Source organism: Phalacrocorax carbo, chromosome 22 (genome assembly GCF_963921805.1).
Source record: "Phalacrocorax carbo chromosome 22, bPhaCar2.1, whole genome shotgun sequence".
Taxonomy (NCBI): Eukaryota; Metazoa; Chordata; class Aves; order Suliformes; family Phalacrocoracidae; genus Phalacrocorax; species Phalacrocorax carbo.
The window spans coordinates 513,482-741,092 of NC_087534.1; the positions used below are offsets into that span (position 1 = coordinate 513,482).

The 227,611-nt window shown below is 53.5% G+C and overlaps 7 protein-coding genes and 1 long non-coding RNA gene across 16 annotated transcripts; 5 read left to right on the top strand and 3 right to left on the bottom strand.

Annotated features, from left to right (window-relative positions):
• Nucleotides 1-1,759: 1,759 nt before the first annotated feature.
• Nucleotides 1,760-19,120, top strand: INPP5B (inositol polyphosphate-5-phosphatase B). 7 transcript variants are annotated; one of them, XM_064471633.1, is made up of 22 exons: nucleotides 1,760-1,918; nucleotides 2,054-2,133; nucleotides 2,493-2,590; nucleotides 2,980-3,009; nucleotides 3,472-3,582; nucleotides 7,639-7,732; nucleotides 9,095-9,265; nucleotides 9,972-10,073; nucleotides 10,458-10,572; nucleotides 11,217-11,333; nucleotides 12,221-12,408; nucleotides 13,006-13,117; nucleotides 13,269-13,378; nucleotides 14,270-14,405; nucleotides 15,005-15,115; nucleotides 15,775-15,937; nucleotides 16,093-16,328; nucleotides 16,935-17,048; nucleotides 17,423-17,507; nucleotides 17,900-18,027; nucleotides 18,261-18,372; nucleotides 18,704-19,120. In XM_064471633.1, the coding sequence occupies exons 1-22, from the start codon at nucleotides 1,862-1,864 to the stop codon at nucleotides 18,832-18,834; spliced, it is 2,601 nt and encodes an 866-aa protein (XP_064327703.1). In that variant the 5' UTR covers nucleotides 1,760-1,861; the 3' UTR covers nucleotides 18,835-19,120. The 7 variants fall into 7 exon arrangements, with proteins under 7 accessions (XP_064327703.1, XP_064327702.1, XP_064327701.1 ...); XM_064471632.1 differs by having other exon boundaries at nucleotides 1,760-2,133; nucleotides 15,805-15,937; XM_064471631.1 differs by having other exon boundaries at nucleotides 1,761-2,133.
• Nucleotides 19,121-20,008: 888 nt separating this feature from the next.
• Nucleotides 20,009-41,220, top strand: MTF1 (metal regulatory transcription factor 1). Of its 3 annotated transcripts, none has more exons than XM_064471397.1 (11): nucleotides 20,009-20,086; nucleotides 20,503-20,967; nucleotides 27,716-27,954; nucleotides 28,378-28,509; nucleotides 29,038-29,111; nucleotides 29,634-29,767; nucleotides 30,590-30,667; nucleotides 31,706-31,814; nucleotides 32,384-32,940; nucleotides 33,839-33,905; nucleotides 34,916-41,220. In XM_064471397.1, exons 2-11 carry the CDS (start codon nucleotides 20,554-20,556, stop codon nucleotides 35,302-35,304), a joined length of 2,193 nt encoding a protein of 730 aa, XP_064327467.1. In that variant the 5' UTR covers nucleotides 20,009-20,086; nucleotides 20,503-20,553; the 3' UTR covers nucleotides 35,305-41,220. The 3 variants fall into 3 exon arrangements, with proteins under 3 accessions (XP_064327467.1, XP_064327466.1, XP_064327468.1); XM_064471396.1 differs by having other exon boundaries at nucleotides 20,068-20,153; XM_064471398.1 differs by having other exon boundaries at nucleotides 20,068-20,153; nucleotides 31,706-31,808.
• LOC135316782 (uncharacterized) lies at nucleotides 40,910-42,887 on the bottom strand. Its single transcript, XR_010376028.1, has 3 exons — nucleotides 42,783-42,887; nucleotides 41,855-41,987; nucleotides 40,910-41,587 (listed from the first exon to the last, which is right to left on the bottom strand). It is a non-coding gene; the product is annotated as an uncharacterized LOC135316782 (long non-coding RNA).
• On the top strand, nucleotides 42,886-46,129 carry YRDC (yrdC N6-threonylcarbamoyltransferase domain containing). Its single transcript, XM_064471400.1, has 6 exons — nucleotides 42,886-43,061; nucleotides 43,235-43,430; nucleotides 43,732-43,846; nucleotides 44,183-44,302; nucleotides 45,016-45,158; nucleotides 45,505-46,129. The coding sequence occupies exons 1-6, from the start codon at nucleotides 42,917-42,919 to the stop codon at nucleotides 45,566-45,568; spliced, it is 783 nt and encodes a 260-aa protein (XP_064327470.1). The 5' UTR covers nucleotides 42,886-42,916; the 3' UTR covers nucleotides 45,569-46,129.
• A 1,011-nt stretch (nucleotides 46,130-47,140) lies between these two features.
• Nucleotides 47,141-50,200, bottom strand: MANEAL (mannosidase endo-alpha like). Its single transcript, XM_064471596.1, is given in 6 exon segments — nucleotides 47,141-47,889; nucleotides 47,891-47,934; nucleotides 48,377-48,457; nucleotides 48,860-48,959; nucleotides 49,431-49,495; nucleotides 50,156-50,200. Coding segments are annotated over 6 exon segments (918 nt in total). The 3' UTR covers nucleotides 47,141-47,306.
• Nucleotides 50,201-74,472: 24,272 nt separating this feature from the next.
• On the top strand, nucleotides 74,473-129,537 carry EPHA10 (EPH receptor A10). Its single transcript, XM_064471231.1, has 19 exons — nucleotides 74,473-74,692; nucleotides 78,942-79,077; nucleotides 80,911-81,682; nucleotides 85,848-85,912; nucleotides 87,186-87,855; nucleotides 103,741-103,896; nucleotides 104,642-104,983; nucleotides 111,798-111,922; nucleotides 114,150-114,312; nucleotides 115,689-115,797; nucleotides 116,065-116,120; nucleotides 117,509-117,634; nucleotides 119,403-119,588; nucleotides 120,371-120,432; nucleotides 120,558-120,761; nucleotides 122,581-122,730; nucleotides 122,915-123,108; nucleotides 123,192-123,356; nucleotides 123,871-129,537. The coding sequence occupies exons 3-19, from the start codon at nucleotides 81,655-81,657 to the stop codon at nucleotides 123,983-123,985; spliced, it is 2,916 nt and encodes a 971-aa protein (XP_064327301.1). The 5' UTR covers nucleotides 74,473-74,692; nucleotides 78,942-79,077; nucleotides 80,911-81,654; the 3' UTR covers nucleotides 123,986-129,537.
• Nucleotides 129,538-154,110: 24,573 nt separating this feature from the next.
• Nucleotides 154,111-159,592, bottom strand: CDCA8 (cell division cycle associated 8). Its single transcript, XM_064471161.1, has 10 exons — nucleotides 159,349-159,592; nucleotides 159,139-159,267; nucleotides 158,803-158,843; nucleotides 158,198-158,273; nucleotides 157,713-157,852; nucleotides 157,331-157,410; nucleotides 156,903-157,001; nucleotides 156,585-156,711; nucleotides 156,056-156,142; nucleotides 154,111-155,685 (listed from the first exon to the last, which is right to left on the bottom strand). The coding sequence occupies exons 1-10, from the start codon at nucleotides 159,428-159,430 to the stop codon at nucleotides 155,641-155,643; spliced, it is 906 nt and encodes a 301-aa protein (XP_064327231.1). The 5' UTR covers nucleotides 159,431-159,592; the 3' UTR covers nucleotides 154,111-155,640.
• Nucleotides 159,593-159,617: 25 nt separating this feature from the next.
• AIRIM (AFG2 interacting ribosome maturation factor) lies at nucleotides 159,618-161,254 on the top strand. The gene is made up of 4 exons (XM_064471163.1): nucleotides 159,618-159,908; nucleotides 159,988-160,167; nucleotides 160,247-160,362; nucleotides 160,747-161,254. The coding sequence occupies exons 1-4, from the start codon at nucleotides 159,649-159,651 to the stop codon at nucleotides 160,812-160,814; spliced, it is 624 nt and encodes a 207-aa protein (XP_064327233.1). The 5' UTR covers nucleotides 159,618-159,648; the 3' UTR covers nucleotides 160,815-161,254.
• The last annotated feature ends 66,357 nt before the right edge of the window (nucleotides 161,255-227,611 follow it).

The following is a 227,611-nucleotide window of genomic DNA, read 5'->3' on the forward strand; positions in this document are numbered from 1 at the left end:
GGGACTGCAGGTGCTGAATGAGTGACCTCAGGAGTAGCAGCAAGAGGGCATTAAGCCTGCTTAAAAACCAGAAAATTCTGCCTTGACTGAAGGCACAGGGTCTGTTCCAGTTAATAATGTGCTTGCAGCGCAGCCTTTCTGGGCACGCTCTTACTTGTTAGTTTAAAACTGCTCTGGTATTGAAATATCTCATTTGGGTAGGTAAAATTAGTAACTGTGCTTCATCTCCAGTTCTTAGGCAGGAAGATGGGATTAATCTGAAAGTGTCTCACATCTGTGGATCTCCACTGCTAAAGGTAGAGCAGTAGATGTGAGCATTAGCCTGTAACATGAACCACCCCCCCAGGGCTGCCCCCAGCCCGTCACAGCATCACTCGGAGCTGGTGTGTAGCGTGCCAGGCACAATTCAGGGGTGTCAGTGCACGGCAGGTCATGCAAACACATGCTTTGTCCTCTGTTGCTGTTGTCTATTTAAAGAAAAGATTGCAAAACCATAAAAAATCAGTGTGTCCGTTCCCTGGTTGGGCTGGGGTGTTTTGAGCGCGGCTGGAGGCGATGGGACTGATGAGAGGGGCAGGGGGGGCCTGGTGTGCTGGGTTGAGGCGCGGCGTTGGCTGGCCCTCGGCAGCCTCGCACGTCCACCAGCAGAAAGGCTTTGCTCTGCCGGCCCTGACGAGGTGCTGCAGGCTGAGCAGCTCCTCTGCAGCGGATGTGGGACGGGATGAAAAAAGCCTGACTGAAACGATAGCCGGCCCCTTCCACGTTGCAGGGCAGCCTCAACCAGCCTGTTGTTCCGATGCATCGCAACCGCAGCACAGGGGTTGGGGCGTGTTTTTAATTTGTTTCCAGCCACAATGTCAGCACATCCATAGCAAGTGAAAACAGGATGAAACCCAGGGTTTTTCTATCTCAAAAACACCATCCAGCATCATGTTTCTTCTAAGAATAGGGGTTTAGCGTTTCCAGCAGATATTTCAGACTGTTCCTCTTTCGTTTCCTCTTCGCAGCCTCTCGTCTGCTTTGCGAGGCTGCTGGAGTGCAGGGAAGGCAGCGGAAAGGCAGACAGCGGAGCGGCTGCTGTGATAGAGACCGCTTGGCTTTTTCCTCATCTCTCTGTCTTGGCTATTGCTCTTACATCCGCGGAAGGAGCTGGCTTAGGCCAAACTCCCCCCTCTCTACTGTGCGAAAGACAAGGGCTGCTGACATCTTCTAGCACCTGCTTTCACACCCTGCGGTAATTCATTTGCATAACACCGGCAGCTCAGCGCTCGGCTGCTGCCCGCTGGGCCTTCTGGCAGCTCAGCCGGAGGTTCGTCCAAGCCGCTGCTGAAAGACGAGCATCTCCTGATTTTACTGGGAAATAAACCTTCCCGAGTTTCTGCTGGCCCAGAGCTCCCGACCCCGGCCCCGCGGGACGCTCCCGCCGCCGCCCCCCGCCCTGCGGGTGCCCGGGACCCAGCGGGTCGTGCAACCGGGCCCGATCCCTCCGCCCGCGGCGGGGGGCGGCGCCGGGAGCTGCCCAGCGCCTCCGGGGACGGCGCCGTTATTGCCGGGGGCTCCCGCCGGCGGCGGCTCCCCCCGGCGCGGTCGGGTCCCCGCAGCACCGGCCCCGCCGCGTCACTCGGCGCCGGCCCGGCGAGCGGCCGGTCCCGGCGCGAGGGGCTCCCGCAGGCGCGGGGGGCGGCCCGGGGCCGGCCGGGGAGGAGCCGCCGCGGCGGGGGAGGCTCGGCCGGGCGGGAGCGGGGCGGTGCCGGCGGGGGGGCGCGGGGGGCGCCGCGGGCCGGGCGCGACGCGTCGCGACATCCGCGCTGAGCGGCCGGGCCGGGGGAGCCGCCGCCGCCGCCGGGGCCCGGTGCCGAGGATGGACCAGTCGGTCGCCATCCAGGAGAGCCTGGCGGAGGGGGCGACCTGCCGCATCGTATCCTTTGCCTCGGCCTCCGCCCGCCCAGCCCGGCGCGGGGAAGGCCGGCTCCGCGCCCCCCCCGCCCCTCCCGGCCGCCCCGCCGGGCCCCCCGCTGCCCTCTGCCCGCTCTTCCTTGACGCTCGGCCGCAGGCGGTGCCGGCCGTCCTGGCCGCCGGGGAGCGCCTGGAGAGCCGGCTGCTGGGCCTGGTGGAGCGCGGCGGGCAGCACGCGTAGGTGCCCGGGGCTGGGCGGGCAGGGCCCGGCCGGAGCGGCTCCGCGGAGGAGCCCGGAGCTCCGCGGGGCTCTCCCGGCCTTGGGAGCTCCCTCCTCTCCGCCAGGCCGGGGCGGCGATCCGAGGGCGCTGCGGGTGCTCAGCGAGACGAGCCCTGGAGGGCTTGTCTGGGGCGTTTCGCCAGTGACATAAATACATCCTTATTTAAATGGCGGGTGGGCGTGGGGTGGAGGAGTTGCTCTGGGGACCCCGCGAGGCTGCGACAGCAGGCGCTGCTGGACGGGACGGGGTCTGGCCGTACCTCAGAGACGCCAGAATCGAGGAGGCATTGCCTCCGTGTCTGCTCCGTGCTTGCAGGATCTACGTGTACACTCACCGGCGGATGGCCATAACAGCTGAGGATGTCTGGCTGGAGAAGGTTATCCCGATCACAGAAGGGTTTGCAGTGGAAGAAGGTACTAACACACTTTGGTGGCTTAGTGGCCACCCCAAAAGAAGGGGGCGAAGGGCTTTGGAGCCCCTATTTTGTGGTTCTACTTGCAAAAATTTGGGATGTATTCAGCCTTCACATTTTTCCTTCAATTTGTAATCCCGAGTGATGCTTGTGCATCACATGGCATAGCTGGAAGGGCCCCGCTAGACTAATTGCTGTGCAGTCTGGAGCACCCTGTGTCCTGCCAGGCACTGGGCACGGCCTCCTACCCCAGCAGGTGGTTCTGCCTGTCTCTGTACAAGGAGGAGTTGGGGTTTGAGAAACCGAACGAGCTTGCTAACCTCAAAGCATCAGTGCGGTCTGCAAAGATGTTACTTAGCTTTGTAACTGAACTTTGTTTTGCTTTTGCAGTTGTACTTGACGGTGACCTTCATGTCATCGGTGAGTTCTGTTGTTGCTTTAGTGCCTGTGTTGCAGGTGTTCCTGGGCCCTGCACTGGCTGCGCTCGGGGAGGCAGGAGTGGGTCTCTGGGGATGGGATTTGCTGACCGGGGGGATCCAGCCTAGCTGCTGCATGCCATGATTCAGCTTGTGCCAAAGAGAATTGCCACCTCAGTTCAACTGAAGGAACGATTTTTCCAAATGCTCTTAAACTGCTACTGGAAGAAAGTCATTGCCACTGAATGAACAGAATAAAAGTTATTATAAATGCTCATTTTTATATTTTTAAATGGCATACTCATGTAAAATGTGGAAAAGGACCATGATAAGGAGGCATGGGGAGACTTGTTGCTGAAGCCTGCATGCATGCATGTGCTGGCTGCTGCAGAGTGGAGAAGATGCTCAGTTTCGGAAGGCTTGTCAGCCCTAACCATAAGAGCTGTTCTTCTCCCCATGTGTTTAGGCTCTGACGTGACTATCCAGATAAGGTCAGAAGACGAGCGACTCACGCTGCGGTTGCCTTTTGGCTCCCACACGCGCACGTTCCTGCAGGAGGTCAGCAGGTGCCGCCCAGGTACGAGCCGTACGTGCCGGATGCGACCCGTGGGGTTGGTGGCGGAGGTCTGGGCAGCCTCGGCTGGCGTGTGGCGTTCGTGCATTTCTTCTCGGTGTGGAGGAGCAGCATCGGCCTCTGCTGCTGGACCTGCACCGAGCTGTAATGATTTGCACGGGTGAGGATTCTCCATCGCCCGACAGCTCAGCAGAGGCGTTCAGCGCTTGGGCTGAGCCTGCTGCCGGTGCGGCCCAGGGGCCGGAGCGAGGTTGGTTTTGGGCCAGCGCTGTGACAGACCAGGCAGGGCTCCCGAGGTGGCCGCTCGCTCCGCGTCCGCTCGCCCTCTTCTCCCGGCGTTCGCAGCCGCCTCCCAGGCGGGCGCACCCGTTTTTCACGGGTGGGGCCGGTGCTGCCCGATCGGGGCACGGCGTGGGGGCTGGTTTGTGTCCCTCCCCACGGCCCCCGGTGTGGGCGGGCGGAGGGGCCCCGCGGAGCTCTGGGCTGCGGGGGCGGGCCGGGGCGGGCCGCGGCCGGGGCAGGGCGGGCGGTGGCGCCGAGCTGCGGCGATGTCCGGGGACGGGCGGCCACGCCGAGGTGAGCGCGGGGTTGCGACGGGAGTGGGGGGCAGTGGGGGGTGTGGAAGGAAAGGAGCTGCGGTGTCCGGCGTCCGTCTGTCCAGGGGCCGCCCATCGAGGGGCCACGCCCGCGGCTGTGGGGAGGGGAGGCCGGCGGGGACCGGGGCTGACCGACCGACCGACCGACCGACTGCCCGCCCGCCCGGGACTCCCGGCGCTCCGCGGCGCGGCCGGCCGTGGCCAGCCCCCAGGCTCGGCTCCCCGCTGCCTCCGGCGGCCCCCGGCCCGCGGGGAAGCCGCCGGCAGCGGGAGCGAAGCAAACCGCGCGGGTACCGGGGGCGCAGCGCCCCGTCCAGAACCCAGCAGCCTCCCAGCATCCCGGACGCTGCCTGCGGGGATCGGCAAGGTTTCTGGTGCCGCTCCTGCCGCCCTGCTTGCCGCCCTGCTTGCTGCCGCTGGGCTCTGCTGGGTCGCTGGCGCTCCCTGGGTGGGTGCTTGCTGCACATGCCGGGTCCCCGCCGCTCCCGGTGCCGGTTGCCGTTTCCCTCTTTGCAAAGCGCATGTGTGAGAAGATGCAGAGCTAAAGCAATTCCTGGAAGTCAGTGTGGGATTCGAAATCTGAATTACGCCGTTTCTCGTTTACCCACCTGTTTTTAGACTGGGCTCGGCTTACTCGTGAAGGCACAGGTTGGTACTGCTGGCATTCCCTCTCTGTATTTCCTTGTTTATTGGTAGGGTATTAAAGAAAAAACAAAAGAGAAGGGATGAACTTTATAATTCAGGCAGCCGCGCAGCGCAGGTTGAGCCAAGGCAGGGATCTGGGGACGTTCCCTCAGGTGTGGCGTTTCAACTTCTGGCTTAGAACTGGCTGGGAGAGACCTGAGTGTGTCTGTGTGCTTAGGAGGAAAAGCGTGCTGGACGAAACACAACCCTGCTCCTTTGTTGGTGTGTTTCCTTGTATCTGGAGCACAGCAATGCTCTTTGGCCGGTAAGCTCCTTGGGAGGTAGCACTCCTATCAAGTCATGCCTCTGAGCTTTCACAAAGTTGCCTTTTCAAGGCTTCATTGTGTTTTTCTTGAGTCAGAGGAGTCTAGGGTTTCCTTCCCACACCACCCCCCCTCCCCACCCCTTGTATTAACAGAAGGTGCTCTCTGCCATCAGTTGGGGTCTTCTGGAACATAAGCGGGTATAGAACGAGGAGGTTTTGTCTGCCCTTTTCCAGGAGTAACTCATTCTGTCCTTAAGTGAGCATGCGTACTGAGTTAGCAGCTTTCATATGCAAACCAAGGCACATTTAAATACAGTGAAATGCTGCTGTTTACTAGTAGAGTGATACTAGTTCATTATATCTTCTGTGAATTAAAGCTGGCTAATGAATGAGAGCATCTATAAAAGGATTAAATGTGCTTTACCTGGTACGGTTTATGTTCACAATTTCAGTTAAAACCCCTACCCGAAATCCTATCCGTGTGCATGCATGTGCAGTCACAGCCACAGCTGCAGTGTTGCTTCATCTGAACAGTGAAAAGAAGAAACGTACTTCCCTGCAGCCTGGAGTAGCGTGGTCCTGCATGGACTGTTGCTTACACTTTCATTAAGGAAGGAGTGGACTGGCAAAGATTGATTATTACTAATGGCAAGACTAATTTAATTCTCCTTTTTGAGCATGAAGCATGGATCCTACTTCATCCAGAAGATATGATACATTTTCCTGCTGTAGAACAGTGCTATAATGCCACTGCATGTTTTTAACAGTAATGTCTTTATTACTGCTTAAATCTCTTAACTGCAAATCCTGTCTGATTCAGGCTGTACACATGCTGCTATTCTGTGACCTCTGCACATAGCTCTTTATTTCTGGGCCCAGTTCAATTATTAAACAAGGTCATTATCTTGCTAAAATATTCCACTTCAGATTGCTAACGTATAGATCCCTCTGGCTAGAGCACTCTGTGTCCAGATATAAATTCATCTGAAGGAAGCAGCCATTTTCCAGGGCTAATCTCTTTCTTAGGAGAATCCTACCTAAAACTGATTTCCACTAACAAGGTTAGAATACAGAAGTGCGATGTATGTCTGTGATCTTCGGAACACGTAGCAGCTGTGTCAGCAGCGCCGAGCAGGCACGCCAGTCTTGCCATTCTGGCACTAACACCTTCTGCGTGCTGGCAAGTGGCATCATCCCGTATGGGTAATAAAGCCTGAACTTCTGCTCCCTTCCTGATACAGAGGTTAAAGTTCAAGTTGGTTCATGTCGCTGTCAAGATATGTTGCCTGGTCTTTATCAGGAGGACTCGCAGAGGGTCAAGCAGCACTGGTTAATTACTTAATGCCCATGGGGAAAATTTACGTCTCTGTCCCGGCTCCCCGAGGCCACGCTCGCGGCGCATCTCTGAACCTTGTACGCTCCTGTTCAGTTCTACGTGACTTCGGCTGTGTGATCTGTAATGAGGTTTGAGTCACATGCTCTTCTGCAGCCAACCTCTGATAAATCCTCTTACACAGTCTTTATTCTCAGAGGGCTCTTGAGCAGAAGAGCTTTTCCAAGCTGAGAACATGGCCACTTCTTGACAGCTTGTTTTATTCTGAGGGCTTAGGTAACGTACTTCAAGTTCTGCTTCTGGTTAGTGCTCTTCTCCTGGAAACGTGCTGTGAGAGCAATAGCATTTTGATTGTTCTGGATTGTGCATACTGAAAGAGAAGCTCAGCTGAATGCCTAGAACCTTATAGTCTTAAGAACAATTTCTATATCATCATTAGATTTGTGTGCTAAGTAGCATCATCTTGAGATTGCTGTTTGTGCATCTTAAACGTGGCAACCCCCATGTGGAATCCGCTTTTTTAACTGTTATTTTGCCACTTGTAGGAGCAGAATGTTGTAACTGAAGCAAAATGCTGAAAGACTGGTCAGATTTTGCTAACGAAGCGTGGTGTGTTCAGTGTCACACCTGTATTTAGTTATGTTTGCATGGCAGCTGCCCTGTTGTTTTTTTAGGAACACACAGTTTGCATTGAGGCGCTTGTTTCTGCTGGGGTATGGTGGGTTCATGTGGTGGCTCTGTACTGCACTGCCTCCCGGGAGGAGACACTTGTGCTTTGCTCTGTATTTGCAGATGGGTAGAAACACTTCAAATGGTGGTGTGGGGGCTTTTTTGGGATCCAACTTCCCCTCCCCCCTTTTTTCTTCCTTCCTTTGACCTTCCTGTCTTGCTTCAGAAAGGAAAAAACCTGTTATTAACATAAATTTTTTGGATTCCCAGGATAAACTCCTGGATTTTGTGCTGCTAAGTCCTGGTTTGGCTTAGCTGTAAGGAGAGGCAACGGCTAAATCTGTCAGACAACCGAAAGAGAGACTGCAGGGCACTTTGTTTCACCACACAAATCTAAATTATATTCTGCTCACAGATTTTTGCCAGTGTTTGTAGAAGTGTGTTGATAAATTAAAGAACACGTTGTGTTTAAAGTTTTTAATTTTTTGTTTTGGTGTTTTTTTTTCCCCCAGAAATGGTTGGCTCTGAAGGCGTCAAACAGAATGGAAAAAAGCTTGCAGTTAGTCAGAACCAGAGCCACCACAGCCCCAATAAAAGTGCTCCCAGGTATGGTATCTGTCTCGCTTCATTTATAGGTTTGGTGAAGCGGTTGAAGGGAGGCTTGTGCACGTCAGCTCTTTGTGGAAGGTCTGCTGAGGAGTAAAAGTGGTGGCAATGTTTCTTTGCTGATTTAGCTGTACCTTCCCTCCACAGAGGATCTCTGTATAGAGACAGTAAATATATGTAGCACCGAAGTTCTGGGTACTTCTGGGTGATTGTGTATGGATGGAATGAATGGCAGTGGGCAGATTGTTGATGCTTTGATGTCTAGAGGAAGAAAAAGAAGGTGCAGAGAGCTTTCTGCCTGGACTTCCTGGTTTTCAGCTGGAAGGCGAGCGGGGAAGTTGGTGTCTCTGGTGCCAGCATGTGAGGTGTGTGCACACACCAGCGCTCAAGCAATCTTGTGGCTGCATTATCTAGTTCCATCTGCCAGCAACCGTGTTGGTTGCCGTCCTCAGAGGCAGTGGGATCTAGAGCAGAAATTGGCAACTTTTTGAGAAGAGAATCTGCAGATTCTAGCTGGGAGAGAAGAAAGTTCAGCATAAGCATGCTGTCAAAACTTTAGTGGGAATTTCAGCACAGCCTCTCAGAGAGAGTCCTGCTAGCCCCCTATTTGGGCATATTTTTGCTGTTTAGTGGGGCAGGACCTGCTAGCGTTGTTTATTTTTAATTCAGAGAGCTTTGGCTTAGGGCCAATGTGTCTCATAGATAATGCTCTTAAAATTACAGTTTAATTTTCCAGTTCCCAGGACTTTGCAGACCCTGCTGCATATCCTTCAAAGTCTGCGTGCTGTCCTTGGCACCGGTGCACAGGTTGTTGACCTTAAATTTATACCATCCACTTGCTTGTGGGAACTCCCAAGCTGTGGCATTATTACTGTTGCAAAAGGAGTTTGCAGAGCCACGAGAAACTAAAAACCACCTCTACCTCCACCCACTTTGTGCTGCCTCCTTTCTAGGCAGAGCTGGGAGTTTTCCATCAGGTGGATTTTTAAACAAGCAGTTTTTTGAGGTCAGAAGGGCTGAGTAGAGGCAGCGGGAGATGAGATTTGCATCTCCTTGCTCCAGTAAGCGGGAAAGGTGTACAGGTTTTGCATCAGCATCGAGGCGCGAGTAGGCCTGCTCTGAATCAGCAGGCTGCACCAGGCTGGCGAGAGACATTTGTTATTTCAGTCAGTTAAACTTGTTTTATCTAGAGATCTGAACTGTTCGAAGAAATGCCCATTTTAGTCTCGTTTGTGTATCCCAAACATTGATTATCTTTAGTGAAACGGATAAGTGCGAATCAAGTCCTCGGTGGCAGAAATAAGCTGTTTGGGGTGTGTGTATATCCTGGGTTTCATCATGCAGTTTTGCTTTCGTTTGCAGGCAAAACAAACTCAAACCTGAAGTGACAACTGAAATGGTGCGGTCCTCCAGCATAATGGTTTCAAACAAGGCTTCAATCTTATCAGAACCAAAGTTTGGACTAAGAGATACTATTGTTAAGTCTCAGCTTGCACAAATGGAGGATTCCTACACACACATCCAGCGCTTCAGGTAATGATCGTTCCTGAGAAGAACTTACTGTTGCAGGGAGTTAGTTAGCATGAGCTGTCAAAATAACTCATGTTCGCTATTTTGTCTAGTATCTCGGCAAATAGGAAATTTTGTAGAAAAGTACGATCCATGCTTTCCAGAACAGCTTTCTTTCCTCTCTTAGGCGTTAGTGGAGAAGAATTTCATTTAAGTCTCTGTCAAGGCTTGCCTCCTGGTTCTTGTTGAGAAAATGGCCTTTTTTAAATGACTTACTGCTGTGCTTGTTTCAGACTATGTCTGGAAATGCATCACTTCTGTGCACCTCTGGCCTTCTCTCTCACTGCTTCTGTTAATACTTAACCATGTAGTTGTGCCAATAAACTCGTAAGAGCTTGGGGGAAATACATAATTAGGCCTTCCCCGTGACTGAAATTCTTTTATGCATGTTGTTCTCATTCTATGAATTTATCCTTTCAAACTGCTACTGCACAGCTCTAGTCATCTTTTTTTTTAATATTATCTATGTAAAAATATGTATCCTTCTGAAAAACACGTCTGTAAAGGTGCTACTGTAATTAAATCATTTTAGGGATTTAAACTTTGTCACATTTCCCTAATTCTCTACTGGAAACATGTTTCTTCTAAATAGCTACATGTAACATTAAGTGCATGGGTTAATAAGAGTGGTATTTCCATCAGCTCTGGGATTTATTTAACTTCGTTGCAGATTTTTTGTTGGGACGTACAATGTGAACGGTCAGTCACCCAGAGAAAGCCTCCAGCCTTGGCTGAGATGTGACGCTGAGCCTCCAGACATTTACTGCGTGGGGTGAGTGTCTGGCCCACCCTCCCAAACCTTGACTGCGGGTGGCTTGCTTGTGGATCTGTAGCATGGAGGCGTTCAGCGAAGATGCTACAGCTGAGGAATGTTTGCGCTGCCTTATTCCATCGCACAGCTTTAGAGCCTGAAAGGGCTGTAATTCTGGTAGTGTTTGGACTCCCTGGCGCTGCAGTGTCACAAAATCTTTAATGCCATTCAGTATAATACTAATAGTAATTTAGATTTCCATTTACCATACCTCTAAAATCAGCATAACTGAGTTTTCAGTTATAAATTTAGTGAGTATAAATTGATTTTAGTACTTTCCCAGCGGAAAGGGCTGGAGAGTTATGACCGAGTACATGCATCCATGGGTTCCTTCCTCTAACACAGTTTCCAGGAGCTTGATCTGAGTAAAGAAGCCTTCTTTTTCAATGACACGCCGAAGGAAGAAGAATGGTTTAAAGCTGTAACTGATAGCCTTCACCCAGATGCCAAATACGCAAAGGTAAATGTGGCTTTTGCAATGTTTGAGTGTGGAATCATTTCCACTTGGGCCTCTTTTCCCTTTGCTTTTTCTTGTTCTCAACTGCCGTGTCTTCCAGAGGCTCATTGTCTGCAGGCTTTTGCTCAGAAGGTGGAGTAGGTAGTGTTGCTGTGCAGGGTGCTGAGGCAGGGGGCAGGACAGGAGACCAGAGCCAGGCACCCACGCATGAAGGAAGCTCCTGCTATCCTGGGGGAAGAGAATAGGAAGTATCTTAGATTCTTCCATGGCTGTCTCCACAGTGCATGGTGGAATAAGTTGTGAAGGTATCTTGGTAGGAACATGCTTGGCTCCGGCTCCTTACGTCTGCTTGGTCTTTTGTCACTGTTGTGGAAGGGAAGCTCTTTGCATGGGCTGTGCCTGTGCGGTAGGTTTTGCTTTGGGCTTCGGCTTGGTTTACTGAGGTGCTGCTCTCTGGCTCCGTCCTGTGCTGAGCTGCTGGAGTGCCTGTATACTGTGAGCCCAGCTGGTCTGTCAGACGAGCCTGGAACTCTCTTTTTCTTCATCTGTATTTTGGTGACCCGTGTTCTGGATGGGGGGGGCGATGTGCCTTCTCTCATTGAACCTCTCCCATTCTAGTATATAATGGAACAGGATCTGTTTTTCAGGTGAAACTTGTGCGACTCGTGGGAATCATGCTTCTGTTGTATGTGAAAGCAGACCTTGCTTTGAACATCTCCGAGGTGGAAATTGAGACTGTGGGAACTGGAATCATGGGGAGGATGGTAAGAACGGCAACTGTGCATGACAAGGGGTGAGATTTAGAAGAGCCCTGGAGAGCCACTCTCCTCAGATGTAGTTGTTATTCCTCCAGCTAAGGGATGCAGTGCCTTTAGAAGCACATAGTCCTGCCCCTGTGCCAGCTCAGGGCACTGCTAGGGGGAATTGCTGTGTGCTGGCAAAGGCTCGAAGATCTTGAGGGAGAATCTTTTCTGAAGTCTTTTTTTCTGATTGCATGTGCTGGGCAGTGTGGGGCCTTGCTCTCATGTGACTTCGATCCTGGCTGTGATTTTGCCCAAAGCAAATAACACAAGGAAACATGAGTACTAGAAACATGTCTATCCAGATTAGTTTTCCTGAGGAGGACTTCCTGGCCACTTGCCATTCCACACTGTTGGAATTAAGTCTGTGCCCTTTGAATGTAGTTTCTCTGAACATTGCAGCTATAACTCGTCAAAGGTATTTTTGACCAGCTAAGCCATGTGCTTCCTCCTCTATTTACAATTTTTTTAATGGTTTGTGTTGAAAGTTCCAGGTGTCTGGGTGTTTTGTTTTTTTTTTTTTTTGCTAAACTGGTGCCAGGACTTGCTGAAATAACTGACCAACTCTCTTACTGATTTTAATTTCCTTCTGTATTAGCTAATTCCTGAATTACAAACTGAGTTCCATGTCCTTGATTGCTGTGTTCTGTTGCTGTGCGCAACCCTCACATGAGTCACTGGCTTGAATTCATGAAGCAGTTATCACTAATTGGTGTTTTCAGCCTTTTCCTTCCTCTGGAATTAAATGGTCTGCATCAATGTCTTCTGGCTTGTCTACTGCTAGTAGCTCATTTGTGGATTCATCTGCTGTGTAGAAGCTTCTGATCAACATTTTTATCTTTATCTTTCAGGGTAACAAAGGTGGTGTTGCCATAAGGTTTAAATTCCATAACACTAGCGTGTGCGTTGTGAATTCTCACCTTGCAGCTCACATGGAGGAGTATGAGCGGCGGAACCAGGACTTCAAAGACATCTGCTCTCGGATGCAGTTCTGCCAGTCGGATCCAAATTTGCCCCCTCTCACTATTGGCAAACACGAGTACGCTTGCCCTCTGACTGTGTGAATCACTGCACGTGGCAAGGAAGAACCTTATGAGCGCACTGGGGTGTGACGTTCTCTCAGCAGGGGTGTGAGAAGGGGTGCCCAGTGATCTAATCGTCAGCCTGGAAGGGCCAGAAATGCTTGACTGTATCTGTGGTTTTGAGAGTGGTCGCCTATACAGTTCTGACAAGTCACTTGCCGCCTTGTGCTCTTCCAGGCCTTGTTTTATTTTAAAGCATGAAGTGGGAACAGGGCAATAATATGCACCGATTTCCCCAGGGGTTGTGGGATTTAGTCAGCATGGAATATTAAAAGCACCAGTTACTAAGAGGTAGTGACAAACATGCAGATCAGGAACTAAAACCAGCAAAGGTAGAAAATGTAGCTTGTCTTTCAGATTTTCACTCCTACTTGTTCTCTGTGATGGAGAGGCAGACACAGCACCCACCTGATCGTGCTGAGATTAGGAGAGCTCATGCTTGCATCAGGTGGTTCCAGGCACTGCTGCGGAGCTGTGCTTCCAGCTCACGGCCAGCTTCTGTTTTGGACGTCTTTAGGCCTCCGTGCAGACTTCTGGTGTACATTCTCTTTCAGTGTGATCTTATGGTTGGGTGACCTCAACTATCGGCTGGAGGAACTGGATGTGGCAAAAGTGAAGCAGCTTGTAGATGAGAAAGCGTTTCTAGAGCTTTGCCAGTATGACCAGGTACTGATGTCTCACCTGCCTGCAGGTGGTGCTGAGGGTGCTAGTTAGAAACTGCACACATACTCCTTAGCCTTCTCCGTGCTGAATGTCTCCTTCTAGCTCTTACGGGAATTGTGCTTGAGCTTTTTTTTTTTAATTTTTTCTTTAATAGCTAAAGAGGCAAATGAATGCAAATGCAGTCTTTGAAGGCTTTACAGAGGGAGAGATTTCTTTCCAACCAACATACAAATATGATGCTGGCTGTGACGACTGGGACACGAGGTAGGGTGATTACCTCATAGGTGATGCTACCAATGGCTGACGTTATCACTGGAGGAAGTAAAAATAAAGCCAAAGAATTGCAGATCTAATGGCTATAAATAGGAATAGTTCTGACATTATTGCTGTTCCTCTCCCTTGGCTCCAAAATCCATCTCCAGTTTACATCTATGTTGCTTTTCTTCCACTGCCGTTTGTCAGATATTCCTAGTCTTTTTCCCAGGAATAATCCATTGGGTTTCCACTTAGAGGTGTACAAAATTAAGGAATCAGTTAGCTTCATTCTTTTTATTTGGTTTGGGTTTTTTTTCCCAAGCAAAATTTTTAGGATCTTTTATTTGCTGATACCTGCTATACCTACTGAGGTCAGGCCAGCTGGGGTTTGAAATGGTGCATTTGTGCTCTCTGTAGCTGAGTGCCTTCTCCAGAAGACTGCGAGAGCCATCGTTCCTGTAATGCGCCGCACAGAGCAGCTGACCTGTTCTTGGTAAACTGGGAACATTGACTTCAAGTGTGAGAATGAACTCTGTGCAGCAGTCAGTGGGGAAAAAAATTAAAATACCAACTTTAAACATAGAGCCCGAGTTCTTACTTTTTTTGTGGCTCTTACGGTCAAAAGGATCTGAGTATCGCTTTGTATGTTAATTGTATCAAAAGAACAAAAGAAATAATTGCATCTTTGAAGACTTAGAAAGTGAAGTGTGATATAGAGATACTTAATAGTACTATCAAACTTTTTATAACCACTCAGAGAACTTGTGGAAAATAGAGCTTTGATAGAGGACTAGCTCCAGGCTGTGGCCAGAAGAGAGTCTCTGGGAGAGCAGTATTCTGCCTTGCATCGTTACTCCACCCGAACTGTGCCTGCAAATGTAATTGTTACCTCTGTTTTAGTGAGAAGTGTCGTGTTCCAGCGTGGTGTGATCGGATACTCTGGAAAGGGCAGAACATTGCTCAGCTGAGCTATCGCAGCCATATGGCTCTGAAGATCAGTGATCATAAGCCAGTTAGCTCTGTGTTTGATATTGGGGTAAGTGCCTCACTGCTGAAGGAAATGACTCTGCTGGCCGCCTCCTCTGCGTGGGGAGAGGGGGAAGGGGGAGGGAGGTTCTCCTGCTGATTTGGTGTCCACAGAGAACAAAGGCTTAAAAGGTGAGCTAGATAAGATACCGAGATAGGATTGTTGTTCGTAGTAAGCTAGGGCTGTGTTAAGTGATACAGTGATACTTCAGTTAGGCGGAATAATGCATGAATACCTGTAGGTATTTTTCCAGAAGTGTTCTTATGCCTTTTTTCTTATTTTCGTAATAATTTTCACAGAAATTTGCAGGGCAGGAATGCTACATCACTGACAACGCAGTAGTGTGTTGTCATTGCACTTTTTTTTTTTTTCCCCCTTAAAAAAAGTCGATCCAGTACTGCACCCGTCTAGCTGATGGGTGTCTCCTGGTAGTGATGGCCAGGTCCTTTACTGCTGGATCCTGAGGAGAGCATTAGTGCTCCAGCTGGCTCTGTCCATTACATGCTAGTGTGCTGCTAAAATCATACCGCTTCACGCTTGCAGCTGTGTTACAGCTCTCCTGCGGAGGCGCAGTAAACGCCAGTTGGTGCAGTGTGTGTCGTTTTCAGGTGAAGGTTGTGAATGAGGAGCTCTATCGAAAAGCCTTTGAGGAAATAGTGCGCTCGCTGGATAAGCTGGAGAATGCCAACATTCCCTCTGTGACCCTCTCCCAGAGAGAGGTAGGGTGTGTTCATGTGCTGTGACTTGCTGGAGAAACCGGGCAGCCCTAGATCCCAGAAGCGTATTCCAGACGGAGAAGATGGGTTCTAGACCCCAGGGTCTGGTGCCAAAGTAGCAGAATATTTTGCCTTCCAACTGTTGTCTGTTTACGAGCCCTAGGAATACTTGTTTCTGCTTAGATGTGGGTAAATTCCATTCGCAGTTCCAGGCTGAAATGCTGGGTGTGTTACTCCCTGAGGTGGGGGGAGAGAGGGTGAAAGGGTAGCTTGTGGCCCTTGCTCTGCCTTGTTCTTTGAAACATAAAATGTAAAATCTGAAGGATATAAAGAAGGTCACAAAACCAGCATTTGCTTTGTGTATTGGGGGACTAAAAAAGATAAGCAAATGAGACATTTGAGGCTACAGCTATATTGTTCTCAAGTTTCATTGAGGTTATATGAGGGGAGTGTTTGTTTTAAAAGGCCCACTGATGCAAACGACTTTAGCATATGGAGTAAGCAAATGCAATCCTTAGTAATCCTGGAGGAGATGACCTGTGGGAGCAAGAGGGTTAATCTGGGTATCTTGCTGCTTAATGATTAAACTACAGGGCAGAAGTTGCTGCTGGTGCTTGGCAAGGTGGAATTGGCTGATGATGTTGACTGACATTTGTTTCTAGTTCCATTTTGAGGATGTTAAATACATGCAGCTGCAGGTAGAGAAGTTTACAATCCGCAATGGACAAGTGCCCTGCCAGTTTGAATTTATCAGCAAACCAGATGAGGAAACCTACTGCAAGGAGTGGCTGACTGCTAATCCCAGTAAGGGCTTTCTGCTGTCAGGTGAGCAACTCGTTCATCTTACGTTAGTGAGCTAATATTGTCACCTCCTGGCTTAGTTCTCTCTTCTATATTGAGAATGCTATGCCGATTTGCAGGCTGATTGGTTTAATACCTTTTTTAAACTGAGTGTGGGTTTTTTAATCATCTTCCCGCAGATGCTGAGATCACAGTTGAGTTGGAGGTGTTTGTTAATAAGTCAACAGCTACACACTTAAACTCTGGAGAGGAGAAACTTGAAGATATCTTGGTCTTGCATCTTAACAGGGGGAAGGACTACTTTCTGTCTGTAACAGGAAACTACTTGCCAAGTTGCTTTGGATCTCCCATTCATACGCTGTGTTACATGAGGGAACCGATACAGGACATGTCACCAGAATCCATTCGGAAACTTGTGAGTTATAGACAAGATTCCCTGCTGAGCCCACAGGAACCATTAACACTAGATGTTAAGTCCCGTTTATTGTTAGAGAGCCTTCTTCCACTTCCCCGGTCCGTAGTCTGAGAATGCTGATACAGCTTGTGCTTTCCAGCGCACCGTCTTTGCACCCTGCATTAGTTCCGCATGTGGCTGAACCAACCCATTTCTTATAGAGAGCACTGAAAGTAAGATCCCATTTGCTCTGCCTGCACATTTTAAAAATGTGTGCAACTTCTAAACGTAGAACTTCTCCCTGGAGCCCTTGGCTTTCTCTGCATTGAATAGAGGGGAGTGTGTGTATGTGTGAGGCATGGTGTAGTGTTTCCATAGAGCTGAGTGAACTTGAAGCATGTTTATGGGAGCAGGTTGTTTCTTCTGTCTGGACTTCTGATATAGGTGTGCCTGTTGTACTAGTCGTGTGTGAAGGCTGGTGAGTGAAGCTGCACAGTTTCTTAACAAGTCTTACTTCTCATGTAGAAGCTCTGTGAAGCATTTTTGCAGAGATGAATAAGACCTTGGCTAGCTACCTTTTTATTTCTTTTTTCCCCCTTCCACGCTCCCCACACCTCCCTCTCTCAGACCCTGATGCCGCTGGAGCTAAGCGATGATGCTGTTCAAGGTGAAAAGCCTATAGACATTCCCAAAGAGCTGTGGATGATGGTGGATCACCTATACCGCAATGCATCCCAGCAGGTCAGCAGTGTTTGTACTGGAAACACAAAATAATTTGTTAGGTTTAGTTTTGAAGATGCTGGTAATAGTAATTATTGCTAACGTGGATGTTTGGCCAATGGTAGAGAGAGATAAAAGACATCTGTGGTAAGTGATCCTGGTGCCCCGGTTTGCACGGTTTCGTGATGGTGACCTTGTCTGTGTGGCGTGCATCAGCAGCTGTCTGCATTGCTCCCTCCTGCAGTGCCACAGCCTGACTGGGACTGCTTGTGGTGGGATTTGTGCTGACAAGTACCAGTTTGGAGAGATTTTTCCTGCCAGATTATAATGACATCGCTCTGTTTACCCAAATAACTTTCATTTTCCTCGAGACTGACTAATGGTTGTCTTTGCAGGAGGACCTGTTTCAGCAGCCAGGCCTTAGATCAGAATTTGAGCAAATCCGAGACTGTTTGGACAAAGGAATGCATGATACCCTCTGTATCCTTTTAGACTGATGTCCAGTAAGGCTTACTATGCCTTAGTGATCAGAGCTGAAAAAGATCTTAACAGTCTTCTGTGCTCCACCATGGTTTTTAAACTACCATCTCTCATCTTGGGGTAACCGAGATCTGCAGTCCTCGCTATTCCGTGTAATCAGCACAAATGCCTCTGCCAAGTCCTTGCAATCTTGAAGAATGGTTGTTGCTGAGTTACGTAGTGTCCAACTGCCAGCAGAAACAGCTTGCTATGTGGAGTCAAGTGATTTAGCTCAAAGCTGTGAACAATAGGAGGAGTTCTTGGAGACCTAAGCAAAGATGAATGTTTCAGCAGAAACATGACCAAAATAGATCATGCTGTGCTTGCCTCTTCCTTAACTGTCTTTGGATCAGTTGGCAGCAACCACTCGGTTGCAGAAGCCCTGCTGCTCTTCCTGGAAAGCCTGCCGGAGCCTGTCATCTGCTACAGGTTGTACAACAGCTGTTTGGAGTGTGCCAGCAACTACCCGCTGAGCAGCCAGGTATCGCTGGCTTCGCTGTGAGAATCTTTCTGTAATTCCAGAGGGAGGGGAGGCAAACTGGCTTTTGCTCTCAGAAACTTAATCATCTCGTAATAGAAAGGATCTAGAACTGGTGCTTCTTGGTTATTAAGAGCTGTTAGTATTTGCCGACAGGGTGATGTTGGTAGTAGATAAAGCTGCTAAGCCATTGCCATGTATTCAGTGTAAATGTTGGTTCTTTTCCCCCTCCTCAGATCATCTCTAACCTGCCACGGTGCCATAAAAATGTCTTCGAATATCTAATGGAATTTCTGCGACAACTACTGAAAAATTCAGGGAAAAACCATTTGGATGTGAATATTCTTGGTAAGGCGAGCAAAATAACCATTCTGTTCGGAGAGGCTTTGCAGTTTGTGCAACAACATATGTCTGTATAGTGAGTGCAGTCATGGCCTCTGCTGTTTTGAAGCGTTTACTAATAAGCAAATAGTCCATAGAAAAAGAGTAATTGGAGTAGCCTGAAAAAAGCTGTGAGGTGACTCAGATGCGTGGGTCATCAGCTTTATATTACCCCATTCTGAAGCCAGGCACTCTCTCACTGTGACTGATCGGGGTGGGTGGAATTACTGTGGACACCCTGCTGCTGATGGGCTCTTACGGTGTGTCTGTGTGCCTTTTTTTTTTCTTCTTAATGCAGCTAGTATATTTGGTGGCTTGTTACTTCGACCTCCTCCTGGACATCCTACACCTGATATAACTGAGAAGAGGAAAGCTCAGCAATTTATCCATCAGTTCCTCCTGAGAGAAGACAACTTACCAGGCAGCTAATCAGATTTTTAAATATCAAGTTACTGTAAAAAAATTTTTTGTACAGTATATTGGCTCTTTTAAAATATCACAGTATTTTATACAATCTGTTGCTTTTGAAGGTGCAGATGAGGCAGTTTGAATCAGGTGTCACTGTTTAAGCTGTAGAGCATATCAGAGTTCTAAATAAGCTGTATGTAGACAAGCAAAAATATAAAAGCTGATATTTACAATATATTTTATTTAACTTGTATGAAGACTCAGAATTTTTAAGTCCTTGTTATTTAAATAAAAAGATCTCGGTGCATTTTTCCAGCCTCTCTGCCCATTTTTGATGTTGGCTGGTTTAGGCTCTTGGTTTGTTGACAGTGATTTAAGTCACGTTGCAAAAGACCTGGAGCAACCCCCGCTGCGGTTTAAGGGTGCCGTGCCTCGGTCAGGAGCATGGATGAGGGAACTGGAATCGTTCTGTGGTCTTGTGCTCCCCCCACCCCGCACAGCTCTGTGAGACTGGCGAGGCGGACTGGTACTCCGAGGGAGGTAAGGGACGGGTCTGCAAGAAACTGGGTTTATTCCGAAAGCGGGCGCAGGCTCATGTGTGCAGTGGCTCTGTGTTTGGGCGCTTAATTCCAAAGAGGTATTTGGCAGTTTTGTGTCTTGATGGAGAGACTTCAAGTGCTGAAGGTGTGTGTTTGTCTGTTGGTGGGTGCTGAGGTCTGGGAGCGGCTGCTGCCTGACCCATGCGGGGGGTACAAAAGGGGTATCGAGGAGAAGTCAGCCTGGCTCTGCTTTCAACTTGTCTCAATTATGGAAGAAATGGCGGGTTTTTTTCTATCGTGTGACTGTATGTCCATGCTATAAACCCCTTATAACACTGGCTGTGGTGCCTGTGGGGTCCCTCCGCCGCCGCAGCGGCCTTCGCGGCCCCGTCCCGACCCGGAGGCTGTCGCTCCGGCACCGCCGCCCCGTTCCCTTCCCGGCCTGGCGCCGGTGACGCTCCTTCCGCGCGCGGGGGCCGGTTTCGCGTTGCGTTCGCACCGCGGCTGCACGACCCGCAGGGAGCCCCGGGAGAGCGGGACGGACGGACGGACGCGGAGCGAGCCCCGGGCGAGCGGGACGGACGGACGGACGCGAGAGGCAGCAGCGCGAACCGCCGCTCGGCACCTCCACCGAGTGCGCAGGCGCGACCCCACCCCCGCCTCACCGCCCCCTCCCGTGAGACCCCGCGGTGGGCGCGGCGCTCCCGTCGGGCCGTGCGCGGCCGGAAGCGGAAGTGAGTGCGCTGGTAATCATGGTGCCGCTGGGGTGGGGAAGGAGGTGCCGCCGCGGCCGGGAGCCCGGTGAGCGCGGTGGGGCTGGCGGGGCTGGGGGGCGGTGGCGCCCGGGCGGGGGGGCGGCGCGGTCCGGCCTGGCGCTGGCCGCGGTGGAAGCTTTCTGCGGGGCGGCAGTGTCTGGCCGGGCCGGGCGGGGGTAGCTCCAGCGCCGCGGTCGGGGAGGGGCCGCCTTCGCGGCCTTTAGGGCGGGGGCCGTGGTGCACGGTTCGGCACCCCTACCTCCCTCCCCGCCCGCCCCGGGGCCGCGGGGCGCCTGGGGGCGGAGCGGGAACCCGCCCCAGCCGGGGCTGAGGCGCCTGACATCCCCCCCCCCCGCCGCCTGACCCCCCACCCCCCCACCCCCCTTCTGTCGCAGATGAGTCGTTACGGTCGAACTTCGCGATATCGCACTGAGAGGCGGTGAGCCATGGGGGAGAACAGTCCCGAGGGCAGCGCCATCTACTATGAAGCGGAGGAAGACGACTTAACCCAAGATGACAGTATGATGAGGTTTGCTGATAAAAACGGCCTGGTTTCTTCATCATCTGGGACAGTCTATGACAGGACGACTGTTCTAATAGAGCAAGACCACAGCGTGTTGGAGGATGATGAGGATGAAGGACAGTGTGGTGATCACTTGCCTTTTTTACCAGAGGGTCATGAAGAAGGATTTCATTTAATAGCAGATCATGAAGGAATGTCACAGGGTTACGTGCAACACATTATTTCTCCAGATCAGATTCATCTAACAATAAATCCTGGTTCAACTCCTATGCCAAGAAATATTGAAGGAGCGACACTCACTTTGCAGTCTGAATGCCCAGAAACCAAGCTTAAAGAAGTAAGTAGCTAACTGTGATTCTGAATTTTATGCTTATTGTGAGACCCTGTCACCTGGTGACCTTAAATGGCTTGAAAATATGTTTCTCTAAAGCTGTTTGCCAGGAGGCCGACAGACGCTTCCCTTGTTCTTAAAGGTTACTGTATTGTGGAGTGAATTGTGCTCCATTAAATCTGCTCTTACTTTTAGTGATAGCAGGGCTTTGTGCTGGTAGGCGTAGCTGTTTCCCAGAGTTGCTTAGTGGGTCAGCGGCAAAGCTGCAAGCATCATCAGTTTTCACTCTTAATATCCTGCTGCTCTCTCATGAAGCAGCCAGGAAGTGCTTTTTGACATGTGGTAACGCACTAGATGGCAGGAGAATATGGTACCGAAACCACATTTATGTTAGTAGCATATGTGATTTTAGTGGTCTCTTATTTTTCTTTTGGCTGGACAATTATTTCCTGAGTTCAGAGATAAAAAGAGCATGAACTCTGTTATTCTGTGATTAAACACATTCATGAGAAAAGCACATCCAAGTCACAGGTTAAATGCCAGACTGTTGGCAGTAGCTAAAGTATGAAATTGAGCATGCCAAACTTGACATTACTTGCAGCGTTATTGTGTCACTCACAGGGAAACTGTGAGAAGAAAATAAGGGAAGCTTTAGACTACCTACTGCTGTGTTTTGAAAACTTAAGTCAGCTTACATATTTAAAATGGTGATTACTTTTAATTCTGTTTCCCTAATGAATTTTACCAGCACGCAAAGTGGTGTGGGCCTGTACAGATTGACTTGTGATTCTCACTTTTTAGATGCAAAAGCAATGCAAAGTTGACTGAAATACCAATGCAGTGACAACTTTGCTCCTTCTTTGGCCCTTCTGACTTAAATACGGGATGATCTAGACAAGTGTCAGTGGTAGAAGTGTAACTGATATTCAGTGTAATAGAGAATTGCAGAAATGAGCCCTTGCTGAGCAAGGAAGCTGGATTTGAGCACTCTGAATAATTTAGATTAGTGGGGAGCCTTCATGATCGCTCACCTGGCAGTGAGGAGATGGGTCTGCAGAGGTCAACTCTGCAGTTAGTGACGAAACTTCTGGGCTGAGGTTTATTCAATAAGCCCATTTAAGTCTAAGGAGCTCCTTTTGCTCAGTTTATTATTCATATTAGCAGCTGCTGTAACTTAACTTCTAAGCTGCTAAAATATTTAAATTTTGTATGTCAGTCACATCAGTACTTCCTTTTCTTTTTGTAGGATAATCAGCTTGCAGCCTGCAGTGTCTGAGAACAGTGTGTACTAGCTAAACAGGTGTTGATAACTCCACATGCAATTAAACTGATCTTATTTCTTCACCCCTCCTTTTTCAAAAAGGCTTGTAAGACCTGGGATTTCTAAATTAAACCCTTTACCTGAATGTATTTTCCATCTCTTGAACTAACTCCCCTCCCCACCCCAGAAAATTGCACTATAGTTTGAGTGCAGTGGAAATAAGCCCTAAGCATATGTGACACACTTCCATCTTGTGAAAACCCTTTTTGTCCTGCTGTTTCAAGTGCTCGATAAGTTCTCTAGAGATGGGGAACGGAAAGCTCTAAGGCCCCTGAACATCTGGCTCATCTCTTGAACTTGGAAGTCCAATTCTTTGGTACTTCCAAAACATCTGTCGTAGTTCTAACTCTTGAGACAACTGTTTTTAAGCCTCAAATTTTCAGGCCAGTCTTAGACATTTATGAAGCAAAAGAGGATTTTACACTTTGTTAATTAACTTTAACTTTCTTCTGTTATATTACACTTCTCTTACTATAAATCTGTCTGTAAGAATAAATGTGATTAGTTTTCTATTTCAAATTCATTATTTTTTTTGTCAGTGGTGACATAGAATAGCAATTTAAGGGGAATCTCATAAACCGAAGATGAGTTAAAGGTAAACTGAGCAGTTTAAGTATCCTTTGGCACTGTGTGTCAGGCTCAGCTTTTGTCAGTCGTGTTGGTTATTGGGCAGTTAGTTCCTACTTCTAAGGTAAATGCTTAATTAAGATTCTTCTAAAGCTTCCATCGGGTGCATCTCCTTGGGAGGGGCAGCGCGCTCTCCTTTGCAAAAATCGTATGTGATGCAGCCATGGGCTTTATCTTCAAAGCAACTTGTTTCTGTATGCTTCATGTCCTCCGCATCTGTGGTTTCGTGTCCTCGGCATCTGTGGTTTTTCCTGTTTCTGCCATGTTTCTTTTTTGTTGTTGCTTGTGTGTGGCAATGGTCTTGAGTACTTCTGCTGTCACACTGCAAGTCTTTCATGGCCAATACCTACATAATTTTATGTGTATAATCAGTGCTTATTTGTTGTGCTTATATTACTAATGTGCAAAGAGAATTAAATGCTTTTCTGCTTTACAGAAAGTTTTATTTTGCTTAGAACATGGTGGTAGTATTGCTCTGTCTGCAGTATCCTTCTCAGAATTATTTATGAAATAAAGATTTGGCCTTTGAGAAAAGGGGGAGCACTGCAAGGCCTTTGTCATAGTTGAGGCGGTTAAGCTGAAGTGTTACTGCTGTCTTCCTTTAAATAAGTGCATTGGCAGCTAGGAACCAAATCCTTAACCTATAATTAATATTCTCCTTTTCTTTGACTTTCTAGACCTAAATGTAAACACCTAGAAATCTTAACAGACTCCTCACTTGGTTTTTAGGTATTTCATGCCTGTGTCAAATACCTTGTGTATTATGGGAAGTGCTGTGGAGAATGTCCTGTAATGCAGTACATAAAATGTTAATTTCCAGCTGCCTTAAAACTCTTAGCAGGGAACACTTAATTCAGTACTGATACGTAAATTGTACTGAATGTACATCCCTGGTGAAGATAATGTACCCCTTCTCGTCTAATAAAATGCACTTTCTGACTTTGTGCCTGTGTTTTACCAGTCTATGCTCTTGTGTTTTGGCTGACTCAGCCAAACGTAATTATGTTGTAACTGTATGGTAATGCTTGGATATTTATTGATAACTATTAACAGATTTGAACTATAAATTAAGGGCAAGTTGCTTTACACTGGAATTATGGTTTCCTTCTCTGTACGTTGCTTCTAATAATGCTAAGTGACTATATAAAAATGTGAAGACCCCCAAAATCTCCTCCTCTTCAAGTTAGTGTTGGTCCTATCATCTAGATCGCTTGTTCAACTTAAACCCTTGATGGTTTTCATCTTTCCTCTTGTTACTGTCTTGTACAAAATCAAGGGCGAATCAGGTGCAACCATTAACAGCTGGTTTTGGTGTAGCGCACCACTTCTGTTGCAAATCTGTAGCAAGTTAAATGCTTTATAGTAAACCTTGGATCACAAGAGGACAAGGATTTAGTAAGAATTTGCTCTGTATTGTGAATGTCATGGTAGGCCGTTCAGTCAAGAGCCCAAACTTGCATTTTCCTACTTGTTCTCATATGAACTAATTGCATTTCCTGTACTTAGGGCAGCCTAGGTAACTAGTGCCTATAGAAATAATGAGAAAACAGTGTATCTTAATACCATTTCTTCTGATACTATATTTGATTTAATATCTCTCAAGTAGCTTTTTGTTTTTAGATTGTTTAAAGTTGTTACAGTGAAGTATGGAGTAGGTCCTCTTCCCTGTCCCTTTTATAAAAACAAAACAAAAAGCCACAAAGAAATCCACAGTCTTCCTTGTTAGATGGGAATGTAGTGAAGATTAGAAGTGGCACTTCAGTCAGGCAAGAAATTTTGAAGAAGGAAAAGTTTTTGGGTTTTGGCAGTAAGGTTCCTGAACTGTAGTTTTCAAAAAGCTCCTCAGCATAGGTAAATTTCAATTTCACTGCATCTTACTGGGGCAAAATGCCTTTTTTTTTAATATACTTTTGCCATCCTCTGTAATTTCTTTCTGCTATCCTTTCCTCTCCTACTGTATTTTGCAATAGCTAAATATTTTTTCATGGCAGTTACAGTTCTGTGGGATAATGTTGCTTCTCATCTGTCATGTGAAATTGGAAAAGCACGCAGAACTAGTTCCTGGATGTGTAATTGTCTGTTCAAGTCTGCATTTCAGAGTAAAGTTTCTCCCTGGTTTAATTGAATAGTAAGATAAGTACTGATAATAAATAGCTTGGAAAACTCATCTCCATTTCGCAATATGCTGTTTACATCAACTCTAAGGGACAGGAACTGAATTCAGCACTAGCCAAAATGGTAGCTACTGCTAGTATTTTATAGTTGTCTTATGTCTTCCTAGCGTTATGGTTATGATATTTCTGTGCTCTCTGTAAGGATCTCTTGTATGTCTAACCTGCTCTAATATTCCTCAAATATTAAGGTTTTATCAAAGGAAGGTGAAGGTTGATGCCATCCTATTGTTGTGCCATCAACAAAAGGCTACAGATTGAGACTACATAAGGTGTTACTGAGCTCCTATATACTCAGATTTTATAAAGTTTTCTTAAAATTGCCAGTAGGACCCCTTTGTCCCCTACAGAATAGGTTGGAAGTAACTGAGAATCTGTTTATTTGTCTTTCCTTACGGAGGGCCATCTAGAACCCAGATTACACCCACACTGCTTCCTGGGAAGCTGTTGGGATGATGTGTTCTGTTAACTGCAATCCCAGCCCGTACTGAAGAGCTCGTTCCCCAGGCTCCCCTTATTCTAGGGGTGATCTTCTGGACAGGCAGAGCCTGGTCTGAGTAACCTGATTATTACAGCCCTGAAACGTGTGCCTTAGTGCTTTACACCCGTGTTCTGTAGCTACTGTTATGAAGTATAAACCTGTATGTAGAGAGAGGGTAGTGACAGCATGCAGTGAAATATCCTTTGGGTACCTCAGTTATCAGGCACTTGATGTAGGATCTAGCAGGCGTGCTCTGAAGAGGAAATGCTGAGCACACGTGGTTCAAACGGGCACTGTTAAGGGCTCTTACTTTGACTGTTTGAGAAACAAAACCTGAAGGTGTGTACCTTCCTTTGGACCTTGTAGCACTGAGATGGTCTCCAGCGGTTCCAGCACCTGTTAGCGTAATAAATAATGTGTCCCAGATCCCCTCAGCCATCCTTACTCTTGTGCCATTGTTGTACAGGAATGGGAGACAATTTTTGGACAAAACACAAATGTCTTTCAGAGAGCCATTTACAGATCTCATAGTGATTTTACTGGGGGCTCATTATTTCTTTATGTGATATTACATTAAGCATTAATTAGCTATTTTATTGAAGGATTAAAAAAATACGCAATTCTTAATTAGGCACACCAAGAACGATGTGTTTTTGGTGTTACTCCTACTTAACACACCCACCTAAGTTCCCATTGTTCTGAGAGGAGCATGACTTCAAATAAAGTGATTTTGTACTTACCTGACAATAGGTCAGGGAATCCCATGTTACTCTGTTCTCAGCTTCCAAGCTGTGGTAGTAAAAAAACCGTGATTATCAAATGCTCTGTTCTGATGGGTGTATATAAAGCAAAAAGAGCCATTGTTGAGTCACAGCATGGGCAGAAACCCATAAATGTTGCGCATTGGATATCTGTAGGCTCATCCGGTTCTCCTGGTATCAACCCCTAATTCAGTATCTGCTTGTTTGAAGCCAGTCTGCAGCCTTTTCTAAGCGGTAGTACTAAGTACTGCGAGATGGGTGCTTTGTGCCTTGGAAAGAGGAAAACTGCTGGCTTATGTCCTGCTGTGTTATCCTCCTGCCTAGTGTTGGACTAGTCAACCTGCAGGTTCCTGCTCCTCTGTTGTGAGTTTGCATTGCCTTTCTAAACATTTCCACGTCAATGTAAATACTTTTGGAATGCTCTTCTGCTTCTTGCCTGTCAACCATCAAGTCCTCTCCTGGGCTCTATAATCACTTTTAGATGTTAAGGTTTCTCAACTGTGAGAGTCAAACGAAAGCCATCAGTCTGGTAATTAATGTTGAAGGTAAATTTATTCAAGCATATCAGATGGCTTATTCCTTCCACTTCACAAGAGAGAATGAGATTTAATTAAGCGTTACGACTTGCGGACTGGAAGCTTCTACATGGTCTTTCTGCCTGTTGCAGAAGCTGGGAAGGCTACTGCATCTGGTTCAACTGGAAATTGTTTCCTGGTGATGTGGGTAGCTGACTGAGAAATCTGTAAGGCATGCCTTTTGATGTAAAGCACCCTGTTCGATTCATTACACTTTGGGCATTGACTATTTAAGTAAAAACAGAAGAGGGGAACAAAGCACAACGAAGGCTGCTTTTGAGATAAAATGAAGTAATAAACGGACTGATGATTAGACCATGGGAGATGCTGAGAACTGTAGCTGTCATTCAGGGTGTGAATGGGAATTCAGCACACAGGGCAGTGCTTTTGAGGGTCAGGTTGTGAAAGTACATTTTCCCTTGTCTTCCTCTGCCATAAATAAGTAGCTCTGCTAGAAGCACCTGAGTGAAATGTAGGTGCTACATATAGGAATGCAGGTATATTTGATAGTGTCTCAGTGTCCTTTCCAACTACTTTATCAGATTTTTAGCTAGGAACATTTTGAATTATGTTTCTCCTTTTTTCCCCTCTTCTGTTAGATTACTATTCTTCTGTAAGGTCAGCCTGCTTTCCAATGTGCACCACTCCTTCTGCACATAGTGCAGCGGAAATATTGTTATCTGATAATTGAACGGCAATATTTTTTTTGCCTTTGGGGTGGAAATCTATTCCATTGTCTTTGATGCTTCACTGCAGATCTGCCCTGTCTAGATTCCAGAAATGCTTAAAAGTTAAGCATGCAGCATTTTTTCTCTTAGGTTAAGAGATACCAGTGCACCTTTGAGGGCTGTCCGCGCACCTATAGCACTGCCGGAAATCTGCGCACTCACCAAAAGACACACCGTGGGGAATACACTTTTGTCTGCAATCAAGAAGGCTGTGGCAAGGCCTTTCTTACCTCCTACAGCCTCAAGATCCATGTTCGAGTGCACACTAAGGAAAAGCCGTTTGAATGTGATGTGCAGGGCTGTGAAAAGGCATTCAATACACTGTACAGGTAGGAGGTCTCTGCCTATTTCTGTGGCAGATGTGGCTGTTGCTGTTTTGCAAGTTGCATCTACTTTTTGTTTGTGTCTGAACACAATTGTTATGCTTCTTCCAGGCACAGGTATGAATATAAACCCCCCCAAAATGTGGAAGCGCTATACCAAGCGTGGTAGGACAGAACCTATGATGTCATACTTAGCTTATTCATATTACAACAATATTGAAGCTGGTGCACAGACACAAGGAGCGCTCAGATTTTCTTGAGCGCTTTGGGACTGATATCGATTACTTTTATAAGCTAGTTACCATCAATTCAGAATATGTTAAGCCTTTGATCCTGTCCTGCACATTTGAATGAATGGCTTGCTTGCCTCAGGTAGGGGCCGTCTCATCCTACAAGTGATAAGAGGACTTTTTTTGGCTTATTTTTTAGGTTGAAAGCACATCAGAGGCTTCACACAGGGAAAACATTTAACTGTGAATCGGAAGGCTGCAGTAAATACTTCACAACGCACAGTGATCTGAGGAAGCACATCCGAACACATACAGGAGAAAAGCCATTTCGGTAAGTTGCTGGATGACAATTTTTACTTCTGTGGGACTTCTGTAATGGGTGCCTGTGCTGAAAGACAGCTATTACCATCCTGAATGAAAAGCTGTTCTCATGAGAAAAAAGCGAGGGTGTCTGGCATTTGAGTATGTTTGTGCTAGAGCTCCCTCAGTTGCCTGTAAGAGTGGGTGAGCTGACTGTCTTCAAAGACAAGAATAGTCAAGCTATTTTTTAAATAAGTGTGCCACAATGAGCGTGTTTTTAAAACATGCTGCTGCTTCTCTGCTGTGATTCAATGTTTATTCCATGAAGGAGCCCCCCCTCCAAATGCTGACTTCATGCTTGACTCTTAAAGTGCTGTTCAGAGCCCTGCTCTAGTCTGTGTCGCATGCATAGCAGCTCTTGGGAGACACCCGATTACTAACACAGATCAGCATTAGGCCTGCTTTTCAGAGTCCTGGGGCTATTGCAAAGTGTGGTCTCAGGTTGTAACCGATCCATCAGAGAAGCCTGATGCTAACTCTTCTGTGATGTCCCGTTCAGGTGCGAGCATGACGGCTGTGGAAAGGCTTTTGCTGCAAGCCACCACCTTAAAACACATGTTAGGACACATACTGGTAAGCCCCAGGGATTTGTTTTTTCTTTAACTGAGCTTATTCCATTTATCCTAACTCTCAGAATCCTAGTATGTATTTATACTTACATACAATATGCGGGTGACACCATGCTGAGTTGATACACTTGGGGGAAGGGATGCCATCCAAAGGGACCCTGACAGGCTGGAGGAGTGGGCCCATGGGAACCTCGGGAAGTTCAGCAAGGCCCAGCGCAGACTCCTGCACCTGCGTCAGGGCAATCCCAATCTTGCATTTATGCACTTTGATTTGTGCTCGACAGGTCTTGACTTTCACGAGCATGTTTCACACATGTATCAGTAATGATGCACAGAAATTAAATGTTGTCTTGTGTCAGTTCATGTGGTAAAATGGAAGCTTTTACCTGCAAGGCTCCGAAGAATGCTGAATGTGTTATACAATCAATCTTGTTTGTATAAAATATCACTACTTTTCTAGGTGCTTTAAAAGTACCTGTCTGATATAATGTTTGTAAGCTTGTTATGTGTTTTATGGTGCCTGTAGGGGAGAAACCGTTCTTCTGTCCCAGTAACGGCTGTGAGAAGACTTTTAGTACACAGTATAGTCTCAAGAGTCACATGAAAGGGCACGAGAAAGGACATTCCTATAATGCACTTCCCAATAACAACGTATCTGAGGTTAGTAGCACTTCTTCCTAAGGCTTCTGTGTTAGATGGAGACTAAACCGTACTTTGGGGGAGAAATTATTTGGTCTGTGGTTTGTCCTAAAGGTGTAATGTTTAAGGCTGGGATTTTCAAAGGGAATTGTAACTACTTGGTGCCCTGTCTCCCATGAAGAAACCCACGGGTGCCTCTCTTGAACTGAGAATTCGATTTCAATTCTGCGATTTCTGTCACTCAAGGTGGCAGCGTAGGGCCCTCTCATGTGCTGTGTTTACAGTGTGCTGATGATAAACACTGGATCCGTATTTCTGAAACTTCTAGCGTGGTATTTGGTTACCAAGTTTTATTTAGAAAAGTTCATCTAAATTTGTCTACTAACTTTTTAATCACATGAAAACTAACACTTGGGCTACTGCTGCTTTGACGAGTATGCCATGTACTGACACAAGTTTATAGGCAATTATATATATTATCGTGCTTTCCTTGTAGATTCTTGTGTTTTAGTCAATACTATCTAATAAGTGTGTGAAGTAAAATAAATGCTAGATGTTAAGGTTTACATTTTTTATTTTCCATAGGCTGATTTGTTCCTGTACAAATTTAAAATTTTAGGTTATTTAATTTTCTGGAAGTAATGTGAAAGATGTTAAGAAACCTTGACAGCTACTAAGTATCCTTTGCTTAGTAATATTGCTCCTTTGATTTTAGCACTGAGACGTGGGTCACATATAGCTTAAAATCCTGCGCAGACAGATTGTATGGACTCTAAAAAGTAATTAAAACATTTCTGGGACTACTTTTTTAATCTGTAACTCATTTCTTTTTCTTCTTTACAGGATACAAGCCACTCACTTTGTCTGAGTGACTTAAGCCTCATATCAACAGATTCAGAATTGCGGGAGAACTCTAATCCAGTGAGTTACTGTCCCAGAATTGCCTCACCCGTAATTTGAGTTCTGCTCTTTTCTGGCAATGTGCTTGTCCTGTGAACTAGAACACAGCAGATTAGATATGTGTGGCTGGTGGCTTCCGTTTTGCTTGTTCGGGCCTCTGGCATGCTCTGCTTTAGGCTTTCAGTTTGCTAGTGGTGGTGATGTACTCTCTCACCGAATAAGTGACTTTGGATAGAATTGGTTTAGATGTACTGAATAGTGCTTTTCTGTCTGTCTTGTGGCAGTTGCAGGAGGCGCTCTCTTGCAGAAACCCTGTGTGTTTCTTACATGCCCTATTGAGCCTGTAAATATGAAATATTGCTGTCCTTTTTGGAACGCTGGAACAAAAAATAAGTACTTCTGTCTAAAAGCAGAATAACTGAGTGACAGAGAAGGGTTTTCCTCCAAAACATGCTGTGCTTAATTCAACCTGTTTTTAAAGGCTCTGCATCTGATTTTACCGTGATAATGTTCTTATTGGTAACTGTTGACTGAGCTTAAATTCTACATAGAGGAAAATTATATACTGATGAGACTGTGTCGTTCTTCTGTGCTTTGATGTGGAAGGAGCATGCAGCTTTTTCATATATTCTGTTCCTAGAGCAGCGTGCGTGACAGTAGTGCATAGTCCAGGATATAATTGAAGCAGAGATATTTTGTTTCTGCTCCTGAGAAGATCTCACAAACAGCCAAGAACAAATTAATGTCTGTTTCTGTTTCTAGCACAGTATTACAAGAAATAAGGGTTAAAGTGTGGATGCAGAAGAATATATTCTACTTTTAAAGGACTTTTTTGTAAGGATTTGCTCATGATGCTGGTAAATTTGATTGTGGGTAATAAAAACTAAGTGTCGTTTTACACTAGGTAAGTGAAATATGTTGCCTTTCCTGAAGGTGGCTGGTTAATTGGAGAGGTGTTTCTGACATTCATACACTGCTTGACTGGGATTTGTGCAAAATTTAGAGAGACCTGAGATAAAATGTTATATGATGTCCTCCTTTTTGTTTTCTATTTGCCAGACACACGGACAAGACCTTAGCACAATCTCACCAGCAAGCATCTTTGAGTCTATGTTTCAGAGCCCAGATCATACTGCAAATCAGGACGACTCTCAGCAGACAGGTACAGGTTGTATCTGCACTATTTTGAGAGCTTTTTTGACAGTTTCCCCCCTCTGTATGCATGTACTTAATTCAGCATTTCAGACTGAAGATTTCTGCCCCACGTAACTAAGTAGCAAACAGGACTTTAGCTTCAGTGTTGAAATTCTTTTGTGTTGGAAATGCATTGTATTCACAGAGGGTGCAACGCTCGGGCAGTGACAGGGGAACTGACTGACTATTTACAGCACTTGCCGTACAGTGCTGACATTGATGCTCTTGGACATCCCACATAAGCATTGTTTTCAAGCTTCCTCTCTTCATGTAGCTGCATAAAGAGGCTTCTTAGAGAGGGCTAATGAGGCTGATCAGCTTGTGTGTAGTATTCAGTGTTACTGGCCTACTGAATTTGGACTTACTTTTAGCTTTCACTGTCTTGTGTTACATGTTTTTGGGTGTTAGTCTGAAGATGTGAAAGGGCTAATGCTTTACTTAGCAAAAATCTGTCAGCTGGTTGGTAAGTTTATTGAAGAAGTTGTTAATTCACATGTTACGAGAACTGAGGTATTTACATTTTTTCTTTGTTTCTTTTGGCAGCTGCCTTGATTGAAGGTTTTAACGGCGATGCAGACTCAGTCGCTGCTGTTCCGCCTTCTGCAGGAGACTCGGCATCGTTGTCTCTTCCACTTGTACTGCAGCTTGGCATCTCTGAGCCTTCGCATTCAGCACTACAAGCCTCAGCAGCACCTGCTGCTCCCTCCTCCATAGGAACCAGCTCACAGCAAGCTGCATTTGGAAATCCTGCAACTGTTTTACAATCCCCAGAAGTGCCTGTTCCTCACAGCACACAGTTTGCAGCCAGTCACCAAGACTTCCTGCAGCACACTCAGACGCCACCACAGCCCATGGTACAAGGACTTTCAGTGGTTGCTGGGGCACCTGCCCCAGCAGCATCAAGTGCCACTGAGCCCCTGCCAGCTGTAGTTCAGACTGTGCCTGTTGGTGCGAACTCTGTTCTGACCAGTAATCCAACTATAACAATTACTCCTTCTCAGAGCACTGCTATTCTGCAGTCCAGCATTGTCATGGGAGAGCAAAACTTACAATGGATCTTAAATGGTGCCACTGGTTCTCCACAAAGCCAAGAACAAATGGTTAGTATACCCAGCACAGCTTTGAAACAGCTTGAACCATCTCTCTTCCTCCTAGAGTCCTTGCTTTTGAAAAGGAAGGGGATCAAACCTGTAACTGTAAAATACAAACCAGGATGCAGTGTTGTATAATGCTTATCATGGTAATATGTATGAATGTGTCACCAATGCAGCCCCTAAAATAGAGAAATAAATAGAAAACAGAAATCTGGGGTGCAGAAAAATCTTGCTTTCTTGTTTTCCCAAAGCCAGGCTTCTCGCAGCAGGTGTCGTCTTGGTTTACCCAGGACAGCGCACCACATGGCCTGAGAATATATGTCCATTTTAATCTATTACTTTTTGACAAGTGGAAGCACAAAAAACTCTGTAAAGTTTGTGTTCAGACATTTTGTAATCTGTCTCTTCCTAATTTAGCCTGATAAAGGTAATGAAAAGTTTTCTGGGAAAACAGAATGTCTCTGGTTCTCCAGTAAATCTGGACAGCTGAGACTTTGTGTTTTATCTTTAAGAATACTGGTGCCACCTTTAGACTTCCTCGGTTGCAAATGGTCAGGAGTGAATGGCAGCAGGTACAAGCACCATGAGCAAGCGCAGCAGTTTTTTAAGAATTCAGCTGCTCAGTTGTCAAAAACCACAAGCTGCATTAACAAGCATGTAGTGGGGAGGGTGCTTATGCCCCATCTTTAGGATGGCTGAAATAATACTCTGAGTTTTGGGATAGCCAGTCCATAGCCCAGAAACAAGCTAAATGTTACTTTAAAAAAAAAAAAAAGTGTGTTCCTGTGTGTTCTTGTTCTCTTTGGAGTACATGTATAGCTGTTGATTGCAGCTGTTTGGAATTGGAACAATGGAAATTTGATAGGAATCAACTCTCACTTTTTTCTTTTTTTTTTCTTTAAAGCCACAAGTTCCAAAAGTAGTAGAAAAGGTTTTTTTTACCACTGCATTACCAGTAGCTGGCAACACAGGTAAGCTTGACACTGAACTTGCTTTTCTCTCTTTCTCTGCTTGTAGTACTGTTAGCTGGACCAGGATTTGTGGTGATCTTACTGCTTGTAGAAATGTTGAAGGCAATCCTTTCATCTTTGTGTTTTTACCTTCCTGAGGTTTTTTACAGTCTGCTGTAGACTCATAGCTTTGTGCTGAGATCTGTCCTGTAGTTTCTCTAACAACTTGTAAGATAATCAGGTTTACATATCAGATCCAGTATGCATAAAAATTAGTATTTTAATGGAACTTACATAGAAGAACAAAAGACAGAAATGCAAGGACATAATTTGTTTTTTCTTTTAAATGAAGATGTGAAACAGGTAGTAAACTTTATCAGTTCTTTAACAATTGTTTTTGGTAAACACTGTCTGGGATTCATCAAAATGATACACAGCTGTTCCATTCCATAACATGCTTTCTTCACAGTGTTCTTATATTGCAAAGGTGAATCAGAGTCAAGAGAGATCAGAAGTTTAAAACTTGAATTTTAAAAAAGAAAGGAAGCCAGGCAAGTAGAGCAGCATAGGAAGAGCGAGGAGGAAGCATGGGAAGCAAGATGGGAGAGGAGAGCAGGCTAGAGAAAGTGAACAGGAAAGCACCTGTGTTGGTGTCAGGGAGTAGAATTGCTGGTGTAATGTTGTATCATCACCTTCAGAGATTGGTGCATAGGGCCTGGGGCATTTGAGTGCCACTCTATTGGATTTTATGCTGTAAAAGTTATAATAGTATGTTTCCAGACAACCGTGCTGTGTAAAGAATTTAGATCAGACTTCTAATGCCTGGGTTCGACCTGAACAGGTTGCTCATCGACAGAGCGTACCTGCCACTTTTTTCTTATTTATCATCTGCTGGAGGTATTCGTTGTGCCTGAACAAAGTAACACATAATCTCTGCTGCAAGGTGCACACTGTCTAATTTAACAAAGATTATTTGTCCCTGCTGTGAAATTATGTAGTTCCGTTGTGTTTTGTCTTTGTTTCACCTTCAGGAAACCCTGTTCAGCAGATTGGTCTCAGTGTTCCTGTCATTATTATAAAGCAGGAGGAGGCCTGCCAGTGTCAGTGTGCCTGCCGAGACTCTGCCAAGGACAAAGCCACCATTAAGAAGGAATGTTCCTCACCTGATTCAAAAGCTTTGGAGCAGCCAGCTCCCCAGCTGCAGCCTCAGACCTTTCCTTCCTCTTCCCCTTCTCCTGCGTGTGGGCAGAGCAGTCAGATAGTTAACCCTTCAGACTCACAGACTGAAACATTAAGTGCCATGGATGTATCGGACTTCCTGTCCCTCCAAAGTCCTGAAACCCCATCTAATATAATTCCAATTGAAGCACTACTGCAGGGTGAGGAAGAAATTGGTTTGAATAGCAGCTTCTCTAAGTGAAGATGTTCCAGATTTTCCTTTGCACCTGGAGGGTAAAACCCTTCTCCTTAGAAGCAGAAACTGAAGGATCGATTCTTTTTCCTTCCTCTTTGGAAGTTTTGTGGCTTATTTCTGCTTCACAGATGTCATCTTAGTCACATACCAGGTACATCCATCTTTGAGAATCTATCTAAAAACAAAAGGAAAAAAAAAAAAAAAGAAAAAGCTAAGTTATATATGAACTGTTTCGGCTGCACTGTCTGTCACTTTTGCTTGTCATATGTGAACACAGAAGTTAAGGTTACTCGTGTGCAAAAAGATTTTAAAAAGAAAAAGGGGGGGTTAGTTTGTCTCCAATTGCACATCACTTATGTTTGGGATTAAGGTACTGGCAGCGAGTGGGTCTTTGTTACAGCTCTTTGGGTCTATAATTTTCTTCTGTCTCTTATGTCTGATACTAACCATGCACTATAAGGGGAGCCCAGGAAAGGAATTTGCTGTAGTAGAAAATGGCATTATAGAAGGTGATTTAGCGCAACTTTATTGGAATGCGATTGTCACATCACTGCGCTGGGAGCCGGTGCCTGGGTTTGCTTTGTACTAACGCTGTTACTAAAGCCTACTGAAATTCTGGGGAGTTTATTTCAGTAGAGCACAAGTACCTTGTGCTCCTGATAGATCTGTTCATTTAATTTCATTAGGACTTAGAAGTGTGGTGGCAGACACACTGCGTGACAACATGGAAACACAATTGGAGCCCCTGCTTACTCAGGCTCAGGAGTCTGTTTTATTTGCCTCTCTTTGAAGGATGCAGTGAGTCCCAGATGCAGTCAGATTGGTGCCTGCTGCTCGTTTGATTTATTTGGCTCTGTTCAGAAGCAAGTCATCCTCTTAACCCCCACGACTGTTTAATCAGGAGCATGGTGCCTTTGCTGGTTACTCTCATCTTTTGTCAGGAACAACTCTAGGAAAATTCTCAGAATGATTCAATGTAAATTCAGTTTGAATTCAGTGAGTCTGTCCTTCCGCTGTCCGTAAGCGCTTCATTCGTTTTTTTTCTGTTAAGCTCTAATTTCTGCCTGAATCTGCCTCCAACCTACTGCAATGCCAGCTTTTTGTGCACGGGGCTATTTCTTGACTAAAAGATGTTACACGACATAGTAGTTTTTCATATCAAACTGAAAGTCTATATTCTAACCTACTCAGGGTAAATAAAACACAAACCCCCCCTTCCACCAAAAAGCCTGTAATGTTGCAATAAATGCAGTCTCATTCTAAATGGTTTATTTATGCTGCATTATTTTAAAAGATGTAATTTTATAGTGTTTTATCCATCTTTCTGGCTTTGGCTGTCTCTTTGTGTTAAAGGAAAGAATATTAAATAGTCTTTATTCAGTTTACAGTGTTGTCATTAGTGAGATACAAAGATAATGACTGTAAGCCAATTAACGTGGAGTCTCTCTGCGCACTAAATTTAGGAATGCAAACTCCTCGTGGATAGAGGTCTTTTGCTCTTTGTATTTGATCAAAGCTGCTCTCTGTACCTGCTGGGGGAGAATCGAGTGACTGCAGCCAGACTTCCCTAGGATACTGGATGATGAGCAGGTTTTTTTAACCCTCTTGTGACATGCTCTGTGTAGCCTTACCAACACTGCTGTAACACAGGCTTAGCTGAGACAGTGGCTTAAGCGATCTTGCGTGCTCTTCCCTTGCGAATCTGCTGCCACAGCACAGATGGAAATGGGCTGAAAGGGACTAACTGGCTTTTCACATCTCTGACAGCTTGCTTCTAGTTGTTAAGTGCGGAAGGGTAAATTTTCCCTGTCAGGGCAAACGCGAGGGAGGAGAGGCTGTGCAAAGAGTGCTTTGTGCCTGGGAGGTGTCTGTCACTCGCTAGGGCAGAGCGCTCCGTTTCGGTAATCGCAGTGACGAGCTTGGGGGCACCGGCTGACCTGGGAACAGGCTAATTGCGTTTCCTCTCTGCGCCTTGGCACGCGTTGCAGTGCTGTGCAGCGCTGTCGCAGCGGGGGTGCCGGCCCCGCAGCCGTGAGGTTTGCATCCACCCAACGCGGATTAGCAAAGCATTCTATGCTTTGTTCCTGCAGCGGTAATCCCTAGAGGGCAGTGAGATGGTGGCTCCCTTTGTTTTTTTCCTACAGCTTCATTTTGTGATGCAGTTTGGTTGCACAGCAGCAGGAACTGCTTTGAACACAAAATACTCTCAAACCTGCGTGGCTGGGACTGACCTCAGGGGGATGAGTCTCCTGCATAGAGCTCCGCTTCGGAGGAGCGTGGGTGCGCCTGGAGCTGTGGGGGGGTCCCGCGGGGCACAGGCCGCTGCGAGGGGCCACATGCCTTTCCTGGGCATAGCATGGCAGTGGCGTTTGGGGGTGAGTGGATGTACGTGTGTGTGTGCGTGAGAGCGTGTAGATTCCCCTGGAGTTGTGGAGTTTTCTCTGATGGGGATGCGGGTACCAGATGTGGCCTGAAATGTGACAGCTGGGGCATTCAGCAACCTCTTCAGAGCCTGTCCGTCCTGCAGGGAAGTGGTTTTCCATGCTACTTTTGTTAGTTGTGACTTAGTCCACCTAAAATATGCTTCTGGTTGGACCAGATAGCATCTTCAGAAACCCCTTTGTGACAGAAATTAGTAGAATAATCTACCCAAGCCTTTGAAATCAAGCTGATTTGGAAGCGCGGTGATGGGCAACAGCGAGGTGTGCGCGTCCTTTCTGAGTGGGTGTCTGACGTTAACCTCTTGGCTGCTTTCTCTTCACAGCTACTGTTTTCTGTTGGTGTGTTCTAGGAAAAGCAATGTGTTCCAAATTTATGCTGACTTTTAGGTGCATTGGGTTTGCCGTTACGCTCTTGAATGTGCGTCTGGCAGGCTGCAATTTAGGTGAAACAAATTAGAGCTTGTAACGAGGCAAGAGCAGCGTGATTCTGTGAACGCGCAGGCCGCTGCACCGCGGACTGTGCATCCCACCCGACTGCGTTGTACAGATGTGTGCTTTTGTTGTTTAATCGTTGGTTTGCTTTCCAGAGTGTTTCATGCTGTGTGTATCTGATATGTTTCACAGTGGACGTTTGCATCGTCCCCAGTGCTGTGTGATCAAGGGTTGTGCTGCCGGGGTGGTCATTAACACACTGGGGTGGGAGGGGATCTGTGAGCAGCTGGCAAGAGAAGGCAGTGGCAGCAAAGCCCTGAGATTCCTCGGCGCCAGAGGTTTTTCTGTCTTCCTTCCTTTGTTGTCCCAGCATTTAGCATACTCACAATAACGTTTTTAATAAAGCGGGGAGTTTCTGCTGTTGCAGATCTGGTAAGACCTTGGATTCCCAGAAAGGGACATGTTCTGTTAATACGCTGGAGCCTCTGAGAACAGTGTGCCCTCCCTCTGCAAAATCTGCATTTCACAAACCCCGTTGATTATCAGTCAGAGAGCGAAACTGCACTGCTCTGGGTTGTTCTGTGTTAAAGGTTTTGCTGTTCTGTGGCTTGTGGGGATTTACTTGGTTACTTACAGTTTCTAGATGGGTGCAGAAGCTTAAACACGCAGAATGGGTCTAATTACCAACGTCGGTAGCTCTGGTCTCGCCAAGCAGTGACCCAAGCAAGCAGACTTGGTGTGCAGCTGCAGGCTGTAGAAGTTGCTTTTCATGCTTGTAGATGGTAGAGGGATGGAAAATCAGCACTGTTTAAATGCTGGTACTGAACTATATAGAACAAAGTACGAATTGGGCACTTCTGTAATGCTGACTGTGCCCAGAAAGACTAGTTCGCAGAACCTCATACTGGTATCTAAAATGCACTTTAGGTTTTTTCTTTAACCCAGTTGCTGCAATTTCTTTTGTATATACTTTCACAAAGTTTATTTTTGCTCTGAGTAAAAGTTAACAGGGGTGTGCAAAGATGAGCACTTAACTTGGTGCAATACTTGTAGCTAAAGATCATTGTCCCATGTGGTCAGTCTGTCTGTGTCTGTCTAACTGAATATGTATAGTGACTAGCTCAGTGACGTGCTGCCCTTCCCTGTCTGTACCCAAGAGAAATTATGCATCATTAGCAAACGTCCGATCTATGCAAATATTCCACTGAGAGCACTGTGCTTTAGCGGGCCTTTTCTCTCACGCTTTCTGGTGGGCTGCTTGTCACTTCTGTTGGACACAGCTGTGTTCCTCGGCGTGTGCGTCCTTTCTCCCTTGTCCCCCGCTCTGCGCTGCCACGCGAGTATGACAGAAGTGACAAGCTGTTCCGGAGCAGGCATGTTGCACCTTTAAAATTTGTCTTCGAGATCGTTTTTTGACGTCATGTTATCTGCCTTACTTCATGGAGGATGGCGCTTCTGCAGTCATCCCAGATATTGTTTTTGCAACTGCAGCAACGTTAAACTGTTTACAGTACTCTTCCTGCACCAATCCTAAATAAGGCTCAGAGAACGAACTGATGACTGGCCTGTTGGTTGTGGAACAGCTCGGGGAGAAGAGTTAGGCCATAATTGACCTTGGAGCTGATTGGAGATGAAAAGCTGTTCCTGGCTCGAGTGGGGAGCACAGCTGGCAACGGAAATGAGAGGCAGCCAGGTCCGTGATGTGGGACCGTGGTGTCATGGTCTTTGTTCTGCCGCTGGCTGGCTGTGAGGCCTTGGGTTAGGCGACTTGCCTAACCTCTCCATGCCTCGGCGTCCTCCCTGTGAAATGAGGACAACGAAACCTGTCTCTTTAAAATGCTTTGAGATCTATGGGTGAAAAGTCCTTGGCATTAGTGATCGGACCGAGCTGGGCAGACCCGTTAGAGTCGATTGGGACTGTAAGGCAAAAAAAAAAAAAAAAAAAAGGCATGTCTTTAATAAACCCTACAAATTTCTGATTGCATAGTTTTTAATTGGTACACTATTTTTTTCCATAACATATTTTGGAAACAATGTCAAGTTTTTATAAATGTTACCTGTAGTTGATACTCATGGACAGGGCTGAACTTTTAACTTTTTTGTGTCTTGTCTTGATATATATCTTATGTTCTAGAAGTGGGATTCTGTGTCTGCACTGAGAAATGCAAATTAAACTGGATATTTATGTGGTAGTGTACATAGTCTAAGCGTGTGTGTTCTTGGAACTAGTTTAAAAATCCCACACCATGCTTTTGGTGGTGTGCAAGCTGGCCAAAATTTGGTTCGTTATGCAGTGTACACTTTCTCAAATAAATGCAGTTTCTACTTTTTCTTACAAGAAATTTTTTTCATATGATCTTTTTCAGCAAAATCAAGGGTATGTTTTTGCAGTACCGTAGTTACAGTAGCTGGTATTTCTTGCTGTGTAGCTTTGTGTCCTTCCACTTGCTTACTGAACCGGAGCTATCTGTCTGACCCTCGTTTGGAGAGAGAGTGAGTTGTAGTTGCAGTTCTATGTCACACAGACCAGCATCAGCGCGGCGGGCAGGGATGCGCGAGCCTTGAGCCTGGTTAGTTACCGACGCAGTCTTTGGCATCAGCAGCGGCCTGACTGTCAGACCAGGGCAACCGCAGGTTGTCTACTTACTGCTTTCGTTTTGTTTGACACGTGCGGGGAGGTGGGCAGGGGTCTTGGAGATGGCAAAATAAAAGAACCCCAGGTTTTTCAAGGATGCGTGTATGGTATTAAAGGAATTTATTTAACTATGAGACATGGGAACAAATGTGCTTACATTGAGCAATGTGAATATGTTAGTTACAGGTACAGTACTTCCAAAGGAAGAGCATCTCCAAAACCCAAAAAAGAGTAAATATGAATTTGTATTTTTTGAAGAATGTAAAATGTGAAATAATGGTGTTTGCTTAATTGCTCATTTTGTATGAAGTTAATATTGTACTTTGAAATATCTGCAAAGAAGTGGAAATTAACTTTTTTGGAATTGAAAGCAATATTAATACTAATAGAATCCTAATTAAATGCTTATTTAAACATTGTGTTATGATAGTCTTTCCTCAGAGTATAAGGTGTCTGGGAGGCGAGTGTGAGGATCCTTCCCCTGCCCCCTCAGGATGGATCACGACACAGAGGTGCTCCTGAATCCTGACAGACAAGGGCCTTGGTTGTAGCCAACTCCTCCCTGCCCTCAACAGTGACCTTTGTAAACAAACTTCATATGCTGAAGATCACCCGGGTATGGGTATGGGTGAGAGGTGGAGTGCATGTTGTGCACCTACCGCTGATCCTTCATTTTTGACAACAGGAAACGCTTGTGTAGCCCCTTCCATGCAAACCCAGCTGTGTTCAGTGCAGGTACCACCCTGCCAAGCACCACCAGGGCCCTGGAAGCCATCTGAAGCTGCAGGGGAATGAGAAGGCAAACTCTTCTGTGGTAAAGGTGGTAGTTTTGGTACCTAAAACCTTCAAGGTGGTGATCCTAAGCACTTTCCAATAGATAGAAACTTTAGGGAAAGCTAGCAGCAATAAGGAAAACAGACAATCTCCACTCTGAAACAAATCAAGCTTCCAGTGTAGCCAAGTATTTTCATGTGGCAAAAAAACCCACCCCACTAGCTGAAGGGCATCTCCCACCCTCCGGTCTCAGCCCGCTCTAGGTTGTCCGTACCTTTGGATCATGCATCTACAGCTTTAGGGGTGTAGTTACTATCGGAGGCTGTGTGCTACCCGTGCACCAGTGCACAGCCTTCATGCTTCTCCAGCCCTTCTGCCATCAAGTCAGTTGTTAACTAGTCCTGATCCTGTCAACAGTCAAGGAAAGAGTCAATATTTGAGGGAAACTGGTGCTCTCTGTTTGAAGGCTGTACCTCCTTCAGTAAGAAGCCGCTAACCTGCGTAGGCAGGGGGGATGAGATAGGCACTAAGCCAATATTGCTTTATTTTAAAGTGCAAATTTAGTAAGATAAGGTATCAGTGCAACAAGAGAAAGCGAAGTCCAAGGCCACAGCTGAGGGCAGCGGCTCTGTGGGCTGCGTTACCGGGCTCTGGGCTTCCCCCCGCACGGACGAGCAAGGCTTCCTCGGAGCCTGTACCTCAGCCGGCCCCGTCGGCCCCGCAGCCAGTCCCGGGCCGGGGCCCCGCAGGCCCCCGCGTCCCCCGCCCGGGGGCTCAGAGCCCGGGGGGGGGCGGGCGGCGCGGGGCGGGGGCCGGGTCGGGGGCAGCCAGGGCGGCCCGGAGCGCAGCCATCTCCGCCGTTATCGCATCGCAGGCGGCGATACGGGCCCGCAGGTGCCGCTGCCGGGCCTCCAGCCGGGCCCGCAGCCTCCGCAGGTCCTCCTCCCCCTGCGGCGGGACGGCGGTCACGGGCGGCCCGGCCCCCCAGTACCCACTGGCACCCCCGGTCTCCCCCATCACCCGCCGGCCCCCGCGATCCCAGCCATCACCCAGTGGCATCCCCGGTACCCCCCAGACGCCCCCATCACCCGACGTTCCCACCGGGCCCCGATCCCCCCCGTCACTCGCCGGCCCCCCCCATACCCCTCGGTCCCCCCCCCCCCGGCACCCACCTGCTCCCCCCGGCTCCCCCCGGTCCCCACCCCGAGCCGCCCGAGGGCCGCTGCCACCGCCTCCTCCTCCATGCCGTCCCGCGTAGCCATGGGAACGCCCCGGCCGCCCCGCCCCCGGACGCGCGTCACCGCCCCGCCCCCGGCGGGCCGGAAGCGGCGGCCGCATGCGCAGGGCGGCGCTGGCGGGGCTGGCTCGAGCCGGGGAGGGGGCGCCGGGCCTGGGCCTGGGCCTGGGGCCGGGCCTGGGCCGTGCCTGCAGCGCCCGCCTGCTGTTGCCGCCCCGCGGCGCGGCCCAAACGGACCAGCAGGGTGCGAGCGCGGTAGCGGCGGGGGGCCGGGGCCGGGGCCGGGGCCGGGGCCGGGGCCGGGGCCGGGGCCGGGCGGTGGCGGGGGTGAGGGCGGGGGTGAGGGCGGGGGTGAGGGCGGGGGTGAGGGCCGGCCGCCCCGCCACCCCGACCCACTGGCCCGCCGGTGTCTGGCAGGCTGGAGGGAGGCGGTGGCGGCCGCCGTCGGTGCCCTGCAGGCGGGCGGGCTGGTGGCGGTGCCGACGGACACCGTGTACGGCGTGGCGTGCCTGGCGCAGGACTCCGGCGCCGTGCGGAGCATCTACAGCCTGAAGGGGCGGAACGGCGGGAAGCCGCTGGCCATCTGCCTCGGGGACGTGGAGCGCCTCTACAGGTGGGTGTGCCGAGCCCCCCGGGCCGCCCCGCCGGCCCCTGCTCGGCGGCCGGAGCCCTTGTGCGGTGCCAGCAGCCGTGTGCGAGCGCGGGAGGCTGCCCGCAGAGCCCGGCGCGCCCCTCAGGGCTGCCTGCCCCGGCGCCCTGTGCGGTGGGGAGCGGCTGCTCGCTGCCCGCCGCGCCGCAGAGCTGGGCACCGAGGGGACGGGCTGGGCTGGGGCTGCTTGGCCGTGCTCAGCACCGGCAGTCGGGGTGAAGGCGTGCGGGTACCCCCCTCTCACACGCTTCCTCTTGCCCTGTAGGTACTGCCATGTGAACGTGCCGGACGAGCTGCTGCGGGACCTGCTTCCAGGACCTGTGACTGTGGTTTTACAACGTTCAGAAGAACTGAATAAAGACTTGAATCCTTACACATCGGTAGGTCTTTGCCATAGGACGTGCCTCTCTGCTTTTGAGGGACAGTATGCTAGTTTTGTGCTTCTGCTGTAATAGCTTTTATTCTTACATGTGTGTTTAGTGTGCTTAGCAGTGATCAGCGTTTCCCCAAAGCCGGCCCCTGTGCTGTTGTGCTCCCCATGGCATAACCCTGCGCTAGGGGCTGGCTGATGGAGGCACGTCTCTTGCTATTGCTAGCTCAGCGGGCGTTTATGTATTGATTCTGTAGAGTATCAGCTTTAAGTCAAGAGGGCTTTAGGCAATGCAAGATAAAAAATGGTTACTGCATGTAAAACCATGTTTTCTTCTTCCTTGTAGCTGGTTGGTGTTCGCATTCCAAACCACTCTTTTATTAGGGAGCTGGCACGAGCTTGCTCTGGACCACTGGCTTTAACAAGCGCTAACATCAGCTGTCAGGCGAGCACGCTGACGGTTTCGGTAAGTCTGATTTTGCCACTGACATTTTTGTGATATTCTGTCAGAGTCCCAGCGTCTCATAACTGGAAGCAGTAAAACAAGGATTTCTCTGCTGCTGTTATTTTTTAAATTAATAATCTCTAGTTAAAACAGCCTGCGGATATGTGGTGTGGGGTAGCTGTCTTGCTGCGATCCTCACCTTAAAAAGTGAGGATGGCAGAGCTGAAAAGTAGTATTTAAAGGCTTATGCGCAGCTTTTGAAGTGGGCGCCAAATCTGAAAGACAGAAATTGCTTTAGGCAGGATGGCTGTGGAATGAGACTGCTGCTGTCTCTAGAGGTCCTTGCAGCCTGGTAACTAACTGTCACTCGAGGAGATGTCTTTCTGCAAAGTGGTGACCCTGGTGGCAGTATAGTTGGGCACGGTACCGGACGGACACCCTGTCCTTGCCCCAGAATGTATTGATAGACTTCTAGCTTTTTTTGGTGCGCTCCTTACTAAACAGTGGTGCGGCTGAGAAGTCCTCAGCCAGAGAATCCTTGTGGCTATCCTGCATGCCTGAGATAAATCTGTTCTCAGAAATCAAACTGGGATGTGTTCATGACAGAAAAAAGTGAGCTGCCCTGACAGGACAGGAAGAGACCAGCTCCCTTGACGCCAGAAAGCCTGGTAGTGTCTGTTAAAACACGATCACAAACCATCTTCAGGACTGTTAGCCACATCTCTCTTTTTCAGGAATTCCAAGACCTGTGGCCTCAGTTGTCCTTAATCATTGATGGAGGCCCGATAGGGGATGTCCGGAGCCCAGAGTGTCGTTTGGGGTCCACTGTGGTTGACTTATCTGTGCCGGGGAAATTCACCATCATTCGTCCTGGCTGGTGAGCGCTCTTTGCTGGGTAGAACTGTAGCTTTTTCTTGACTTTAAATGGAATGAAGCTTTCAAGTTAGGGTGGTTTGTGCTTTGCATCTTTTCCCATAGCAGTTGAATGTTCACTTTAATGTTGTTTGGCTTAATTACCAGCATGCTCAGAAATCCTAAAGGGAGCTCCAAATTCTGAGCCCAGGAGACCCCTTTCTAGAAGCTTCTGTGCGAAACACTAGTTCCTAGAGTGCATGTTCTTCTTGAGTCAAAATGCAGTACTGCGTCTAGCTGATTACTTTCCCAGGAAATGCAGTTTAATCCTTAAAAGCCTTTTTTTCTGATGGTTCCGTTTCACCCCACAGCGCACTGACATCTACAGTTGAAATCCTGAGGCAGAAGTATGGCTTGATACCAGAATCATCTTAAGACTTCAGACTCTGAGGAGGCTCTGCAGAGCTGGTAAAGCTGGGCACCGTGTGCCTGCGCATTCAGGGAATGGGTGTTCATGGCCTTGTTTAATAAGGTTGATGGGTTATGTCAGGTTAATAAACAAAAGATAAAAACCCAGAGCAACAGTTGATGGGTTTCTGTTAATTAGTATCGCATCTGCTGCAGTCTGAGAAACCAACCCAAGTATGTATGCTGACGTCTTTGTGCTGCTGCACCATTCCCAAATACCCGTCTGAAAGAAAAGCAAAGATGGAAAAGAGGTTTTCCGAGCTTTCATGATGTTATAGCTATGGTGTCATCTGTTTTTTGCTGTTATAAATGTAACTACTGAGATGAAACTCTTAAGTGCTTTTGCAAATTAACAGTATTCAAATGGTCCCTATCTAGACAAGAGCTGCTCAGAAAGACCTGACTTCCTCCCAATACAAAGACTGAAAACAAGCTCTTAGTGTGCTGATCTTCAATTTTTAAATGTGGACTCTCTTCATTTTGTTCTGAAAACAGTGCTAAGCTGAAGTAAATAGGGAATGGATGAAAGTTTCCTCTGGTATTTATTTTTCATTGAAAAGTAAAGTTTATGGAGCTGCTATTAATTTAAAAACCGGTAAGCCACTTGCACGACTGTTGTAAATGCTTATTTTTAGACATTGTTGTCCATCACTTCTGGTGGACTTGAATGCTTAGAAGGAACGTGTATGGAGTCATCATGAATAGAACCTCGTTTCACATCCAGAGCTGCCACTTCTCATTTTACTGATATAGAAAAGTATCAATTCTGTGGCTAATTTAGAAGGGTCCAAGCATGGCTGAAATCACAAAAAAAGGGAAGCTACTGGGAGCTGAACCTCTTTCAAAGCAGAAATTAATGGTGTTTTCAATTGCATTTTTATTGCAAATATTTTTTCTCCTTGGTTCTAAAGGGGATAAAGCAACTTCAGATCTAAATTTTCAAAACATGGAACACTAAACAGTCAGTTAAGAGCTTTTAGTATAGATCATTGCATTTGCTTGGCTTCCGGCACATGCACCAGTAGCAGTAAGTGGTGTCTAGTGGCCCAGCCCTAATTATCTTTAGTTATTTGGATACAGTGGACCACAGTGACAATGCCCACCGCAGAGCTCCCTGGTACAGGAGAGGCTGGATAAAGCGGAGGGTGTGTAACGGCATGGCTTAGTTTCACCTACAGTGGACTATTTGGAGGAATATTTACTCCTCTGTACAGTAAGCTGATAGAGAAACGCTCTGAGAGTTGCTGGCGGAGGGAGGGGTATGTGATCGCCACAGGCAGCGGGCCAAGGGTGTGAAACGCATGCTGGAACCCAGCTGGCCACACCGAACATCACAGAACACGGTAAGAAAAAACAGATCTTCGCCCCCCAGGCCAGCACCCCTCGTGAGCTCTGGAGGAGCTCTGAAAGGGTCATCTGTACTAATCTGCAGAAAATTGGATCTGGCTGCTGCTTGCGGATTTCCTGCTCCCCGTTGCATTTCCTCCTGTGAGCCCATAGCTGGGGCTTATGCCAGGATAATTACTTAAGGATTAACTTATAAATTGAGGATAACTTGGGATACTTGCAGATGGCTGCTCGTGTTCAGTGGCCTGGTTAGGCTGACGGTTCTGTGGCTGTATCTCAAGTGCTGCTTTTCTGAAGCACTTCTCTGTGCCGCAGCTTTGTCAGCAGGGTGTTTTTCCAAGTAGGGCAAATTCTGAAGTCATATCAGGGGCTGCTCTTTGCTGAAACGTTCTGCCCACCTGCGAGTCAGCTCCAGGCTCATGCTCGGCTGATGAAGAAAGTCCTCCGGATAAAGGTGTGTCGGCGTCTTCTCGGGTACAGCTTTCTCGATCTGGGTGCCTTCGTGCCATTCGCTGAAGGATGCGATGGAGACGATCTCCGGCCTGACCATGAGAGCAGCCTGCAGAGCCGTTTCGTAGTACTTCCCGTTGACTGTTCCGCGTGTTGGGTTGTTCCAGGGGCGAATGCTCCAGGTGTCGATGTAGTGTGGGCCAGCGCTAGGGATGAACATTGGGTTGTTGGAGTCGCAGAAAGTTTCGATTGCTTTCCAGTTCTGGTGGGATGAGCCAAAAGAGAAACCGTTGGATGCATAGTACGTGTACATGCCATCGTACCCTGCGGAGAGGGTATTGTGCTTGTGTCTCTCCTCCGCCAGCAGCGCTACGAACACAGCGTCGTACGCGGTGCTGCGGAGAGAGTGGGAGCCTGATGGCATGGGAAGGTTGGCCCAGGATTTAGCCAGTGTCAAGTAGGAATTATAGCTATAAAACAGTGGGAAACTTGCCAGTGCTGGTCTTGTACTTACAGAGAGCTGCATGTGACTGTATCTAGGGGAGAGCACAAAGCTTTTTCAGAGGCTGGGGTGATAACCCCCCAGCAGGTGTTTCCATTGTACGGCAAGGGTGGTGTGAGACAGTGGGCTGTAGGGGCCTCCTTTCCCAAAACCTTTATCTCTGTCTTCATGGCAGCGCCGGTGCCTGCTCCTTTCCTTTTTGAAAGAAATGGTAGAGGTGCCAGCTGACGGGCGATAAGCTTAGAAACCAGAGCAGAAGAAAGCGATTTTGGGTTCTGAAGGGAAGGTATTGAGTGCTGGAGAAAGTGGGATTTGATTATGACCCCTGCCCAGTATTGCCCAGTTGGCTCGCCCTAGGCAGCTCCCTCCCCTGCGCGCCGATCTTTGGATACTATTCTGATGCATTTAATTCAAAGATCCGCACGTTGTTTGTGCTAACGCAACACAACGCAGCTGGATTTAGCCTGCATGAAAACCTACTTGCCCGTGATGTATTTGATATTCTCATGCACAGTGTGGTCATCGCACCCTTTGAATGGCTGGATGTGAAAGGCAACCTTCAAAAGAGACCACAGAGGTGGTTGTTTTCATCCCAGTGGTATTGCTTTCTCTGCACCCCGACCTGCCAGAGGACCCTAGGGCCGCTCTAAAGGCCCTTCCATCACCCGCCGTGGGCAGACTGGGAGCATCCCTTTGCGCCACGTGCGGAATACAGCAGTCTACTTGGTGAAGTCAGGGCTTTCACTAGTTTTCCCTAATGCTAGTAAAAAGTAAACTGAAAGTCTCAGTTATTAAGAAGAGGGAAAGCCCTATATTTAGCTATTCGAAAATTGTTCCCATTGTCTTTCAACGCAGTCGCTGAGGCAGAGGAGCAGGGCCTCTGCCCAAGCGCAGCAGTGGCTTCGTGCTGGAGTTGAACAGTGAATTTAATCACCTCCAGCAGCAGACAAGAGCCTTACCTTTATGGCGTATCTGTGCGCAGCGTCCGGTGCGGAGGGCATGAGGCTGGCTGGCTCCCCGTGGCCGTCTGCTAGGCCAGGTGGGCACCAGGACAGGACCCTCAGCGTGTAACCGAGCAGGTCTCGGTCAAGCGTGTTCTGCTCCTAAACTTCTCCTCTTCCTGTCCATCAGCCGTGCAGCACACGCTTCTCGTCATTCTAACCCTCTAGAAGGCCTGCGGTGCTCCAGCTGCGATTACGAGAGCCTGTGATCAGCGCTCCCGGCTGCTGGCTCTGGGGCAGCCTCGGGTGCCAGCGGTGGAGTGGGGTGCTGGGGGGCACCAGGGCTTTGCAGCGTGGCAGAGGGGGGAGCGATGGCAGCCCCTTGGGTTGTGGCCCCGGTACTTCACTGTGTGCCCCCGGGGTCGGTGTGTGTGGGGGCTCCGGGGGCTCGGGGCCATTGGCGTGGCGCTGGCCCGTGGGCTTGTCTGGTGTGGTGGGGTCACAGGAGCTGCGGGGGCCGAGTGCGGGGTAGAAGCTGGAGCCGGTGCGGGGGGAGGCCGTCCGAGTACAGGGGTCCCAGTGCCGGTACCAGGCCCTGAAGCGCGGGCTGCCGTACCAGGCGCAGAGGAAGGCGTGCAGATGTGGGAGGGAAGGCTGGGGGGGGGCAGCAGGAGTGGGGCACACCCCCAGTGGGTCCCTCCATGTGGGGGGCGCTGGGGGCACTGATGCCCTGCTGGATTGAGGATGCCCCTCGCAGGAGCAGCCGCAGCCCTGCTGGATGGGTGGTGGGGAGTGGGCAGGGACCCCTGGTGATGGGGAAGGGCAGGGGCTGCTGCCTGCCCTTGGCTCCTGGCCTGTGAAACGGGTGGTTGATGAAGGACTGAACTTACCCAAGGAAACGAAAACACGCTCCAGTAAACGCTGGAATGTGACTATCGGAGCCCTTAAAGGAAATAACATTTTAATTGGGTGAATCTGTTATGCAGAAATGTTACAGACGATAAAACTCCTGCTAAATGGAAACCCAGTAGCGAGATGAACCTGTCGAGGGAGCAAATGGCTTGCAAATCAGAAACAGGCTTCCTAGGCGCCCCAGCAGCTCTGGGGCTTCCATTATTTCACTTGGCTGAAGCTCCTGCCGCCCCACCGCGCTGGAGCCTTCTGGCAGCATTTCCTCACGACAGCCACCCGTGCAGAGTCATGGTCTGCGGGAGGAGCGTGGGTAAGCGTCACCGAGCTGTAGAAACAGCTAGAAGTTTGCCTTTCAGAGTTTCCTGAGGGTTTTGGCTGGGTTAGATATGTGCAGGAACTAACTGCGGGCTGGGTGCCAGGTTGGCAGCCATGGTTCTGGTAGGGCATCGTGGAAAGGGGTGTTGGGAGAGTGTCCCCGATCTGGCTGGTGCGGCAAGGAAAGTGCCTGGAGTGATCCTGTGTGCCGCTGTATTGCCTTGGGTATGCTTTGGCCTCTAAAATCCCTGTAACCAGTGCCACCTGCGTTTGCCAAAGAGATTTGGCAAACTTCTCCCTGTTGCTTGTACACAAGCTGTGCTCTGGGGCTGACGCCCGCTCCTCTCTTCCTGGGGGGAGCAGCCTCAGGCAGCTATTTCAAGTCCTAGTCCCAGCTGTATTTCATGCTTTACCATATGTGCATGCTACCAGCAGCACAGAGCCAGCTTTGCATGAGGAGCAAGGAACATCCCCCTGCCCAGGTGAGCAGTTACTTGTAAAACGGGGAACCTCATCTTTGCCCTGCCTCATCCCGGCGTAGGGCACAAGTGCTGCTGGAGCCTGAACTCTGCACGCATGGGACTTGCTGTAGGAACACTTCATCTCTGTGTATACACACTGTACAAATGCTGTACTCAAAGGAGCGGAGGGAGGCATCCAACTCTTACCTCTCCAGTTTTTGGATCTATTTGGTCAGAACACAAATGCAGCTTTACCTTCCTAAGGAAGCTGCTGGACCTGATTGCAGGGGGAGATCAGAAACCGTGGTGCAAGTGTACTTCAGTGCTTCAGAGAGTATAAGGCAAAGAAAAGCCTCTCCTGCTCCCCCCATCTATTTTTTCAAATCTCTTCAAGACCAGTGATGATTTTGGAGGCCTGATTCATGCTTGGGGCTGACGCTCCTGTGTGTTTATCCATCAGTTCACATACGCTTGGGCCTCTTCAGGGACTGGGTGAGCTTCGTTCCCCTCTTTGCCTCTCGCTTGCTGTCGTCTGCTGGAGGTGAGGATGCTTTTTCATCTAATTTCGCGGCTGCCAGTTCTGGGTGCAGCGAGCGTTGTGCTGAGCCAGCAAGCTCAGGCAGCTAGCGGTGCTGGGTTCGTAGTCTTTTCTGAGTCATTTCTTTCATTCGCTTATGCAAAGGACGCTGCTGTTTGTGACCTCGCGCTTGGCAGACCCTTGCGCCTGGGCACACTAGAGCCACCGAGACCCAGCTGCGGGCAGGAGGCAGTGGGGCTAAACATGACTGCTTTTTGATGGACGGTTTTAAATTGCTCTCTTCAGCCCATCATCCCACAAGTAGCTGCTGTCATTTTCTTTCAAGCAGCTACCTTCAGGCTACTTGGAGAGGTCAGGCTGCGGAGGGCGGATGCTCCAGGGAGGTGGGCAGAGCTTTCTCTTTCTGCATCTGGCGCCAAGGACAAGGGTACTGGACAGAAATCTGCAGACCAGTGAATTTGCTGTCACTCTTCTCCCTCTGTGAGTTCAATGCCTCTAGAAACTGTCTTTTAAATTTAATTTATGAACTGGCAGGTGAAGGAGCTGAAGGCAGGACAGAACCACCCAAATAAAAATTATCTGGAAGCAACGAGCAGGGACATGTGGTGTATGAGTTGGGATTTAAGGTCTAACAGCCACGTCTAACCGGGTAAAACAGTGATGTGGCTCAGCCTGCGTCTCCACGCTGCCTGTGTGATTTGTGCTCCAGCAGTGTCACAAGGATCAGTTGTTACTGGAGTCCCATCCCTGAGCCCACCTGACTCAACCACCCTGTAGTGCAGAAGGGGCAGAAACACGAGTTCCCAGAAGGCACTTCTCCCTGCTGCCTCGCTGGAGGTGACGCTTGTGCTAAACGCCTCTCCCGCTGGCTTCCCCGACGCCTCCGTCCATGCAGGCTTGTTCTCTGAGCAGCCCCGTGAGCCAAGCTGGACCTTTGGGCCTTTTGGTTCCGCAGTGGCCGAGCTGCCGGAGCCGTGTGTCCCACCACTAGATAGTGCTAGGCCACCGCAGGGAGCCTCGGAGCCGGTGGCCGCACCGGCTGATGGCGTGTGCCGTTGCTCAAAAGCATTAATAAGCGAGTGCTGCGCCGGGGCTCTGCCGCCGCGGGCTCGGCGTGGCGCAGGTGGCGGCTGGGCTGCGGGAGGGCAGGACGCCGTGAGGTTCTGCCTGTGCCTGGTCCTTGCAGAGCACGCGCTGGGTGATTTTCCCCGGTATCTGAGTGCCACGGGGTGGTTATGTATCTTCACTGCTCAGGAGCAGCTGTCTCAGTTGGTGCTAATGGACTGTAATACACACAGAGCTGACCCCAGAATAATGTCTTCACAGAAATTGCCTGGCTGTGGAGCTTCTGCTGTAAAAGCCCAGAAGCACCAGGCTGGGTGAGTGACTGTCATCTGCAGAGAGCGTGCGTGAGGGGTCTCTGGGTGCTTCCCCTTCTCTGAGCCTTTGCTCTTACCTTGTCTTTCCAAATCAGATATCCTGCAGGGTAGAGGGACTGAGGGAAATACAAGAGGGATCGCTTCCCTATTGTCTGCCTGGGCAGGACCCTCTCCCCTCCGCGACTGTCCCTGCGGTGCTGATAGGCACTGCTCTGAGCAGGGGGCACGACTTGGTGGAGGGGACAGAGAGGGGCACAGGAGGTCCCTCCTTGGGCCCTGGCACGCAGTGAGTGCGGCGGTCTGCTCTCCGCAGCCCCCGGTTCGCACAGAGCCCTATTCGAACAGCGCCAGAACGAGCTGCCCCGATGCCTGGCTTCCCCCGCAGCTGTGGTGGGGATGCAAAGGCTGTTTGGGGGCTCGCTGCAATGTTTCGCTATAGTGAGCAATTTCCCTGCTGATTCTGCTCCCTCTGCATTTGCATGGTGAGCTTGCTCCCCCTGCCCCGTGTCATTTCTTAGCTCCTCGGCTATTCATTGATCTTTGCCAGGCTCCTCCAGCACTCATTCATCACTCTCGTGCCCGCCATCCACTTTCCAAATGTTTCCTATTTTTCCGGTGATGTATTTCCCTGTTCAGGCAAGCTAATCTTGCACCATCAATAATCGGGGTGCAGCTGCGCTCCTGACCCCTGCGCTAGCACAGCCGCAGCATGGGTGCGCGGCTCTGCCCTGCGTGGGTGGAGGCAGCCGAGCCGCAGGGACGCCGGGTGAGGGGTGCAGCTGCAGGGGCCTCCCGGGAGCCGCTTCCCCGGCGGCGGGGTCTCTGCTGCGGGAGCTCGTCCCTCCCCTTGGGGACTTCAAAGTGTGCAGATGGAGGTGATGCCCTCACGGCTAGGAAGGGCTGTTTTGCCATAGCTGGGCAGGGGGCGATGGTCTTTGAGAAGGTGAGGCAAAGTCCTGAGGCAGAGCATCCTTGCTTGAAAGGGGCTGGCCTCGTGGTCTGCCTTGCGGAAGCCTTGTCTCTCTGCCACAGCCTGGCGTGGCCTTTGTGAACAGCCTTGGTGGGCAGAAAACTGGGGAAACGTATCAGCATCTCAGCTGGTGCCGCTGCTTCTGGCTCGTTCCACGCTGCTGGCGTCCAGTGGCCCTGCAAGTGACAGCTCTGTTTGTGCCACCAGCATCCAGAGGATGAGCCGCATGGGTGAAGTGGCTGGTGCCTTTGTTCCCTTGCAGGAAACGCAAGCCCTATAAATTACTTCTTTCCTCTGGCTTCTGGGTGTCTGCAGGCCGCTGTAGCTGTCAGGGTGACATATTCGGCACCAGCTAAAGTGACCAGCTTTTGTGTCAGCATCTGGGCGCTGTCAGCACCTCTGGAATGCACCAGCGCAGGGCAAATCCAGGCTTTGTTGCTTGTTCAGGTGTTCTTGGTACTTTCCGAAATGGGGACCCTGCTGCTGCGCTGAGTGACTTTGTGCAAAGACTCAGTGCCAGGAACTGTGTGTGCAGCGGGCGGGGGGACGCGGCATCGGCACCGGCAGCAGCGGTGAGCGCCTGGGACGCTGCAAGCTCTCTGCTGAGACGCATTGTGAAAACACACTCATCGCCAGTTAGGACGTGCTGATTGGACAAATAGCTTCTGCTGGAGTGGAGAGAGATGCCTTTTTAGATCTTGTAGGTGGAACTATAAACACTTTCATGAGCCAATTCACAGGAGCGGTACAGATCAGGGTGACTCTTGTGTTTGCAACCCTTGTTGAAATCACATTGGCATGAGCACTGAGAGCAGGCAATACATGGCTTGCATTTTAATTAGCGCTTGCCCTCCAAATAAAAATGCATCTTTAGAACCTCATTAGCAGAGCCAGTTCAAACTCATAGAGCAATGATTCAAATGAGCAACAACAGACCAGGCAGGCTTAGTCTGTGTTGGTATCAGAGGTGAAGCTGCTAAGTGTCTGACCCTTTCCATCCCTGTTGAAGCCATTGGGGAAAAATGCTGTCAGGGGTTTGTGTTTGGAAGCCTTGGCTGAGTAATCGGGTCTGTCTGATGTCGGGCAGTTGCTGGGTAACTCTTGCTTCTCACCGTGATCTTATCTACTGATGTTTATTGAGTGCTTCCCAGTGTCCACGGTGTCATTCTTGCTGCTGCAGTTGGTGGCTAAAAGCCTGTGCTTTTAATACCCTTTTTTTTTATTTTGTGCAGCTGTTACATGGCAGAGGTGGTTGTGCTGAGAACTTTTCACACCTGCCCTAGTGGGACCACCCTTTATTGTGGACTTCTGGTTATTGTTTGGAGAACTGTAGGAAGCAGGACACAAATTAGAGCAGCCCAGGAATAACTTTTGTTACAGTAAGGTGCTTCAGATAATGTATTTAATTGGTTTAATGTTTTTTACATATTTTTGCCATCTCTAGCTATAATTGACACTAGATTTATTCCTTGTCCTTCCTTGAGCTCTGCAGGTCTGAGTGACCGTGCATGGCTTCGTGTGGTTTGTACATGTGAAGTGCAGGCATGGTCTGCCGGGTGCAGATACGCCTCAAGTCACGTCTTTGATGGGGCAGTCAGGAATTCTTTCCAAAACTGCCCCATACCTGTGTAGGGGTGAAGTGCTGTCCCTGGGGAGACTCTCACAAACACCACCTCCGTGTCCAAGGGCTCTTTGCCTCTCATGCCAGTGATGTTGTTGAAGGCAAAGCAGCTAATTCCTGCTTTGGTGGGTGCAGCAGCAATGTGCCTGCAAGGCTGGAGCATTCTCCTCATTGCAGAGTGGCACAGGACGCCACCAGGGCACCATTCTTGCTGCAGAAAGCAGCCTCCCCCAGAGATCCTGCTATCGGAGGCATCTGCTAGTCCCAGCCAGGGAGAAGTTTTCCTCCACCGCTGCAAATGGAGATCTGCGATGTTGCTTCTAAATGTCCTCACTCTTCTTCACAATACAGAGCAAAGAAAACCAGGCTTGGGCTAATTAAGCTGGAAACAGAACATTGCAATTTGTAGCTGATTAAATCTTTCAAACAATGTTTATGTTAATCTTCTGATTTATTTTCTTATAATGCCTTGACTAGGAGATAGTCCAGTGCATGGGGAAATGCTTCCAGATGGAGCACAGTCCGCCTTGCCAGATGCTTGGAGCTCAGAGCGAGGATTTTTCACTCACTGTGGTTATAGCCAGGAGAGGTGATCTTGTCCATCTAGGCCATTTTTGTACGTAGAGGGGGATGCTGAGCTGCAGTTCTCGTTTTTGCTGCAGGAATGAGTCTGCCTGTAACAGGAGAGGGCTGTGAAACAGCGCGTGGGAAGGGGCATCCATGAGACAGCCAGTTCTCGGCTAGGGCTGTTCTGCCTCTTACACACACCTTGTATCTCTGAGCCAGGGCTTCGCTGTCTCAAGAGGAGGCTGATGTAAAATGCTCCTTTGAATTTATCTCCAGAGATTATAAGGGGCCTACTGCAAAAAAACAGTTTCCATTTGCACACTGTGCGTGCATATCCATTTATACTGTCCTCCAGCCCTTCTTCCAGCTCCAGAGTTGGCAGGATGCCTAGCAAATTTCCACAGGATGCTGATTTAAGGAATTATTCTGTAGAAGCATAGACAATGGAGACAGAAGGGACCTTGAGGCCATCTGGAGAGTCCGCTTCCCCAGACAGCATCCCTTCTCCCAAGTCACTCCAGACACATTTGTCAGATTTGCGCTCGGCTCCCTTTTCTGCAGGAAATTCCACCTGGCCGCTGCTCATGTTCTTCCTATTTTCCAGTTCTTTAAAAAAAAATTTATCGGGACCAGAATTTTTCCGGGGCTTAAAGGTAATGTGATCCATGTTTGCCCATCTCTTCTCCCTTTCTGTCCCTGTTCCAAAAAGGCCGTAATTTACCCTTCCTGGTCTTGCCACCTTGGAGGCGGCTGCAGGGTGAGTCCTGGGGAGAGGGTTCTGGGCAGCGCAGGTCGAGGTGGAGACGTGCCGTGGGCTGCCACCGCTGCCAGAGGCGAGTGCTGGAGCGATGAACAGCCCGTGCTTGCAGGGAGGATATCTCCAGAGGTCAAGGGGTTTTCACTGCGGAATTGTTAAATTAACTATTCATTTAATTATATTTTGATTAAATTAGATCCTGTTGTTTTTTTTTTTTTTAATTTCACCAGCAAATGATTCTCTGCATAATTAATGCTGGCTGATTCTGCTAATTCACTTACTGCTGCTGAGGAGACAGAGGTTGCAGTTACGCTTGGAGCCATGTGCTGGTTCCCAGGAGCTGGTGCTGCCTGTGCCGTGCCAGGAGCTGCCCCGCCAGAAAGCCACACTGTGGCCTGGGGGCTCCCCGGGGACCACTCTCGTCCCCGGGGCCTGGGGGTCTCTGGGACAGGGAAAGCACTGGATCAGGCCCCTCTTTGCAATGAAGCTATCAATTTTTATTCATGAGCCCGCTCTCCCCTGGTCCGTGGCGATGCTCTCCATTAACTCTGCCCACAAGTAGCTGGGAAGTGGGCTGGCTGCAGCTCTGTCAAGTGCAATTACTTCGTTGCGCCGTGACGCAAGCCGCCGTTAGCCACCGCTTGTTTTGACGAGATTTCTGGTGAAGCGGGAGCTCCCGGGCCTGCGGGAGCTTGCTGCCCGACGCGGGCCACCCGCTGCCCGTCGCGAGCCATCGCAGTGCGACGTGGGCTGCCCGCGCGTCGTGTGCTGCGAGGTCCCGCGGCGCGCGTGCCCCGGTCCCGCGGCGGCCGTCGGGGCTGGCCCGGCCGCGTGCCGAGAGCGGCCGTTCCTGCGTGGAGCGGCGCTGGCGGGGCCGGCCGGGCTGCGGGGCCGTGGCACCAGTGGGGTGGGACGGCTCGCGCCGAGCGCAGGCAGCCGGAGTGCTGAGGCCACGGCTTCTGGAGGTGGGAGTGAAACATCAAATGCAGCGGTGCTCCCCCGCACAGGACACGCTGGCCCACCGAGAGGGACCAGCATTGTGGGAGTCTCTGCCCTAGAGGGACTAGCCTCTCCCCACCTTGCCCAGGACCCGGAGCCCTTCAGGGGAGGCAAACTGTGTTTGGGATGATGCGGTGGCCAGCAGCCACGCACGGGGCAACGGGACAGACCGGGAGCGACGGTGCCAGGGCTGCCGGAGCTCCCGTGGGGGGCTCTGCGAGAAAAGGGGGGGTACGGCACAACTCGACCCTGCTGCTTCTTGGGGACAAAGCCCAAAGTGTCTCCTGCTTCTCAGGGACATGCAGGAGCTTGTGGAGCTGTCATTACTGTGGGCTGAGCTGATGAGCTGTCTCCTGGTGAGAAACAAATTTTGTTAACCTTAAATTAATCGGGAGAATGGGAGACACTTCTTTGAAACAGTGTCATTCAAACCATTGCACCTGAAATCATCCCCACTAGAAATGCAGCTGGAGATAGTAATTAATTCATCCTGCTCCCATATTAATTCTGCAGCCGCTCTGCTCCAGCGTGACTTTGACGAGCCGTGTCAAGCAGCAGTTCTGAGCCAGGAGCCCTGGGACAGGCAGCCTGGTCCCCGCTGGTTTCTGCGTAGCTGACCATCAAAAGATAATTTTCAGGTTTTTCCCCATGGTGTATAGTCATGTCCTTTAAATACCCTTCAGACTCTGACAAGCTTCCCAAGGTGTGGAGAGAGCCCTTCCCTGCCTCCAGGTGTCTGAAGGTAAAAGAAATGGTGAGTCTACAGGGATTTGGGGTTTTAATCATGAAAGATCATCTTTTAAACACTGCAGTGTGAGCAGGACAATTGGTTTAGTTATTCTGAGCACGTCTGGCCGAAATCCTGTGCCTGTTACAAGATGTCCCTTCCCCTCTCTGGTGGTGGTGGGGGCACAGCGTGTTGCTGGGGAGGCAAGTGTCGGAGCAGGGACCGTGGTGGGGCAGGGACCGCTGGCATCTGGCTGGTCCCGGGAGCCCCAGGGGTCTGCAGGGGAGGTCGGTCCTGGGAGCACCCCCTGCCCTGCTGCAGCGGTGGCCTGTGCTGGCCCTGCTGTTGGGCTGGGCTGCGGGTGGGCTCTGGCTCCACGTACCCCCAGAGCTCTGCGGGTCTGTTGGTGGCTGTGGTACGCCCACGCTGTGTCCGGGCAGCGCCTGGCTGAGGAAGGCTGGTTTTGGCTGGCAGGCTGCAATCGTCAGTAAAAAATTGGCATCCAGTGTGTTCCTGAGAGGCGATGCTGCTGGCAAGGTGCTGCTGGTCTCGGGAGCGGGCTGGTCCCGCAGCTGGCCGGGCAGCCACCCTGCTCCTGCCCGCGCCGCGAGGGTGATGCCGGCGGTGCTGGGCAGCTCGGCCGGGATGAGCGTTCGGTGCAGAGTCCGCTTGTGGCTCCACTTGTGCCTTCCATGGTTAACGCTTCCGCGAATAACCTCTTAGAAATGATTCCAATTAGGCTAGCACATCTCTTTGTAATCTGGATCCCTGTTGTGCCGTCAGACTCAATTCAAATTTAATTTGCAGAAGGTGTGTATCGGGCAGCTTCTTTACTTAGCACAAAACTGAGAGGAAGATAACATTGATGGAAAAAATAATACAAGTTCATATTCTTCCTACTTTAAGGAAGGAAAAGAGATGCCAGAAAACTTAGCCAAATTTACATTTTAATGGGAAATGTTATGACTGCCTGCTCCGGGAGGCACAAATTGCTTTCTGGATGGGGCCCTGACTTTATACCCAAGTGCAGGGAATTAAATCTAGCAGGCTCTGATGAGATGAAAGGGATCTCGAGAAACGCAGCCACTGCCACCCGCCAGACGTGAGGACGGGGCCAGGCGCTGCTGGCGGTGGCAGGCTGCCCGTCCCCATCACGCCTCGGGCACAGGCAGGAGGCCCTGGAGGGAGGGAGGCTGCTGGGACTGACCCGGCTGCAGGGGCTGGAGGTGTCGTGCAGGGGGCTGGAGGGCTGCTTGCACAGAAAACCCGTGCGTTTCAAACCCTGGGGTAACCCTGCCCCTGCTGATGCCTCCCGCCCCGTTACGGGGGTGACGGTGGAGGAAGGGCTGGCTACGAGCGGTCGGTCCTTGCTCCCTTTGCAGCGAGGCGGAGGCTCCAGCGGCATTAACTGCGCTTGCAGAAGTGCCACTTCAGCCTTTCCGGCTGGCAGCTGCAGCTGGAGCCCTGGTGAGAGCCTGTGTTGGAGGCAGCTGCTCTCTTCGGGGTTTCTCTGCCCCCTTGTCTAATTGTTCCTAATCAGAGCAGCTCAAGCCTGCAGACAGGCTCCGGCAGCGCGTCTCTGTGATGCCAGCCTGGTGTCTCAGACCTTCACACAGGGACAAAAGCTGCGCCCAGGGGAAGATGCTGTTAATTTCTTAGCATCTTAAAGCTCTTTGAAGATGAAAACACGGTGCAGTGCTGCGTAGTCTTATCTCTCTGGCAGCGCCTGTCACCTGCAGCCATATCTGGCACGTTCATGAGCATGGCAAAGACTTGTCCTTGCTGGGACCAAGCCTGGGGTGTTGCGGGGCTGAAACTAGGAATGCATCTTGTGTCTCCCGCGGCTCTGCTGGCCTGGGCACAGAGCAGCCTCTGGCTGGGGCAGGCGGCTCGTGTGCTGTTGTCTATCCCTTGCACTTGCAACAAAAGAGCTTTTCTTAATACCTCTGGGTCTTCTGAGTTGCCCACTGCTGCTGGGATGTCCCAGCGGCCCCCCAGCCTGGTCCCTGCTCCCCTCTTCGTGTGCATAGTCACCCTGTCCTGGTGATAATGACCCAGCCTGCAGCAGGGATGCATTTGCGGGATTCGCCAGCCTCTGAGCTTGTTTTTCAGATAATTTCTCTATGCTTGAGGGTAGCTGGTTTAATACAAGACATTGGATTTTTATATTGGCAGCACGATAGGCAAAGGGTTTTATTGGCATCAGATATTCTTGTTAGTAACGACTGAGGTGTCTGAACAGTTGAACTGACCATTAATAATTCAAGTGGCTCAGCTCACCAACTATTTATTTACTTCCAAAAGTTGCTGGTAATTATTTTTCCTGCTTCTAAAGTGAGAGGTTGCAACTGCCAGGGTCTTGCTGCGAGTAGCGCTTGTCTGTGCCCTTGACTCCTGTTCGGCTGCGCTGGGCTCGCCCAGCCCTGGGAGAAGCAGAATCAGAGCCCAGAGGGGAGAGGGCATCCCCGGGGCAAGTGGATCCAGGCACAGGGATACCTGCAGGCTGGGGTCTCGCACCCACTGCAGCTGCCTGAGCAGTGGGGGCATCAACGGCTGGCTGGTTGTGTGGGGTGGGACGTGTCAGAGGGGCTGTGACCGGCGGCTGGGGGCTGCCCTGGCTGCCTCTCCGGTGGTGCTGCGTTCTGCCTGCGCTCGCTGCGGGCAGGGCTCGTCTTGGGGCAGCCTGCGGGGCTGTTTGCCGCCAGGCAGGCAAGCAGCTAGCAAGGAGGAGGGTCTGCTGGCAGGGGTCTCGGAGCCCCTAAAATGTTGATGAAACCTCATGACTCCCAGCCTCGGAGCCGGGATGGGGATGCTCCAGCAGGAAGTAGAGCCCTGGGGGGGAGGTGGCCCGAGAGCATGGAGAGGTGCGGGAGGAAGGGTCTGTCCGTACCCCTTGACAGGCCAGCAGGTGCCTGTGCTGCTGAGGCTCTCCCTCCCAGTCAGGGTCACGCTGGAGCGAAGCTGGCTGCAGCGGCATCCTTCGCTGGCGCTGCCGGGCAGGACGGGGGAGTGCGCAGGTGGGGCTGGCGGAGCAGAGCTCTGGAGCTTGTCTGCTCCCCAGACGGTGCCTTTCCACTTGTCAGAGCAGTTGTGCACGGTGGATGGGATGTAAATTCACAGTGTTGCATGGCAAAGGCATCACTCAAACAAGCAGACAGGGTGCTTATTGGGGATGTTTCCAATCCAATAAAATAAGCAAAAACATCACTGTTAGAGACTTAACCAGAGCAGATGCTCTGGCACCCACAAGGCTGCTTCCCTGGGTGAAGCAGTGTCACTGTCTGGAATCCAAAGGAGTGATAAATCATAAGTGACCTTCAGTGATTTATTACTGCCTTGTGCAAAACACTGCTGCTTCTCTGGGCCAGTTCCTGGGCATCTGTCTGGGATGGCAGTAATTCCAATCTTTAGCATCGTAATGGGTTTGTCATGGGTTAGATAATGACAAAAGGCTGGGGGTGTCAGAGAATGGCAGATACTGAGCTGGTGGAAGCAGAGCAGTGCACGCACCAGTGGCAGCTACCACGGGCATTTGCTGGTGTGGGAAGTGCTGTCCTGGGCTGCTGGGTCTGCAGAGCCAGGCAGGATCACTCAGAGGCACCAGGGGCTCTCCCGTGCTGGGATGGAGGGAGGTTGTTTGTAACGTTTCACGTTTCCAGGGGTTGGCAGGCTCTGGCCTTCTGCGCTTCTTCACGCTGTTCGTAGCGGTAAGACTAATGCTGTTAGTGGTAAGTGATGGGAGAAGCGCTGAACACGCCACATTGTTTGCGGCGTGGCAGATGTTGCATTAATGATATGGAACAGCTCAGGGCGGGTGCTATGGGTTTAGATTTCACAGCAACGTGCTGAGCTCCTGCCCAAATGCGGAGCCAAGTTTGGAGGTGGCGGGGCAGGAGCTGTAGAGCTCGTTGGTTGCAGACACGGGCTGTTGGGGTAAAGCCGTGGGCCAGAGCCGCATACTGGGGCCATGGTGGAGTGGTGGGTGCTTGTCCCTTCAGAAACCTCAGTGGGCACCTATTTGGGTCTAAAATGCAGGTTTTGGTGCTTCAGCTTGGACAGCGGGTCTTGCACTGTTCCCCCCGGCAGCGGGGGTGCTCGGTGCCAGAACACAGCGAGGGCTGGCGCCAGGAGTGGCCGGTGGTGCTAACGCCGATGTGGCTCACGGGGTTTGCCCTGGTGCCCCGCCAGGCCTGCAGGCCCTTGCCCTGAATCGGACCCCGCTTGCTCTTGGATGCTCTGCCCCTGTGTCAGCACTTCGGCGTCGAGGAGGCCTCTGAGGACGCCCTGCAGTGCCCAAACCAGCTCCCAGCTCCCAGGCGTGGATGCCCGAGTTTAACTGGCTTGCTCTGTGTCTGTGTCCATGAGAATGACGTGGGCTTGGCTGGAGTGAATGTTGTTTCCCCCCAGAAAAGTCACAGAGAGAGAAAAGAGCTTCTAGAAGCAAAAACTTCCTCCAATACTTCAATTGTGAGGCAAAATTTACATTTTGATTTTGGAAATCAATAGCAATTCACAAATAATTCTCCTATGCTGCTACAGGTCATTCATCAGCTTTGGGTCTCTGCTCAATAGAAGCCATTATTGGTTTTTTTTGTTTGTTCAATATTAGTGGTTTGTTCAGCTGTTCTCCAGGTCTGTATTATAATGACAAATTACAGACTTGTGGGCTTTTTGTCCAAATAGTATTAGAAAATGCAGATGGATGACATCATCGCAGTGCCGCTGAACCAGGACACACCAGCAGCAGCAGCTGTGAACATCTGGGATGAAATGGTGCCGAGGGGGGCATGTCCCTGTGCAGGTGAGGACCGGGCGAGCCTGGCTTCGGGTGAGCAGGCTGGATCTCTGGGGGACGTGGCTCAGGCACGCCGCTGCCTCTGTGCCCGGTCATCCTCCCCCGTGTCATTTATCCTGTGTGCCGACAGGCCGGAGGGAGCCGGGCTCATTAGGGGTTGCTTCTCCTTCTCCAGTCTGCCCCGTCCCTCACCCACGCTCGTGTCCCGGCTGTGTCGGGGGGCTCCAGTTGTGATGTGCTGGAGAGGTGTTGTGCTGGGTGGTGGTGGGCTGCACCACACCAACAGCCCTTGGGTGGCCATTTTGGGGGATGGAGCGGCCAAGCGGAGCCCAGAGCCCGTGGGGGCACAGGAGGGTCCCAAGCTGGGGTGGGGGGGTGCCACCTCAGGGAGCGTCCGTGAGCCTAGAGCTGAAGCTGTCCCAGACCCGCTGGGCTCTGCAGGTGCGGGGCTGTTTGCCAGCTCCAGGCCTATGCTATTATGAGCAGATTACCTGTGGAACACCTTTTTAATACTGAAAGAAATAACTTGATTAGTAATTATTGGTGCAGAACACTTGGGGAGCCTCTGCAAAAGGCGAGGATGGGCTGTTCCATTGGAGCTGCCTGTCGGTTTTGTCATCTAATTATAAGAGTGTTCAGTGCCAAGACTCTGGACAGAGAGATGAAAAGAACCCTCAGTGTAATTGTATTGGTCATATTTTGTAGCCACTAATTACTTGCTTAGCAATTAATGTTTCTCTGGCTGGCTGGGGAGCTGTCATGGCCTTGGCTTGTGACAAATAGCTCGGTGCCTCTCGTTGCACCGCTTCCAGTCTTTGTTAAATGTGGGGCTGGGTGGGGAAGGGGATCAGCCCCCGCCCCACCACAGCTGAGCAGGACGGTCCCCTCCGCATCACCCATGGTGGGTGCTGCCCTGGTGGAGCTGCCGCGGCCCTGGGGCTCCGGGGTGTGCCAGTGTGCACCCCTGGGTGCCGGCGTGGGGGTGCCAGCGACGACCACCGTGCTCTGACCTTTGTTAGAGTGCGGACAGGCTAATTCCTAATCCGTGTGTCTTGCCTTGTCTTTTCACAGCACGTGTATGTAGCATTCACTTGAGAAAGATGGATCAGGGTCGGCTCTTCCAGCTGGGAGGGAGAGGCTGGTGCCGAGCGCGGGTTCTGCCGTGGCTGGGGTGGGCTGGCTGGCCCCCCAGCAGGGGCAGCGAGGGCGCTGGCAGGCAGAGCACGGGCAGGCTCGGGTGGTGGCAGCTCCCACCGTGCGTGGTAGAGGGATGTCACGGGGGTTGCTTTGTAATTTTCATTCTAATTTGAATGGTGTGTAGGACCTCTGGTAAGCACGGCCCCCTTCTGCTCCGTCAGCCTCGGCAAAGAGGGAAGGGGCTGTGGGCTCCCCTGGCCCCAACCAGAGGGGGCTGGGAGGCACCACCGGGCACCCGCTCCCGGGGCCTGGCCTGCACCGGCACAGCGGGGCCGAGTGCTGCAGGTGCCGTTAGTTTGCAGCGGGCTGCCATCTTCAGAGGAGCCCCCCCGTAATCCGCCGGGCAGTCCGAACCCCCGAACCCGGGTGCTGCGGACCCTGCTGACGCCGCTCGTGGCTGCTCTGCGGGTGCAAGCCAGGGTGGCGGCGAGGCAGGAGGAGGAAGGCAGAGTATGAGCCTGGAGAGGAGTGACAGGCAGTGAGGTTATTTATTGTTTACTGTTTGCTTCTAACAAGCATAATTTTCAGCTTATTAATTGTGGCAGGACATGAGCTGGGTGAAAATTGATTTGGACCCCACCTTCCAAGTGGACAAACAGTTAAGTACCTATTTCATGCTCTCTAAACAGACATGGTAATTTTTCTCTTCACACACTGTTTTACACCAGCTTAATTCCAACAGTAAATTGAAATCAAATGGAAAGCAGCTTTCCAGCCCAGAAAGCCTTCCTGGCACGTGTACGTGAGAACAACAGCCCGTATCAGGGAGATGCATCCTGAAGCACCAGGTAGCATAAACAGACAAGCAGAGCCAGCAGACAGACGGACGGCGGAGGGCCGTGCCTGTGTCTGTAGTTGTTCACGTCTTGTCTGTGTGAAGTGCATGGTGGAGCTACTCCCATTTCTGTGGTGCTATTACAAAACGAGACGGTCTTCAGCCGCGCAGGTGGCCCAGCCAGTTCGTGGTCTCTGTTGGCCTCCTGCAGCCCATGCCTCGGTCTCTTGGCTCCCAGCTTTCTGCTCCAGCCCTTCTCCATCCCGGCAGCTCTCGGCAGCAGGCCTGCGCCAGTTCGATGTCCTGAGTTCTGCGAGAGCGCAGACGGTCACAGCTCGCCCGTGCTAGTGTCTGTCCCCCCACAGACCCTCGCGGGCAGTGAGAGTGGGTGTCTGCAGGTGAAGTCAAGGGTAGAGAGGCAGGGAGAAGCACCACCTGAGAATGGTGCTGCCGGACAAGGGGGAGCATCCTGCACGGCACAGAAAGCAAGCCTCTCGCTGTCCTGGTCTGCAGCATGCGCGTGAGGACGGCAGCAGCTGGCAACGGAGGCAGAAGCTGCTGAGGCTCAGACCCGCCTGCAGTTGCCTGGCCGCGGTCCATGGGGACCCCCAGCCCCGCAGCACAGGAGGGAGGCGGAGGGCTGGCAGTCGCTGAGTGCAGGGGAGGGACACACTGGTGTCCAAGTCTGGGACAAGGTGCTGGGCCCGGGGTCGATAGCTCCACCTGAGCTCAGCATGCTCATAAATCAGACTCTTGATGTGAACTTTAGCAGCATCCAAAAATTCTTCATTTATCATTATTAAAGATATGTCAACATTCAAAAATTGATTTATAGCTGGTAATTTAGATTGTGGATTGTCTCTGATACAGTCAACTATTCATATCCAAAGCCCATCATGCAGTTTGCTACTTATTAGGAATTAATGACTCATAAAACAGGGCCAGAAGAGGCTGTTAGTGTGAATGAAGGGAAGGCTGTGACCGTTGGGGTTTCTCTCCTGAATGAGTGTGACGGAACCGCTGACGGACAGCTGACTGGGTCCGTACAGCCTTCTGAACACACCCTGGGCTGCGTGTTGCGGTGGTCCTGGCCCTGCTCGGACGGCTGGGGCTCGGCAGGCTGCCCACCCGTGAGGCAGAGCCGTGCCAGCCACTGTCAGCCTGCACCACCAGGTGCTCTCCTCTTAAATTTTACAATACATATGTTAAGTCTCCAGTTCTTCTCTGCACTGGCAAAGCTTTGAAGTCCTTTATCTCCAGGAAAGACCATCTGCTGCTTCAACGCCATGGAAACGGCTTTCGGCAGATAAAAAACTTTAGTTTATCATTTTAATTCAGCACCAAATGCCACGAAGTCAATAATTTATTGTGCAGTTTACAAGGTATTTCTCTAAGTCCCTAGTATGGCTGTTGTTTGCTTCTAATGTTGTAGTGATTTTGCATTTGTGTAAGTGCCACGGAATTGACATTATATAGCGAGACAGATTGTCCTGTCTTAAACAGCGTCTCATAGTAAACCAGCAACAGCTGCTAAATTGATATGCTGTGTTGACATACCTTCATAAATAACGTATTAGGTCCTAAAATAAAGCTCTTCTAACATCTAAATTAAATGGAATCAAAGCTTAAATCATCAGCTAAATACATTTGCAGATGCCAGGCCGATGTGCTGGTGGTGGGCGACGGGGCTGGGTTCGGCAGCGGGAGCTGCAGCCCCTTCGGTGAAGCAGGCTCCCTCCGCAGCCGCCAGCGAGCGCGAAGGGAACGAGAAGTTTCAGGTATGAGTTCAGGTGAGGTTTATTAACAAGGCTCGTTAAGCAAAGAACATGGCTTCCTGCAAATTGTGCTCCTTGGATGCCAGGAGAGCTGGGGGGTGTGACAGAACCCGCAGACCCTGGCTGCCTGTCCCCTGCTGACTGCTCTCGAGCTCACCCAGGGTGCCCTGGCCGCTGCCGGGACAGGGCTCCCACGGAGGTGATGCCGTGAAACCATCTCCTCTTTTCTGGGACCGCAGTGGTGCCAGCCCTGCCTGTTTCTGAAAACACTGCCGGGCACATCTCTTGACAGCTTACGGAGGTGGCGGCTGTCGCTGGTGCTCCTGCGTGGTCCGCGGCGGGGGCTGCAGCTCTCGCTGAGGGATGCGCTGCGGCGCGGGCGGCCGCGCGTACGGGGCTGCTGCAGCCCGTGGTCCGACAGGGACGAAGCCTCCCCGCTGGGCGGAGGGGACACCGCTGTGCAGCTGCAGCGGCCTCACGTGTCCTGCTCGGCTTCGGAAGGGGAATGGTTCTGAGAGTGGGCTCGTACCAAATCATTTACCGATTTGTTGGCTTCTTTAGGCTTTGTAAAGGATGTTTTGTGTCCCGGTGCCTGATGAACAAAACCTCTGCTCACTCACTGTGACAAATCATTGTATTTCGGTTAAAGCATTACAGAAAGATACTGGTGTGATAGAATGTGCGACGTTATCTCTAATAAGCAATTATATTTCATAATGTGAATTAATTAAAATCTTAACACTTAAACCAAGTAGCTAATTACAGACCTTTTGGCTTAATAAAGATAGAGTGTGGAAAGGGATAATATATACAGTAATTATTGAGTTAAGCAGAATGTCATGTGCATCCGGGGCTTGCCTAGGACATTCTCAGTCAATACTTAATTACTTAACCGCTCTCTGAAGTCTTTGTGGCATCTGGCTGCTCTGCTTGTGCTCCCCCTCCCGAGACATCGTCGCTGCTGTGATCTACCCGCAGCTACTCTTCCGCCGTGGCCGGCGGGTGAGCGGGACGCCAGGGCAGGGAGACGTGTCTGGCGGGGCCGGTGTGCCACGGCGCATCGCAGCCAGCTCTCGGTCCGTGCCTGCGGCGCGGCGGCCCTGCTCGGCGCTTGGCCCAGCCCGTCCGTCCCGCGGCATGTGCCGGTGGCCCAGCTCTGCCTGGCTCCTTCCCGCAGGGCCTCTGCATTGCTCTGGGCTGCGGCTACGCAGCCCGCTTGGTGCTGCTTCCCAGCCCTGCAGAACTCCCTGGGGTTTCTGCTGCTGCTCTGTTCTGCAGGGAGGCGAACACGTTACGGGGTGCGGGTCTGCGCTGGCAGCTGGTAAAGCTTCCCAGCCCTGTGCAGCCTGGCAGCATGCACGCCTGGCGTGCCCTGCAGAGACCCTTTGCTCCTCCGCCTTGCCTTGATTGACCGTCGTTCCCGGCATCGCACAGCCCTTACGGTAACACAGGGGCAAATTGTATTTAGCAAGGCTTAAGGTCAGGTTTTGAGAGTTAACAGTTACAAGGTTGGGAACAGAGCGTTACAGGAGAAAACAAAACATAAACCGCAGTCCTACGCCGAGTGCAAGGGCCAGGCTGCTCCCTCGGCTCTGGTCCCAGTGCCGCAGCGTTCCCGTGGTGTGCGTGCGGCAGCACGAGGACGCGCAGAGCCCCCTCCCTGCCTGGGGCTGGCTGTGGCCCCGTGTTAACTGCACTGGCTGCCAGGGAAGACAAAGGCAGTGCTTCCCATGCTTTCCTATGGGGCAGGGATGGATGGGAAGGCATCTCAAACCCAACTACCACATTCCCTTATGGGGATGTTTGGTGAGGCTAAACCTTTCTGCATGCGTGTAAACAACACCGGAGAGCTGTCAGCACTGACCACAGCTATCCTGGCGCTGTAACGATGGGCTGACAGCTGATGTGGGCTCATGGCTGGATGTGAACTTAATGACTGGCAGGCAATGGGAATAGCTGGCTGGGGAAACTGGAACTTGACAGAAAGCCAGAGGTGTCCAGCTGGAAGAGTCTGGCTTGTTTGGGACAGGCTGCTGCGATGCCGCAACGCTTCAGCTAACTGGGTTATGAACGGCTCCAAAAAACCAGCAGTAGATGGGAAGTGGGATCTTCCTGGGTACCCTGGGTTCCTTAGCAAGCGATCCGGGCAGGCTGTCCCGTGCGCACTGCCGCGAGGCGGGCATCCGAGCAGTTACTTGTCAGAGCACAGGGGTGCAGGAGCCCTAAACCACACACGTTGCAGTCAAATGTGAGACCAACTGTTGGCTAAGACAGAGCAAACTGAGATTAGAGCGAGAACAGCAAGGTGAGTGAAGATGGCAGCTGCAAGGCAGTGGCGTGGGCTGGTGGGGATTTGGCTGAGGGCACCCCGTGGGGCTGGGAAATGCGCTGCAGGCACAGGGCACTGACGGCTTGAGGCACTGGAATGTTTCAGAGAAAAAGGCAGAAGTAAGGTAAGTGGGATGAAATTTGTTTTACAAAGTGCAATGCTGTGCTTCAGGCCTGGCAGCTCTTTCTGCTACGAGAGGAGTTCATCAGCTAGAAACAGCTGCGCTGGAGAAAGACCTGAGTTTATCAGTGCGTCACAAGATGATTCCCTCTGGCCTTCAATATCACCGTCCTCTGGCCGGCAGAAAATGGCTTGAGCTGCTTCACAAGGAGGTTTTTCCAGCAGATGCACAGTGGTCTCGTAGGGCTGCACAGAGGGGCTCGAGCATCGTGCTTTGTGCCGCAGGTGCCCTCTGATGCCTTCGGGCTTGCTGCGGGTGAAGGGCTCGGTCCCGTTCCTGGGCACGGCCGCGGCCGGGAGAGCGCGTCGGAGGGACAGTGGCAGGAGAGACCCGCCTGCTGCTGGTGGTGGTGTGTGCCCTGGCAGCGCGGGGCCGGGGTCCCGCTGGGGTCTGCCCCCGCCTCTGGCGCAGGAGGTGGCGCTGCCCCCACCCCTTCAAAGGCAAAATGCTAATTTCTGTCCGAGCAAGAAGGGCCACTAATTGTATGTAAGCCCTTCTGTGATATTTGATTTGTGCTTCATGCAGCAGCCCTGCAAAGGGTTTGAGCAAGGATGAAAGCCCCCTTTTAGGAAGAGAGCCTGTATGATTAAGCAGCTCTCTTCATTTTCACTCGAGTCTGTGCTGGTTGGCAGCTGCTCTGTGCCTGTGATAATTATGGCAAAGCCTGGGGTCCCATCAAGGGTCTCCAACCATCTGCAAGTGAAGAGCTTCCTTCCAATTACTAGCACTGGCATCCTATGTCCTCTTTGGTCTGAGCTGATGTTTGCTGAAGGATATTGGAAGAATTAGTAGATATATTTCCCTCTAATCCTGTCCCAAGCGACAGCAAAATCAAACTAAAAAGCACCAGATTGTGTGCTGTTGTTTTAGGCAATAGCCCAGTGGTATTAATGAAGGTTTTTATCATTCTGGGAGCCGTATTGATTTAGAGAACGAAATATCCAAGGTAACAAAGCTGGATGGATTAAAAGCTTAACAGCATGAAGAGGTGTTATAGCACCACAGATTCTTTGGGCACTTGTCTGGGCTATCCCACTCCTCCTCGAGACTGGTGTCCCTGCCAGACAGCGTTCGCCTTCCCTCGGGGGGTGCTCAGAGGCTCAGTTGCTGGATTTCCTCTTTGTAGGAACGAGGCTTTAGGGAAAGGCAGACCGTGGCGGTGCTGCTGCTTGCCCCGTTCCTTGCAGGCGACATCTGCCCGCCTGCCCCGGCTCCTGCTGGGCGCGGGGGTGGAACTTGCCCATCCCCAGCCAGAGAAGGGGTGCCTTGCTCACGGACGTGCTGCAGCCAGGAAACGGGCAGGCTGGCGAGGGGATGCGCTCTGGTTTGGGTGTATTTGGCAGGGATGCAGCATGGTGGGGCTGTTGCGGGGTTCAAAAAGCCAGGGGACCGTTTGTCACTGTCTGTGTTTTGGCTTATATTTGATGAGCCAAATAACCAAATAAATGGACTGTACTTGCAAAGGTGATGCTTCTGCATTTCTAACTGGCATGAACAAGCAGCTTTGGGGAAGAATAGCAGGGCGTGGAATGTTTCTGAGAATCTTCTCCAGTCTTTGCTCCTCTTTCCTGGCAATATCAGCGAGCTCTTAAGCACCTCTGCTCTCTAATCTAATCAGTCCTAGGAAAACAGGATTTGCCGCAGTGTCTGACCACTAAGGTACCCACCAGCAGAGTAAATACCAGATATATTTTGTGAGAATGGCCAAAAGCTATCCCAGCTCCATTTAATGCAGAGGCAGGGGCTCTGGAACCTGGACCTCTCCCTGCTTTGTGCTGCTGCTCCAAATTCCACTACTGCTGGCTTTGAGCAAGACTCTGGCAGGCAGGTTCATTGATACAGGGGAGGATGTGTATGCAGGGAACTCCAGTATCGGGAAGTAATTACTGTCCTCTCTAACGCCCTGTGATGAGGACTGATACAGCAGCTCACCATACAGCTCTGTACTGTGTTTATAAGCGTAAAGAGAAAAAACTTTTCAAAGAGTGTAAATAGCTGCTTGTGACCATAGTCCAATGGCAAGTCATGCTTGCAACCGCTGCGGTTAAAAAAGGTTTTGAAAACCAGGCTTTGCTTCTCCATGGGTCTGAGCCCTGCGCTGGCTCTGGCTGTTCCCCGGGACGCAGCCTGTCCCCGTCCCGTCCCTCGGAGGGGAAGCGCTGTGGTCCAGCCACTCGCCTGCTCCAGTGTGTCTCCCATTTCCGTGGCTGGAGCGCACGAGGAGGTGACGTGCATCTCACCTGCCTGCGCTGCGGGTGCCGCGTCTGAGCTGGCTGCGCGGACGCCAGTTCCGAGGGCTGTGGGAAAGGGGCTCTCCCGGGTGCGCGGAGCGGTCGGATGGATCGGAGCGGGGCGTGCGGAGCCCCTTCCTCCTCACAAGCCGCGCGGCTGAGCCCAGCGGAGCTGCTGGGTGGGGGGCGGAGGGACGGCTGTGCCCGCGGATGGGGGCGGGAGGCAGAGGCTGCTCGGCCAGGTCTCGCTAGTCCAGCTCTGGCTTCCAGGTGGCAGGGGGAGTCCTAAATTACTGCTAAGTTACTATTCAATTTCTTATGGACCTGGTCCAAATGCCACTTTCCTGAGTACATCGCGCATGTTTTCCAAGCAGCAACCAGACTGAGTGGTAAGGCAGGGGCGATTTGATTAGTCCTGTTAATGCTCCGTTATTAAAGCTCAAGTGATGGGAGGTAATGGTCCCTCGAGGCTCATCCGCCTGGGGAGTGTGAACCTGGCAAAGCTCTGGTCCAGCCCCTCATCCTGGAGGCAGGAGAGGGGCTGCTGCTGGATGCTCGGTTCCACCGGGCTGGGCGGGCTGGTCCAGGCAGGGCAGTGCTGCGGGCATGGGGATGCACAGCCAGCATCCCAGCACCCACGCAGCCCAAGAGCTCTGCTCTCTGGTGAGGGACCGCATGGCAGGGACAGGCCACCCTTAGGGACCTGGCGTGATGCTGCCGCCTCCACCGTGGATGGCTGCAGCTCTGTCGTGTTAAATTGTCCAGTGGATGCCTTGGCCTCGGCCGCGTGGTGGGGTCGGCCGGCTGGGACAGCGCAGGAGCCGCGTTGCTGGAAGCTGCCGCCGCCGCACGGTGCTGCGAGCTGCAGTGCTGGCGTTTCCCTGGGGATGTGTTAGGGGATTTATGGGTCTCCTCCAAGGTTTTCTCCTTTATGATTCTTGATTAGTAGATAAAAGGCCCATTTCTTCTTTTAATGGAGTCTCTGATGTTGATGGCCTCCCTCCAGTCAGATTAAGGTGCTTTGGCCTGTTTTACTCTAATAGAGGATGATTGAGAAGCGTCTGGCTGGTTCACAGTTGGCTTCCTCACACGTCTTGCTGTGCCGTGCCGCTGCCACCCCTGCCGACGAGAAGCTTCCTGGAAATTTAAAAACAAAAATAGGCTAAAGGAGCCCAGCCCCTGTCTGCAGGGGCTCCAGCACTCCCAGCATCTTCCTTGCTGCGGACACATCTCGGGACCGTCCCAAGGGGCATGTGGCCGTGGGACGGGAGCGAGGGAAAGGCTGTGCTGGGGCTTTTCCCCACCCTGCTGAGCTCCTGGGGCAACTGGTGCTGCAGCAACTGCCTTTCCCAGTGTGCTGTGGGAGCAGCGCTGCCCGCCCTGCCTGGCCCTGCCAGCCCCTGGCACCTGCGGCTGCCCAAGGGCAAAGCAAAGCGCTGGAGCCTGCAGGATAATCAGAGCTATTAGAGGCACTCGTGTGTGCGAGAGGGTGTGAAATGCAGATGGATGGAGGACCCTGGAGAGTGGGAGAGAACAAGTGGGGACGTGCCGGTGTCCCTGCTGAGGCTGGGGCAGAGGGGAGTGCGGGCTGTGGGAGCCAGCATGGGGGCCCCGGCATCCCTGTACACCGCTCAGCCATGGGCATCTCTGAATCAGCACGGAGCAACTCCCCAAGCTACAGTCTTCTTGTATTAACGAGGCACCATTTCTGCATTTTAAGTGCGTGCTCCTTGATGTTGTCCTGTCTCTAAATGATCCTGGAAATGTATCGTCTACTTAACTACCTTTTAATTAAAAGTAAGGGATATTAGAAAAGAGAAATCAATGCCTGTCACAATTAAGACTTAGTTTGAACAATTGCAGTGTGTTTCAGTGAAGGATCCTCTCTGGACTTATTGATCTGTATTGTCATAATGTCTGCTTTATTACCATGGCTCAGACATCTTAAATGAATATTTTGCCTGAATTATGCACGTCATCTGGCAGGCAAAGGAAGCTGCCTGCTGCCAGTCAGAATCTGCAGGGCATCCAGGCCCCCATGCCTGCCGACCGGGGCCAGGGTTGGGGTCGGGGTGAGCAGCCTCGTCCCCCACGGCATCGGGCTCATCTGCGAGCATGATGCTCGCCCCGCAGGCCCGGTGCCTGCTGGAGCAAGCTGGGGAGTCTCAGGGTTTGCAGCCCCAGAAACCATCTCAAAGCCTGGAGGTGGCCGTGGTGCGCGGCACCGGGGGAGCAGAAATCAGCAACCGGCAGTGCCCACCGGAGCACCGGCGTGATGCTGTGTCTCCCTGCTGGCGGGAGCAGGACCAGGACCAGGAGGGCGGGCTGATACCGAGGGTGGAACCTTCCCCGGAGGCGGCCGTGGCTCCCCCAGCCGTGGAAGCCTTCCTCTGCCTCTCCCTCTGCGGAGAGGGGCTGCGGGGAGGTCTCTGGCACTCTCCTCTGTGGAAATGATGGGAGAGTAGGTGGCTGATTAATCAAAATCTAACATGATGAAGGACCTTTTTAAAGGTAGAAGATGTCCCAGTTATAGTTTCTCTGCCCTTTAAAAGTTCTTGAAAACTAGGGGGTCTTGGAGGAAAGAAAATTGATTTCTCATGGTTTCTTTTGTACCTTGGGGCAGAAAGTAAATTCAAAGGGACCCTGACATGAAAGGTCAGAGTCTCTGTTGCTGCAGCTGATAATGAGATCACTCACACATAAATCAAAACACCTGGATTTCACCACAGAGGAGCTACTGGTTTAACCCAAGATATTGGGATTAGGAAGAAGAGAGGGCATGTGCTAAAATCTTGTCTGCTGTGGAAGCAGGCTTGGCAGTGGGAATGCCGCAGCCCAGGTATCCTGGGGTCAGGGCCGTATCGTGCTGCCTCGTCGTGCCTGGCACATCCAGTGCTTCCCTGCAGTTTGCGCAGAGTCCGCCGGCCTCCACCAAGTTGCCTCTCCTGCCGTCACTGCTCACCCTCTCGCTGTCGTCCACCCACAGCGACTCCCGTAGCTGCTTTCTCTTCTCCTCCGTGCCCCCCCCAGACCTGCCAGCTGCCTGCTCGCCCCCAGCCACGTCTCCCGGACTTAGGGGCTGAGGAAGGAGAAACCCCACGGCCTTGACGGCATTTCTTGTAAACCAGTGGCTGCAGCTCCCAAGGCTGCAGCCCGCTAGATACCATTTGCTTTGTGATAAATAGGATTCACATAATAATTTCTGGCTTTTATTAATGCTTTTAATCTGCAGACCTCAGGAGCACTCAGGCAGGGAGAGGTGAGCCAGAGAAAACCAGGAGACACAGAGATGCTCAGAAAAAAAGGAAGGAAGCAGAGAAAAGTGAGTAGGATGAACTCTTTACCTCTCTATCCCATTAGCACGTTTACTGCAGATTGCGAAATCCTGTTAGGAGCAGGCAGCCTGCGGCCCTGGAAGGCAGCAAGGGGCACTCGGGGCCGGGCGGCAGCTTCGGCTCTGCCTGGCTCTGCGGCAGCGCCTGGGCTCTCCCCGCTCGCGGGCTGTGCCCGCCGGGGTGCCAGGGACGGCTCCTGCCCCTGGCCCCGAGCGCCTCCCCCTTGCCAGGTCAGCCTCCAGCTTTGATCTCTGCTCCTCTTGGTTGCGGGTTAAGCGACTCTCAGGCTCCGCGCTTGTGCCTTTGGTGTATGACTAATTGGAGAAGTGTCTAATCGTGTTCTCCACTGGTGACACCTTTACGCAGCCTGTGATTAAACATGCTGTCAGGCACTGATGTTTACAGATAATAATGCTGCTTTCTCTCCATTCCTACACTATCAGCATCATTAGGAAGGTTTGTGGATAAATTAGTCTGGGATTGAATAATGTCTCAAATGCATCCAATGAGCACCGTGCCCCCTGACTCTGGTGGCCCTGAACCGCTGCGTGGGGCAGAGACTGGCCCCACACCAGGGTGACCCCCAGCTCCGGAGCCTAACTGCTGTGCCCGCATTGGCTCTTTTCATGGAGACCCTTTCAGGGGTGCAGCCCCCCACTATTGCTACCAGAGTGGAGACAGCAGTAAGTGTCTGGGTTGATAAAATTCTCTCTGATGCTTCATTACAGCAGAATCTGCAATACACGCAAAAAAGATGCTCTTTTTCCACTCTTGCTGAATGAAACATTCATACATTTCCAGAGAAAGCTCCTGGTACGGATGGTGCATGGCCTTTCAGCTACAGTAGGAACAAACTGCAGCTGCAGATGGGAACAGGTTGTTTCTGCCATTTGTTATTCTTTCCCCTAATTATAATGCAGATTGGACACTCTCTCCAGCATTTCCTCCCTTTCTGTTTATTTAAGCAGTATTTTTGTGAACCTACATGGCAATCTCGCCCCGGGATGCGACTGCACCACTATAATGAAACCATATTTATTGCTTCCCTGAGCTGCAGGCCTTTTCCCCCAGCGCCCCTTCCTCCAGCGGCCGGCGCCGAGCCAGGGGCTGGGAGCGGGGCAGAGCGTGGGGCCGGGGAGGGTCCCTCTCTCCATCATCGGGACGCAGCCAGCAGGACCCCCGTGGCAGGTGTCCCGGGGGCTGCCATGGATCCAGAGGGCTGCTGCTGGATCCAGAGGGCTGCGTCCAGCCCTGGCGAGGTGGCAGGCGGAGCAGAGGCACCCGCGGGCACGGGAAGCCGTCCAGCTCTCCGCTGTGCACCAAGCGCTCCCTAATTACCAGAGAGCTTTAATGGAGCTGGACACACCGTGCTGGTGCCTTATTTAGAGTCTGCCCAAGTGCCGAGTCCTGGAGTGCAACATGCATCTAGGAATTAGCCCCAGCTGGAGTAATTTGCTAATTATAATTTGCAAAGTATATTACCCTCTTTTATCATGGACAAATGAAAAAGACTCGCTCTGCATGACCTCCCGTCACCCTCACCCTGTGACTAAGGGATAATTGGTGAGTGTCTCGTGGTGATTGAGTTACCGAGTGAGTCCCGAAGTGTCTCTCTTCATCAGTGTGTCATGCAACTTGCATCTTTGATTGCCTAATGAATGGGAGCCGGAGCAGCATTCACCCCAAGGAAATCCGCTGTAGCTCAGTGCTGTAACTTCAGTGCCCTTGTTGTTAAGGGATGTTTACTGACGCTTTATCGAGGGGCCAGTAAAGTTAGAAATCTCGGTAATTGATTTTAAATGGTTATCAGTGCAAAGACTTAAACGTAAAAAAAGCTCTTAACGGAGGGAGAACACTGTGAAACAGGGAAATCCACACCCGAGGCATGCTGCACTTCGGGGTCCCCCCTTGGGGGTGCGTGGGGATGCACGTGCAGAGCTGTGGGTCCCTTTGGGAGTGGCGTGAACCAGCCTGGCACTTAGTTAGTCTTCAGATTTACAAAGGCTTGGGTTGCAAATTCAGCGCAGCGCTGCTTGGAGCCTTCGAGAGAGGTCTGGGAAGAGCACGGGCTGCGGTGAGAGCTCAGCACCAGGGCAGGTGCCGGCCTCTGCTGCTCTGGATCACCCTTCACGGACTCTCAAGGCCGGGCACACACCTCACGTGGCCGTATGACCAGCAGGACCGGTCTGTCTGAAATGTGTCTGACCACGAGTGATGGCCACATGCTGCAGATCCCTTTGTAAAACATAAACAGCCTGCTGTGAAATTATTTCCGATGCCACAGAAAATGAAAATCCTAATGACAGCACTTCAAACAGAACTGCTGCAAATCTCTATAAGTGATTTTAATGAAACCAGCCAGGAATACAAGGAGAGCAAATCAAAGCTAGGACAACTCCTTTGTTCAAATTACACATAATTGGTATCAAAATTATGATAATGGTTGTTTGCACCGTTATACTTGAAGTATATCATCATTTCTGTCACAGACCTCGCTCTCAGAGGCTCAGACACCCAAGCTCTCAGTCTGCAATTCTGTCTGTCAACCAGAGTAAGAGAAGAAGCAGCAGAGGGGCAGTTTGAGTGTGAAGCAGCCCATCTGTGCAAAGAGCGGGGTGCCGGCGTCCTGCCCGGTATTCGGCACCACCGGCAAAGCATCTCTGCAGGGCAGGACCTGCCTCCCCTGGGGGAGCTGGGGCACCTCTCTGGTCAGGATCCCCGCATGCAGCCCCCTTGTAACTGTGCTGCGCACACCTCCATCCCGAAGGTCTGCACTTGCTGCCAGCAGTAAAGGGGCAGAGCGGCTCCGGGACGCTGCGGGGTCCTGCCGCGGAGGGGATGGCATCGGCCCCGGCGCCTGTGCTCACCGGCTGCGGGAGCGCAGGAGGTTGGCGTTTCTGATCCTGCTGCTAAGAAGTGACTGCGTGGGTGGGGCAGGACACGGCCCCAAATTCCATATGTTTACTTTAAGTAATTGGTTGTTAATTAGCACTAAATTACAGCTGGGTTCCGCTGGAGCTTTAAATTACGTTTCTGTTGGCACCAAATGGTTCCCTCTTGATCAAGGCTGCCCAGGTGGGTGTTGGAGCCGTGGTCAGTCAGTTGGTGACTGCCACGACCCTCGGGACGTGCCGGTGCCCAGGCTGCTGCGTGCTCGGGGCGTCTGGGGGGAAGCAGTGCTGTGGCCGAGGGAGGGCAGGGTGCGTCCGGCGTAGCGGGCTGGTGGCGGTGCTGGGCACCACGGCCAGCGGGGAGAGGAGCTCCCCGGCCCCTCGCCTTGCGACCAGCAAGCCCCCAGTGCTCCGTGCGAAACGCTGGAGCCGCTGGGATGGGTTTGCTGCAGTTTCCCCCCGTGTCAGCTGCTAGCAGGCGATGCCAGATCTCTGCACCTTCACGCCGCCTTGGCTGCATGCTGGCTGAGCAACGCTTGGGCCGGTGTGACCTTTGAGAGCGGAGCCAGAAGCACCAGTTTACTCAGCAAGGAGAAAAATGGAAAGAAAACCTCCCCGTGCTGGGACAGAGCTGAGCAAATGCAAGCCATCGTTTTTTTCCTGGGAAAATTAAAAAGTAATTATTTCTCCTCTGTGCGTTCCAGCCCTGCGTTGGCCCTGCATGAGGCTCTGAGTGCCGCTGCAGGCTGGGATGGGATCGGATTTGTCTGGCTTTGCTGTGGCCTGGGCACCCTCAGCTCTCTGGCCTCAGTAATTTATACACCATAGTGTGACTAACTAAAACCTCCTATCAGATAATTGATTGTTTTTGTTTATTTGTAATTCTCCAAAATCTCCTTTCCGATAGTAATTATCTGTCCAGGACCCTGGCCCGGCCAGCCCCCCGGGTGGGTTTCTGCCTGGCCCCCCGTGCCGAGCCCACTTACACCTGTGAGGGGTTGGGGCAGCCCCGGCACAGCCCCGGGAGCTGCAGGGGCTGTGGCTGCCCCAGATGCTGCCGAAGGAGAGCCTGAGGGTGCTGGGCTTGCCTTTCCCTGGCAGCCGGCGGCTTCGCTGGCCTCGTGTTCTTGGCACTGGCTACAGCTCCACCACGCACCCCCGTCCCCACGTGTCACCGACACCGAGCTGTGGGGCCGTGGGTCTGAGTCCCCTGGGAGTCTAATTAATGCGTGTAATAAATCTACAGAATTAGGTGGCCCGTCTGCACTTGTGCATCTGTTGGTTCCTCCTCCACAGGGATAATTACATCAGATAGCGCTTAAAATAGGTGCTTTTTACCTTGCAGGGGTTTTGTGATTGGAGCTGAAGGCAGCACGAGGACTTGCGCCCAGCCCGGGGCCGCTGGCTCCTGGGAGCACCGCTGAGCCGGCGCGGCGCTGCCTGGGCCAGGGGCCCCTCGTAACCCCTCGACGCCAGAAGAGGTGAGACAGCGTTAACCCTCCCGCGCTGGGTCCCTGTGGTAGGGGACGGGGTGGCCGCGCTGCTGCGCGCAGGCCATCCTGCCCTGGCTCCGAGGGGAGCAGGCAGAGGGCGGGAAGGGCACGGGGCGCCAGGGGAGCCCCGCTCCTGCACAATGGTTGGCACGCACCTCTCGCCTTTGTCAGCGGCTTGGCTCCGGGCAGCAGCAAGCACGGCATGGCATCGCCCTCCGCGAGCCCACGGTCGCTCCCAGAGCGCGATTCGAGGTGGGGAGAGGGTAACGTTTTCCACACGTGACTCCTGAGCTCAGTATATGCCTCGGCTTGCCCTTCAGATTCTGTCACCAGATTGCAGCGCCTGGATCCCTCCTGTCTGGTTCTAATTAATAGTATGTGATAATTTGTCTCCGGTTTAATGCTGAATGGATCCCTGCCCCCAGCGAAAGGCTGGGTTTCATACTGATGATGACAGAACGGAGTATTACTTATATATGTATAATGATCTTACGCTGCCTGGAGCTCTGGATTTTCTCAGTATATGACAAATGTGAGACATTTAAAAAAAATTAGACACTTACTATATTTTACGTTATTTTCTTGAACGTGGATCTCTGTGGGCTGCCTAGAAATCCATTAGCAAGAAATGTAAAGAAGCTTAAAGGCCTTTACCCAGATTAGCTGCCTTTATGTAGTCAAGGATCTTTTATGTGATTACCTTAAAAGCTAAAGAGCTGCTGCAAAACATTTATAGTACAGAGATCCTGAAGCAAAGAGTACACATCTGACAGAAAAATTAAGCCGTTATAAACAATGCATAGCTCTGGTTGCTTTTATTTCCAGACAAACAACATAGAAGGTAAAAGGAGTTAATACACAGAGTATTTTCCTTTTGCAGCCCATGATGCAGGGCTGCGCAGCTTTGATCATGAGATTTATGGGGAAGCTTTACATTAACTTTTATTTTCGCTGTGGTTTCTCCCAGTTAGCAGTGAGGAGATGGTGCAGGGATGAGACAGCGCTGTCGGCAGCAGGCTGTGAAGGCACTGGCTGCGACGGAGCGTGGTCCTCCTGGGAAGCGGTGTCTGAGCCCCGGGATCAGCCGGGGGCTGCAGGTTGGCGAGGCGCCGATGGTACCCGGTGCGGATCATTTGAGCTGCGCTAACTCTGCTGCTTTCCTGGGTGGGATGTTTACCTCATGGCAGATACACAGCCAGTGCTGTGTTGCTGCTGCCTGCTCTGCTCTGACTCTGGCATCGTCACAGCAGAAGCAGCAAAACTCGTCCTGGAGCATGTTTTTGTGACATGCCCAAAATGGCACAAAATTGCACAAATCCCTTGTTTTCTGTTGTAAGAAAATCCTTTCAAGTGTGGAAAGGGAAGGAGAGGTGCAAAAGCTTCCGTGAGGTTTCTGCCTGCTCCTTCTTCCTTCAAGGGCAGCTCTTACAGCCACATACTGAGGCCCACATCCTCCTCCTGGCTCCTTTGTCCTTTAGCATAAAAAGTCATTTGTCAGCGAAAGAAACAAAGTTTTGTTTTTCAGTCCAGATCTGGCTGTCCTCCCACTGAGACTTTCAACTCTTTATCTCAGGAATTGATGGTCTTGGATTCTGATCCTCTTTCCTTGGTGCTTGTATTGATTTTTTTTTTTTCCAGGAGGGTTATTTTCACTGTGGTTTCAAAACTATCTTTCTGCCTCCACTTACAGCAGGTAATAGCTCAGCTCGGCGAATTACACATTTTCTGGGCCGTGCTGGTCCCAGCTCTTTGCAGAGGTTCCCCTGGCAATCTGGAGCCTGGATAACCAAGCGTCTCTGCTTTCCACGCTTGTCTCTCCAGGCTCATCCTGTGGCTGTGGTAGCGCTCGGGAGTCGGGTACGGGAAGCCGCCCGCGTCCTGGATGTGAGCGACAGAGGTGACCAGACAACCCGGGCGTATTCCTCTTCCTTTGCTTACAGAAACCGGCCCCTCATTACGCCACTGGTGCTCGAGGAGATAGCTGGTCTGCTGAGCCTTCCCAGGGGCAGCATCCCTCTGCCCTGCTCGCTGACCCCGTGGGGCCGCGTCCGTGCCGCTGGCCTGGCTGTGCCGCAGCTCGCCTTTGGGCTCAGAGGCCCGGCCCTGGTCATCAGCTCTGCCTGGTAACGAATAAATCCAACAGTCTCAGTTTCAAAGGCACCTCTGTTTCCTTCACCCCAGCAATGGCTCTCAGTCATCCAGTCTTGCCAAAGAAAAATTCATGAGATCATTTCCCCAAAACAACAAGATACTTCAAAATTGTAATTAAAATACCTCTGGCTGTTCTAATATTAAGCCTTTATAAGTGCTTGGAATAATATTTCATATAAATGGAAAAGCTCTGTAGTCCGTAACCGTAACATACCCTTCTTCTAGTGAAACATCAAATCCTCCACGTACGTTGAAAATACTCTTCCCTGTTTGGTTCTTCAACGACATGAACGCGTCCACCTCCCGTGGGGCTCGGTGGTGAATGGAGCCCTTCCCAGGGGCCTGTATCGATTTGCTTCATGACATTAATACCTTCCAATGTACCGGCAGCAAGATCCTACACATGAATACTAAATGGGAGGCTGTTGTGCCCCAGAGGCTGGTAAGCGAGATCCCATATATTACACCGTGTGAGTTGTGTGTCATATTAGAGCAATCTAGTTTTAAAGGGCATCGTTCAAGCACAAACTAGCTTTTTCCCTCACTTGACTGATCACACAAATAACTGTGATTAAAGGTCAAGTGCTTGGGTTTTTCTATTTTGCTCCTTAAAAATTTATATGCGAAAGAAAACCTAGAAGTTAACATAGCATGAAATTGTTATGCAGTTATGAGCCTTTAACGACAACTAAATATCACTTTTCTTCCTGGGTGGCTTGAAAAATCTCCAGTAATAATGGGTCACTTCTTCTGGTTTCCACTTGAGGAAGATTATAAATAAACCCTGCCTTTTGCTTCCCTGCCCTGTAATGTGATGAAGGGAGAGTTTTAATCATATGAACTTGTGACCCCAGTCACCAGGGCTGTACCCCGGGCTCGCCGGGAGCTCCTGGGCTGCAGGCGCGAGGTGGGAGCATCAGCCGGGCTCGGAGCGTGGCGCGCTGTGGCAGCACCGGCCCACGCTGAGCTCTCCTGGATGGAAAGAGCATTGACAAATGGACGGGGATTTTCCTGCCTGTCATGTTAACACAGAGAAAAGGTAGCGGCCGTGTTTCCAGAGGGGCTGAGAAATGGAAGGAGAGCTGGAAACAGCCCCCCGCTTTAGGCATGCAGCTGGGCTGTCTGCATCCCGATACGGGCCTCTCCCCTGGATCTGCCCGGCTACAACTAACGTGGTAGCCGAGTGGCAGTTTTCGGTGCTGAGCTGGAATATGGGGAGTTGGTGCTTTGGGGTAGGAGGAGAGTGCTGGAAGACATGGAGAGCAAGCAGAAATATTAGAGGTATATAATTGTCAAATCCAATTGCGAATCCTCATCGTGCTTGAAAAATGTTTCCTCCACTTCTGCAGAATGGCCACAGCAGCATCATCTTCCCCTTAACTGGCCAAGAGCCCCAGATTTCCCGCTGATTTGTACGCAGGTGCAATGCCTCCCAAACCTCTCAAAAGCAAACATGCCTTAGGTGTTAAAAAATCCATGGAATGGCAAGATTCCTGTGGAACAGGCTAACGAAACATTGCACTCAGGATTTTGAGCTGGTACTGGGGTTGCCCAGGATTCCTGATCCTGCAGGGACTCTCACATACGGTTAAACGTATTCACATGGGTAGTCTTATTGACTTCAGGAAGAGAGTACTTAGAAGCTGGGGCATGAGGCAAATGAACTGCAATCACCGTATCTAATTAATCTTATTATGCAATGTGCAAATCTGAGTCTGACTGGCAGCAGGCTTCAATAGGATTCCTGCTCCAGTAAACTTATGCACATGTGAGGCAGCGCAGAGTTCAGGCTTCAGTGTCTCAGTGCAGTGCGTTTTTGCAGACACACAACGCTGCTCTTCCCCTGCAGCGCCGTGCCCGAGCCAGCTTTTGCATGGGCACATCCACCGGGCTCACCGCACCTCTCATTTCATGTGCAGGTTTTGGTTTAGCTGGGCAAGTCCTGCTGCCAGCATGACCCACCCCTCAGCTCTCCGTGTCCAGGCACAGCCCTCCTCTCTGGGTGCTCCCCATGCCTGCCAAGCCAGCGTCTGAGTCCCGCGCCGCCCTCACTGGGGTTGCCAGCTGCGGCAGCGGGGATCCAGCGGCGAGGGCTGGGCGTGCCCCTCTGCGGGGCTGCAGGGCTGTGTGCAGGGCTTGGCCTGTGGTCTGAGCACCCACCACTGTGAACGGGGGCCATGCACGGGGTGCCATAGCCAGTATGCGTTAGATGGAGACTCAATACTTTTATTCCAGACTTTCAATGTTTTATATTTGACAGCACATAATCACAGAGCAGGGAACATCCCACAGGAATAAGTGTTGCTACATAAGCAAGCTTTGGCGTCACGGTATCAGCCATCAGGTGGGAAGCCAACAGGCGTTCAGCCTGACTAAATTTTGCAGGGACCTGCAACACCTACAATTAGTGATAATCAGACCTTGTTGCGTTCCTCCCCCACTGCAGGAGGCTGGGGGTCTGGCGGCACACACCTCACCCGCAGCACGCCAGGAATTGCCTCCCCCAGCCCAGCCAACCCACCGCAGCCTCCCCACGCTGTGTGTGCCACTGCAGCGCTGCTCTTTGCGCAGGTCTGGCAAGGCTCAGCCTGCCTGGGGCTGCCTTTTCCTGGGGTTTCTTTCTGGCTGCTCTGACTCTTATGGCAGCTGCTGGACTTGGATGACCCTGAGATGAGGCTGGGAATTAAATTTCAACCCAGAAAGGCAGAATGGAGAGCTTGACCTAAAACGGGCATTCCTGGGCATCGCACGCAGGCAAGGGCAGTAATGAGACGTGCCCCGCTGCTCTCCTGGGCCTTGCGGTGCAGAAATAAGGCTCTGACTCACCACTTACTGCCACTTAACAGCAGCAGGGAATAAATGTCATCCAGTGGGGAAGGCCCACACCACTGTTAATTATGGCTGTGACCACAAGGCTGCAGTGCCTCAGTGCCAGCAAGGGCTGTCTGTGCCCCAGCAGTCCTTTGGCTTCCATGGGGAGGGCAGTCCCTGCCCTCGGCAGCGCTGCCAGGCAGCCCAAAGCTCAGCCCCGCTGTGCTCAGCCCGTTCTGGCAGGAGCCTGCCCCACAGATCGGGGAAGGCGGCACAGCTGATCGGGGATCGGACGGCAGCTGCCATCAGTCGGCTTCAGAGTGAACGGCGCCCTCGCCCCGCCCAGCCCCGCCGAGCGCCCCGTCGGCCGCCGCGGATTGGCCGTGGCGACCCGCGGCCACGCCCCGTCGGCGGCGGTTGGCGGCGCGGGGCGGGGGCGGGGCGAGGCGGCCGGAGCGCGGCGGCGGCGCGGGGCGCGCGGAGTTGGCGGCGCCATGGCGACGGCGCGCGGCGGCGGCGGTTTCCCGCGGGCGCTGCTGCCGGTGCTGCTCGTGCTGCCGGTGCTGCCCCGCGCCGCCGCCGAGCAGGGTGAGCCGGGGCGGAGCGCGGGCGGGCGGAGCGGCGGGGCCGCCGCACCCGGAGCTCCGGCGCCCTCCGCCGTGCCGCGCCGTGCCGCGCTCCCGGTGCTCCGGCACCTCGGGCCGGGCCCCCCGTGCCCGCGGCGGGTCGGGCTGCGCGGTGCGGTGCCCGGTACCGCCGGCAGAGGCGGGCGGCTCCGCTGCAGCGCCGGTGGGTCAGGTCCGGCCGCGCGTTCCCTTCCTCCCCCCGGTGTCGCCGCCAGCCCCCGCGGGCGCGGCGCGGCCGTGGCTTCGTGGGGTTGGATGATCCGCCGCTCCGCGGGGACCCGCGGCAGCAGCGGGACGGGGCGGGCGGGTGCGGCGCGGGGGCTCGGCGGCTCAGCCCGGAGGGTCCCGGAGCGCGGGCGTCCCGCTCACCGGCGGCGCCGGGGCGAAGGAGCCCGCGCGGCGCTGCCGGTACCGGGCCGGGCTGCCCGTCCCGGCGCGCAGGAGCGGAGCGGCGGGAGCCTGGCCCGGCTGCAGCGGTTCTGGGGGGCCCCGCCGCGGGGTGCGCCCCGCACCGCGGCCGTGGCGCGGGGGCGCGGGACAGCCCTGTCCTGCCGCAGCGCCGCGAAGGCATCCCGGGGCGCGCCCGGGCGTCGTGCGGGGTCTTGAGTCTGCGGGGAGACCCCGCTCGCCGGCCGGGGCTGGCTTCTGTTTGCTAGCGGAAGGGTCGCGAAACCGTGACTTGGCGGGAGGTACCGCTTTCTGTCCAACAGAATTAGCTGTTTTGTGGAAAAAGGGTGTGTTTTTCAAGGAAATTGTTGTTCCAAAGCGGCCAGCGGTACCTCTCGGTTCCAGGCGACGCGCGGCTACGGGCGCGGTACAGTTGCAGCGTCGGCTGGCGGCGTAGGAGGGGTCGTCCTGCGGAGTGCCGCGGGGAGGACCGCAGCCTTCCCCGGGGCGTCATCCTCGTCAGGGCCGGCTGCTAATCGCGTACCTGCCGGCTCTGCGCTGGACGCGCAGCCTGGAGCTCCGCGGCGCGGGTCCCGCTCGGTGCGGTGCCCGGGGCAGCTGGGGCGGGAGCGGCTCCCCGCGCTCGCGGACCTGACCCGCCGCTCAGGCGGGCGGGTGCTGGGGAAGGGGTGCCCGGCTCCGAGCTTCCCGATGCCGGCTGGATGCTCGGTGGCGCTTGCTGCGTTAGCGGGTTTGCTCTCTGATGTGTTGTCTTCCCTGCAGTTGTCCTGCTGGACTCGAAGGAATCGCAAGCGGAGCTGGGCTGGACGTCGCACCCGTCGAACGGGGTGAGTGCGGAGGTGGGACCGTCGCTCTGTGCTGCTGGAGAGGCTCTGCCTTTGGTGCTCAGCAGAGTTCGAAGTGCACAGGTGGAGCTGGTGGAGGGGGCTGGTAGCCACGGGGTCTCCTTGGGCCGTGGCGGCTGGGCAGCTCGGCACGAGTGGCAGTGTGGATGGGTGCTGGGCGCACGGGGGAGCAGAGCGAGAAGTGAAGGATGGGTTACGTGAACGGTACAACCAATGTGGAACAGCTCCTCGAAACAAATTTTACACTCCTGTGATAAGGAAAGGCTTTGTGTCGCAGTTTGCGTGCCAGCACAAGCTCCTGGGGGTCAGCTCAGCTCCTGGAAGAGGGCTGTGGCTGGAGTGGGATTGCCAGGAGCTCTGCATCACAGAGGGTTTATTTGATCAGATCCTTGCTTTGCTGCCAGGGTCAGTCTATAGCTGCTTTCAGGAGAGTGCGTCGGGAAGCTCAGTGCTCTGTTCCTTGCTGCTTTGGGTTCATTTTCCAGAACAGAAACAAACCATTCAGAGGGAGTAGTGATAGATCCTGGCGTCGTCTGCGTTGCCCAGCTGTTAGTCTGCAGAAGAAACTCTGTTTTGGGTACACTGGGCAATCTTGCATAAGTTTATCCCCAGAAAGAATTGCTTTGGGAAGTTGCTGGGTCATCCTTAAGCCTGTGAGGGTTGAATCAGCACTTCATTGTCAGAATTTCTGCGGGTAACTTTGGGGAAATACCGTTTCGCTTGCAGTCAGAGGACTTGTTCTGTTCCAGCTAAAACTTCTGACAGAGAAGCTGCTGTTTGCTGTTCACAAAGATATTTGTCCTTGTGTGGCTGGTGTCACATCTCCTTGGCCATCTTTGACTTCCCTGGGTGGCCCCACCCCACCTGGCATTGCCCTGTGTGGTGACGCTGTGCAGATGCTCCTTCCCAGGGATGGGAAATCCAAGGAGCAAGTGGGAGATCAAGGCTCTGCCTTCTCAGCAGATAATGTGTCCAGCTTCATACTAGACTTTGTTTTAGGAGCTCTAATGCCAGTGCCCTCTTTCTGGTTGTGCCTTTGTGTTCGCACGTCTGCGAAGAGCTCAGGTGTTAGGTGGTCCAGCAGCTGTGCTATGTCACTACAGCTTGTGGTGGCGGTGATATAACGGCCTGTAGGTGGAGAGGCTTGTGGTGGTGGTGATGACATTTATATCGACCGGTGTGTTTCTGCTGGGGCGGCTGGTTCTTGCTCACAGCAGCGCTCGAGCTGTTACAGCCCTTTGTGTTCTTTCCCCAGTGGGAAGAAATCAGCGGGGTGGATGAGAATTACAAGCCCATACGCACGTACCAGGTCTGCAACGTCATGGAGCCAAACCAGAACAATTGGCTGCAGACAGGCTGGATTGCCAGGCGCGACGGCCAGAGGATCTTCATCGAGCTGAAGTTCACCCTGAGGGATTGCAACAGCATCCCTGGCGTGACAGGCACTTGCAAGGAGACTTTCAATCTGTACTACGTCGAGTCTGACTCTGACCTGGGCCGTAGCATCCGCGAGAGCAAGCACACCAAGATTGACACCATTGCTGCTGATGAGAGCTTCACGCAGGGAGACCTGGGTGAGCGCAAGATGAAGCTGAACACCGAGCTGAGGGAGATTGGGCACCTGAGCAAGAGAGGCTTCCACCTGGGCTTCCAGGATGTGGGCGCCTGCGTGGCGCTGGTCTCCGTGCGGGTCTATTACAAGAAGTGCCTCGCCACTGTGCAGAACCTGGCTGTGTTTCCGGACACGGTGGCGGAGACGGCCTTCGCGACTTTGGTGGAAGTTAAGGGCGCTTGTGTCGCTCATGCCGAAGTGGACGTGGATAATCCCCCCAGGATGCACTGCAGCGCGGAGGGCGAGTGGCTGGTCCCCATAGGGAAGTGCACGTGTGGTCCCGGCTTCGAGGAGAAGGACGGGGGATGCAGAGGTAAAGGTGGCCATCGGTGTCCTCTGGCAGGTTTTGTCTGTGTCAGTCCCCGTTGCGGCCGGACTGCTCCAGCCTGCCTGGTGCCTAAGCACAGCTCAGGCAAGTGGAATTGCCTTTTGTCAGCAATAGGATTCTTTTAGCTGGTTGCAGCTCCCCAGCTAACAGCCAGACCTTTATCTGAAGGGTGGCGATTGGGTAAATGGGGTGCATTGCTGGTAGCTGCTCTGCAGCACGGTGTTGGCTGGGCAGGAGTGGCAAAGCTCTGAATACCGTCAGGCGTTTCCCGCAGCTTTACCTGTAACTATGAAATTGCTCTAGAAAATGAATGTCCCCATTGTCAGGCTTTAGACACAATAATTCGATGACTTTACGGCTCGCGAGGTTATGTTTGATTACAGCTGTGAAAATGGATATAACCTCTACCTTAAAGGGTATCCCACTAATGAACCTGGTGCTGTGACCACTTTGATCTTGCTTTCAAAGGCAGGTGAGAGCCAGGCATGGGATCAGCCCCGAGGGTGCGGGATACGGGCTGCCGTACTGCTCCTCTCAGGGTGCGTGAGCCTCCAAAAGGGGAGAGGTGCCGGGCTAAGGCCGCCTCCCAGGCACCGTCCTGCTTCGGCCCGTGGTGAGGACCTAGTCCCAGCTCAGCGTGGTCTCGACTGCCTCTGGCAGTCAGGTGCCAGCATGAGCCGGCAGCGGTCCCCGGCGAGCGGAGGCTGCTCGGCGTGTGGCGGCGGGTGCGCATCTCCTACCCCAGGAGATCCTGGGCGTTTGTCGGTCGGTACCCGGGGGTTTTTCTTCCATGAAAGGTGTAAGTGGCCATCAGTTATTACCCGGCAGCGTGCGTGGCTGCCCTGTGAGCAAAGCTCCTCCGGGGCAGAGGAGAGGTCAGACCACCAGCTGGGATGTGCCAGAGAGGTTTTTCTTGGTAAGATATGCCTGAAAATGCCCTTTGCTGCCCATGGCTGGCGTCCAGGTGATACCTTGGACTTCTCTCTTTTCGCCTGGTAGAAAAGGGATTGAGAGGAAATCAGCTAAATAAGTCCCAAGGGGGTACAGTTCCCCTGTGTTTAAGGTGGATGGGATGGTAGCAGAGTGAGTTTTTCCTGAGGAATCAGGTCTGCCCTTCAGGGGCTACTTGTGGCTGTTTGGGTTTAAATTGTGCCAACTGTGCTGCCTTCCTCCAGCACGTGGCAAGCCCCTCCCAGTGCTCTGGGTAGTGGCTATTTGCTTGGTGCCCTTCTTAAGAAGACCTTATTAAACCTATTGAATTGAAATCTCAGTGCTGTTCATTGCTTCAGTGGCTGCGTGGCAGCTCGCCATGCTTTCCCCATCTGTTTGGAGTGGGAATTTACATAGCGAGTCCCAGAAGGCGCTTGATAATGTTTCAGGTTTCTCTGTGTTGAGTTTAAATAATTCATATTCTCTAAGGGAAAATATTTGAAGTAATTTAATGGACATAATTAAGTTTTTCCCCCCTCTTACAGAAAGCAGGTCATTAGTCACTCTCTGAGGAGCAGCGTCTGATGTCTGGTCAAATACGAGAAAGTAGTTTAAGCGTTGAAAGTTTTTGGTATTTTTTGGAGACCTGCATTAGCATAGCACTGAGTGAATAACTTTAAAAGATTTCTGATGAAGGCATCTGGGGCTACGGAAATTATTCAGCAAGGACAAAAGCCGTTGAGCTGCAGGCAGGTAAATATAGTGGGAGTTTGGGGATGTTAAGTCAGGTGATGGAGCAGCAAATCTGGCTCCACCGCTGTGGTCCTGAGGGCGGTGGCTTTGGAGGGCTCCGTGGGTGCGAGTCTGCCGGATCCTCCCTGGCCCTGAAAATTCTTGGTTGCAGTCGCTGCCACAGCTCTTGGGGTCCAACCTCTCACGGCCACGAGTTTGTTCAAGGACTGCTTGGGGAGCAGGGACAGCCCGGGGGCCGACCCCCCATCCTGTGCTGGGGTGGGTGCTGTGTCGCAGCTCCTGGCTCTCCCTTATCCTTCGATCTTCTCCGAGGCCTTTCTGGCTGCTCCTGCACCCATTCACCCTCCGGCTGCTGCGGACCCGGTGACCCCATGGGGCCTGGCCGCCAGCCGGGTTGGGGTGGTGCTTAGGGCCAAGCATGTGGCGCCGCTTCTTGGGTCTAAATCAAAAGGAATTTGGGCGGTAGAGGCGAAGACGTTTCCTCCGACCACCTTGTGGCCGTCGCTGTGCTCTGAAGCTGGGGCCGGTGGCAGGGGGCAGCGGGCAGGGGCTGTGCCTGGGGGGCAGCGGGCAGGGGCTGTGCCTGGGGGGCAGCGCAGGGGGCAGTGGGCAGGGGCTGTGCCTGGGGGGCAGCGCCTGGGGGGCAGCGCCTGGGGGGCAGCGCCTGGGGGGCAGCGTGGGGGGCAGCGCCTGGGGGGCAGCGCCTGGGGGGCAGCGTGGGGGGCAGCGGGCAGGGGCTGTGCCTGGGGGGCAGCGTGGGGGGCAGCGGGCAGGGGCTGTGCCTGGGGGGCAGCTCAGGGGGCAGTGGGCAGGGGCTGTGCCTGGGGGGCAGCGTGGGGGGCAGCGCCTGGGGGGCAGCGTGGGGGGCAGCGGGCAGGGGCTGTGCCTGGGGGGCAGCGCGGGGGGCAGCGGGCAGGGGCTGTGCCTGGGGGGCGGCGGCGGCGGCAGCCGCGAGGTGTGGGAGGTTCGGGCTGCTGCGCAAGAAGAGCGAGCTTTATTTTCCCACTGAACTGGTGAAGCTGCTTGAACTAAATCATGAAGCTAGTATCCTTGTAACCGTGATTTGAGCACTGAAATCATCCTGCCGCTGAGAGAAGATTTGTATCCTGACACTGAAATTAGCAGAGATGAAAAAAGACTATTAGGATTTACGGCACTGCTAATTGCTGCTGGGAGAAAGCTGAGCCTTTTTCCTGTCCGTCCTTCTATCTCGCACCGCTTCTCTGAAGAAAGCCCAGCGTACCTGACAGGCTGCCGTGGCTCTGCGGGTGTCTGATGAATCGCTTCACTGACCGTAGAAATGCAGCCATCTCTAGGGTGGAGCTGAGCAGCTTTAGCACCTGTTCAACATCTACTCTCAAATAAGAGGAGAGGTTCTGTCACTGTAAATACATTTAGACTGCTTTTCTTGTCTAATATACATCTTTAGCCAGATGCCGGTCTGCGCTAACTCTATTCTTAAAACCTATTTCCAGCAGATGCACGGCAGGCAAGTGGAAAGTCCTGTTGCACTGTGGATGATCATGACCATCCCTGTTCTGTTTTCAGTAGACTTCCCAGCACTGATGTCTTTTTGCCCTTAATTTTACCAGGCATGAGCCGTGGCCCTTTCACGCTATTTACTTTGTGGTGTATTGCAATTGCTTTTGTGTAAATGAAACCGTGATGCGGAGGATCTGCCTGACATTTGCTGCAAAGTTGTCTCTTTCTGCTTCATCTTTTCCATCCAATCCCTTGTAATATCTGCAAGGAGAATTTCAACAAAGCCCAAGGTTAATATTTACCAGCCAGATTTGCTGAAAATGAGACAACTTCAACCAGACGTCGAATTAATATGATGGAGACCGGTTTCCAAAAATAGCCGTCAGCCACTCTTCTTTGACAGAAACGTAAATTTGTGCTGTAGCTAAGTTTCCTTCTCGATTTATTTCCCTCCACTTCTGACAGCGGCGGCGGGAGCCGGCTCCGCACTGCGCTGCGCTGGGGAAGCGCCGCTGCGTTCACCGGCGTCGCCCGCGCAGGGTGGCCTGGCACCGCGCTTGTTCTGGTAGGTGACGGTCTGGTTAGCGGGCTGTACCCCTTGCCTAAGCAGGGATGACACTACTGAAACCGCTTTTAGGGAGGAAATAGTTTCTAGTGCTTTGTCAGGATTTTTAAATGACATTTTAAAGTGAATTTGGTGTGGGCGGCCAGGGCAGGTTTGACGCCTCCAGTGCCCTGGGCCAGCGGGCGCTCGGGCCGGTCCCTGGCCAGCGCTGCTTCTCTTCCATGGCCCGGCTAAACGGGTGCACCTATTTTTCTTCCCTTGCAATAAGCAGCCAGTGCTGCTGCTTTTCAGGGAAGGGAAACCTCGCACAAGAATTCCCATCAGTGACTTGCTGTTTGTGGCAGCCCGTGGGCGTGATGAGCAGCTGCTGATGTCCACAGTGGCTTGTGAGAAGGGGAGTAGAAGTTCCCCTATTTTTCTGCATTACTGAATGGATTTCTGAGCAGCACGGCGGATTCGACATGCCATGGACAGGGCACACGGAAGATTTACTGTATTTCACTTAGGAAGGAAGCTAGAGAAAATGATAGCCATTAGACTCGGTCTTTTGCACCTTTGCATATAAAGCATGTTGGTCTTCTGGGCTCTCCTGAAAGGAAACTTCAAGGATAGAGAGGGAGAAGGTCTTGCTGTTGTGGGATCTTTCCTTTTCCCACCCCCTTCCTGTAGGTTTGTGATAAACCAGTGGAAGGTGCCAGGGTTTGCACCCTTTGTCCCTCTGCGGGTACTCCTGTCGCCCAGATAGCCTCCCAGCTGCACTGCCTGTTTGCGTGCATGGGAGTGGGGCTTTCTGAGCGCTGGAAGCCAGTCCTCCCGCGGGGGCTTTCCCGGGAGGGCGCAGGCGTGCTCTGGAGAAGGCTCCAGCACACGAGGCCCTTAGCACGAGCTGCATGTCTGTGTCTGGGGTGTTTTCTTCTGGCTGAAGTGGACTGTCTTCAGTCTGTACTGGATTTATCTCTGCCAGCTTCTGCGTAAAGGACTTTGGGGGCTTTGCAAGGTGAGCTGGAACGGCTGCTGGTCTCCAAACGTAGAGATAAGATGAAAGGCGCAAGTCAATGCTAATTAGAAGAAAGCAGTCTTTGCTAATGGTAACTGCTAATGATACAAAATGTAATGCACGCTTGACACTGTGCAGCAGGCAAGAAATAGCTTCTCTGATTTACCGTGGGATTCATCAGTGGTCTGCTGAAAAATGGAGGACGCCGGACTGCAAGTCCGCTCTGCTCATCAGGCTGGGGTGCATTATTAATTGCTGTAATTGCCTGAAGAATCTAACACTGTGTGTAGTATAATTACACTTTATGTCAGCTTATAATTGTTGCTGTTAATGAGGAGACAAGATTTGTGAGGGCAGGGTCTGGATTCTGGTGCAGCTCTCCGCTGTTGCTGTTTTCCTAACCCATTTTCAGCGCTCCCTCTCAACCCAGAGTAATTCCTCACCGACCCCTGCCCACGCCAAGGCAGCTGGCTGGGCTGCTCCCTTCTCTTCTGCCTGCTGGGGCTCTCGAGTGCTGCAGTTTTCCCTGGGATTGGCTCCGCTGGGTGTTTATACTCCTCTCAAAGCCCTCCAGCAACGCCTTTGCCTGCCTGGGCAGCCTGTCCTAGCACCTTGCTCTCCTTGTGTCTAACACAAATCGCCCTGGTAGTCACTTACCTAATCACTTCTGGCGCCAGTGCGCAGGGAGACGCTTCTCTCGTAGCAGGCTGTGTCTGGCTACAGATCTCTCGGGAAAGTCAATATTACCTTTCTTGTGCTTGGCTTCTTGAATAGTAGGGTAAGCAAAGCCTTTGAGAAGATCATCCTGCCTGTTGTGAGTAGTAGGTTTGTGGACAAAAACATAGCTGTAAATACTGTGAAACAGAGTGGTTTCTTCATTGCTGCCAGGCATTACTTGGACAGAAACTTGGCCAACGTTTTGAGCAAATTTGAAAGAAAGCTTTTCCTGTAAAAGAGAGTATTTGGATAAGTTCCTTGAGTTTTATTTTCCAAAGGGAAGTGCTACAATAGAGGAAGCGCTTGGTTTTATAAAAAAGAGTCTTTCCTTTTGTGTCCTGTTGTCCCTCCCCTTTCCGCGCTTGCTTTCTTGCCGCTGAGGATCACAAGCCGAATGTGGGGAGCGGGGTCGCTCTGAAGTCGGACCCGTTCGTTTTACACTTGTCCATTGACACTGGAACAGCAAATGCCTTTGCCTGGGGGCCGGCGTCAGGCGGCAGCGTTTGTCTCTCCCCTTCGTTGGGAGAGGGAAGCGCAGTCGGTCGGGCCCGTGCCCCAGTGGGAAGCAAGCAGGGATGCAGGCGGAGAGGGGGCTGTGCCAAAGGCAGGACCCCGGGCAGCGTTGGCTGAGGAGCGTGTGCCCCTGCCTCCCGGGCCGCGGTTTCGCTCGGGGAGCCAGCAGTGCGCGGGCTGGGGGTCCCGCGGGGCCACGGGCAGCTCCTGGGAGCAGCAGTGCACCGGCAGCACCCTCCTGCCCGCACCGTGCTGCCAGGCTGGGCTGGTGCCTCCGGCAGGTGGCTGCGCCTTCCCTTCTGCCGATGAATTGCAGGCGTCGACTTTAAAAATAAAGTCCAAAAGCACTGGCCTGGCCCTGAGAGCTCCTGACACCATCTTTTTCTTAGTGACAGCAAGCCGTGAGCGAGGCTGGCGTCCTTGTAAGTCTCAAGGGCTGCGTGGCTGCCCTGCACGTCAGCAGCTCTCTGCTGCGAGGGGCTGGCGGGCTGCGATGCTCCTGCTGCGGCCGGCGGCTCAGCAGGGATGTGCAAGAGCAGTCTCTGGGTGCGGGCGCGGGCCGTGCTCGCTGCGGTCTGGGCAGAGCCCCTGGCGTGGAAGCGTGATGCCTTACACCGGCCTGAGCCCTCCTGGTGTTCTGGAATCAGCCACTGCGTTCGCCTGGTAGCGGAGGAGGATGAAGGAGCGCGTGTGAAGGCCGTCTGAGCTGGGCACTCCTGAGCAGGCTGTCTCCTCATGGAAGAAGTCTTTGGAAATCGAGTGCACGTGTGCTCTGCGTGGCTGGGGCTTGCTCTTGCTGAGCAAAAGTCTGGGGTGGGAGTGGGAAGTGGTGTGGGTAAGATGCTTTCCTGTGCATTGCATGTGTCCCATCAAGGCATCATGTCACTATAGTGTCCTTAGATGGAAAATAAATAATTCAATTGAAAGATAAAGAAATTTAGAATAATAAATGGCAGTATTTTGTCAGTTAGTGCAAAGATACCTCCTGAAACCTATAGTCTGCTTTTCCATTTAAATACAAAAAAAGATGGCTCCAAATGTACAGCGCTTGGGGCTTTTGATTTTTTTCATCTTTTATACATTAGCTTACAAACCTGTATGTACTTCTGGAGTTTATTTTATCTTCTGACTGATGCTTGAGTATTATGCATAATAAGCTTATACTTTTCTCCTGGGATTCTGGGAGGTGCTCAAAGCACCAGGTTTTACTTTCATCACCGATGCAGCCACCGGCACCCGGCACAGACGCTGCGCTTGCGGGGCCAGTGCTGATGCGCAGCGCTTGTCGGGGCTGGGGAAGGTGTCGGTGGGATGGGAAACGGGGGCGACACGTCAGGTGGGGGCCGTGGGAGTAAACCTCTGCCTGCTGCTGAAGGAACAACCGCTGAGGAAACTTCCACTTCCGTTTCCTTTCTGAATTATGGTTTGGCTTTTTCCTCGGGTCGCGTGTTCTGGCAGAACGTGGCTGGAGCACCTTTGTGACCTGGGCAAAGCGACAGTTTGAGGGTGTGGAGAGCTTTGCACTGAATGAATTTGGAGTATCCGCCTCCACCCGCCCATTAGCAGCCTCTCTGCTTGCTGTAATGCCTTATGGTAGATGCTGCTTTCCATCAGTCATGCATATGAAACACCCATGTAAAATATGCTTTCTCTTCAGTCTTTTTTTGGAGTAATGATCAAGCTTGGAGTTATTTATTATTCGGGATTGCATATTATATTGCTGTTTTACAGTGTGTCTGAAATAATTATGGCTATGGAAATTGTGGCAGAGCCAGACACAAATTACTCTATGACAATTTTTAGAGCAAACTACTCAGAAAATTACAAGCATCACAATTCGTTCGCACAGCTCTTGTCAGGCTTAAGGTTACAGATCCCTGGCTGCTAGATGGACATGCCGGTTATGCTGTTGAAATACAGGGGGGAAACGTATCTTGTCGTGGCTGAGGCAGTTTGTGTGGGATAAAGCGCTTGGCAGGAGTAGGGTGTGCTGGAGGTGCAGGTCAGTCAGTCCTTTGCAGGGAATTGTTTGGTAGGTACATCAGGGAACTGAAAGAGACAACAGTAAATTGCAGCTGGCTCCGTGGATGCGCCTAGTTTAGTGTGTCCTTGAGGAAAATTCCTGCATAAATAGCAGTGAGGTTCTGTTCAGTATTGCTGTAGCACTGAATTCAAGCAAATGCATTATTTTAGATATTTCAAGACTGTCTTACTAATATTCTGGGGTATTTAATTTTCTTCTGGACTAAATCACTGAATTTAATTTCAGTTATTAAGAGCTCGTTGTTGGGGATGTACAAAGATCTAGCCTCTGGACTTAGGTTTTCATTTCAGTGCTCTTCAAATTATTTAACAAGGGCAAAAATTATAGCGTAGTGTTGTCCGAAAGGTTTCAGAGGTGCTGGGAACGTGTTGGGCTGTAGGCTGCTGGAAAGTGTTACTGAAAACCAGTTGTTAAAAAAAAAAAATAGTTTGTGGAAGACAAGCTGCTTTTGAGTTCACAGCCCGAAATACCTGTCCCGGCAGGCAACGTACCGAGGTAAGAGGAGCTGGAGACCCGACCCAGTGCTCCTATCGATCGCTCCCTGACGCTGACTTTGTCCCTCTTGCACAGGCATGGAGATTGGGCACGATTTTTTTCCCTTCGCCACCATGGGGCTCTGTGACGGCCTCGCGCTCTGCCTGCGAAGTATCGATCATAGCGCGTGCTATGCAAACCCAGCAGGTGAGGGGAAGACAGGAGTCTATTACCTGAGGCCATTTGTGGACAAGGCCCTTTCGCCAGCTGAATACACCAGTGAAACTTTATTCTGTGCTCCGAGTCCATCCTTTGCTGGGAGGGGCTGCTGGTCTGCTGGGGTGCCTTGACCCCGGGCGCTGTAGTGGTCCTCGCTGCGGCACCCCCCCGGCGCCGGCTGCTTGTTTCCCCTAGCTGCTGCCTTTCCTAAACGGCATTTTTATGAATGCCTACTTCAGTGGAGAAAATTAACACACATTAAAAGCAGATGAACTTTGTCAGATACAATTTCATGACAAGAAGTGGAAAGGAATTGATTTTGGAAGACAACCGAGTTGTAGTGTTAATTATAAATGACTGTATAGGCGTTTTGGGTGAAACTGCAGGCGTTATTGATTCATGCTGGCACACACGCGGCTATCTGCAGGAGTTCGGCAATATGAAGAAATTCAATAGTGCTAACGCAGGCAGTGTCCTTCGTGGTTTTTTCTTTCTTAGAAGACATCTGCAAGGTTTGTGGGTCAACGAGCTGATCTGAGACAGTTCGGGGAGGGGAAAAGGAAAGGCGGAACCCATCAAAGGCATTAAGACTAAATGCTGAGGAGGTAAACAAACCAACAAACTGATACGAAGAAAATGATACCAGGCAGCAAGGAGGGGCAGGTGTGGCTATGAGGGCACTGCTGGAGCTGGCTGCTGTTTTCTTTAGGAATTGGCATCTCTGTTGCGTGTGTGGGAGCTGCGGCAGCCCTTATCCCCATCCAGGTCCGGGAAGGGAAGGGGCATCGTGGCCGAAGGCAAGAGGAGGCCGTGCCGGCATCTGTCACTGGTTTTGTGCGGGTGGCTGGGAAGCGCTGCCCCAGCGCAGCTTCCTGAACCGGTCTTTAAAAGGGCCCTCCTGAGCTGCACCCCAGGTGGGGTCTTCTCCTCCTCTGTCCGTAGCACAGCACAGCACCACTGGAGAAGGGAATGCACGCACTTTTTTTCCCAGCTATGGAGACAGGCAGGAAGTACGTTTGATGCGTTTTGCCTGATTTTTGTATTAACATTAGCATGAAGTTGTCTGGGTTAAGTAGCTTTGTTCCTAAATCCATGTTATGAAGCAATTTCAGCTTAGTATTTAATCTTCCATCTGTGCTCGTTCTCTTAATATTTTATGCTAAGCTTCAGGATTTACTTAGGTCTCAACCCCTTCTTCTCTGCAAAATGACAAACACTTCTTAATTGGAAGAGGCTCGTAAGCTGCAGGGAATGGATTTTTGGCTTTGCTGGGCCCTGTGGTGTGCCTGGGGCAGTGTCGGTGAACGCTTCCCTACTTCTGCTCACGTTTGTCTGTTGAAACCCACGGCGTAATTTACAAAACGTTTCGCGGCTGGTGCGGAGCAGCCGGACTCCCGCGCGCTTGGGGAAGGGCGGGTGGCTCCGCTGCCGCCGCGGGCCTGATGGAGCAGCGCCGTGCACGGCGCAGGGGAGGCGTGATGGCTGGCCGGCTGAGGGTCGTGCAGCCAGCGTGGAGGCAGGGAGCCTCTGCTCTGGAAGCAGAATTTGCTTCTGCAATTGTGTCCGTCACGGGCCTCTCCCCCGAGCAGGCACTGGGGGATCCTGCCCTTCCTCCCATTGCAGCATCTCCTCCGGGGACGCAGCCACAGCTACGTGGCTGCCTGGTCCCCGGCGTGCAGTGCCCGGGGCGGGTGGCAGAAAGGGAATCTCCTTTGAACTTGCCGAGTTACGGGATTGCACCGTCGCTTGCTCACCCAGGCTGTCTGCTCTTTTAGAGGAGATTGTCTTTTCCCTAGGAGGCGAGTTGCTGCCAATGCAATTACAGTCAGAGACGTGGTGCTTGGCCCTGCTCTTGGTAAGATTGCATGTGGAAGCCGTGGGTCTGCGGGAAGCGGGGATGCTCTCTGGATGGAGCTTTGCATTGAGCTTAGCCGCGCCATGGGAGAGGGCTAGCAGGAGCAGCGCCTGGTCTGAGAGGCTGCTGGGCGAGGATTCGGTCTTTGCTCTCACTTGGTTAAAAGCCTTTTTTTTTTTTTCCCCTTTGTGCATAAACCGACATGCAGAGCATTTGCAGAGGAAAGCTGTGAATCCTTAAGGGTCACCTTCTGTCTGTGGTTGTGCAGTCAGTGTGCTGGCTGGACCCTCAGAGCCCCGAGTCCTCTTCTTGGTCCTGTTTGTCTCGTATGACTTTGTGCAAATCATACAGTTGCTCTGTCCCAGTTTCCCGCTTGTCAGTGTGGTTAATGTTTCCATACTTCAAAAAGAAAACAAAGGTTAACTTAATTGTTTGAGGTAGTCAACTGTGGCAGTGATGGGTATGATAAGTGCATGCCGTAAAAGGCGGCTGACCAGCTGGTAAATACTGCCAGGGTGATTAATAAATTAATTTTACTGCGGCATGCACAATCTTGGCCATGCTTCACTTGAACACCGACTACGATCGACCCCGGAGCTTACAGAGCCTGTGTCCTGCAGTCAGGTTGTCCTACTTGATGCACATGGTGAGACACTTTTAATCACTGTTCATTGATTAACAAGATAAAGCTGCTCAAACTCTGATGCCCGTTTGCAGATTAATCAGGATTTCAGCTGGGCATCTCTTCTGCTGTTTTTAAGCCAAAACTTGTATGCTCAGCTAGCTGCAGCTTAGGAAATGTTGAGATCCTTGCTGATGAAGGAGCAGCTTCAGCATCCTTGGAGCTGTGACTCGGAGTCCCTGGCTGGAGAGGAAGGTTATGCCCAGGAGCTGCTGGCGGAAAAACCTAGTTGGCAGGCTTCATGGTGCTGTGCGATGGAGATGTCTGAACTGCTGGGGAGGGAAAAATAAAGCTCTCCTATGCCAGTTGAGTGGGAAACCATGCATTTTCCAACTCTGCACCCTCAGTGGCCCCTGCTTTCCTTATGGCCCAGGCTGGGCTTGAGAGAGGACGTTGCCCTCTCTTGATAGAGCCGTCCACTCTTGTCCGAGGAGCTGCGGCAGATGAGTCGGTAAGAGAAACCCTTCCTGTGGGTGCATCATGCTGGGTAATCTGCCAAGCTGCAGCACGAATCAATGTTGCTTGTTCTGCTACTGGTTTGATCGTGTGTGCATAGTGTTATATCAAGCGGGGAACGTGTACTCTCTCTGTCAGTGAAATGAATAAGGCACGCCTGGTGAACGGGGGCAGCGTGCGTGGGCAGCGATGATGGAGCTGCAGAGAGGCAGTTGTTCTGTCTGACCCATCCAGCTGATTCTCTTTGGCTCTAGGAGGATGTATTACTGAATTTTATTATTTAATTATTAAGTTGCAGTAGTACCAGAGGACAAGGAATAGGATAGAAGATAGTGTACAAAAAAAGATAATTTCATTTTATAAATTGTTGGCCTGATCTCTTGAGAGCTGCCACATACCCACTGCAAAAACAAGCATAACAGGGACACCTAAACCAGCTGGGCACCAAGAAAAACACTTGTAGGATGAGGTGGAAGAGGGTGGGAGTTTATCTGAGAAAAGAAAGAGATGCACACGTGATGCATCACATGTGCTGGGGTGCTTTGAGTCTTCTCAAGTGTAAGATTCAGGCAACCAAGGAACAAAATTAGCAAGTAAGCCCACTGGCTGAGCTGCGCCCGGGCTCCTCGGGGATGCGCTCGTGTGGGGTCAGCGGGCCTGTGTTTCTGGGAAAAGCAAATTGAGGCGTTTCATGCGGTTATTGACCAACGTATCTTCTGACAGACACTTGTAAACTCACTTCTCCTAGCTAGTAGAAAACATCAAGGAACAGCCCAAAAGATGCTTCTAATGGAAAATGTTCCATTTCCTGTGATGAGATGTCAAATTTATGTGACTGTCGGGCTCACCCTTAAATCCAAGGTATGGCAGCAGTAAGCTCTGGATTTAGTGCTCTGGTCCCGTCAAGTTTGTAAACAAGATTGATTTTTCTGCTCTTCCTGACAGAGGGTGTGAGCAGGAATCTCGTGCCACTGTTCAGACTTTGATGCTGTAACGAGATAAGCTTCTCCCCGCGGGGAGGGACGAGCTTGAGCCGGAGCCGCAGCAGGCGGAGGCTGCAACCGATGCGCAGCACCGGAGCCCGCGAGCCCGTCCCGTCGCGGGGCTGCCTGCCGGGAGGCCCCGGGCACCGGCTCTGCTCTCGGGGCGCGCGTCGCCCCGTGTCCTGCAGCCGCTGGGCGAAGGGCTGGTTCTGTGGTGGTGCGAGCCCCGGCTCCGGCCACGGCCCTGCGGAGCCGGGGGAAACGCTCGAGTGCTCGGGGAAGTTCAAGCGTTGTTCCCAGCGCGTGGGGGCTGCGGGGTCTGGGGGTCTGATCCTCTGCCTCTTCGGGATGGGGCACAGCACGATTTTGGCTCGCTGTCAGCGGCTCTTTCAGCGGAGACTCCGCGCGCTCGGTGCTTGTGCCGGGTTTCTCCGTTGAAATCTGGGTGCTGCCGCTGTTGCGGAGGGATGTGCTCTCGAGCTTCTGCGCTCCGGAGGTGGCCGTTATCGGTCACTGCTGACATTTGTGCCCTGCGCTGTGGTCGGTGCTGCCGAGCTGAAAGAAAAACAAACTATGTTTCCGTTATGTGAATGTAACGTTAGTTTTGGTTTGGTTTCTCAAATATAAAGAGGAAGCTGGAAATTTTGGGAGTAATTTAAACACTTGCTAGTTTTTCCTGTTTCATCTAGCACCCTAGGTAGGGAATGACGTTTACTATGCATGGTGGCTCGCTGCCTTAATCTTACTTCTCTGTTGTGTTTGTCAAGCCCGTGCTTTTAAAGGTTACCTTTATCTGGTATTGGAGTTGTGCAGAGACGGGAGGGGTGACTATAGAACCGCAGGCTCTCCAGTGCCATGTTGGCAGCAGCTGTAGCCAAGAGTTTGCAAGATCGAGGAGTAAATGTTGATTCTTCTCCCTAGAAACACATATTTTCCTAGAAATCCCGCCTCCGGCACCTCTCAGGAGAGGATGCTCCAGCTGTCCGGCAGGCGCTGACAGCCGGTGAGGGTGTCTGGGCTCCCTTGCGGCCAGTGGGAGCAATGAGGGCTCCTGGCACGTGGATCGTCTCGCCCAGTGCCAACATCGCAGGCAGGTCAGGCAGACAAGCGCCTGCGTGTCTCCGGTGACCGCTGTGGGGTCCTGGTGCCCAGCGCAGTCGCCAGCTCAGCTGGCCAGAGCCCACTGATGAGGCTGCCCTTCGTGTCTGGGTGACTGCCGCGTGCGCCGCGATGCTTCGTCTTGTCCAGCTCAGCTCGGAACCACAGCCAAGAGGCGCCCGGGAATAACCTGCTCATTTCAGTTCCTTCATTTTTTTTTAAAGTTTGGGAGTCTTTTATTCTCCATTTTAACAAACTAACTCTTCAGTTTTGCTATAGAAATATGATGTTGAGTCCACATCAGGTGGAAAGCTGCAATTTCCATTCCAGGTACGAGGAAGTCTCTCTTCATTTCTTAAGCATGACTGGAATGGGCTTGAGGAGGCCAAATCTGCTCCTTTCTGCAGGCTTTTCTTGCACTGGGTGACACGACAGCACAAGATCTTGTCTGGCAAGGAGCAAGGCTTTTAGGCAGCTCTTGAAAGGCTGAGTCTGTTAGGTAAGGAAAGCAAAAATCTCTCATGTGCGTTGCTGCTCCCCGCTCTGCCAAGCTGCTGTCTGTCGTGTGCGGGCAGCCAGGGATGAGGGGACCACTGGGAGTACAAACCTCAGCCACGGTGCTGCGGTCCCTCCCCGAGTGTGACTGCAGGGCACTGGATTTCTAAAGACCTTGCGGTAGATGAAATAACCTCCCCTTAAATGATCACCCATTTTCAGCATCCCAGGGAAAGGTCCTCCCCACCCTGTGCTATGTCTAGTGCACTGTCCTCAGATCACAGCTGTAGCTGCCAGTTTTATATCATGCTAAAAATTAATGAACCAGAGTACGCTGGAATAATCTGCTTTAAAAGGAACAGTCTCAGCAGCCAGCTCCTTAGAAATGATAAGAGAGGGGACTGCGTTAGTGGAGCTGTTCATCTAGGAACTTTACAAGTGATTAAATTTAAATATTCAGGGAGCTGATGAAGGGATAGCAGACAGCAGCACCATGCCAAGAAGATGAAGGAGCCAAGCAAAACATGAGGGCTTCTGTTTGGCTTGAAATCCAGCTGAGACAAACTCCTGCCCCTCAAGATGGCCCTGCTGGGGGTCACCCCTCAGCGTGGAGGGGCTGCCAGCCCGAGGGGACCTCTGTGCAGGCAGGCGGGAGGTGTGCATGGGGCATGCCTGCCCCATCCCCCGTGGGGCACCCAGCAATGGCAGGCACATGTTTCTTTGCAGGCTGCTTCATTTTCAGGTGTTCCTGGGTCTGAACTGAAGCTGTTGCAAACTGCTTTATGGGCTTTTGCAGCCTTTTTTTTTGTTGATTTTGTAAGGTAATAAGTCTTTCATGCAGAACTAGCTTCTGGATGTCCTGCCAGGGGTATTGCTTGTAGGCAGCATGTTGCTTGTAGTAAAGATCAAGCAAATCCTTCACCTGGATGTTTGTTTGCGTATCAAAGGTACTTTTAAAAGGATAAGGGGAACATGTGGAGACCTATAAAAGTAAATTTATACTACTGTTGTTTAACTTCAGCGCACAGCAGTCATCGCAGGCAGTGACTGCTGTGTAATCCACAATGATAAGGCCGTAGCTGCCAGTGAATGGCCTGTGGCTTGGGTTTGTATATGAAGCTCTGGTGACTGATGAGGTTTCCAGCTTCTCCATTTGCAATATTCCTTCCCTTTTGGGGTTGTTGTTGAGTCTTGCTGTGGTTGCCATGTAATTTCTGCTCCACTTCCCTGACTCTAAACCCTAAGCCATGTGTTTTCCATATCCTGCATCTTTCTGCAGCCACCTTGTCCCCTGTGTCCCTCCAGAACCACCAGGTGTTGCTCCAGCTGATGTCTGACCATTCCTCCAGCCCCTGGAAAGGGTCTGCCAGCCTGGAATTCAGTGTTGAGCTACAGCATCCAAGTGTCCGTTCTGGGTCAAACCAAAGGCACATCCCTCTGGGTGCCAGGATCATGCACGTGCTGAGGGAAGGTAGCCTGGAGGGTGATGCCTGCTGGCCAGTGGCAGGCAAAGGGTGTCCCAGGAAATAGGGAAATGCAGTCATTAGATGTATCCCCCATTCATCTTGTGATGTTCTTCCCATAACTCCCTTTGTCTGTCTTTTCAGCTTGCCTTCCTGGATTTTACAAGCTTTCCCTCCGTCTCCCTTTCTGCTCTCCTTGCCCTGAGCACAGCTTCACGCATGAGGAAGCCTCCACGTTCTGTTCCTGCCAGAAGAACTACTCCAGGTCCCCGTCAGACCCACCATCTGCCTCCTGCACACGTACGTCTCGCTGAAGTGCTGGCTCTTTGTAAAGCGAGGAGATGGGGATGCAGACGCTGCGCCCGTCCCGCAGCACAGAGCTGGGCGGGTGCCTGGGACGCTGTCCGAGGCGCTCCCGCTGTGAGCCCGTGGGGGCTGCGCTCGGGCACGCGTGTCCCTGGGAGGTCCTGCCTGCACGAGGGTACTGCTGCAGTGGGGAGGGGATGGGGGGGCCGTCCCTATGCCACAGGGCTCGCAGGCTGGGCTTGCAGACTCCCCGGTAAAACTAGGGCACAGTCATTGAGTCAATATGGTTCACAGATTTTAATTAAATGGCCTCTGGTTAATTGGATTGGACCCCAGCTACTCCAGTGATGGATGCCACAGTGATGAGAAACCCTCCTGCTTTGCCCAAGAGCGAGCTTGGCTGGGCTGTGCCGACCAGCAGCACGGCTCCTGGGCCCTTGCAGCCGAACCCCAGGGAGGCACCGGGTCCGGCAGAGTGCTTCTGACGTGCTGCGTGAGCTGTGGCTTGCTGTGTATGGTATGATGTGTCCCTGCAGTGGGGATCCTCCGTCTGGGGTCCCCACCGAGCTGCGTGCATCAGCACGTCTGTGTCCCCTTGTGCAGCCACGTGCTGCGGCTGCCCAGGACCTCTTGCTCCACCACCGAGTTGCTGCTCCCAGGGGACCCGTAGGTTCGCCCTCCTCCCCAGGCAGCGCCCAGCTGTCCTGGTGTCCGTGCACAGACACTCTTCTGCTTCCAGGTCCACCTTCTGCCCCGAGGAACCTGGTCTACAGCCTGCGGCAGTCTTCGCTGGTCCTGGAGTGGAGTGCCCCTGCTGACGCGGGCGGCCGGAGCGACCTGACCTACAGCCTGTGGTGCGGCCGGTGCCCGGCGGCCCTGCGGGGCCGCTGTGAGCAGTGCGGCAGCGGCGTGGGCTTCGTGCCGCAGCAGACGGGGCTCGTGGACCGGACTGTCACCCTGGTGAACCTGCTGCCTCACGTCAACTACACCATCCGTGTGGCGGCTGTCAACGGTGTCTCGGGCATCAGCCCGCTGTCGGGGCAGCAGTATGCCGAAGTCAACGTCTCCACCGGTCTTGCAGGTACGGCTGCTGCACAGCGCACGTGACCGCTGAAGGCAGGCGGTGCCTCGCCCCCGTGGCACCACGAAAACAGGTGTTGGTGCCGTCTCACGCTTGTGTGCCACCGCTGGCGTCCGTGGGTCTGCTCAGTGGCTGGTTCCACGGCTTATAGCCGGGAAGACACGGGGTCTGGAGGTGGCGCGAGCACCGTCCTCGGGGCTCTGCCCGCCCAGTGCCGTGGCGGTGCCCCGATTCCTCTCGGTTTGCTCCGGTGGCCCAGATGTGGTGCTCGGTGGTGGCGGGCGGCGTGGCAGCGCAGGCTGCAGGCGGAGATGGAGACAGCCTGCGGCACTCCCAAGGGGGTTTCGGTTGGCGCCATGGGGAGGCGAGGAGCTGGCTGTGCTGGCGAGCCCGTGGCCCCGTTGTGTCCCGCTGCGCTGGCTTGTAGCAGCGTGGCAGTGAACGCGGTGGCAGCCTGGGCTCCTCCCAAGGGACAAGTCTGCTCTGTGATCCGGCTGCAGCTTGAATTTACAGGTCACAAAAAAGCACCTTCAAAGAAGCAATGTTTTCAGCCCGTTTCCAAAAAACCCTCATTAAAATAGATAATTCAAATATTTGTCTATCACTTGGGAACAAAAAGATTGATTTCCCCTCTCTTCTATGCTCTCTTCTTCTGTGGCACAATTTCTTACTGTAAGCGGCCCTTTCCGCTTCACGTTTCGCGCGTGTGCTCCCTTACGTGCGGGGAGGCGAGCGTTCCAGCCTGCCTGCGCGCGCGGGGCCCTGGCCGGCGGGGTTTGAGCCCTCCTCGGTTGTTAGCGGTGCCTAAGGGAAATCAGCTCTGGCTTGTTGTGTCCTTGTCTACTCCTCTGCGGTTACGTTATTAATTTGCATGAAAACCCTTTGCCAAGCCACAGTTAATGGAGACAGATGATCCTCACATACCTCGTGGCAGGAATTGGCCAACAATTTCATCTGAAGAGATTAAACTTTGATCTTGTTATAATAATTCTCCCACCACTTGATCAAATGTTTTTGCACGTGTTGTTGCTTTCTCTCCCCTCGTATAATAATTTCTGTGAATCCGTTGGGTGGATGCTGTGCCGCATACTGCTCTTCAGTGGAGGCGTCATTCCTCATTAGGATCTTTGCTGTTCAAGGATGGATTTAGCTCTGGGAAGCTCTTCTGTCTCCTGAGCTCAGACTATTCCTGAGCCAGCGTACAAGCTAGGGAGGGGTGAGCTTAATGAGGTCTAATAACGAGCCGTAATTCCAGAGGCTCCTGCCTGGTGTCAGGTCGAGGGCAGAGGGACCCGTGCTCAGGAGCTGCCTCTTCGCCTGGAGCTTCAGGTCTGAGCTGGGGACAAGAGGCCGGGTAAGGGCAGCAAGTGCCCCGTCCTCCGTAGGGAGCGCAGCAACAAGTCCGGGATGCCAACCCATGCCTTAGCCGTTTGTGTAATACAGCTTTTCTTCTGGGTAAGTGGGGAATCTCAGCCGCTTACTCAACTCTACGTATTCCAGAAGGAACTGAAATACGCATGAAGAATATAGCATAATTAATCTTGTAAGCTGTTCAAAATCAATGTCTCTTGTCGAGCTGTCGAGTCTCCGGATGCAGATGGTGGCTCAGAATTAGCTGAGCAGCTGAGGCTCAGGAAGTTTCTTGAAACACTTACATTTTTTGCTGCTGAAGGTGTCCCCTCCCAGGGGCAGGAGGGGCCAGGCTGGACCCCCCCCATCTGCAGGTGCCCAGGTGCCCCGGTTCCTCTTGCTTTGGCACTGTGGGCAGGAAGTGACAGTGGTGATTAACCTGCGCCCATCGGCAAGGAGGACGAGGGAGGGGGTCATCTCCTGGGGAGGCAGCTTCTCACTCCGGTTTGCCTGTAAGACCCTCTTGGGCAAGAGCCCCGCTGCTGCGAGGGGACCCGGTGCAGGCAGGACGCGGCGCCATGGCTGGCACGGGTGGCTTGTGGGAAGCGCTGTCTCCAGCGAGCCCTGAGCCCTGGGGCCCCTCATCATTAAAGCCCATCACAAAAGTGCTGGGTGGGGCCAGAGATCAGGAGAAGGGGGGGAAACTTCAGGGATGCCCGAAGGCAGCGGTGACTTCTTGGTGCGATGGTCTCGGAAGTCATTTGCAGCAACGGGGAAGCTCTGGCTGCAGATACTCAGATTCAGAGGAAAAATTAAACAAAGAAACCAGACCCTTTTTAGCTGTCAGATGCTTGCTCCTCTAAATATAGCTCTGAGTGCAGCTTTTGCACTGCCCTTCCCCTTCAGCAGTCACAAGAGGGAATTAACAGTTGTTCTTTGTATTTGCAGGGAAAAAGAAAAGATGCTATTTAGTCTGCAGGAGGCAAAATTAATACTGTGTTTTTTCTAATCTGGCCCCAGCATGGAACTAAATAAAAGTGTTTGAGGAGCGAATGGAGCTGTTTACCTGCACGAGTAGAGCTGCATTAGCTATGTAAATGTACACTCTGGAACGATGTCATTTCTATTCCCGGCAGGGATCAGCTCATGTCTTAAAGGGCCTTTAAATCTGTTGTAGATTAATAATGCAGCCGGTGCCAAAACGCATTCTCCTTTCTCAGACTGTGGAGAAGTGGTTTGTGCTGAATTAGGGGCTCTGAAGCAGACTTCCCTGCGCCTGCTTGCTGCTGGTGCAGCGACACCAGCCCGCCCCGGCCCGCAGGGGCGCGGGAAGAGCTGACGCGGGGGCGCGGGCGCGCAGCGGCGGGGTCTCTGCCCGCCACGGGGCGAGGACAGGACCTGGAAGAGCTGCACGGTAACGCAGGAGTCTGCGTCTCTGCTTTGGAAAGAAGGACCCCGGGGCAGGAGTTGCCTGGGGGGCAGCGCCCGGTGTGTTTTCTGTGTTGGGGCGTGAAGAGCCGCGATGGAGGGGGGAGGCTGGCTGTCCCAGCGCCGGCGGCACGTGCTGTGCCTCCGACTGCCGCTCGCGCCGTGCGGGGAGCGGCGGGCGGGAGGGTGGGCAGGCCGCGGTCTGCTCTCGCTTGCTGTGTGTCTGCTCGGCCGCTCTGAAGGGGAGCGGGGAGCGGGCCTGGAGACGCTGGGGGCGCGAGCTGGGCCACACCGAAGAGGCTCTTCCTGCTACGTGGCCTGTGGGCACTCTTGGTTCAGCTCCATCTTGAAGCGCTTGCTGTTGTCCCTCCCTAACCCCTTGGGATTTTGGATGCAGTGGATCGTTCAGTGGAGGAACACAGTGCCCACGCCTAGTTTGGTGCCTTTTCTGCTGGTATGCTGGTTAATTAAGAGGAGTAAACCCACGTGCACTGGAGTGGAGTTTATAAAATCGGGCAGAGTGGTGAATAATTTAATGTTTGCTTTTTCAGAATAGAGGCAATGTTAGGGAAGCTTAAAATATTGATGGGAAACACATTTTTTTCACAGTGTGAAATGCTTTATAGTCTGTGTGATTTTCTTTAATCTCTTTTAAACATATTGGAGGCTAGTGGCTGCTCTTCTGGCGTGTACCGTGGGTTCTGCTCTACAGCCCATCACAAAGCATGATTTTTTTTTTTTTCCTGATGACTTTGTTAACAGTCAGGACAACTGTGTTCAGGTTTCTTCAGTCTGTTTGCTGGATTCAGAGATACAGGAGGGCATCTGTGTGATATTTTATTGATGGGAATCATATAAAACATATAAAACATAAAAGCTTAACTTAGTTTACAGGAGCAAAACCCAAGGTAAGCGTCAGGCTGGCCTTGGCCGCCTGCATCACTTGTTGTTTTGTAAGACATGCAGTGGCGTGCGCTCATGCGGAGGCCGTGGGCTCGCGGCGGGGATTACCCCGCTGTCCCAGCGGCGAGAGCTGTGCCCACGTGCGTTTCTGTGCTTGTGGGTCAGTGTGTGCTTGCGGGACTGATGAAGGAAGTCGAGAATATTTATCTATCTTCATCTTACTGAAACACTTCTTACATATGAAAATCATTCTCACCCCTCTGCCCCAACAGCAAATGCCATATTACAGCCTGTGCCAGCCTAAACCTGGCTCTGATGAAGCGGGAATAGGGAGCAATTTGCAAGGTTTGGAGCAAAACCGTGCCAACCTTGGTGTTTGAAGTGCCACAAGAGGGCATGGGGCTCACTGCCGGTTCTGGCGGGGCTGAAGGTCTCTGGCAGGGGAGGGGAACCTTTGCCGCACGCAGGTGCTGCTGGCGCTGGCCGTTTCCCACGCGCCGTCACGCGTGGCGCGAGGAGGATGGCAGCGCCACGGGCACCGCGGGATTGCCGTGCTGAGCAGGCACAGGCCTCCCCGTGTGCGAAAAAATGTTGGCAAAAAATGCGGGAGGCGCAAAAGCTGCGAAGCGTTTGGCCGCCTGCCGCGGGCAGGAGAGGTTCGCTCCACGGGCGCGCGTGGAGACCTCTGGTCCTGCCTTTCACCTCGCTCTCCGAGAAGGCAGACCTTGGCACACGCTTGTGCCGCAGGTTCGTGGTACAGCCGCCTGGTTTGTGTCCCGCTCAGCCTGGTGAACCTTTCTGCCTTGCTTCGTGCTGCCAGGGTGAACCGTCTCACCCTTCTTTACACACGGGCAATTTGATATCCCCTCAAAGGTCAGCTCCGGGACCAGTGTATTTACTTGGAGAATTGTTTTTAAAAATGTCAAATGACTCGCAGCCAGACTGCAGCAGAGGGAGCTGCGTGCGGGGGGGTGAGCACAGGGGCGCCCGCCTGCCCGTCGGGCCCTCTTGCTCTTTCAGCAGAAGCTGAAGGGACTTGGAATCAGGGAGCAAATCGTCATGAATAAAACATCAGGAGAACTCTTTTCTTCAGCAAAGATTAATGAGCTAAGTAATAAATACAAAATTTCACAGACACTTAAGTTTACTTTCCCAGGACTCGTTCCTTCCCGCAGGAGTCTCTGTGGGACAGTCGGGGTCCAGCACACATCCTGATCTGATGGAGAAGCGGGGCAAGCTAGAGATGGCCGATTTCCCTGTGCCTGCTGCAGGGCCGCTGGTGTGAACAGGTGAATCAGGCTCGGCAGCCCCTTCACCCTGGTGTGTTCTGGCCCCTGGTGCTCACCGGGGTGATCCAGGGACCACCCTTCCTTGTGCCGGGACCATGCTGTCCGGCCACGGCCAGGCTGGTGGCTGCTGAGGGCAGCCCGGAGCCGCAGTTACAGGGGGCTTTTCTGCTGTTCCCCATTCCCTCCTCATCCAGAGGGAAGACTTCTTGCCCCCCAACCAGGACAGCTTGTGGCACAGCCCCAGGAGAGCTGTGAAGACCTTACTCAGTGTGTTCAGCTGCTGGGGAGGTCAGTTTTTCTAATCAATTCTAATTCTCTCTCTAAGCAATCCAAAGCAGAAGGGGCTACAATAAGGAGCTTTTATCAAGGTACCAGGTACAAGGTACCAAGTTTATTTTCCCTACTGAAGTATTTAGTGTCTTTCTTGAATAGTAGCTTTGCAGCAAAGACACTGACGTCCCAGCGTGCCCCAGGCAGCGCCTCCCTCCCTGCTCCTGCTGGTGAATGCCCTGGCTGTGGGCAGATCATCTGAGCCGCTGCTGCCTTGCTCTGGGCAGCTGGGGGATGCCGTGTCCTTGGCTGGCTCCTGAGATGCTGCAGACAGTCTGACAGGTCCAGCTGGCCTTCTGCGGGTGCAGGAGGCAGAGGCTTTTGAAAGAGCTGCTGGGATGCTGCCTGCAGGCAGGGAGCCCGGCGCAGGCAGTGCTGCTGCCTGTCAGCTGCAGGAGCTGTACGGGCACCGAGTGCAGCTCAGCTGCTTGAAGGCAGAAGGTGGTCAGAGGAGGAGGCGGCGAGGAGGAGGCTCTGGGGAAGTGGAGGTGGGTGCAGCAGGGTAAGGCGGGCAGACCCTCCTCTGCTGCTGCAAACAGCAAAGGCATCGGTGTCGGGCAGAGGCTGCGGATAGCTGGGAACCGCGGGCTGCCTGCCACGTGCTGGAGCCAAACCTGGTTAAAATGGGAACAATTGGCAAGTGCATCTTGCATAGTGAGATGAACTAAACGGGAGCACGCATGCCAGAGAGGAAGATTCAGCGTGGAGCATGTGCTAACTAGAAATAAACAGCCAGCTCCCGGGGCACAGGCTGTGTGCCCGGCAGCGGGTAGGGCAGTCAGCTCGCCTCTCTTCCCAGCTGTCTGGGGTGTCGTGGGGCAGAGCCTGTGCCAGGGTGGTTGGAGAAGCCTTGGTCTGTTCTACAAGCCCTACTGCTCAAAGATTGTCTGTTGCATTTCCCATAAATTGTTAGCAGCAGGTTTGGGGCATTGGACATTAGCTGATGCTCAGGCCCCTCCGCAGCACCATGGGCAGAGGGTGCCTTTAGGATTTTTCACTTGTTTTTGGTCAGAGAGTTACTTGCCCGCAGATTACACAGCCTTTGTATTTTTGCCATCATCTTCTCCCATTGGATGATCACCAGCTTGGAGTTTGACCTATTTCAGTCCTGATTCAGAGAGAGGAAACTGGTACATGCAAAAGAAGCATGTTCTTCAGCTCTTTAAAATGTTAAAGATTTTACTATGGCATCACAGGGCAGAAGCAGAAAAGAAGTACCCAAAACTGAACGCATTCGTGCTGACATGGGACTCTCAGCTGAGGTGAACATGAGGGTAGAGATAAAATTCCCTGTAACGTGTGGTCTCCTGGTTGCACTTACTTGGCTGTTCAGAGCCAAAGCAACCGAAGCGTGGTGGCGTGCAGTGTCACCGGCCGTGTCCCCGGGGCTCTGCCCCAGGCCTGGCCGGCTGTGCTGGGCTGGTGCGGGGGCCTCTGGGTGCTGCTGGAGCGGGGGGATGCTCTGCCCCCAGCAGCACCGTGATCACCCACTGCTTTCCTCTCTGCTCTTCCAGTGCCGACTCCTGTCACCGACATCCGCACGGATAAGGTCGAGCAGAAGAGCATCTCCCTGTCGTGGCAGGAGCCGGGCTTCCCAACAGCCAACGGCACCGAGTACGAGGTCAAGTACTATGAGAAGGTAGGCTCTGGGGACTGGCTCCGGCTCCCGGCCGTGCCCCAGCCCGGCCGCCTCCCGGTGCTCCCCTGGCCAGCCGGGGGGTGCAGCGTGTGCCGCCGCTCCCGGTGGCGTGCAGATTGGGTGGTGGGAGAGGGGGGGAGTACGTGCCTGCGGACGGTGCTGTTGCGAAGATTTTACTGGCACCTGAAAGTAAGAGGAGCGCTTTAGATGGGGGCCAGTAAGGTCGTTTCTTCTCAGACAGTGTTATGCAATCTGCTTATGCAAGTTTTAGGAAATTTGGGTTATTTGTAGAGTTTATGTTAATTAGTGGTTTCTTTCCCCCATCTGTGCAGCAAGATTTCATCCAGTCCTAATGTTGACACCTCCCTGGGAGAAAGACTAAAGCTAAGAATTTTCATTTATTTTTTTTTAGTATGCATTGGATGGCTTTTTTTCAAGGACATCTAGAAATCTGAGGTGCTTGCCATTAGCCAGCTAGACGGGGACTGCTAAGCCATACTGGGTTTCTAAATATTTGATGAGATGACACCTGTATTCATAGCCTTCTCTCTGGGAAAGTGTTGGACCTTGTGGTCATCACTGGTTTAGGACTGAGGGCCACCAAACCCGTGATGCCGGTGAGCTGTGAGTCGTCTTCCACACAGGAGGGGGCACAAGCGAACATTTTTATGACAGTCTCTTAATTTTAAAAATAGCTGTTATCTGACAGGTGCGGTGGCTTGAGAGTTTTAGAAGGAATACTGGTGGGCAGAGAGCAGGGACAATGCTGTAAATCAAAATAAATGCAGTTTATGACACCGTTCCACAAATTACCTTATCTGCATGTGCTCAGGCTCGTTACGAAACTGATTACATGTCAGGCAAACTGTGCAGGTGACATGTTGGCGTTCTGTATTTAGAAACAAGCTACCTTGAAGCTGATTCATATTAATGTGATTTTTAGCATCTGATAGATCTGAAAGGAGGAATCTGTGGGTGAGAGTGAACACTGAAGCCTGAGATGGTAATTCCTGTGCAAATGGGCTGCAGCAATAAGATACGCTGGGTATGTGAAATGAGGAAGCATCCTGCTTGGTAGGGAATTCAAACTATAGTTTAGCAATTATTCACTGAAATGAGGCTCTTGATGCTGACACAAAAATCAACTTAGTTTCTAATCTTGGCTTTTAAAGCTGTACTTTAACTATGGCGATTCAATGGGAAAAGCGTATCAAATGGCAAATCCATGTCACAGCGATGTCCCCGGCCCTGGGAGCGGCGTAACGAACGGCTGCTGCCTGCGCCAGATCACAGGGCTGGGATGCTCGCTGCGGCTGGCCCTCGGCGTAACGCGGGTGCAGCAAGCGTGCGCGGGATCCGAGAGAGGCTGACGCCGGGGCAGCGGGACGCGGCCCACCCCTGCTCCTGGTGGAAAATAGCCTCAGATAGTGCAGTCCCGGACCGGGGTTGTCACCGGCCTCATCTTCTGCTGAGGAATTTGTTTGGAAGTACCTGACACAGCTGAGAAAGCAGTCTCTGGTGGCTGCGCAGAAGCACGGGAAGCTTTGCGGGAGCTGGCGGGAGGGCTGGGACTTGGTTTGCTTTGCAAACCATGGGAAGCAGAGGCACAGGGATTTGCTGCTCCGGTGCGTGAAAGCGGCACGAGCTGCCCAGCCGTCTCACCGGCTGCCTGGCCGGGCAGAGCCCACCCTGCCTTCACCGCCTCCAGCAGCGGCTGCGGGAGGGGGGCTGCCCGTCGCGCTCCCCCTTAGTCGAAGCAGAGGGATCTGTAGGTCCTGGGCAAGTGAGCAAAACCCTGGGGACCAGCACCATTGGCAAATGCACCTGCCAGTTTTGATTATTCAGTGTCTGCTAGTCCATGTGTATTTACCCCGGGGCTTGAGCGGCTGTAGCAGGGGTGCAGGAGGGGGCCAGCAGCCAAGCCCCAGCATGGGGGCAGGCAGGAGGAGAGGAGCTGTGCGGCATGGCACAGCTGCTCCCCAACGCCCCGTCCTCCGCCTGTCTTCATAGCGCATCATCTGGCTCCATCTGCCATTTCTTGTGACCTTTCCATGTAATTTCTATTAATGAGACATCTAGTAAATGTATTCTTTCTGTTGAAGGTTTTATGTTTAGATAGACTGTCCTGATGGGACCCAGAGGCGAGGTGAAGATACAGCTGTGCTGTGCCTGCTTCGTGGCACAGCTGTGAGTCCAGCTAGATCTCGGGTATCTCATTATTTCACAGGATCAGAGAGATCAAAGTTACTCAACTGTGAAAACCACATCAACAGCCGTGACAGTCAATAACCTGAAGCCTGGCACCCTTTATATTTTCCAAATCCGGACATCTTCCTCGCCCGACTATGGAAGCTACAACCCTAGTATTGAAGTGGAGACGCTGGCAGAGCGTAAGTGTTGGCAAGGCTCGTTGTCTCTTACACACACGCCTGCAGACGTGAGGCTCTCTGAGCCGAGCTGTGGAGGTGCTGCTGCTCGCCGCTCCTGCCCAGGTGCTCGTGGTTTCCTGTAGCAGCATCTGTTCCTCTGGGTCTAAGAGCAGGTACTTCCCAGGACTTGCTTTTTAATTGCATTTTCCTATTTGAATTTAACAAGGTGGCTACTGCTGACCTGCCTGTCCTGGAGGTGCCCGTCCTCACCCTTCTCAGTGCAGCATCGGTGAGGGCAGCCAGTCTCTGGGTCCGCCGTGGCGCAGGGGCTGGGCACGGGGTCTCTGCTCTGTCAAAGTGCTTACCAGAGCCGCCGTGACTAGGGGTTGGTTTGCCTTCACGTCGTGTTGGTGCTGGAGCAGATCTCACCAGGTCCCTTTTGTGGGGCCACCAAACAGGCGCTGGAAGGGAGTGAGTGTCGGTCCCTGCCGGCGCAACTGTCGAGTGCACAGTCCTGCCCGGGTGTGCGAAGCCGTGCAGCCTACAGCAGGTGCTGCAGAGACGGGGTGGCTGGGTGCACGGGCTGCAGCAGAGGAGGCAAAACCAGCCCGGAGATCCAGCTGGCCTTGGATGCGTGCCCCAGGTAGGAGATGGCTGCTTACCCCCACTGCCATCCTGGCTCGTGAGGCACTTGGCTTGTTAGCTGCTCGGCTGAATAAGGTCAGCCAGCATCAGTGTTATTTGCTGGGGCTTTTCTTTTTCACAGTTTCCATTCATAACTATAGTCCAGAAGCATCTTATTTCACTGACTAAAAGAGGACTTGGAGAGATGGTAGGGCTTCAGCTTAATAATCCACCCTGGCTAGAAATAAAAGCCCCGAGGTGGCTGGCTCAGTACGACTCTCACAGATTGTGTTTAACAGGGCTTTAAATTGCATCCATTTGCCACACAGAAGACATTTTCAGAATGAATTGAAGCCAATAAAAATTTTATATAGAATGTAGCTTTCTAATACCCCTGTTTGCAAAAGCAGGAAGGGAAGGGATTAATGTGATAAAGGAAAACCTTTTGTAAGCCATAAATTTTAATATGTCCCTCCGATAAACCTCAGTGCCTTTCTTCAGTGCTGATTAGCAAAACCAGGAGCCGGGTGTGGCAGCGCTGGGGTTGCTCCGTCTGCGCCTGCAGCGCTGCCCTGCGCGCCGGTCTGGTTGCACCAGCTTGAGCTTTTAAAACCGGACCAGGCTGTGAATTGCGGTGAGGATGGTGAAAAGTAGCCTGGCTGGAGACCTTGCTGGAGGACGCAGGCTGGCACTGGGAGGAGCGGCCGGGGCTGCCCCACGCCTTGGGCCTGCCCCAGGGCGCGTTGCCGACCGGCTCTGCTTCCCTCCCGCAGTGACGGTGGCCTCCAGCGAGCAGAGCCCTGTCCTCATCATCGCGGTGGTGGCCATCGCAGGGCTGACGGTGCTGGTGTCCATGGTGATCGGCGTGATGGTCTGGAGGAGGTGAGCGGAGCCGTGGCTGAGCCGGGCACGGACTGAGGAGGTTCGGGGCTGGGGCAGGGGACGAGGACCACAGCGAAGCCCCCGCAGCAGGGGCTCTCGGGAGCCCGGGGCAGCACCGGCCCTAAGCGTGGGAGCTGGGTTGAACTGCCTGCTGGCTCCTCCTGCCGCGGGGCTGGACTCTGTTCCTGAGCACTGTGACTCGAGGCTTTTATACCCTGTGAGAGGCTGTTGCCCAGATAAATGCGTGCATCTTCATTCTCGTTGCAGACAGTGTGGGTACAGCAAAGCCAGCCAGGACGGGGATGAGGAGCTGTACTTCCATTGTAAGTGAAGCCTGGCCGCTGTGCCGCTACAGCTGTGTGGGGACGCCTGTATTTATTGTTCCCAGCAAAACAGCCCTAAATCCTTGCTTTTGAAGTGTTGTCATGCCACGTTATCCCAGAGCAGGGGCTTGGCACAGCGAGGCTCTCAGGGGACACGGGGCTTGACAGCTTCATAAGCCAGTGTCCATCCTTCCCACGTGCAGGTCACTGCCGTGCTGAAGGAAGTGGGGATGCTTTCAGCTGTCCACGGGGCATATGAATTATTCCATCAGCTTTTCACAAGTGGCTACGTGAGAATGCAGCTTTGTTTTCTGGGGCTACTCTTGATTATTTAGCAGCAATAATTTTACAGAGAACAGTTGTCAAAGAAAACTCAGATCTCAGGATTGATGAGTTTATTTGATTCTTGGCATATGCCTGTGAAGCGCACACATGCTCTTCTGTCTGAAGCATTTCAGGAGCAGCAGAGCCTGCGTGCTTCTCGGATGCAGCTTGGCCGTTTCACCTGGCTTTGAAGGGCCTCGCGCTGCTGAGCTGCCCTCGGGAGCCGGCCGGAGGCTTTCTGTGCAGGGTGAGGGGAGCGCAGCAGCTGTGCAGCCTCAGGAAGGCAAACGGAGCCGTGGTGGAAGGGAGGTTTCGCGTGGTGGGACCCCTTCCCAGGGGCAGCGGGGCTCAGCCGTTTGCCCGTGCGCTGGTGCCGGATGGGCCAAGCAGCTCGTGCAAGACATCCGTCGTCCGCCTTGCCTTGCCCAGGGAGAGGGGGAGATGCAGCGGCGCTCTAGCAGGGGCCCGGCCCGCGGCAGAGCTGATGTGCTCGGGCCGTTTTCAGGAAACGTGGGTTAGGGTTTGAGGAAGCGGCAGCAAGCGGGTGGCTGCTCCCCCTCCGGAGCTTTGCAGGGGCTCCTGTAAGCGGGTCAGCCTCGTTGCATGCGGTTCTTCTGGACGTGCTCCCGGGCAGAGTCGCTTGCCATGCAGCAGATGGCAGGCGCCTGTGGGAGGTATTTCGCTGTCCCTGCTGCTAATCGAGGGGACCTGGAACATGGCTGTTGTTCATTATTATAATTATCTCTCCTAGAGGTCTTGAACAGAGATGATTTAGGTACGCGAGGATTAGCACGGGTGGCAGATAGGCTCAGTCCAGGCGGGAGCTCCTTTAACCCAGGGGTTGTGGCAGTGGAGCAGAGTGATTAGGCTCATTTAATCCCACAAGAAATTTCCTAGCAACCTTAAAGTCAAGTCTTTTGCTTTGCTTATGAAAAGGTGGCAAGTTAATCCTGCCCGCAGACCTGGAGATGGAAAACGTGCGAGAATGTTTCGCAGGACAGGCGGGCAGGAGCTCTGCCGAGCTTTCCTCACGTGCCCTTTGTGCTTCTTCTGCTTTCCTGCAGTTAAAATACCAACCAGGAGGACGTACATCGACCCTGACACTTGCGAAGACCCCATGCAGGCTGTGCACCTCTTTGCCAAAGAGCTGGATAACGCTAATATCAAAATTGAGAGGGTCATTGGGACAGGCAAGTTCCTCCTCGCGGGCGCCGGGGCGGTGGCTCGGCGGTGCCCAGCCGAGCGCTCCCCTCTCGCCCCGGCTCGCCCCTGCCCAAGCCACAGTGCCGTGGGCACGTGCCGGCCCTCCGGCTGCCGCCCGCGGGCTCTCCCCGCCTCGCCGGCCTCTCCCAGGGCAGCTCCTTGTCCCCCGGCACCGTCGGCACCACCGACTCTTGCTCCTGTCTCGGGGTGGTACATGCTGGCAGCAGGGAGGTGGGAGTGGGGCTGGCGAGTATTTTGTTCGGCAGCTTGATTGCGTGTTCCCGTTTGTTTTTCTGAGGTGCTAAGTACAGCCACCTGAGTGAGGTGCCGACCAGAAAGCATCAGCAATTATCTGCATCGGGGCAGTTGATAGCGGCATGAAAACTATTTATAACATATGTGAACCTAATGATTTATTGATTTTCATCAACTTCACTGCCTAAAACTTAAAAGCAAATTAAAATCCCCTCAATGGCCCTGGAGCCTTAATCGCTAATGTGTGCCAGAACATGGAAGACACGATTATTCTTTGTCGTTTCTTTTCCTAAAGATAAATTCAGCTGCAGAAAAAGAAGAGGTGGAGGAAGGGAAGAGGGAAGGGCTTGCCCACCAGCTTAAAGGACAGTGTTGAAGGGAAGAGGACACTGAGGAGAAGAGGAGGTTATCATCTTTGTAGCTGCTGAGTGGAGCAGCTGAGACTAATCCCACACACCTCTCAAATTGGTGTTTGAAAAAATCAAGCAATGTCAGGAAGACATTTAAATATAAGGAATTTGGGAGCACGTTTGTCTCACTGCTGACCTAACAAGTACCTGGCTTTCAAATCAATAAAGCTTTTCATAGCTACACATTTTGTGCTGTAAAGCCGATATTGGCCTTTTACGTTACGAATTTGCCATAGCTCCTGTTGTGAAGCATGGGGCTGTGCAGGGTGGGATGCTCTGCCTCAAGGACCGCCGGAGCCCCAGGGGCCCTGCCGCGCTCTGCTCCGTGAGAAGCAGACCCTGCCTGCGCCGAGCTGGGAAGCAGAATGGGCCGGGCCCAGGGAGCATGAACTCGGTGGCCGGGGGCTAATCTTCTCCTCACGGGTCAAAAGCGCAATATGCACTTGAGCAGAGCACGGAGAGAATGGCTTGGAGGTGTAGGAAGAGGAAGAAGAAATTGCATTGCGTTATCACATGTTTTTAGTATCGCGTGCTGATGCTAAACTTGAGTCAAGGGTTGTGTGTTGGGCAGAGGTGGGGGAAGACGGTAAAACAGACTCTGCAGGGAAGCTCTCAGGCAGGGCTCTGCTTTTCTGAGTTTATGGAATGGCAAATCCTCCGATTAATGGTGGGAAAGTCTTGCTCGTCTGCACAGCAAGACACGTTGCTTGTGCCACAGAAATGCACTTTATGGTCCCAAAGCAAAGAAAATACCCCTAAAGGGAAGCTGACTTCCCAGAAGAGGACTGCTGCCCTTTGCTTTGTAGCAGGTGTATATAGATATTATATATAACCTGTCTTTATAGTACGTTGCAACAGCTCAGTAAAACTGCCCTTACACAACAATACTGAAAGCCGTGAGGAAGCCGAGAGGTCGGCTAGCAGGTAGCTCGTTCTTTCGTGGTCTGGACACGGCAGAGGGAGCAGCGGCAGCGCACAAAGGAGTGGTGTGAACGGGATTGCGGGGGGGCTCTGGGAAGGCGCCGTGCCGAGCAGGGGGCTGCGAGGGATGTCCTGCCATGGGTGCTGTTTAACTCATCCCTCTGTGCAGGAGAGTTTGGAGAAATCTGCCGGGGATGCCTGAAGCTGCCCAGCAAGCGAGAGCTGCCGGTGGCGATCCAGACCCTGCGGGCAGGGTGCTCGGAGAAGCAGCAGCGCTGCTTCCTGGCGGAGGCGTGCACCATGGGCCAGTTCGACCACTCCAACGTCATCCGCCTGGAGGGGGTCGTCACCAGAGGTGAGGGGGTCCCCACCAGAGGTGAGGGGGTCCCGGGCTGTGCGACACGGGGCGGCGTGAGCCGTGCGCCGTGGAAGGCTCATGTGCAGGCAGTGCGCTTGAGCTGTTGCTTTGGAGCGGTGACCTGGTGCTGGAGGGGCAATACTGTTGGCTTTCTGGAAATCAGATGTTTCCTCATGTATTAGCTATATTAGCATTCTGATGATTAATAAAACGCTTATGGCTAGATTAATAAATCCAGGTAGTAGGACTGGCTTAGCAGCAAAACTGTGCTCTCTTAATAAAAGCAAATTGAAGTGAGGTTCTGTCAGTAAAACAGATGACTCTGACGGCTCCCGGCTCTTGTGGGAGTGTGTGCGCGGAACTAGGCTGCAGATGCTGTAGTTAAATGGATATTCATGTAAATCCAAAGAAACGTGAGCACGTGTGCTGATTTTAACTAGCCTCTTTATTAGGTAAGGAAGGATTTCTGTCCTGAGTCTTGGGCTGAGCTGGTGGCTTTTGCTTTCACTGAGTAATGCTTGTCCTCCTTCGATGTGGTTCAATGTCCTGATAAAAGAAACACTGGGGATCCAGTCGGACCCCAGGTGGGAACAGCAGGAAAGCCTCAGACCCACTGCTCATTGCAGGCTGTCTGAGGGGAAGTCCTCGTCTCCCTTCACAGCCAGGCAGCGCAGGCTGGCCACGCTGGAGGCCAGCAGGCGGGTTTCGCACACCTGCAGTGTTAGCACTGCCTGAGCAACGGGCAGGACTCACACAGTGCTCCTTGTCTGTCCGTGCAGGGAGTACCATGATGATAGTGATGGAGTACATGGGGAACGGCGTGCTAGACTCTTTTCTCAGGGTGAGTGCTGGGGGAGCCGGGGGTAGCTGCTGGGGTCTGCCACCTGCTCGGGCTCTGCTGGCGGTGCCCCCTGGAACTGGGCACTACTCACCTTTGGCCCTTCCTCCTCTTTTTTTTTTTTACAGAAACACGAGGGACAGTTCACAGCCACCCAGCTCGTTTGCATGCTGCAGGGGATTGCCTCTGGCATGAAGTACCTGGCAGAGATGGGTTACATACACAAAAGTCTTGCTGCCCACAAAGTGCTTGTGAACAGCAGCCTGGCTTGCAAAATAACTGGTTTCAGACGGCCACAAGATGATAAGATGGAGACCATCTTCTCCACCATGGTAAGCTGCATTTCCAAATTCCATTGTCAACATTCCCTGAAAGCAAAATGCCGGCAGAACGGCTACACCACCTCTGCAGAGGTGCATCTCCCTGGCTGCAATGCACGGCCATGGCCAGGAGTGCTTGGACTGGGGCCTGGCACCACTGGAGAGGTTTGCAGCCTGCTCTGAATGCTGAATAAAGATGAAGAACAAAGCCAGCCAGCTTCCATGGGTGGAGTCAATGCGACATATAGCAATCCTACTCCAGAACCAGTATTTTTCGTAGGCTCCCGTTTCCCTCCTCGTGTATGAATGCGGGTTCTGCATCTTAACAACTTCTGTCTCAGTTAGAAATCAAATGCATTTAGCCAGGGAACTTCACAGCAGCTGCCCGGCACCGCTCTTCCTCTGGCCGCAGCCCTGCTGCGTCTGCGTGAACTGGCAGAGGCGGTGGTGGCTGGAGGCGGCCCTGGCAGCCTCAGGGTTCCTTATGTCTGTTTTATCACTTGTAATGAAATTCATGGTTTTCAATTAAGAATTTAAGTCCTGCTTGATTCACACTTATGCCTTGTCAGCTCTGCGAGCCAACGCATCTCCCGAGCGCCTGTGTGCGCTTGGAGAAGCTGCCTGGGAGCCCTTGGGCGCGGAGCTGGGGGGCTGCCCCTGCCCGCCGGGCTGGGCAGGCGCCCCGGGGACCCTCGAGGCCCCACAGCCCCTTGCTGGAGCTGGCTCTCCCTCCCCGATTTTTTCGCACGCTGCTGCGGCTCATTTCGCATGAGGGTGCATCAACGCATTTTTAACTGCAGAGCAATAAGACATATTTCATTTGTCATCTCGCAGCCGGCCAGTATCGGCTGGGGCTGTTAGTGCATCACGTTAACCAGGCATTAATATTTTGAAGAGCATTGATTCCTCAATCAAATGAGCGTTTATGGTTTGCAGGGAGCATTGGGCAATGCCAAGGAGGCAGCGGCTGACGTGCGCTGCCTGCAGGGACCCGGTGCCTGTGGCCCAGTGCGGGGTATGGGCGTGCGCTGCCGTCAGCTGCCAGCTCTGAGCAGGCTGGTGGCAGAAAGAGTCTCGGAAAACTTTTTCAGCCGTTATCACTAGCTGCAGGGAGGCGTGCTCAGTGCGCTCCGTGGGGAGAGCACCAGCGCCCCGAAGAGTCCTTGGCACGGCACAGCCCCCCATGCCAGCCGTGGCGAGCGGTGCCTGCGAAGCGGTAGCTCAGCCACGGCTGTCGTGCCTCAGAGCTCTTGAGCAGGGTTGCCCCGGCGCTGGTGTGCCGCCGGGTACGGAGCAGCCTGCTGAGCGAGGGCGATGGGGAGCCCAGCAGGAGCCCGGGCTTCTCCCGCCGTGGTGCAGTGGGGCTGTGGCTTTGGGGTCGAGGTCTCCCTGCTGTTAATTACAATTAGCTGTGGTGTCTGTCGCCTGCTTCCCCTAGTGCGTCCAGAGGGCTCTGCAGATGCTGAGATGGGGATTGCTAATTACAGGAGAGCAAGCCAGGGTGGAGAGACTGTGTGTTTGCGCAGTTCTGAAATGGTTTTCATTAAATATTAATGTATAAAATGCCATCAGCTCTTCCCAGAGACATTCTTGTCTCCCATTAATATTTCAGGACTCACACTCCCATGCAGCATACAGTTGCCTGGCCATTTTAAAACAAATTGAGGCAGAAGTTTTCTCTTAGTACTAAGACCCGCATGTGGCACGCGGGCTTGCTTGGCGTCTGCCCCACGATGCCGGGCAGGGCACGATGAACGGCTGCCCAGAAATCGTGTGCATGGGCTGCATCCTGCTGTGCTAGCACATCACTTCTCCCCTTCTGCCCATCCAGCGTGGGAAGAGCCTAGTGCTGTGGTCGGCCCCCGAAGCCATCCAGTATCACCACTTCAGCCCGGCCAGTGACGTGTGGAGCTTCGGCATCGTCATGTGGGAGGTCATGTCCTACGGCGAGAGACCCTACTGGGACATGTCCAACCAGGACGTGAGTCCCCGGCGGCCGCGCTGTTGATGACGGCGTTGTCCTTGCTAGTGGTGTGCGGGTGGCTCTGCGGTGTGCGGAGGGGCTGCTCCCGCTCCCCAGGCGGGGTGGGACGAGGGGGTTTGCAGCAGGGTTTTGCGGGTGATCTGCGTCACAGCAGCTGACCGCGTCCCCTCTGCCGCTGCAGGTGATGAAGGCCGTGGAGGATGGGTTCCGCCTGCCCGCCCCGGTGAACTGCCAGCCGCCCCTCCACCAGCTCATGCTCGACTGCTGGCAGAAGGACCGCAGCCAGAGACCCAAGTTCTCTCACATTCATAACATCCTGAGCAAGATGGTGCAGAGCCCAGAGCCCCCAAAGTGCCCCAGCTCCACGTGCACCAGGTGAGCCCTCTCTTGCTTTGCTGCCTGTTCTGCTTTGCCTGCCGGTTCCCGGCTCCCCACTCACCGCCCTCTTTTGTTGGCAGGTCCCACAGCACGTCCATCCCCCTCACCGAGCGTACCTTCTCAGCCTTTCCCTCTTTCAGCTCCGTGGGAGAGTGGCTGGAAGCGATAGAAATGGGCAGGTACAAAGACAGCTTCACCGCTGCGGGCTACTGCTACCTGGAATCGGTGGCCAGGATGACGGCCCAGTAAGTGAACTGGTTTCCTGGCTATAACCTCATGTCGCTGGGTGCAGCGAGAGCGAGCTCTGCTTTACGGTTACAGTCAGGTGTCACTAAACAAGGCAGATCTTCCAAAACGCATCTGTAAGAGCTCACTGGTGTGGGTTGGGCTGTGTGTGTTGTGCATCTCAGATGGTGGTTTTTGAAGCTGAGATTTAAACCTGTAGTTTCTGATAAGAGTAGTGTTGCCTGTCCCTTCCAGAAAGCAGAGCCAAATCGAATGCAGTTCGCTGGTAACACTTATGTAGGCAGGGCCGGGAGCCGTCTCATGCTTGGTGTGCTGCAGGCACCTGCGACCCCTGGATTCCCAGGCAGGGTCTGTATTGCTTTGGGACAGCAAGTTGGAGATTTCTTACTCTGGCAGGTTTGCAGTAGCCTGATAGTCTGAAGCCTGTGCTGCCCTTGCCTGGGGGCAGTCGGTGTTGGGGCATTTTATGGTTAGGGGTTGTTTTTCGTGGCTGACGCGGGGCTCGTTTTGCAGAGATGTCCTCAGCCTGGGGATCACGCTGGTGGAGCACCAGAAGACCATCCTGAGCGGGATCCAGACTCTCCGGGCCCAGGTGATCCAAATGCATGGCCGAGGCGTGCAGGTGTGAAGCAGCCCCCTGCAGACGTGCAGAGCACTGACCCGGCGCTCCTGGGAAGGAGGCAGCCAGCCGGCCCCAAACCGGACCAAATCTCTGAAACCTCACGGTTTCGGGTGGGATGTAGGGAATCGCTGGGCTGCTGCCAAACAAGTCATTCCACATGGCAAGAGAGCAGGGCTTCCCGTCCCCCGTGCCAGGGAAGGCAAGGACTCCTGGGACGTGTGCGGTGCGCCTAGGTGGATGTGGCTCTCCCTAGCACTGCTTTGTAAGATGAGTCAAACTGTAATGATGCCGTTTCATATGGTAATTAGGTTAACAGGGTGGATGGACATTTGTGCACTGTCTTAATCCAGAGCTGACAGCATTTTCGTATTGAGCATCCTACTGGTGAAATCCATGGGTATTTTTATACAAGCTGACATGTTCTAGCAACCCCACAAGGAGCTTTTATTGCTTTTATTTTTAGAGACCGGAGCACAGCTCACACCCAGCACCCAACTTCTGGAAGGTTATTTTCCCCATCTGCTGTGCTGAAGGAAACTTCCCCAGCCGTGTCCCTTCCGCTCCAAGAGTTAGTTCACTGAGTCTTGACACCACAGTTGGTGAACAAAAACAAATATTCTCCACTGAAGTGCAGAACAAATGGTGCTGAATATTTCTAAGGCTCTCTTGACAAGACAGTTTGAGGGGAGGAAATGAAAAGCTTTGATGAAGAGAGCCATAGCCACGGGAGGGCAAGCAGTGGAGCCCTTGGGCTGCCCTGCTGATGCTCTCAGCCTTTGCTGCCTTTCGTGCAGGTCCCAGTCCCTTGTTTTGCTGCAGGAGCCCAGCGGTGGGGTGGGAACTTACAGACCAGAGCAACAGCAGGCAGCCCTCTGCTGCCCGCAGGCAGACTGAGCCCGCAGGCAGAGACCTGCCACCCGTGCGGGACCGAGGCTAAAGCATCTGTTGCTGCTTCAGCCGTTCTTCCCTGATTCCTGCCTTGCAGTTTTGCGGGCAAAGCATCCTGCGTCTTGCCTTCGCTGGCTTTGTGGGCAGCCGTGATGGGCTCTGACTGCTGTCCCCTAGGCAAAGCAGGCAGAGCGTTGCTGCGTGCCGTGGGCTGATGCCGGAGCCTGGGGACTCCCTGCTATCAGCTGAGCTGGAGCGTCCCGCTCAGAGGTGCCTGCTCTGCCTCGGAGCTGTACGTGGAGGGGTGCTCTTCCCTCTCTGGGTCTGCAGGCTTTTGCAGGGAAAGGCTTTATGAACAGCACTAACTGAATGTGCAGCGGCAGAAAGGAACCTCCCAATTCATCCAAAATGGGATGAAAACCTGGGAATTGGTTTGGAGTCCAAGGGACAGCGGGCATAGCAGTGCTTTGGGTGGATGCTTCCCGTGTCTGCTGTGGCAGCGTGCCCCTGGCCGCTGGAAGGCCCACCTCAGCTGTGGTGAGTGCCTTTCCCCTCCTCCGGCTGCTCCGTGCCGGGTCGGGAGCAGGGACGGGAGAGGCAGCAGCTCGGCTGCTCGGCCGTGCCAGGGCATCAGTTTTCCACCACGGGTTGACGGCTGGGGGGAGGTCCGTGCCCAAGGGCTGCAGTGCCAGCGTGCCCCACAGCACCCACAGCCTCTGCAGTGGGGTGCACGCTGGGTCGGGGTGTCTGAAGCGGCTGCAGGGGCTGTGCCGAAGGGACCACGCACCCCAGAACTGGCCATTGCATCCGTGGAATCCCTGAAATCCCACTGTGCAAATGAGGGCACATCAGCACTTTATTTTGTTGCAGATGGTAGCGCGGTACTGCCTGTCTTGCACGCTGGCAGTTCCCACTGGTGCAGGCCGTGTCCCTGATGGAAGACATAAATAGCATCTGCTTAATAATACAAGTTTCCTTGAAGTTAGTTAATTAAATGGGTCTTTGCAGCCTTGTACAGAGTTTTGTAGGCCTTTTATTATCATCTGTAAGTATTGCAAGTGAATTATTAATGATGAAAGGCAAAGATTTACAAAGGGAATGAATGCTGTGGGAGATGTTCCCAGTGCAGCTGGAGACCCGTTCGAGTCAGATCTGTCCCTTAGCCTGCTCCGAGGGGACTGAGCGGGGGGCCCCGGGGCAGGCTCTGACGGGGCCGGTACGGCACCTGCCCTGCCCGGGCATCTTCCTTCTCTCCCAGTCGTGCGCTCAAGCACAGCGGGATGACTGTAGGTGCTCGCGGCTGCCCTGGGCCTGCTGGCCTTCGCAGAACACGTTACTGTGGGGGTCCAGCTTCTGTTCAGTGAAGCCTCATTTGCGGTGGTTTCCATTTCACCGCTGCTCGGGCTCCTCTGGCTCGGCCGCGTGGCAGGGCTGGGTCCAGGAGTGCTCAAGGCTGACAAGATTTCACTTTTTTCAGATCCTTTAGCTTGATTGTGTCAGAGATCAGAGCTCTCTGCCTCGTGCCAGCGTTCCCAGGCAGCGCCGTGGCGAGCACCGCGCGCTGCCGGCCGCTCTCGCCTCCTGCAGCCCCGGCGGCGCAGGCTGGCGGGGAGAGGGGCTCCTTCCCCCGTGCAGGGTTTGAGCTCCCGGTAGCGAACGCAAAGGGGAGTGTGAGCCAGCGCAGACCAGTCTGCAGAGCTTGAGACGGGTACCCTCACCCGCCGGGGCCGGGAGCTGCTGTCGGTCGGGGGCGCAGGCGGAGCCGCCCCGGCAGCGTGCAAGTGCTGGGCGTGCTGCGGGGAGTTTGCTGCTCTCCGGGGCAAACAAGCTCTCTCCTTCCTGCCACCTCTGCAGTTTAAACATCCCCCAATGTCATTTGGTTATGCTTTTTAATGGAAATAATTTGTCTTTAAGTTTGGCCTGTGTCCAGACCAGTTGGTCGCTCGCCACCCTGCGGTTTCACACCCAGAAGAGTAATAATGATGAACCGAAACCTTCATTTGGTAGAAATGCCAGATCCCAAGGATCAAGTGCAATTTGTATAGTCTTTATGTTTACATTTTATCTATAGAGAAAGTATATTATGGTTCTCTAGGCAGGGAGTTGAACTGACTTGATTCCAGATCCTCTCCCTGCTCTCGTCCTGTCTGCTGGGATTTCCAGCAGCCTCCTGCGCCGGGATGCTGGGAGCCTTGCTGGGAGGTCACAGCCGGAGGGACTGGCTCCAGATTGGTGCAGCTGCTTTCAAGGAGGTCTGGGGAAATCCAGGGCTTGGTGACAAGGTGACAGAGTGCCTCAGAGGCTGGGAAACAGACCTGGCCATGAGCACACAGCAACACGTTCCTCTTGAATCCCCCTAGAACAGACCCTGTCTCCAAGTTAGCGATGCGAGGAGGGGCCAGCTCTGGGTGCTGCTCGCCCATGGCTTGCTCTCAGCAGCTGGGATCTGAGCGTTCCTAGCTGGAGAGATAAACCTCAGCACAGCTTATCTAGAGTCATGGCAATTTCTCCTGGGCTCCAGCGGCTGGTGGCGTGCGGGGCGCCGTGGGCCCTTGGGAAGCTGCCGTGGCCGTGTGGGCAGGGGTGCGTGCCCCCCAAAGCAGCTGAGCTCTGCATGGGGCTGGCAGCCCCGAGCCTCCGGGGCCATTTGCTGTGTAGTGGCATGATGCTCACGCTGTGCTAGAGTACTCTCAAGTGAAAATGCAACCATCTTTCAATCATTTCTTTAGTGTTTCCCCCACTGCACTACATTCTCTAGCACAATCAGAACTGAAGATGTAATTTCTTTGTCTGAGTCTCTCTAGCTGTTCCCAAAAGAAATTCAGTGTTTAATTACTTTTCTGACTTACTTTGAGGGACTTGGATGTGGTGTTTCAGGCAGCCGTTGCTGTTAGTACGGTGCTGTGGATGGGACTGTGCTCTAACTCAGCAGAAACAAGGCATTTGCTTTCCTGGCCTCTCCTTCAAGAAAGAAAAGAAGCACATAATGGATATATGCTTTCTAGCTTTACTTGTGGTAACAATAAGCACTTTTAATTGAGCTCCTCATCGACCCTGAAGATAATAAAACAAGCAGATTAAGTTATAGGTGGTTATGATTTTAAAATTAGCTTGCATCCTCTCAGCACTTTTCTTTGGGGAAGTATTCAATGCCTTAAAATTAAATTAATTAGCAACACTATTTTGAAGCTGCTTGACCAAGGGAAATGCCTCAGAAAGATTTCAGTCTCTGCCCATCCAGCCTCTGCCACGGTGCAAGGCTCCTTCCTCGTCCCTGGGCTGTGGGGAAGCCCCGATCACAGCAGTGCTAATGCGGGCTCAGGGCTGGCCAAGCACACGCAGCCTGGCTGCAGCAGCGTTAGCATTAATTGGCGTGTTCAGAGAAGGAAAAAGGGCGAGCGTTTTGTAATCTGCAGGCTTTGCTGGAGCTAATAAGTACAGTTACAAGAGGATTAGATTTTAGCTGTTCACAGAGCGGAGGCCAGGTATGAATTAGGGGAGCAGCGCAAGCGCCTGTGCCTAAGCTCCTGTGCGGAGAGGACCGTTGGCTGCTCGTGTGCAGAGAAGCACCTGGTAAGCAACCCCCATCCCTTGGCGCGTCCCATCAGCTGTCGGTACCTTGTGACTGTAAAGCAGGACCCTGTTCCCGTTGTGTGTCCTCTGGAGGTGCGGCACAGCAGCTCTGTGTGTCGGCAGCCAAAGGCCGGGTGCTTTTGTTGGGGTAACAACATGGTCCAGCCCTTGAGTCGTCAGAGCCGGTGTCTGGGAGGCTGCACAGTGCGCTTTGCTGCCCTGATGCGGTAGCAGGAAACCTCCTCTTTCTGGGTTCTGCTTGATATTCCTTGTGGGAACATCTGCACTGGACGTTCCTCGCCGCCAGTGAGAAAAGGCACAGCACAGCCTCTCCTGGGATGGCTGGAGGGCGATTCCTGCTGCTCGCTGCAGCTCCGCTGTGCCGGAGGATTCTTGCAGGAGAGGCCCTTTCCCCCGAGCTCCCTCATCTGTGGCCCCTGGATCCTCCCCTCCTGTGCCGTGTCTTGTTTTCCACGAGGAGAGAAGGACGGATCCTAACGGCACGGCCGGTCTGTGCGCCGCGTCCTGCACAGCAAGGCACGGCGCCTGCAGGATCGGGCCCTCGGCGCTCCAGGGGCGCGTGAGCAAGTGGGGCCGAGGGCTGTGTCCCCCAGCCCCCGGGGATGGCCAAAGGCCCTCGGCAGCATCAGGGCAGGGGCGATGCGCTGGAGCCACAACTGGGGAGGCTCTGGCTGCAGCCCGACGCGCCGCTGCTCGCTACGGGCAGGACGTGCGGCTTCGGTCGCCGGCGCCCTGCGACGCCCCCCCGGTGCAAAACCAAAACTGGAATCAAGTTGGTTCATCTCCAGATGCTTTTTGATATTCATTAACCATGTGTTATATATTGTAAATACATACTTGAGAAGTCAATATATATTTTTATAAGCTTGAAACGAATGTAATATAATATCATAAGGGACACTGTGCATTTCATGTTTGAACTATAGTCAGACATCTCCAGGGAATCACTGTAGGTTTGGAATAATTAATGATAATAATAATGAAAAATGGTAATAAAGATCTATTGACATTTTTGTTAATTTTGTATTTATTAAGCTATTTAAAGATTGCAATAATGAGATACCTAAACAACTAAATAAAAATAACCACTAATTCTGCCCTGGCTTGTCTGTGTGGGTCATTTCGGGTGTTCTGATGAGAAGTACCGCTTTAGCAAGGGTAGCAGGTGCCAGGTAGGGTGTAGTTCCAGTAGCAGCGAGGTGCGGAATGATGCATTGTTCTATTAAATAGCCCGTGTGCTAAGATGAGAGCCTTTGCTCTTGCTGCAGAGGTGGCAGCAACGATGGAACTCAGGATGGTGGTTTCTTGCTATTGACACTTCGTTGGGGGGAAAAAACCCATTACTTAACTGGTCAGCCTGTGTGTTTTGTGGACAGAAAGGTCTGTTGCTTTGCCTGTCAGGCCAGGTGCTGTTCGGGCCAGCAGCAACCCCCCCATAGCCCTGAGGACCAGATAATCTTGGAAGCACTCACAGGGTGGATCTGTCAATACAGGTGAAATTGTCAGTCTAATATACGTGTTGCTGTGTAAGTGTGGGGATGCTGCTGAGCAGAGGGAAAACACTGCAGCGTTACTGTGCTCAAGGCACGTAATTAATTGTTTAATTGAGTAAAAGGAAGCAGTGCATGGCCAGCATGTTAAATGCACACACTGCACAAACAATATTTAGAAATAATTCAATGTGACTCTTGCTAGTTTGCATTTCTTGTCTTTTTCTTAGGTTGCTTAATGCCAACGTGTACAAAAGCCTCGTTTCAGTGTGCGGCAACAGTGACAGCTGCTAGAAAAAAGGAACTGAACGGGTGCTTAAGATGGGTGAAGTCTATTTGCCTTCTGTCGATCAATTAATTCAGCCAGTCTTCACTAGGAGCCTGGCCAGGGCTATATTGGCACTATAAAGAAATAATTAGAGCTCTGAAGCGGGGTCAGGGTAGTGGATTGCAAGTCACAGCCAAGCAGATGTATATTTTGCCCAGAGTTATCTGTGGTTGTGCCTCCTGTGGTCCATGGGTGACGGTTTTGCCCCTCTTCCGTGACCTTCCCTGCACGGTCTTGGCTGGGGGCTGTGGGATGCCTTCCCCCCCCGGCTGGGGACCCCTGTGCTGCCGGGAGGCTGGTTACCCCCAGCACAGACAACGGGGGTGTGCAGTGGAGGATGTGGCTGATGCTGGGGGTGGTGGGGGTCTCCAGCTACAGACATCGCCCTCCCTCGGGGCCGGCGGGCAGGCAGGAGTGCCGGCAAAGGGACCGTGAGCCGATCAGCCCGCGGTGCGCCCACGGCAGGCGAAGGCTGCAGCGTCCCGTGTAAATCGAGCCATTAATAGATCGTGTCATACGGAGGTGAGTCTGCGGTGGGCTGCGTGCGGCAGCTTGCAGGGACGGCCGAGAAAGCAGCGGCAGCACCGGGAAGGGTCAGCGCGAAAGGCACCAGCCCCGGGTCCCGGGCCGTGGCCGCCTCGTGAGAGCCAGCAGCTCTGGGCCCCCTCCCAGCTAGGTCTAGGCCTTGGTCCTGGCTTTCAGACCCAGGAGCCCTTCTCCTGTCTGGCCTGGCAGGTTTGAGCTCATCTCACTTGATGCTTTGTGTGTAGCGCGGGGAGGGGGGGAAGGTAATTGCCCAGAAATGAGTTATTACACGCCTGTATAATTAACTGGTGTTAATTAATGGCACAAAAGGGGTTCCTTCCCCTCTGCCACCCAGGGAGCAGAGTTCCCCAGCTGTCCCACCCACCGGTCCATACTTGAGCACTTCGCTGCATTGCCTGCCCTGGAAGCAGATTTTCTGGCTTATTGGGTCAAGCTGCTGCACTGAGCAGTGTCAGCCTCTCCCTGCCCTGTTTGAGCTGGAAGCTTTGTCCTTATAACTTAGTGCTCTGTTTTACGCCTCTCCTGTTGACGGTGATGGATTGCACAGGTTGACATTGAAGCTGCTGCTCCCTTCTTCCCCCACCCCCTGCTGATGGAGCTGACCAGACTGTGAATATTTTCTACACAACAGACCAGAGAAAACCTCTCTCCATCTAATTCTACTTCCCTGATTCAGAGGGTTGAGGTGGAAAATTACAGTTTGGTCTGCAACTGTGCATGTGTCTTGTATATCCAGCGAAGGACTTACTGGCTTGTGACACATGCAGTGTCTTAGAGGAAGAAAGCTAGCTCTGGAAAATGTCTAGAAAATCACAGCAAACAGCACGGCTATCACGCCGTGCATGGCTGGCCCACAACTGAGCTGTGCAGGCGTCAGGTCCTGCACCTCGGAGCTTCCCACTGCCAGCCCGGGCTCGCACCCCCGGCTCACGCCCAGCCCGGGCTCACACCCCCGGCTCACGCCCAGCCCGGACGGAGAGCGTGCTGCAACGGGGGACGCTGCTCTCTGGTGACAAAGGAGGGATCAATAAGCTGATACAGCTGAGACACAGTAAAAGGCGAGATGCAGCAGCGATCAGTCAGGGAAGGGCTCAGAACTTGGCAGGTGCTGCCTCATATGGGGAGATTTTTTTTAAATAAGGCATTTATTGCATGGTGCCCATAAAAGCAGCTGGCTGCAGAGTCCAGCCAGCCCCGCGAGCTGGTCGGTGTCTCAGGGAAAGCAAAGGAAGAGCCAGGTCTCCTCCTCTTGCCCCTCGCTCCCACTTAGCGGCCTCAAACATGAAATCCATCACCTTCCCCATTCCTCTTTTGGACATTTACTACAGAGGCTGCGTGGCCCCCTCTGCTGTGGTGGCTGACGAGGCTGGGATGAGCCGCTGCGGTGGCAGCAGCATGGAGGGGTCGGACAAGCCCAGCCTCACTGGCATGTCCCCCATCCTCCCTGTGCTGCCTCTGGGACACGCGTGGGGACGGGACGGGCAGGAGGAGAGCAATGCCCAGGGAATATTAGAAAGAGCCTGGCTCTAGATGAAGAGCAATGTTTAAATATTAACAACTGCTAATTATCAGGAAGAGCTGGTGCCATCTATCATCATAATCAGTGATCTGCCTGTTCAGGTGTCACGGGGACGGATGCAGCTTTCCTCCTCGTATCAATCTCCCACCGCCTCGGTGCGCGAGAAGAGCGCTGCACGCGCTGGGGCACAGCCAAAGTGCTGCAGCTCCTCCCCAGCGCCCACCTCCCCGCCACGACTTCGCTGCGACGGACGGGTCCCCTCCCAGGCGCTGTGCCGGGCTGCCGGCGGTGCTGCGCGCTGCCCACCTCGGCTGGGACGGGGCCCGCGTGGGGGCACGGCGCGACGGCCACCCCACGGGCACGGCCGTGAGGCAGCAGTAGCGGCGCTGCCCTGCAGAGACTCGGTGTCCCGCAGAGAAGGGACGAGGTGCCCACCCTGTGCACTTTCAGAGCCATGCTCTGATGCGCTTAGCTCTGCTCGCTAACCCTCAGCACGAGCCAGGCCTCTGGGGGAGGCTAAAGACCCACATGGGGCTCATCAGCCTTTTCCTTAGCGAAGTGACTGATGAGCACGTAAAGCAGCCCTGCGGGTGACGCACAGGTGGGGCGACAGCCTGGAGGGAGCACTGGGGCACGGCAGCAGCCAAACACATCATTTGGGGAAAAACAGAGGCTGCGCTGCCGAGGGGAGCACAGCCCCCAGCCCTCAGGCTTTCCTTGAGAAGAGTGCACGAGTTAGCCGGGGCTGGGAGGCCGGCAGCCGCGCCGGGTCTCCTTGCGCCGGCAGCGCCTGCAGCTCTCCCACGCTCTTTTGCGAATGGCAAAAGCTGAAAATCCACTGAAGGTAGTGTATTAACGACACGGCCATTAAAGGTATGATAAGATAGTTTAAGAGAGGGTTGTTGGGGATGCGTTCAGCTGCTCAGGACTTTGCCCGCCTTGCACTGGCCCTGGCCTTCCTCCTTGCTTTGGCCCCACACCGTTCGCTTAAACCACTTCTAACTAAAGCCGAGGCCGCAGGCTCAGTTTGAGCCACCCAGCAGAGTCGAGGCCGCAGGGAAGCGCTCCTTCTGCTCCCCTCCCATCCCCTGCCGGGGCCGGGTGCAGCCGCCGGCCAGACCTGCCGCTGGCCACGGCAGAGGGGACAGCGGTGCCGGTCCCGGCCGCGGCTGGCAGGAGCAGCCACGGAGCGCTGGCTTGGCTGAGCCCGCCGCAGAGCGGGGACTGGCTGAGCGGCACCGGGGCTGAAGCAAGCGCTGGGGCTGGCGGCGCGTCCTGGTTCAGGTGGGCTCAGTGCAGGGCTGGGAGCCTGCCAGCAGCACCCACCCGTGGGTAACCTTAGCCGCCTTTGCACTTACCATTGCCTGCTGCCAACGGGGCCACCTGCCCAGCAGCAAGCGACGCCTGGGAGGCACAGGAGCTGTTTAATTACACAATTATAAATGTCTTTGGCCTTTTTATCTTGCCGAGGCTGACAAGCAGCTTCAGGATCAGACAAAGGGATGCTGTTATCGCTCGGTGCAGCGGCTGCCTTCCTGGGCAGCAGCCACAGCTGAAGGGGCACGAACGAAAGCAGAGGAACAGTATTGAGTCAGCGGGTCGGGCTCAGTCCCTGGGCCGCCACCTCGGCACAGGCCACACGCTGGGGAGCTTGAGCTGGCCCTTTACCTGCCTTGCTTTTGTTGCATTACAATAACCGGCCACGTCTGGAGCCCACAGCAGGGGTCCATGGGCTGACAGGGGCTGCCCCCCCGCTCTTTGCTTTGTCCACATGGTGTTTGGAAGCAAAGCACACCTGGGATGGGGATGGTGCTGCTGGCTGGGACATGTCCTTAACCAGCTGCTGGCTGCAAGCTGGTGGCAGGTCTCTGGTGGCAAAGGGGGAAAGAAGAGGGACGGGAAGTTGTTTAGAGGGTTTCTGTAACAATGAAGAGCTCTCATAAGCTGTTCTCCCCAGGCTCTCCCCCCCCCCCCTTTTTTTAGGGTGGCATCTGACTTAAAGGATGCAAGGAGTTAAAAGGCCATTTTAATGAGCCCTGCTTTATGAGCAGACCAGACTTTATGGAATCGGTTGTGCCAGGAGGAGCCTTGCACAACTGTTCACAAAGCTCAGTGCAAAAGGGCAATTTTGAAGCGGCCTTGGCACCTCTCAGGAGAAGCAGATGTCCGTGGTGCTCGGCGCGGCGGAGCAGGCCGAGTGACCAGCTGGCACCCTGAGACCACACAGGGCACCGCGACCGCTGCCGTGCCAGCACGTCCTCTCCCTGCCGCTGCGGCAGCCCGTGGAGGCTCCTGTGCCCCGCGGCGCACCCTGAGCTGCAAAAGCCAGCGAGCCTGACTGGAGTGATGCAGAGGCTGCGTGCATGGGTCTGTATCACACCTAATAAAACTTTCATTAGATGAGAGAAACTCCCTGAAGTGCTGGGAATTGGCAACAGCTGAGCAAACACAGCCATTAGAGATGCAGCCGCATCAGGCTTGGGGGTGCTGCCGAATGTGGATGTTCATTAAGTCACACTTTACAAATGGGCGATGAAATATTTACCCACCAACATTTAGCACAGCTGAGCAGCGCCGTGCTGCCCGGCTGTGAGTGCCACCCCCACTGCCGTGGCCGCGCTGCCTCCCGCAGCAGTGGGGTCGGGGGTGGCCTCCTGCCTGCCCTGCTGCGCACGAAGCCCTGTGCTCCGGAGAACGGCCGCGGGCGCTGTGTGGAGGGGCAGGCGGCAGAAGCACCCCTGGGTGGGGGGTGTCGCAGGCTGGGCACCGCCTCTGGGTGCTGCGATAAACCCCCAGGCACCTGCAGCACGTGGAGAGCTGGCCTCGCTCTCTGCACAGCACAATGGGAGCACAGCGCGCTGTTTTATGCACAGTCATAAACATCTCCATTAACTTGCACAGTATTTAAGTTCCATAATGCCGCTGAAATAAAGCAGCAGCATCGTATCCCCGCCGGAGCCCTAGATCATCTGTTATAAAGAGGCACTTTGGGGAAACCTTGCACATTTGGATAAGAACTTAGAACTGGGCAATTCAGGTTTTTCTTGCAAGTCCTTTCTCTTTAATGAAGCCTGTTCTTGCTGACACTTTCCCAGGGGAATGCTGTGTCTGTGTTAGCTGGCTGCTTAATAGAGTGCTCAGGCATGGTGGGGCAGCGCCGGGGCAGTGGTGAAGCAAAGGTCTGGACAAGCCTTCAAGGGCCAGATGAGCACCGGGGAAGGACATCACACAACCAGCCCGACGCAGCGGTGCGGGACAAGGCGCTCGCGTGCTGTGCATCCCACTGAGCCCTCCTCGCGCCTGTGGTGGGCGAGCTGGCCTTGTCACAGCTGCGCCGGGGGGCAGAGGCAGCGGGGACACTCCAGGGGGCCACAGACCTGGAACTGGTCTTCTGCTTTTTAAAGCAAAAGCATGAACCCAGGAGGAGTCGGGGCAGAGGCAGGCGCGTTCCCATGCCAGGGCACAGCAGCATGGACCATGCTGCCGGCTGTGTTTTTTAGCAATGAATAAAACATGCTGCAGTGTTTAGGTAGCTCAGCTTAATTTGTTTCCTGCAAATGGCCATGTCCCACCATGTCACGGGCGCTGCGATGCACCAGGGCAGCAGCACGCAGGCAGTTATCTCCCACTTCTGCAGCTCATTTTGGGCTGTGCCGAGGTGCTGGCAGTGCCTCTCCCCATCCTGCCCAGGTGCCGTCTTCTCTGGGTGAACCATGGGATTTCCAGCGCTCAGTCTGACCCCGAGGCTCCCGCCTCAATGCAGCTTGGAAACCAAGAGCTGTTGGCCTGATCCTCGTGCCAGCTCCCAGCCTCGGTGCACTCGCCGCGTCTGATGGACCCCGTAGGGAGGGTGGTACCTGGGGCATCCCTGCAGGTGCCGCTGCCGCTGCGGCCCAGGGGCTGTCTGGCCTCAGCTCTGGGGCTGGGGAGCTCTGGCAGCCCATGCTTGCTCATAAAGCCCCTGTGGCTGCAGGGCCAGGTACGCGAGCACAGCGGAGCAAAGCGCTCCGGGTGTCCCAGGCACGGAGGCAGCAGGGCAATTTCTCCAGTCAACCACAGCGATGGCACTCAGCCATGGGAGTTTTATGCTGTTAAATATTTTTAAGTTAATTCTATTAAATGCCAGGAGACGAAGAGATTAATACGGCAATGAAAATGCTTTTTGTGAGATTTAGGTGCTTGGGGATGATGGCAATTGGTGTGCTGGATAAATAGCGGTTTGTGACTGTAAATACAAGCTCCCGGGGTAAGTGGTATGTAAATTGGTAATGCTGTACGTCTCAGGGGGAAAACAGGATCGGGGACCCAGACTGCTTTCACTATGGCTATTTCTGGGCAAAGTTAAATTAAATGAAGATATAATGCAGCTCTGCAGGAGAAGCAGAACTCATTACAGCGGTTCATGCGAGGAACAGCAACAGAGTCATTCCCTCTCCACCATTTCATCACCAGGAATCCTGAAGAAACTATTTTAACCTCGTGCTGTCAGTACGTGTGTGTGTGTGTGTGAGAGACCCAAGGGGTTGCCGTGTGCCAGGCGCGTTGCACGCTGTTACACGCCTGCCGTGAGGTGGCTGGTCCCGCACCGCCAGCCTCGCGCCCAGAGGGCGGCGGTGGGCTGGGCTCGCACGGTTCCCCGCAAGAAGCCTCATGCGAGTGGCCTCCTCAAGCGTGTGCTTGGTCCTGCCCAATAAAAGGGTCTCTTGTGTTAGTAAAGGTGCCGCCAAATCCCTGCTGGCTGAAGGTTAGAACAGTTGCACCACACGCCAGTTCAGCCCCGCCCCGGGTCTGCAGCGCGGTGGAGCCCGGCGGTGGTTCTGACCTTGCTTGCTCGGGAGCGGCGGGTGCCCAGCCGGGCGCCGCGCTAGCGGGGTGCGTGACAGAGGCGCCCGTCCCACAGATGTGCCCGAGCCCTCTCGGCCTCAAGCACCGGCAGTCGAAGTGCTTGTGTTAGTGGGGCAGCTGTTTGTGCTGAGCTGGGCGGAAAGACGTTTGCAGTCAGCGCTGCAGCATCTTTGATGTCCCAATCACGATTAAGTGCATAGTAGGGTCTACGGTGCCTGCATCTGGGGCAGGTTCTGGTTAAATTATTTTATAAGGAAACGCTATTATGACTGTAACCGTTGCCCACAAAAGGATAAGAGTTTCCCCGAGTCTGTTAAAATTATTGTTAACAGAGTATTGTCTTGCCTAATAAGAGCAGGGTGGCTCCCTGAAGCTGGCGCGTTGTCTCACAGCACAAAGCAGAGCAATATATAAATCTCTGCTTTGACTTGCGGGGAAATGCAATGTGTCAGGCATCACATCACACTGCATCAAAATGTGATGTGGCATAATGACTCAAACTTCCAAAAATAAAACTTTCTTCTAGAAATAAATTTGTCACTGTCAATTTAAACTCTTGCCAAAGAATCGTGATTTGATCCGAGTTACTTTTGCCAGCAATTTACAGAAGTGGGTGGGTTTAATTACTATTTATAACATAAGCAAGAGTCTAAAGAAAGCGAGGAAGGTGTCTCTACCCAAATACGTGTTAGCTGTACAACAGAAAACCCAGATCCTAAATGTAGCTCCAATATAGCAGCGCTTGAGGGAGAGCGAGCGAAACGCAATCCACTTTGAGCAATCAAGGAAAAGGAACATTTCCTCCATTCCCATTTACCCAAACACCCGACAGCAGCTGCCGCCCGTGGGGAGGCTCTGACCAGGTCTTCTGCCCGCGCCGGGCCGGAGCATCGTCCCCTGCCCGGGGCGCGCTCCCCAGCTACGCGGCGGGGACCAGCAGCACGGCCGCACGCCGCCCTGCAGCAAGTGGTGCGGGAGCTGGGGAGGCTCCGGGTGCCCTGCGGCAGCCCGGGGCCTGGCAGCCGGCAGGGAGCCGGATGGTGGGATCAGCAGCTGGGGGGAGAGGGCCCTTCCCATCCCCGCTCCTACCGCTGGGGCTAGTGCTGGGAACCAGCCCGGCCCGGGGAGCCGGAGGTGCCCATCAGTGGCAGACCCCAGGGGTCAGCCCCGGGAGCCAGCCTCCCCCCCCAGAATGGGCTGGGGACTGTGTGCAGGCGGAGGGTTGCCAGCAGGGACAGCCCTGCCTGGTCACGGGCAGCCCCGGGCTGCGGCGAGGGGGCCCTGCTGCCAGCAACCCACCCGTGGGCAGGGTCTGCAGCAAACCTGGGTGAACTGAAACAGGATTTTTTTATTTTCTAAGCAGCATACTGGTCTAGAGCTTTGAATTATTCAGCGGTTTACACTGGTCACGCTGCAATGGGAAGATGTGTTTCCCCAGATTACAGCCCTCATTTACACAGCCTTGATTGCGGATAAGTGCAAGGAGCCTCGGCGATGCACTGCCATTCCCGCACAGCGCTCCGTGGGAAAACCAGCAGGCAGGTGAGGGAATGGGCCTGACACCCACCGCTCGTGCAGCGAAGAGTGTACCCTGAAGTAGGGCTGCAGTGGCTCTGTGCTGCCTTTTAAACCAGCATTAAGAGATGAAAAAAGACAGCAAGATGTATGGGCTGAGATCAAAATTTCGTCAGACTTCCCATGTCAGCGAGGAGCTGGGAATAAAAGGAAATCTGTCAAAGAGAGTCTGAGAACTTAAAATACAAGACACAGCAAGGAGCCATGGTTATTGATGATGAAACCTCTGAAATTTGGCTCCTATGCATCAATGTCTAACTGCACTGAAAGATTCTGTGTGTTCCTCTGATTTAGTCTTTAAGGAAGGAAAGAGCTGATTAAAATTCAGCAGCCCGAGGTATTTTAAGTGGTTATTTAGAGACAAAAACTTACAAAATTCTGCAAGGAGAGACGGAATCTTGTCTTGTCAACAGACTACGAGAAAGGTTTAAGTCTCCCAGCCTCGAGAAGGGTGTTTGTCTGGGAAAAGCCCAGATCTGTTGACGATGCTGATTAGCGCAGTCACTAATCACAGCGGGTCCCTCGTTCGTACACGCAGCCCTGTAATCACCGGGGAGCGACGAGGTGATGACACGCTCTTGGGCTGTTTGGCTGCAAAGACAAGACTCTTGCTGTGACCACGGCGCTGCACGGGCAGGCGTGTGATCAGCCCCTGCCCAGGAAACCACCCGTGGGTAAGTGCTTGCACTAGCGGTGGCACCCGTGGAGCCACCCAGCCCGGCTTTAAATTGGCCAGCAGGCCCCACCGAGCCTGAGCCCCAGCGGGGTGTTGGAGGAGCTGAGCCCCAGCCAGCCCCCAGCCCCCTGACCCAACGCCTGCCCTTCTGATGAAGCAAACAGACCTCGAGCAAAGCTGCTCCCCTTGTTGGTAACGACCCAGCGTGCGCCGGCTGTGCACCCACAGGCGCTGCCCCAGTGGGGCTGGGTGCCCCAGGCGGGTCTGGGGGGCTCGTCTCCCCCGCGCTCTGCCAAGGGCCGGGGTCCGGGCTGGGCACACGCACAGCAAATGGATTTTCTAATGGGAATTTTCAGAGGGGTAAGAAAGGGCAGAGCAGGTGACCGGCAGAACCCTGCTCCTGGGTCGCACAGGCAGCCCTGCCTGCAGCCTGCCTGTCCTTGCAGCTGACCTCGCCCCGGCTCTCGCCCAGCGCTGCCGCCCTGCTGGGAGCCCGAGCTGTCCCAGACCCGTCCCAGCCTCCACCGGGACGTGACGAAATGCAGGTGAGAAAAGGAGTGAGGTGGCAGCCGCCGGGGGCTGGGGGGGAGCGGCGGTGGCTTGGACTCTGTTATTGATTTGAGGAATGCTTCAAACAGATCATTTCTTTTCATTAGACTTCTGCCAACATCTTCATATCAGTGTCCCCTACGTAGGTCGACATCTGTCCTCAGGAATGCTTTAATTGCATTTTCTTCGCTTTATGCAGCTCTTAGCTAATGCATTCTGGCTTCATTAGATTAGACACCTATTGTCCTGAGGATGTTGTCATGTTTTCAAATGGCTTCAATCAGCACCTCCCAGGCACTGGCTATTTCGGGAGATAATAAAACCGAAACCTCGTTCAGGCTGGGTGAGTAATGGAGGTGCATTTCCCACCCCCATCCAGCCTGGCTTTAAATTCGACTCTCTGACATCCCCCTGGATGCCGGCAGAACACAATTAAGCCTCTTGTCTTGCAGGCATTGTCCGCGCGGTTACACACTGCTTGGGAGGAAGAGCTCTGCAACAGGAACCGGGTTTCTAATGATCTTGTCATCATGAACAGCACAGAGAGATTAAATGAAAGACTGAGGGAACAGTCAAGATCAAAACTCAGATTTCCAGATGTCCGGAGCGCGGCAGGCAGCAGGCTGGTGGTGCTCCGTCTCCTTGGACCCAACCTGGCACAGCAGCTTGGGGTACATGTACGTGTGCACATGCCCTCTTCGTGAAAGAATAAAAAACCCAGTGTGCCAGAACCAGAGCCCACCCGTTACCAGCAGCGCTGGGGGTTTCTTTCCTTGGCAGCTCCAGGCAAAGGCCAATCTTAGACCTTGTCCTGCGGAAACTCTCTCCCATCAGGGGAGCTGCGGGATGCCTTCACCAGCGCTGAGAGCAGCTCGTGTCCCCACTCCACAGCTGCACATGGTCACAGATCCAAGAAACGCACTGGGGTAGGAAGGGTCTGGCTGGGCCCTGGGCCGGGGGCAGAGGCATGTGGGGCAGCAAGGGCTGCCGGCTCTGGGACAGACCCCGCTCTGCGGGAGGGGCCCAGCGCACAAAGGGCTCGCCTTCCCCGGCTGCTCTCCTCCAGCAGAGATTGCCTCAGCCCTGTCTTCTTATCACAAGCTACCACAATATCTGCATCTATCCTTTTCACCCCACAGGCGGTATTTTGACTTCTAGAATTCATCTTACCTACCAAGGGACTCTAAATATATCCCAGACAATTTCCTCTCCTCATTTTTAATAATCTCTTTCAGCCTTAAATTAGGTTTTGAAAATATGTATTGGGATGATAGGCTTTTTATCACAGCTGATAGACAATATTCATCACACCTGTGTCCTAATCCTCACAACACACGCACATTCATTACAGTAGCCCTGCATCAATTTTAACAGCGCTTAATTCATTACAACTCCATTACTGCCTGTGCACGCTCCCCACAATAACTTTACGGTTGATTTGTCACCCAGGCCCCCGCAGGTGCTGCGGGCGGCTCTGGCCCCCACCCCGCATCGCCACGTGGCCCCTCGAGCCGTGGGACGGGGTGGAACAGCCCCGCTCAGAGCACCGCGGGCGGACAATGCCACCTTGTCCCCCGCAGATGAGCAAGGCTTGCTCCAGAAACCTCACGGAGGTGGCAAGTGGAAGAATAAATTAAGTAAAGTAAAAAGTAGTAAGAAAAGGTGTAAAGTCCAGAAGTAAAAATGTCTTTTCCTGCCCGGGATCCCTTTCCCCGCTCGCTGGGCTGCAAGTGCGGGGGGTGGCTGCAGCCGCCGAGGCCACGGCGAGGCCAAGGCGATGCGCTGGGGCTGTGCAGGCGCGTCCCCCCGTCCCCGAGCCCTGGTGAGACCGAAGCGGGGGCGGTGGAGACGGCCCCGCGCAGGAGACCTGTGGTGCCTCTCTGTGCCCTCAGCTCGGCCAGGGACCCCAGGTCCTGGGGGAAGAGCCTGCTGGCAGAGCCTATTGCAGCAGCGGCTCCTCTAGAACGACTCCAGCAAGTCCCGTTTTGCAAGAAAACTCTCTGTAAGCAGAGGCCTAAACATCAGGGCAGATGAGGAGCCGCAATGCCTGCTCTGGGCCAGAGCTGAGAGCAAGAAGAGGAAGCAACATGCTCTGGAAACTGGTGACAAAGAGGAAAATCACTGGAGCCTGAGAAGCTCAGCAAGTTGCATTAGAATGAGCGCTGCGGAGATGGTGAAGCTGCAACATCTGTCGTGTCCTGGCGGCGCAGAGTTGTCTACTCGGCAAAAAATAAATCTCCTCAGGCTAGCTGTGCGAGACCAAGGACACGGCGACACGGCACCCTGGTCCCCGTGTCAGCTCGTCTCATTCTGCACCGTGCCCCTGTCACTAGCTGGCGTGTAGAAGGGTAAGAGCAGGATTTACACTCCTCAGCCCACGTGCCAGGAGGTTTATGGCGCTGTAAAATGGCTGGGCTCTGAACAAACACAGCTGAGCAATTCTGCACGGCCCTGTGGCTTCCAAAGCTGCTTTACAATTCCCCTTTAATGTGACTGACTGTGTTTTACTGCACCGGCTGATTCGCTGGGATGGAGACAGGTCCCTCTTGCTTGGGGGACAGCGGTGCTGGGGAGCGGGGAGGTGGGATGAGAGCAGGGTCCCCCACGCTCCCCCTTACACCGTGGGCAGCCAGACTGGGAGCGCTTTCCTCCTGCCAGTCTCGCAGGCAGGAATGAGCCCAGAATCGATTAGACCCACTCTGCCAGGAAAGGAAATACCCTGCAACGCTGCTGATACCGCACATGTGGCCAGAAGAGCGCTGCCATTGAATACCCGCAGAGAAAGATTCAGCCTTAACCTTTGGAGCCAAAAGGCAATTATGACTACAGCAAATAATTTCAGCCCGCGAACAGGACGAGAATATTGTCTGTGCAGGAAGATCTTGGGAAGCAGGAAAAGCAATACACTGGTTCTATATTGAAAAGAGTACTTCCACTTCCAACAAAAAGCAAACTGTTGGGGGTTTTTTTTAGGACAATAATAGACAAAAAGAAGAGAAATGGTCTGACTGCAGCATCAAGGTTTAGCCAGAAAAAGGGGGTGAGAGGGTAACGCCAGGTCGTTAACAGAAAAGCTTAGCGAAGACCTTCCTTGCAGCGTGCAAGTCCCTGCCTGAATCAACTAGTCGATGAGTCTTCAGCCCGTCCTGGCCACAGCCCTGCCGAGCCCCTGGGCTGCCCGCGCCTGCCTGCACGCCCGCCACCGCCGGGGCAGGGTTGTCTGGCGCAAGGCTCAGCGAGAGACGCCCAGTGGAGCTGCTGCGGGCAGGATTCAGCCCGAGAGGCCACAGGCTCTGCCCTCCGACACCGGCGGCAGAGCCGGGGAGCGCATCCCTCGGCCGCGGGATGCATTTTTGGAAGCGCCGGGTCCCACCGGTGCCGCTCTCGCCTGGCGGCACTGGCCCAGCGGCAGCCCCTGGCCCAGCTCGTCCCCTCCAGACCAAGCAGACACACTCCGGACCACCCGTGCCAGTCCCCGAGGTGCACCCATCCGCACCCCAGCCCCTTCCTCCTCGCGGAGGGGCGGCTGCCCTTGGCTGGGTCACTCACGGTCAGCGCAGGCAGCGGGGCAGGAGCAGAGGTCTCCAGCAGAGACATTAACAGCTTCGTTAAGACAGGAAGGGTCTGAGGTGTTTCAGCATAATTAATTGGTAGGGGGTGACACGTGCAGGATGTGTCTGCAGCGATGCTCTGCTTGGGACGCGAGGGATGAGTGCCCAGCCTCCAAACCCACTTGTGCTGCGCTGCCTCCGCGCTCCTGCCCGCGCTGCCTGCTGCTGCCCGCGGCCACGGCTCGCCTCCCCACGCCGCAGCAGGCACTGCCCTTCCCGGGGCGCCAGCTCTCCGCACCGAGAAACTTCCTACAGCACATCTTAGACAGGGCAGGGAGTGTTGTGGGGAACAGATGGCAAGTGCCAGATGGGTAAGGTGTCTGAGGAGGGAGATGTTATTACACGGAGTGAGCCATAGGCTCCAACAACCCTGCTCCAAACAATCGGCAATTAACTTAGGCTATTAGCATCAAACTTTGTCTCCAAAGTTTCCCCCCTCCTCCCTTTGCCATTGGGCATCCTCATTTCTAGGTGAGCTGGATATTTGATGAGAAAATGAACCTATAATTCAGTCACAGCAAGACGCCTCGTTCCTCAAACAAGCAAAAAACCACCAGAGGGATTATTTGCCAAAAGTAATGGGATTACTATCGGTCGGCACCATCCCAAAGGGAGAGGGAAATTGGTTCTCTTTTGCAAGGGCTTTTATTTATAGTGAGCAGGTGGAGCCTCGTCACTGTCTCAGCTTGTGCTGGCACAGGCTTGGGACGTGTCCTTCCAGGGGACGCCCGTAGGCAGCACCCTGGATGCTCCTCGCTTCTGCAGAGAGAGCTGGTTCCTCCTCGGTGCAGAGCGGTGGCAGCGGCCCCTTCCCTGCCACGGGCTGGGACCCCCCAGCTCGACCCTGCCCCAGCGCAGCTTTCCTTGGTGCTCGGAGGGAGCGTCTCCAGCCGCGCGTCTCCTCCTGCCTCCTCCCTCGTGGCCACCTGCTCTTAAATTCACCTGAGCCGGGGTGCCGCTGGCTCCCCTGCCAGGCTGGCATTTTGGTGTGCAGTGGGGGCTACGCCGATGCCGGAGGGGGGGTGTCCCTGGCAGCCCCCGGCCACCGCCCCGCCATGCGTGCCCATCGCAGGGCTCAGGCATCGGCTAACAGGAGAACTATTTGGGTGCTTACACCTGAACTAGCTGGGCATTCACGTGTGAACTAATTGGGGACTCATGCATATATTAATCTGGTCAGCGCCCGTAATTTATGCTCAGCACCACCCGACCTCCCCGACCTCACTGCCTTAGAGGGCTGAGCCGTGCTGGCCTCGAGAGGTGACACGTTCTTGTCACCCTGAAGGTCTATGTTCTCTCAAGGCTCTGCTGTGATACCGTGCACAGAAGGGTCCTGCTGCTGCCCAGCCCCTCAGGACGCCTCCGCTGTCCGGCGGCTCTGACGCAGTCCCCGAGCAGCTCTGCTCCCTGCGTGCCTGCTCCACGCTCTCACCGCTACAAGGGCGACTTCGCCCTGCACCGCCTGCTGAGAAGCACAAAGCTAGTGCTTTTCAGATCTCTGCCCCTTTCTGCCTGGTGGGATAACATAATCTCTGTTTTTTATCTGCAAGAGCTGCTCGGAGCTGCAGGACTTGGAGCTGGCAGCCTTCGGCAAGTGGTTGCCTTGTCCGGCAGCTTCCTGTGGAGCTGCATCTCCTGTCACCTTTGTGTGCAATAATTGGCCAGCAGAAAGAGAAAGCGGGAGCGTTTCTGAGCGTGCACGAGCCGAATGCTCGGCCCTGCCCTGGCCAAGCTTCCCTCCTGGGCTACACGCTGCAGACAGAAGCATTTTCAATTGCACTTTCCATCTGGCATTGATTACTGTCCAATTTCTTGTACCTTCATTTGCAGTCAGCAGAGGCGGGCTGACTGACATTGAGGGAGAACGACTCCTCAGATCCCATCAATCAAGTGTCATCAGGATCCAGCTTCCCAGGCTCCCAGGCCACAAGGTCACCCTTGGTGGGAAATCAGCTTTCCATCTGGAACAGATCCCTCCTTGTGCCCCTCTCCCGCTGCACCCCTGGCTCTGCTGCACAGCGGGCAGGGAGGAGACCCATCCGCAAGCTGCCATTACTCACTGCCCCCCTCCACCCCGCCTCCGGACTCTCAGATAGGCCATTCTGGGGATAAGTGGGAAGAAAATTCACAACCTTTTCCAGGAAATAGAGAGACAACACAGAGGAACATTTGACAGCACCAGACGCAGAGCTTACGCCCAGGGCCCCGTGTGCAGGTCCCCACTCCTCACGGGTGCATCGGCTGGTCGGGAGGCACCTCTCCCTGCGTGTGCCAGGGTGGGGGGCTGTGCCCGCTCCCCGGAGGTGCCAGGCAGGCACACACATCCCCGCTGACCCCCCGCCAGGGCCAGGGTGCCAGTCGGGCTCAGTGGAAGCCGTCAGCCCTGCGCAAGGCATGGGGACGGGCAGCGAGTGCTCCAGGGGTGATGCTGGCCTGGCACCGAGCAGCGAGCGTGAGCCTTTCCCTCTGGCTCCTGGCACACGGCCACCGGGCAGCAGCTTTTCCTTAGGGAAAGCCACAAGTGGTTAAAGGAAGGGGCTGCTCTGCTCAGGGGCTCCGCACTGACTCAGCCTCTTGGCGGAGGGCTTTCCACCGCTGCAGCTGAGCAGGGAGAACAGCCGGAGCTGCTCAGCTGCAAGGTACGAACTCAGCCCCTCGCTTGTTTAGCTGGGATTTGAAGTCTGACTGTTCCCTGCTGCGTGAGTTTCTCTGTCGTGGGGGGACACCAAGCTCCCACACCTGCAGGGCAGTGAGGATCCCGACTCCCCGGTGCTGCAAGCAGGAGCTCAGGGTCTGTCCAGCTCCATCTGCTGATCTTTGCTCACCTCGCTCTTCCAGGGAAAACCACCTTTCCTGATTACAGCCCTTTCTGCAAATCATGTGCCTGCTTGGACCCCAGCACCCAGGAAACATGAACCCAGCCACTGGTCCGGATCCATCCTTCGCTGTGTGGATGAGCCAAAGCCACCCTCGCGGAGAGGCACAAAGTCACCCAAACCCGCTCTTCCCTCCTCGTTTGCACACTCGGGATGGCTGAACCGAGCGAGATACGCCTCCATCGCTATGCATGCTGCAGCAACGGCATGCACTTACGCTTGCTGCTCACAGAAGGTATCATTTGCAGATGCTCATCACATCAAATTACTCTGCAATTAGTGTTCTTCATGAAGGTGAACTGAGGCCCTTTGCAGGAGGGAAGGCCTGCAAAGACAGAGCGCAGCTGTTGCGTTTCCTAAAGAAAACCAAAGAAACAATCTCCTGAGTTGGATTTAATCATCGTAACAGCAAATGCATGGAGCCCTCCGGAGGGCGGGTGGGCAGGCTCTGCTGCCGCCGCTGGCTGGGGGCCAGCCCTGGCTGAGCACCGCAAGAGCCGGGTGTCGGGGCGCCAGCAGGATGCCAGGTGCGAGAGGTGTGGGGCTGCAGCGAGGCAGGCAGCGACGAGCGAAAGGAGAGCATCAGCCTGTGCTGCCTGCTCGCCCGCAGGGCCCGCCGAGCCAGCGGCAGGTCTCTGCTCGCCCTTCCATCGGCGTTTGCCTGCCTGCCCTCCTCCCCGATGAGCAGGGCTAAGTGACGGGCTGGCTCTTCTCAAACCCGGCCACGCTCCCCGCTGGCGAGGCCCTCCCAGGAGCTCCCTGCCTGTCACAGCCCCAGAGCCGCACGGCCAGGTGCTGCCTGAACTCTGCAAAGTTGGCCGGGAGAGGTTGCGATTAGTGCTCAACCCCCTGATGCTATTTTTATGAGCGATGCAGGACAAGGATAAATTGCCTTTTTCCCCTGACTTTGTGCTTCAACAGCAAGGATCGACGGTCACTTCCCCCACCCCATGCCCTCCGGCCGGCGGCTGGAGCCGGGTCCCAGCACTGCCTGGGGCTCCTGAGCTCACACCCAGGGACAGGGTCACAACAGCAGCTGAGATCTTATTAACATTTCCAGTTACTACCTCACAGCAAATGAATTAATTTCAAATTGTGTATGAAACAGGCCAGCTTCGCTGCTCGGTGTAGCCCTGAACTGTGCAAAATCAGCAGGGTTTGTACTTTATAAGGAAGATTGACCCATAACTAGTAAATATTGATTTTTCCCTTGAAAACTGCTCTCAGCCAGTTGCTGCAGGACTGCACGACACCAGAACAGAAGATGACAGACACTGTTAGAACATCGGGCTGCAAGCGCATATTTTCTCAGCCTGAAAATAACCACGGCTGCAGTTCAAGGTGGTCTCTTGGGGAGCGCTTCAGCAGCGATAGCGCCTGCTCCGGAGGTGCTGGCAGCACAGCCTGCATGCTTTCATGCCTTAAACACCTCGTGCCCTCCTGTTTCCCTGAGTACCCTCTTCCACAGAGGTGCACCAGCGTAAGTGACTCGGTGAGCGCGCTGGGGCCGCGTCCCTCGCCGGGACCCCCGGGCAGGAGGAGCTGAGCCCAACAGCATCCTCCCATGGGAGCAGGTGCCAGGCACGGGGCAGAGGGAATTGGTCCCTTCCCTTCGCCCTCTCCCACGATGATTTCTGGCTCCAGAGGGGCTCTTTGCCGGTTCCTCGGGAGGCAGAGGCAGCACCCACCCCCTGCTGGCAGGGCCTGGTGCTGGGGTGAGGGGCTACGCTGGTGGGACGGCCACGCTCCTTGGCATGGCGGGGCTGAGGGGCAGCAACTGCCTTTGAGGAGGCGACTTCACTGGTAACTGTCTCCCCTTATTAAGGGAAATTAATTACACTGTAGCAGGCAATAAATATTTCCCTGGAGAGACAGGGAGGGTGCTGGGATTTTGGTCTCCGTGTGCAATGTTAAAATTAGCGATTCTGTCTAATCCCATTTTTCAGTGTAATAGTGCTTCTGGGCGAGAGAAGTGTAAAGCTCTGTGGCTTATGGGCACTAATTTTCCGAGATAAATAGAGAATATCATCCCTGCTCTCATCAGGGATGAAATTGCTCTGAAGCCCGCACCCTGTAAGCGCTGTTTCCCACTGCTGTATTTTATGAGGACATTTATGCTTTCCCCCACTCTGATGTGACAGCCAAGCAGTGGCACCCTGCAATTCCACAGCGAGGTCCAGCCACATCAGTCTTCATATTATCTTGCTGTAAATGAGATTCACTGGACAATATGGATCTGACTTGCAGCACAGCTGTGAAAGAAATCCTGCCTTTAAGATAGCTACCACCTATGAATAAATTGGATATACTTATTTTGGTCTCCTGACAGGCTCAAACTTTCTGCTGCAAGGCTATGCAAGCCAAGACCCAGCCTGCCTCACGGGCGTCTCTCATGGAAGGAAATATTTGGTGCACACCTCAGGAAAGGGCTCACAAATGCAGTCCTTGCCGGAGGGCGCTCGGCACACACGCTTTCTAACCCTGCAGGGATGACACCACAGCCAAAGGGGAGCTGGACTCACAGTTCCCCTTCCAGAGGGCTGGACTATCTGGGCAATCAGATTTCCCCTCTGTCCTGAGGCGTCAGACCCTCAGACGCAGGCAGCGAAGGTCGTCGCTGCCGCAGGGAGGGCAAAACCCTCCTTGTTTTGCCAGTCAGCTGCTGGCAGGATGCGGGGGGACGAGCTGTGACCAAATGCCATCCTCCCTGCAGCGGTGCTCGTGGCCGCACAGCAGCAGCAGCGGTGGGTCAGAGGACAGCAGGTACCGCACGCGGGACAGCCCCTTCTTCTGAGGACCTCACCACGGAGCAGCGCAGCTTCCCAGGAACTCGTCTGTATCATCAACACATTTCCTGCCCAGAGGCCAAGCTACAGCCCCTCTGGCTCCTTATACAACTTCCCCAAGACTGAACCTCGCCAACCGACATACCCCTCCCTGATAAGCCTTCGGGTACCTGCCAAGAGACCACCCGCCCCATCTCTGAGCGCCCACACATGTGGGAAGGCAAGCAGGCGTCGCAGCAAGGCTCTTCTCCCACCGCACACCTCCAGGATTCACCCAGAGTCCTGCAGCACAATCAATCAGAGGAACACGAGCTGCAGCTCAATCCATAGCAAACAGCAGCGTTTGATTTGTGTCCTGGAATCCCCGTCACACACAGTGACACACGATACAGGGTCAGCTGAGAGGCTGTGAGGTCCCACAGGGAACGTCGCGTTACGGCGGACGGCGTTGGGCAGAGCCCGGCTGTCTGAGGCAGCGCGGGCGTTGTTAAACGCTGCACAGCACGGCTTCCCTGCGGCGAGACACCAGCCTGGAAAAACCACCACCACTCACATCTTCTAATTAATACATCTCACCTAATTGAGTGCCCAACTGTTAAATGATGCCAGTCAGGTTAATTAAATGTTAAATCTTTCTCGGTTCGCAAAAAAAACCCAACCAAACAAAAAACCACCCACCAAAACCTCCCCCTGAAAAAGCCCACAAAATAGGAAAAGGAAAGCAGTTAAAGAAGCTTCAGTAGGGTTGGCAGGTAGTGCCCCCGCTGAGCGGAGTTCAAGCCTTGTAACCCCAAGTCTCGGAGCACCCATTCCACCAGCAACCACAGAGGGAGAGGTTTGATGAGCCACGGGAGGCAGCCGAGAGCTGAATCCCTGTGCTCCCCTCTGCTCCATCCGTTACTTCTCCTTCCACAGGTGGACTCGCAGCTCTTCAGCGCAGAGAGCACTTACCTGCCTGCGGTGGGAGCCCGACGCCGTGCCGAGGAACGCCACCGGCTGGGCCCCCTCGCCGCTGTGCTGCAGTCTGCCAACAGGCATTGGCATCGCTGACCGGGGTTCCAAACAGCGCCTTCCTCTTCGGCAGAAGCGGGATGAAGAGCGAGGTGAGGAACAGGCTGGCCATGACTTGTGATTTGAGGTCCAGGCAGGAATGCAGCGGGCGGCAGACCTGGGACCCACGGACCCATCTCCGTGAGTGGAGATTATCTTTTTGCCTCATTAAAAACTGGGCGTTGCTCAGCTGTGAACTGCTGGAAGGAAGATTCATGTCAGAGCAGAGCCAGTGTAGTGTCCCAGCTGCAATCAGGTGGCATGGAAACGCACGCTGGGGTGGGAGTGGAGAGAGCTCTCGTCCCACCGAGAAAGGCCATCGAAAGCTGAGCCCTTATCAAAGGGAACAGTATCATCGATCACGGACTTGACACTAGGAGCCTGAACTTCTCACTGGTCCCCAGGCAGCCGGCTCTGATTCACTGAGATGTGGGAACTCATTGAAAAGTCAGTTTGTGCACACTCGGGCTAGGACGAGTTGTCCTATTAATTAAGCATTTTTTTTTTAATAACAAGAAAATAATTCTTGTTATTTCCCTGACCCCTGAGATTATCTGTGTTTTCAAAATGAGTCACAAATTCCACAAATGGATGAATTCTTGGTGTGCAGAGTATCTTTACCGCTAGCTGCAGACACTGCGATTGAACACAAAATTTGGAGATGCAGCCCCTCCAGCTGAACTCAACAAAATGGCAGGGGTTCCAGATACCCATCTCACCTTTGAATATGCAGCTCTCCCCTTCTCTAAATAAGTGATTGGAAATGACTTATGAACTCCTCCATGCTTCTTTCAGTGACGGTAAGGAATATTTCCCCTTCTTATGCCTTTAGCTGACCCAGGAAACATTGTTTTCTGGCAGAATAATACAGGACAGCTGGAGGAGCTGCACGTGCTGTCCCGCACCTTCACATCAAAACCTTTTGCATGAAAAAATTGCCTAGAGACAGGTCTAATTTGTTCTAAACTATCATCCCTTCCATCAGCAAGCAGGGAATTGTTATCTGTTTATTTCTTACAATGTCACCGAATCAGTGACCACCTGCAAGGTGTCCATGATGATAAACGCTTGCTTTGTATACGGAGCTATTTCTGACAATGCTTGATAGTGCACATCTATCAAATTGCCTGAAGAGCCACCTATTAGGATCATTATCTAACACGGTCCCTTTGTGGGAGTTCAATGTCAGCACATCCTGGGGAAGGTACCGCACTGGGTACCTATTCTGCTCATTATTTCTCCAGATTAATAGTTCCACATTTCCATTACGGATTTGGGCTGAACTTTGGAGTTCTCCCAGCCAGAGCAAAGCTGTAGCACAAGCACCGAGACTCCCGAGCGTCCTCCCAGTGCACAGCTGACTGCTGCACCCGCTTGGTGTGAGCGGGAACTCCCGTCGGAGGGCCGGCTGCCTGAGCTCCGCGCCAGCCACCCAGGGGAAGGCAGCAATGCTTTTTTCCCTGCACAACTGTAGTTATCCAGCACCGTAAAAGTCCTGGTGAAACACCGACATGCCCTGCTACTTGCTTGCGAGCTGCTGGCTCTGTGCTGCCGAAAGCACCACCAGCTCTCCTTCTGCAGCTTGCTCTGTCCCAAGGGAAACTTATTTTGAAAGAGGTCTGGTTCAGATCAGTTCTGATCTTAAAAAGTCAGTGGTCAGCAATCTTTCAGCAAGCCATGGCCACTACGCCCCAAACCAGCCTTCCTACAAGAAAGCCACGGCTCTCAGCCCTGGGCAGTATTCATCGTCACTGAAGTGACAGGCAGGAAAACCACTTTTTCCTCACGCAACCGGTCACTAAACACAGGGGCCTTAATTGTTTCTGCAGATCCTCACCTGTTAATGCAAAACACAGGCCCTTGGAGGTCACGTAGCTCAGGTCTCGGGAAGAACACGTGCAGAAGTGATATTCTAAGAAGGCCCCTCAATGTCCTCTGGCCTTTCCCCTCGAGACGGGCTCTGCTGGAGGACAGTCCCCAAAGCCATGCCCACAGATCTCAGACCTAGCTGCAGCTCAGATGACACAAGCTAACGTCAGCTCCTTCCTGTAGGCTGAACCGTCCGGCCAGTGATGGATGCAGCCTTTTCCGACCTGACAGAAGTTATTGTCCTGTGTTGCTTTTTATTTCCCATCCCTCACTTTAAAGAGCAGTTCAGGCTACAGCCAGGCTAGCATATGAATAATATGCAAACAAAGCCTCCCCCAAACCCACAAAGAAGCCAGCCACCTTCCCTGTGTTGCCCCAGTAATCCTTGAACACAATAAGAGTGGTTCTAGCTTTGTTAAACAAAACAACTGCCATGTAACGCGCAGAAGGGCCAGAAGTGATGCCAACTATTTATGTGAGCAATAAAACCGCAGAAAAATGAACTACTGCTTCCCCATGGTGCAGGCAGCATGCAAAATGGATTTAGGTGATGAATCTGTTTCACTATTAGCTGCCAGATAGCTTTAATTCATGTCAGATACAATTAACTCATTCTGACAAGCGGAAAAGGAAGCTTGAATATTAACAGCATTGTAGGTTGCATTGTGCCGGGAGCGCCGTGCTTCAGCAGGACCACCTCTCTGCAGAGGGAGCCTTGAGCTACGCCGCCCCCACGCCCTCCAGAGCTAATTCAGCACGCAGAGCCCAAACAGGTACAAAGCGCCTCGCAGTCATAACCCCCGCCAAGTTCTACAGGTTCTGCTTCTTCCAGTCTTCCAGGCGCTAAACGTTATTTTGCGAGCATTTTTTTTTTTTTTCTCTGGGCATAAATAACATGTTAACCCCAATAACAGCACAAACACGGCCTTTCATCCTCCAGAATCAGGAACGTACAGCACATACCTCTAGCGTTAGAGACAAAGGTACGCCTCTGCCGGTGGAGCGCGGGGTAGGCAGGCTTGCAGGACACGAGGCTTTCACGACTGCGTTGGAAAGGCCTGCGGAAGCAGACAAGTCGTGTCTGCATCTCCTTACCGCTCAAGACTCAGTAGTCTAGAGAAATAACACTGTCCAGTACCAGCAAAAACATTAATTGCTAGATTTACTAAGTGACAATACGATACCCCCGCACTAGCCAGGAGACCGAAATGGCTGACCTGTAACAAGTTTGTCCACGCAGGGCCCTAAAGATTGTAACTAGAGCTTTTAAGAGCAGACAGCATTAGCAGGAGGATTCTCTAGGCCAGCTAAGCCTTTTAGTTAGTTTTTTTTTTCCTGGTAAAGACATGTTTAAAGCAGAATATAGACTTACACATCTGTATCCAAGTAAAGGTGTTACAGTTCTATTTACAGCTTAACTAACTGGGTTCTTTTAATTAACGCGTTAACAGAATTCATCAATGCCAGCAAGGCAAGTGTACTTGTAGCTTAGTAGCTTACAAGGTTGCCACCTGCAGTTAGGACTTAGAAGCTGCCAAAACCTCTACCACAGTGATTCCCAAATACACGGTATATACTTGAGGTTTGCATTACAGTGACGTACTTGCTTTTTAAAGGAAGTTCACGTACGAATGCTGTTCTACAAACTTTCTCCCCTAAGACAGGCTGCGTCAAAGATTTACACCGAAGCGTACGTTACCTCTGATAGCAGCTTTCCCCAGTCCTCCTTCTTATTCGTGCTGTAGGCTTGGCTTTTGCCAAAAGCAGAACTTTTCCAAACCCAGAGAAATTCCCAGAGTCTCAACAGTCTTGTTTATAGCCCCTTCAAAGAGGCTTAAACCAAGGACAAAAAGGTATCTCTGGAAAGGACAGTGCGCCAGCTAACAAAGAAACAGGCTTATTTTTAGAGAAAAAAAATCTTAGACAAAGTTAGAGAAGCAAAGTTCTTTACTCGGAATGCTGTCTTAACATGCCAATAAAAACGTTCTTACGTTAGCTTCCCTGCTGAAACAGAAAGGGTTATCAGGTTGTCCCTTGCAGACGCCATTTTACATATTTAACTTTGTATGATCCATACAGAGTAATGCTTCAGGGATCGAAGCTCGCTCCACTTTCAAGGGATTCCATCTCTTAGTTCAACGTACAAGAGAGGTGTCCTCTCCCATGCTGTACCAGCTACAAAGATTCACAATAAAAATGAAACCCTGGGTTTTGAGTGAGGGGAGTCTTATACATTTTAAGACTTTATGCCATCTTCCCACAGAGAGCTAGCGCTCCATAGAGAGCTCTGCTTTTCCAAGCTGTTGAAAAATAAGACTGTGGCTGTAGGAAAGCAAATACAAGACTTCTTCCCTGCTTCATTTTGCAAGGAAGCGTTAAGCCAGATGAGTGCCTCTGCTTATATTTTAAAATAAAAATATATTAACCCTTTCCCAAGAGGCTACATTTAAAGTTGAATTTTCCTGAATTTGAAGCAGAGCAAGATTTCTCTGTATTTTCTATATGCAATGGGAAAAAAAATCCCAAACCATTCATGACTGAGGAAGTTACTTTGCTCTGTTCAAATGGCATTTATTGGATATGGCTCTTCAAAGAATTGCACTGAATCAACTCATTTAGACGAGAAGAAAGGGCAAAACAATGTTTTGACCAGTCCAAGCTTTCTTCTTCTCTCTCTACGCTCAGTGCCAGGAGTACTGCTTCTCCTGAAGATTTTGAAGGGGGCGTAGGAAAAGCAAAGTTCTCTCACATTAGAGATACTCCAGTAGCTCTAAGGTTACTCTCAGCAACCTAGTTAAGCGGCGGTCTAGCTGATTGATTCTGTCCAGTTAAACTACCTGTGATCTTTTATTTTTTTAAAAAAGACGATAAAATACATAAGTTCACTATAAAAACCTCAAAGCCAGATACAAATACAAAGGCTACTATAAGAACAAAAGGATTGCTATTCATGGCAGCATCATGAACTACAAGAAGCTTTCCATTTAGTCCCAGGCACCAGTAACTTGCCTTTAGGTATCTCAGGTACTATTCTGAGATAGTCGCCACCTTTTAAGCACATTTGCAGAGAAAGGACATGCCTGGAAGGAACTGCAACAAGCCTGATCTGTTGCTTTCTTTGCCCAGACAGATATGAACTCCAGTCACTTGTGGCCACCGCTTATGTCTTCTGCAAGATACCAGAATAGCCTTTCTGCCCAGCTTGCTGGTCTGCAAGCCCAAGATAACTGTATCTTGGTCTCAACCTTAAAAGGAAATAGGAAATAAAGTGGTTTTTTTCCTGTATTAAAAAAATGCAATCTATTCTAATCCCATTACATACCATAGGTAGAAAAATTAGTTCTTAACTTCCATTCTGTAAATTAATGGAAGGAAGACACAAATGAGAACAAGAACTAAAGGCGCAGTCTTAAATGTAACGTTCTGTATTTACAGAGGGATGTCAACGTTCGCTCAGTTTCATCTCTGGGTTTTCGTACCACTGCAAGCTTGTGCGAGACGTACCTAGAAAGAAAGAGAAGCTAATCAGTACTCGAGAGATACTTCTATATCCCACAAGCACTTACAACTTCTGCCTGAACTAGAAGACACTTTCAGTTTTCATTCACTTTTTCAAAACAGTGACAACAGCTCTTTTTCAAGAAGTGCATGGTTTATCCACAGCTTGTATTAAGCAAGACGTGATGTAAAGCTACTCCCTCTCCTTCCCTTCTCAGTTCGTGCTTCTTCTTAACCAGTGACACGAACCAAAGTTCAAGACAAGGCAGTGGGAAAAATACAGGGTTTCTATTACAGCTCAACAGTCCAGTGACTAATGACAGAGTGACGACACTGCCTTACAACTTCAGGTCACTGTTGACAAAAATAGACTTACTGATAGCTTCTTCATAATTCCTTGGGCCTCTGGATTCAGATGAAGAAGATTCTTCTTGGTCAAATCACTTGCTGTTAAACGAATGCTCTGTGAAAAAAAAACAAACCCCAAATCTTAGGTTTTCTGTTTGGTCAGCTGTAGTGGCCGGAAGCAGGAAAAAAAAAGTAAATAAAATCCAAGCATACTAGGAGACCACATACAGGCAGAGAACTACATTCAGCTTGACCAGAAGCTCATCTCATACCTTCCTGGCAGTGAATTAAGACAGTACTGCCAGCAGAAGGTACTTTAGAGGTTACTTAAATGCACAGTAAAACATAATTCTACATTCTGCTTTGACCAGCGTGAACAGCTCCCACTTCTGACTAAAAATCTTTCAAGGTTCTTTTTAAGCTAGGTCAATCCCCTGATAAACCGCAGCAGCACAACTGAAGAGACAAGAGCAGATGACTTGAAACTGGTAGGGCCCCCAAGAAGTTACAAGCTATCCCTCCAGCGCAGATTTTAGAGATTAAGGTTTCTCATTTACCTCCCCTCCTCCGACAGGGACCGTAATGAAGATATCGTTGCTGTCAGCAAGGGGGCTGCCATTGGCGGAGATGGTGTAAACACGCTCATTTACTGCGGGTGTGCGCAAACCCGGTGTCTTGAAAATTCTGAGACAAAAAGTTATCGGTATGTAATTTCACTGCAGTTGCTCAAAGCACTTTTACTAATAGTCTTTCATTTCAGGTTCAAAGAGCCACTAAGGATTGTGTTGCAAATAGATGACAGATACATACACAGAGCAAATGGCAAGGCATTCCCCTTATAAGGGATCAACAGAGAAATTTAACAGAATACAAACCTGGAATCAAATTTGGGTGTGGCCATGGAGGTACCTCCCCGAGCACAGAGATCAATGATTTTACCAGTAGCTGGGGTGACAAAGTTGGTTTTGCTTGATCTGTTAAGGCAAAATAAACATCTGCTCATAGGAATACTTTTAACAAATGTACAAGCATTATCATATCAAAGACTTGAATTATCACCACAGAAAACCAGAGGTTCTTACTAATGAAAAGTAAACCCCAAAGCTAGGGATAGCTGGTCATCATAGGAGAGGAAGCTGCCCTTCTTTCATTCACTGTCAGGTCACTGATTTTTCCCCTATAGCACGGCACAACTACATCAACCAGCCTACTAAACCATACTCCGTTCCATTTAAGAGTTACATTAGCACTATACGCTTACTCTCCCCTTCTGAAATCCACTGAAAAATATATCCCCTATTACCTTTTACTCATGCGCTTCACTCTTGCTGAAGGAGCTCTTCTGCTCCTGGACACTGGCATTTTTTTAGTGGATGTTTTCACCTGAAACACACATTACTCAGCAAATCAGTTACTTCACTCCCATGTGACAGCTGAGTCCACAATGAACAAATGCTTCCATACAAAATGTTCGGCTCAATTGGCTCCTTTTTATGGCACAAGAGTCCAGAAACAAACACCACACAAGCTCCTCTGACTGCTTCCTATCGCTAGACGTTTCAGGAAGCGATACCTGTTTTGAAGTCCCCCTCAACGTATCCAGGACAGCTATATTATCATAGGCATCATCTCAGGAAGTCGTTTGTATCTTGGGAATAAAGTCATCACGAAGAATAGCTATTTACCTTTCCAGTTCTTGGATTAACGTTTTCAGCTTCTAGCTCTGGAAGACATTGGCTGTCATGTTTTGCTTTCTTTGCTAGAGGAAGCAAAGAAGGCTCTGCTTCTTCTTCAATAGCTTCAATATCCTGTTTAGGTTTTTCCACTAGAAAGAAAAAGTGTTATCCAAGTTGAAAATAAATAACAACTTTACATTATTTAATGTAAAGTAACTAACCTGCAGAGGTAAAGAGTGAACAACCACAAGCATTTTTGGCAACAATTTGCTTCTGAAGTCCAAATTCCAATGTAATCCAAATGGTTGACAGAGCGATATTTTGAGTGTTTTAATAAAATTAATAGAGCTACTGCAGATAGTAGGGATAAAAGCAGGATTATTTTCTTGCCTTTAAAAATATCAAGGGATGTAAGTAAAAACTGAATTATTCACAGTATGTAAACCATGACATGCTTTCATTTCACTGTGCTCATCACAAAGCTTAAAACTGACCTGTCTTGATGAGTTTTAAAGGAGTCTGGATAACTTCTGCTGTTAACTTGTTTATTTCTGTTATTTCCAAGTCTGCCTAAAATTAAAAACAGTCACAACACCATTAGGATTACCTATAGCACAGAGTTCTGAGAAAGCCAAGTGATAAAAGAAATCCCTAATTATTTTGTAGCAAAAATACCTCCACGCTTTCTGTTGCGCTCACACTGGGACCTTTCACGCTATTCCAGAGACGACAACAACACGCGAGGCCTGTGAGCCATTCGGGACTAAAGTGCCTGATTTATCAGCTACAAGCACCCTTCGCCTACGCCCTGCTGCTCAACCAATTTAGAAATGCTTTAATTCGCTGAAAAGCTCGTGTGCTCTCAGGGATCTGGGGGTGAAATCAAGCAGGTAAGGACTGACAAGGAGCAGTATGGGCACGCAAGTCCTACCATGGACACAGGAGGCATCTCTTATTGTGAGGTCTTAAAGCAACATTGGTGAAAGTATTTATGCAACCTCTGCTATTGCAACGCTCCTACCGAGTCGAGAAACCCTTCATTTCCTGCAAAGGTATGCAGCGCCGTCAGGGAAGATCAATATTTATGCTAGAAACCTACCGTCACTGCCTCTTCCAACACCTTTTTGCTTCCTCCTTTAGCTGAAATGAAAGCATTTTAAAAAAATTAAAATCACTGCACATCTAAGACAGCCGATAGAGCATATAGAGAGAGATTTTAATCTGACGCCACCAGGGTGCAAAAAACCAGCGCAAACCAGTTTTCTCGGCAGCGACCGAGCAGCCCCGGGCAGAGCGGGGGGGCGTGCGGGCCGCCCGCTCGGGGATGCCGGGCGGGGCGCGGGGAGCAAGGCTGCTCCTCTGGTACCGGCGGCTTTCGTGATCTGCGGGGAAAGGTGCCCCGCCAGCCCGCTCCCGGCCCGCTCCCGGCCCGTACCGAGGTAGTCGAGCCAGTTCATCTGGCGGAGCGCCACCGGCAGCCGCAGGATCTCGATGTTGTACAGGTTCTCCGTCTCCTTGACGAGGCGCTGCCCGTTCGTCCGCAGCTGCTCGACCCGGCTCCTCACTGCGGGGAGGGAACAGGGCTCGGTCACGGCCCCGGGACCCCCCGGCCCCCCCCGGCCCGCTCCCGCCCGCCGCGGCCTACCCTCGCGGTCGAAGTCCTTCAGGAAAGCCGCCAGCTTCCTGCCGCGCGCGCTCACGCCGGCCTTTTTCCGCGCGGAAGGCATGGCGGCGGGGCCGGGGGCCGGTGGGGGCCGATCGGGGCCGGGGGGTCGGTGCGGGTCGGTGGGGGCCGGGGCCGACGGTCGCTCAGGGCCGGGAGCGCCGCCGCCCGCCGCGCGTTCAAACCCAACGGCCGCCGCCCGCCGGCCAATCAGGGCTCGGCGCGGCGCGGCGCGGCGCAGTGACGCGGCGGGAGGGCGCGGTCCCGGGCCGGCGGGCCGCTATGGCCATGGCGGCGCTGGCGGCGGCGCTGCGCGAGTGGGCGGCGGCGGCGGCGCGGCGGGACGCGGCCTGGCGGGCGGCGCTGCCCGCGTGGGCGGCGCTGCTGGGGTCGCTGGCCGGGCTGGCGGCGCAGATGCGGGCGGCGCGGCGGCTGGCGTGGGGCGGCGCGGCGCTGGCGGCCTTCGGCGACCTGCGGCCGCGGCTGTGGCGGAAGCAGCGCGGCGCGGCCGAGGCGCTGCTGGAGCAGCTCGGCGAGCGGCGGTGAGGCGGCGGCGGCGGCGGCGGGGCCGGGCGGGGGAGCGCGGCGGGCCCCGCTGAGCGCCCCGCCTGTGCCGCGCAGGGCGGAGCTGCGGGCCGTGCGGGACGCCGTGGGGGCCGGCGCGGCCGCCGTGCTGCGGCTGTACGAGGAGCGGGCGGCGGAGCTGGGGCTGGCGGCGGCGCTGCGGCGCGGGCCGCGCTGCCCGTCGCTGGCGGACGCGCTGGAGGCGCTGCAGGAGGTGGAACGCTACTACCGGCACCTGTATCCTTTTGCGGGGGGGGCTCCCCGGGCAGCGCGGGCGGGCACCTTTTGCTGGTGGTCGTCCTTACCGGGCGCGAAGGTACCTGGAGAGCAAGCTTCTCCTCCGCGTCAGCTGCGACAGCCTGGCGGACATGGAAGCCCTCCCGCAGTCTTGGGAGAGCATCTTGGAGCGCTACAAGGAGGACGTCGTTCAAGGTAGTTCCACCTACAGCGCACCCAGAGGGTCTTTCCTTTAGCTCCGTGCGGGTGCCTCTGCCCTGGAGGCAGCGCGTAGGCCCGCTGCAGCTCGCTGCGTGGGTCTCGGCAGCAGCGGGTGACCTTGGTCAGTCTGTGACCTGCTTTGGGATCCTGTGAGTGTCTTCAGTGGTAGACCCTCGCCATCACGCCCTGAGCTCAGCTGGAAGCGACCTCCTTCCTCTCGCTGTAACAGCCTTAATGATCCTTTTCACTTGGTCTGCTACATTCGCTTTCCTTATCCTTTTCTTTCTTGCTTTTAGAAACAAGTTAAATTTTTGTGGGTACAGAATACAGATAAAATGCATTAAGCTAATGGGGTTGGTTTTTCTCCCTCCAACTCAGATGCACTTCTTAAGATCTCTCTGTTTGTGGACAACCAGCGAGAGCTGTGCTGCTCACCAGGCTCCTAACGGGGAACAGGAGGGACAGATGCTGACCAGCTTCTACGAGAGTCTGGTATGTTCTGAGATGGTCACCTCAGAAGATGATGAACTGAGGAAGCTTTTCTGGTGCTTTTGGAAGGAGAATGCATCGGGTACTTGGCCTCAGCAGGAAATGTCTCATTTTCAAGTGGAAATGGAGTCGGTGACTGAAGAGGAGGCTGAGCTGAACAAACCAGGAAGGTAGAAGGGAGTCATCTTCAGCTACAGAAGTCATCCTTTCTTTTGCCTGCCACGGATATTTTGTGTGCTATAAAAAAAACACTGAGACTTACTGACTTACAAAGCAGTGGGGAGGTGGGCCGCAAATAAGTGAGCATAACGTAAGGTCCAGCGGGCTGATACCGTGTAAGGAAGAGCTTTACATACCATCCTTACAGCTAAATAAAAGATGTAAATGGAGGCTCAAACCCAGTGTGTTTTCTTTCATCCCACCTGTACATTGAAGAGGAAGGAGCAAATTTGGCTTGAAAATGTAATTATGGAGGTGCCTGGACACCTGAGTTGTGATACAGGAAGTTTTCAAGTGTGTTAGTGTACACTTCTCTGATACATGTTTAAATCACGGTCTAAAACCTTCCTGCTCTGTGGCAGCAGCAGCTGCTGCCAGTTCTGGGAACATCTTTTGTTGGCCATGATACCAATCCTCTAATGTTCCCAGAAGGCAGTGGGAAGCCTGCCTCTAAATAACCTTTGGTAGGAACTGCAGCTTCCCCGAGGAGGCCAAATAAAGAATTGTACTTGGCCAGACCATAGCCGTGCTTGTGCTCCCTGTTTTTATGGTGAGGCAGGTCTCAAGCCCGGGGAGTCCATCTGACCACCTGAGGGCACTGCTCGACCTGCGGAGAGCGGCGTTCGAGCGGGCCCTGGGAGGCTGCTGGCTGCGCAGGGCTGCGGCTGCCAGTGCTCCCCATCAGCTGACAGGTCTTCATGGGATGGTGCTTCATATGCAGTTTCAATTGCAAAGAAAAATCACGTCACCCTCTTGGCATTGGCATGGCTTCTGGGCGTCATGGCTGATGAAATCGGCGTTTGCCAAGGGAAGGGTGTTACGCCTGGGGAAGTGAGGTGGGTTCTGCTCCCAGCAAGTACAGGGCAGGGGGTCGGGGGGTTGGAGTGCTTCGCTGCTGAAGGTAGTTCCTCCTTGTGCCTGCGTGCTCCTGGTGGTGGTCCTGTCCTCTGGCCAGCTGCGAGGGGCTCTCGTGGCTGGACAAGTGCCCTCTGCTCCGTGCATCCCCCACAGACCCCGTGCGAGAGTGCCGCGTAACTGCTGTGAGTCACAGTGCGGCTGTTCTGAGCTGCGCCCTCGGCCATCTCCTTTCCAGGGAAGTGAGGAGCAGCGTCCTCCCCTTCCTCCTGCTGCTTCAGCTTAAGATAAAGCAGATGATGCAGTGAGGGTACTGGTTTGGCAGATCAGGCAAGAATGCAGTTTATTTAGCAAATGGCTGTACAGCAGTCTCGATGCAGACACTTCTGCATGCAAAGCACTTCGCATCCTTCTTGAGCGGCTCTGTCTCACCATGACCTGTCACTGACTCATTCTGTCAGTTTGCTGCTGATGCTGTGGGTTGCATCACAGCATCAGTTCAGTACAAGGCATTTACTTTCCTGTCCACAGCAGAGCAAGCAATTTCATCTAGTTTGATTCCAGCCACAAACTCCTCCCAACTAGAAATTCACCTTCTGTGTTGAGGTTCCAGTCAGTGAAGCAGCGTAGGTAAACTGAGTTAGCCATTGCCAGCTGCTAGTGTTCAGCCCATGCATCTTCCCTAGGGACATCACTGACTTCCGACTGCAAGGAAAGGGTGAGTGTGTGCTGTGGGACGACACAGATTGCAGTGGATTTATACCAGCACCCTCGTAGCTATCTGAGAGCCGAGTGCTGGTCTCTGCAGAGGCTGCCAGTCTGAAATCCACCTGGCAAACAGGTTGACTGTTGTGGCACGGCAAAGAGGAAAGGCAGTATCCTCCATCCAGCTCCTGTTCCTTTTCTGGTATGGTTTTGAACCTGCTTCCGAAGCGCAGGCGTGTTGCCTGTGTTGGGAGTGTGCTGCCAAGCCAGGCGGGTAATGGCAAGCGTGCCCGCGCCTCCCTCAGCGCTGGTGGCTGTCGCGGCAATGAAGGGCCCGCACAGTTCTGATTTTGGGATGAGGGATGAGGGAGAGCAGGCAAGTGAAGGGAGAGCAGCTGTACGGCCTCGTGGTGGTCGTACATGGCTTGAAGGGCATGAAGACAGCAGACTGTAGGGTGAGTCCTGGCGTGCCATCCTTGATCAGGCCTTCAGGTTATCATCACCATAAAACAATAAAACATGGTGTTGGTGGATGTGGGATCGTGTTTACATGTGCACACACTACACAGCCCTTCAACACCCCTCGTCTCTGGCAGCCTGTCTTTAGTACAGCTGCATAAAGAATAAATGGATTTAAACTGTGGAAGGTCTTAGTTTGGTGGTTGCCCTTCTGCTTCTCCCAGACGTTTGGCCCTCTGGCGCCTGCTAAAAGTGCTGAGAGCTTTCTGAAATAAAAGTGGCAGTGGCGTGACTCTGACTGAAATGGGGTGAAGGAGGTGCTCATTAAAGTTTTGGTGTGATTAATTACGCGGTACTGTTTCTGGCTGACGGGCCATGTCATCAGTTGCATTTGTCTGCAACGTTCTGGAAGAGCACGACTGAACCTCCGCATCAGAGTGCTCTAATTGGATACAACTGTGGGTTTGTTCCTTTCAAGATCTGGATGTTACAGCTCAGGACAGCCGCCAAGGTCCCCAGTTGCTAATGTGGATATGGTTCCTTGTGTGTGTGAGACTCCCTTCAGCTGGCATTCGCCGAGGAGCCTCTGCGGGTTCGAAGGTTCCCACCATGAAGACAGCCAGGGTGGGCATTCAGTCTTCCAGCATTTAATTTAAGAGCACTGGAGTGAGTGCCGCTCCTCCCGTTCCGATGCCTGGGAGCAGCACGGCTGAGTTAGACACCCGCGCTCCGACCGCAGCGATACCGTCCGGTGGTGCCGTCCCAGCCCGCGGCTCCGAGCAGCCAGGGCAGGCTGCCTGCCGTAGGCACCGCTCTTCCTCCCCAGGTCCCTCCCTCGTCCCGAAGGCCCTCGGCTCACTCGGTTTGCTTCTGTGCTCGAACTCTCCAAGACTGAGCTGTGACATGGCCTGCCGTTAGCAAGCCGTGTCTGCTGTCATCAGTAAAGGATTTCGGCGTCTGTCTGGGTACTGGGCCGGGAGGCAGGTGGATGAAAAAGCAGCAGCACCCTCCTGGCAGGCAGCGGGGTCCTCTCCAGCTGCCTGGGGAAGCCGAATGCGGGGACGGGGGGCTCCAGCCTGTGGGAGACCCGAGCGGGGCCGGTGGGTGAGGGCGGTGTCGGGGGCTCTGAGGCTAACTAGTAAAATACACCCAACCATAAAAATAAATCTGAGTGCCTTTATTTTTGGAGTGGAGCCCTTAAAGTATTCTTGCATGAAGATCTGTCTCTTGGGAATGCAATAAAACAAAGTTAGCAGCTGGGCCTACCTTGTTAAAGTAAAATTTTCAGGAAACACAAAGCTCGTGCTTTGATTTTCATCTTTACCTCCTGCTAACTTAATTTGAAAATAGTTATTCTTCACTTACAGGGAAAGCATAAACTAAAATCAGTTACTAAATTTGAATACCCATGAACATTTATAGAGAGCATCTGACTTCTATCTGCTTAGTTTGTTTTTTCATGTAGGGTGATGCAGTGGTGTCTCTGCACAGTTCTGCTTCAGAAATGAGGACCTGCTGTGGGTAACTCCAGACTTTTAAAAGAAACCCAAAAGCTTTGCTTCAGCATAAGCTCATGGATTTCAAACAGGTTTCAAAACCTAATTTACTACAAGGGTTCATAGTTAGGAAAAATAAAAAAGAATTTGGCACCTGAATTTAAGTGTAAAGAGAGTTGGAGGCAGAAATATGCGATAAAAAGCTTTGTGAGTCACTTAATAAACCAAGCATGGGGTTCACAAGCCCCTGTGTATTCTTTGAGACCTGCACCGTGGCCTGAAGCAGAACTCCTTTGTGATTTTCCAGGGCCCAAGAGGCTGCGCGAGTGCTCGTCTGCTCAGAGATAAAACCGCCGTTCTCCCATCTGCGTTAGTTGGGTGTGTAGCTCCGTTCCTCGCGTTCGGCCGTCTCGCTTTAGCGTTTCCTGAGTGCTCTTGACTTTATCCCGGCGTTTGCCCTGTTGAGTTGCTGGTGAGCTCCAAGGGGGGCAAAATCTGCTACTCCTACTGATGTGCGTTGAGTGGGGACACATCTGCCTGGGAAGCAGGGATGTGCCTTCCCGCAGCGCAGACACGCTCAGTGCAGTGTCTGTTGTCTGCCCTTGCAAGGGTGGGCACGTGCAGTTATTTGGCGAGCTCTTTGCCGCCGTGGTTTATCCCTCGTTGCTACACCCAGCCCCTTCCATTCCAGCAGACCCTCTGGGGCCGCCTGTTGTGCACTTCACGCTCCCGCAGAATACAGGCTGTTCGCGTTGCTCGCTCTCTGCCAGTCCTGTGTAGGTTTTGTTTCAATCCTCCCTTCCTGCTTTTCCCCCCAACCCTTTCACTCCTCCTCCCTCCTTCTGTGGGAACAAATCTACAGTAGGTGTCTCTTGAACTTGCCTGAACTCCTTGTCCCAAGCACCTTCCTGACTAATCCTTTCCAGATGTCCAGGAACTTTCATGTTTGGCAGTTCTGCTCGAGTTCCTCATTCATTCTCAGATAGAGCAAACATTATATTTCCTAATATTATTTGAAAAATAAGACTGATCGTGGCCTTCTGAAGTCGTTGCCACCTCAAAATGCAATGAATGCAATGAAGCAGCCTTCAACCCCCAAACTGGAGCACCACAGATACTAATAAACAGCACAGGAGTTTTATTTTCCATAGCTGACTGTGCTCCACAGCTGCCCATGAAGTTCTGAAAGCACTCAGTGCTGCGCTTGCCCCCAGCCAAGTGACGGGGGTGTTGGCTTGCAATTTCCCAGCTACAGCAGCATGGAGAAATTAGGAGATCTGTCTGACGTTACCCCGATGGTGACCCAACAATGGAAAGCAAGTTGTCTCCCTGCCCATCCTCTCATCTAGCTTCCAGCATAACTTTGGTTTTGGGGAGATGGCTGTTACTTCAGGCAGGGGATATGGTCGGTGGCTTCTTTCATGCGCAATCTCCGGGTGGGCTGTGCATCGCATCTTTGATGTTGAGTATGTCAAGCTGCATGCAGCCTCATGGTTTGTCCGTAAAGGCTGTGTTTGGCATGGGCCTCTGGGGAAAAGGGCCGTCTGTCACCCCGCAGTCCAGCGGGATGATGAGGTCTGTAAGACTGGAAGCAATGCCCGAGCCAGTTCACAGTCCTGGAGGCCGCCTCTCCAGCACAGCCGCTAGCTTGTCGTGAAGTCACACCCTGTGGTTCCCCATTCCCCATGTGCATAGAACGGCTTTTCATCCTTCCACCCTGCGCTCCGTGTGCAGCAAGGCTTGCAAGGCTTGGTTTTGGCTATTGGAAAGCTTTGTTCAGTGGGACTTGGGAAATTCTTGTCTTTTTCCTTCCATTTTTCCTTGCTTTGGGATTCACCTGGCGTGTTACGTGTTGTCTGCAAACTGCTGGTGGTAGGAGAGAGATCTTCCCTAAATTCAGATTCTTGTTATGGAACCACAATACGGTTTTGGGCCATCAGCGGTCTGGGGTCCAGGAACGGTAAGTGCTGGTAGGATGATCCTGCTTTGTTGTCCCGTGCTCCCGGCAGCTCCACAGGCGCCATTGCCTTCCCACACGAGCAGCACTTACAGAGATATTAAATAGCTCTAATTTCACAGCAAAGCAAGCCTCTGTGAGACTCGGTGCTCCTCCGTCCCCCAGCATACCGCCGCTGCCTCCTCACGGGGTCTGTGACAGGATGGCTCCCTCTTCCTTTTTCTCCGCAGTCCAGACAGTCGCTAGGCCACCTGGGGAAGGCGGAATGAAGAACATCAAGCCAGTAAGTCTCCTAACTGTTCTGCTATGTGAAGAATGAATCCAAGAGCCTTTGCACACTATTAATCTTTTCCAATTCCTAAGAAAGCAAATGATCTCCTCCTGCTCCCATAAATTCAACCTCTCTCTCCCGCTTCCCCCCCCCCCCAGCGTTTGAACTGTTCGCCAAGAGCTTTATTAAAAACTACAAGATGCAGTTTTGTTTCTAACTGAATCCCAAACAACTGTGTTAGGTGGAGAAGAAACATTTGGTGCAGTCAGCTTTAGAGCATTTTTGTGTGTAGTCCATAGCCACTTGTCAGCCAGGGACCAGACTGAGCTCTGCACTAAGCATAATAGGACCTTTTCTCTTTTCTCCGGAGGTTAGGGGATGAATTCAAGCTGGTCGAACCTTACGGCCTCATTTCCAAGAGCACCTGGCAGTGACTGCTACAGCTGCCCCCTGAGACGGCAGCGCGGCCCGGTAACGCCTCACCCTCCCGACTCTGCGTGACCTCGCCTGCCGCTGCACTTCAAAACGATGCTGTTCTCTGCAACGTGCCATTGGCCTCGGGAACAAACTGTGCTGTGCCGCTGCCAGGTCCGGACAGCTTTCCTGCCGTCCCCCTTCCCTGCCCTTGGCGGGGAGGTTTCTGGAGATGCCGCAGACCCTGCCACCTGCCCTCTTGGCACGGCCCTGGCCAGCGGCACCTCTGTGGGAGGTGTGGAGCTGCAGGTGATCGTCCCCAGCTTCTGATGTGAGCGGAGAAGCTGCAGCCGGTGGTGGGAGGCAGCGACCAACGGCGGCCGTGGCCGTGCTGGGACGGCCAGGGTGAGGAGAGCAGGGTCCCGCGGAGGGTGGCTCCGCACGGCAGCGCTGCCGAGGTGCGCGCCAGGGTCCCCGCCAGCTGCCGTGCGTCACCGCCATTCCTTGGCCCCGCGTGCAATGTGTCATAGCCTTCTCCCTTTCATTTCCTAATGTTCCCTCAGTCTGAAAGCCATCAACCAGTACTGAGAAAAAACATTCGCAGAGGAAGCCAAAGCAGAAGTAAGCAAAGCTGTTCCTTTGGCTGAATTCCTCCAGCTCGCTGTGTCCTGCTACTCTGAGCAAGAAGAGCCTGCTCCTGCCTTGCGCACCTGAGCTACCGGGAGAGGACAGCAGCGATAGTCTTCCTTGCTTTCACTGGCAGGGGTTTCACATCCCTGTTTTGGAAATAAAAGCATGGCTCCATTGTAATGCAGGGGGAACCGTGATTCTGGAATAGATCCTACGGTTTTTATTGCTTTGGGTGTCTGAGAGGTAAAACACCATCATTCATTTCCCTTCTTTATGTGTGACCCTCAAAAGTGGGTTCCACCATCTCACTCTCCTCATGAAGAAACTGATGTGACTAAGAAGTTTAAACAGAGCTGATTCTGAAAGCAAAATAGAAAATCAGGGACTGGCCAATCAGGAATTGTAAAGGAAATACCTGCTGGTACCAAGCTCAAGGCAGGGGAAAGGGTTGAGAGAGGCATCCTGGGTCATCCAGGCCATTTCTCTACACAAAGCTTTCCCCCTCAAGAAATCTGCACGTTGTTGTGCAAAGCAGGGGAGAGCTCACCCGGTGTGGCTTTGCTGAGGAGAACTTGGTTTCATGGCACGGTTGTGGTACATCTCTGCGCAAACCCTAGGAAAGAGGGTGAGAGCAGGTTGTGCAAGCGGGGAGGAGGCAGATGGGGCTGTGGAGTGTGGCTTGCACAAGGAATGCTTTTAAACTTAATAAACCTACCCGTGAGCCAAATGTCAGGAGCAGGGGAAGGGAGAAGTAAGCGATGGGAAAGTCCAGATAATCGTGCACGAAGGAAAAGCAATCTGAAGCGGTTCTGGGGCTGACCTGTGGGAGCAGGGAGCTGGGAGCGCACCTGAGGCAGCGACAGAACTTGTCTGCTAATGAGGCACCTGAGAGCGAGCTGCCGTGTGTGTCAGTCACCTCTGCGGCTGTCAGGACTTGGGGTGGGCTGAGCCCCTGGCAGAGGTTCCCTTTCCCGTGCTGCATCACACCGGGCAGCCGGGGTCCTGCAGCCCCCTGCCCGAGGCGTGGGGAGATGGGGAGCCTGCGATGTGGAAAAAGCCCAGAGGCACCAGGGGAATAATCCAGACCAGCTTTTGCTGGACACGACTACCCCAGCTCTAAAAGGCTTTTTGGTCAAGTTTAATAACATTAGTCTGTAAGCTCTAGAGATGTCAGCTTGCTGGCAGGTCTGCGTTCAGTAGTTCCTCGCGCGCCAGGGAATGCTGTTGCTCATTTCATTGGCCTTGACTTCGCTGGATCAGGCTGTTGCTTTGCTTCTCAATTAGCCGCATCTGCACAGCAGTAATAAGCTGGAGATTAGAAAGCCCAGAGAGGGGTGCAGGAAAGTTCATCCATGTGGAAGGGAGCTCCCTGCGACCCCCCGCCCTGGGAACGCTGGGGCTCGGCACCTAACGTGACCTCTGTCCCCACCGGGAGCCCCGCCGGGGTCCAGGCCCCCCCTTATTGCTGCCGCTGTGACACTGTACAGCTTGTTCTGTTTCTGGGGAGCATGTGTTCTCTAAAGCTCCAGTTTAGGTCTGTGCTGACATTACTGAAGCTACTGGTAATAAAACATGTCACTACAGGGGCCAGGGCCACATCTGATCCTGCGAAGGGAAAGCAAAAAAATTTACAAAACCCCCAAAACTCCAAAAAAATGAAACCAAACACATATTGACAGGAGGGCTGGATGCCCAGGGATGCGGAGCACTTGGCCCCGCTGCCCAGCCCCGTCAAGAGGGACCTCCCAGACCTGCTCGTTGGCCACGCAGAAGGGACAAGAGGCACACGGGAGTCACAGCTTCCCGGTGCCACATCATCGTGCAAGTGTTGAACGCTCCCGGTGCAATGAACTACAAATAAATGCTGTTGATGCCTCTGCCATCCCGTCAGGGATTAGTACATGCTGGAGCAATTTTCATGGGGATGAAACTTGGAAGACAGGGCAATGCTGAGGGAATAGAGTATTATTTATTATTGCCAGTTGCAAGGGAACAGCAGCAGCCTCCAAGCTTGTATAACTCTGGAACACGACTATTATTAGAACGGAAAGTTAGCAAGCAATTAGCTAATTGCAATTCACATTGTCTGCTGGCAATTATAAGGAGAACAGTTATAAACTCCAACAGATGGAACTCAAATGGGTCAGCCTCTCTTCTTTTTTTTTCCATCCCCGAAGGACATTTGCTATGAACTAGACAGGTTCCGACCAGGGATTCATGGAAGAAGCCAGTCTTGGGGGCAAACACACCGAAGGGGTCCCTGCAGACAGCCTTCCCCAGCCGAGGCGATGCTAAGCAGCCGCCTTCCTGCGTCCGTGCTCGCTAGCAGCAGACCTGCCCCGTGCTCGCAGGCGGCGGTTTGGTGGAGCTTGTCCTTTCCGGACTTTCCCAAATGGGACATCTTCAAGGCTGGAGAGTTCAACTAATTGCTCTGTGGTTTCATTCATTTACTCTGCTGTGGTGCTATTTGTTTTGTCGCCCTGGAAAAGCAGGGAGCAGAGCAATCCAGCTAAAATATGCATTTCTTCTCATGCATTTGTTTGTGCCTCTATACAGCTTCAGCTAACAGCTTCGCTTCTTTCTCCAGCGGTGACACAAATCAATGGTGCCTCCCTGAACCTGATTTCTAAACCTCTTGAAATTATTTGAGGGATCTTCAGTCCCTAGTGAGACAGAGTCAGGAAAGGGGTCTCTGCAAAGATTAGCAGGAGATGAGGCAGTGCTCTGCTTCCCCTCTCAAGCCACAGCAGATACCAGCAGGGCAGTTCTTGCGGGACTGAGCTTATCTCGTCGCTTTTGTTAGAAATACCTGAGTGATGCAGCACCAGATCGTGACTGATGGTGTGAAACATGAGGCTTGCGTTCAAGGGACTCAAAGCACATCTTACATTTGTTTAAGCCAAAGAAGGGTGCAGATATGCTCCCTACCTGTGCCACTTCATCATCCTCTGGATGTTTTGTACTTGATGAGCAGTATGTTGAAGTGATGCTATCGACGTCTACTGAAGGGTTGAGAAATTGTAATTTCCCTGTGAAGTGTTTCTCTGCTGAAGTATGTCAAGATCCAGGTGCAGTGCATACAGAATGTTAAGGCTAGAGGTGTATGAGTGGCACAAAGGAAAGCATGGAGATCCCGAGTGTTGCAGCCTGCAGTGTGGTGGGCTGTTTATCGGATTTATAGCGCGCGCACGGGTGTGGCATGAAGCGCTGCTTTGACAAGTCATGCAAAAATGTTTATGCATCTCAGATTCCTTTTTAGAGGGTGGACAAGAACAGATGGGTTTGGCCTTAAAGATAAATCATCCCAGAAGGTGTTCTGAGGCAAACATTTGGCTAAAGAACCTCCAATCTACAGTCAGACTTTCTGTGGCCATGGAAGGGGCTTCGCTCCTTATCTCCTCTGAACGTTGGTGATGCCGTTGCCTCCAGCAAAAGAACAACATCCCTGTTTGAGGTCAAGCTGATACAGATACAGCCGTGGGTTCTGAAATAGATTAAGCCCAGCTATATGAATTTCATAAATAGTAATACAAACCCACTGCACACCTTAGGCTGATATTAAACAGAGGATGAGTTGGTATTCATCTTAGAGCGAATGCATTATAATGAAATGGAAACATCAGGTTTTACTTATAAACCCCAGGTTTCCCATAGGAGGCGGTTTATGGAGTGACCATTTATTAAAGACAAATGCTATCATTTGAAACATATCTCATGTGGAGCAGGGCACTGGCTGATGCAGAGGAACAGTAACTGTAGATGGAGCTTTGCATTTACAAGCCATTGATTTAAGCAGGCTCCGCATGTACAGGAACATGTGATGATAGCTGCCGGGTGCCCGAGTGTCCACCGAGAGCCCCAGCCCCTGCCTCCCACGGCGAGTGCAGACCTGCGAGGAGCCGAGTGCCATGACCCAGGCCAAACATGCTTAACTTTAATATATATTTAACAGCAGGCAGAAAGATAATCCAGTTATCTTGAGTCAGGCCAGTCATGTGCTTAAAATAAGCAGGTACTGGCTGGGGGCCCTAGCCCCAGCAGGGCTGCTCAGCCCCGGGGTGCTGAGCTCCACTCTCCGCTCTGGAGAGCCCCAGAAATGAAAGCTGGCTCCTGCAGGGCATCTGCCGGGGCTGGAGAGGACCTTGTCCAAAGAAGAGCAGGGTGAGAGGATTCCTGCCTCTGCCTGCGGATGGAGGGCAGTCCATGACATGTTACCTCCTCCCAGGTCCCTGAGACTCTGGGCTCTCTGATGCGGGGTCCTCACTCAAAAAGCCTCAAAGGGGTCTGCCTTTTGGAGGGGAGATCCTCCCCATTTTAGTCCATTCCTGTTGAGGCACGCCAGTGTCAGCACCCACTAGTCACCAGCCTGATTCCCCTTTCATTTAATGAGTTAGTGATTTTGAGCTGCAGGGCAAATGGTAAATGTTAACAACTGCTGTTAAAGTCACATCTGCAGGTAATTTTGCCATTCACCTGGAAAGACACAGTGTTCATTCAGCTAATTGAAAAAGTATATGCTGCTTTTCTGAAATCTTTCTGGCTAGAACCTGGCACCCTGACAAGATGGTTCTGTTTGTTCTTTATTTTTGAAATAAAAAGTCTAGGAAAAGAATGTCCTTCATAGGCAGTAGCAGGTAAAATTGCATGCTTTCTAGATGCATAAATTCTGTTTGTTGTGTGTAGGAGAACTTTCTGGCTCAATGTAGTATGACATTTGCAACCATTTAATTTGAATAAATTCCACTTTTATGCTCCATCAGGCTTTTAGTATATCAGCCAAACCATTCGTAAGGGGCAGAATGTAAATCCTGCCTGTGTTTCCCCTCCTGTGCTATCATCAGGGATCTATCATGCGAATGCTGCTGTGCTTTTGCTTGCAGAGCTCCCAGAGGCCAGCAGTTTGGTTCTTGAGGACCTGGATAAAACCACAGATTCCTTTTGGGTGGAAAGTGGCTCTGGAGCAGGAGGGGTTTGGGATGTCTCCCTGTTCCATGTGCTGGGTGGGGAGGCAGACCCCACTGAATCGCACGGCTGGGAGCTGCGAAGGAGGGAGCGGGTGAGGGTGCTGCTCTTGGCGAAGGAGGGGCAGCCCGGAGCAGGGACAGCCCGGAGCAGGGGTGACCTCAGCTGCAGAAACGGCCCCTGGAGATGTGGAGGGAGATTTTCTTGTAGGAAACAACGGACAGAAATGTGGAGTCCCTGCCAGCCCTGGGGCAGGCGGCTGTGCCAGCAGCACAGTGCTTCCTCTGCGTCTGTCTTGGGTTCAGCCGTGAGAACGGGACCCGGGCGCATTGCCACCAGCGGCTGCAAACAGCACAAAGGTGAGGAGCCCTGCTGCACAGCTCGATGGCTGAAATCAGACATCCAATTATGGCCAGCCTAGAGAAAACGGTCAGTTTTTCCCATGTCTGGGAGCGCAGCCCCAGGAGGGTTCCCTGGCTTTGTCAGCCAGCACTGGAGAGGGTGGGAGAGCAGGTCCCTCGTCGGGGAGCAAGGGTCGAGGGGCCACCGGTGAAGGCGGGGAGGCCATTGGCCTTGGTCACTTCCTAGCTCTCCTAAGAGGGTTTCCCTCCCACCCCCATCCTCTGCTCTTTCTCATTATATATTAGATGCCACCCTTATTTTTGTAAGCACCCTCCCTAATGACTTGGAACTCCTGTAACTCCAGTAATTCGGGAAAGCATACTTGAACTGCATGCAGATGAGAGCTATCTAATGAAGAGTATTGGCATCAGGGGATCTTCAGGAAGGATGCAGACAGAGGCAAGCTTTTGCTGGGCTCAATAGCCATCGCCTACCATCCGTTAATGAGAAAATCAAGTTCTCTCCCACAGAACTGTGTTACAAGTGACTTGGTTCTGGGAATGTAGCTGGAGGAAGATGTCCATCTGAGCCTGCCTTGTCCCTGCACGGAGCGGAATAAGCAGCAAGCCCCCAAAAGGCATGTTGTATCTATCAAGGGATCTCCTAGCCCCTTTATCCTCACAGCTCCACGTCTGACAGGGAGAGCAATGGGGCAAGGGAAATGCATTGCCTGCCTGCCTATATGGCTCAGACAAGCTGGTGACAGCAAGGCAATGTAAATGATGCATATTAAGCCCTAAATAAAGTGTGAGGAACATGTCTGGGATCAGTAAATCCATCCTGACAAAAAGAAGCGAAGGAATGAAATCCCTTCTCCCAAACAGACTGGTAAGTCTGTGGACGAAATGGAATCTAGTCCCACTGAAAAATGGCTCCTGAAGATTTATGGTTACGGGCTCTGCTCCCGTCAGCGGGGATGCATGCGAGCGTGTACCAGGCAATGGCGGCGGGGAGCCCTTGGGGAGGGTGAGGCTCAGCCTGGGAGTGAGGGTCACATTCCCCTCCTCGAAATGCTCAGGTTTCATCGAACCCACTTTGCCTGCCTGCATTTACAGCTGAGTTCCTCACACTTCCCGCTGCATTCCCCCACCAGCCGTTTATCAGACCCAAGGGGTGGCTGTGGCCAAATGTCCCCCTGACTTTCAACAGGCTTGTGGGCCTTTCTTCTCTGCCTAAGTGTAGACTTAAGATAAGCTCAAGGTCTCTCAGACATGCCTGCCTCCGAATAAACAAAGCAGGGTGATGTGTTACAGGCTGTGTTACCAAGAATCACCCAGCTGAGGAGAAGGGGACTCTGTATAGAGTCACCCGTCCTCAGAGGATGCTGGGCAGGCTAGGGAGCCTGCTGAGCAGCTCGAGCACACTCACATCATGATGTTTGGAGACAATAATCAAAGGCAAATATCACCTGAGCAGTCAAATTGCAGGCAGCCATGTAGGCAGGAGTCCAGAGGATGTGTATGCTGCTGCCCGAGTCTGGGAATGCACACCCTGGGTCTGCTCCCAGGGAATAGAGACAGCCCCGTGCTTAATGAAAACATGATCCAGTCCAGCTTGCTTCAACTTTGCGCTGTTAATTTTCCAGCAGGTTTCTGTGCCCGCTCCCTCTGCTGAACCACCTGTTCCAGCAGATTCATATTTTGCAGGGAAAGCTTTTCAAAAAAGACAAGCACCTGGACAAAGCCTGCAGGCAGCTGCTGTCTGGCAGCTCTGGGGAGACCCAGCAGTTGCCCTCCCATGCTTCAAGGCAAGCACTGGCGACAGGAGGCTGAGCATCACACCCCAGATCAGCACACCCCTCCCTCCACTGAAAGCCATCAGATGGTCCTGGCTCCCCTGGGACCAAAGCGCAAGCTCTCCGCTCCCGAGGGCCATTTGGCGAGAAATCAGTAACGCTGCTCGGGCAGAAACGCCTGCAGAGGAGGCACACAGAGCTCTGTGTCCCCCGGGGCAAGGCCAGCCCCGCGCGCCAGCCCCACGTCGCGTAGCCCTGCACGGGGAGGTGCTCAGGGCTGCGATCTGCAGGGGACTGGACCGAGCGGCAGGGAATGGTCCTTTCTGGACTTCATTAAGACCGTGAGTTTTTTAACCAGTTTGTTGTATGTTCTTTGTTGCCCTTTCATTTGAATGGGGGCCAAAAAGGTGGGATCCAGATTGCAGACATTTTCCTAGTGCCTCTTTCTGTTTGGGGGTTGCTGTTCTTGGTCTCTGTGGGCTGCAGCGAGGTTACCTCGCACTCCCTGGGCCCTGGAGACAGCGGTCTCCCTCCAGGCTCTGCCGTTTGGGGTGTTGTGGGTCAGGCAGCTATCGTCCCAGGACACGGGGCCACGCTGCCAGCACGAGATGCAGGCTCAGAGCGCAGGAGGCTGCCAGGACACCTCACCAGATGCATATTGTCTCTTTGTTCCTCTGAAAACCACAAAAAAGTTTCTCCCTTCACAGTTCAGTGATGCCCAGACAAAGATGACGTGAAATCTGTGGGAAGACTTATTTTATTACAATATAGGAATTCACAGAACCAGATGTTTAAACTTAGCTGTTGCTCCTCCATACGAGCACCGCTGCCCCTGCTCAGTGGAGCTGTTTGCGAGATTATTTACGATGCTCTGAACGTGGCCGCTGCTGCTCGGGACCCCAAAAGCTGCTCGGAGTCAGGGCCAATGCCACAGTGAGCCCCCTCTATTCCTCTGTGCCACAGCACCTGGTGGAGAGCAGGCGGCGACGCCGGGGCCGTGGAAGGGCAGGGCAGCGCGGTGCCCCTCGGTGACCCCACCACGTCTGGCAGGAGCAGGGGGGGACGAGGCACAGCCCACACACGGTTCCCAGCCAGGAAATCCTCCTGCCTTGGGGGAAGTATTTTATGAACCGTGTTCCCCAGGGAAGTGCCCTCCCTCCGCACCGGAATGCAGTCGGCACTGCCCACCGAGGGTGCTCGCAAGAGCTGCCCTCGGTCTCTGCGTGGCTGCTGCCTGCGGACCCCGCAGGGTGCCTCTGCTCCCGTGGGGTCCCAGGGGTGGGCAGCCTCTCCGTGGGCCCCTAAGAGTCAAACCCTGCACCAGGTTTTCTGGTTTTCTCTGCTGTCTCTCACCCAGGCTCCTGCAGCTGGGTGCAAGGGAGCCCGAGTCCCCGGCTGGAGATGTGTGGTGGGAGCCATGCAGCCAGCAGCTGTTTTGCAACAGCCTGGGATGGCCTTTCCAAAGCCAGCCAGCATCTGTTAGTCAACCTGAGTGCAGCGTCTTAGGGTCCTTAGGCTGGAACAGGGAAGCGAGGCTTACACGCACGTCCAGGTTGGCAGTGTTGTTTGTTTCCCCAGCATCCAGAATTTCATCTTTTCCACCTTCACGCTGCCAGCACAGTCCTTATCCGCTGCCCTGACACCTCCAGGGTTTATTTCAAGCTGAACCATGCTGCCTCCATATGTGTTCCTGCTGCTGGTTGCCAGTTATTAAAAGTCGATGCTGTTGTTGGTCCTCCTTGTCCATTCAGAAGTTGGCAGTCCTTAAAAGCTCATTCATCTTTGAGAAGCCCAGTGGCAATTACAGCCCTCAACCCACAGGACTGGTTAACTCCTTCCTTCCCGTTAGCCCCAGGTGCACGGATCAGCAGCCACGCCTGGTTCTAATCAAAGTGATGCGGAAAACCCGACGCGTTCCCCACACCGCTCACAAGAGACTCAGAGGTGGCTATGGAAGGGGGGAAAATGGTGTAACTGCCCAGAAACACGAGATACGCCAGCTTATTGCAACTGAAAGTCTGCCCCTGTGCGTAGCTGCAGGCACCGCATCACCTCGCTGGGGAAGGACGCAGCTCCCAGGGATGGGAAATGGAGGAGTGATGGGAAAGGGAAACAGCTGCTGGAGAGCCCTCTGCAGTGATCCAAAACATCAATGTGGGGCAGAGCATGAACATGGTATTTCCCCAGCAGACCTTGTAAAATTAAATTGTAAAATTATAAATTGGGTCGTCACTTATTGCCTTCCCACCCTGTATTGCTGGCTGCTGCAGGAAGAATTAGCAACCATTTGCAGAGAATTTCAGAGTCTGTTCGCCAGCTCACAGGAGGTTGATGCTGTGAATATGAAATAACAATTAACTACCTGGAGAAGTGCAACACTCACACCGGATTCCCCCATTCCCAGTGCACGGGGGGGGCTGCTCCCTTAGGCATGGACATTGTTTAACAAAAAACCCAGCAAATGAAAAACTCTGAATTAGCCCTGGGTACAAATCAATCCCAAAGCACGTAGATTTTAATGACCAGGAAAGAGTGAGCTGAAGGTTTGTGGCCCCTCAGAGTAGACCGTTTGCAAATCCTTCTGCTCCAGAGGTTTCCTCAGGTCTGCAAGTCATAGCAAATGCTAAAAAAAATATTTTTTATGCAAGATCAACTCTGGAGTGAAATACAGAAACATACAAAGAGATCTCAATTGACCATCTGGCTCTAACGTTCCCAAAGCTCGTAACCATTTATCTCTGTCCAAAAGTGTGCTTTAAAGATGCAATAGGAATCTTTCTTTGTGGAGAGAATTTGTGAGCGTATGTTTGGCCTTCAAACATGTTAAACTGAACACCAAAGCCTATGGAAAGTACATAAACACCAGAGAACAAACAAGCGCGCTTCACACCTGAAATGAAGCTTGATTTTGGATGCAGAAATGTGTTTATTTTCCTGGAAAGAAACAGGCCCTGGCCTTTCAGCTGCTACAGATTTTCTCAAGGGACTAATTTTTCTAGCAAACCTTGTTCCTTCTGTAATCCTTTGTAACAACTCACCGACTCATGCTGCCCTAGCTTTAAAAATACATTTTCAAAGCCCATTAGCAAATTCACAGGTTTTTTTTATACACTGAGAATTAAAGTGGAAACATAAGACCTAGCAAATTATTTTCACTTTATATACAGTCTCCCTAGTAAACAAGTGTTGCAAGAGCCTGTGTGCTGTCGGCAGAGCACTGAGGGATGGAGAACAGAATGTGGTCACATGTGGTTTTATTCAGTGAGTTATTTATATAATCTGAAGTATAGTAACAATCTCCTCGGGTCCAGAGGCTCCCAGCTCCGCAGCCCCTGCAGACGGTGCTCCTTGGCTTTCCCACTGTGTGTACATGGAGGCCCCTGAGCTCCAACTGCTTTCCTTCCGCACGTCACCGCTCAGTCAAGATCCATATTCCCAGGAGGGAGCTCAGACCAGTGGGGCTCTCGGGCGCCTTTCCAGAGCAGCATCCTGCCTCCTGGTGCTTCCCCAGTACAGCATCCCGCATCCTGGTGCTTCCCCATACAGCATCCTGCCTCCTGGTGCTTTCCCAGTACAGCATCCTGCCTCCTGGTGCTTCCCCAGTACAGCATCCCGCATCCTGGTGCTTCCCCATACAGCATCCTGCCTCCTGGTGCTTCCCCAGTACAGCATCCTGCCTCCTGGTGCTTTCCCAGTACAGCATCCTGCCTCCTGGTGCTTCCCCAGTACAGCATCCCGCATCCTGGTGCTTCCCCACACAGCATCATGCATCCTGGTGCTTCCCAGTACAGCATCCTGCCTCCTGGTGCTTTCCCAGTACAGCATCCTGCCTCCTGGTGCTTCCCCAGTACAGCATCCTGCCTCCTGGTGCTTTCCCAGTACAGCATCCTGCCTCCTGGTGCTTTCCCAGTACAGCATCCTGCCTCCTGGTGCTTCCCCAGTACAGCATCCTGCCTCCTGGTGCTTCCCCATACAGCATCCTGCCTCCTGGTGCTTCCCAGTACAGCATCCTGCCTCCTGGTGCTTCCCCAGTACAGCATCCCGCATCCTGGTGCTTCCCCATACAGCATCCTGCCTCCTGGTGCTTCCCAGTACAGCATCCTGCCTCCTGGTGCTTTCCCAGTACAGCATCCTGCCTCCTGGTGCTTTCCCAGTACAGCATCCTGCCTCCTGGTGCTTCCCCAGTACAGCATCCCGCATCCTGGTGCTTCCCCATACAGCATCCTGCCTCCTGGTGCTTTCCCAGTACAGCATCCTGCCTCCTGGTGCTTCCCAGTACAGCATCCCGCATCCTGGTGCTTCCCCAGTACAGTATTCCACATCCTGGTGCTTCCCCACACAGCATCATGCATCCTGGTGCTTTCCCAGTACAGCATCCTGCCTCCTGGTGCTTCCCCAGTACAGCATCCCACATCCTGGTGCTTCCCCATACAGCATCCTGCCTCCTGGTGCTTCCCCAGTACAGCATCCCACATCCTGGTGCTTCCCTGGCCCCACGGCCGTTCAGCATCAGCTGCACCCTGGAGCTGGGCAGGAGGGTTGTGACAACGTCTGCAGGATGTGGTGTGCCAGGAGCCAGTGTGACCCCATCCTCCCTGCTTCTCACCTCCCTCTGCCTTCCCAAAGGCCTGATTTCATGTCTAGAGTTGTCCGAAAGCACTATGACTCCGCTTCCTCTCTTCCTCTGCATCCCACGGCAGCCAGCATCTCCTCTGCTGCCCTCCCAAAGCAGCCCCACAGGAGTGATGCTCTGTTTCCCGCACGCCCTCACCCCGCAGGCCAGATCCGGCTGCAGTGATGGGCACCACCCGCCCCACGTCCTCTGGGGCAACTGGGGAGCGGGAGCCCCTCCCAGGCCGCCAGACCCAGCACCGCAGCATGTCGTGTTTCTCCAAGGAGGTGCAAGGTGGGTGGAGAATAACCCTGGCTGGAGGCTCTGGCCTCCCACCAGCGGGCAGAGGCTGGCGGTGCCAGGCTCAGCCCTGGGCAGCCCAGCTGGGCTCTTGCTGCCAGCAGGACACGGTGTCTGTGTGACGGCGAGCGTGGTGACGGCTGCCAGGGTGGCGTGGAGCTTGGCAGTGCCACGGCTGGCCTCTGCTCCAGGCACGCTCCGGCTGCGTGGCATGCACTGGCTTATCTTCTGAGTGAGCCTGAGGAAGACACCGGTGCCAGGGCTTGCTCTGCCTCCCCTGGGAGGCTGCTGGGAGCATAGTGAGGAGGAGCGTAGGTGCTGGGCAGCCCAGGGGAGCAGCGGCAGCTGCAGGGCAGGAGGAGCCAAGGCAGCGGCGGTGGCCGAAGATGTCCTGGCCCTCGGCACCCACCTCCTGCCGGGGGGTCCCGCCTGGCGTGGGGTGCGAGCTCTGCCGTTGCAGCTGCGGGATCAACTATGCAACATTGCAGACTAGTGGTATGACAGGAGATCAGCTGGCGGGCGGAGGGCGGGCTGAAGGCAGCCAGATGAGGTCTGAGCGAACCCACGGTCGTCATAAAATATCTGATCTGCTCACCTTAAAGAAATGTTTTTAATCTCACTGGCATTAAAGGTTACAGTCAGTCATTCTCCAGGCAGGTGAATGGAATTCTTTATTGTGGCTATTCGGTTATATCTTGAGTAGCAACAGGGATTGTCCTCCAGATCTCTGCATCTCACTCGGAGCCCCTAGCATGTGTTTATAATTTTCCTCTCCCTTTCAGGCAATGCCAGCAATCTCCTGTAGTTCTTAAATTGAACCTGTGAAATTTAATGGCTGGCCAGTGTATCGGACATGGTCTTCTAAAATACTGTTTCAAGTGTGCTTCTCATACTGATTTATAATATTTTTTTTTGCCAACAAAGTATCCACTGTATTTTATCACTAGTATTTCTCACGCCATTCTTTGTCAGAAATGAAGGTCAGGCCAACGATGCTTCTATGAATTTCCAAGGAGGAGCAGTAGGTGGCTGGCTTGGATTTCTTTAGTGTGTCTTTGCTGGTTTAAACAGGCAAAAGCTTCCTCAGGTCTAGGGCCGGCCAGGTTCTGCCCCTTGACCCGAGTGCTGAAGCCCGCGTGGCTGCAGACTCGTGAACAGGAGCCGGTTTGGGCGCTGGGCAGCGGTGCCGGCTGCGGCGCTCACCGCCCGGCACCCCGCTCCCCGGCGCCGCGGAGACCCCGTCCCGCCGGCCGGTTCGGCGCTGCTGGGCCGGCGTCGCACAGGCGTTGGCACCACGCTCCAGCACGCGCAGCTCAGACGTGCTTCTCTGCTCTTGGTTGCTTTTCTTTTACGAGCCAGCAGTTTAAAACTTGAAATAAACAACGGTAATTTCCTGATGTGAGGGGAGGGCGCTGCTCCTTTTCCTGAGCCAAAGGAATGACAATTTGTCAGAACGTAAAAATACCATAGGCCTTTCCTGCAGGCACACTGCTCCCGTGGCGGCCGGTGCTCCAGCAGCCCAGACCAGATTTTGGGGAACCTCTCGTGTCACATGGCCATGCTGGGGCACCCCCAAGGCCAGTGCCTGGCGGGGCACGGGGCAGTGCATGCAGTGGGTTTACAGGCAGCGCTCGGTGGCGGGCGGGATGCTGAGCTTCATGAGCCTGTAATTGCAAATGTAGGGTTGTGGTAATGAGGGAATTCAATGAATCCACAGATTTCATATCTCTGCTGACCCTCTGTGGCCCGTAAATGGTCTAAATACTGATTCCTCTTGTCTGTGGCCAAGAGGGAACAGTTAGTTCTTGTGTTTTTGAACAAGGCGGCATCGTCTGGCAGCGGATTTGAGGCTTTATGGAGTCATCATCCCTGTTTCTCAAAAGCTTTTTTTCAAAAGTCATTTTTTTCACTGAACCTTTAATTGCTGCTCTCATCTCGTCGCAGCCCTTCCCTGCTCTTGTCGCATCCTCGGCCGTCACGTCCTTGTCTGATGTGCATCACGGGGCTGCCGTTCTGACACGCGGCACATACGATGAATGGTTTAACCCAAACAGGCTCCGCTTCCCGCCCCCGGGCGCCGTGCACACAGGTCCTGGCCCTCCTCCGCCAAGGCGGCAACACCGCGACAAGGAGCTGCTCTGAGACGTTGCACAACCGTGAGGGTTTACAGGAGGGATCCGGCTGCACCACGCACCAACGCACGCCGGGAGGCGGCTGGCAGAGAAACTTCTTTTCTTTTCTATTCAAATTGTCATCCCAGCCCTGTCACCACCGCAGCCAAGTGTTTCCAGCTTCCACATGAAATGGCACAAGGCAATCTGCCGCCTTCCCTCCACCGTGCGCCTGGGGTGAGCCGCGGTGGGCACCGGCACCGCCGCCGTCCCTGCTCCCTCTCGCGGCGCGGGGGCTCCTGCTGCGCCCCTCCTGCCCCGGCTCCCTGCGGCCTCTCCTCCAGCGCGGCGTCCCGTGGCGGAGGGGTGGCTGCCGCTCCCGCCGCCGCCCAGCCCGGTGCCTGCTGCACGGTGCCCGGCACCGCGGCCCCGAGCACCCCACGCACGGCCTTGGCAGCCGCCGAGCCCAGGACCCGCTGCCTGGGACAGACGGGCCCTTTTTCAGCCGAGCAGAAATCCACGGCTTGGCTCTTTGCTTCCTCCCATCTGCCCAAGTTTATTTTCCTTGTTTTCTGTTTATGATCTGGGCGAGTATTGAATTTCCCAAAGTCATTGCCATCCCTTGCCACAGGTCTCGCACACAAAGACTCCCTCGGTGCCAGGATCCAAGTTTTGCAATTGGACCGGTTCCCCTTCCCTCCAACCATTGTGGAAACAGCCTTTGTTTTGCTTCTGGATCTTGTTCCTCAGGCCCAAATCAAGGGCCGCTATCCAAAGCCTGGGTTTTTTGAAATCCGATTTCACTGCTTTAATGAAAACAGCATATTTCAAGGGACAGGGCTGAGGCCCTGAACAGTAGGATTTTTTCTGCAGGACTTGTATATCTTTGCAAAAGCTGCGCTGTCCAGTCCTGCCAGTTCCCTCTGAATAGCAGGGACCGGAGGGACCCGGCACGAACACTCCTAAGGGACTTGTTAAAAGAGAAAGCTGCATTTCTGGCTCAGAAGCTCCATCCCAGCTGCAAACTGGCAGCCAAGGCTGAACACCCTCGCCCTTGGAGGCTTGCGAGAGGTGGGGAGCTTAGCAGGCGTGGGAGCGTCCCCGCCGTGTGTGCAGGGAGCGGGCTGCGGCTGGGGCGGCACAGGCTCGGCTGCGGCTGAACGGGACCTGCTGCCGTGCTCCGGCTCCTCCGGCCCCTGGTGCCTCTCTGGCCCCGAGGAATGCGGCTCCTTTCACCAGAGACACTCGCTGCTGGTGGGAGATGCCTCTTTGCCGTGTCCTGGCGAAGGGCGGCTGCGCCCCTCTGTCCTGCGCAAGGCAGTCGCACTGACCTCAGACTTTCCCGATGAAAACCCCCTTTATTCCGGGCCTGTAGGAGAGGAATCCCCTTAACTGTGTGCTCAGGCATGTGCAGCGACTGCCCTTGTGTGTGTCAGAGCCAGGGAACGGTTCGGTAATCACCCATTTTTATTTAATTGTAACGCCCCTGTCCCACTAACTGTTCCAGATGCTCTAATGGTTCCTAGCTCTGGGCTCTAAAACATGCTGTTCTTTTCACCCTGGTCCCCGCCCTTCAAGCACAAACAATGGTTTTGCTGGTTTTTGAGCCTTTTGTGTGCCAACGGGATGTGGGGAGAGAATCCCCTCCATGCCAAATTCAGTTGATAATAAAAAACAGGAAAGGAGCTCAATGCCAGCTTAGAAGGAGCTGAGCAGCCCTGGTCTGCTCGCTGCGGCGTGCGGATGTCGCCATCGCCCAGCAGCAGGGTGGGATGTGGGGGGAGGTGAGGGGAGATGGATGGGGGGAGGTTTCATGGGAGTCTTCGGCTCCAGCACGGTTGAATGCTGCGGGTCCGCACACACAAGCAGCGATGCTTCCTATGGCCCACGGCTGCAGCCGCAGCGCCCGGTGGGTGCTGGCTGCTCCTGGCGAGCACCGGGGATGGTGTGGGGGTGAGAAGACCACTGGGGACCAGGGCAGTGTGGGCAGGGCCCTGTGCTGGGCACAGTGGTGTACCAGGGGGCCACGAGCATCCTGCGCCCCGGCAGAGCCACGAGCATCCTGCACCAAGGCAGAGCCACGAGCATCCTGCGCCCCGGCAGAGCCATGAGCATCCTGCACCAAGGCAGAGCCACGAGCATCCTGCACCAAGGCAGAGCCATGACCATCCTGCGCCCCGGCAGAGCCATGAGCATCCTGCACCAAGGCAGAGCCACGAGCATCCTGCACCAAGGCAGAGCCACGAGCATCCTGCGCCCCGGCAGAGCCATGACCATCCTGCGCCCTGGCAGAGCCACGAGCATCCTGCGCCCCGGCAGAGCCATGAGCATCCTGCGCCCCGGCAGAGCCATGAGCATCCTGCGCCCCGGCAGAGCCACGAGCATCCTGCGCCCCGGCAGAGCCATGAGCATCCTGCGCCCCGGCAGAGCCATGAGCATCCTGCGCCCTGGCAGAGCCACGAGCATCCTGCGCCCCGGCAGAGCCATGAGCATCCTGCGCCCCGGCAGAGCCATGAGCATCCTGCGCCCCGGCAGAGCCACGAGCATCCTGCGCCCCGGCAGAGCCATGAGCATCCTGCGCCCCGGCAGAGCCATGAGCATCCTGCGCCCCGGCAGAGCCATGAGCATCCTGCGCCCCGGCAGAGCCATGAGCATCTTGCGCCCTGGCAGAGCCACGAGCATCCTGCGCCCCGGCAGAGCCATGAGCATCCTGCGCCCCGGCAGAGCCATGAGCATCCTGCGCCCCGGCAGAGCCACGAGCATCCTGCACCAAGGCAGAGCCATGAGCATCCTGCGCCCCGGCAGAGCCATGAGCATCCTGCGCCCCGGCAGAGCCATGACCATCCTGCGCCCTGGCAGAGCCACGAGCATCCTGCGCCCCGGCAGAGCCATGAGCATCCTGCGCCCCGGCAGAGCCATGACCATCCTGCGCCCTGGCAGAGCCACGAGCATCCTGCGCCCCGGCAGAGCCATGAGCATCCTGCGCCCCGGCAGAGCCATGACCATCCTGCGCCCTGGCAGAGCCATGAGCATCCTGCGCCCCGGCAGAGCCATGAGCATCCTGCGCCCCGGCAGAGCCACGAGCATCCTGCGCCCCGGCAGAGCCACGAGCATCCTGCACCAAGGCAGAGCCATGAGCATCCTGCACCAAGGCAGAGCCACGAGCATCCTGCGCCCCGGCAGAGCCATGAGCATCTTGCGCCCCGGCAGAGCCACGAGCATCCTGCACCAAGGCAGAGCCACGAGCATCCTGCGCCCCGGCAGAGCCATGAGCATCCTGCGCCCTGGCAGAGACGCTGCCTGCACACCCACAGACTTCCCGGCCAGCAGCTGGTGGACCCTCTGCTCACGCTGCTGGGACCACTGCCCTTTGTGGTGGCTACTGGCCATGGGCAGGCAGCAAAGGCTGGTCCCCGTGGGACCCTGGGCTGGCCTTTGCAGAACCCAGGCTGGGAAGCCTGGGTGCTTGTCCTGCCCGCTTCACAGCTGATTTGGGGCGCTAATGGCCCCAGTTATTAACAGCCTACTGTCACCTTTGCTGTCCCTTGGGGTATCAGTTATCCCTTGCTCCCTGCCATACTGGAGACGAGGGGGAGCAGCCCTGGCTGCAGCCAGGAAACTGGTGTTATCGGCACTGGGGGCACGGGGGGCTGGTGGCTGGAGGAAGAGGACTCTGGCTCCCAGGACTGATTGTTTCTATAGTCTCTGCAGGTTCCTACATCTCCTCTTTTATCCCTTCTTTATATATATTTCAGAATGATATAAATTCTCCGCTATGAGCCCTGCTGTGTGAGCACAAAAGAGAAGTTGCAGGCGGGCCCAAGAGAAAGGGAGGATAAAAAAAACCACAGGAGAAAATTAATAAAGCATTTGAGAAAGGGAGGGGGCGCCTCGCTGGGAAAGTGTGTAGCACTCAGGGCTCCCCAAAGCACATCAAAGCCTGACTCTGAAATTAGCCCAACTGTTGGGAATGTAAAGCAGGGGATTCTCCCACTGGGCTGTGGATTGAGAGTCCCCCCACGGGCTGCGAGGCACTGACATTTGTATTTATCCAGGCTAGAAGCTCCATCATGGAGCTTTTCAAAGGGCACTGCTGGGACCCAGCAGGCCACCTCCCCAGCATGGCAAACACTGCACTTTTAATTATTGCTCCGAGACGGCACATGTGCCCGACCCCCACACTAATTCTTGTTGCAATTACAGCGATCTAATTGAGTTTATTCACTCTCTGCAGCTTTTGTGCCTTTCTTTCTCGCACTCCCTGCCGGTGAGAGCCGGGGCCTCCATTGATCCGCTAGGTAGTAATATGGGCAATGCCGGCGTGCCGCCCCTCGGGGTCCCGCCAGCCTTATTGTGTTCATTGAGCTGCCATCGCTGCTGGGAAATGCCAAATCCCTCCCAAGGCAGAGCCCTGCCCGGCAGCAGGGTGACCCCTCCGCCGGCTCAGACGCAGAGCTGCGCTCGCGGCGTTTCACCACATCGGCGTGCGGCGTGTGCTCGACATTTTGTTTGGAGAAGCAATTTTACATTTTTATAGGAAAATTACTTCCAATTAACAGAGAAACGATGCCATGGAAGTCGCAAATAGGCTCTCTGCGTGTAGGGATGATGAGCTCTCCGATGGGGACCATAAAGGTCTGTGGCCGTGTTCGTGCAGCCGGGGAAGAAGCCAGAGCCTTTTGGCCCTGGGCAGCCGGGGGTCCCCGTGTCTCCCTGTCTGCCCCCCCACTTTCTGCAGTTGCCCCAGGGAGGTCTGAGACCCGCCAGGTTCCCAACCAGAAACTGCACCTGCCCGTTGGGAAGAAAAGGCGCTTGGAAAGGGGGGTTCCCCGGGCTCTGCCACCGTCTTCTGGTCTGTGCCCGGCGAGCATCGTCCCCCTGCGACGCCCACACCGGCGGCTGCGGAGCTTGCCGGGAGAGGGCCTTAGCAGTAACCTGGTTATCAGGCAGGTACCCGGAACTCTGCGCCTAGCACATGCAGTTACATTTCTAAATAATGATCGCGTTACAGGCCTGTAGCTGTGCCTTGCACCTGCAGCGCGCTCGGGCAAGCGCCGCGGGGTCTGGAGCGAGGACCCGGCCATCGTCTGCACAGCGGGGCTGGGTGGCATTAGGGAGCGCCAGGCGTGTGATCGTGAAGAGCCCTTGGATGCTGCCCCTCTGGCTTCTGTTTTTTATATTCTGGCAAATGTTGATGTCCGTTTGAAAAAAAATCCCCCCATCTGCAAACTACCATTGGAAGCATTTTAACTTTGACTAGAAATCAAATCAAAATCCACTTAGTTTTCTGATAAATCTACTTAGCTTTTTGGTCTCTTGGGGTGTGGGTTTTCTCTCCTCCTTTTCATCACTTTCACCTCTTCTTTCTGTTTCTCCCCTTCCCTCCTTGCTCTCTCCCTGGATTGCGGGGCGGTGGGGGGATGTGAAGCACGCTCCAGCCCAGCGCCCAGCCGCAGGGTCTGCTGCCACCGCTCGCTGGAGCGGCCTCTTGCTTTTTCAAGCCTGTTTGATGAACAATAATAAAAATAAAGCATATTGGTGCTGGAAATTAAAACTTTCTCATGCAATATTAACTGAAGGAACGCTGGACCTTCTGCATGGAAACTACCCACGAGGGCTGGCGGGCAGCGGTGCCAGGACGGAGTCCCTGCGGGAGCTGCCATGCGACGGCCGCCACGCTGCGGGACGAGCTGGGACCCCCGGGGGCACCCCCATCCCCAGAGGCTCCCGGAGGAGAAGCTCTTCTTGGAGAGCCCTGGTGGGAACATCTGCCCGTGGCTTCTGTGGATGCTCTTGACGAGGGAGCTGAGCAGACACATGGTAACTGGCAGCCGGCCCAATGAGGGAGGAGGGGGAAGAATTAACTCTCATTTAAGTCCACTTTTGTTGTAAATAAACTATAATCACTTCAAACCTTTTGCTTAATCAGAAAAGGATGTTGAACATTAAGCAAACAGTCGGCAGGCTTGTCTTACTGCTGGATTAGAGATATTAAATGCCAGCGATACTTGCTTTTTTTAATCTGTCCTGCAGCTGCATTATTAAAACAAACACATTTGCAGACCTGCAAAAAACCTAAATGAAAACAAAAGATGAGATTGAAGCTTTCCCAAGGGCCATATCTGAAATCTGGACAATTTTGAATTCTACGTTTAGTCTTCATCTTTTGAACCAACTAATGGAGGGAAATGACACATAATAAAATTAACCACTGGAATTAGCAGCACATTCTCTAATGGAGCCAGGTTAAAATCCAGTAACCCCTCTGTGCGGAGGCGGCACCTCCGGAGCCCGCGTGCTGCTCCCCATCAGCACTGCCCGGGGCTCCTTCTGCGGTCCTGGTTTTCTGTTGGAGAGAGCAAACAGCCTTCGGCCTTACAAGGATACAACTTTTTTTCAGTAACTGGTGTTTTTCCTTCAAGTTCCAACTTCGGGACTCTAGTGAATGAGCCCAGAGAGAGACTTTTGCAGGAGTTCATGGCACTCTCACCTTTATTTGACAAACTGAAGGTTTCTAGCTACCCTGGTGGCAGAGAAAAGCTTGAGAGTATGATGCTGAGAGTCCAGCTGGAGTTAGAGAGAAGCACATATTCATCATGTTTTTTCAAGGTTTGAGCACTTGTGCTGCCCAGGGAGCAGCAGCCAGGCCCTGAGAGCTTCGAGAGCCACAGGGAGAGCCGCAGCGTGGTTGGGAAGCAGCGACCCGGCTGGTGTCTGCCGGGGGGTGAAACTGCTTCCCCAGAACTGCCCCCCAAACAGATAACAGGGGCTGAGGGGGACGGGCAGGGGCACAGCCTGGGCACGGCGGAGCGGCCGGGGAGCCCCGGCTGGAGAGAGCAGGTCCCCAGAGCGCAGCACGTCGGGCAGCTGCCCAACTTGGGACCTGGCCCCGGGGAGGCACCGAGACCGAGGCATCACCCTGCGAGGGCAGCGAGCAGAGAGCGGGGTCCTGCCCTCGGTCGGGGTGTGAGCGGGCCCCTCCTCGCCCAGCCGGAGTTACACAGCCTCTGCCACCCTGCCCAGAGCTCTGGCATCCTTTTGTTCTTCCCTCCAGCCCGGGGGACAATAAAACCAGATTTTAAAGCAACCAGAGGAAAACGACAGCTCCGTGGGGCTGGGTAGGCTGGGACGTGCAGCTGTCTCAGGGTGGCAGAGTTTAAGTGAGTGTCCGTTGCTGACAGGGATGCCAGCCAGCAATTTATTTTCCACATTAATTTTGATTATGAGTTCTTATAGGGTTGCAAAGCCCAATTTTCACAAGGGAAATTTCCCCCCTACACACAGAGGACAACAAATCAGATTGACCTAAAGTTGTTCTTTCCTAAATTTCTTGTGGAATCTTGGCTGGATACAAGTTGTCTCAAATGCAATTACACTGTCATAAATAATTTTCCACCTCTTTTTTCTGTCTCAACCATCCCGCTCCCCTGTGGTCAGTGGAAATTTCCCCCTTTTATTAGGTTAGACTCGTTGGCACTGAGAAAAACTGTGCTCATGGCATCATTGTCTGCACTGAGCCAAATCCTCAGAGATCTCCCTCCCACCGACACAAAGGCCACGCCGGGGCTGGATAATGAAGCCTGTAGCTGGGTGACGAGCTGCCACCCTTCCACGAGCCTGAGGTGTCCTTGCCCTGACTCAGGAAACACCCACGAGTGTCATTAACGCTGAGCACCCGCATAAACCTCCGGGAGGTCACGAGCCGGAGCATCAGCCCTCCGCTGGGACTAAAGCTCGTGCTTCAAGTCAAATATGTGTTAGAAATGCTTTGCTGGAGTCAGACATTAGCAAAGGGTTATTATAGACGTACTTCTCAGGTTTTGGCCAAAATACACTGTTTTCTAGCGCCTGCTCAGCTCCCGAGCTGTTCCCTGCGCTTCCCTCGTATGTGGCCGAGCCCTTCCAGACAAAGGCTCGGCAATGTGACTAACATCTGCCACATGTGGACACGTCCTTCTGCTATTTAGTACTCGACTGTGCTCTTTTTTTACTGTGCCTTTCATACGAGCTGCATCCCCAAACCACTTCACAGAGCAGACTAATTAAAATCATGGGTACAAAGCCATGCAGGGAGAAAAAGCCCTCTTTAAGGCATCCAGAGAGTGTGTGGGGGGACACGTTCAGCCCCTGGGCTCCTCTGCAGGGTGAGTGGCAGATCCCTCCTTGGCCTCCGTCACACCCAGGCCAAGTCTGGGCAGATTTCATTAATTCAGCCCCTTCAAGGTCTGGTAAACAATTTTCAAGGGTCATTAGAAGCATTATTGGCCCTAAAAGCCCCGTGTTGCTGGTAGGACCAGCGCACTCCGGCTGCCGGCAAGCCGGGGCGTGCGGCCGAGCGGGGCAGCCGTGGCGGCGACGGCGGGAGGCCGCAGCGGCCCCTCGGTTTGTCCCTCATGAGCCACCCCGTCCTCCGTGCTTCCCACCACGAGGATGCTGCCTCCGCCGCTGACCAAAGGGGGGAGGACCGAGCGCGGCCATCCTTCGCTCGGGGTGCCCGCTGGCAGTCTGCGGGACACGAGCGGGGCAGCTCGGGCCCGGGCCCAATTTTGCAGCATTGCAGTAAAGCCTCAAACAGTTGGGTGCATCTTCTGCAGGGAGAAGTTTGTTTCTTGACGCTTACTTCCCTGCCCTCTCGGAGATGGGACCATCCTGCTGTGTCCTTATGTGGGCTCTGGTTTCTGTCTGAATGAAAGGTTCGTCCTCTTCCCATTCCCGTGACTGCATGTTTTGGATTAAATCATACCGGAGACGTTCAGGAAAGTGTGAGGTAAATTTTATTTAGAGGATGAAAAAGTGTGGGGGAAATAAAAATAAGATTTGAGGAAACTGTGTTGTCCAATATTAGTAACTGATTAACAGGAAAATACAGAGGAGCCTGCAACCGTGAGCCGTGTGAGAGCACTGCCAAGATGACGAGCCGCATTACTCGATAAGTGGAAAGTCCAGGTAAAGCCCATCCCCTGGCTACACATGTGGTAGTGATTTGGGCAGGTCCTCTGTCAGAGTGGCTGACATCATGGCCAGAGGTATTTACCGCCAACAGGGAGAGCTCGGTGCGGACCTCGGCCCCCCTCCCCCCTTCTCTTGTTTTATTCTGAGCTGTTATTATAAAGTATTATTTATGAAGTGGTGAGAGCATGAGCAGCACAGGCCTGCCAAACTTAAAGCACTTTTCATTTAACAGAATGAAAATTATTTTAACATGAATATCTGAAGCAAAGATCCACGGATTCTGGACAGCTTTATAGAGGCAGGCTATAAATTCTGAGCTCACAAACGTATTTTCTTCACCAATAGGCTTCTCTTCACCTCTGAAATTTTATTTTCAATAAACACAAGCTAACTCTCCAACAGTTTCCAGAGGAGGATGTTAGCAGCTATTACTGTATCTAATCAACTGATATCCGTGAATCGTTCCAGCAAGACACTTAGAGACGTGTTTTTGTGCCGTCCCAGCGCTGCGCTATTGCACAAGGCTCACCTCCAGCTGCCGAGGTCAGGGGGAGCATCGCGACGGGCTCATCCATTACAGACCTGATCCAAGGCCACCGGAGGCAGCAGGACTCCTTCTGTTGACATCCCTGAGCTTTCCATTACGACAAATATCTCTTTGGTGCACCCACTTAACTCCTCTGACAGAGGTCAAGCTCCGAATCCATGGGAATGGGCCAGCCCAGGCTGCGAGCGGAGCCCTCGCCTGCCCCGAGCTCCCAGCTGGGCTCCGGCTGCACCGGCCCCGGCACGGCCACCCACACCAGAGAGGTTTGCTCGAAGGGGAAGGGGAGAGGCCCCCCCGCTCCCTCCTGTGCTCAGCCTTCGGCAGCGGTGGGCTGCTCGCCCCCCGGAATCAGGGCACCCTCCGCAGAGTGCGACCGCTCGTCGCTTGGGAACGCGCTTGAGCCCAGCCAGGAGCCTCCTCCTTGCCTGGATGTTACTGCCTGTGCTCACACGGGTGCAAGCCGTCATCCGAGTGAGGCTGACAGCAGAGGCGTCCTGCTCATCTGTTTATTTAGGAAACTATTTTCCTCTTTTCCAGTCTCCTCTTCTCCTGCTCTTTATCCCTGCAATGGCCGGGGACGCGCAGCGATGAGGGGGCAGCCCTGGCGAGGCGATGAGCCACGTGCTGCCGGGGGAGCGAGGCGATGCTCCAGGCTGCGTGGGGCCAGCCCAAGGGGGCCGGAGGCAGAGAAACAAACAAGGGGTGCCAGTGCAAAACCTGGGGATTGTAGATGAAAAACCACCAGAGCCCCCTCTCTCCCCTCCTGCCACCCGCTGCAGCACGGCCCTTGCCAGCACCCAAAGTCAGTGGAAACATATGATGGTTTTCAAACATGCAATTGGGCGTTTTCCGCTCGCAAAAGCCAGTGATCAGTCGCAGGCTCATGGGGCTGCGAGGCCCTGGCCCACGCTGGGGTACTTTTTGCAGAGAGATGGAGACCCAGGATCTCAGGTGATCTCTGTTTCTGACACTCAGAGGTGACCTGCTGACACTGGGATGTTTTGCTTTGCTCCCTTGTCCGGGCCAAACGCAGCCAGCGGGCTATTTGTATTTCTTTCTCACATAGCTTAGAATGCCAATTGCTGTCATATTATTTTTGTTTGGGATTTCATGTCAGTTCAGTATGCTACTGAAATGTATCCTCCCCACAGACGAAGGCTGTTGGGAAACCACAAGCTTCGTGAAATTCAAAATTGGTAAGCAACAAAATCATGAAACCACAGGAAATGAAATGAGCAATTCTTGCAATTCTTGCTTTTTCCCTCAAGTCCTCCATTGCTCTTAGAAAAATGTGCATTAAATGGGGCATTAGCAAATGCTTCCTTTCCTCCAGAAAGATTCATGTCTCTCTGAGTGTGGAGTCGGTGCTGAGAAGGATGGAGGGTTACACTGACTCATACCAACGGACACCGCTGGGAGTGAAAAAAATACATCAGGATCAGTGGGAAGAGGATGACAGAGGACCCCCACAGTGACAATAGGCAGTGACATCTGTGACCCACCAGCACTCAAGATGTACACCGAGGGCAGCCCAGTGGCTTGGAGAGCGGCCGCTCGCTCTTTGCTCTATGTTTTATGGATCGATAGTTCATCTTGCTGTTTGCACCACCGCAGCGGTTCAGCTCAGCGCTGCCGCTCCGCCTGTTGTCTCCGTCTCACACCAGGGTGCGGGACTGCACAGCGAGCGTGCACAATGCCCGGCACCGGGCGAGTCACTGGAGCCCTCGGTCAGATGGGGTGTTGGTCATTCCCAGCCTCACGGGGAGAAAGCTACCGATTTTGAGAACATTAATGGCTGCGATGTGACCCGGAACAGGTGCAGCACAGCTCACAGCAAACCCCCTTGCTGAGCTGAGTCTTGTCCCATGATGAGGTCCTTCATCCTCTCTCAACTCTTGGTTGCAAGTGCAATTGCAGGCTAAGCGGCAAACCAGCTGATGCGATTCTGACTATGGTCGCGCTTCTCTGCTGCAATTTGGTTTGCGTTTCGCTGTTGACATGTTTATGGGGTGATGATGCTGGGGCAATGGCCCCTGTGGGTAAATGAGAGACGTCAGATTTTTTTTTTCCCATTTGAAGAACGCACAAGTTGCACAAATAGCCAGAAGCTGGAAGTTGTGGTACAACTAAATCCAGGAATCCGTGATGCTCCGAGGCATGATTTGCGCTTCTTCACAAAAATAGCGACTGCGGCAGCCTCAGACCTGTCCTTCACATCACCAAGGTGCAGCTCTGGCCTGGCTTTGGAAAGGCAGGCCAAGTCCTTGCAAGCGAGCAAATCCGCAGGGTGCTGCTTGCAGTCTTCCTCGTACTCCGCCTTGCTTTTGGAAAGGGAGAGGGTGCTGGTGGGGTCTGTGGACTGCGAGCATCCGCGTGACTTCTCTGGATGTAGGGGTTTGCAGAGGGGCCGAGAGGTTGCCAATGGTCAAGTCGCAGAGTGATTCACCCTTCCAGGGCAGACTCAGCGCATTTCTCGTGAACAATTTCAGCCGTGGCGTAGGTGCACAACGCGGAAGACGAGGCAGGGTGTCCGTTGGGTACGTGCTGCAGCACACAGCCCTCGCACGGGCCTGTCGGCCCACAGCGGTGTCTTTGGAGAGGGGGGGAGAGCACCGCCGCGTTGCTTTGGTTGACACCGTCTCTGTGGGAAGAAATGGGAGTGGCAGCAAGCCCTGCTCTCCAAATCCTTTATCAAATGGGCCGGCGAGGGCCAGCTACCTTGAACAACGTGCTTTGCCCTTCGAGAGACTGTCACGGCCTGCAGCGAGCGAAGCAGCAGCTCCCGAGCGCTCGGCGGCGCGTCGGGGAGAGCGGCTGCCCCTGTGCATCGTGTGCTGCTGGCTCCGGCAGGATGTCCTGGTGCCTCAGATGAGCTGCGAGTCTCCAGGATTTCCCCAAGAAATGTCAAGGGACATTGCAGAAAATGATGCTTTTCAATAACAAGGAAATATTCCCTGAATGAAACCAGATCTGTTTATTTTGAGTTCACTGTTGCAAATCACTGCAAAGAGAATCCAGTCCTACAGAATGGATCCAATGTGGATGTGAACCACATGAGGTGCAGGTTTGATCCAGCACAGAAACATTTTGAATTTGCTTTTTTTAATCTAATTTCTTATTGAAACAATGTGGTTTGCATGAAGGTTTTGATGTTTTGTTTTAAAACCACACATCTAATTTTAAATGTTTAAGGCTTATAAATAATACAGTAATTTTGATGCAGCCAAAGAAGATCTCATGCGAGAAACAGATAAATCAGTAAATCAGTACCTCATTTACATGTTTAACATGTGCCACATTTCATTCCCTATCCTCCTTGGATGGGACTCAAAGGGACTCTCTAAAGAATTTTTCCCCACATCCCTGCTTCATTCCGAGATAGAAACAACTTCCAGTTTGGAAAAAAACAGCTTTTATCACAGATGTCAGCAATTAAATTGTCTGTTAAATAAAACAGTCGCTCACCTTATTTTTCCCTTTTCTCGTTTGCTAAGATGAGGAATATTTCCCCCCGTAGCTGCGTCGCGCCAGGAAGGCTGCCCGGCGCATCCCTGGGAGCGGAGCTGCGCGCTGGCGCCGGGGCTGCAGAGCCCACCGCCCCGGCGGCGGGACCACGAGCCCCGACTGGTGCTGAGACCCCGGCGGGCTGAGCCGGGCTGCTGGGGCTGGCCGGGGCAGGACGCGGCCCCAGGGGACGCACCAAAGCCGTGGTGCAAAGGGGCAGCGGGAGCTGTGGCCCCTTAGCCCCCCTGGGGGACCTGCCCTGGGGGCGAACTCCTCCTCCAGAGCTACCTTTGGCCAGCTGGGCACTCCCTGGATAAAGGGCACAGCACAGGCGAAGGGTTTCGGGAACTAAAGAACGAGCTGAGACTGCTTTAATGTGCCCACGCGTACCTCCGTTCTCCAGGCCTGAGCCCACCTCCCCAGCAAGGACGCCCAAACCAGCACTGCTGCAGAGCTGCTCATTTTCACCTGCTTTTGCGCCTGTCATCGCCACCCAGTAATCACCCAGGTGTTAACAGATTTCCTCCTTGCTTCCACCTTAAGATAGCTGCTGTCTCCTGCACAAGGGTTAATCTCAGTCAATTAATTCAGCCATGAATATGAAACGTGCCCCAATTACCGTCTCTTTTCCTATGGTGTCGGAGTGAAATCTCATTAGCACTTGTGTACAGCCGAGAACGCACTAATGGGGGTGTTAGATGTGCTAATGGAAAGCATTTTCCTTTATCCTTTGGCAAATCCAGCTCTTTCCACCAAGGAAGTGTGGAATTTGATCTGGAAGAGTCTGCGTGGCCAGGCTTTGAGGGTGTAAAGTGTAAAGAAGAGCAGAGCACCAAGAAGCGCACTCATCCCCGGCTCATCCGGCATCCCCTCGCCTCCAGGCGTCTGCCACTCTGCCCTCCTCATCAGCGCTATCGGATTTTTTGCAAGGTCCAAGGACCTATAATTTGAGATATATTATAGACTGATGCGAGTCAACGTGTAGGTCTTGGCCTTATAAGAACAGCGCCTTTAACTCCAGCTGAAGGGCTGGCTAATCCGAGAAGAGCCCTGTACTTGGGGAAAGACATGATTGCAAGTGACACTTTGTTTTGGCAATTTCGGTATTTCACTGCAAAGTGGATGAGAAGAATGTGAAATGCAAAACCTGAGTGTCTTTACATCCTACTGAATAATTATCGTCCCTTTTTCTTGACACTTTTATGTGAAAATAATACCGCTCTGAAAGCTGGATTCAAATGCGACGCCAGCTCACCCAGCGGTGCTATCCCCTGCTCTTAGTTCACATACTGTGGAAAACAGAGGTTTTTCACCAAATGGAAAATCCAGATTTTAGGACACAACTGTGTCAGCTCTGGCTCTGGCGTTGCTGGCTGCGCCGAGTGGGAACCCGAGTACGAGAGGAGACTTCGCACACCACAGGCAGGGGGGAAAATAAATCCTCTGTCAGAGGGAGAAAAACTGCAAAGGGGTGAGGATGGGAGGAAAAAATAAATCCCTCTATCTTAAGATCACAGCTCAAAAATTTCTGTCAGATAAATCAGAGCTAGAGGCAGGCGCGCTATGAAGCAGGCGAAAAAAGGGTGCAGAAGATTCCCCTTTTCTGCACGCTTGAATTTTAAGAAACTAAGCCGCAAACAATTGCAGGCCATTTCAAGCTCGAAGCACGCCTTTCCTCGTGCCTTGTCCCCATGCTGGCATCCTGGCAGTCCAGGTCCCCCAGGACCCACGCCAACAGCAGAGCTGTCTCTGCCCCGGCTCCCCGGGCTGCGCCACACAGCCCCTGCCCGGTTTGCGTTTAAGGCTAAAGCTCCTCCCGAGGATGCAAGGCCAACGCAAACAGATTACGATTAATCCCATCTGAAGCTGCAATGCAATTGTTTCTTGGCAGTGCTGTGCCGGCTCAGGAGCAGGATGGGGCTGTGCAGGGATGGGACTCACGTTAGCAGGGAGCAAAGTCTGCTAACGCTGCGTGGGGAACCAAGCAGGAAAATATCAAAAGGGTTTGATGAAAGCCAAGAGAATTAGCACTAGACCTCAGACAGAGCTGTGTGAGTGCTGGGGGTGTATGTCCTGCTCCTCAAGCTTGTTGAGAGTCTCTGAGCCTGTTTCTGGATATCTAGTTCCATAGTTCTAGTAGATCTTTGTACTTCATTAAAATCACAAAACTACGTCGTGTTAAATCTCATAGTTTTACCAAGTGCAGCTAATCTAAATTCCAGGATGAAAAAGAACCAGTTTTCACAGAGGTGTCCTGATCGCTACACCCCTGCATGCCGAAAGGGGTGGCAAGGGAAAAGCGTGGCGGGACCTTGCGGGGCTGGTGGGACCTCCCTGCGTGAGAGCAGCTGCGGGGTCTCAAAGGCACCCCATGGCACGGCTGCTGCACGCTGCGCTCGCGCCGGCCGCTGCGGCCAGGGAGCCCGGGCGGCCCGTCCTGAGACGGTGTGCTGGCAGGAGAGCCTCCTCCTGCACGCCGCGCTCCTGGGCATGCCTCCACCAGGCCTGCTTGGGAGGTTAAAAGCATTCTTGATCTGGCCCCAGTGCAGGTCTGTATTAGAAATAAATGAAAAAGGAGAGAAGAAAAAACTATCATTCAACTTTTATTAAAGTTTTGGGAGGAATACAGGCCAATATAACTCTCCTTTTTATTAATAAAAGTGCCATTAAATGTTGCATTCCCCCATTCCTTTCCACTTTTCGCTGTAAGGTGCCTGGCAGTGCATGGGCGGAGGAGTACATTGCTCCCTTAGGGAGCTGCGATGTTTCGGTCCAGGGTGCCTCATACCTGCCGAGGGCTGCTAGCCCATCGGCATGGCGCGGGGAGCATCGGCAGAGCAGGGAATGACAGCAACGCGATGCCCCTCGGTGCCGATTTCACAGGGATGCTGTAGCCCTAACCAAAAAGATACTGTTTGTTTAGTTTGGCAAGGAAATCCACTTTTCTTTCACTGTGTTTACTGACATATGAATCAGAGCTGGCACCGAGAGCGAGGACTCAACAGTTGTGTACAAGCAAGAGAGCGTGTGTCAGGCAGAGCAGTGAAAGCTGCAGTAATGAGACTATTAATCATGTCACTCCCAGGCAGGGAAACCCCGCAGTCCCCGGTGCGTGGGACACTCGTGCTGCTCTGCGAGAGGGAGCCCCGTCACGTGGCTGCCTGCGCTGCCTGCCTCCGGGCTAGGAATCATTTCGAGACATATAGATGCTAGTTTGTGCCGCCACTCCCCACCGCTGCCCCGCCACGGCCGTGGGGTCCTGCCAGAGACCCCAGCCCAGCGGCGAGGGCTGCCCAGTCCCCAGGTGGCCACCAGCTGCAGGACTGGGTGTGCCGCAGTCCTCCTGCACTCTTCTGACCTTTCCTAAGTGTCGAGCTGAGATCACCCCTGACCTTCGCAGGTGAGACACTAGGGCAAAGCCCTCACCCCAGGAAGGACGGTGTCTGCACCCAGCCATCCTTAGGCAGGGGCAGCCGGCAGCCCAGCCTGGCTCCCCGGGACAGGGCTGGCACGTCCTCGCACCGGGCTGCAGCCCAAGACCTGTGTCCTTCCTCTCCTGGAGCACCAGCAGCGCCACAAAGCCCCAGCCAGTCCTAGCCCGGCAAGAGGCCGGTTCGGTTTTGTTTCCTCCTGCAGCTGGTTCCAGATCAAGCTGCAAAAAAGAGCATTTGTGGAGGTGAGGGAGATGGAGGGAAGCCAGCAGCCAGGCTGGGGCATGAGGGGCTGGTGTGGAGCTGGGCACCAGCCAAGCTCATGGCACCAAAGTAGCCGGCGGCACCGTGACAGCCTGTGGCACCGTGGCAGCTCGTGGCACCGCGGCAGCTCGTGGCACCGCGGCAGCTCATGGCACCATAGCAGCCTGTGTCACCATGGGCAGCCCGTGGCACCGTGGCAGCCCGTGGTACCGTGGCAGCCCGTGGTACCATGGCAGCCCGTGGTACCATGGCAGCCCGTGGCACCGTGGCAGCCCGTGGCACCGTGGAAGCTCATGGCACCATGACAGCTTGTGGCACCGTGGCAGCTCGTGGCACCGTGGCAGCCCGTGGTACCGTGGCAGCCCGTGGTACCATGGCAGCCCGTGGTACCATGGCAGCCCGTGGCACCGTGGCAGCCCGTGGTACCGTGGCAGCCCGTGGCACCGTGGAAGCTCATGGCACCATGACAGCTTGTGGCACCGTGGCAGCTCGTGGCACCGTGGCAGCCCGTGGCACCGTGGCAGCCCGTGGTACCATGGCAGCCCGTGGCACCGTGGCAGCCCGTGGTACCATGGCAGCCCGTGGCACCGTGGAAGCTCATGGCACCATGACAGCTTGTGGCACCGTGGCAGCTCGTGGCACCGTGGCAGCCCGTGGCACCGCGGCAGCCCACGCTGTCACAGCGCCCGAGTGGGCAGAGGGGGCAGATGAACGGGGTCACTGCTGCTGGAGGCAGGGCCCAGGGCAGGATCCCGGCGCTCCTCCTGCCCCTCCGTCCCCAGCCCCATCCCGCCGTGCAGGGACACCTCCCGGCATCCAGCCTGCTCACGTCTACGTTCCCCCACGCCTCGGCTCTGCCTCCGCCGGCGACTCCTTTCTGCTTCCATGTGTCCTGCACACGTGTGCCCCGCGCCGCCTCCCCCTCCAGCTCTGCCGATCCAGAACTAGCAGGACAGCTAGTTAAAAAACCCCAGAAATTTTTATTCAGGATTAATAGACATTTTTAGTCATTATTTTTCATAACTTGAGAGGATATATTTTGTTTGATCTTGGGATATAAAATCCTCCCCTTCAGGGAAATTCCCACTGAAAGTACTAACCTAAATAAGAGGTTTTCTTGTAAAATTTCAGAAGCAGCATTCTTTTGAAAATGATGGCATTTCAGGGAGAGTTTGCAATGAGAGTTTTACTCTGAGTACCACACTCAGCTTGACCTTAATTATGAAGCTGTCTCTGCTGCTTCATTAAGCAGATAAAATAACTAATAATAAGAAGCAGATTTGCTTAATGTCACTGTGGAGTTAGTGGGCCAAGTTCAGTTCGACTTGTTAAGCGCTACATCGATGTCTATGCTGATACTTCAAGCATGATAAATAACGACACCCATTGCATATGGTGGACACGATGCCGTTGGAGCATCCTTCCCTCATGAGGCTTCCAACCCAAGCAGGAGCCCGTCGCTCCCTGGCAGGCAGCGGCGTCTGTGTCTGAGGAAGCAGGCACACGTTTCGTTGCATGTCTACAAGATGATCTGTGAGCAGCCAAACCAGGCAATGTGCAACATGTGAAAGTTGAGCTGGCCTGTACACAAAAAAAAGCCTGTTTGTATTTATCATGTGCCAGGAACCAGTCTAACCCCCTCCTCTGTGCTGTGGCTGCTCTGGTACCGCTTGGTATCAATAAACTACTGGAGGAGGTTGGTGAAATCAGGAAAACACTAGATTATGAGCACTGTGCTGGGTCACCCATTAACAGGCTCTTGGCAAACAGAGCAGTCATCACAGCATGTATTTCATTTATGAAAGTAGAGCCCCAGGACGGCTGCTAGCAATTCAGCTGGGGGTGAATGAAGCGAGATCCTTCTCTGCCTAACTGCAATCACACAAGGAGAGCGCCGTGCCGAGCACTGTGCCTGCAGCCCTGGCTGGGAACGGGGCTCGGCCCTGCCTCAGCGGCCGATTGCCTTATGCAACCCCGGCTCGCCCAGCACGTGGCCCGTCCCGCCTGCCCCGGCTGCGCTGCGGGCTCCCGGTGCCCACCTCCCCCCTTGCTGCTGGGTGGCCTTGGCTGGAGAGCTGCACCCGGGTGAGGGAGGGTGCGGACCAAGGTGGCGAGCTCCGGAGAGGGAGCACGGTCCAAGGGCTGGAAACTGCGGACCGTGACCAAAGGATGGGCAGGACTGGGTTTGTTTAGCCCGGGGGTGTGAGGACCAAAGGAGATGTGATTGTAGTCCTCAGACATGCACAAGGTTATGCAAAGAGTATGAAAATAATCTGTTCTGCAAGTCCCCAGGAGACAGGTTAGGCAGTGATGGGCAACCTGCAGAGCAGCAATCCGGACTAAGCAAGAGGACCGTGCTGCAGCTCCAGCCCAGGGGCAGCCTGGGGGCTCAGAGGGGAAGCCCATCGCCCCTGTGTTCCCCTGGGGCTGCGGTGGGCACCCTCCGGCCTCTGAATGAAGGGTTCTTCTGCACCCGTGGTGCCACCCAGTGAGCGCCTGGCCTCGTACAGAGAGAGCTGGTGCTGCAGTGGGGACCGTCCTGCCGTGCACCGCACAGGCTGTCACCTCTGGCAGCACCAGCACCTCTGGGAAAAGAGTCCCGCCAGGAAACCCACTGCCCCAGTCAGGGGGCTGCAGGGACAGTGATAAATTCATTAATTCTTTGTAGGCAATCAGGGCGCCGGGCTACTCTGCAACAGAGGTTTCAGTCCATACAAACACATTGCTTTTGCTGAGCCTGTATGGTGTGAGAAGTCCATCTGAGCTTAAAGAAAAGCCTACAGGCTTCAATGTATTGCTAGACCTGGCTCTGAGAGATGCAAGACCAAGACCCCTTGGTCGGTGAGGCGAGGCCAGGCTCTGCATAGGGCAGTTGGTGCCTCTCTGCAGGGCCACAGAGGGTTCATGGCAGTTGGGGGCAGTCCCCGAGTGTGCTGGGATGGCACCCACAGACCCCCCCTTTCCCCAGCTCCCCAGGACTGGGGCGAGGGCGGCACAGGTGATGCTGAACCCCAGTTTTCTCGCCTGCTTTACCCTGGCTCCCGGGAACTCGTCCCCCTGGCTCTGCAGCCAGACGTTTCTGTGCGGATGCACCAAGAAGCACCAACGCTCCTGCCAACAGCAAGATGCTGCCTTGCAAATGCCCCCGGCCAGGCCGGCCAGCTCGGCTCCATCCCTAGGCCAGCCCCACCGCACCGCGGGTCGCTGCTCCTGCACGGCGGGACGGGGGCACAGCTGGATGCAGGGATGGGGTCTCCAGCCCCGCGCCAGCCTGGCACCGGCTCTTCCACACCCAGGAAGCAGCTCCAGAGAAACAAACACCATCGCTGCTGATCGACTTGTAGATATTCTGATTAGAACAATGGATCTGATTAATGCAAACCAGATACGACATTCAGAAAGAGGAGGGGGGCAGGATGAAAAGCACCCGCCCCCCTGGAAGTGGGGGAGCCGCGCAGCCACGTCCTGCCACGTCCCGAGTGCCGGGTGCGGCACGCGGTGAGGGCAACGCCGGCACCGGGGAAGCCGTGAGCACGGACCTTGCACACGGGCCCCAGGCTGGCAAGGATGTGAACATGTGTTTGGTTTTACTACAGCGAGTATTTGCACGGGGGTCCGCGCATGAAGGGAGCACGGGGTATGGCGAGATGCAGCCAAAAGCACAAAGTGAAGAAGACAGTGAAACAGAGAGAAACATTCCTGATCTCGTTCATTTGGAGTCAGTGCAAGATCGCTCCAATGTTAGCATGCCAATTAATTTATAAATTAAACACGACTTTTAAGTTGATGACATCCCTTTAAATAAACAACCTCGGTATCTCACTAGCAATCGGCTCCTGATCAATTATCTATGTTTTCACAAATGTACTGTTATTCTATAGCGTCTGCAGTTCCTTCATATATTGCAGCATCCTGAATCAAAGAAATCTTTCACACGAACATCACGGTCTGAAAACAATAGAACTGAACACCACTTCTTCAACTTAAATTGCTAACAGACCACAAAATTAAATAGATTTTTTCCATCTGAGAACTCTCCGCAGCAGAGTCGGTCATGAAGGACCCAGTAATATCTGAATAATTGTGCAGGAAGTGGTTCTTACTAATCGTTGCAGCTTTTGCTCAGACATCGGGGAGCTACAGCAAACAAAACCCCCGGAGCTGCGGCGTGTCCGATGGTCTGATGTCTGCGTGTCGCGCGTGCCTTCCCCTACGGATATTGCAGTTTGAAACCCTCCTGAGGGAGGCCTGGGACAGCCCCATCCCACCTGGGGGGCTGGAAGTGTCGGGGCTGTGTTACCCCAGGTCACATCTGAGCGGCTCTAGGACACTGCTCAAAGATGGTTAATCACTCTCCAGCCGCTGTTCCTGCGCGTGCGGGACGGACAAACCGAGCGAAGCGACAGGGAAGGTGCCTGGGCTGTGCTGCAGCGCGCAGGAGGCTGGAAGGCGCAAGAGCTTCGGTCCTGCCCTGTGCCCACAGTCCCGAGGGAGGCTCGCGGCGGTGACGGCACCTGCTGCCGGCTCTGCACCCGCGCCCGCCTAGCTCCAAGGACACGGGAGCCTTCCCATCATGTTTTGGTCCTAAATCTCAAAAATCGGAAAAAAGTTGAGCTAAAATTTAGCTTTCCCCTCTCAGTTACTTTCTTGGCAAAAGTACAAGCTGTGTGACAGCTGCTACTCCAGACACTAAAAATGTCCATTAATCACAGAAAATAAAAATCCTTGTTTCTTTTCAGCCGAGAACCCATGTAATCACCATGTAACTAAATTAGAAATGGGTGACTTTGCTTTGTTTCAGTTTCACATGATCCAAACAAGACCTGTTTGGTTGACTCATCTGGGAACTGTGCTTCATTACATCTTCAAAAGTTCAATAACATTCAGAAAAAAGATATCTTTTATGATATCTAGCTAGTGCCTGCCATGCCTAGAACTGTGATTTTACCACAAAAACTTTTATATTATGAATTTCTGACATTAAAATGAGGCTCTTTGAACTCAAGACTTTGCTGTTGTTCTCATTGCTGGGATTATTTTTCTGCTGCTTAATTGGAGGTGCAACGTGCAGCACCTGAGGGTGCAATACTGAGGACCCGGGGGTGCAATGCCCTGGATCTGGGGGTGCAATGCCCAAGACCCTGGGATGCAGTGCCCAGGATCTGGGGGTGCAGTGCCCAGGATCTGGGGGCGCAGTGCCCAGGACCCCGGGGTGCAACGCTGTGGCCCCGCCGCCGCCGCCGGGCTGAGCCGATTGACACCAGCTGCGGAGGCTCCGGCTTCGCGTGTCCGTGGTGGCTCCGCGCCCCGCGGGGAGCTTTGCGCAAGGCGATCTGCTGTGAGGATTTGCACATAAGTCACAGGGTTTAACTGAAATCCAATTTGCCGGAGAGGAGTGTTGGTTTAGATTATGGAAGAACAATTCACTTGTGGGTGTGCTGGGAGGGGAGCGGGCGCGGGGCGGGGGGTTGGGGGGGCCTTTCCCTGCCCACCGCCAGGTTCGGTGGAGAGTTCACTGAGCCTGAATGAAAACAAATGTAAAACTGATAGGTACATTTGTAACCCATTACCAGGCGGGCTTTATGAAACCCTAAACTTGCTGGCGAGGGGAGGGAGCAGGCGGCTTCCAAAATATTTTTTCTTAAATGAGAAAGTTGCTTCAGATCACGCCGGTTCTCATGCGGGCGCTTGGACGAGTCCGAGCCCCCGCGCCTGAACCCAGGCAGCCGCTGGAAAACAAACCCCGGCTGCACCTTGATCCAATTACTGCCACCGCAGAGGCCTCGCTTCCCTCCGCGGGGCTGCAGCCGCCCCAGCAGCTGCGTCCCGCCGGGGCAGGGCTGGGGTGGGGGGTCGGGGTGCGGGCTGCAAGGTGTGGGCTGCGGCGGGCGGGGTGCTGGGTGCCGGGCGCAGGCTCACCACCCAGCCTCTGCTGATGGAGCACCCCGGGACTTAGCAGACGCCGGCGGGAGCAGGGGCTGCCCCCCCGCCTGCCACGAGGGGCTGCGAGATGCTTTCGGTGCCCGATGCACAGAGGCAGAGCTTGTAGAGGTTTGGAGCACAGCACATCATGTCTCTAAGATGAGCGTGTGAGCAGATATTTTCAGCATATTTGAGCAACTTGGCCAAATATGGGTGTTGGTTTTTTTTTTTTATTTCAAAAGGACAGCACAAACTGCATCCCTCACATGAAAGCCGCTCTCTGCCAGATGTCAATCCTCTGGTTCAGGGCATGAAAGTTTGAGGGATTCTCGAGGAAGGGGTTTGCCAGAATATTTTTTTAGACATTGTAAACATTTCTCCCTTAATCTCATTCTCAGATGCAACTGAACCATTTCAGGTGAAACTTTCCAGAAAACAAAACAAAATGCAATGAAATAAAATACATCCTGAGGAAGGCGCACAGTCGAGAAAATGTCAACCGAGTTGACTTGCGTTTTGCATATTTAATAGCAACTGCGTGTAGGTGCTCATAATACGAGGCATCTGGCAGCATTAGCAATGGCCTATCTGCAGTAAGCTTGCTGCTACAAGGGCCAGGGAGGGACTTTGAATTCCCCAGTTGTAGAAATAGAATTAAAAAAAAAAAAAAAAGAGAATACAGAATGGAAGAAAAATTAAAAAGAAATAAATCTAGTTTTCAGTCAGCACCACAATGGACTCCAGTTTCACTGCCCCATCCCCAGAGCAGAGCTCCTGGCACAGGCGAAGGTGCTGGTTTGCATCAGCTGGGTGGGAGGGACGTGCGGCTCGGGAAACGCGAGCTACCAAACGCGGCAGCTGGGGAGGTGGCGGGTCATTAGCGGCGCTGGTGTTCGGTCACTCGACGGACGCCTGGGCTCCGGCAGCAGAGCCCCAGCGAAGCGTCGCTCGGCACAAAGGGGCTGCGGAGCCGAGCCTGGGGTGGGAGAACATCTGCCCTGGGCCAGCCCCTGACCTGGGGGGGCTTGGGGGGGCTCCAAGGGATGTGTGGGACCGCGGGGCTGCCCTGCCAGCGGGTGGGCTGGGGCTGCGCACCCCCGTGCATGGGGCTTAGGGGCCAGTATGTGCCCCAGGAAAGGCTTTCCTGCAGGAACCCCACCTCTGCCTACTATCACCTGAAATAAAAAAGACAGCAAACCAAGGTCTCTCCGCTTTGACCGCAGGATCCTTTGGGGTCTCTCCATTTGCATTTAACCGTAGGTGGGGCAGTGTTTTCTCCGCTGCCTTTCCCCAGCACAGCTGGCTGGGACGAGGAGCCCTACTCAGGGAACCTCACAGCACGTGAACAGCAGCTTTCCTGCCCATGGAGGCTTTCTCTGAGCCCGTGACTCCTGGGGAAGACTGGATGCTCTAGAACAGCAGCATCCCTCCCCCTGGCTCAGACCCCCCGCTGCTTGGCACTCCTGGAGTCCCAGGGGTTTGTTCAGGAATTGCTGCCGGGACGTGGCGGTGCAGCGCGGAGGGGACGTGGGGGAGCGGAGCCAGAGGCAGCCCCTGCGAGCCCATGGGTGCACATGTGGGTCTCATGTCCCCGTCCAGCAGCAGGGACGTGCTCTTTGGTCCACACCATCAGCAAAAGCTCCTCCATTAACACGGGTGGGGATTAGCGAACAGGCCCCGGGGAAGTTTTAGCCAGGCAAGTTGGAGGAAATGAATCCCTGCACATGCTTCCTTTTCAGAAGGGGCACCATCGCTTTATGGCGTGGAAGCGATGTGCGAGCATAAGTATCCCATTACAGACATCTGCGCGATAGCCCGAGCGCTCCCCAGCCCTCGCCACGCTGGCCGGCTCGCTGAGTGTTTGAAAATGGAGACATCAAAGGTGTCTGCTTTATTTATGAGTCATGTTCTAGTGACTCATTCTGGTCAAAGCATGTGTTGGGGGATGTTTTAGCCATTCTGATAATGTATTTGTATAAAGCCAGTACCCGGCTGTTATACAACTCGGCACGTTCCCCGGCCTGACAGGGACGGGGTCACTGCGGGCTGCCACAGCCTGCCGCGCTCCCCAGGGACGGAGGGTCCCTGGCGGGGTGTCGGCAGGGGGTCAGCGTGTTCCTGCCACTTGGGTGTGCCCGCGCCAGTGTGTGCCCCCAGCAAGTCCCGCGGGACCGTTGGCACCCCTTCCCGGCAGGGCGGCGGCACGGCGGCGGCAGCCAGGGCTGCAGGGCTTGGGGGCACTGGCAGCTCCATCCAGACGAGGGGGTCACTGCGGGTCCCTGAATGCAGCCAGCCGGGAGCAGGCAGCCAGAGCCAAACCCACCAAACTGTGGAGTCAGTCTGTTCTGTTTTCATCTCTTCACATTATTTTACAGCCCTCACCAGTGCAGAATCCAAAATCCTTCATGCCTCTTAGGTTGCGATACTTGTCCCTCAGCAAGGACACCAGTGGGGAGCCCTGAGCTGCTGCAGAATGGGAATGGGAGTGAATTTCCACCAAAATAGCAGTCCCGCTGCAAGGCTGCAACTCACTTTGCTTGCTGAGCGCCAGCACATGTTCTAGTATCAGGTTCCTAAGTGTAAATGATGCTACCTGCCAGTGCAGGAGCTTTTTATGGATGTACTCACACCTGAAAATTTGACCCTCAAATCCTGTGCAACGCACATGAGTTTTGAAGGAAGAAATATTGGGTTTTATTTCTTAAAGGAAAATAAATGTGATTTCGGAATAAATCAATAGAACATGACTTTGCTCAGTGGAATAAGCCAAGTGGAGACATGGAAAAATAAACTCTTTCTGACAACTCCTGCTGAAAGATTCTCATCTATCCAGGTCATGGGATCAACAGCGAGAATGGCAGCCACTTGAACTCTGGCAGGCAGCCCTCCGTGGCTTTGACAGATGTTCCTGGCACTAAAGCACCAGGATGCTTCGCTGACTGCTTCTGGTCCAGACCGGGCTGGCTCCTGGGCAGCCGCAGAGCGCCCGTGTGCCACGCCGGGAAGGCGCAGCCTGGGAGCGCTCCTGGCGTTGGCAGGCACTGCCCTCACAAAGAGCCTGGTGCTGGGCATCACCTGGGCGGGAACACACCTGAGACCCCCCCCAGCCCCCCCCGCATCCCGTCCCGGCGTGGAGGTGGTGGGCTACGGCAGCGCTGGCGGCTCAGGGGTTAAGGCAGGCGTTAGGGGCGGCGGGTGAAGAGCTCGGGGGTCACCAGCAGCCTCTGAAGATGTCGAAGCATTGCAAAGGGCTCCGGAGGCACCGGGGGATTCTGCGTCCGCCTGCCTCTGTGCTGTCCATGGATGTGGATCCCGATGCCCTGGGAGCTGAGAGCCGCCTGCCCCGGTGCAGAAGTGCCCAGCTGCCGCCCAGGCAGCCGGGGCCGACGCTGGGTGCACCTCCGGGCTCTGCGCTCCCGCGGGAGGCCTGGCTTCCCCGTCCTCCCTTGTCCTACGGGGGGTGATGGTACTAAGCCAATGAAGAGCAATCTGGGAAGGCAGGCAGGACAAACTCCCGCTGCGAGCTCAAAAGGTGGCACCTGGAGTCCCAGCAAAGTCACTAAAATGGGGAGAAATTCTCATTTAATTTGGTTCATTTGTTATAATGATTCTTCACCGTGGGCCATATTAAACACTTCAGTGATTTTTGCCTCTAAAACTCTCTTGCAGGGATCGTGATGAAAGGTATATTTATTGTACTTCAGCTTGGAAAGTTGTTTCAGATGTTTCCAATTCATCAACCAGTTCAGACATCTGTTCCTGGTTGGGGCAGAAAAGTTTAACTTGCACACACACACAAAAAAAAGCACTCGTTTTGGAGATTTTTATGATGAGCTTTCTAATCCTAACAAGTTGTCAAATAGCGCTAATAGCCAGGTCACCCGCAGCCCCCGTCATTCCCCGGCCGCCAGGTAGGACCCGCGGCGACCACTCGGCTCTGGGGGCTCAGCGATGGCCCCCCCATGCGGCGCTGCGCCCCCAGGGCTGTGCGCCCACCACGGCCGAGGGAGAGACCCCCGGTGCCGCCCTGCGAGGGGCTGGTCCCGGCGGGACCTGCCCGGGCTGCGTGGCTGCACCGGTGGGCTTGTCTTGGGATTGCAAAACCTGGCTTTAAGTCAGAACAAAACTAAAATATTTAGAAATTCTCCACTACAGAAAATAAAACTTCAAAGCAAATTTTGAGGGAGAGGGACTGAAATATGTCATTGAGACAAAAATCAATCGCTTTGTTTTGGTTACGACTTCTCAATAAATATAATCTATTTCACTCTACCAAAAAAGGCAGTGAGGTCATTCCAAATAAAAAATCAAAATGATTCATTCAGAAAATGTCAAAACAGGATGTTTTGATAGTGTCAGCAGTCTATTTCCAGATTTCTTTCGAAAGATATTTTGGTTAAATCGACCAGGTTGCAGGAAGTGCTGTGATTTTGGAAGAAGAACCACATGCTCCAGCAGGACAGGGGCAGACAGATCTCCCTCCCCTATCGCTGGTGCAGAGTTTTCTTCCAGCACTCATTAATACCGGCCACGAAGAGGACTGTGGCTGTAACAAATCCCAGCAGCTCCCATCCCAAAAGTCATGAGGCCAAGTTGAAGGCAGACGCTGTTTGTGCTTTGCAAAAATAAAACCACCAAGTCCAGGCGAGGCGCACACGCACCCCCACACCCGCCAAGCCCCAGCAGCTCCCGGGCAGTTCAGGCTCTTGCTTTGCCCCTCTTACCTCCGGCCTTTCTGCCCTCCCCCAGGCTCCACCGTGCACAGCAGCGCTGGACCCTCTGCAGCCTCCCATGTGCTGTTGCAGTGCCAGGGGGGTGAGGAGAGCCCCCAGCCCCACACAGGGTGCTGCTGAGCAGCAGCTGGGGGTACACCAAGAGCCCTTTGCAGTGCTGACCACCGGCAGCACCCACGACCGGCAGCGCTGGGTGGTGCAGAGGCTCGGTCGTTGCTGCAGATGCCTTTTGCCTGCAGACACGCTCGCCCAGCACACCTGCCGAGGAGGTATGGCGGATGAGCTGAGGGCTTGTTTCCAACACAGAGTAAAAGCTGTGTCCTATTGGTATAAGGCCAATTAGTGCAGGAACAACTGAAAATGAAGAACTGCAGGAATTTTGTCCTGACGGTGCAGAGAAAGCTTCTCATGCTCCAGCTAAAGAGAAGGTGAGATGCTCTAAAGGTACCCGAGGATGGACCCACCACCCGCAGCCAATTGCAACCAGATGCCGTTCACACAGGAAGGCTGGGCTGCAGCGAGTGGGGTGGATTAGACCCTGGACCCAGGCTCTCCCTGGGCTTCAGTCCTTCTCTTCAGCATTTAATGAGGTAATTCTTGGCATTCAACGAGGTTCTGGCAGTAGCCAAGGGCTGCCAGCTCTGGACAGAAAGGACAGAGCCCTGGCAGGGCAGTGCCTCAGCTGCAAGCAGGCGACAGCTTTGGACGTCTGTCTAACGGATAAGCTGTAGGATTTGGGGGAGCCAGGGGTTCCTCACCCAGGTGCCCACACCAGGGTCTGCCCCTGCGCCCCATCTCGAGGGTCCCAGCAGGCAGTCGCACCTATCTGATGACGGAGGCCTGGGGCGAACAGGCTCTGTTGGACCTGGAGCGTGTCCAGTGTCTCCGGCCACGCCAACGGGTTTGGTGATGGATGTACAGCCATGGAGAGCGAGGTGCCGCCTGCCGCCCCCCCAGGACCAGGGGACCCTCTGGGCAGCGCTGGCAGCTCTGGGAACCGGCAGCTCCCAGCACCAGGCTGCTTTCCTGGGCGCGTGGGGCTCGGGGAATGTCAGCTCCTTAATTAATCCTGAGCCTTGTCACCTGCCTGGGGTGTGAATCTCCAGATGCACTCTGTGCCTGGCCCAAAGAGAGAGTGAGAAAAGTTAATTGAACGACGTTCTTCAAAGTCACACAGAAGCTCTCCTGTTTTTCTATGCCAAGCAGCCTGAGAGTTTCCTGGAGCCTAATCCCCAGTGAGAGACAGACTGTCTAGCGACTCGGTGAATGCAGCAAATCCCGGCCGGGTGAATCTGCCCTCTGGTGCCGCACAGAGATTTTTTAATTAAAGCAAATGTTGCCATGGTGGGGCATAGAAAGCTCTTGACAGATGCAAGCTGGGGAACAACAGACAATGCACAATCTCATTAGCACCTACAGCTCCATCTGGTTATTGCATTGGGATGCTTTGAATTTTTATTGTATGGCCTCCTTAGGTTCTCACCCCTCTCGCGGTGCGAGGCGCAGGTTTGTGGCAGGTCGCAGGCACCCCCGCTCTGATCAGCTCCAGCATGTCTCCCAGCGTGAAGGGACCTTTTCTGCGGGTATTGGAGAAACAACAGCATCTGCTGCGATCTTTGGAAACAAGGCAGGTTCTAGTGAGCTCGTGCCTGGCATGGCTAAGTAATGACTGTTATCACAGGAGCCCTCTGCGGATGGCAGGAAGGTGCGGATCCTGCCCTCAGCCCAGGGAACAGCTGCTGATGGTCAGCTCAGCATCTCTCACCACACCCGCCTCGGAAATGATGGGAGAGGCCGGATCGTCTGACAGCGGCCAGCACTGCTGCCCGTGCTCCCAGTGAAAGGCAGACTGGCTGCCCCGCAAGTCGGATACGCCGCTCAGGACCAGTCACATCCTGGGGGGCTGGAGTGGGACACACCAGTGCAATAACTTGCAATGGCACAAAGGGGCCGCAGACGAAGCAGCCCCGCACTGCGGGCAGGGGTGCGGGAGGAGAGGTGCTGCCCTTGCTGCAGATGCCAGCTTTGCGGGAGTGAGGGAAGAGGGGGTTTGTGCCTATCCCTGATTCTCTCTGTAAAATCCTCTTGTGGCCTCCCATGTTAGAAGTAGCGACTCACGCTGGAGGCAGGGTCCCAGGTGGGCATGCCTGCTGTCCCACCCTGTCCCATCCCACCCCGGGGAGGCCACGCTGGGGCTGTCCCTGTCCAGCAGCACACGGCCCATCTGCTGAAGCGCTGGTGAGGACACCTGAGGGTGCATTTCTCATCCGCATCCCAGGCAGCCACTGCGATCAGAAGTCTGTTTTTGCAGTAATTATCATATTTGCCTTTGCTCAGCCAGCTTTATTTGTAAAGCGAATGGAAATCAGAATGATCCAGCTTCAAAGCTGAGGCGAGATGCTGGGAGCTGGGCAACACCTGGTGCTCTTACCCTGGCCTCGGATGAGCAGAGCTTCGACATTCACTGAAGTGCAGAGCCTTGCTATTTAGCATCCTCCATCCCACCCTGGCATATCCTCCCGTTCGCAGCCTCTCCCCACGGCCAGTGCAATTCCCAAATAGGGTGTGACGAAGCCTTTGTGGCGGCACTCAGCCCCCAAAGAGCCATGCAGCACTTGCTGTCGCTGCTGCTGTGCTTCCAATTAGCTCACATCTGCTACAGCTAGCCTTCCCTCCAGCCCCCACCTCAAGCGCCTGCAAGTGATTTTTTGCAGTAATAACAGAAATCACGAAACCTGAAATGAATCTAAACAAAAGGAATCATTCAAATTACCCTTAACCCTTAGAAGACCAGGCCCTGCCCATAACAAAGAGGCTCAGGTTCGATGTACTCCATAACACAGATCCAGCATCTTGGCCAAATGAGTCATGACCTGCAGAAGAACCCGGCTGCAGGGCTGATTCAGGCTCCCAAGCACAATGGGTTATTTATGCTGGGAGTATCTGACACAGATGTGTGGTGCAGCACCCCGTGGCTCACATGGCATCCAACCTCTCCGCTCTGTGTGCAGCAAACCTGGCCTCTGCTATGCTGTACAAGCTGCGGGTCCCACGGTGACACCTGACTTCAGTTTCTAGAGTTTTCCTGCTGGAGGGAGCAGATACATTTGCATTGTGAAAGCTGCTGCGTTGTCCTGTTTTCCCCTTCCATCGTCCGGTGTAATCTTACGTAATGTAGGATTTAATTTCACCTTGGCTTAGGCAAGCTGCTCCTGCTATATTGCTCCAGTGCATCGCAGGGCGGGCGGAGGGGAAGCACTCTCCTGTGCATTGCTCATGGCACGGCTCCCACACACCGCAGGGGTCCTGCTGGACACGCGGGTGGGACATTGCTAATGTTCTCAAGAACAGCATGCGAAGCCACGACCCAGGAGGTGGCGAGCCGCCAGCGGAGTTAGCAGGGAGCTGCCCGTGCTCCCAGCGCTGCCGACATGCTGCCCTGGCTCTGTGGTTCCCTGCCCCGCGGCACAAGGCTGCTGGCCGTGCCGCTGTCGCAAAGAATCGCTGCAGGCTCGCAGGGAAACGAGCAGGTCCTTCGCCAAGGTGAGGGCTGCACCGCGGTTTCCCGTGGGAGCAGCACCACCCAAGGAGCTGTTGTCCCCTTCTTCCAGAGCCCAGCTTTAGCAGCCTGAAGCTCTGCAGACCCACCGAGCGCTGTCTCCTGGCCCCTCCGCTGTCCCTCTCTGGTCTGTGCAGCTGCGATCTCCCACTGGCTCCACCTTCCCACTGCAGATGTCAATAGCTGTTACCCCCCTGATCAGCTCAGGCTGATAACCAACGTGCTCAGCACGCTCTGGGTTTATCATGGCTCAGAGGCCCGTCCTGGGACGGCTGGGTGGTTTTGATGCCGGAGCGCTCGGTCATCAGGGGGTAGGCAAGGCCCCACGTACATCTGTGATGAAGCGGGCAGAGCCTGGCCACCATGATCTCAGCCCATGGATGGGGCTGTCCTATGCCATGGCCACCCTGGGATTCCTGGCTTGGAAGGCTCCAGATGTCCACAACGTTTTTATTACTGTACTCCAGAATTCTCAAAGGCCCAAATAAATAAATAATAAAGTTTTTTGGGTTTTGTTTTTTTTTTTTTTAGGAACCCACCAGCTTCTTTCAACATGGCCCAATTCTGAGGCATTTCTGTGGGTTGTTGCAAATGACCCCCAAGCAGGAGGTTAATGCTGGTGGTTGTGGTTAGCAGTCACCCACAAGCTGGAGGCTTCTGACACTGCTAATAAGGCACATGTGTGTGAATGGAGAATACAGCATGTGGCAGCACCAGGATTTCCTGCGTTCGGGGTTGTCTGAAGCTCTCCAGCATGATGAGCCGCCGGGGCTCAGGTTTCCCCGACCTGCCGGGGGAGGCTCACGGCACATGGCCTCAGCCGGCAGCAGGGCAGTGCTGCCATCCCAACCACGCTTCTCCTCTGCTGCCTGCAAGGAGCTGGGCAATGGACACCCTTTCTGGCGTGGAGGAGGCTTGCGCAGCCATGAGCATCCAAAAGGGGATCAGGTGGGTGGGCAACAATTCCCTCCCTCTGCCCCACCAAGGGTAGGCAAATGTCCTCCCCTTTCCTGCCGATCTCCGACAACCAAGGTCGGAGAGCTCAGATTTTGACTAAAGAGCCATCTACATCTAAGGCAGGTTGTGATTTAATACTGGTTATTCACGTCACAGAGACCTGCGCCCAGGAGCCTGTCTTACGTGGCAACGAGCATCTCTCGAGCTGCCCACACAACCGGCATCTCCGTATGCTTTCTGTTCCAGCAGCAGAGAGCTGCCCTCCGCACAGCAACCCAACCTCTCCTCTTTTCCCTGCTCCCCTTATTTCCAGGCTCCAAAATTCCCAAAAAAGCTCAATCTAACTGGAGCAACTGACCGGGGATGCAACTGCAGAGCAGAGGATAGAGCGCCAACTCATCAGCATTGGCGTGGTGACAACTAACTCGTCCTTCTGTATCCCCCGTACGAATATGGATCCCATGTGAACGCCTGGTTAATTTAAGGGAAGAAAAAAAGAGACCATTAAAGATGGCATATGCAATGAATGAATGTCCATCTCCCCGGAGAGGAGTCAGAAGAGAAGGTGAAGAAGTCCCCATAGCAGGATGACGGGCAGGAAGATGGTGAGTTCCCTGTGGTGTGCGAGAAGGCGGGGGCTCGCTGGCCACAGAGCTACATATCCACAAAACCCATTCTCATCTGTCAATCAGATAAATTACTCCACGCCCAGAATTCCTGGGCATTTGTCTCGCCAGCAGTGCCGTATTTGACAAGTTGTGCTGCTAAAGAAATGCCATTTTCACAGCAGCAGTATCACATTTTGTAATCATGCTGTAACAGTTATTTTTGCAGAGGGGGATCTACACTCCTCTCACTCTGCAGTCACAGTAAATGTGTTTTTCACTTTCTTACCATGCTTAAAAATAGCATTAAGTTTTTGCTGATCACATGATTTAAAAAAAAAAGCTAATTGAATGATGCAGGGAGTAAAAACATGTGGCACAGTAAAAACAAATTAGGTTCGCATATGTTTTGTGTAACCCTCAAGACTTGTCTGTATTAGATATCAGTAATGAAAAGAATATTAAACTCTAACAGCACAAAATACCATATGCGTAGGAATTCAAAGAGGGACAATGTATTTGCGTTGGATGCTCCTGAATGGAAAATGCCCGCAAATAAGCATTTTTTCCTTAGCTGTGGAAAAAGCCTATCGTTCTTCCACTTTTTAATAACTTTTTACTAAGTTTTCAGGCGTTGCTGCCGAGTCACTGGAAGCCGCCTGTGCGTTCACCCCGCGCGGCCGCTGCTGGCCCGGGGGGCGCGGGAGCGGGGGACGCGCGCTGGGGACGGCCACACGCCCGGCGCGGGACCAGCACGCTCGGGGGTCCGGGGACCCCGCGCACGCGGTGCCTGCTGGAGGGGTGCGGGCAGGGCCGCCAGCTCCTCGCCCGGGCTCTGCCCTGACCCACGGCTCGGCGACGGCCACGAGGAAACGGCCTTCGCCTTGGTTGTGCCCTGCATAGTGAGGAGAGGCCGGGGTGGCGGCGGGGAGGCGTGCGCCATCCCCGTCCCCTTCCCCATCCCTGTCCCCATCCCCGTCCCGTCCCGTTGCAAGGCCCCGGGTGCAGCCCCGGGCCCTGGGGGAAGCGTGTGTTTATCCCTCCTGTTTACGAGCTGCGAGTGGGGATCCTCGGAGTGACTCACCGCCTGCAGCCACAAGTCAACCACAACTGTAAATTTCCAGTTTGCCTCGGAAAAAGGGGGGAGGGCAGCGTGAAGAGGGAGGAAGAGCTGGAAAACGTTAGGAAAAGGCAGCAGAGGCTCTAAACAGACCAGAGGCAGCTGAGAAAAACAACAAACAGTCTTAGAAGGATATTAACATTTTAACGAGAATTCCTTTAATTTAATTACAATAAGATTCACCAAGAAGAGGAAGAAACAGAAGGCTTCATCTGAGCGCTTAATGAAAAAGTCTTCATGCTATGGGCCAGTGCTCCTTCAATTAATTCCCCTGGTGGAGTGTTTCCATGTGCACCTCCGGAGTCAGAGCTTTCACGCCTTGGCATTCGCAGAGCAACCGAAGGGGTGGCAGAGGTTTATTCGCTTTAACCTTCTGCATCTTCTGATGTTTGCGGCACCGCGGACGCTGCCACAGCCGCTCGCTGGGACGTCCCAGGTGGAAACATGTGAGGCGGCAGGAGGCTTTGCCCCACGGCCCTCTGCAGAAGCACCCCGCGAGTCGCTGGGCACGGGGCTGCGAGTGGCTGGGACGCCTCGGGGGGCTGGGGCCCCAGAAATGGGGCGCTGGCAGGGCGCCCGCCAGGCACCTTCTGGGAAATCCTGCTGTGTACAGAAGTGAGCGGCAGCGTGGCCGGGCCAGCCCCATGGCCAGGTGCCCGTGTTGGTGGGAGCAGCATCTGCAGAGGCTCTGCGGGCGCCCCTCACCTCCCACCCCGTGAAACCCCCGCGGCGCTCACAGGGGGATTTGGGGCGAGACACCCCCAGCGGGCAGGGTGACCCTGCCCAGGGCAGCAGGGTGCCGTGTCTGAGCCAAGGAAGCTGCTTGGTAAGTGCTTCCCTCGCCCTGCCCCAGCAAATAAAATAAACTCATTTGGGTTTTACGTGGAAGCAGTGTTTTACTGCCTCTGAGATCAGCCGTGGTGCAAGAGAGCTGAAGTCAGACAATACAAATGACACGTCCTAAACGGCATTTTTAAAAGCTCAAGGCAAGCTTGTAAAGATTTTATTTGTATACGAGGCTGTAATGAATAAAGGAATTGGCATTGCCGCCTCCGCCACCCTCCAAGAGCCCTGTCTGCTTTCCCGAAGTAAACACACCAGGGAGCAGCGGCCGTGACGCCAGGCCCTCGGCGCCCGGGCGGCCGCGGCGTGGGGCTCGGGGCGCAGGCAGAGGCGGCTCCGAGAGGATTGCAACCCCCCGGGCTCAGGGAGTGGGCTTGGGGACACCTCTCCCCATCGCCCCGGCACAGCCCGGCTCCGCTCACAGCCGCAGCGCTGCGAAAGGGCAAAGCTGCCGCAAGCACCGCTGGTGACAAGGTGCCCCGCTTTCAGGCTTACTGCTTTGGGAAGTGTTTCAGCAAAAGCTTATCTCGGATTTAACCATTTTCCTTGGGGAAAAAAAGCAGGGTGCAGAGATGCTGAGCGCCCAGGGAGGGCTGTCCTGAAGCACTGAGCCAGGACCCTGCCAGCCGGGGCTGCGCGGTGCCCTGCTCTGAGCTGGGCTGCCGCTGCCGTGCCCATGTCCCGGCTCCCCAGAGGGGTCCTGCCTCCCCCCAGTCTCCTCGGCACAAAATCCACCGCTGCCCTTTCCCAGACACCCTTCCCAGGCTGCGCAGGGTGATTTCACCACGTTAATCCCGGGCAACTGCTGAACCATTGTCTGCCCAGCGCTGAGCTAGGATATTATGGCTGGGAAAACTTCCTTCCGAACTGCAAGCTGTGTGAACAGAACTTGTTTAAAATAGCTGCTTTAACAAACAAACAGGGCCAGCTCCATTTCCATCAGCATCTCCCCTCCTCAAACATCAACATTTACGTTTTGGTAACAGGAGACTGCCTTTAGAGCAACCACAGCCATGGCCACGCTGATGATCAGGGCTCTTGCCTGCATTACTGGCAAGGGGCAGGAAAGAGGAAGCCGCCGAACGGCCAATTTGTGCAGCGACAGAATCCCAGACATCCCAGCATAGGTGCCGCCAGCCGGCAGCCCCGCCGGCACCCGCTCCCCAGACCTTGGCTCCGCGGGATGGCCAAGCGGTGAGGGGCACCACGAGCACCACGGGAAGGGGCTCGTGTTTCTGGGTGCATTCCCTGGGATGGAAAGGAGTATTGCTGTCAGAAAGCCCATGAACCACAAAGCATCCCGAGGATGGACTTTGAAGCCCACATTGTTTTCATTTGGATGTTACTATTAAAAAAGTCGCTTGCATGTTTTCTGGTAAAACAGTTTGCTGAAATGTTTCCTCTTCTCCTCCAGCTCGGACCAGAAACCGATGGGAGCACACAGGGGGCCCGGCCGTGCGCACAGGGGCAAGGGGTGAGATGGGATGGAGGTGCACTTGGCTCAGCAAAGACCTCCGCAAGTAACTGGGGCGGAGGTGGGAGAGCAACCGCCTGAGCATCCCCGGCACCGAGGTGCTGTCAGGGCTGGGTGACCCTGGGGTGCCCGACCTTCCAGCCCCCACAGCTGGGGCTGGAGCTCGCAGCTGGCAGGGCCTCTCCGGGAGTTTCCAGCACTGTGCAGCCTTGCTGCAGGCAGTGCAGGGGCAGAGGAAAGAAGTTTTGCGGAAGAAGGAGGCCCCCATCCGCTCGCACCGCTCGGAGAGCTGTCGGGAACGGGCCACCCGCCTGGGCACGGCTGGCACGGCTGCTCCCGCAGGGCAGGGCGAAGCTCAGACCATCTGGTTTGCGGTGGCTGCTGTGGCCAGAGGCGGCACTGGGAGCTCATGTCAGAGCCCGGGGGCAGCTGGGTCCCTGCAGCAGCCAGCCCGTGTGGGCTCCTCTGATGCCAGCCAGCCTGCATGGGGAACACTGGCTTTGTAACACACAGTGCAGATGCCGTAGTGCTGCAGAGGAATCATGGTGTGAGGTATAAGAGGTATCTGATAAATCTAAACAGTTGGACTTGTGCAAAAAAGAAGCATGGCGTTGTGACAGGCAGGAAAGCGGGGGTGCTGCCGCTGCCTCTCCAAGCCAGTGCTTGAGAAGAAGGGTGGCCTGTGCTTTCGAAACCACTTTCACCGACTGGTAAACCCAGAGGATCCCTGCTTCTCGACTGGAAACTACCCCTCCAACAGAGCAAATTAATTATGTCCCAGAGACAGTGCGAGAAGCAGCGAGGAGGCCAGCTGGAAGCAGCACTGAGTCCTCTCGCACCAAGGGCCAAGTTCCACTTCACATGACATTAGTGTGCGCTTTGACAGCGATGCCAATGTAATCAGGGTCTGTCCTGGGTGCAGACAGCTGTCTTCATGGAGAAGAGGGAATCCAGGCCTCTGGATGGTGCTCTCAGCGCAAACGGTCCCCTCCCTGCTCGGCATTTGCGAGGGGTTTGGAGTGCATCACCCCGCGCTGCAGCTCAGGCAGGCTCTGCCCTTGGCACACACACGGCGTCCCCGAGCCACTCACCGGCACAGCAGCGCTGCCTTTGGGCCCCACCGCCCAGAGACCCGCAGCAAGGACGAGCCGATTCGGGACAGGGTCTCCTCCCACCTCTCCTGCGTGCAGGCTGGGTTTGGCAGCCCCGAGGGGCTGGGGAAGGTGGCGGGGGCTGCCCAGGGCAGGCGGTGGGCCACCGAGTGTGCAGAGTCCTTTTGCCCTTGGGAGAGGGCGAGCATGGCCACGTGAGATGCTTTCAGCCCTGTGGTCTGGGGATGGGGACTGGCAGAGAGCTGTCTCCGGGGCCTTTCCTCCACCCAGAGTGAGGACAGGACAAAAACCTCACTGAAGGAGACCATTTCATTGCAGTACACAGCTCTTTGGGCAGCACCTCCTGCGAGAGCGGCGCTTTGCTGCGTGACGCTCCGTGCGCGCAGCCCCCCGTGACGCCCGGCAGCCCGGGATGGACGCGTGCAGCTCGCTCTTTCCCGCGCTGAGCCGGGCATCGCCAGCCCTGGGGGCTTGGTGAAGAAGGTGGGAAGCGGCACAGGGGCAGTGGGAGGAGGGACCTGGTGCCATCCCGGGGGGACACCACCATCCTCCTCAGCTGCAGCTGCGTGTCAGGGGCGGTCCACGCTCAAGCTCGGCATTTCAGCTTCCTGCGCCCCTCTCTGCTCCTGTGCCAGCCCTTTGAGCCCTGCCTGCCTGATGGGAGCAAGCAGGGCAGTGTGGACGATGGGAATAGGTCCAAAATGGCTTGTCCCAGCCCATCCTGACGCGGCTCCCGAGCGCCGGCAGAGCCAGGCAGCCATGCCATGAGCTGGGGGCGGCCTCGTGCCGTGCACTGCCTCCCCTGCAAGCAGTGCTCAGGTTACACTTGACACAGCGAAGTGGCAGCAAAATGGATTTAATTTATTTACTTTTTAAATGTAATGATGGAAAACAAATTATGTTGCAAAAGTTGTTTGTTTCGTACCAGCTCTGCACAGACCCACTGAGGAAGGAGTGGCTCCTGGCAGCTCCCGCTCTTCAGGGACCAGCGATTACTGCGCCGACACGCTGTGCCAAGGACCAGACGGCTGCTGGAGACACCCTCCCTCCCCAGGGGCTGTGCTGGGCACAGCCGAGCCTCAGAGTGGGCTGTCTCCCCAGCAAGGGCGCCGGTGCCCGCGGCGGCTCCTGGGGCTGGCCGGGCTGCAGACCTGCTCCCGTGCGGAGGCGAAGGTGCTGCAGAGAGGACCCAGGCTTCAGGGAGGATGAGCGAGCACTGAAGGCAGAGGAAGCTGTAAGCAGCACCCTTGGGCCATTTTGCTCCGCGCCTGCTGCAGGGCTCGGCACGGGGCAGGGGTGGTGCAGGGAGCGCGCCTGCCCACGCCGCTCAGGGGAAAGGGCACCCACCAAATCAGCCTGCACCTCCCAAGGCAGGAGGGGGCGTGTGGGCGAGGGGGGAGCCGTGGCAGAGCCCACCGGGCCCACCAGCAGCGCTGGGGCTGGCGGCGCAGGAGCGCCCGGTGCAGAGCAGCCCTGCCGCACTGGGGCAGCCGCTCTGGCGTGGGGCTCGAAAGTGGTGTGGGGGTGGGCTGGGGCACGCAGAGGGGAAGGTGGCTGGTGCATCCTGAAAGCCGGGCCCTGAGATGCACCCTGAAGCACCGGCCCCCTTGGTCCAAACTTTCCCATGGCACTGTTAGCCCTCAAAATTTACGATGGACCACCGAGCCTGGGCATTGTCAAGCGCCTAATTGAAAACACTGTAAAGGCAACACGGCAACATGGCCTGGGAGCCCGATGCTGATGGCCACCCGGGTGCCCTGTGGCATCAGAGCCCAAGCATGGCACGGCCAGCGTGTGGTGGCGGTGCAGGGCCAGGGTCCCGTTCGCTCGGCACTGCCCGGCCCAGGGTCCATCGTGGGCAGGGGTCTGTGGGCAGGGGAGAGGCCCTGGGGAAACCTCCCGCAGACGTGCTGCCTCCCATGCGGGAGGGTGCTCTTTCCCAGAACTTTGGTTAGGAGATACTCATGAGTTAATTAATCCTTGAGTTTTTAAGCAGAGACATATTTATGAGCCTTGTAAGAGGCTGGGGCCCAGAGAGACATTTCTTTATTCTTCCTCCAGCTCAGCTGAAGGAAACCATAAGGGGAAAGAGCGACTGAGCCACGAAAGCATGGAAGATGGATTTCAGGCTGGTGATGGGGAAACAAAACCCAACTTGCCTGGGTGGGAGCAGTGGCCGAGTGACAGCTCCCTTCCGTCTCCTTTGTCTTCTCATCCTTTGTCTACAGGGTGCTTGCTGGAGCCCGGCCGCTGGATGCCAGGGTATCTCCAGCGTTTGAAGTGCGTATGTGAAGCACACATGTGGCATGAGTGCCCACCACGAGCCTCGCCGGCCCCTTCGGGCTGGACGGGGCAGCTGCCGTGGTCCCGTTACCACCCTGCCGGCAGCACGCAGCACGGGCAGTGCCGGGCTCTGCTTTGGGCTCAGGGTTCGGTCCTGTGAGCCCCTGGCACCCAGCAGCTGGAGCCACCCAAAGAACAGCTAGCGAGGACACAGGCAGGGACCGCTCTGCCTGCGCCTCCCTCGGCATGGCCGTCCTCCCTCACCCAGCTCTCGCCTCTCCTCCGCCCTCCCCTGAGAGGGGCAGGGTCACCTATGATTTCTTTCCCCCTACCCTGCTGCAGGGCATCCTCTGCAGCCCCTGCTCAAACACACCTGCATGCATTTTGCAGCTCTCCAAACTGCACCGTAAGTGGACTTGCGGATGATGAAGGTGTTAAACCTGCTTCTCATTCCCTACAGTTCTCATGTGCAGTCTCCCAGCACCAGTGAGCGAGCTCAGGCCCCCAGGAGCCTGCCTTCCCCTGCCATGTGGATCTGACGGGCTTTTCTCTCAAGAGATCTGGGACACCGCCGTGAGCGGGTGGAAATTGCCATTGGTCGCCTGCAGCCAGGGGAGCAGAGGAGTGCAGCGATGCCGATTACATCAGCCAAGATGACGATGGAAAACCAAGAGTGGAGGAAAACATCCGCTGTGCTTTCGCTGGGCTTTGCTGCTTCACAAGGAAACGAGAAAGTGCGTGATGGGGACAACCAGATGCCTTCCTGGGCAAGGCACATTTTTCCAGGCGAAGAGCTTGGAATTGAGGCTATTTTGCTTTATCCCTTTCCTTGGAGTGAGCTGCCTATGACATTCTCCGTCTCTCTGCAATCACCGGTTTATCTATCCACCTCAAATGATGCTTCCTCAGCTTTACTGCGCATCTTGGCCAATAGCGGCCGAGAAATGTGGCCGCCACATGTTGGCAGCAATTGAATCCTGGGCACATTTTTTCTCTGCACAGCCTTTAAGCTGTGGGAACCATTTCAAAGGAAACCATTCCCCCTATAACATGGTTGTGATCTGAAGATGTCTATTTAGATGGCAGCCCGGCATTAATTTAGCAATTCACTACAGAGTTTGGCGTGATGTTTAAAGCACTAAAATAAATTGTGGTGAAGTCGTTTCCCTCAAACCAGATTGTGTGGTTTACATTATTTGTCAACCTTAAGTACAACTGGCATGTTTGTATCACTCATGCAAAGCCCCATTGTGCCTCTCTAGAAGGGGGAAGAATCCGCACAGAAACGCATCCAAGTTCCTGCCCCGGCAGTCTCATGTCCCTGGGAGATCTGCCCCAGAGGCACGCAGCCCAACTGGCTGGAAGAGAGCCTGGGCTTTCCTCAGGATGATGGGTGTTAAGTGCAGGCTCATATAGGTTATATTACAAAGGGCCACTTTAATCAGACGCAGATTTGTACTTTCTGCCTGCAGTGCCTAAAATCCACGGAGCCGCAATGACTTAGACACGCACATACGAGCGCACACACGTGTGCACGGCCGTGTCACCGGGGCTGCGTGGGTAACCTGGGCGGCTGCCTGCCCACCGAGGACGGTGCCTGACACCAGCACCAGGTGACAGCCTGGCCCCGCTGCTGTCCTCTCGCCCTGCCCGGCGTGCCCAGGGCACGGTGGTGGCCGGGAGCTGCAGGGAGGGAAGGGGCAGGTGACGGGGAGGCTGCCCCAAGCCTCTCGGCAGCTTGCCGGGTGCTTTGGGGCTGCCTTCTGGCCGCGGCTGGCAGCTCCTCTCCAAGAGGCTGGCATGACGTCTCAGCCACGCAGGCAGCCAAAGGGAGCTGGGACGGGCTGAAGGCTGCCGGTCTCACGCAGGGCATGTCTGGGGAGGTGTTTGCTTCTGGCCAGGCTGAGATGCTGTCCCAGCCTGGCTGGAGCACCAGGCTGCACTGTGGGGTCCCCCCATTTCGCTGGCCGCGCCTGGGCCGTCGCAACGCCACCAGACCTGGCTGTTCGTGCTGCCTTTGGCTATCGGTGTGCCGCAGGGACGTGTGCGGGGTCAGGCAGGGACAGCACGTCGGCACTTTCGCCCGCGCTGCCGGGAGCAGGTTGGAGGGGCGTGCTGTGGAGCTGCGCCTGCCTCCGGGCGAGCAGGCGGGATCCCGCCTGTGATCTCAGTGCTTTATCCCTTCCTTCCCTTCTCTCAGTCCCTGCAGCCAGAGAAATCCCCGGATGGCTGTCACGGCTCTCTGCACATAAGCTGGCTGGCAGCGCTGAGGGTGTTTCATTCCTCCACCTCCCAGCGACTTGCTAATGCCAGAAGAGCTGTCTTGCAGGAAGCGGCCAAGGCTTTGCACTGACACAATTGCACTCGCACATCTCCTCCAGCCCCGGCAGCTCTTGCAGGCTCCCACCAGGGCACCAGGACCACAGGGCAGGTCTGTTCTGCAGGGAAGGCACAACCTCCCCTCCCTCTGCTCGGGCGGTCTCACTGCCTGCCCTGGGGATCTCCGTCCATCCTCTGCCTCCCTCTGCCCGGCACCCCCATGCCACCCAGCCCCTCCTTTGCAGGTCTCCGGACCCTGTTCAGAGCACGTTCCCTACCATGGTCCCCGGAGCAGTTCAGCAGATACGTGCCCTCCATGCTCTCCTCCTGCCGTTCACCTCACTGCAGCACACGCTCAGAGAGCAGGAGCTCCTTGGCTGCATTTCTTCTGCAGTATCTCTGAACTGTAAGAGACACCTAATTTTCTGGAAATGGAATTCAGACAATAAAAAACTCTGCTGCTCCCAAAAGCCGTCCCTGTGTGCTCTGGCCATGTACGTGTTTGTGCTGTCACTGGACGATGGCAGAAAATCCCTTGCTCCTTCAAAACTCCCAAGGGACAGAGCAGAAGCAGGGCCAGGCTGCACAGACATCCGGCAGCTCCGGCGGCAGCCTCGGGACGCAGGCGCCCATCCCCTCTCGTACCCCGCACCCCGCAGCCCTGGCAGCCGCGCAGCCAGTGCCCAGGTAGCCCGTGCAGCGTTTGTCCTCGGCAATACTTTAGATGAGACATTGCCCAGTACAAACACATCGTACTAAGGGCAGCACAAAAGCTCCCAGTCACGGCGTTAAATAATTGTCACATTTTTCTTCTGTAAGGATTAACGTTCCTGCTAACCTTGCAAACCACCATTGAACTATTGTCACCCCCTGAAACGCAGCACAATCGCCAAGGGATTAGGGTGTCTGCGGAGCAGCCTGTCCTCGCTATTGTGCGCTCCCGGCGGGGTGAGGAAATCCTGCGACATCAGCCGATAAGTCCCTGTGGCGGGGATGCCAAATTCGCTGCCGGGCTGGGCACAAGGCAGCCGGGGGCTGAACGCCTGCGGTGCCACCTGGGATTGGCCCCTGCAGCGGGTGGGCGGCTGGGAGCACAGCTGGGCCGGCGGCACTCGCGCTTGGGGCTGCCCTCCCAGCACGGGGAATGACTGCTGTGGGCACTGGGGAGCCAGGCAGGCCCCCATCCCCATCCCGTCCTGGCACTGGGTCACCCTGCTTGGCTCTGCCACCATCCGGCCCCTGCCCACACCAGGCTCCCGGGCCTCCTAAGCCAGGCGAGCACGTTCATAAATCTGAATGCTGAGGAAATCCCATAAAAATTTAACAGGAAGTACAGAGCCATAAAGGGAAGCTCTTGGCATTTCTTGCCGGCTGTCGGCAATGCCCGCTGCGTGTGCTGCGCTCAGGCACCTGGCAGCTGCAGCGGGACCTTGGCCGGGACAGGCTGGATTAGCAGCTAGTTCCCACGGCCCTCCCTTCGGAGGAGGAGAAGAGGAGTATGGCAGCAGCACAGACTGATGCTCTCAGGAGCAGGACTTCAGCTTCTGCAGAGCTCAGTCTCACAGACATACAGCGCAGACGGAAGCTGTGTTGCAAGGATGCAAGAGAGAAAAAGAATGCTAAAGCAAACACAAGATTTATGCACGTATGTCCCAGGAGAGTCTTACAGTGCTTAAAAATTACAATACATATTGTCGTCCCAACCCCCGTGTTCAGTAGCAAAGGGAAAGAAGTGGGAAGTGTCTCTGGCTCTGGAGGCATTGCACAATAACAGAGAATGGAAAACAACCTCATCTGTTTGTCCCCAACATCAGCATCTCCACTCCCACGGCACAGAACTATCACCTCCAGAGACAAATGCGGAGGATGGAGAGTGAGGGTTGTCCAGAGAGAGCGTGGTGCACGGGGAGCAGAGACCAGCATCCATCTGACGTGCACAGTTTGGACTGCTCAACCAGCAGACGCCAAGCACCAGCCCCAGTCCTCTGCCCAGCGTGGATGAGGACTCTTCTAGGCAGAGTGGAGTCTCCATTGTGGATGGGTGTTAGGTTTTGGGCATTCATTTCTGGCAAAAGGCTTGAGCAGGCTCTTGGAAAGGTGGCTGGGTTGCGGCTTGTCTCTCACAGACCTGCATGAAGAACATCTGAAATGGCCAAATCAGCATCTGGAGACCCCCGCAGCCCAGCAGGAAATGTACTTGCCTGCTCCTTGGCAGGGCACTCGGTGTTTGGAAGCCAGCACTTGCTCATTGTTACTGCTGTGCAGTGGGATTTCATGGTAGTTTTTCATCAGCTTTGCACATGTTTGATCATATGAATAGGGACTGAACCTCCCCACAAGTGACAGCAGCCTGGCTGCCCAGGGTGTGTTGGGGTTTTGGAGGAAAGATGCCCGTTCTCATCCAGAAACTCACTGTCTTCTCTATGCACGTGGGGAGAATTTGGCTTCTCTTTTCTGGCATTATGGCAGGGAAACAGATTCCCCTTCTGCCCGAGGGACGTGCAGGTGGCCAAGCGTGGGAAAAGAGCACTCCTAAAGCATGCTGCCCACAAGGAAGTTCAGAACAAAGTGATGCCAGCACGAACGTAAAGAGAAGCAGGTGGTCACCCAAAGCCCAAGTGAATTTCCTTTTCCTTGGGCTGTGCTGGCAGGTGGGAGCAAGTGCCCTGGGAAACGGTGCAGGAGGCCGTGGCACCCGCCGGGGCTGCACCCCAGGTGGTGGGGCACGTGCTGAGGCTTTGGCCAGTGGTTGGCCTTACAGCAACCGGGAGCTCCCCCTGCTAAACCCAAGAGCAGGAGCTTTCCCTGGACACCTCTGCTGTAGGCGATACGTGAGCTTTGATTTTCATCTGTTTTGCTTCATCTGGAGAAGCTTTGAGAAATGAGTCCTGCAGTCAAGCTGGCTTTTCTTGGACTAATCTCATGAGGCTGAGGTGAGCCCTCATGGGCAGAGAAAGGTTGTCTGGGGGGACTCGGAGCCTCTGAGCATTGGCTGCACCCTGTGCTGCCGCAGGACTGATTCTCACTGAACTCTTCTCAGACCATCCCTCATTTTCTATCAGGGTGTCCATTTTCAAAAGCAGGTGGTGATTCTGGTTACCAGGATCCATCCTGAGACGTCTGGAGGGAGGCTGATTTTCAGGAGGTAGCAGCAGATGGACTTAGTGCCTATTGAAAATCAGGCCCTTCCCACATTGCCTTTAAGTTTTTAGCAGGTTTTGAAAACCCAAGCAGCTGCAAAAATCTCCATCTTCCGAAGGCAGAAGGTGGTGATGACTCCACGTTGCTGGTCTGGCTCCTGCGCAGGGCACAGTGCGGCGCAGACCGGCGCTCGCCCACGCACGCGCAACCGCTGCGGTGAAATCGGGAAAGTTTCACTGGATTCATTTTTCACCAGAGAAGGTCATGAGGTCTGGGATGGGTGTCCCACACTGGGAGGAGAAGTCGGCTCATGCCAGCACAGCCACCAGCACCGCAGTCCGAGCCGCCGGCGGGCTGGGGTGGGCAGGAGTCCCCGCTTTGCCCAGCTCCGTGTGACCGACGGCTATTGGCTGTTCCGGAGATGGTTTCCATGAGGACGTCTTACTTTTTTTTTGTAAAAACGTTGAACAATTCTGGATTCATCACCATGTGGAGCGGGAAAAATTTTGAAATCTTGAACATTTTTGAGGGCTTAAAAACAATTTCCCACCCAGTTATAGCCACCAGTCTCATCAGGATGTGTTTGAAACCACTCCAGCAGGAGCTGAGCAGAGCTGGTCTCAGCTGGATACCGCTCTCGACGAGAAATGCCGTGGTCAGGGGTCATGTTTCTTCAGAAAAAAAGTGTCTTCAATAGCTCAGGAAGTTATTAGTGTCTGCTAACAATAAGAGCTTTGGATTGATTCAATGGATGCTCATTTTAATTGTAAAATGCCAGTAATGAGAAATGTGCCATCCAATGACTCATTTTTCCCTTGTAAAAATTATTGGACATTTTTATTAGTTTTACAAATGACAGG

Bases quoted from the DNA above. Each gene is read 5' to 3' on its own strand.
- YRDC (XM_064471400.1), top strand. From the start codon at position 42,917: ATGCGCAGGGCGGCGCTGGCGGGGCTGGCTCGAGCCGGGGAGGGGGCG. The intron at 43,431-43,731 runs GTGGGTGTGCCG...CTTGCCCTGTAG, and splicing joins GACGTGGAGCGCCTCTACAG to GTACTGCCATGTGAACGTGC. The intron at 45,159-45,504 runs GTGAGCGCTCTT...TTCACCCCACAG, and splicing joins ACCATCATTCGTCCTGGCTG to CGCACTGACATCTACAGTTG.
- EPHA10 (XM_064471231.1), top strand. From the start codon at position 81,655: ATGGGAGGCTGTTGTGCCCCAGAGGCTG. The intron at 117,635-119,402 runs GCAAGTTCCTCC...CCCTCTGTGCAG, and splicing joins TGAGAGGGTCATTGGGACAG to GAGAGTTTGGAGAAATCTGC. The intron at 120,762-122,580 runs GTAAGCTGCATT...CTGCCCATCCAG, and splicing joins AGACCATCTTCTCCACCATG to CGTGGGAAGAGCCTAGTGCT.
- INPP5B (XM_064471631.1), top strand. From the start codon at position 1,862: ATGGACCAGTCGGTCGCCATCCAGGAGAGCCTGGCGGAGGGGGCGACC. The intron at 15,938-16,092 runs GTGAGCAACTCG...ATCTTCCCGCAG, and splicing joins TAAGGGCTTTCTGCTGTCAG to ATGCTGAGATCACAGTTGAG. The intron at 16,329-16,934 runs GTGAGTTATAGA...TCCCTCTCTCAG, and splicing joins CAGAATCCATTCGGAAACTT to ACCCTGATGCCGCTGGAGCT.
- AIRIM (XM_064471163.1), top strand. From the start codon at position 159,649: ATGGCCATGGCGGCGCTGGCGGCGGCGCTGCGCGAGTGGGCGGCGGCG. The intron at 159,909-159,987 runs GTGAGGCGGCGG...TGTGCCGCGCAG, and splicing joins GAGCAGCTCGGCGAGCGGCG to GGCGGAGCTGCGGGCCGTGC. The intron at 160,168-160,246 runs GTATCCTTTTGC...CCGGGCGCGAAG, and splicing joins GAACGCTACTACCGGCACCT to GTACCTGGAGAGCAAGCTTC.
- CDCA8 (XM_064471161.1), bottom strand. From the start codon at position 159,430: ATGCCTTCCGCGCGGAAAAAGGCCGGCGTGAGCGCGCGCGGCAGGAAG. The intron at 158,844-159,138 runs GTACGGGCCGGG...CTTTCATTTCAG, and splicing joins GAACTGGCTCGACTACCTCG to CTAAAGGAGGAAGCAAAAAG. The intron at 158,274-158,802 runs GTAGGTTTCTAG...TTTTAATTTTAG, and splicing joins TGTTGGAAGAGGCAGTGACG to GCAGACTTGGAAATAACAGA.
- MTF1 (XM_064471397.1), top strand. From the start codon at position 20,554: ATGGGGGAGAACAGTCCCGAGGGCAGCGCCATCTACTATGAAGCGGAG. The intron at 28,510-29,037 runs GTAAGTTGCTGG...TGTCCCGTTCAG, and splicing joins ACAGGAGAAAAGCCATTTCG to GTGCGAGCATGACGGCTGTG. The intron at 30,668-31,705 runs GTGAGTTACTGT...TCTATTTGCCAG, and splicing joins TGCGGGAGAACTCTAATCCA to ACACACGGACAAGACCTTAG.